The sequence below is a fragment of the Vulpes vulpes genome, chromosome 5, assembly GCF_048418805.1.
Source record: "Vulpes vulpes isolate BD-2025 chromosome 5, VulVul3, whole genome shotgun sequence".
NCBI lineage: Eukaryota > Metazoa > Chordata > Mammalia > Carnivora > Canidae > Vulpes > Vulpes vulpes.
This window is the reverse complement of record NC_132784.1, coordinates 78,874,121-79,136,157: the sequence shown is the minus strand read 5'-3', so window position 1 is coordinate 79,136,157 and position 262,037 is coordinate 78,874,121. Positions and strand designations below refer to the sequence as shown.

Genomic DNA, 262,037 nt, shown 5'->3' with positions numbered 1-262,037 from the left:
TTAAATATTTTATTTATTTATTTATTTATTTATTTATTTATTTATTTAGAGAAAAGAGAGAAGGTGCAGGGGAATGGGCAGAGGGAGAGGGAGAAACGGACACTCTGCTGAGAAGGCTTGATCCCGAAACTCCTAGGATCATTGAGACCAGAGCAGAAGGAGATGCTTAACTGACTGAGACATCCAGGCACTCTCAGAACAGCTATTTTAAATACTTTATTATCTGAAATCCAAAATTCTGTGACTTTGACCTGGTTATTGGAGAACTATTTTTATTTTGGTGATGACATGACTCCTTGCATCTCATGTTCATTGGAGATTTATGTTCCTGCTTTTGTATTTGAAATAGCAGACACCTCCTCAAATCTTTACTAGCTATCTTTGGATGGGAGATATATTTCATTGGTTTTACTATAGCTGGTATCTTATTCAGCTTTTTTTGGATATGCCTACTTCAGATTTCTTGCCACGGCTAAATTCTTAAGCTTGTTTGTGTGTACTAGTTCTTACAACTCACCAGACTGGCTCCTGGAAAGTTCTGTTTTGTTTCGTAGAAGAAGGTGGAGCTACAGCTTAAGTTGTGGTTCCTTCCTTCAACGGAAGTTTTTCTTAGCATATTCATTCTTAACTGGAGCTCACTTTTGCCTCTGACTTGAGAAAATGCACAGTGATCTATCACAGGGTGGGTAGATTTGGCACATAGGGTGTTGCGGGTAACTGCTGGTCAGATGGGGGGATCTATTACATCCTTTTAATGCCCTTTGATATTCTTATCTGCTTCTTTCATGATATCCACACCCCTCCTTCCTTGTAATGAATGTCCTACCTTAGTACTGCTGGACAGAAATGGGTTTCTGGGTTTCTCCATTATTTTCCACACAGCTGTAGTAGCCAGGCAATCACTCACCACTTTCTTTTTGCCACACGGACTAGTTTCCCACTGGTTAGTTCATTCCTGCACTGTGTTGCCTTGGGGAAAGGATGGTACTGGCAATGGCACTCAAACTTGTATTTATTTTTTGCTCCAGTGGAGATCTGAACTTTTTCCTCAGGAAAGCTGGACTTGAACAAAATCTTCCTTTTCCGTGGTTTTTCACACAAACTAGCACTCCAGGTTTTCCCTGACTGTGGCTGAGAGTGTCAGGCTGATTTGCTAGCTTCCACTAGATTCACAGCACATACTGAGATTTGTTACCTGTTATCTACTACAGGAGAGCAAAATTCCTCCTTGGCCCTGGCCATGTGGTGCTAGAGCTCACAGCTCCCACAGATGTACTTTTGTTCATGGCTAGGTGCTAATTTTTAGTTCTTAATGGAGAGAGAAAGAGGGATTTTAGTTCAAGATAGTAACATAGGAGGCTCTTGAACTTATTTTCTCTTATGAACGCACCAAATCTACAGCTCCATATGGAGCAATATGCTGTGAGAGAAATTCATAAACTAGCCAAATGACTCCTGTACCTTGTTCACACAAGAACAATTCTACATTGAAACAAATGGGAGATGTGGAGATACAGCCTTGCCAATAACCCCACCCCTGGCACAGTCACATAGATTGGGAGGGAACTCACAACTTCTAGCTTCCTCCCAAGTTGTGAAGGGTTTGGACCCAATGCCTAGCACCTTAATTTTTGAGACTTCCTCCTTGGATATTGGCTCCCAAAACACCTATGTCTGAAAGCCAACTGGGCTTATATCCGTGAGATTCACAAAATGATAGCAAACAAAGAAACTGTTCTGAACTGGCTATCACCCAGGACTTAATTCAGAGAGCAGTCAGAAACACTCAACTCCCAGTCTTTTATAGAAAGAGGCCCATATACATATTATAAAAGCTACAGTCTGAGGTAACCCTTCTAATTTAACACACACCTATGGGTGGACTGCTATCATCTCTGGAGACTGGGGAGGACTGCAGGCACTATCTCTGTACTTTCCCTCTGCGTTACCCCAGGTCACCAGTATCTCCTAGAAAGGATTGTGCTCATTCCTGATACCCTGGATTGTGGGTCCTACCTGGGGGACATCCCTTGATAGCCCAGCTCTTTTGGCCAGTGAGGCTTGTATTCATGGATCCCACAGGATTGTACCAGACAAAGAAACGTTCCTTAATAGGCTGTACCCCTCAGGGATTAGTGCAGAGGGCATAGATAGAAACACCTGTTTCCAGGATTTCCCTGAAAGAGTCTCACATGCATACTTTAAAAATGCTTCTTGAGTATCTGACTTCCAATTACGCTGCATGTAGATGTTGACTGGGATCCTCCCTTTTGAGACACTGACAGATTGTGGCACAACCTCAACTATGAGGAGCCACTAAGAACAAAGAAGGCTGTTTGAATAATCATGAGCTAGGGCCCATCTGAACAATAAGTTTCATTTCCTAAATGATATTACTCCTTTAAGTTGGGAGAGGTGTCTATTTATCTAATGCACAGAAACCAACATAGAAGGAAAATAAGGAAACAAAGAAATATGTTTCAAACAAAGAACAAGATAAAGCCCCAGAAACAGATCTTAATGAAACAGAGATGAGTGATTTATCTGATAAAGAATACAAATTATGGTCATAAACATGCTCACCTCATCAGGAGAGCAATGCATGAAAAAGTGAGAATTTCAACAGAGATAGAAAAAATAAGAGGTTACCAAACATAAATCTCAGATCTGAAGAATACAATACGTTTACTGAAAAATTCAATAAAAAGGGCCAGCCACATACTAGATCAATGGAGTTGAAGACAGGGCAGTGGAATTTATTCAGTCAGAGGGGCAATCAGATAAAGAATGAAGTAGAGTGAAGTTGGCTTAAGAGATTTATAGGCCACTGTCAAACAGACCAGTATTTGCATTATAGAGGTTCCAGAAGGTGGAGAGAGAGAGAGAGAAAGAGAGAGAGAGAGAGAGAGAGAGAGGCAAAAAGCTTATTTCAAGAAATAATGGCTCAAAATCTCCCTATCCTAGGAAAAGAAACAGACATCTATATGCAAGAAGCCCCCAAGAATTCTAAGTAACATGAATCCAAAGAGAACCACATGATATACATGTGGCCAACAGACACATGAAAAAATGCCCACATCACTTGCCATCAGGGAAATACAAATCAAAACCACAATGAGATACCACCTCACACCAGTCAGAATGGCTAAAATTGACAAGACAGGAAACAACAAATGTTGGCAAGGAGGCGGAGAGAGGTGAACTGTCTTACCCTGTTGATGGGAATGCAAGATGGTGCAGCCACTCTGGAAAACAGTATGGGACTTCCTCAAGAAGTTAAAATAGAGCTACCTTATGACCCAGCAATGCACTACTGGGTATTTTCCCCAAAGATAGGATGTAGTGATCCAAAGGGGCGCCTACACCCTTATGTTCATAGTAGCAATGTCCACAATAGCCAAACCGTGGAGAGAGCCGAGATGTCCATGGAAAAATGAATGAATAAAAAAGATGTGGTCTATATATACAATGGAATATTGCTTAGCCATCAGAAAGGATGACTATTTACCATTTACATCGATGTGAATGGAACTGTAGGGCATTATGCTAAGTGAAGTAAGTCAATCAGAGAAAGACAATTATCATACAGTTTCACTCATATGTGGAATATAAGAAACAGCACAAAGGATCATAGGGGAAGGGAGAGAAACCTGAATGGGAAGCCATCAGAGAAGGAGAAAAACCATGAGAAACTCTTATCTATAGGAAACAAACTGAGGTTTGCTGGAGGGCATGTTGGTGGGGGTGATGGAGTAACTAGGTGATGGGCATTAAGGAGGGCACGTGATATGATGAGCACTGGGTTTTATACGCAACTGATAAATTACTGAACACTACATCTAAAACTAATGATGTACTAATTGATTGGCTAATTGATTTTAAATAAAAAAAAAAAGTAGTCACCTCCTTCAGTCTTTACTGACTGGCTTTGAGAGAGAAATATCTTTTGTCAGCCCTGGTAGGGATTCTGAGATTTCTTTGATTTTTTTTTTTACATGCATAGTCTTGTTCCACACTTTTTGTTCCCTCTTAAGAGAGGAGTCATAAAATTGTATGCCTTCTCTTTATCCTTCAAAGCCACACTGGGTATGGAAAGCTACCCATTTCGCTTCCTGAGAGCATTGCTAACCACTAAGATTTGTGGGACTTCTCCTAGACCCACAGTCAGGCAGTTCTCTTTGTGTTCTCACTAGCCATCTGTGAGCCTGCTTGCTCTTTACTCATATGTACAGATGTTCATGTTTCTTAAAATTTGTGCAACTTATTTTTTATTCTGAGTCTTATATGAGTTCAACCATCTAAGGTTCTTTTTCTTTGGTATGCTTCTGCTAATTGTTTTTTTTTTTTTTTTGTTAACTCTCAGTGCCATCGTGCTTCTGTACTTAGTATTTTTGATTTTGAGCTGTTCATTCTTTTAGAATTCCATCTATGAAAATACTTTGAAGTCTGAGATGAAGGTGAGTTTCTCCAGAGAATACTTTCATCTACTTCTGTCAGGTACTGAGAACATTGCTATTAAAGTTGAGGTCCATGGACTGGTGCCAGTCAGCAAATGACAACAGGAGATTTCCCCAGAATGTAAATCACCTACAGCACTGTTTACTTCAGCTATCATGTATTTCATAGCAATACTTTGACTGAAGCTGTGAATTGAGTTATAATATGCCACAAACTCCTTATCTCATGCCTGACTTATAAAAATGATTTATAGACTGACTATATTGAATTTTACTAGCCTATTGAATTGACTATATCAAATATTGGTATCTCTTGAAATTCAATTCCCATTTGAGGTTTTTCAGGCATTTCAAGTTGTGTGAAATTGGACTGCACTAGGCATTCCAAAGTGTTAACTGTATTGTAGTTACAAATTTCCTTGGAGAGATTAAAACAACTTCATCCTTTCTACTCAATGTCAAGTTTTAGACATACAACTTTCTTTGCTTTGAGGGATGATGATTATTTGAGCTTCTACTTTTGAACCAATGGTATATTTCTTTCGGGACCCCAGACTTATATGGAAATCTCCTGTTAGAATCTCCAACTTGATTGGGTCCTTATTACAGATCCCAGAATCTCATGAAGCTAAAAAATATCTATGCACATGTGTCTCAGCCTGATAAATGTCTTCAATACCAAACCAGTTTCACTGTTCTGCTACCTCTCTGGGTTCTCTTTTACTTAGTATTTGTTTTGAATAGTACTTAACCTTTTTTTAAAAAAAACAACAACTAACTGATGCATTTGAACAAATTTCTAAAATATTTTCCAGCATTTTTAGTTCCTACTTTGGGCAATGAGACCTCCATGTATGATCTCAAGATAATATTTAGTTTGTCTTTTGAATTCTTGCCTGAGGTTCATTTGGTCCACTGCCACCTATTCATTGGCCATTAATGGGGTTTGTGTTTTTATATATACTGTTTTTTTTCTAGAGATTTATTTAAGATAGAGAGAGCAGGAGGAGGGACAGAGGGAGAGGGATTGAGTCTCAAGCCGACTCCCTACTGAGTGCTGAACCTAATGCAGGGCTTGATCTCACAACTCCAAGATCATGACCTGAGCAAAAATCAAGAGTTAGAGGCTTAACTGACTGAGCCACGCAGACGCCCCACTAGAATACATTGTTTTCTTAACATAGGTGAAGATCTACACTTGTATGAATTTTTCTTGCAGATGTAGGTTAATAAAAATATTCCTAAAAACAAATAAATAAAAATAAAATACCTGTGGGAAGTTTCTTTTTTTTTTCTTTGTTATATTGTTTACACGGCATTCATTTAAGCTAGAGGGCTGAATAGAGAAATAACATCATGCATGTAATTTTAATAGCCTGAGGATACTGGAATAATAACAGATTTCTTTTACTAGTCTCCTTCACATCTCAGAAGTACTATGGCAATGATGGAAGGAAGAAACAGCACTATAGTTACCAGGTTTATCTTATTGAGATTCTCTGAATTTCCAAGATGTGAAGTCATCGTCTTTTCAATATTCCTAGGCCTCTACCTCATGACAGTGTCCTGGAATGTGGATCTCATCACCCTGATCAAGATGGAATCTTACCTGCACACCCCTGTGGATTTCTTTATCAATAAGCTTGCCTTCTTAGGCATTTGTTACATTTCCTCCACAAGTTCCAAGATGCTCTCTGATTTCTTCAAGAAGCAGAAATCCATCTCCTTTCTGGGGTGGACCACGCAGCACTTCTTCTTCTCTAGCTTGGGTCTGACTGAGAGCTGTTTCCTGCTAGCTATGGGTCATGACCAATGTGCTACCATTTGTAATCCTCTGCTCTGTACTGCCATCATGTCACCCACCCTCTGTATGCAGATGGTGGCAGGATCTTGTATAACTGGATTCTTAGGCTCATTTATCCAACTGTGTGCCCTACTTCAGCTCCATTTCTGTGGGCCAAATGTCATCAATCATTTCTTCTGTGATCTTCCCCAACTGCAGATCCTATCCTGCTCTGACACATTTTTCTTTCAAATCATGATCTCTGTGCTCACAGTGATCTTTGGACTCACATCAGTCTTGGTAATCATGATATCCGATGGTTATATTGTTGCCACCATTTTGAAGATCACATCAGCTGAAGGCAGGTCTAAGGCCTGCAACACCATGCTTACCACCTGACAGCTGTGACTCTTTTTTTTGTGGTTCCAGCACCTTTGTCTATTTGTGCCCTAGTTCTGATGATTTTCTGAGCCAAAATAAGCTTTAATCTGTTGTATACGCTGTTGTGATTCCTATTTTAAATCTATTTATCTACAGCTTAAGGAGTAAGGAAAATAAAGATGCCTCAAGCAGTTGGAAGAAGAGGATATTTTCATAGAATTATTGATTATGGCGTACCTTTTAGGGCTTAGGACACAAAATATACAGAACAGTGTATGAAAAAATGGCTGTAACAGTACTTATAATCCTTGTAATAGATTGTATAGCCTTTAACAAATATTTTCTTCCCCTTTATTCCCTGAGAGAGGATTTTACTTCCTCCCTTTGGAGTCAGGCTTGGGCATGTGACTTGTTATGGCAAATGAAGTGTGAGTAGATGTGACATATCCCACATCTAGGTAGAGGCTATATATGAGTGTGATTTTTTACCTTTTTAATTTTCCAGTGCTTTCATTAGTGGTTGGCTTGCAAGGAATAAGATAATGATGCAGGAGAAGAACCCCCTAGCTGACACAAGATGAATATGTAATGTTAACAAGAAATAAACTTGTTTTGGATTATTTGCATATACTCAGTGCATTATACTGTCATAGAAATTTGTAGAGGCAGTAGTATGCTATTAAAAAAATTAAGTATTAACATTTGTAAGTTTCTTCAGGGCCAAGCAGTAATTATCAAGCAATATGTTATTGACAATTGGAAGGATAGCAATTTATGTTTGGCACAATAAAACATTTGATATGACTGTCACCTGTGATAACTTGGAAGGGAGGGGAAACCTGGGTGGCTCAATGGTTGAGTGTCTACCTTTGGCTCGGAGAGTGATCCTGGGATCTGGGATTGAGTCCCACATTGGGCTTCTTGCGAGGAGCCTGCTTTTCCCTCTGCTTATGTCTCTATCATGAATAAATAATAAATCTTAAAAAAACCTAGGAAGGGAGATTATGTGGATAAATGGAATTCTTGTAACATGAGTTGGTTGTTGTTCTACACAAATGAGATGAGCTCACAAAACAACTGGCCAGTTTGCATGGAAGAATGAAAGAGAATAGACAGAGTTAAGAAATTTAGAGACTTGAGAGGAGCTCAGATGGCAGGATAGTAGGAGGACCCTAGGCTTGTCTCATCCCTTTAACACAGCCAGATAAGTATCAAGCCATTCTGAATAACCAAGAAATTGACCTGAGGACTGACAGGACAAACTGCACAACTTGAAGGAGAGAAGAGGTCACATTGAGGAAGGTAGAAAGTGCAGATATGTGGTTTGAGGGAGAAATGGATTGTGGGAGCTGCAGAGGGGAGGGAGCCCTGGTCACAAAGGGAAGAGAGAGAGAGAGACAGAGACAGAGACAGAGACAGAGAGAGAAGCACATGGGAATGTACAAGGAGAACACTTCTAGAAAACCATGACTGGGAAAATGAGCGGGGGTGATTTTCATGAGGTTTGCAACTAGTGGGGCTCAGTCTCTGAGGATCATTTAAGGTGCATGGGAAAGCACTGTTTGCTCTTCCTGGCGTGCATCTGTGAGAGGTGGCATTTGCAGAGATGTCTCTTCAGGGACAAAAGAGCCAACATGTGCCATTTACCTCCCTCGCCTCTCAGTATGGGTGCAGAAACAGCTGCTGGGGCCACTAACCCGAACACTGGCTCTTTAGGCTGCTTTGCTCTAAATCCTATGCTGCTGCACTCTGGGTCAACTACCCTGCTGGGTCAAACTTACTGGTTCAACAACTTACTGGTCAAACTTACTGCTGGGTCAAACAAACTGGTTCCAGCATGTTGAGACCCTCCCCCAGAAGACCAGCACAGGTCCCTGCTATACCAGGTCCCTAAAATTTGGAGTTTTAAAAGTCAGCAGGCTAAGCTGGGATAGAGCCCAGGTATACAAGCAACCCGGAGATGGACAGTGTGAAAACAGCAATCTGAAGAATGCCTGAAATACATGAGAAGAAATTATTCACTCTTTTGGGACTATTTCCCTGAGAGCAACAAACATGGAGACCCCTTTTAGGAGACAAAAGAGCTGGCTAGCCCCATTTCCCTCCCCTGTCCCTCATCATAAAGCAGCTTCAATAAATAGCACAACACCAATGGTGGCTGTTTAACCTGTTTAACACCAAATCCACTATCCCTTCCCGTGCTCTGCTGGTACTATTCTCAGGCAAGGTGCCTAAGTCTCAGCACAGTGTGCCCTTTCCCAGGAGACCAACACACATGCAACATGTCTACTGACCAGAGAGTTCTGCAAGGCTTCAGTTCTAGTGGAAGCAGCATCAAGTCTTATTTAAAACAAGCAGGCCAGAGCACACCTAGTTAAAGTTCACCACATTCTAGTCAAGGTCCAAACGCTGCCTCACTGCCCGCTGCAGGCAAGGAGGGCTTCTGTGATAAATGGCACCAGAGCAGCCAAAACACAGCACAGAGTTCACTCAGCACACACCAGAAACTCTCCCTAAAGCACCAGGCATTGAACACTATATGACTTCTTCTTCACAAAGCCATTATAATCTCTTAGGAGCAGAAAACATAACAGACTTTTCTAAAACTTAGACAGAGTGCCAAGATGAAGGAATTCATCCCAAAAGAAAGGACAAGAGAAGGTAATAGCCAGAAATCTAACCAAAATAAATATAGGTAATATGCCTGATGGAAGATTTAAAGCAAAAATCATAAGGATACTTGCTGGGCTTGAGAAAAGCATGGAGACATCATGGAGACCCTTACTACAGAGATAAAAATAGTTAAAAACAGCCATAAATGAAAATTGCAATAACTGAGATTTGAAACAGACAGGGTGGGTGTAATGACCACAAGGATAGAAGAAGCAGAGGGATAAGTAAGTGATATAGAAGATAGAAATATAGAAAACAATGAAGCTGAACAAAAGAAGAAAGAAGAATTATGTCTCCTGAGAATAGACTCAGGGAACTCAGTGACTGTATCAAATGTAATCACATGCATATCACAGGGGTCCCAGAAGAAGAAGATAGAGAAAAGGTGGAGAATGTTTATTTGAGGAAATAATAACTGAAAGCTTCCCTAATCTTTGAGGGAAACTGACATCCAAATCCAGGAGGCACAGAGTACTCCCATCAAAATCAACAAAAACAGTCTAATACCAAGAAAAATTTTAACTACATTTGCAAAATATAGAAATAAATGAAAAACCCTAAAAGCAGATAAAAGAAGTCCCTAACTTACAAAAGTCCCTAACTTTTAAAAGAAGGGAGTCACATGATATATTCAACATACTGAATGGGAAAAATCTGCAGCCAAGAATACTCTACCCAAACAAGGCTATCATTCAGAAGAGAAAGACAGATAAAGAGTTTCCCAGAGAAACAAAAGCTAAAGAAGTTTCTGATCACTAAACCAGCCCTACAAGAAGTATATATATATATATATATTTTTTTTTTTTTTTTTATTCATGAGAGACAGAGACAGAGACAGAGACAGAGACAGAGACAGAGGCAGAGGCAGAGGCAGGGGGAGAAGCAGGCTCCATGCAGGAAGCCCGATGTGGGACTTGATCCCGGGACCCTGGGATCACGTCTTGAGCCAAAGACAGATGCTCAAGTGCTGACACACCCAGGTGACCCGCCTGAAAGAAATATTAAAGGGGACTCTTTGAGTGGGAAAGAAAGACCAAAAATGACAAAGACTAGCAAGGAACGGAGAAAATCTCCAGAAACAGCACAAAACAAGTAATAAAATTTCACTAAATATGTTATCTATCAATAATTACTCTAAATGTAAATGGACTAACTGCTTCAGTCATAAGACATAGGGTGTCAGCATGGATGGATTAAAAAACAAGACCCATATACATGCTGCCTACCGGAAACTCATTTTAGACCTAAAGACACTAGATTGAAAGTGAGGGGATGGAGAAACATTTATCATGCAAATGGAGGTCAGAAGAAAGCCAGAGTAGCAATATTTATTATATCAGACAAACTAGATTTTAAACCAAGGATTGTAACAAGGGATGAAGAAGGACACTATAATTAAGGGGGCCATCCAACAAGAAGATCTAAAAATTATAAATATCTATGCCCCTAACATGGAAGAACCCAAATATATAATATATTAATAGCAGACATAAAGGAGCTCAATGATAATAACACTATAGTCATAGGGACTCTAACTACCCCACATACATCAATGGACAGACAATCGAAGCAGAAAATCAACAAGGAAAGAATGGCTTTGAATGACACACTGGACCAGATGGACTTAATGGATATATTCAGCATATTTCATCCTAAAGCAGAAGAATACACATTCTTTTCAAGTGCACATGGGGCATTCTCCAGAATAGATTACATACTAGGTCACAAACTAGGTCAGGCCTCAACAAGCACAAAAAGATTGAGGTCATACCATGCATATTTTCTGACCACAATCTATGAAACTTGGAGTCAACCACAAGAAAAAATTTGGAAGGACCACAAATACATGGAGGATAAAAAATATGCTACTAAAGAATGAATAGGTCAACTAGGAAATCAAAGAAGAAAATTAAAAAAATACACAGAAACAAATGAAAATGAAAACACAATGGTCCAAAACCTTTGGGATGCAGTAAAAGTGGCCGAAAGAAGTAATATACAGCAATACAGGCCTGCCTCAAGAAGCAAGAAAAATCTCAAATAAACTACTCTTTTCATTTAAAGGATCTAGAAAAATTACAACAAAAGTACAACAAAAAAGGACAACAAACAATAAAGCCTAAAGCCAGCAGAAGTGAAATAATAAAAATTACAGCAGAGATAAATGAAATAGAAGCTAAAAAACAGTAAAACAGATCAATGAAACCAAGAGCATATTCTTTAAAAACATTAATAAAATTTATAAGCCCCTAGCCAGACTTATCAAAAAGAAAAGGGAAATTACCGAAGTAAAATCACATGTGAGAGAGGAGAAATGACAACCAACACCACAGAAATACAAACAATTGTAAGTGAATATTATGAAAAACTACATGCCAACAAATTTGACAACCTGGAAGAAATGGATAAGTTCTTAGAAACATATGAACTACCAAAAATGAACCAGGAAGAAATAGAAAACTTGAACAGACTGATAACCAGCAAAAGAATTGAATCTGTAATCAAACAACTCCCAGCAAACAAAAGTTCGGGGCCAGATGGCTTCACAGGCAAATTATACCGAACAATTAAAGGAGAGTTCATACACATTCTTCTCCTACTATTCAAAAAAAAAAAACAAAACAAAAAAAAAAAAAACAAAAAACAAAAAAAACAAACAAACAGAAATGGAAGGAAAACTTCCAAATTTATTCTGTGAGGCTAGCATTACCGTGTTTCCAAAACCAGACAAAGACTCCCTAAAAAAGAGATAAACATGGATACAAAAATTCTCAACAAAATACTAGCCAATGGAATCCAATAGTACGTTAAAACAATCATTCACCATTATCAAGTGGTATTTATTCCTGAGCTGCATGGATGGTTCAGTATTTGCAAAATCAATCAATATGTATACCACATTAATAAAAGAAAAGAGAAGAATCATATGATTTTTTTTATAGATGCAGAAAATTCATTTGACAAAGGAGAATATACTTTCATGATAAAAACCCTCAACAAATAAAGATTAGAGGGAACCTACCTCAACATAATAAAGGCCTGATAAGAAAACCCCACAGCTAGTATCATCCTCAGTGGTGAAAAACTGAAAGCTTTTCCTCTGTGGTCAGGAACAAGACTGGGATGTCCATTCTCATCATTATTATTTACCATAGTCCTGGAAGTCCTAGCTTCAGCTATCAGACAATGAAAAGAAATAAAAGTCATCCATGTCACCAAGGAAGGATTAACACTTTCACTATTTGCAAATGACATGATACTCTAAATAGAAAACCCAAAAGACTCCACCAAAAATTGCTAGAACTGATAACATGAATACAGTAAAGTCACAGGATACAAAATAAATGTACAGAAATCTTTTGCATCTCTATACATTAGTAATGATGCAGCAGAAAGAGAAGTCAAGGAATCAATCCCATTTACAGTTGCACCAAAACCCAAAAGAGACCTAAGAATAGACCTAGCCAAAGACCTAGTGAAAAACTTGTACTCTGAAAACTATAAAACACTGATGAAAGAAATTGAAGAGGACACAAGGAAATGGAAAAACATTCCTTGCTCACAGATTAGAAGAACAAATATTGTTAAAATGTCTATACTACTCAAAGCGATCTTCACATTTAATGCAATCCCTATCAAAATACCAACAGCTTTTTTCACAGAGCTGGAACAAACAATCCTAAAATTTGTATGGAACCACTAAAGGCCCCAAATAGCCAGAGCAATCTTGGAAAAGCAAAGCAAAGCTGGAGTCATCACAATTCCAGCCTTCAAGTTGGAATTGCAACTGTCCATTGCAAAACTGTCCTAATTAAGGCAGTGTGGTACTGGCACAAAAATAGGTAGATCAATAGAAGAAAATAGAAAACCCAGCAATGAACCCATACCTATATGGGTTCTATCTTTGTCAATCTTTATCTAATCTTTATCAAAGCAGGAAAGAATATCCAGTGGGAAAAATTCTCTTCAACAAATGGTGTTGGGAAAAATTCTCTTCAACAAATGGTGTTGGGAAAGCTGGACAGCAACATGCAAAAGAATGAAACTGAACCACTTTCTTACACTATACAGAAACATAAATTCAAAATGGATGGAAGATGTAAATGTGAAACAGGAAACCATCAAAAGCTTATAGGAGAACACAGGTAGTAACCTCACTGACATTGGCGATAGCAACTTCTAACTAGATATGTCACCTGATGCAAGGGAAATAAAAGCAAAAGTAGATTATTAGGACCTCATTAAAATAAAAAGCTTCTGGACAGCAAAGGAAATAATCAACATAACTAAAAGGCAACCTTCAGAATGAGAGAGTGTAGGTACAAATGACATATCTGATAGAGGGTTAGCATCCAAAGTATATAAAGAGCTTATAAAACTCAATATCCAAAAAACAAATAATCTAGTTTTAAAAAATTGGCAGGGTAGCCTGGGTTTCTCAGTGGTTTAGTGTCACCTTCAGCCCAGGGTGTGATCTTGGAGACCCGGGATCAAGTTCACATCAGGCTCCCTGCATGGAGACTGCTTCACCCTCTGCCTGTGTCTCTCTCTCTCCTCTCTGTGTTTCTCATGAAACAATAAATAAAATCTTTAATTTTTTTTAAATTGGCAGAAGATATGAATAGACATTTTTCCCAAAAAGACTACAGATGGTCAATAGACAAATTGAAACGATCTCAACATCACTCATCATCAGGGAAATACAAAGCAAAACTACAATGAGATATCACCTCACTCTAATCGGAATGGCTAAAATTAACACAGGAAACAAGTGTTGGTGAGGCTACAGAGAAACGGGAACTCTCTTACACAGTTGGTGGGAATACAAACTGGGGCAGCCACTCTGGAAAAACAGTATGGAAGTTCCTCAAAAGATTAAAAGTAAAGCTATCCTATGGTCCTGCAATTGTACTAGATTTTTACCTGAAGGATAAAAAATAGTGATTCAAAGGGATGGATACATGCACCCAAATGTTTATAGTAGCATTCTCAAGAACAGACAAATTATGGAAAGAACTTAAATGTCCATTGATTGATGAATAGATAAAGAAGTGGAATATTACTCAGCCATCAAAAAGAATGAAATCTTGCCATTTTCAGTACCACCTGAAATCGGGTATTGTGATGCCCCTAGCTTTGATTTTCTTTTTTAATATTCCCCTGGCTATTTGGGGTCTTTTCTGATTCCACACAAATCTTAAGATGATTTTTTCCAACTCTCTGAAAAAGTCCATGGTATATTGATAGGGATTGCATTAAACGTGTAAATTGCCCTGAGTAACATTGACATTTTCACAATATTAATTCTGCCAATCCATGAGCACGGAATATTTTTCCATCTCTTCATGTCTTCCTTAATTTCTTTCATAAGTTTTGTATAGTTTTTAGGGTATAGATCCTTTACCTCTTTGGTTAGGTTTATTCCTAGGTATCTTATGCTTTTGGGTGCAATTGTAAATGGGATTGACTCCTTAATTTCTCTTTCTTCACTCTCATTTTTAGTGCATAGAAATGCCACTGATTTCTGGGCATTGATTTTTGTATCCTGCCACACTGCCAAATTGCTGTATGAGTTCTAGCAATCTTGGGGTAGAGTCCTTTGGGTTTTCTCTTTACAGTATCATGTCATTGGCGAAGAGGGAGAGTTTGACTTCTTCTTTGCCAATTTGAATGCCTTTAATGTCTTTTTGTTGTCTGATTGCTGAGGCTTGGACTTCTAGTACTATGTTGAATAGCAGTGGTGAGAGTGGACATCCCTGTCTTGTTCCTGATCTTAGAGGAAAGGCTCCCAGTGCTTCCCCATTGAGAATGATATTTGCTGTGGGCTTTTCATAGATGGCTCTTAAGATGTTGAGGAATGTTCTGTCTATCCCTACAGTCTGAAGAGTTTTCATCAGGAATGGATGCTGTATTTTGTCAAATACATTTTGTCTCTGCATCTATTGAGAGGATCATATGTTCTCTTGTTGATATGATCTATCACATTGATTGCTTTATGAGTGTTGAACCAGCTTTGCATCCCAGGGATAAATCCCACTTTGTCATAATAAATAATCTTCTTAATGTACTGTTGGATCCTATAGGCTAGTATCTTGCTGAGAATTTTTGCATCCGTGTTCATCAGGGATATTGGTTTATAATTCTGCTTTTTGGTGGGGTCTTTTCGGTTTTGGTGATGCTGGCCTCATCGATCGAGTTTGGAAGTGTTCCATCTCTTTCTATCTTTCCAAACAGTTTTAGTAGAATAGGTATGGTTTCTTCTTTAAACATTTGATGGAATTCCCCTGGGAAGCCATCTGGCCCTGCACTTTTGTGTCTTGGGGGGTTTTTGATGACTGCTTCAATTTCCTCCCTGGTTATTGGCTTGTTCAAGTTTTCTATTTCTTCCTGTTCCAGTTTTGGTAGTTTGTGGTTTTCCAGAAATGAGTCCATTTCTTCTTGATTGCCTAATTTATTGGCGTATAGCTGTTCATAATATGTTTTTAAAATCTTTTTTATTTCCTTGGTGTTGGTAGTGATCTCTCCTTTCTCATTCATGATTTTATTAATTTGAGTCTTCTCTCTCTTCTTTTTAATAAGGCTGGCTAATGGTTTACCTAGCTTATTAATTCTTTCAATGAATCAGCTCCTGGTTTTGTTGATCTGTCCACAGTTCTTCTGGTCTCAATTTCGTTGAGTTCTCCTTGAATCTTTATTAACTCCCTTCTTCTGCTGGGTGTAGGATCTATTTGCTGTTTTTTCTCTAGCTCCATTAGGTGTAAGGTTAGCTTTTGTATTTGAGTTCTTTCCAGTTTTTGGATGGATGCTTTTATTGCGATGTATTTCCCCCTCGGGACTGCTTTTGCTATATCCCAAAGATTTTGAATGGTTGCATCTTCATTCTCATTAGTTTACATGAATATTTTTAATTCTTAATTTCCTTGTTGACCCTTTCATCTTTTAGCAGGGTGGTCCTAGGGATATTTTTAAGGAGTGATTTGGAAACTGATTTTTAATCTCCAACCAGTAAAGACAAAAATTTGAAAGCCTCAGGGGAAAAAAAAGGGTAATAAAGCTCAGCCTTGCATTAAGAACCATATCAAGGTTGATTATCACTTCCCATTGTCTTAAACTCTCAATGGTTGAAGGTTATCCTCAGTAATTCTTTTTAACTTGACAAAATGGTTCACATAAAAGAAATTTATGGACTAGAATATGATTCTCATGGAGAAGCCTGATAGAACAAAAATATTTCATATATATTTCAGACAGAGATATAGATATCTAGAAAAGAATTGTGAATGCTGCTACTGATCTGCGGAGCTGACCTAAATAAGTAGATATGAAGTCAACTATTAATCTGGGCTAGCAGAAATTTGACTATTTGAGATTTAAAAATAATTTTGAGGCCATCAGTTTTCAATGGCCAGGAAGCAGTGTAAGACAGCTGATCACACTTCAAAGAAAGAGACGTCTTCAATTTACTCTTCAAATGTGGCCAAAGAGGAGAGATATCAAAGTATTAACTTCACGACAGATGGAACTAAGTCTTGTGGAAAATAATGGATTGGGGCTATGGAAATAGTCCCCGTTCGTGGAATAGTGCACACTCCCAGTGTGAGTGTTCCTCATAAGATTTGCCTAATAGAATCTTGGGCTTGCTATAGACCAGTGTGTGCTATATGTCTCTTCCTCCTGAGCTTTCAAAAGAGGTGTGTTTACGGCCATTTCCTGATCCAAGTTCCACCACTGAATATTGGGTATGTGGAAAACAGATAACTTGTTTAGCCCATATGTTTCTAAATTGAGAAAAACCATACAGACATTAAGAGATTGCTTGGGATACCTCAAAGATCCAGTCCTGACTGGAGAAGACACTAAGACAAATATGATTGATTAGCATCTAGAATTTGTAATGGACTCCTATGAATAAAAAAGGCCAATCTCTGAGTTAGTAGGACTAAGTAAATCAATGGGAGTTTCATGATGATGTACAAATGACCTTGAAACATATTAAAGGATTTAAAACTCATAAATTATAAAGCAATACAAAATAGTATTTCACACTCACCATTTAAGTAAAAACTAACAAATGGGACAATATCAAGGGTTGACTAGAGCATGCAGGAACAGAGCCCTCATCATCTGATGAGAGTGTACACTACTACATCTACTTTGGAAAGCAGTCTGTCACCGTTCAATAAAGTGGCCCTACAGGACAGTGGTTAAATCTTCCTAGTGGTCAGAGTCCCAAGAAGCACACCTGGTTGTCTAATTTGCATTGAGGGAGAAAACTCCTGGGTGAAAGATACACATGGGCTCCTAAATAGTGTCAGATAGCTTGACTGATTGGTCAGGAGCCTGGAAGGAGCAAGATTGGAAGACTGGGGACGGGAACATCCAGGGAAGAAGTTTATGGGTGAAACTATGGGCATAAAGCACAGAGACCTTTTTGTCACATGTTAATACCAGAAAGTACCTTTTGCAGTAGAAGTTCTCACACTTAGATGGACAGGTTGACAAAGACTGGGAATGTCATCCAGTCTCTCTCTTTGTATATTCCAGTTCATGACCATCATGAGCAGAGAGTGAGCATGGTGGAATGGTTGAAGACAATGCTTTAGCTCCTTCTCACTAAGGCCAAATTACTGACACCACTGGATGCCCAATATGCTAGCAAATAAGCTAGCTAACCCTGAACCCTCAATTGTACCCAAGTATACCAGCCAAGCACTTGGTGGTAGTAGACTCTATCACCTTGGAAGGGAGATTTATGCTTACTTGAATTGACACATTCTTAGTTAAAAGTCTGCCTTCCATGTGAGCAGTATCTCTGCCAGTACCATCATCTGAGGGCTTACAGAACAACCAATCTGTTCCATGTAACATTTCCTCAGCAAAAAGGATACAGGTTATAGCAAAGGAGGCAAGCTAATGGAGTATGATCATGAGATCCACTAATCTTTTATGTCATTATGCAGAAGTGTCAGGTTTAATAGCTGAATTAAGGTGTCAGCTGGAAAAAAATTCCTTATGGTTAAGGCACTATCGGGGAATCTGTATGTGAACTAAATAAACAGATAATATATAGTGCTTTCTCCTAGTACCTTAACTAGATAGCTCCACAACTCAAAGAATGGAGGAGGATTTACATCCTTTCACCATCATTCCCAGTGACCCACTTTTATAATGTGTGTTTTCTTTCCCATAAACTTAAGTTCTACCAAGTTGGAGGCCCTAGATCCCAGTGGAAGCACTCTGTTGGGACACAAAAGGATTCCAATGAACTTAAACCTGAGACTTTCACCTGATGCTAGTAGACCATCAGGCAAAGAAAGGACTTAGTATATAGTGGGGATAATTGACCTGATTATCAAGAGGAATTAGGGTTGCTGCTACCCAGTCAGCTAGAAGGAGTGTGTTTAGAGCCCAGGAGATTCACCAGGGCATATCTGGATGCTTCTGTGCCCAGGAGAACAGTTAGTGGGCAATTGAAGCAAACAAGAACTATTAAGAGCAAGGCCACTAAGGGCTCAGATTCTTCAGGGACTAGGTGTGAGTTAACTCTCCAGACAAGCAACGTAGGCCAGCTAAAATAATGGCTGAGAGTGAGGGAAATCTTAAATCAGTAGTGGAGAGATAAGATTAATCTTCTGAGACCTCAGAACTAGCTCCTGTGTCCAGGACAGAAACTTGCTTCACTAACCATATTTACTGTACCACTACTCTTAGGAGAAACTGTGAGCATCTAGTTCCCACAAAAAATGGAGCTTTCATATTGTATTGGAGGTACAATGGGACGGCATGAACAAATCTGAGTGGTGCAAAGAGTTATCTAGATCAGATAGTTCTTATCCACCTCTTAGGATCCTCTTAACCTCACCTGTTCCTGGGCCTTTTGGTTACAGTCCCAGTTATTTCACCTGGATGCAACCTGACAGTATCTCACCTCACATTCACTCCTGACTCCACATAAAATACTAACTATATCTTTGATCTAGGAGAGAAAAAAACCTCTGCTTCTTTATTATCATGTTCTGAAATATTTGAACAAGTGTGTACACACTCTTTAACAAGAGGTATTTTGTCACATTGTATTGCATTTCTCACAGCCTCCCTTAGGTGCTCAGCAAGGGGAGCCAGGCAAAGCACTGCACTTACAACATAATCCGGGATGGAGATATGTGCTTTCTAAATGTGGATATTAAAAACAAGTGTGTACTGCTACCTGTGGGATAGTCTTCCTAAAACTATCAGAACTAAATCATATTAAGCCCCTGTATCCAACTACCAGTTTACATGAAATACAGACGACAGTAAAAACATGCTAACCTGTATTATGGAGACCGAATTAGCAAAATGCAGACTCTAAGAAATTCCAAAGGAAAACACATAAATTTAACGGAAAGACACTGAGAGAGACAGACACATATACAGGCAAAGAGAGATCCAGATACAGAGAGATAGAAAGAGACAGAGAGAATCAACACTTTAAAAAAAAAAAAGCCAAAACCCATCTTAGCAGTTAGGTATACGCACTCAAGTGATATAAGTATAAATAAAAGTAAGTGATTATCATCAAATCAGAAGAGTGTCTCCCTTTATGTGCGAAGGAGGGGCTCCATCGGGATGAAACATGTGGGAGACATCTGAGCAGGTAGTAAAATTTCTCTTTTTACATGGGTGGCAGCTACAAAGATTTTCTCCATATGAATCATTAAGCCATGTGTCTTTATGTGGTTTCCTGTATTTGATTACTTTTAACAATAGGTTAAATTTTTTAATTTATTTTTTATTTATTTATGATAGTCACACACACACAGAGAGAGAGGCAGAGACACAGGCAGAGGGAGAAGCAGGCTCCATGCACCGGGAGCCCAACATGGGATTCAATCCGGGGTCTCCAGGATCGCGCCCTCCGCCAAAGGCAAGCGCTAAATTGCTGCGCCACCCAGGGACCCCTAGGTTCAATTTTTTAAAAATAAAAAGCAAGTATAATATATTTGTAGAATTGTAGCAATTCTTTTCTCATCTCCAATTGATTTTTCAGGTTTTCAGAATGATTTCGTAACTATCTAGCTGATTTCCAGGGACCAGCCAAAATTAGGGTCCCCTACTCCTCTGCTATCTTAACTCTCTCTCCTATAATATATTTACAGTTGAAGTTGGTGAGATCAGGAATATCTGCGTTGTACTTCTATTGCTAAAAACAGAATGTATGGGGTAGGTCTGATATAGTAATAAAGCCATTAACTAAAAAAAGTTTGAAAAGTATATTATACAGCCTATTAAGACAGAATTTACAAAGTTTTAAAAATATACAAAAATGATATCATGTAACAAAAACTGAATACCAGGAAATTGTGTATATAACACAATTTTTTGGTAAAATTATAAACAAAAAATGGAGAAATTACAACAACGATAAAATATTAGCTATAATACAATTGCTAACATTTATTAAGAGCTCCCAAGCACAATATTGGCTTATTTCATTTAAGTTCACCACAACTACCACAGATGGTTCTATTATCACCTCCAGTTTGCTGATTAACACAGTCACATTAAGTAAAAGGGTCAAGGTCACAGAGTTCATAAGTAATGAAGTCAGAATTCAACCCAAGTGTGTCTGTCCAGAGTCTCAGCACATTACCACCAAAACCACAATGAATGACTGTTCTGATAAAGACTTCAGATACTGAGTGAGCATACAATCTGGTTTGTCTGGGACAACCCTGGATTATGCTTGTTGTTCTGACATGATTGGCAATAATTGTTTTTCTTTTTTTAGAGACTTAACACATATTTATTAACTTGAAATTTCTGTATGTTGGTTCTACTCAGGGTAATAAAGCTGAAATAAAGATGTTGGAAAGATTGAGTTATTATCCAGAGAGTCTGAGGGAAAATCCACTCCCAAGCTCATTCTTGTTGGAAGAATTCAGTTCCTAGTGTTCGCCATAGAGGATCCCATTGTCTTGCTGGCTGTCAATCAGGAGCCACACTCAGTTCCTACAGTGTTCTTGCTCCATGGCCTCTGCCTCTGTATTTTCTTTTATTATTATTATTTTTTTATTGGAGTTCAATTTGCCAATCTATAGCATATCACCCGGTGCTCATCCCATCAAGTGCCCCCCTCAGTGCCCGTCAATAATTCTTTTTATATGACCAAGTTGTTCAGTTTGTTTTTTTCAAGTTGTTCGGTGTGATTCATCATACCAGGAAGAGAAAAACCAAGAACCATATGATCCTCTCAATAGATGCAGAGAAAGCATTTGACAAAATACTGCATCCATTCCTGATCAAAACTCTTCAGACTATAGGGATAGATGGAACATTCCTCGACATCTTAAAAGCCATCTACGAAAAGCCCACAGCAAATATCATTCTCAATGGAGGAAGCACCGGGAGCCTTTCCCCTAAGATCAGGAACAAGACAGGGATGTCCACTCTCACCACTGCTATTCAACATAGTACTAGAAGTCCTAGCCTCAGCAATCAGACAACAAAAAGACATTAAAGGCATTCATATTAGCAAAGAAGAAGTCAAACTCTCCCTCTTCGCCAATGACATGATACTGTAAAGAGAAAACCCAAAGGACTCTACCCCAAGATTGCTAGAACTCATACAGCAATTTGGCAGTGTGGCAGGGTACAAAGTCAATGCCCAGAAGTCAGTGGCATTTCTCTACACTAACAATGAGACTGAAGAAAGAGAAATTAAGGAGTCAATCCCATTTACAATTGCACCCAAAAGCATAAAATACCTAGGAATAAACCTAACCAAAGAGGTAAAGGATCTATACCCTAAAAACTATAGAACACTTCTGAAAGAAATTGAGGAAGACACAAAGAGTTGGAAAAATATTCCATGTTCATGGATTGGCAGAATTAATATTGTGAAAATGTCAAAGTTACCCAGGGCAATTTACACGTTTAATGCAATCCCTATCAAAATATATCAAAATACCATGGACTTTCTTCAGAGAGTTAGAACAAATTATTTTAAGATTTCTGTGGAATCAGAAAAGACCCCAAATAGCCAGGGGAATTTTAAAAGGGAAAACCATAGCTGGGGGCATCACAATGCCAGATTTCAGGTTGTACTACAAAGCTGTGGTCATCAAGACAGTGTGGTACTGGCACAAAAGCAGACACACAGATCAGAACAGAACAGAATAGAGAATCCAGAAGTGGACCCTCAACATTATGGTCAACTAATATTCGACAAGGGAGGAAAGACTATCCACTGGAACAAAGACAGTCTCTTCAATAAATTGTGCTGGGAAAATTGGACATCCACATGCAGAAGAATAAAACTAGACCACTCTCTTTCAGTTTGGATAATAAATGATATAATCCCCCTGCACTGAGAACCCCTTGTAGATCTCTCAATTCTGATAGTCTGGGAAGGGAAATTGGAGTCTGATTCATTTAGGTCATGAGTGGCACATGATACCATGGAGAAATGGACTGAGCTGGGAATGTTGTTCCATGTATTTTCTCAATCCCTCACTCTGGAGAATAATTAGCTGACAACAGTACCTCTGTTCATTGCCTCGTCTCTTGCTACACTGGACCCTAAGGAGACCTTTAAGAGAATCTTGAGTTGGAAGCACCTCTTTTGAAGCAATGGCTAGTAGGAGCCATGGGTGAAAGCACAGAGCCTAGGGGAAGTAAACACCCCAACTTGAAATGCTCAGATTGTGGTATTTGTGTCCTCCAAATCCCTGGAGAACTTTGTAGAGTACAGTCAAGAAGATGGCACAGGTCCAGGACAAGGCAGCCGTGATAGCAGCACCTCTCAGATTTCACCAGGACACACCTGTCAGAACATCTACAAGAATACCTGGGTGGGTGAAATCAGAATGGAACAATCTGGCCTCCTTTCTTCTTGCAACCCTGCTCCCCTATGCACTCTATCCAGAAACCTCACAAATCCAGGTTCAGTGACTATTTTTACGTTTTTATTTTCTCACAATAACTATGCTCCCTCTTCCCTGTCCCCATGGGATTGTTTGAATTTTAACAGAATCCAAGGCATTTTAACTGAAAGAAAACATCTCCCATGGAATTTCAGGCATCGGCAAATGGGTGAATGAGGGATGGGGGACATGGAGGTTTATTGATAGCTCAAGCAGCCCCAGATTTTCATCACCATATAATCCCATTTTATAGGTCATTCCTCCTTTACAGATGAAGAAACGGAGGCACAGAGTGATTTGCTAAATTTCATAAAGTTGGTCAATGGTGGAGCCAAATATACTGTTTCTCAGTAATTAATTTAATTTTCCATTTATATTCATTAGGAATAGTTGAAATTTTTTGCTTAGTCTGAAATAGAGTAGCCAGAGGGAGTTGATATAATTTTACTCCAAAGCAATTTGATGGTTATTTTGCATAAATATTCAATTTTTATAGCTTTTTGAAATATTAAAATTGAAATATTAAAAATTGTCCTCAACTGCCATCTTTCTGAACCCATCCTCACACTGGATATTAATCATCATAATAGGTGATGTAAGAGGTCACTTAGTTTAGCTACAGTTCATTCTAGGCTGATGGGACCTTTTGACCCTACCTACTCTGTTTGCCTTCCGACCCTACCTACTCTTATTTGTTTATACTGTAAGAATCATCTTGAAGCTTTAAACAACTTATAAATCTATTCAAATAGTACAATGCTAATAACTAGGAAAATAAATATAAAAGATGCACAAACTTTTAATATAAATTTGCAGGACAGTGTAATTGTTAAATGTCTAACCCTAGAGCCAGTCCATGTGAGTGGGCTCCCAAGTCTGCCACTTGTTTGCATTGGGACCCTGGAAAAATTCCCTAACTTCATGTGCCTTGTATTAAAATAGGATTTTTGTGAGGCTTACATGGGTTAATATATGTATTAGAAGAATGACAAGTACAGTAAGTGGTCAACAGGTACTATTTAATTATTGTTGTTGATGAAGATATATAAACAAAAGGGCAGACATTTACAATTCTCTAAACTTAAAATTAACAGTTGGTTTGTCTGTTTGATGTTCAACGTTTGTTAATATCCAAATTCTTGTTATGGTCAAATTAGCATACCCCATTTCATAATGCCTAAGGGTTTCAGTAAGAATCAACATTTGTTTCACATTTTGTAGCTTCTCATTTCCCATTAAATTCACTTAAGGGCCTGATTAGGATGTAAAACATATGACATCCAAGTGAACAAGCCCAAGCCCACTCCATATCCCAAATCCTAAAATATGGAGAACTTCAGGAATCAATGAACTAAATGTTCCCTAACGTTGGTCTGCATGTCCTAACTTTTTAAGTCACTTTGTTCTTTGAATTTTCTACATATGAACTTCTTTCCTTCTTCTCTTTCTTCCTCTTTTTTCTTCCTTCCTTCCTTCCTTCCTTCCTTCCTTCCTTCCTTCCTTCCTTCCTTCCTTCCTTCCTTCCTTTCCTTTCTAATTGCAAGGACTATGTAAAGAGAAACAACTCTGCAAACTTAAGTATATGTTGGGCGATGGTCTCTAACCTGTTACTGTGAACATTGCAAATCACAGTGACAAGATTTGTTACATGAAAGGCCTATGCTAAATCAGTCTTAGTAACAGCGACACCCTCAGAGAAAGCTATTATCTCAGGACTTCTGGAGAAGTCGTAAAGATACACAGTGATGTCCACAGAGACACTTTGGATACTTTTCCCACTTCAGCTCCATCTATTATCTTAGAGAAACTCAAAGTCTGCTTCTCCTTCCATGATAGAAGACTGTTTTGTTTTTACATATAATAGGTATATAATTTCCCCCCAAAATGATAATATTTCAGTGAGTGAAAGAACCTCTGAAAATTCTCCTTTAGTCCCATTATTGTGATTCTTTTCCAACATTAAAGAACACCCATCATGGATCTACATAGTTGGAAGATTTATGCACTAATAGAAGAAATAAATAATAATCACTTGGAAGCGTTATTTTAACCTCAAGGTCTGACAAAGGCTGAAGCGAGACTTCAACAAACGTGTGCCCCTCTACGGTATTTGGGTCATTGGAGGTGTTTAAAAAACCAGTATGATTTTGCTTTCCTAAGATACAAATCCTCTTGGGGTGCCTGGGTGGCTCAGTGGTTGAGCATCTACCTTTGACTCAGGTCATGATCCCAAGGCCAGGATAGAGCCCTACATCAGGCTCCTTTCAGGGAGCCAGCTTCTCCCTTTGCCTATGTCTCTGCCTCTTCGTGTGTCTCTCATGAATAATAATGAAAAAAGATACAACTCCTTTCAACTATTCTGCAGGCTTTCAAACAGCTGCTTGTGCTCTAGCAACAACTCTCTTTTAACTCATCTATTCTTTAGAGAAGTGGCTTTTAAAGTGTGCTGTTGGGACCAGCTGTGTCAGCATCGCCTGAGAACTCGTACCAAAAGAAAACTCTCAGATCCCACTCCTGATGTACTATCTAGGAAATTCTCAGAGGTAGGGCCTGGGCATCTCTGCATTAGTTAAGCCCTTAGGGTGATTTTTATGCACCCTGCAGGGGGACTACACTTTGAAATCACTTGCAGGGTGTTAGAAAATACTGATGCCTGGTTTCCAGTACCAGCAATGCTGCTTTAAGGGTTGAAGTATGGCCTGATCCATAGAGGCTTAAAAAGCTCACCAGACGATGCTACTATACACCCAGGGTTGAGAAGCTCTGCCTTGGAGGGATAGTTTTCATCCTGAGATGGGTGAGCTGCAGAAAGATCAGAGAGAACGCTGTGCAGGTGGTTCCCTCCCCTGCCTTTGTATTACAAAGTCTAGAGAACCAACACGTGGAAGAACCTAGTTTGATGAATTTGAGTAATTTGTCCATGTGCAAGGGGCTCCCTGCAGTCAGCAAAAAGCATTTGCAACCAACAAAATACAGGGGACTCCTGTCGCTACTTTGTCCATGTTCCATTTTTCCCCATCTTCTCCAGATTATTCATTTGAGACCACTCATGAATATTTTAGTTCCACTCTGGGCATAGAGTTGTAGTAAGCTGTAAAGCCAAGATGTGGACTTTTAAAAATTACTATGTATTGTATTTTCGGCAGTCTTGTGTACTGACTGTATGCACAAGGGTAGGATTCTAAGTAAAGTGGTATTGATGATCAAATTATTTTCTCCATATATCATTCGTGTTGTTTTGTTTTTTGACTTAAGTGCATTTTCTGGTAGACATTTATGAGAAGAGCTAATGTATATATGATGACCTCTGAATTCTTTTATTTATTTATTTATTTATTTATTTATTTATTTATTTATTATTTATTGGTTTTATTTAAATTCAAATAAGTTAACATATAGTGTATTATTAATTTCGGGATAGAATTTAGTGATTTATCAGTTGCATTTAACACCCAGGCCTCATTACATTAGGTGCCTTCCTTCATGCCCTTTACCCAATTACCCCATCCCCCCACCCATCTTCCCTCCAGAAACCCTCAGTTTGTTCTATATAGTTAAGGGTCTCTTACGGTTTATCTCCTCTCTATTTTTATCCTATTTTATTTTTCATTCCCTTCCCTTATATTCATCAGTTTTGTTTCTTAAATTCCATGTATGGGTGAAATCATATGGTATTTGTCTTTCTCTGACAGACTCATTTTGCTTAGCATAATACCCTCTGGTTCCCTCCATGTCATTGCAAATGGCATGATTTCATTCTTTTTAATGGCTGAGCAATATTCCATTGTGTATATATACCATATCTTCTTTATCCATTCATCTAATCCATGGACATCTAGGCTTTTTCCATTGGTTGGCTATTGTGGACATTGCTGTTATAAACATTGGGGTGCATAACTTTTCAAATCACTGTTTGTAACCTTTGGGTAAACACCTACAAAATGCAATTGCTGGATCATAGGGTAACTCTACTTTTAAGTTATTGAGGAACCTCCATACTGTTTTCCAGAGTGGCTGCACCAGGTTGCATTCCCACCAGCAGTGCAAGAGGATTCCCCTCTCTCTGCATCCTTGCCAACATCTGTTGTTTCCTGAGTTGTTAACTTTAACCTTTCTGATCAGTGTGAGGTTGTATCTTATTGTAGTTTTGATTTGTATTTCCCTGATGATGAGTGATGTGGAGCCTTTTTTCATGTGTCTGTTCACTATTTCTATGCCTTCTTTGGAGAAATATCTGTTCATATATTCTGTCCATTTCTTGAGTATTGTATTTTTTAAAGATTTATTTATTTATTTTAGAGAGAGATAGATAATGAGCAGGTGGAGGGGAGTGGCAGAGGGAAAGAGAGAATCCTGTAGCAGACTCTGCTGAGTGCAGAGCCCAACCCCAGGACCCTGAGATCATGAGCTGATTTGAAATCAAGAGTTGGCAGCTTACCCAACTGAGCCACCCAGGCACCCTCAGGTTATTTATTTATTTTAGAGACAAGGGAAAGAGCAGAAGGGGAGGAAGAAAGAGGGGGAAAGAATCTCAAGCAGACTCCATGCTGTACATGGAGCCTGATGTGGGGCTTGATCGCACAACCCATGAGACCATGACCTGGGCCAAAACCAAGAGTAGGAGCTGAACTTACCTTTTTTTTTTTTTTTAGTAAGCCTATACTTTCTGCCTTTGTGTTACATTCAGCAGTATATTGTCTTTTTCTTTTTGCTGCCTCCAACCTTAGCTTAATCTCTATGATAGTGATTTCTTTCATTAAATTGATTTTGAACAATATTTTTATGTATTTATTTTGCTAAACTCTCATTAATTCCAGTGAGTTATCTGTACAGTCTTTTTTGTTTTCTACATAGACATTCAGATCATATGGGAATAATGATTAATTCTTGTAGTGCTATTTAGTTTGTTTTTGGATTTTCTACATAAATAACCAGATCCCATGGAGGAAAAAATATTATTTATTTCTTATCCTCAGAAGCTGAAATTCTCATAGATGGCAATTAGGTGAACTGTATGCTATATGAATGATATCTTATTAAAACTTTAAAATTTTACCCACTAGGAAACCAATTTGTCTTTTTCTTTTAAAGTTAAATGCACACTTACCATATAATCCAGAAACTCAGCTGCAAAGTACTTACCCCCAAAAAAGAACACGTATGTCTACATTTTGATTTGCACACAGAAATTCACAAAGATTTATTTAAGTAGCTAGTAATTAGAATCGGTTCAAATATCCATCAATAGATGAATACATTGTGGTGTATATGTACAATGAAATATTATTCAGCCATTAAAAGAAACAAACTATTTCCAGGATGGCTGTACCACTTCAAATTCCCACCAACAGTGCAACAGGTTTCCCCTTTCTCCACATCCTCTCCAACATTTCTTGTGTCCTGTCTTGTTCATTTTCGCCATTCTCAACGGTGTGAGGTGGTATCTCATTGTGGTTTTGATTTGTATTTCCCTGATGGCAAGTGATGCAGAGCATTTTCTCATTTGCTTGTTGGCCATGTCTCTGTCTTCTTCTGTGAAATTTCTCTTCATGTCTTTTGCCCATTTCATGATCAGATTGTTTGTTTCTTTGCTGTTGAGTTTAATAAGTTCTTTATAGATCTTGGATACTAGCCCTTTATCTGATGGGTCATTTGCAAATATCTTCTCCCATTCTGTAGGTTGTCTTTTAGTTTTGTTGACTGTTTCTTTTGCTGTGCAAACTTTTTTCTCGATGAAGTCCCAATCATTCATTTCTGCTTTTGTTTCCCTTGCCTTCATAGATGTATCTTGCAAGAAGTTGCTGTGGCCAGTTCAAAAAGGGTGTTGCCTGTGTTCTCCTCTAGTCTTTTGATGCAATCTTGTCTCACATTTAGATCTTTCATTCATTTTTAGTTTATCTTTGTGTCTGGTATAACGGAATGGTCTAGTTTCAATGTGGATGTCTAATTTTCCCAGCACCATATATTGAAGAGACTGTCCTTTTTCCAGTGGATAGTCTTTCCTGCTTTGTTGAATATTAGTTTACCATAGAGTTGAGGGCCCATTTCTCGATCCTCTATTCTGTTCCATTGATCTATGGGTCTGTTTCTGTGCCAGTACCACACTGTGTTGATGCTCACAGCTTTGTAGAACAACTTGAAATCCAGCATTGTGATGCCCCCAGCTCTGGTTTTCTTTTTCAATATTCCTCTGGTTATTTGGAGTCTTTTCTGATTCCACACAAATCTTTTTTTTTAAAAATTAATTTTTATTGGTGTTCAATTTACCAACATACAGAAAAACACCCAGTGCTCATCCCGTCAAGTGTCCACCTCAGTGCCCATCACCCATTCCCCTCCAACACCCGCCCTCCTCCCCTTCCACCACCCCTAGTTCGTTTCCCCGAGTTAGGAGTCTTTATGTTCTGTCTCCCTTCCTGATATTTCCCAACATTTCTTTTCCCTTCCTTTATATTCCCTTTCACTATTATTCATATTCCCCAAATGAATGAGAACATACACTGTTTTTCCTTCTCCGATTGACTTATTTCACTCAGCATAATACCCTCCAGTTCCATCCACGTTGAAGCAAATGGTGGGTATTTGTCGTTTCTAATTGCTGAGTAATATTCCATTGTATACATAAACCACATCTTCTTTATCCATTCATCTTTCGATGGACACCGAGGCTCCTTCCACAGTTTGGCTATTGTGGCCATTGCTGATAGAAACATCGGGGTGCAGGTGTCCCGACGTTTCATTGCATCTGAATCTTTGGGGTAAATCCCCAACAGTGCAATTGCTGGGTCGTAGGGCAGGTCTATTTTTAACTCTTTGAGGAACCTCCACACAGTTTTCCAGAGTGGCTGCACCAGTTCACATTCCCACCAACAGTCCACACAAATCTTAAGATGATTTGTCCCAACTCTCTGAAGAAAGTCCATGGTATTTTGATAGAGATTGCATTGAATGTGTAAATTGCCCTGGGCAACATTGACATTTTCACAATATTAATTCTGCCAATCCACGAGCACGGAATATTTTTCCATCTCTTTGTGTCTTCCTCAATTTCTTTCAGAAGTGTTCTGAGGTTTTTAGGGTATAGATCCTTGACCTCTTTGGTTAGGTTTATTCCTAGGTATCTTATGCTTTTGGGTGCAATTGTAAATGGGATTGACTCCTTAATTTCTCTTTCTTCAGTCTCACTGTTAGTGTAGAGAAATGCCACTGATTTCTGGGCATTGATTTTTGTATCCTGCCACACTGCTGAATTGCTGTATGAGTTCTAGCAATCTTGGGGTGGAGTCTTTTGGGTTTTCTAGGTACAGTGTCATGTCATCTGCAAAGAGGGAGGGTTTGACTTCTTCTTTGCCAATTTGAATGCATTTTATTTCTTTTGTTGCCTGATTTATGTGGCTAGGACTTCTTGTACTATGTTGAATAGCAGTGGTGATAGTGGACATCCGTGTCTTGTTCCTGATCTTAGGGTAAAGGCTCCCAGTGTTTCCCCACTGAAAATTATATTTGCTGAGAGCTTTTTGTAGATGGCTTTTAAGATGCTGAGGAATGTTCCCTCTCTCCCTACACTCTGAAGAGTTTTGATTAGCAATGGATGCTGTATTTTGTCAAATGCTCTCTCTGCATCTATCAAGAGGATCATATGGTTCTTGTTCTTTCTCTTGTTGATATGATCTATCATGTTGATTGTTTTACAAGTGTTAAACTAGCCTTGCATCCCGGGGATAAATCCCACTTGGTCATGGTGAATAATCTTCTTAATGTACTGTTGGATCCTACTGGCTAGTATCTTGTTGAGAATTTTTGCATCCATGTTCATCAGGGATATTGGTCTATAATTCTCCTTTTTGGTGGGGTCTTTGTCTGGTTTTGGAAGTAAGGTTATGCTGGCTTCATAGAATGTGTTTGGAAGTATTCTGTCCCTTTCTCTCTTTTGGAATAGCTTTAGTAGAATAGGTAGTGTTTCTTCTTTAAAAGTTTGATAGAATTCCCCTGGGAAGCCATCTGGCCCTGGACTTTTGTGTCTTGGGAGATTTTTGATGACTGCTTCAATTTCCTCCCTTATTATGGGGCTGTTCAGGTTTTCTATTTCTTCCTTTTTTTAATAATAAATTTATTTTTTATTGGTGTTCAATTTGCCAACATACAGAATACCACCAAGTTCTCATCCCGTTAAGTTCCCCCTTTCTATTTCTTTCAGTTTCAGTTTTGGTAGTTTGTGGTTTTCCACAAATGCATCCATTTCTTCTATATTTCCTAATTTATTTGCATATAGCTGCTCATAATATGTTTTTAAAATTGTTTGTATTTCTTTGGTTGGTTGTGATCTCTCCTATTTCATTTGTTATTTTATTAATTAGAGTCTTTTCTCTTTTGTGTTTAAAAAGGTTTGCTAATCGTTTATCTATCTTATTAATTCTTTCAAAGAACCAATTCCTGGTTTTGTTGATCTGTTCTACAGTTCTGCTGGTCAGTATTTCATTGAGTTCTGCTTGGATCTTTATTAACTCTGTTCTTCTGCTGTGTGTAGGTTTTATTTGCTGTTCTTTCTCCAGTTCCTTTAGGTGTGAGGTTAGCTTGTGTATTTGAGTTTTTCCAATTTTTTGAGGGATACTTGTATTGCGATGTATTTCCCTCTCAGGACTGCTTTTGCTGTATTCCAAAGATTTGAATGGTTGTTCTTCATTTTCATTAGTTTCCACAAATCTTTTTAATTGTTCTCTAATTTCCTGGTTGACCCATTCATCTTTTAGCAGGATGCTCTTGAACCTCCACGTGTGGGTTCCTCAAAGAGTTAAAATTAGAGCTACCCTATGACCCAGCAATTGCACTTGGGGATTTACCCCAAAGATACAGATGCAGTGAAAAACCAGGACATCTGCACCCCAATGTTTATAGCAGCAATGTCCACAATAGCCAAACTGTGGAAGGAGCCTCAGTGTCCATCAAAAGGAGAATGGATAAAGAAGATGTGGTCTATATATACAATGGAATATTACTCAGGAATTAGAAACGACAAATACCCAACATTTGCTTCAACATGGATAGAACTGGAGGGTATTATGCTGAGTGAAGTAAGTCAATAGAAGAAGAACAAACATTATATGGTTTCATTCATTTGAGGTATATAAAAAATAGTGAAAGGGATTAAAGGGGAAAGGAAAGAAAATGAGCGGGAAATATCAGAGAGAGTGACAGAACATGAGAGACTCCTAACTCTGGGAAAAGGAACAAGGAGTAGTTGAAGGGGAAGTGGGCGGAGGGATGGGGTGACTGGGTGATGGGCACTGAGGGGGGCACTTGATGGGATGAGCACTGGGTGTTATGCTATATGTTGGCAAATCGAATTCCAATAAAAAGTTTACAAAAAAAAAAACACAAACTATTGATGAAGAGCACAACTACATGGATGAATCTTAGCAACATTATGTTAAATGAAAGACACCAGATATAAAAGAGTACATATAATTTGATTCCATTTATTTTGGATATCTAGTGAAGGTCCCCTAATATAGGAGTGACAGAAAGCAGACTAGTGGTTGCCTAAGGCAAGGGGGTAGCAGAGAGGACTTATTTTAAAAAGACACAAGGGAATATTTTGGAGGGAAGAAAATGTCCTACATCTTGATTATGGGAGTATGCAAATAGGTGAGCAAATTTGTCAACTGCATAAAATTGATATATTTTATTGCATGTAAATTATGCCTCACTAAAGTTGACTTTTTGAAATTTGATTGTTTTTCTGCCCTTGTTACACTAGCTACAATCTTTAAGGCAAGGATTAATCAAATATGTGATAGTGAGCTTTGTTTCCTTGCTTAGACCCTTATGATAATTCTTTTATTATTTTACTATTAGAAATGTAGTTTACTGATAGTGGTCGTAAGATCTCTTTGGCAAGGTTAAAACAGTCCCTTTATTTGCTCATTTTTTAAAATCATAAATGAATTTTTTAGTTAAATCTATTTAGATGATTATATTCCTTTTTTCTTTAATCTCTTAATGTGGTGAATTACACTAAATGTTTTTCTAATATTAAAGCAAACACGTCTTTCTGAAATATATATTTCTGTATATATATATATACATATATATATATATATACACAAAAATAAATCATAGTTAGTTAACATATAAGGTAAAATTGGTTTCAGGTGTAGAATTTAGTGCTTCATCACTTACATTTAAGACTCAATGCTCATCACAACATGTGTCCTCCTTAATGCCCATCATCCATTTAGCCCATCCCCGCTCACCTCCCCTCCGTCAACCAGCAGTTTGTTCTCTTAGTTAAGAGTGTTATGATTTGCTTCCATCTTTTTTTCTTTCCCCTATGTTCATCTGTATTGTTTCTTAAATTACACATATGAGTGAAATCATATGTATATCCATTATATTTCAATTAAAAATACACAAGATTTGATAGATTGTATTTTTCATTATATTTATTTATTCATTTATTTATTAACCATATACATCTATACTATTCAGACTTCAGAATATATAATTAGTTTCCAATTATTATGGTTCTTTAATGACCAATTTGTTACTTATCTCTGTAGTCTGAGAATGTTATATGTATGATCAACCCTTTAAAGTTTAAAAGTTTTTCACAAACCAAAGAAGTGCTTCAAAACTGTATTACAAAACTGTATTACAAAGCTGATGACACAACTTCAACTTAACTTACTTACGATATGCGTGACTGGCACTATAGGTAACTGAACTAATTTAACTTTGACTGAACTGTATGAAGTAATTTCTATTATCTCTGTCTTGTCAATTAAGTTTAGGTAGAAAGATAAGAGGCAACATATTCAGAGTCATAAAGCTCACAGATAGGAGAGCCACATTCCAAAGATAGCTATGTGACATCTAAAGCCATACTTTTAGTCACTAAGCTATACATAGGAGTTATAATCCCTTTAATAATATCCTGAGGTTTCTAAAGCATCTTTTAAGAAGAGCTTTCCAAATGTTATTATATTTTCCTTTGTCCTTTTAAGAGCCTGGTGTGTTAACAGTGAAATGTATAATTATCCCTTTTATATGTGGGAATATTGATACACAGGACCATTGTAACTTTTTAGGGGCAAAGTTAATCAGGGTTATTTCTTCAAAATGGCTCAATATTTCTCTTGATTTTGTGTTTAGTGTGAGTAGAAGACATTAATAGAAATTGGGATAACAACTGACTTAAATATTAATTCTCTTTGTCTGCAGGTCCTAGGATTCCTAATGCAATGGCTGGGGGAAGGAACAGTACAGCAGTTATGAAGTTCATTCTCTTGGGATTCTCTGAATTTCCCAAGCTCACCATTGTCCTTTTTACAATATTCCTAGGGATCTACCTCATGACAGTGTCCTGGAACCTGGGTCTCGTCACTCTCATCAGGGTGGACTCCCATCTGCACATACCTATGTACTTTTTCCTCAGTAACTTGTCCTTCCTGGACATCTGCTATGTTTCCACTATAGCACCCAAGATGCTCTCTGATTTCTTCAATAAGGAGAAATCCATCTCCTTCCTAGGGTGTACCACACAGTACTTCTTCTTCTCTAGCCTGGGTCTGACTGAGTGCTGTCTCCTGGCAGCTATGGGTTATGACCGATATGCTGCCATTTGTAATCCTCTGCTCTATACTGCCATCATGTCACCCACCCTCTGTGTGCAGATGGTGGCAGGATCTTGTATAACTGGATTCTTGGGCTCATTTATCCAACTGTGTGCCTTACTTCAGCTCCATTTCTGTGGGCCAAATGTCATCAATCATTTCTTCTGTGATCTTCCCCAACTGCTGATCCTGTCCTGCTCTGACACATTTTTCTTTCAAATCATGACCTCTGTGCTCACGGTGATCTTTGGACTCACATCTGTCTTGGTTATCATGATATCCTATGGTTATATTGTTGCCACCATTCTGAAGATCACATCAGCTGAAGGCAGGTCCAAGGCCTTCAACACCTGTGCTTCTCACCTGACAGCAGTGACTCTCTTCTTTGGCTCAGGTATCTTTGTTTATATGTATCCAAACTCTGATGATTCCCTGAGCCAAAACAAGTTGGCATCAGTTTTATACACTATTATAATCCCCATGCTAAATCCATTGATCTATAGCTTGAGGAACAAGGAAATCAAAGATGCCCTAAACAGATGGAAGAAGAGAATCTTTTTCTGTTGTTACTAATTATGGAATTTATTTCAGATGTACAGCATAGGAAACGGGGAGTAAATCATTGCCCCACAACTCTCCTAATTGTAGGATGAATTACAGTTGCTGCACTCTCCTAGTATAAACCTATGACTGTCACAAGGACAGGAAAATGCATGGGTAGTAACTGGAAGCTCTGCATCTTCATTCTTCATCAGCTATGACCTAATACGTCAATAGGCCAAACAATCCACTATTTTATAGTTAGTTGTGGTGCTGTAACCCTTCACCTTCAGTATCCCATCCCATCTAGTGTGTACTACCTCAAGATCAGAGATGCCAGTACTGGTCAAGGCTGCCAGGAGACCAGCATGTGTCTTTATAGCATCTCATTTTAGGTATGGCAGGGATTACTATTAGTATTGAGAGATCTCTGTAAAAAGAATTTTCAAATCCATTAGGTTAGTTCTCAGATTTAACCTATTTTTTTCACCTCTGGAAATTATGGATGAATTTATTCATTTGTGTATTTGTCCAAAGCAGGAGTAACTACACTGGATCAAAGATTTGTTAACTTCAAACAAAAAAAATTGTTGTAATAACAATGCTGAACATGAATGTCCAGCATAGTTAAGGTCTGGTTGACGAGTTGGCTCATTAGCAATCCCTAGAAAATTCCTTGTCATTGCTGTAGTCATCCATCTTTACCATGTAGCCAAGAAAAGGGAACCAGAAATTGTCACTCTCCTGAGGAGGTGATCTAGCACCTGATTTTGGCATCAATAATGTCTTCATGTTACTTTAAAAACATTTTTTTTTTTTTTGCATTTTAAGTAGAACCCATCTCCATCAAGAAGTTGTTTTTCTAGTAATTAACAGATGGGAGGTGATTGGTGAAATGAAATATAAGAAGCTGAACCTCTGATGCATGAGAAAGTCTACATTTGGTTGTTTTCCTCATATCCTGGGTTGGAAGTGTTACAAGGTGTAGAGAAGTCCTGGAGAGTTGAGGCTGGTACAGAAAGTGCACTCCTGTTGTTTATCCTCAGATTCTGATTTCCATAATCTTAGGCCATCACCAGGAGAAATGCCTCAATATATAAAGTTCAAAATCTCAATTATGAAAAATATAATCCTCAAAAAGAACAATATGGGTCTTAACGCAAAAAGAGACCAGCCTCCTTTTCATTCTGACCTTAAATCACCTGTAACACATGGGTGTATAGGATACATATCCTTGTAGAAGAACAACAGAAGTCCAGAGATTAATTCGTTCTACAGAGGCTCAGTGGTTAGGCTTCTGGACAGTACTGTGTATTTGTTTTTCTGTAACTACATGTGATGAACATTTTTTAAATAAATTTATTTTTTATTGGTGTTCAATTTGTCAACATACAGAATAATACCCAGTGCTCATCCCGTCAAGTGCCCACATCAGTGCCCGTCACCCAGTCACCTGCACCCCCCGCCCACCTCCCCTTCCACCACCCCTAGTTCGTTTCCAAGAGTTAGGAGTCTTTCAGGTTCTGTCTCCCTTTCTGATATTTCCCACTTATTTTTTTCTCCTTTCCCCTTAATTCCCTTTCACTATTTTTTATATTCCCCAAATGCATGAGACCATATAATGTTTGTCCTTCTCCGATTGACTTATTTCACTCAGCATAATACCCTCCAGTTCCATCCACGTCGAAGCAAATGGTGGGTACTTGTTGTTTCTAATGGCTGAGTAATATTCCATTGTATACATAGACCACAGCTGCTTTATCCATTCATCTTTCAATGGACACTGAGGCTCCTTCCACAGTTTGGCTATTGTGGACATTGCTGCTATAAACATCGGGGTGCAGGTGTCCCGGCATTTCATTGCAGGTGATGAACATTTTTGTCTTGATATTTTTAAAGAAACAAGTGTATTTTATGTGATGTTGTGCTAGGGGAAGCATGGGCATCTTTTAATTCTACTATGCCACATATCCTGAGTTTTTGGGTTGCCGTAGGAATTAAGCACTATGCTGAGAATGGATATACTCTGAGATAAGGAGTAGTATATCCTGTGTCCTAAGAAGTTATATTTTCTGGGCATCTGGGTGGCTCAGTGATGGTTCAGGTTGTGATCCCGGGGTCCTGAGATCGAGTCCTACACTGGGCTCCCAGAGGGAGCCTGCTTCTCCCTCTGCCTGTATCTCTGCCTCTCTCTGTGTGTCTTTCATGAATAAATAAATAAAACATTTTTTTAAAAAACAAGAAGTTATATTTTCCATGTTGTGTTAGCAGAAGAGGATGAGGCTTGATAGCTTCTAGGACTCTTGAGTATAGGCTAAATGCTCCTTATTCAGCACAGATTGCTGATCGGTTGTTTTGTTCATCCCCACACATATCAATTATTTCATGATTTAAGATTAATGTTTATTTTACACACATTTTTGTGTTCTTTTTCATAAGTGCTTTACTAATTTATTTTTGGTGAATGCAAGTAGTTTTCTGAAAGTGAACATAAAGTAGGGTTTGGAGGGGCGCCTGGGTGGCTCAGTCAGTTGAGCACGTAACTCATGATTTCAGTTCAGGTCATGCTCTCAGGGTGTGAGATCGAGACCTGCATTGGGCTCTGTGCTCAGCAGGGAGTCTGCTTAAGATTTTGTCTCTTTTCCTTCTACCCCCTCCCTGCTTGCTTGCACATGCACACACGCACATGCTCTTTCTCTCAAGTAAATAAATAAAATCTTTAAAAAAAAAGTGGAGTTCGGAAAATGTTCCTAAGTTTGCCCAGTTGAGATACATCCAGAAATGTGGCTCAGTGGGTTGCTGCACCTAAGCAAGCACAGTTTCAGGAAAGCAAATATTCACCTGATATTCAGAAGTCATTAATCCTGTTTTAATTTGAGGGCAAAACCACAATGAGTTCTGTAATTCACAGAATTTAAAAGTGGCTAAGGCAGTGCAATTGTGCAGGGGTTGGGGTGACTGGGTGACGGGCACTAAGGGGGGCATTTGATGGGATGAGCACTCAGTGATATGCCATATGTTGGCAAATTGAACTCCAATAAAAAAAAGGAAAAAAAAAAGAAAAAATGGCTGAGGCAGTGGACAGCAAATTGGATGTCTTAAAAAAACTAAGCATCAGGGCAGCCTGGGTGGCTCAGTGGTTTAGCACTGCCTTTGGCCAAGGGTGTGATCCTGGAGACCCGGGATGGAGTCCCATGTTGGGCTCCTTGCATGGAGCCTGCTTCTCCCTCTGCCCATGTCTCTGCCTCTCTCTCTCTCTCTGTGTCTCTCATGAATAAATAAATAAAATCTTAAAAAAATAAAAACTAAGCATCAAATAGGAGAACTCCCCCGAGATCTTTCTGAAGAATTCAGAGAAAAAGTGCTAAGAGATAAATATGATGAACAAGATGATGAGCCACAAAGGGGTGAGTCAGGAGAGCCGGTGTAATATAACAGGAGATTAAAAATATAATCATGAAACAGATGGAGACAGCAGGATTGTTGAATTCTAAGAAAAGAGAATCCCCTTAGTCTGAAGAAAGAATATTGAAAACTTGCCTGCCTTAACCAAGGAATGTGTTTGTTAAAATTAATTCTGACCCAAATCCCAACAGAATTTGGTGGTGGGTAGGAAGTAGTGGAAAAAACTTTGTAAAATGATATAATGTTCAATTTGGAGAATAAAGGTTGGCAGGAACAAGAATATTTTGAAAAATACTTAAGTAGTGGCTTTCACTCTAGGTTTTCAATTCATACAGTAATTTAAACTAAGATTGAAAACTAGGACAATGAAACAAAATTTATTTTAGAAAAAGGTCTAGTTAATGAAAATTAAAATTTTTCATAAAGGCACCATCTATAAATTATTGACAGAAATATTCCATTTATAATCTGAGATTAAATATTTCAGAATATAAAATTAAGTTTGTATTTGTTTCACAATAGATAAAATAGAGCTTCGAAATGCTTTCTCTGCATCTATTGAGAGGATCATAGGGTTCTTGTTTTTTCTTTTGCTGATATGATCAGTTACATTGTCCTCAGCATCTTAAAAGCCACCTAAGAAAAGCCCTCAGCAAATATCATTCTCAATGGGGAAACACTGGGAGCCTTTCCCCTAAGATAAGAACAAGACAGGGATCTCTACTCTCACCACTGCTATTCAACATAGTACAAGAAGTCCTAGCCACATAAATCAGGCAACAAAAGAAATAAAATGCATTCAAATTGGCAAAGAAGAAGTCAAACCCTCCCTCTTTGCAGATGACATGACACTGTACCTAGAAAACCCAAAAGACTCCACCCCAAGATTGCTAGAACTCATACAGCAATTCGGCAGTGTGGCAGGATACAAAAATCAATGCCCAGAAATCAGTGGCATTTCTCTACACTAACAGTGAGACTGAAGAAAGAGAAATTAAGGAGTCAATCCCATTTACAATTGCACCCAAAAGCATAAGATACCTAGGAATAAACCTAACCAAAGAGGTCAAGGATCTATACCCTAAAAACCTCAGAACACTTCTGAAAGAAATTGAGGAAGACACAAAGAGATGGAAAAATATTCCGTGCTCATGGATTGGCAGAATTAATATTGTGAAAATGTCAATGTTGCCCAGGGCAATTTACACATTCAATGCAATCCCTATCAAAATACCATGGACTTTCTTCAGAGAGTTGGAACAAATCATCTTAAGATTTGTGTGGAATCAGAAAAAAACCCCGAATAGCCAGAGGAATATTGAAAAAGAAAACCATAGCTGAGGGCATCACAATGCCAGATTTCAAGTTGTACTACAAAGCTGTGGTCATCAAGACAGTGTGGTACTGGCACAAAAACAGACTAGATCAGTGGAACAAAATAGAGAAACCAGAAGTGGACCCCCAACTTCATGGTCAACTAATATTCGACAAAGCAGGAAAGACTATCCACTGGAAAAAAATACACCCTCTTCAATAAATGGTGCTGGGGAAATTGGACATCCACATGCAGAAGAATGAAACTGGACCATTCTTTACACCAGACACAAAGATAAACTTAAAATGGATTAAAGATCTTAATGTGAGACAAGATTGCATCAAAATCCTAGAGGAGAACACAAGCAACACGCTTTTTGAACCTGGCCACAGCAACTTCTTGCAAGATACATCTATAAAGGCAAGGGAAACAAAAGCAGAAATGAGCTATTGGGACTATCAAGATAAAAAGCTTCTGCACAGCAAAAGAAACAGTCAACAAAACTAAAAGACAACCTACAGAATGGGAGAAGATATTTGCAAATGACCTATCAGATAAAGGGCTAGTATCCAAGATCTATAAAGAACTTATTAAACTCAACAGCAAAGAAACAAACAATCTGATCATGAAATGGGCAAAAGACATGAACAGAAATTTCACAGAGGAAGACATAGATATGGGGATCCCTGGGTGGCGCAGCGGTTTGGCGCCTGCCTTCACCCCAGGGCGAGATCCTGGAGACCCGGGATCGAATCCCACGTCGGGCTCCCGGTGCATGGAGCCTGCTTCTCCCTCTGCCTGTGTCTCTGCCTCTCTCTCTGTCTCTGTGACTATCATAAATAAATAAATTTTAAAAAAAAGGAAGACATAGATATGGCCAACAAGCAGATGAGAAAATGCTCTGCATCACTTGCCATCAGGGAAATACAAATCAAAACCACAATGAGATACCACCTCACACCAGTGAGAATGGGGAAAATTAACAAGGCAAGAAATAAGAAATGTTGGAGAGGATGTGGAGAAAGGGGAACCCTCTTGCACTGTTGGTGGGAATGTGAGCTGGAGCAGTCACTCTGGAAAACTATTCAAAGAGTTAAAAATAGATCTGTCCTATGACCCAGCAATTTCACTGCTGGGGATTTACCCCAAAGATACAGATGCAGTGAAACTCCGGGACACCTGCACCCTGATGTTTATAGCAGCAATGTCCACAATAGCCAAACCGTGGAAGGAGCCTCAGTGTCCATCGAAAGATGAGTGGATAAAGAAGATGTGGTCTATGTATACAACGGAATATTCCTCAGCCATTAGAAACGACAAATACCCACCATTTGCTTCAATGTGGATGGAACTAGAGGGTATTATGCTGAGTGAAGTAAGTCAATCGGAGAAGGACAGTGTATGTTCTCTTTCATTTGGGGAATATAAATAACAGTGAAAGGGAATATAAGGGAAGGGAGAAGAAAAAGACTCCTAACTCGGGGAAACGAACTAGGGGTGGTGGAGGGGGAGGAGGGCGGGGGTGGGGGTGACTGGGTGATGGGCACTGAGGGGGGGACTTGAGGGGATGAGCACTGGGTGTTATTCTGTATGTTGGTAAATAGAACCCCAATAAAAAATTAATTTATTTTAAAAAAAGAATATTACTCAGCCATTAGAAACGACAAATTCCCACCATTTGCTTCGACGTGGATGGAACTGGAGGGTATTATGCTGAGTGAAATAAGTCAGTCGGAGAAGGACAAACATTATATGGTCTCATTCATTTGGAGAATATAAAAATTAGTGAAAGGGAATAAAGGGGAAAGGAGAGAAAATGAGTGAAAATATCAGTGAGGGAGACAGAACATGAGAGACTCCTAACTCTGGGAAAATGAACAAGAGGTAGTAGAAGGGGAAGTGGGCAGGGGGTTGGGGTGACTGGATGATGGGCACTGAGGGGGGCACTTGGCGGGATGAGCACTGGGTGTTATGTTCTATGTTGGTAAATTGAGCTCGAATAAAAAAAATAAAAAAAGAGCTACCAGGTGGATTGAAGAATATGAATGAAACATATTTAAGCCACAAGTAAATAATAGAAAAAATATGTGAATAGAATTGGTAAATATAACTAAGATAATACAAATAAATGTGATTTGTCAAGCCTAAAATTAATAGAAAAAATCACAAAGGAAAATAAAATACGTTGTTTCTTTTCAGTCAAGGACACAAATGAAATTCAGAGACAAGCAGCCATTTAAGGGAAAATAAAGCAGCAAATGATGATCTGCAAGGTATTAACATTTTGATGGCAACTACATCCATTTTATTGAAGAATAATGAAATTATTATAAACCCTATGTGAGGCTGAATTACAAAAGGAAAATGAGCCTACACAAATGCATGAAAAGTAGCTCCAACTCCAAGTAATTGGATAAATGCAGATTATGACAACTCAGTGTGCCAGATTTCACCTGTCAAATTCACAAAGGTCGTTTAAAATAATTTAAAATATATTCTGAAAGATCCATAGTCAAATGTTCCATTTTTTAGGATGGAAGATCTCATCATAAAGCTAATTATTTTTCCTTTCTTTGGGGACAAAGAGGTAAGATTGACAATTGTGATTATTAAATGAATTTTGTTGATACCACTGCACTCATTTTTCAGATAATCTGTTTCATCTTTTAATAAAATCATGGTGCAATGTTTAAGAAATCTCTGTCAAGAAAAAAAAAAAAAAAGCCAAGATAGTAGAAATAGAGACACCTCCTTCCACACCAGGGAGAGTATTTTCTTACCTTCCAGAATAATAAAGATAACGTCTCTCTCGGGAGGAAAGAATGGGTAGGCTGACAGCAGCCCTTTATGAGATTGGGGGTATGTAAACATTAATGTCTCTCACCTGTTAGACCCATGCCACTTGGGCGGATCTTCCCATGTCCGCCCTCCACGTTGCTCCCGTGGCACTTGAGACACTAGAGGAGCTGTTGTAATCCTAAGGCTCATGCTGCCTCCTCTCTGAATCCTTTTGGGCTCACTGTCTCCTCACCAGCCAAAGCTGTTGAAGTGTAAAAAGCCAACCTAGCAACTGTCACCACACTGCTACTTAAATCTGTTTGACAGTTTGACACAAGATAAACACCAACCCATCAGAATGAAAGGCATCACGAAACTACCAGCATGGCCATGCCATGTATACTAAAGAAGTTCCAGCCTCTGTATCATTATCACTATAAAGATGCAAGATGGTGTGTCTTCAGTCTGTACCAAGATAGGGACTGTTCTGTGTGCTTATATGTACTTAGTCTTTTAGTCCTTACGATCCCATGATAGATGCTTTATTTTTAAGTACTCATTTTTAACATGAAAAAAAAAAACAGAACAAAAAGGTTTAAGTAACTCTCTCAGTATTTAATAGTTCATGAGTGTTGATAAGTTTGTAACTTGGGGAATTAACCATTTACTACAGTGGGAGTGTCATGTTTGCACGTTTCTATATCTTGGCAGGATGATCTTTACCAGTGTCTTTTTACCCCTTTGTACTTCATTGAGTTACTTTGCTTAAATCTTGAAAGTCTTTCCCTAAGCTGGAAAGTCAGACATGAGACACTCATATTAAGGAGAAAGTTGCCACAATAGAACACGGAATAACTGTTGGAAATTCTTGTTTTTTAAAATTCAAAAGCTTCGGTTCAAGTGTTAGAACAAAAATGTTGAGAAGATGACAAACTTAATAAAACCAAGTAAAGATCTTCCTCACTGATAGAGGAAGCTGAGTTGGGTGTGAATCTGGAAAGTGTGGATTCTGTGCCCTGCTCTCTGACCATTTTGAGTTAAGTTCAGGATCCAGAAAGATAAAGAAACTTTTTGAAGAATCCAAATAGGAAGACGTTCATGGGTGCTCCTTGACTAGAACATAAGCATGTAACACAGGTCCTAGTATTTGCCTATTTACCACATAAATATAAGGTGGCAGCTTAGAGTATGAAGAGTAGGAAGAAAAAAAAAGCCCAAGCTCAGAAAGTCCTTGACAAAGTCATCCTGAATTTTCTATAGCTGCAGAGAAGCATGTAGGAGGGTCATGAAGTTTCATATGCACCCCAAGAGGGAGTGGAAAGGGTTAGTGGGCCCAAAGAGCCGGATGGTTAGAAGCAGGAAAATGCAGAATGTGGATTAATGACCAGAGACAATTAGGACCACATACAACTCAGTCAGTGGCTGGGGATGGGGCTATAACTGATTAAATGCCAACAGTGAAAGGAAGATACTGCCCAAGAACCATGTGAAAAAACTACATGTTGAGGGGATGGTGGACTATGCAGATCTGAAAGCTGAAAGTCCTCTCTCCAATATTCTGGAGCTTAGAAATAACCCCAGGATGCAAAAGAAAGAAAACATCTTAACTGATAGATTTGCAGATAGTCAGTAACTGGGGAGAAAATCCTGAGGTGAGTAACTGTTCTTGGAAGTATTTACAAATTAAAGTGAATGCATTAAATTTTTGTCACCAGATGGAATAGAACCTCAAAATAGAAATAATATTAATAGGAAGTAAAGAAGATGCGTTTTTGCACTTCAGTTTGTGGCATGAAAAAAATATCTCATTCTACATTAAGTTGACAGAAATGGGCCACCACCTGGTGCTCTGCTATTTCTCCAAGGACTAAATTCTGAATTCAGAGCATATCCATAGGATATGATTGGAAGAGATAAAAAGGAAAAAAGTAAGAGCTGGCTACTCTTCTTAAATCTATGAACACTACGTCCTAAATTACTTAGACTGGGTAGCTACCCTTGGAGTGGTTGCCACGTGGAAGAAAAATGAGAGCGAGAAGGAGAGAGGGGGAAGGTGAGAAAGAGATAATATGGCAGGTGGACTGGGGGGGAGGGAAAGAGAAGCTATTTTCCAATGGAGAGAAGGTCCCAGACATACTAACATCTTGGAAGCAAGGGAGCAAGGAGTAGAAAAGCCAAAGTTAGGTAGTAAACTTCTAGTGAAGGCTCTACCCACTAGGATATAGGACTTTTAGTGAAGTCCTATATCCTAGGACTTTATTGAAAGACCCTCCAAAATTAGTAGTCCACGTCTTAACTATTGCTACAGATACAACTCAGCCACTGTGGCCACCAGTACTTTGCACTGACTCATCTTTCCACAACTGAGAAGAGATTCAACCAGAGATGCCCTAGCCTCGAACATCCCAGGAAACATCCCTCTAACTCCCTCTCCATGATTGCCTCATTTAGACTTTTCAGTGACCACAGTGGTGGGAAGTGAACCGAGCTGTGCTGACTCTATTTTTCAGTCCAGATTAGAAATGTGGATTTAATACTCTCTTTGAGCTTGCCCATGTGTCTAACTCATTGCTATTTACTCAATCTCTACAAGTAGGAGTCAGCCTGGTAAGAAGCCCCTCTGGGCGAGATTTCATGATGTTCTCCTGCTCTTTTGACCAGATTCCTATCTTATCAGTGCAGAAATCTGGAAGTGTAAGGGAATAAGACACACAGCCATCCCAGATTCTGGGGAAGCTGACTAAAGAAGGGTTTAAAATTTATAAGATCTATAAATAAATAAATTAATTAATTAAATAAATAAATAAGATTTAGGCCTTTGAAAATAAAGGGTAAACTCACTAAAATGGAGTTGGGAGGCCAGAAGGGGGTTCAATATCACTCAAATATTAATTACAAGAAGAATGATAAATTACAAATTCCAGTGGAAGTGTCAGTGACAGACCCCAATGGAAGAAGTATCTACTGGAAAGAATCATCACTTACAGGCCCCAGTAGGGAAAGGAGGGTAGGTTGTATCTCCTACAAGAAACTGACTGCCACTGCAACTCAGCCGATGAGAAACTGTCATCACCCTGAACTCTTGCTTCTCTTCAATGGACTTTTGTTCAAAATTACTCATCCCCACTTCCTCCTTCTTCTCCAAAAAATAACATTCCTCTTCTTCGTTGGACTTTGCCTATAGTTTTGCCATAACATGCTTGTCCCAAATTGCAGTTGTTACTAGAATAAACCCATTTTTGCTGGCAAAGCAGGACTTGACAGCTAGCCTTGGAAAGTGAACAACAGAAAATGAACCACCAGTGGAGCCAACCTCCAGTTGGACTCCAAGTGAATAGTTTTACCCATGGAGGAGAGGACAGCAATTCTTTATTTGAAATCAAAATGAGTAAGTTAAGGATGAATACTGGTGCTTGATAGACTTAGGAGCTGAGCCACAATAAGCCTGAGAGTCTGTGTCATCATAGAAAAATAAGGGCAAAGACATCTACTCAAAAGGAATAATATGCTGCACTCTAAGACTACACAATTAAAGACTCCATGTGTAATTTCCAGTAGCACCTGGTTTTGCAGTTTTCCTTGATGCTATCTCTGTCACTACAGGTATTTGGAGGGGGGGACCACAAATCTGTACACTCCAAAAGCACATGCCACTCTCCTTATTTTCCATGGCTGTGACACATGCATCTTTCTTTTGGGGTTGAAGACTCATGCTATATTGGATGATATGTGAAAGACAAGTTCAGAGACAGCAGTACCCTGTTCAAAATTGTAGTTGGCATGCCAGTAAATTGCAGTGGGTGTGAGGGATCTTTCTTGAGGTGGTGAAAATATTCTAACATTGGATTGTGGTGATGATGGCACAACTCTATGAATCTACTAAAAATCATTGTACACTTGGAATAGGTTGAGTTTATGATATGTAAGTTATGTTTCTATAAAACTCTTAAAAACAAAAATAGCATGAGAAAATGAAAAAAGAAATGTCTTCAGGGAAGACCTGGCTAAAAGAACATGAAAATATCCTATTATACTCCTAACCACAGAAAAGAGCTTAGTGTAAGATCTTTCAATCATCAAAACTAATTGATATTCACTCATATTTCACTTCGTCAATATTTAGTGGGCACCAACTAATGGGCTAATGGGCTGAGAGAGATCAATACCATACAGATGGTTCCCTAGGAACCTCACAGTCTAGTAGGAGACATAATGTAAAAATAAATAATTTTAATGCAACACGATAAAATGCAAAATTGGAAGTATATGTAAACTAGGGAACAGGTTTTGAAACAAACCTATCATATTCAAGGTAGAGACAGACCATTATAACCAAATGGGTTCATAACCTTTAAATATATGATAAAGGATTTACCACACATTATTGAAAAAGCTAATTGTTTTTTCAATTTAATGGTGAGATACTTAAGAAAAAAATTAAGTCTTCAACTATAAATTAAATTCTGGATTGTTTAAGTACTTAAAAAATGCTAAGCCAAGAGAAAGTCAGTGAAAAATAGGCAAATACCTGGACTCTGAACAAGGAAGAAGTTTGCTTAAAATCAATGGATGAAATTAGAGCAGTAAGATTCCCTGTGAAAAAAATGAGCTTTTCTTAATGTTAGGGGACTTTAAATAAAATCAAATTCAAATGAAAACCTAAGAAAATGCATTTTCAGCAATGGAGTAATGCTCCTTTCTAGAAATTTATTTTACAGAGATGATCTGAAGTTCAGATATTATCTGAAACTTTGGACATTGATTCAGGATGATTTTTCATAGCAAAAACTTAGATTCCATTTAAAACCCAACAGAGGTGGAACACCTGGGTGGCTCAGCAGTTGAGCGTCTGCCTTTGGCTCAGGTCATGATCCCACCAGGGCCCTGGGATCCAGTTCTGCATCAGGCTCCCCGCAGGGAGTCTGCTTCTCCCTCTGCCTGTGTCTCTGCCTCTCTCTGTGTGTCTCTCATGAATAAATAAATAAAATCTTTAAAAAATCCAACAGAGGTGAATTATTTAAGGTGAGATACTATATAACTGACAATAAAGTTTATGATGATGTTTATGAGTCATTTAAATATGCATTGTAACATGTTGAGTGAAACACATGCACTATAACAAAAAAGACCGAAAAATATCAACCTGTAATGGAAGATCTTAGATTAAGATGATGTATCAAATGCAGTTCCATTCTAGTGATTCTTTGGTCTGAAGAAGTTTTCTAAACTTGAAGGATCTGTAAAGTGAGAATGTAATCAGCAGGGGATCTCTCATGTTTTTCTGCCAGAGAACAATTAACCCTGGACAGGTTAATTAGCTATCCTGCTCCACTTTGGATCCTAAGGAGGCATTTAAATGAACCCCAGGTGGAAGCCACCTCTCTTACCCCAGCTGCACAGTAGGGGAGAGTTCCATTAGGAGACGTTTGGAAGCTGGTGTTGGATGACTTTCCGGGGAATCTGAGGCAAGAGTCCAGATGTGCAGGGGCCACAGGTGCTGCTAGACTCCCCAGACCCTGAACAACCAGCAGCGGCCCAGCTTCTGCAGACATATCTAGGTGAGGTCTTGGTTGGAGGCAGCAAGGGCAGTGTAGGGGCGGCATGCTAGTGTTGGTGTTGGGGGACCCCAACCCAGATCTGGGAACTTCTTTCCTCTGCATAGTCACATTTCCCCACCATCTGCCCATGTGTAGGCAACCCCTTCTCTCCATGCCTCAGACTTGCTCAGAGCTCAGGTCCTTTCTACTGAGAAATAAAATGTTTCTCCTCAATGGAACATTTTTAACACAAGCACAAAGATGCCGTGAAATGAGTCATATTTTCCACCTAGGTACTTGCTACTGTACAGAGTTTGGTGTGATTTCTTTTATTGCCCCACACCCCCTAGTAGTGTCACACTTTGAAACAGTTGTGTTTAGCAAGACTGCATTTATTGAGTAGTACTTAGTTCGTTTAATATCATTGAAACAATGTTTTGGTTTCAATTCGCTTTAGCAGTCTGATCAGGAGCAAGAGATTTTTGGAGTTTAGCAGACCTGGTCCAAAATCTCAGTCCTGCCACTCACCAGCTGCTTGACCTTGGACGGTTTACTTAGTCTCCCTGTGCCTCAGTCTCCCCATATGTATATGAGGGAAAACAATGCCCATAGGATTGCGTGAGAATAAATGAGATGTATGTGAATTGTTGAGAACTGTGCCTGGCATGAACTAAGCAATCAATAGACAGCAATGATTTAATTTAAAACAGGCAAACTAACTAAATCACCCTGAATTAATATATCTCTAACCCAAAGAAAGAATACTAACATTTAATGATTCTACATTATTCTAATCCTATATACAGATCATCCTTACTTATTATTAGGAACATTGAGAATATCTGTGCATTCCTACTTTCCAGGATCTTGCGGTGTGTCTGGTAGTTTGGAAATAATTGATGTGAGAAGTGGTTTCCTACATTCTTCACCATCCTTTTAGTTCTTACCTCTTTACAACTCCTGCTTGGCATTTTAGTTGGAAAATTCTGTCGAATTTCTAGTTTGACAAGGTTAGCCACTCCTCTCCATGCACTTAGCAATCACTTCGGAAACCAATCACTTTGTGATCAATCACCATTCCTTTTTTTATTTGTTAGTTTATATATCAATTCAATTAATTAACATATAATGTTTTATTAGTTTCAGAGGTAGATGTCAGTGATTTATCAATTGCATATAACAGCAGTGCTCATCCCATTATGTGCCCTCCTTAATGCCCGTCAACCAGTTACCCCATCCCCCGACCCCTTGCCTCCAGTGACCCTCAGTTTGTTTCCCATGATTAAGAGTCTCTTATGGTTTGTCTCCCTCTCTGATTCCATCTTGTTTTATTTTTTCCTCCCTTCCCCTCTGATCCTCTGTTTTGTTTCTTAAATTCCACATATAAATGAGATATGATAATTGTATTTCTCTGATGGACTTATTTCACTTAGCATCATACTCTCTAGTTCTATCCATGCCATTGCAAATAGCAAGGTTTCATTCTTTTTGATGGCTGAATAATATTCCATTGTGTGTGTGTGTGGTATATATATATATATATATATATATATATATATATATATATATATCACATCTTCTTTATCCATTCATCTATCCATGGACATCTGGGCTCTTTGTATAGTTTGGCTTTGTGGACATCGCTGTTATCATATTTATATATGTGATTTATATAAATATACACACAAAAAGACTTTACATATCTGATTAGAATTTATGTATTGGGCCTATCTTCATAAAGGATGTTGTTCTGTAGTGAGATTACTCTCTCTCATTTTCTTTTTCTTTCTCTCTCTCTCTCCCTCCCCTCCTTTTGTACTGTCTTTGCATGCTTTTGGTATCAGATAATAGTAGTTACATAAAATGAATTGGGAAGTGTCCCATTCTCTTTCATTTTCTGGAAGAGATTGTATAGAATTGGTGTTGGTTCTTTTTTCAACAATTGGTAGAATTCCCTAATGAAACCATCTAGGGCTTAGAGAGTTTATTTTTGGGCATTTTAAAATCACAAATTCAGTTTTGTTCCAGATCCAATTTTCTTAATTATTATAGGGCTGGTCAGATTTTCTATTTCATGTTGGCTGAATTGTGGTAGCATGTGTTTTTTGAGGTGGTTCATTTATATATTTGTCAAACATATGTGTTGACTTTTTCACAGTATTTTTTCCCATAATATTCTTTAATGTCCTTTTGATGTCTGCTGCTCATTATTTATTTCCTTCTGCTTGCTTGAGTTGTATTTTGTTCTTTTTTCCCCTATGTATCTTGACTGGGAGCTGAATTTGTTGATTTGAGATTGTTTTCCTCTTTTCTAATGTAAGCATTTTGTGCCCTCCACAGTGTCCATGGACACCTTGGTGGTGTGACCTTTGTTACTGGCTTGGGTGCAGGTGGGGACACACAGTGCTCCCTAAGGCTAGACTTGATTATTCATTATATAAATAATAAATTTCTAATTGCTAGGCTGCACCTTTCCTGGCCTTTTGCCTAGAGAACTGTGGTAGGGCCGTTTTGTCTGTGCCTGTTCGTATTTCCAGGTTGCTGGCTTCCCCAAGTCAAGGCCTGGAATAGATGAGGCAAAAAGAAAATGAAGGAGCTCATTATTGGTTCATCCTTGGAGTATCAAGGTCCCTTGCTGGTCTGCCTTCTTCTCTCCATCTTACAGAGTCATTTTGTTTATAAGTATATACTGTCTAGGTTTCCAGTTATACACAGAGAGAGGAATAGGGATAAGTATGTTAAGTGTATCTTCTCAAAAGCCAGAGTCCATGTTGCAAAGTCTGGTAATCAATCTTTGTTTCATTTAGCACAACTGACCACTCTCTCCTCTTGGCTTCCAGTCTACACAGCCTGCACTGCTGACTTTTCCTGTCATCTCTTCTATCTTCAGAGCATGGAGCATCCTAGATCTAGCTCAGTCCTTAGTCCTTTACCTTCTCTTTCCACATTCATTCTCTCAATGATCTCATGCAGATTTTAGTGTCACCTCAATGCTGACAACATTCAGTGTAAATGTTTAGCAGAAACCTCTCTCTTAAACTCCATATCTCTGTATCAAACCACCTAGTCAGTATTTGTATTTAAATGTCTATAAGCTTTTCTTATACATGTCTACACTGAACTGTTGATTCTCTTCTACCACCATATGCATCCACTCCCCTTCTCCTTTTTCCCACTTTAGTTAATGACAACTCTATTCTTCCAATTCCTCAGGCCAAAATCCTTGAGATCATTCTCAGATTCCTTTGTTTTATAATGATCTGAATCTAATCTATTAAGAGATTATTTGAGGTCAATCATTAAAATATATTCAGGATCTCACCACCTCTCACCATTTCTGTTACTACTGTGGGATGAGTCACCCTGGGATGAGTCAAAATCAGTTCTCACCTGGACTTCAGCAAGTCTTTAAGCTAACCTCTGTCTCCTATTCACTTTGTAGCAGTCACACTTAACGATCTTTGAACAGCCCAGCTATTCTCAACCTTAGGACCTTTGCATAGGCTGTTCCCTCTGCTGAGAATGCTCTTCCCCCAATTATATAAACCTCCCTCAGCAACATCAAGCTTTTACTCCATTGTGAGTTCTCACTGACCTCTACCCTGATTCTCTATTGGAACTGCAACCTGTTCTCCCTCTCCCCAACACCCTGACTCCCCTCACCCTGCTGAACCCATTGCCACTGTACTCAAACATCTTCAAATTATAGAACTTATTTATATTTATTGTTTATTATCTGTTCCCCTATTTTCTGTGAGAATTAAGTTAATTAGTACATGAGATCCTTTAATAGTATTGAATGTAATTTAATTTTAATGACACCTAGTTTGTGTTAAATAAATGCTAGCTCTTGTCATTAATATCTGGTGTTATGCTTCAGGGTATTTTCAGAGATCTCACATTAAAGTTTCTTCTCTTTTCCATTAACTGGAAAAAAGAAAATCAGGGTTAGGTTAGTACATGGGATATAGCAAGTTCTACATGTGTTCTCTCTACTGACCACAATGATAGAAATTGTTATCTAAGCAGATAAGACAATCATGGGGTGAGAAAAGTCAGACATCAGGAAGCTTTCAGGAAGATGAAATATGATTACTGTGTAGAATGGAGCTAGTGAATGGATAATTAGCAAAATATTAGTAAAATGTAATGAATTACATTGCAATGCATATGTTTATGCTTAAAATTGTTTTTAAATAATATTTTCTTAAAATATTTTAGAGTATTTCCCAAAAAGATCTTTCATAAAAAAGGTATTGCATCAAAAGATATGAATGTTTTTATGACTTGGCTTGTTACCAAAGAGAAATATTTATAAGTCTTAGGAAAATAGCATGTTTTAAAATATTTTAGGGATCCCTGGGTGGCGCAGCGGTTTGGTGCCTGCCTTTGGCCCAGGGCACGATCCTGGAGACCTGGGTTCGAATCCCACGTCGGGCTCCAGGTGCATGGAAACTGCTTCTCCCTCTGCCTGTGTCTCTGCCTCTCTCTCTCTCTCTCTCTCTCTCTGTGTGTGTGTAACTATCATAAATAATTAATAAAATTTTGAAAAAAATAAAAAAATAAAATATTTTAAGTATTGGAAAAATACATTTATAGTTTTTGTTTAATGAGCATCTAGGATTAGGCATGACTTTGATGCTTATGATCTATTGTGAATTTTGGATAATTACTCATGAGGTTTATTAGGGTAGGAGCATTAATATGTCATAATTTACTTGCTAATTCTTCAGCTGTATGTTGTTTGTGCATTTGATTTTTAAACAAAACAAATGTATTCAGGTAAAATGGAGATCATAGTGTGTTTGCCTTTTTGCTAACTGGTTTAGATTGCAAATGATGGCTTGGATCTATCACACACAAAAGTATAAGAAACCTACTGACAGTATTATAAGCAGTAGCTAGTACATTATCAACTAACTCTACTGCTTCTTGAGAGACTCAATCTCCTTACAGACTTCTAGGTGGTAAAAGATGTTGGATTCTTCCATTTTAGGAGTCAAGAACAATCAATTAATTGGATTCTGCTCTAGAGACACTGCCTCATTTCCCTTCTGATTGAAGACACACTTTAGTTTGTTGCTTGAAGAATGTAATTTCCCTTTCTATAGAGCAAGTACTTTCTCTACACTGTTCCAGGAAAAGCAGTTGGAATTGTAATAAGTTACAATTCCATAAATATTTAATGCAAACCTATGTTGTTTGGTTTAGCCAATGAACTAAGCCTAGGTGTGGTACATTATTACATTAATGGACACCAATAAATCACATCTCCTCATGTCCATGTCTTTGTATTGTCCCCTTCCACGTTGATTCTTTGCTTGGCCATGTGACTTGGTTTTGCAATGAAACATCAGCACATATGATGCAAGCAGAGGCCTAATGAGCACCTGGCTCTCTTGGAACCATGCAATCACACTTAGAAGAATCTAGGACTCTCTCATGTGGAGAGAGAATCTCAGCCTCTCTCAGTCATTTAAACCATTATAAGCAAAACCCAAAACAAGTAAATGAGGGCATCTTAGACCATCCAGCCACATCCAAGCTGCCAGAAGAATGCAGCCACAACTGGGATCCAAGCTAAGTCAGTAGACAAACTATTTAGTCAACCAAGAAAAACAAGAGAAATGATAAATTATTTAAGCCAATGTTTGGTTTGTTACATAGCCATACATAACTGATATGTTAGGTGTTAAATATTAAAAATATATTTTTTTGGGCCAAAAACACAGGCTAAGGTCTTGTGGAAAAACACATGAAAGTAAAATAAGAACAGTGAAATTCTTACTCTACCAGAAAATATAGGTGCAGTGGGAGTTTAGAAGAAGGAATTCAAATTTAAAATACGGAAAGCTTTCGAGAGTAATGCTTTCCTTTATACATTGTATATTTCTCTGTTCATACTAAATCACCTATTTTCTTTGCCTGCCTTTCTGAAAATGTACAAAGAGCTATAATGAATTGTCCCAGGAGCCATTTGAAATACTTATTTAATCTTCCTTCACCTGCTTCCCAAATGGTAGTCTTACTTGGTGCCTTGCAGATGTTAGATATTCAGTGAACATCAAATTATTTTCTGAGCCACAGAGAAACATTCTCTGTAGCTCATAAATAGCAATTTAATTTGAGCTTTATTATTAAAGAGAAATAAACATAAAACATTTAGCTCATGGGATATAAAATTTTGCTTGGGAAATATAACATTTTATTAAGGGGGAAAGGTAGGAAGCAAGAACAGAAGAATGACTGTTTCTTGGTACCATGTACTGTTCCCATGTACATGTCCCAAGGAACGTGGTGTTTACATGTAGAGCAACATCTCACCTGCCTTTATTTTCAAGCTTCTAAGTCTATTTTTACATAAGTTTTATTTTTGCATGGAATTCTTAAAACATGTCTGCAGTTAATTTCCATAGTAAAATATTCCAGAAGAATGGTAAGTTTGTGCCTTCAAGGTTCAGTATGTTTACTGTTCTTGATGTCCTCCCTTTGACATTATAGGTGATAAGATTGCAAGGGCTGCTGGGTCAGCCCACCCATTTCATATTACTGAAGAAAAGTAAGACAGCAGCATGTATTCTGTTATTTTGTGCCCTTTTTTTTTCTAATCATGGCCAATGATCTTGATTGTTCTATGTTTGGTCTTGAATGAACAATGGGAAGTGAAAAACAACAACAAAAGGAAAAAAAAAGTAAAAATAACTTTAAGAATCAATGTAAGATATTATCTCTGTTTTCCAGTATTATAACCTTTTCCTACTACTGAGTGTTTTACTCATCATCTTTATCTAAATACTTTATTTCATTTTCCCTTATCAGTAATTAGAAAAAGTATATTGTAACATATATTTTACTGTTTCTGTCTAGTTATTAAAAAAACTTGTTAGTTGAAATATGTCAATGATATAAAAGGATAAAAACAAGTCAACTTCACTTTCATTATAGGAAAGTATTTCCTATAATTTCAGAAATAATCTTATGATTTCAGGATGGCCAAGTCACATGTACTCTCAAAACAGACATGACAAAATATCAGAGGAATACCACAGCAGCTAGTGTTTCCAAAGAAATCTTTCCTAAGTTTCTTGAAACATAAATTCATTATGAATTTAGCTGATGGAATCTTTCTATTTCTACTGAAGGTATTCTAAGCATATAAACCTATGATTCAGATCTTACTATAGAAACATAGTATGGAACTTATGACCTCATCAGGGACACTGATAGATAATATTGAGTCAGGACAATTTTCCCTTCCAGGTAGTTAAATAATCTTCTTCTCTGGGTATTTAAAATCAGGTTAATAATGTCACAGAATAATGGATACTTTTCTTTGTGTTTTTGTGCCACAATTACTGCTCTCCTCAAGCATAATAGAGTCCCTGTAATACAAAGAGAATTGCCACAATGATCTCATTTTACACATGGGGAAACTGAAGACACAGAGAAGTCATAGAAATGTAGGGACAGAGCTTGGAATCTCATGTATATACCACTAGAGCCAGGAATTTTGGTCATTGGGTAGTTTTAATATTATTTATAAGAACTTTTAGCATTATCTCTTCTATAACTTAATTCAACAGCTTGGTAAAAAGAAAACTTATATCTCCTCAAATTAATGTAATAATGAAATGCAATAAAATACCATTTTATTTGAATGATGAGTTTATCATAGAGATCTTCTAAGACATAATTTTGAGAACCATAAAAACAAACTCAGAGTGAAAAAATGAGGGAACTTTTTTCTTACCAGTTGTTCTGTGATTTATTAACAAAATATGATTATAAGTAATTAGAAAATGTATTGGAGTGGACAGATGGCACATGGACTGATAGATTAAAACTTGAGCAGAGTAGGGAATCTATAAAAAAATTTCATCATAAAGGTGACTTTAATTAATGCACAAATCATTCAATTAATTGTACTGAAACAAGTGGCAATCAGTTTGGGAAGACAAAACCACAGCATCTCAGATTTATGCCTCATATACAGTAAAATATTGTAGAAAATTTAAATGTAAATTTAAAAATACAAAAGAACAAAAAGAAAATACAGGAAAAAGTATTTTGGAGTTGTGCAAAGAAATCTCTTTTAATATAAAACTGAAGCCAAGAACCCTATCACAGAAGATTGACTAAGCGTAAAAGTAATCTACATAGCAAAATACAACATAAACAATGTTGTTAATAATAAACTTGGAAAAGAATTAGCAATATGTATGAGGGAGAAAGTTACTGTCCTTGTATAAGCTCCTACAAATCAATAATGAACAGCCAACTAGACAAATAGGCAAAATATATATATATGAGCAAATCAGTAAATGCAAAATTAAAAACAATGAAATAATTTTTTCATCTAAGATTACCAAGGACTAAAGTTAAATAATTATGGATAGTGTTTACAATAGAATGGCTAGGGATATTGTCATAAAATCATAAAATCATAAAATATTGTCATAAAATCATAAAATAGTTGTGTAAATTGGCACCAACTTTTAGAAACAATTTGGAAACATTGTGTGTATGTATGTATAGAAATATTTGTGAGAATGTATTCCAAACCACTAAGAGTAGTTGTAAAGTGGATTCTCCAATGGTTTTTTAAAATAATTTTTTATGTGACAAAAAGTTGTGTTGACTGTGGATAACTTTTGTTCAAATCATGAAACCATATTGTAAACAAGTTAGTTTTGTAATATTAAAATAGCCAATCATTAACCAGGAAACTTTCTGCAGATTGAAGATACTTCAAGACAATGGCTGGAGGAAGGAACAATACAATAGTCATCAGATTCATCCTTTTGGGATTCTCAGATTTTCCCAAGCTTAAGATTCTTCTCTTTGCAGGATTCTTGGGTTCTTATGTCTTGACAGTGGCCTGGAACCTGGGGCTCATCATCTTGATTAAGATAGACCCTTATCTACATACACCCATGTACTTCTTCCTCAGCAACTTATCCTTCTTAGATTTTTGCTATGTTACCTCCACAACCCCGAAAATGCTCTCAGACTTCTTCCAGAAGCCTAAATCCATCTCCTTTCTGGGATGCACTATGCAGTACTTCTTCTTCTCTAGCCTGGGTCTGACTGAGTGCTGTCTCCTGGCAGCCATGGCTTATGATCGATATGCTGCTATTTGTAATCCTCTGCTCTACACTGCCACCATGTCACCCCCATTCTGTGTACAGATGATGGTTGGAGCCTATATAACTGGTCTCTTTGGTTCATTGATCCAACTGTGTGCTTTACTTCAGCTCAATTTCTGTGGGCCAAATGTTATCAACCATTTCTTCTGTGACCTGCCTCAATTATTAGTCCTATCCTGCTCTGAAACCTTCTTCCTAAAAGTCATGAAGTTTGTGATAGCAGTGATTTTTGGTGTGATATCTGTCGTTGTCATCATGATATCTTATGGTTATATTGTTGCGACCATCCTGAGGATAAGCTCTGTTGAAGGCAGGTCCAAGGCTTTCAACACCTGTACTTCTCACTTGACAGCAGTGATCTGTTTTTTTGGATCAGGACTCTTTGTCTATATGCATCCCAGCACTGGCAATTCTGTGGGCCAGGACAAGATAGCGTCAGTCTTCTATACAGTTGTGATCCCCATGTTGAATCCTTTAATTTACAGTCTGAGGAACAAGGAAATCAAAGATGCCCTTAAGAGGTGTAAGAAGAGAGCCATTTTCCCATTGTTACAGCTAAAGGTCTAGTAGGCAAAAATAAATAAATAAATAAATAAATAAATAAATAAATAAATAAATATCTAGTAGGCTAGTGGCTCTGGTGATCGGAAGTTTCTAGACTGTGCAAGGGAAATGCATTTAACTTTATTCAACCCTACTGATGCTCTGGCAGGATTGCAAGTGAGTCAACCCATCTAAATCCAGTACTGGCTCAATGCAATGCAAATCCTATGGCTTCTTTGAACCTTGACAGTTAGCTTTTCTCTTTTGTTTTTAAGGATTTAATTTATTTATTCATGACAGAGAGAGAGAGAGACAGAGACAGAGACAGAGGGAGAAAGAGAGAAGCAGGCTCCATGCAGGGAGCCTGACGTGGGACTCTATCCCCGGTTTCCAGGATCACACCCTGGGCCAAAGGTGGCGCCAAACTGCTGGGCCACTAGGGCTGCCTGCTTTTCTCTTATATACAGTAATGACCTCATGAAGCAGTTAATATATTAATTGTTATATTAATATAAACCTTCAGTTCCTTGGTGCTTGACTCATATATTCTTACAGAACTTCTGCCTTCAGGGTGGAGAGATTAGGGGTATACACAATATTAGTGGTCTTTCTCATACACATCACAAGCAGCATCATGACTACTTCATCCTGGACTTCAAACTCTCTGGGTACCTGAGAAAATTCCAGTTAATTGAGATGAAGATATGGACAGAAGCATTACTTCAGACTATGACCTAACTTCCCTGAAGGGAGATCTGCTATAGGAAGTTTGGTCTATAGTTTGTTTTCTGGACTTTTATTTCTAGAACATCAACAGTCTGTAAGCGAATGAACAGAGGATTTCCGTGGTACTACCCTGATCCGGGAAAGTTAAAATACAAAGGAAAGACAGATAGTTTAGACTCTAAAATAGAGTCCAAATCACTATGTAATTATGGCAAGGACAGCATAAATATACCCATCACTGTAAAGCTGAAGATATTTACCAATTTTCTTAAGGAAGTATTTTAAAATACATTTCTGAGCAGGCAAGAGAGTAGGAAACCTTCAGAACTCAAATATAAAGTAAAATCAGGAATCCTGAGAGCAAAGGCAACTCTGAAGATAGCTTTCACACTGGGGACATCTGCTGAAATCTGATAGAATCTATATTTTGAGAGGCATATGAGTCTTGGGGAAGGAGAGACCAAGCCTGGGGCTGCCTAGGACTTTGATAGGAGACCCAGATATACATATGAGGCTCCAATTGACTGTACTTCTGTATGAGAGGAAATTAAGGGGAAAAAAAATCCTCTCTCTCGAAGAAAGGAAATCTTGACTCTCTCAGGCTTCATGCTGAGTATGGGGAAAAGTAAGCTAAGAAATTGTAACCACATGCCCTAGTGGAGGTTTGTGGTCTGAATTCACACTACCTGTGCAGTTCAAGGAATCTTTAGCTGAAAATTTATTTTAAAGTAGTTCCAGGTTGATAGTACCCTCAAGTACCAATCAGAAGCAAATGCATATCACCTTTTATGATTCTTAAGAGAGAATATTAAAGCCAGGCTCAAATAGTTTTCAAATCACTTTTTATTTATTTATTTTTTAATAATAAATTTATTTTTTATTGGTGTTCAATTTGCCAACATACAGAATAACACCGAGTGCTCATCCTGTCAAGTGCCCCCCTCAGTGCCCGTCACCCATTCACCCCCACCCCCCGCCCTCCTCCCCTTCCACCATCCCTAGTTCGTTTCCCAGAGTTAGGAGTCTTTATGTTCAAATCACTTTTTAAAGAAAACTGGATAACACAAATCTCAAAGTATACAAAGAGACAAAACCTTATGGGTGAAAGCCAAGAAGCGGGCCATGTCAGACCTATAAAGATGTCAGGAATGGCTACTGTCTCAATACAAGTGTAAAATAGGTGGACCTATGTGTTTAAAAAAAATAAGGGGAATCAGGGACGCTTGAGTGGCTCAGTGATTGAGCATCTCTCTTTGGCTCAAGTCGTGATCCCAGAGTCCTAGGATTGAGTTCCGCATTGGGCTCTCCATGAGGAGCCTGCTTCTCCCTCTGTCTGTGTCTCTGCCTCTCTTTGTGTCTCTCATGAATAAATAAATAAATTCTTTAAAAAAATAAGAGGAATTAAAAATATCTTTAAAGACCAGCAGAATTAAGTTTCCTACGGATTTCTGCATCAGGAAGTGTGGTGTATTATAGATACCTAAATGACCCTCCTAACTGAAACAGCTGAAATGTTGTATTTGAAATAAAATAATTTTTAAGTGAACTTCCACTTAGTGAAAAGGAGGAACAAGCTAAGCCCTCAAATGAAGTGAAACCAGGAGCTCAGGGAAGTAAACAAGTGCTAAAAATGGCTTTCTTCCTGGAGAGTCCTGTTGAACTCTGGAGACCCTTGCTTCTGCTGTGTCGACTCTGGGTGGTGAAGGCTAGGAAACAAAACTCAAGGCAAGCTCAGGTGACTGGACGGCAACCTGCACATAGAGCTCAGAAGACTATACCTTCAGTAGAAATAAGTGAGCATCCCACAGTTTATGCTCAAAAACAACAAAAACAGTATATACTAAATAAAATAAAAGCACAAACCTCTCTACAGATTCAAGCCCCCATAACTGAGAACCAGCAGGGGAAAACTTGTCTGTATAAACAGGCCTAAAAATCTGCAGATATTAGAATTATCAGTAAAGAAGATAAGGCACATTCAGTCTCCCCCAGAAGGAAGATACTTGCTCCTCAAAGGGAAAAGTACTGAGAACAGGTCTGAGACCTGGTCACTCACAGCGCTGAAAAATGAGGGACTCAAAAGGAGGAGGCCCTCCTTACCATTTGCAACAACGTGGATGGACCCTGAAGACACTATGACAAGTGGAATGAGTCAGAGAAAGACAAACACTATATGAACTCACAGATACAGAGAATAGATCTCTGGTTTCTAGAGGGAGTAGAGTGTGGGCAAAGTGGGTGAAGCTTATCAAAAGGTGTGACCTTCCATTTATCAAACAAATCAGGCAGATGTAATGCACAGCATGACCCTAGAGGTGACTCTAGTTATGATACTGTACTGTATATTTGGAAGTTGTTAACAGAGTAGATCTAACAGAGTAGATCGGGGAAACGAACTAGGGGTGGTGGAGGGGGAGGAGGGCTGGTGTTGGAGGGGAATGGGTGACGGGCACTGAGGTGGACACTTGACGGGATGAGCACTGGGTGTTTTTTTGTATGTTGGTAAATTGAACACCAATAAAAATTAATTAAAAAAAAAAAAAAGTTCTCATCACAAAAAATCAAAATGGGTGTTAACTAGATTTATTATGGTGATCATTCCACAATATTATGAATATCAAATCATTAAGTACATCTGCAGTTAATATAAATTAATATAATGCTATATGTCAATTATAATCTAAAAAAAAAAAAAAGCTAAGGGAAGAGGCGTGGTATATCCATGTGGTGGAATATTATTCAGCGGTACAAGGGAACGGAGTAGTGGTATACGCTACAACACAGATGAACCTTGAAAACATCATGCCAAGTGAAAAAACCAATCACAAAGGAACTGTATATGGCATGATTCCATTTTAATGAGATATTCAGAAGAGGTAGTTCCATAGAGATGGGGAGGAGAGTGATTGCTAATGGATATGGAGTTTCTTTTGATGAAAATATTCTAAAATTAGATTGTGGTAATGGTTGGAAGACTGTGAATATACTAAAAGCCACTGGATTGCATACTTTAAATGGATAAATTTTATGATGTGTGTAGTATATCTTAATAAAGATTTTAAAAAAAATGAGGATGGAAAGGGCATAGGACCAAAGGCAATGCTCTTGGGAAGGCACTGTTTCTGTGATGGGTATTCCATAGAGATTTGGTAATGAAAAAGGAAATGAGCCATGGCAATTAAGGGTCCTAAGAAGATTAAAAAATCAAGTAAAACAGAGCCTCATCTCTGTTCCTGTTACAATATACAAAAGAATCTGCTCTTCTTATACCAACATAAAAGGGCACATCATACACTTACAACCATACTCGATTCCTGCATAGCCCTGCATAGTCTCAGACTTTATGTTCTGGGAGAACCATGATTAATAAATACTCCCAACATCCTAGCAATGCCTCCTGCCTGTTGTACGGTGGCCTGTTGTACGGTGACACAGTACAGATATATCCTTCACCAACAGGATGTGTGGGACAGCTCCATGCTCCTGGAACAGAACTGAGCCAAGTGAGGAACTGAGAAGGAAGAGAGGGCAGCCCCTTTCGTCAGAAGTGGAAATGAAGGGACACCTGGGTGGCTCAGGGGTTGAGCATCTGCTTTTGGCTCAGGGCCTGATCCTGCAGTCCAGGGATCGGGTCCCCACATTGGGCTCCCGGCAAGGAGCCTGCTTCTCCCTCTGCCTGTGGCTCTGCCTCTTTCTGTGTCTCTCATGAATATATAAATAAAATATTTTTAAAAAGAAGTGGAAATGAAGAGATTCACCATTGGTCCCTTAAATAGCCTTTTCCCCCCTTTATGTAATTAATATGTGGCTTGTGCCAATTAGTTACATATGGATTGCCAGCAATATGTTACATGGCTATGAGGATGACCGAAGTAACCATGGAATATGAGGTGGCAAGCAAACTGGAAGAGATTTTACAATATGTGAAGTGTATTCCTTACACATGTATGAATCTCTGTTACGAGGAGACATCCAAATGTGAAATCCTGTTAGACTTTCATTAGCCAGTAGAGGGAGATCCATCGCAAGAGTATGTGGTGACTGAGACATTAACACAGGGCAGTCGGCAGATCTGATTAGTTGTAGTGATGGTACTACTGACTTTAGTGTGTGTCCTTTATAGTTTATATCCACAAACAGTTGGTCTTCATGGCAGCTTGACTAATAAATGGGGAGGCAGAATCTCAGCTCCACTTGCTGAGGTGACCTAGCAAATGAGCTACAGATGAAGGGCAAGGCGTGCGTATTTACTGGCGTCACCCAAGGGGAACAGAATGTTAATACCTCTCCCCTAGCAGTCCGCATAGTATATTCATTTTCCCCACTAGTTGCCACTTTAGCTGGGATTTACCCCTTCAAATATCTTGGTGTGCGTGCCTGAGAGAGGCTGACTACATCCACCCCTCTGTTGTGCGCAGGAGATAGGAATAATACTTCTCTTCAATACTTCTCTTCATCCCAAGCACTCGCAACCTCTCAATCTCTTTTATGTTTGGGTAAAGTAAGACAATCCCTCCTTGAACTAAGTAACAAGTTCTTTCCAAGCGACGTCAACCTACAACTTCTTATCTGCAAAAAGGACGTTAACTATCCTCCCATCCTTCTTCAAAAGATGCAGAAAAGCACTGGGTGTTATTCTATATGTTGGCAAATTGAACACCAATAAAAAATAAATTTATATTAAAAAAAGATGCAGAAAGAGGTAGGTAGAGCTAAACAATCCAATACCTTCTCTTACCCTGTTCAGGAAGAAGATAGTAGGCAGAGAACCCAGCTACACTCTGCTCAGACTTCTAAGAAGTGGAGATAATATATCTATTGTTCAAAGCTGCTAAATTTGCATTAATTCATTACATTGCAGCAGAAATCTAATATCCTCATGGCAAGTTTTAATTTGCTTCCTTGTGAAGCTTCCCCGCCCCCCCCCCCAAACTTTGCAGTTAATATCCCAATGAAGCTATTATCTTTTTTCAAAAGTTTTTTTTTTTTTTTTTTTTGTAGAAAGGTTGTCCTATTCAACTCGGGAAATGGTCACTGAGCATCTACTTAATGCCAGGCAGTGGAACACAAAGATGGGTAAAATTCTCAAATTCTAAAAATCCTCAAAGAGAAATAATACAAGTAGATGCATAACTATTATCTGAGTCAGAAAGTGATGGAGGCCACAAAGGAATAAAAAGTACAAACCGTGAGAATTTAGCTTAGGGAGAAATCCTATCCACTCGAGATCACTCCACTTGTGTGGAGAAAGGTTATCCTGGAATGGCTGTGTGGGTTGTGTGGAGAAATCACTCCACTTGTGTGGAGAAGGGTTATTCTGGAATGGCTGTGGGGAATATGGTAGGGCATCAACGACAGGCTCAGGAAGAATTTCATGCAGCAGTGGATGTCTTTGTGGTGTTAGAGACCACATCTAAACGGCTGATTTCATCAGAAACCTAAATCTGGGAGTAGTCCCAAAAAGAAAAGAAAGTGGTGAGAGGGTGGCAGTAGGAACCACTCAGGGCCAGAGTGACGGACCCATGAATTTGGGAGGGTCTAAGGAGCAAGAAGTCGCCAAGAAGTCACGGAGAGTTGCACAGTAGAAAAACAGGAAGCTTTGGTAAAGGGGAATATTAGAGTTTGAGATTTTGAAATTAAGCAGTTTCCCATTATGGTGAGCTCTAGGTTAGGGCTGCCAAATCATGTGACTGGGGTGGCATGGAGTCTCGAGCTGGTGGAGGTATAGAGGTCAAGACAGTGCAAAGCTAGGGAATTTGGAGAGGCATCCACGTTGAAACCATTTGGTTCATCTTTCTGGTTGATCTTAAACACAGAGGGCTAAATAAATGTGCACTTGAGAAACATGCAAAAGAATGAAATAATCATAGTCAAGTCAAGTCAGTCTAGAAATATTCCTTGCATTACTGAGCTTGAAACTTGGTCTTGGGGAGAGTCAATAAATGAATGAGCAATAGGTCATTACTAGCCATTCCTCGCCATGTGCAGCTGATTGCCCAAACCCATTCATTGATCAGCTTGAGAAGGGTGATGTCTTACGACATTAGTCAGAGATATAATATAGGCAGTGCACAGAGGGAATCCATTGGGTTCTCCCTCCCTGCCTTCCTATCTGCCACATCTGACGGAATTTCAAGACTAATTTTAGATTTTCCAGACTAATTAATAATTCAGTAAAATGAACAGATACTTGATCACCTATAACTGTCTTCCCCCTCTTCTCTTGCCTCCCCAAATCATCAACACCCACGTCGACTAAAGTGTTCCCTATTCGTCTGGCTTTTTATGGCCTCATAGCAAGACTTTTCCCACCATCTGGGATCCAGCTGGATAATCCTTTCCAGTAAACATTCATCAGCCTAATGGCCTGCCTCTAGCCACAGCTGCCTCTTCTCCCTGAAATTGAGCCCCACTGACAAAATGCTTAGAAGTACTAAGATCAAGCAAGTTCATGATGGTTGTGCATTTCTCAAGTCCCATAAGCTCTGGATCCCTTTCAGGTCTATTTTAAGGGACAACTCAGTGTTGCAATACACAGCAACGGCAGTTAATTGGATGCATGGTTCTCAAAGTTTCCATGCTTGCCTGTGTTTCTGGTTTCAGCAAGGCTTCTTTAGGAAAGGCCTGGGGTGGGCTTACTCAGCAGGGAATACAGAGCGATGTGGCTAGAAGAGGCTTTGCTCCTCCCATCACTCCAAACAGGACTGAAGGATCAGAGTCTCTTTAAAGAACAGACAATAGACACAGGGGAGGGCCACATCTGCCTGACACATGTGGTTGGGCATCTCTTTTCTAGGATTTACTACCTTCTTGGTTTATAGATCTAGGAATGAGAATAGATTCCAAGAGACTATCTCCTCCACTTCCCTGGACCCAGAAAAATAAACTTTTATGCTGTTTTCAGTGAGCTAAAACAACTATTTACAAAGGCAGACAAGACCAGCCTCCTACAACTTTGCCTTCTGTGCACCCCCTCCCATTGTGACCCCTCCCTTTCCATCTCTGTGTTCCTTGTCTTTCTCATTACTCCTTGCCTCTGTGTTCTCATGCAGTTTTCCTTTGTCTCTTGCAAAATATCCCTCTCCATGGCCTTTCGTCCAGTCTCCAAATCTGCTCTGGTTTCCACAATCTTGGGGATTCTTTCACTTGACGTTGTTGCCAGCCACTGCACCTACTTTCCATTTCATTCTCTTCTTTAACTACCAAACTACCATTCACTTTCTTTGGCACCTGGCTTTATTCAAACCCCCTGGTCCCCATTCCCAGTACCCTATTTGGGACAGATGGGCTTCTTTTGAAACTGTGATGGGAAGATCACAGCCTCTTTTCTGCTTGTCACATCCAGTGACCTTTTGTTCCTATTTTCTCCTCTTTGATTTTCATGCCATGTTCACCAAGTGTCACTGGATGGTGAGGGCTCTGAGGATCAGGATAAGGAATTTGGATGTCATCAGAATATTAATGAACAACAACAACAAACTAATGAAAATTCTTGAGCAAGGAACTACACAATTAGATCTGTGCTTTAAGGAAGTCCACCTGCAGTTTAAGGAAGAAAGACTGAATTAGAGTCTAAAAGCAGAAAGATCAGGGCGCCTCGGTGACTCGTTGGTTAAGTGTCTGCCTTCAGCTCAGGTCATGATACCAGGGTCCTGGAACTGAGCACCACATCAGGATCTCTACTCAACGGAGAGTCTACTTCTTCCTCTCCCTCTGCCCCTCCTCCCCATTTGTGCTCTCTCTCTCTCTCACTCACTCTCTCTCAAGTAAATAAATAAAATCTTTAAAAAAAAAAAAAAAGCACAAAGATCAGTTAAAGGGAAAGTGGCAATCATGAACAATCAGGTTAGAACCTCCTGACACAAAGGGACTGGGGTGGAGATGTCACAAAAGGAGGCCTGCATTGTATTGATGGTATTTTTATTCTGCAAACGTTGAAGAGAGTCCTTTCTGAAGCTCTGTTTTGGAGAGGAGGGACAGTGGGCGGGAAGGAGAGAGGCAGGATTTTTTTTTTAATTACCATCTTCCAGCACCTTATCCTTTTACCCTTCAATCTGCAATAAGAGTGTTTTGTTTTTATTTTTTATTATTTTTAATCTAGAAAAGATTAATTGCATACAAACTACTGCATTGGCCATGGCTATCCTTACCCCAGTATCAAGGCTTAGAAAGACCCCCAAGAAAGTAGGCATAAAGTCAGGATCTGAGAATTCAAAGAACAGGTCCAAATCTTTTAGCACAGTAGAGGACTAGGGCTTTTGTAGAAGAGGAGTGAGTGGGTTTTGGGGGTGGAGAAGGGAAACTACAGTAGATTTTTCTCATCTGGATGCAAGCTGCAGAGCTGCCAACATAAACAGGGTGTGGCCGCCATCTTTCACAAATCCTGAAGGAAGCCACATGTCCTGAGGTTTTGTACAATGCCCACTTCCTCTTGTTCCTTGCATGTCCCTCCTCAGGACACAGAAATAGAATTCAAGTCTTTTCAAGTTGGGTATTTGATAAAGCGTAAACAATACATACACTAGGGAAATCTGGCCCTGGTCAAACAGTTAAAGGTTATTTACTTTTCAACTCCCTGCACATAGATCTTTTGAAAAAATGAGGTCTATCAAATGATTTCCCCCCCCATTGCCATCCATTTTTCATGTCCTTCTGGGAGGAAATGGGATGCAGAGGACGGAGCATGGACTTTGATTTCTAGAAGACTTAAGCAGAAATTCCAGCATTGCCTCAATCTGTTTTGTGACCTTTGGCAAGCACATCTCCAAAATTCCATTTGCTCATCTGAAAATACATTTAAGAATGCTTTCCTTTCAGAGCTACTGTGAGGATATTATGAAATACAGTATCCAAAAAGCCCAATCCACACAACCAAAAATGATAATATCTGTCTTTTTCCCTCTTTCTCTTTATTTCACAGAATCATAGAATCTTAGAATTTTATGGAACCCATAAGGTCAACTAGTTCAGTCTCTCTCTCTCTCTCTCTCTCTCTCTCTCTCTCTCGCCTATTTTAAAACTTTTCCCTAGTGTTATTGAGATATAATTGATACATGACATTGTATGGGTTTAAGGGGTTTAATAATGATTGGATATTTGTATATATGGTGAAATAATTATCACAGTGGGTTTAGTTAACATTCATCACCTCACATAGTTGCAATTTTTTTCTTTGATGAGAACTTTTAAGATCTACTCACTTAGGAAATTTCAAACATATGATACAGTATTGTTAACCATAGTCACCATGCTGTGCATTACATTCCTAGGATATATTTAGCATATATTTATACCTTCTGAACACCTTTGCCCATTTCCCCTTACCTGCTACTCCCTGCCTCTGGAAACCCCCAATCCGTTCTCTGTTTCTATTAGTTTGTTTTTAATTCTACATATAACTGACATTACCACTGTCAAGTATACTATTTCCTCCTTACTTTCAGTGATGGAAAATTTATGCCTTTCTAGAACGTCCATCCCAACTTTGTACTGTCCTATTGTTTTGTTATAATCTCTATCTCTCTATCTCTCCCTCTCTCTTGATGTTGCTCATGTAGTTCCAGTTCCAAGCCTTGGAGTCATCCAAAAGATACTTTTATGTTGAAAAGGTTCTATGAAATATGTAGTTACAAAGGTAACCACTGTGGTTTAAAATAGTTACATCATTTTGAAGCCAAAAGGCACTCCTGGCTTTCACTGCCTCTGGAGATATCTTATTGGAACCAGACCAGTGAATAGGAATATAACGGAAGCAGGGCCAATGGAAAGCAATTGCGCCCAACCAAATCTGCCATCTTCTTTACCCCTGAGTCCAGACAGCCAGCCAGGCTGCCAATAGGTGCTCCCTGGGACATGTCATCCCACAACCTAGAAAGACCCAGTGGTATTTAGGAGAGAACTGGCCTTCCTTTAAAGCCCTGTCAAGTCCTTCCCTTGGTGGCCAATTTAAAGTAGCTACACCCAAATCTTATTTATCTCTTTGTCCAAGACCAGTGCTTCAGGTGCTAGCAGAGATGGTTTCACTGTAGTTTCAAGTGTCTGGTCTTAGCCATCTGACTGAAGCCCAGAGATTAAGGAGTTGTAGGTGAGTCTGTCCTTGGTCCTTCTTTAGAAATGGTAATGAATCCTAGAATCTCAGAATGGGAGAGTTAGAGAGACTTTTGAAGGAAGGGAAGATAGAGCATGCAGGATGCTGGCATCCTCTCTCCCTACTGCTCTGATTTAAGCTGGGGGTGGGGGGGGCTAGACTTCACCTATTTTATATTCTGGACTTCTGCAGATAATTTTGTTTTTAAAAAGGTTCTGCTCTTTTCAAGTGGAAATAAGGAAGGAAGTGGACTAGAAAACACTTTTGATTGTGTAGATAGGAGATAGGAAGATTAAGACTCAGAATGGCAAATTTTCCCATGTTCACACAGCAAAAAGGTAGGAGATACAGGATTTGACTTGGTATTGTTTTTTTTTAAAAAAAAATATTTTATTTATTTATTCATGGGAGACACAGACAGAGAGAGAGGCAGAGATAGGCAGAGGGAGAAGCAGGCTTCGTGCGGGGAGCCAGAAGTGGGACTCGATCCTGGGACCCCGGGATCACAACCTGAGCCAAAGGCAGGTGCTCAACCACCAAGCCACCTAGGTGCCCAAATTGGCATTGTTTTTAAAGTTTTCAGTCCAATACTTTTTATGATGTTCAAGACATAAAGATGTGGATCCTTGAATGTGTTTGTTTCAAAACATATCGTCTAGTTTCCTTAGATTCTCTCTAGTTACGATTGAGACTCCAGCTTTTAGAATAAGGTAAAGCAGAAAGCTGCTCCTGGTAAAGGAGATATGGGTCCTAATTTCACCTCTCCTACCAACCAGCTATATAGACATTCACTCTTTCCCTTTGGCTTTATTTTCACCATTTATAATGGAGAAAGGCTAGGCTAATGGTTTCTACTTTTATTATTTTAAGTATATCCCCAAATTTTTCTGCAGCATTTAAAATAAAATAAGTCCACTGATCTTGAGATTAGGGCAAATTTATAGTAATTATGTTATAACCCTTTATTGAGCCAGTCAAATGTTTACTGGGTACCTATAAAGTGCAAAGCACTATAGCAGATGAGAAGAAAAAAAATGGCAAAAGCAGAAAACACATCTCTTTTCCTACAAGCTAGTCTTTCTAGGTTTTCTTTATTATACCCTAAAAAGTCATCTGAACTGCACATACCCTCTGCACTTAAGTTATATAATTTGTTTGGGAGTTACATTAGAACTTCATTTCTCTTTATCTTTGTAGCTTCTACCTTGTCAAAAGTGAAGCAGACCTTCCCAGGAGAGGATAAGAAAACTTTTTACAGTGATTTTCAAAATTCAGGTTTCACATAACCAATCTTGTTCAGTCAGTTAGGATGGGGAAAGGATCATACGTCTATTGCAGCTACACCTATAGCTGCAATGGTCCTGTAGATTGCTCAAATCCTCTGCCAAAATCTTTTATAGCATTCAAAAAAAAAAAAAAAAAAAGAACAGGCTCCACAGTCAAGGAATCAGTGATTTATTATTTTTTTAGATTTTATTTATTTATTTGACAGAGAGAGCGTACATACAAGCAGGGGGAGCAAAGGGAGAGGAAGAAGTAGGCTTCCACCTAGCAGGGAGCCTGATGCGGGGCTTGATCCCAGGATCCCGGGATCATGACATGAGCTGAAGGCAGATGTTTAACTGACTGAGCTACCCAGGTGCCCCCAAATCAGTTATTTAAATCTTGGCTTTGTCACTTGAGGCCTTGACCTGTCATAACCTCAGTGAGCTTCTGGTCTGTCATAGGCATCTTTTTGAATTGTTGTAAATTAAACTCAGCAAGTATTATTTTATGTCTACGTGCAAGGAACTATAGAAGGCGCTGAGCTTATAATGTCTTCCCAGACTTTATAGTTAAGGATACAGACAGAGCAAGTCAGCAAACAAAAGGAGGAACAAAGTGTAATGAAGCCAACATATTGCTGTACATATTGGCAATAATATAAGCAAAGGGCTTATGGTCAGTGTAGCTATTCTTATGTACAAGTATGTGCACTTGGCTTTAAGCAGCAGGTGCAGTGGAGAGGAGACTCTGGGTTAGGAATGGAAAGACCTCGATTCAATCCTGACAGTACTGATCATTTGTTAAGCAATAAAAATTATTTCTTTTTCTCTCTGAAACCTGATGTAACTTATTTATTTTAATCCTCATACTCTATGAAGTGTTCAGAACTATTTTTGTCTTGGTTTTACAGTTGAGGGAAATGAAAGGAGGAAATTTAAGAGTGATGTGTCAGCTTACCTAAGGCTGCACTGCCTGCGAGTGGGGATACGGGGTTGGAGACTGGCTCTGTCTGACATAAGAGCCTTGCTTTAGATGCCCACAGATGAGAAAACAGGTTTAAGAATGCTGCGTCAGTCAAAAAAGCTGTCTAAGTAGTGGTGGTGGCCCTGAGACCATGCAAATTATGATATATATATATATATATATATAATATATTACAAATAAATATATATCATATATTACATATAAGTATATGTAATATATTCATATAATATGCATTATATATAGTTATCCTTATAAGGATATTTGTATCTCCAGATAATTCAAGTCAAAATAACCAGGTTATTGGTATAGTAATCATATAAGATGATTGGTAATTCACTTTTATCAAACTCTAAAAAGTATTAGACTAAAAGTATTATAGTATTAGACTATATATCATAGACTCTTGGCTTGAAACAGAAAAAAATCATGGTGAATCTTACTAAAAGATACCTTTGATGATGACTATGAACATGAGAAATAAGGGAGCAGGTACTAATTGGCCATTTATGGTTTCTCTCCCCTGCCTCACTCCAGAATGAATGGCGCTGTTGTATCTCAGGGGAGTGTGTATTTCTAAACCTACTCATCTCAACTCAGATCAGCAATAATATTCCTCCTGGCTTTTGTTTTTTTTTTAATTTTTATTTATTTATGATAGTCACAGAGAGAGAGAGAGAGAGAGAGAGAGAGAGAGGCAGAGTCACAGGCAGAGGGAGAAGCAGGCTCCATGCACCGGGAGCCTGACGTGGGATTTGATCCCGGGTCTCCAGGATCACGCCCTGGGCCAAAGGCAGGCGCCAAACCGCTGCGCCACCCAGGGATCCCCCTCCTGGGTTTTGAAGCAACTCTCTGGTCTCCTCAGTTTCTTTTCACTCCTATGCATCTTCCACACCTGCTTCCACAATGCAACATTGCTCTGTTATATTGTTAAACACATATTTGATGACTAGTTCCCTGTTTACAAAGGAATAATTAAAATTAAAAAAAAACACACAAAACAAAAACTTTCACATTTTCCCTTTTGCCCATAGGAGAAAGATCAAATTCCCTAGCATGGTACTTACCCAACAAATATTTATTGAGCACCCACTATGTGCCAGGTACTGGTGTAGGTGCATGGGATACTTCAATGAACAAAAGAGATAAAAATTCCTACTAATCCTGGTCTTCCTTAAGCTTACATTCTAGTAAAGGGAGATAATCAACTATCAACAACCAATCAATTGTATGCAATGGGAGAAGGTGAGAAGTCCTATAAAGAGAGCAGAGTAGGGTAAAGGGGGGCTGAAGTTCGGAAGTGGAAAGAAGGCTGAAATTAAATATGAATATGCACATACGTGTATGCAATTATATGCATAGAATATGCAATTATATACATTGTATATGCAATTGAACATACATATATATGAATCAGTCAAACAAATGTTTTTGTCATCTTTGCTTTTGCTGTTATAGATCTCTCACAATTTGCCCACCTCCCCCTGTCTCTCAGAACTAGACTTCTGTTAATCTTCTCTTGACCCTGTTCAACCTGTGCTCCTGGCCATGCTGACATTTTTAAGGTGTCCCAAGTACTGTGCTCTCCTCTGTTTTTTTTTTTAAGATTTTATTTATTTATTCCTGAGGGACAGAGAGAGAGAGAGTTGGAGACACAGGCAGAGGGAGAAGCAGGCTCTCCGCAGGGAGTCCGATGCAGGACTCAATCCCAGGACCCTGGGATCACAACCTGAGCCAAAGGCAGGTGCTCAACCACTGGGCCACCTAGTGCCCACTTTTACCATCTTTAATACAAAGTTATCTGAACCAACTGCCACCAACCCCCTCACATGCCAAGTTTTCACCCTGGTAATCCTTTACTCACTGTTTGAACCCTCCTCAAACACATGGAGAACTCCAGCTACTGTGCCCAGGATCCAGGACACAGTACAAATATTTCCCTCAGGGTCCTGTCACATTGTGTTGTGGTTTATCTGTTTCCTGTCTGTCTGAGGAAAATAATAATGTTTTATTACTTTTTGCATCATCTACATTTAGCTCTATCAAGCATACGGTGCAAAGTTTATGATCAGTTGATGATATTTGTGCAAAATGAGCACTGGCACACCCCAGTGTGCCACTTTTATTTTTATTTTTTTAAAGATTTATTTTAGAGAGAGATGAGTGCAAGCAAGGGGAAGGGCAGAGGGAGAGAGAGAGAGAAGCAGACTCCCCACTGGGTGTGGGACTCGATCTCATGACCCTGAGATCATGACCTGAGTGAAAATCAAGAGTCAGATGCTTAACCAACTGAGCCACTCAGGTGACTCTTTAAAGGGGATGCAAGTGTTTCACCTCTACATGCTTCATTCCACTGACTTAAAGGAAAAAGAACACCTTGACCCTATAAAAGCTGGTCAGAACGAGCTATGATGATAAGCACAGAATTATGTCTCTGGATATTTTGATTTCTGACATATTAATTTTCTTAAAGAAAAGAAAAAAAGTATCTAGCATAAATCTGAGTGGCTGAATGATCTGAACACAATGCTTAAAGCAAGTGAGAAAAAATGGGGTATTTAGTCCAAGTTCTATTAATAACTTCCTTCAGGAAAGTGGTAGCCTTGGAAGCGAAGGTGATGAACCACACAATGCAAAAATGCCAGTCAATTCTGAGCTGTCAGTTTTGCATGAACAGTGCTTCAGATCAGGGTGACAATGATCTCCATGAAAGACCCAATAAGTCCTGTAGAGAGGAGTTCCACGTTGGACAGAGGTAGGACATTTGCTTTCTAGTGTCTCTTGTGACTCAGGGAGTCTATGACTCCATGGCAGAACAAAGCAGTTTCTTCACCTGGATTTTCACTCCCCAGGAATCTCCCTCTGGGGCTCTGCAGGCAGCAGAGAGAAGACACATGGCCGTGCGAAGGAACATCAGCATGACATCCAATTTCATCCTTGTGGGATTTTCAGAGCATCCAGAGCTACAAGTTGTCCTCTTTGTGTTGTTTCTGGGGATCTACTCCATGACTCTGGCTTGGAACCTGGGCCTCATTGTCTTGATCAGGATGGAATCATGCCTCCATTCCCCCATGTATTTCTTCCTTGGAAATTTGTCTTTTGTTGATATCTCATATACATCCTCCATTGCCCCCAAGATGCTCTGTGACTTCTTCAAGCAGCAGAAGACCATCTCCTTTGTGGGCTGTGCTGCTCAATTTTTCTTCTTCATTGGGATGGGAGGCACTGAATGCTGTCTTCTGGCAGCCATGGCATATGACCGATATGCGGCTATCTCCAACCCTCTGCTCTACACAGCCCTCATGTCGCCCACCATCTGTGTGAGGATGGCCATTACAGCATACACTGGAGGGTTCCTCACTGGATTGGTCCAAACCAGCTCTGTATTCCAGCTGCATTTCTGTGGGCCACGAGTCATTAATCACTTTTTCTGTGACCTGCCACCTCTGCTGGTCTTATCTTGCTCTAGTACATTCCTCAGCCAGGTAGTGAACTTTCTTGTTGTGTGTGCAGTTGGTGGGACATCAGCTCTTGTTGTCCTGGTGTCCTATGGCTACATCATTGCTGCTGTCATGAAGATCCATTCAACCCAAGGGCGGATGAAGGCTTTCAACACCTGTGCCTCTCATCTGACCACGGTGATTCTCTTCTACGGCTCTGGTCTCTTCTCATACCTTCATTCTAGTGCTAGCTACTCGCAGGACCAAGACAAGGTGGTGTCCATGTTCTACGGAGCTGTGATTCCGATGCTGAATCCTATCATATATAGTTTGCGAAACAAGGACATCAAAGATGCATTGAAAAAACTCAAGGACAGGAAGAAGCAGATATCCTCTCTGTGTCTTATAGTTCCTTGAGTTAAAAAAATCCAAAGTTTTGCTATATGTAAATAGACATAATAATAAGTGGGTCACGGATTTTGAGTAATGAAGAAACTATTTCAAGCAAGATTCCCCAACCTACATGCCTATTGCACGATTAGGTACAACAAAGGTTTTTCTTCTCTTTACCTTTCTTGTCATGGACAGATACAGTTTTGATTTTGGTCACTTGCAATAGAAAATAAATATGCTTTTTTGATGATGCTCTTTAGCTTAATGGCATCAGGCACTGGGTCCAGGATGCCGTGCCTTAGAGCCAGTTGGGTCATGGATTCCAGGACCACAAGAATCCACTACAGACCTCTTTACAATGTAACACTCTTCATACCAATCCATTCGCCCCTTGGGACTAGTGGAATAGTTTTCTATTCCTCTTCCTTTGGATTCCTACCTAACCAAAGGTTGATACTGACCAGGAAGGCTGACTCTGGCTCAGGAGCCTGAGAGCTCTAACTGGTTGGGTCTAGAAATGGTTTCTCAGAGCCAGGAGACCAATAGGATGCCTTTAGACTATATTTGAGATGAACCAATGGTCACATATGTGAGGGCCTGAAGTCCACTGAACCAGAAATAGGAGCCCAAACCAGTAGATCCAAAGTTGTGATGTCACAGAGAGCAAAAAGCAGAAAGAAGGTTAAGTAAGAAACTCTAAAGGAGAGTAGAGTGCCATATGTTTCATTTTCATGACTGAAACCATCTAGTTACTGGGTTGGACCACCTGGTTTAAGGAACAGGATCGGGGAAGGAAAACTTCCTCTGGAAACTCTAATTCTATATCTGCTTCCTGGACAGTCCTTACTCTTCACTCTGTATGGATATTTCCTCTCTGTCCTCACCCTATCCCCAGCTCACTTGCACTTTGTGTTCTAGGGTTCTTATCTTGTCTCTTGTCTCTCTGGAATTTGACCTCAGCCTGTCCCATGAATCCGATATCTCTGCTTTCATTTTTATGCACTATCCCACTCCAGGACACGAGATGGGACAACCAAGTCAGTGAGCAGAATTGAGTGTAGATTTTAAATTGTCTTTGATCCTATTTTACAAGATAGTTCTTGAGCAAAGGACAAACATTTCTGAAGTCCTGCTTCTCTAATGGTTGTGTATATAAGTTGTGGTGAGTCATGACAGCCATCCTAAGTCATATCAACTTTGGCTATAAATAGTCTGCCTTCTTTTAATTCATGCTGTTATTTGATCTCGTCTCTGACCACTTGCATTATCTGTAGTGTTCCTTGATCCTTGATTTCTCCAAACCAAGTTAAGAGTTACAGGAACATGTTCCCGTCACATCCTCTATTTCTGCCAGCACCTGTGACACTTTCTTATTTTTTCTTGTTCAGTTATTAGTCTTCTCCTTGAGTTGTTAACATCTTATGTAAACTGCTCTCTGTTAAAACATTAGACATGACTGGGGCAAACTATACGTTTAATATATACATATTTGTTTAATAAATGAATAAAATCCAAATTCACTTGGCAGATGTTTTTGAGATTTTATGCCAAAGTAAGGGAATTAACACTTATTAGATGCTTACTATATGCTAGGCATTGTGCCCAGCAGTTTTAAAAAAATTCTGTTTCAATTCTTTTTTTTTTAAGACTTATTTTAGAGAGAGAGAGAGTAGGGGGAGGGGGAGAGAGAAATCCTCCCACTGAGCATGGAGCCTGACATGGGGCTTATCCCAGGTTCCTGAGACCATGATCTGAACTGAAATCAAGAATCCAGATGTTCAACTGACTGAGCCACCCAGGTGCCCCAAGATTCCATTTCAAGTCTATAGCATACACACAGATTCCTTTCTGGGTTAGAATACTATAGATAAGAAAATGTCCCCTTTGACCATAGTTCTCAGTATCAATTCCTTCATGCACTCCCCAGGAGGTAATGACTGTTATGTTAGTGTGCAAATTTACAGTTTTCCTGCATACTAACATTCATAAGCATACCAATATATAATATTGCCTTATGTAGCTCTGTGTATATTTACATAAATGGTATCACACTGAGTGGTTCTTCCATACTCTGGTTTGTTTGTTTTTTTCCATTCAACATTATTTCTTGGAGCTCTTTCCATGCTATCCATATAAATCTACCTCAGTCTTTTAAATTATTTCACCAAATTGTCACACCAAAATTTATGTACCTATTCTGCATTGATGGACATTTAGGTACTTTCCAGTTTTGTTAGTTTATTACAAACAGCGTTGCAATATACGTGCTTGGACATAACTTTTCCTGCTAATACCAAATTTTTCTGGTAGAAACAGAGAAATTGAGGATCCCTGGGTGGCTCAGCAGTTTATTGCCTGCCTTTTGCCCAGGGTCCTGGAATCGAGTCTCGCATCGGGCTCCCTGCATGGAGCCTGCTTCTCCCTCTGCCTGTGTCTCTGCCTCTCTCTCTCTCTCTCTCTCTTTCTCTCTCTGTCTCTCATGGATAAATAAATAATAAAAATATTTTTTTTAAAAAAAGAAACAGAAGTTGAATTGTTATTTATAGGGTTTGTCTATTTTCAAATTTTAATAGACGCTGCCAAATTCTCTCTAAAGTGGCTACCGATAGATATTGCTGCCAATAACATTCTAGGGCACCTATCTTCTCATATCCTTGATGAAGGATGATGTTAACAAAACTTAATTTTTCCTACCTGATAACCTCTTTATATGTATTCCTTTACTCCTTAAAATTATTCTGCTAGATAAGATTGTTTATTGTTTTCATTTACATACAATGTAATATCTATATACTCTATATACTTTCTTTTCCAGTTCTTACGACCACATATAAACACAAAATAGGGTTTTAACCATTTTTATCTAAGAAATGAAATATGTAAGTCTCAGAAGGTGGTCAAGTAAACACAAAGGCACACACTAACAAGTGAGGGAGATCCTAAGCACATATCTACACAACACTAAGACCATTAATTGAAAATGCACATTCTCCTGTGCATTGCAAACAATGTATGTTTGGCATTGTCCAGAAATGAAGAAAGAAAATATTAAAGCAAATTCTGTCAAAAACTTATACACAACTGATGAATTACTGAACACTACATCTGAAACTAATATTATTCTATATATTGGCTGATTGAATTTAAATAAAAAAGCAAATAAAATGATAAAATAAAACAGTATTATTCAAAAATGGATTTCTCAGTGAGACTGTTTTATAAATGGTTTTATTCCCAAGTGACCTTGAGACAAGGGAGATACAGAAATGTTAAAACAAAAGCAAAATGAAATTAATAATGAATTTGTAATGCTTTTAAAAGGTAACAGTAGTGATGATACTCCATCTCAACTTAGAGCATTTGCATTTGGGTTCAGATGAATAAGTGTCCAGTTGTGCTGTAGTCTCTGGTGAAGGAGAACAGTCTGGAGGAGCAATATCATTGGGTCAATGGGACCATTAGGGAGGAGGATTGACGTTTTAAAGTCTACCCCTGGATTAAGCCAGATAAGAGGCATTGTATCAGCATCCACAATGAACTGTTTATAGTAGAGGACTCTAGAAGAAATATACTAACACCTGCCTTATAGCAATAATTTTTCTGTATTCTCCCTATTAACACTTGTGAATTGTATCAGTGAACTTGGAAACATGAACTCTGTCTATACTGGCTTCTGAAAAGTTCTGATCGAAATCTGTGACCCATTTGTAGTAAGAATTTGGGTCACCTGGTGCGCACTCTTATTCATATTCCCAGTTCTCCTCTGCATCCCTGCTTTGTGTCTCTCACCATTCTTTGTTCTATGACCATATATATTTTATATATCTTTGCAAACTGCTTGCTCAAGTATTTGGGAGCAAAGTAGAATGTAAAAATGTCTAAGAGTTTGCTTTATGCACAAGGTTGGTGCATTTAAAATTTTTTTATTTAAATTCAATTTTGGTAACATATCCTATATTATTAGTTTCAGGGGTAGAATTTAGTGGGTTGTCAGTTGCATATAATGTCCAGGGCTCATTGCATCAAGTGCCCTCCTTAATGCCCATCACCCCATTATGCCACACCCCAGCAACCTCCCCTCCAGCAACGCTTTGTTTCCTATAGTTAAGAGTCTTTTATGGTTTTCCTCCCTCTATGTTTTTATCTTATTTTATTTTTCCTTTCCTTCCTCTATCGTCCTCTGTTTTGTTTCTTAAATTCCATGTATAAATGAAATCATAGCATATTTGTCTCTCTCTGACTTATTTCACTGAGCATAATACCCTCTAGTTCCATCCACATTGTTACAAGTGGATCATTCTTTTTGATGACTGAGTAATATTCTGTTGTATACATAAAGCATATCTTCTTTATCCATTCATCTGTCGATGAACATCTGGGCTCTTTCCATAGTTTGGCTGTTGTGGACATTGCTGCTATAAACATTGGGGTGCAGGTGTCCTGGCATTCCACATCAGTATATTTGTGGTAAACACTTAGTAGTGCAATTGCTGGGTCATAGGGTAGCCCTATTTTTAACTTCTTGAAGAACCTCCATACTGTTTTCCAGAGTGGCTGCACCAGCTTGCATTCCCACCAGCAGTGCAAGAGTGTTCCCCTCTGTATCCTTGCCAGCATCTCTTGTTTCCTGAGTTGTTAATTTTCCCCATTCTCACTGGTATGAGGTGGTATCTCATTGTGGTTTTGATTTGTATTTCCCTGATGCTGAGTGATGTGGGGCATTTTTACCTGTGCTGTTGGACCAACCGAGTCAAGAATTGGGTTGGTACATTTGAAAGTGAATTAGTCATGGAGATCGCTGATGTCTCTGACCTCTGCTCCAATCTCACCCATTTTCCTACTCTGTAGTCTTTCTAGACTTCTTCCCCATAATTCCCCCTGTTCTTTCTCAGTCTCTGTCTCTGCCTCTCTCTGAGCCTCTGTGTTTCTCTCTCTCTCTCTCTCTATGTTGGAGGACCATCCTGACCCCCCAGTCAAAGTTGAGGACCTCCCAAATGTTCTCTTAGCCCTCCATACTTCCCTTTCATACAGTTCCTCATTGTTTCCTGTCTGCCTTCACATTAAGCTGCAATCACCATGGCAGCGTGGTGCCAGACATGCACTGTGTGCACAAAGAGTTTCTGTGAGTACATTAATCATATGACTGTATCTCAGGACGTTTTTAGAGCTGTAGGTGACCTACCATTGACTAAACTGTTCCACTCCCCTCTTTGCACAAATAAAGACTTGAAGCTCACAGTGGGGGTGGGGGTGAACTGATTTGCTAATGGCTCGCAGCTGGTTCATGAACGCACCCCCTTTCCAGCCCAGCAGCCCTCCAAGCGCTCCAGGACAGCTGGTGCGGCCTGTGGAACAGCTTCTCCAGGAGGAGGTGAAACTGCTCCAGCGGGGAACATGGTGTGGGCCAAGGATCTTTGCTTCAAGTCTGGCAACTCTGACTTCCTGTTTTCAGGGAAATCATGTCACTCAGCTTTGTCGTGTGAATTTCATGGCGAGGGATACTTTGCTCCTTCTGATCATAATTATGATGCTTCCCTAGAAGAAATGGAAAAGTACATGTGGAGCAGCTGTTTTCATATCATGTTCTGGGTGTTGCAGGGATCCCTACAGGCCTCTCCCATGCCGGGAGGGTAAGGGGAAACCACTGGGCTTTGGGGCCCTGGCCTCTTGTTCAGCCAATCAAGGCAATTCCCCATCCCCCCCCCCCTTTTTACATGTTTTAAATATGAGTTTCTGTGTAAACTTGCCTTTGAAAATAAAGGTTCCACTGTTAAAATTATGTTATAATCTGTGAATTTAATCTGGTCCTCTAATTTTGTAAACAAGGAAAAGACAGGCCAAGGAAAAGAAGCAATTCGCGAGAAAACAACAAGACTAGGACTCAAGTGTATTTCTCCTGACTCCCGGTGCCTTGAGCATGCACTTTTCTCCACACACACACACACACACACAGTACTCTCATTCACAAACACATACACTCATACACAATCATACAACATAGAAACACACACACACAGAGTACTCTGACACACAAACACATACACTCATACACAATCACACATAGAAACACACACAGTCACACACACACACACACACACACACACACACACACACACACACACCATGGACCTGAAGGGGAAAGAGGGAAGAGGTGGGTCTTATCAACATCCCACTACCAATAAAGTTGGTCTCAGGCCTTCCTCAACCCAGGACTTCATCTTATTTCATCTTTCCCTCTCTCCACCCTACTGGTACAGTAACAGATGCTCTCCTTCCATTCCCCAGCTCAGGAAATGTTCTGTTCTTGTCACTTTGTGAGAATAGCTATTCTCCATCTTTTTCTGGGGGTGCAGCAAGAGGGAAAGACTGGTCACATTGGAAGCCCGAGCTCTCCCAGTGGAAACAGAGTTGTTGCCTGTGGAGAAACAACTTCAGACTTTAGGGAAGGAGTTCTCTTAGTGGGAGGAAGAATGTGATAGCAGGAAAGTGTGCCTCCTAAAGCCCTGATACCACAGTGCATGTGTGGCCAGCCAGTATATTTAGGAGGAGTTCACCATACAAAATAACTACAACAAGGCAGAATGTGGCTGGTTGAGCTGACTCCACCTGTGGAGGACTCACCTCTGCCTTAGACACACAGGCAGAGACACGTTTCTCCAAACACAAAGATTCAAGCTCAAAACCAAGGAGGGAAATATTTGGGTACCAGAGAGGAGAGAACTCAAAATCAGAGTGGAGCTGAAGCTCTGTGGCTAAGGGGATTTCTGAGTCACAGCGAGGTACTGGGCTGTGGGAGGTGATCCGGGCCACTGGGCCCATGTGCAAAATATAAGCGGGCTAGGAGTCACGAGAGGCTGCTGTCCAACCCACCACCTGCAGATGAGAAAAACCCCACCCATGTGTTTGTAGAAAATGGTTGAGATGCTTTCCATCTTCTAAGAAATATCAGAACGCCAGGCCTGTGTTCACGCAGATGTGAGGTCTTCACACTGATGGCAAACAAAGAAATTAACATAAACACTGGTCCAGTAGGAGTATCAGGCAAGTTCAAAGCCACCTTGGAGGGACAACTACACAAACCAGAGCAAACCGGCCTCCCACAGCAAACCCTGGTGGAAAAGGAGCTCAAGAGTCATAAGTTATAAACCACACAAGGAAACACGCCAGCAAGAGGAAGTAGCAGCAGGAACAACAAGTGGATAAAGGTACATACCATGACCCATATGGGACAAAATATCTTCAGCATTGATTAGGAAAAGACCCCGGCTGTAGCTTTCAGCTGAAGCAAGTTAATTGGATGGTGGACTCATGGATCACACATCATGCAGATGCTGCAAAGGAGCTCAATAAACTTTTATTTTATAGATGAAGAAACAGAGATTCAGAGAGAAGTGACTTACTAAGGCCACCAACAGGTTAGTGGCAGATGAGGAACAGAATCCATATCCCCAGACTTCTAGCCCTGTGCTACTTGTACTGCCCCACGATGCCCTAATTTCCCAGGTAGATGTGAAAAACCTAGCTTCAAAAGAGGACTAGGAGGAAAGAGGGAAAGAAAAACCTTCTCAAGACCTGGGAAACCCCAGAGCCAAGACCCTCACTCTCATTAGCCAGTTCTCAAGCTCAGATTTGGCTGTGAAACAACCAGAAATTTTAAATAAACCCTTCCTATTTTCTTCTGCATTATGCTGACCTGTTTCTCTTTCTAATTCTTCCTCTACTTTCCTTTGTCCTTCTCCTGACTGTCAGCATGATGGAACTGTCATCAGAATTGGGGCAGGAAACTATCAGTTCTGATAGTTTCCCCTTCCTACTCAACTTCTACCCCACCCTCCATGCAGGCCCTGCTTGCACACTGTGCATGAGAACCAGGGAGAGGAGAGAGGAAGGAAGGGTGCAGAGAGGCTAAGCCTGGTACCTTTAGGTCAGTCTCACTGGCTGCAGGTACTTGGCAGAGATAGAGGTGAAGGTGGACTGAACCCATATCCCACATAGGAGTAGACATGGGTTCAGTCCTGCAGGGCCAGAGATTTAAACATGTAAAGTTTAGTTCAGACATAAATAAGGCAAAAGCTCTTGGTACGTGGGAGCACTCCCTCTGGGCTTTTGTAATTCATTTGTTATGTAAGACACTAGGCTCACACAATCCCAGATTCACTGAGGATATAATTATAGATCAGAAAACCAAATTATTTTACAATAAAATACAAAGAGCACACAGTAGGCCCAGAGCATGTGCTCAGAAATATTTGTGTAAATTGAAATAAAAATCCTATAATAATGTTGTCTCGGCTTGAATATTCATTCCCAACTGCTCAGGACCTGATTTTCCAGGGGTGTGTTTTAGAATTATTGTCAGCTTTGTCTGCTTTACTCATTTATTTACACATTCAGTAATAACAAATATTGACTGGGCATCAGCTATGTACCAAATACTGCACTAGACCCTGTAATGCAACGACATGAAAGGATACAGTCTTTTCCCATAAGGAGCTCACAATTTACTAGAAGAGAAAGTCAAACAAAAACGGCCATTAAAATATGCAGTGAGAAATCCAAGGAATGCTATGGAGCCCATAAGAGGGACATTATAATATTAACTAATGCTGTACATTAATTAGTGTTTCATTGGGAGGTACAGTCCCAGGGCAGCAAAGGTAAAGGGGCAAAGGAGCTAAGGCAAGGAGGGACATAAAGCAAACTAAGAAGGTATGTTACTGAGCTGATCACAGCTTCAGGAAAGACACAGTTTTGTAGTATCTTCAGACAGATCACAGAAGCCTCCAGTCCTCCAAACAGGCCATTGGAAGGAAGAGCAAATTATTTGCCAGATCCTGCCTATCTCTTGTCTCTAATTCTCTAATATTCGCTGATCCATAGAATTAAGTCCTCTGTACTTCAGGGTTGCATTATCCAGTTCCTCTGACCAACGACTAGAAAAAACATGTCCCACATGGCCCAGTGCTACAGCTGAACTCAAAAGTGAGGCAAAAGCCAAAGTCTCTTTGGGTCCAGCAGTGTTTATGGTCTCCAGATACAACATAGGATGTCAAAAGATGACTCTTCAGTTTGGATTTGTCTCCATAACACTCACTAAAAAACACACATGGTCAAAATTTTCTTACATGTTCACACTCTTCATTTCTCCCTGCCCTAATCCTTGGTAAATGCTATTCTACTTTCTGTCTATGAATTTGCTTATTCTAGGAAACTCATATAAGCAGGATCCTACAGTATTTGTCTTCTTTGTCTGTCTAGTCCTAATTTTGACAAGCCTCAGAATACTGGCATAAAATAATTTCTGGGATGTAGATTCTTACCAGCTTCAAACATAAATTGGATGACCTTCTCAAATGGAATGTCTTGCCCTATTTGTTTCATCACCTCGGGGCCCATATGTCTATGTCATTGACTGTTCTAGAATCTCGTTAATAGAGTTCCAAGAACAAATAAAGTTCCTTTATTCAGCTATTTTTTCCAACAAATATTTATTGACCACCTACTGTGTCAGATGCTCTTCTGTGGAAGACTGGTATTCATGCAGATAGATTTTGAAAATATTGAAATATATTCTTGTAGGTTAACAGGCTTGCTTTTCCAAGCCTACAAAGTACCCTATCTGCTCTGATCCCTGCCTTGGAAACCCTGAAATTCTCCATGATCCACCAGTAGAGGAATAGTTGGGCCAACAAGAGGCCTCTAGGATCCTCACACTATGGTCCTCATCCATTCTGATTAGTCATTAAACAAGAAAGACTTAATCATACTCCCACAGAACCCCCAGGATGGTGGGCATGTAAGGCAAACACCTTCTCTTACTTGGATCTGGTATACAGTATCGTGTCAAGATGGCCATAGCCCAAAAAGTCTGATCTTAGCCACCAGAGGATCAAATGGACAATTTGGGTTCAGTTGAATAAAGTGAATCAGAATTTTCTGCAGACAGTAGGTAGAAAACCACTCTGTCCTAGAGACATCTAAGCAGAGGTTGGATTATACCAGATTGTAAGACTGTATTGGAGGAGGCTCAAGCTTCGGCTGGGAGAGCAGGTCCATTCCAATTATGGGATTCTATAATTCTGTGATTCTAAATTGGGCATCAGTAAACTAAAGACCACAGCCAAAATCCAGCCCTTCTCCCACCCTGTTTTTATAAATAAAGATTTATTGGAACGTAGCACGTGCGTGTGTTTACATATCATCTACCTTTGACCTACCAGGGCAGAATTGAGTAGGTACCACAGAGATCATTTAGTTGCAAAGCCTAAATTTTTTCCTCACTGGCTGTTTACAGAAAACACTTGTCAACCCCATTCTAAAAGACTCCTAGGATGAATTCTTTGATAAAGCAACCAATTACTTCTAATCTACCTTTGTCATTAATCCAGGTGGTATCGCTACTAGATTGTCTTTCTTAAAGAGATGCCTGTCTTTGTTTTGGATATTAGTAAAAAATATTCAGGTGATCCCTCAGAGTTAATACAGTTTCCCATGCTGTCAAATGGACAACCAGAGGAAAGTAAAGCTCCTGAAGTGCTTTAACACACCTTTTCTCCCATTTCCACTGTGAAAGGACTGAACTTAAACATGACAGCAAAGTCAGCAAAGCTGAAAGCAGAGCTCCTATCTCAGTCATATAGGGATTTCCACAGATGATTGCTTTACATGGATGATTTACAACTTTACCTGTTACACACATGTAGATGCTACTGCTTGTGTTTCATAGTTGAGGTGACAGAGGTTTAGGGAGTTTCCAGAATGTGCCCAAAGTCACATATGGAGCTAGGATGTTGCCTACATTTTAATTCTTAAAACTCTGTTTCACATCCATGTTTATCAGTCCAGACTTGAGATATTTTGAGTGACTCCACTAAGCAGAATAAAGCCCAGAGACTGGATAGACCCACAACACAGCCCATGCTTTTTTTCTTTAAGAGTTTATGTATTTATTCATGAGCGACATGAAGAGAGAGGCAGAGACACAGGTATGGGACTTGATCCCAGGACCCCAGGATCATGACGTGAGCCAAAGGCAGATTCTCAAACCACTGAGCCACCCAGGCATCCCTCCAGCCCATGTCACATTTAGATCACCAAAAGAGAGAGAGAGAGAGAGAGAGAGAGAGAGAGAGAGAATAAGAATATCTCTTTTTTAAAAAAATATTTATTTATTTTAGACGCAGGAAGTAAGTAGACAAGAGAATGCATGAACTGGGGGAGGGGCAGAAGGAGAGGGAGAGGGAGAGCCCCAAGCAGACTCCCCCCTGAGGAAAGAGCCTGATGTTGGTCTCTATCCCACGACCCTGAGATCATGACCCAAGCCAAAACCAAGAGTCAGACACTCAATGGACTGAGCCACTCAGGAGCCCCTAAGGCAACAAGAATATTTCAATGGAGGATCCGAAGCTCCCAATTCCACATAATTCTGGAAGAACCAGCTGACCTAATTTGCTTGTTTTACTTTAACCTATTCATGATTATTTCAGGTGGAAAGAAAAAAAGTTCCATCTGAAGATCCTGTGGTTAAAGAGGGAAAGATTGAACATTAGACTGGTCTTGTTACCCAATAACAAAACAAATGTAGAATATGAAATCTGTCAGCAGTGGACCCAGGGAGGTCAAATGTCACTCAGTTTACTTCTTTTGTTCAGCTGTTCCTCAAAGAGGAAGTTACACAATAGGAAAGACGTGGAGACTGAGAATCGAGGACATATGGGAATCCCACTGTCTTTCTGGTCCTGTTGTGTGCAAAGCCCTTATGTGAAGCTGCTTTCAGCTGAAGGAGAATACAAGAAGCACTCTTCATATTAGACTGATGTCATTAGGCATCCTGAAGGTAGATAGGAAGGGGGAATGGGTTGGTCCTAACTGCTCTGTCTCCGCAGAACTTAGATTGGAAAGGAGGTAGAAAGGGAAGGGAATTTTGAGGGCTCACTCGATCACCCAGACTTTTAAAAGAGCATTACATTTGGTGTTGGCTGCTCCAAATATGGCATCTACAATGGGCCAAATAAAAGATACTCAGTAAGTATTTATTTAGGGAGGTGGTGGGGGATGGGGTAACTGGGTGACAGGCATTAAGGAGGGCACGTGATGTAATAAACACTGGGTGTTACACACAACTGATGAATCACTGACCTCTGCCTCTGAAACTAATGATGGCTAATTGAATTTAAATTTAAAAAGCAAAAAAATATAAATAAATAAATAAATAAATAAATAAATAAATAAATAAATAAATATAAAAAGCACGTATTTATTTAATGGACGGATGAAACAAGCTTCCATTAGAATGTCCTGGAAGGGTACAGGGGCAGCCTCAGAGCTCAGCAGGAATGGACGGTGTGTCCGATGAGTGATGTCTGCCATGATGTGGAATAAGGAAGCGCAGCCTAAAGACAGGATCAGTATTTATTTCTTCTTTAGTGCAGTGGAAATATCACCTTACATCACAGACTTGTGTCCCTCAAACCTATATATATAGAAATGGCAAAGAGGAAAAATAGAGCAGAAAGGGACTAGTTGATAAAGAGAAAAAGCATTAGAAGAATTGGGAGGAAGAGAGGAGGGAAAAGTGTTAAATGGCTACCAATAGGCCACCAAATCCTGACCTTGCTTTCAGTGGGAATATGCAGAATTTCACATGGGCCTTCTGTTTTTACCAAGATTAAAAAGACACAAGGAACCACAGTGTTCTTATTTTTGGGGTCAGAATGCAAAGAATCCTGGTGGGAAGAACAGTCTCAGAGGGAAAGAGCTTGACAAAGCAGCTCTCAAAACATGAGCTTAGCAATCAACTTTCCAGAAAAGAAAATGTTGTCACTTTGGTAACTGATACCTCCTGGGTTTTCCAGAACCAAGTTTATTCCAGAGTCTCTAGAAGACACTGTTCCTCAATGTATTTTGCCACCATTTGACTGGTTTCCTGGATCCCTGCTAAAAGAAAGAGATTGGTCCCCACAAACACAGCCAGGGCTTCCTGGCCATGTCAGACCACAGGTGAGAGGCAGAAGTAGGAAACACCTGAACCCGCTCCAAACCCCCACAGAACTGAACCTCAGACGTGAATCATGGTTTGGCTCAGAAGGTTGCACGTGCTCAAACTGAGAAAGAAAGCAGACATGGGACTTCCCTCTTGCCTCTTTCTGGAGGAAGTGAAATCAGTCTTCTGCAGCACTGATGTCTATCTTTTGCAGAAAAGTTGCCTTTTTCTTTTAGAGGCCAAAGTTTGGTGTTTAGGCCCTAGAGAGTAGCCACTGGGGGGTTTCTGCAATCACATATGCATTTCAGCACAAGAAAAAGCAAAGGAAGTTGCTGGTGAGCAGAGTCAAGCAAGAAAGAAATGGGGCATAGTCAAGGTCTCAGGCCACTTCCTCACACCTGACAGCCATGAGCCACAATTCCTGCTTGTGGCACGCAAATTTAAGTCATGCTGGAATTCCCATCATTTTACACTTCTCTTTTCATTGTTTCTTCATGAATAGAAAAGAGAACTTCCTTGAACACATCATTCACAGACTCAGGCTTCGGATCATTTCAGGTACATGGAGGTTCCAAAAATAATTAGTTTCTTTTGGCTTTTTTTAAAAATGCATATTCATTGCTTATTTTCCTGAGTACAAGAGCGATGATTATTCCATACCCAGCACTGTGTTTGGTACTTAGCAGATTCTCACTAAAAATGTGTCGGATGAGTAGAGATAAGCTCTTGTTGAAAACTAAAAAAAAAAACAAAAAAAACAAAAAAACAGGAAAGTAAGAGGGAGAAATGTACATCATCTCTAAAACCTACCAGCTGGATATCATTGCTGTCGGTGGGTGGGTGTATATCCCTCTGGTGATACACATGTGTACATAGTGGAGGTCATGCTGAATGTCTATCATGCTTTTATCACTTAACATTATGGCATAAGACTTTCTTATGTTACTAACATCTTTTGAAAGTATAATTATGATGGCTGTACAACATTTTGTCATATGGATGCAATATAATTTCCCTTCCTATCGGCTCTTTTAGCTATTTGCCACTTTTTGCTATGGTACAAATGAAGAAGACTGTTCAAATAACATGACTGGGTTTTCAGAGAAACAGCAACACCTGCATAAAGAATGATCTATATTTGCCTTGCTCATATTCTCTTTGCAGAAGAGTGAGCATGCAACGGGATCTGTTAACAGGTAAACAAAAAGTAATAAATTATCAGCGTGTCTCCCAACCCAGGCAAATGTGAGGGTTTTCTCATGCTGACTAACTAGTCCTGTGAAGTCTGATGAGGAGTGTGTGGGGGGATTTGAATGACCATGTTGGAAGTACTCGAGGGCACTCGGCTCTAATTTTTCTAGTGGTAGAATCACTCGACTGAGCTACAAGTTTATAGCGAACCCATTTATAAATTAGCCAGACATCCCGTGCACAGGCTTGCTTCTCTGGCCAACTATAAACTGGACACTGGCTCATACATTAAACCCTCCTAGATATAAAGATTTTTTAAATTTATTTATTCTTGAGAGATAGAAGGAGAGACAGAGCCAGAGACACAGGCAGAGACACAGGCAGAGGGAGAAGCAGGCTCCATGCACCGGGAGCCCGACGTGGGATTCGATCCCGGGTCCCCAGGATCGCGCCCTGGGCCAAAGGCAGGTGCCAAACCGCTGCGCCACCCAGGGATCCCAAACCCTCCTAGATATAAGTGAATTCCTCCAAGCATGGTAACCTGGCCATGAATAAACCCAAGGTTTTAATAATTCAACCTGTGACAACTGGTCTCATTCTATCTAAAAACACCTGTCACTGCGTTAACGACAATATGCCACCATTCAATTCCCTGAAGCCTTTTCCCTAGGTTGCCTACAGGGGATAGTGGAGTGATACCCGGAAGCTGAAACATGCAGCTTCAGCACTGCCTCTGGTTCATGATAAGACTTGGGGGCCAGTAGGGTGCCCCTGGGGGCTGCATTAATTCCTTTGGCTTCTTTGGCTACCACTGAATGTACTGAGATGCACCCTAGTGATCTCAAGGAAGTGATGGAGCCAGGCTTCAATTAATCCTCATCCTAGGTCAGTGGGTCTGAAAACTCTGTTCCAAATTATGGGGTCTCATAGACAGAGCATTGGAACGCAAAAGGAAATGCATGGAATCACGTCCTCCTAACGACAGAACAAATGAACCGGTGCTTTAAAAAAATGAGTAATAAAGAGCCATATTCTTCTTTATGTTTCTATGCTGAGTACATGAACTTCACAGCAGAATGAAAAATTAAAGCTATAACAGCAGGTACCAACTTATTGCCAACTATACACACACACAGAGGAGGGGTAAGCGTGTATATATGTACGCAAGGGTTCTTTGGCCACCGCCTGCTTTTGATCAATCAAAACCTAGATTAGAGTGTGGGTTTTCTCTTTGCTTAAACATTTCTGCCTGAAAGGAAACAACACTGTGGGGGGAACCACTTGCCTTCAGCTGAGCGCTGAGGGCAGCACACTGGAGTTTCCAGCAAAACCAAGTCCCCTTTGGGTCCCTGCAGCTCCGCCTTAGGTAGTGGTACCTCTGAAGCCTGCATTATTACGCTTGCAGCAATGAAACCCCAGGCGACTCGTGGCCAAGATTTTCACTCCTTTCCTGTGTGTGAACTGCCTTCACCCTCAGGCGAATGGGAACCACAGGCCTTGGTCTGGGCCTGCAGCTCGCCCCGGTGAGGTGGAGGCAGGGTGTCTCAGCAGGGGCGATGATGCCCTTCACCTCTGCATTTATAATAAAAGGAAACTAGTTTTGGAGTCCCAGGAGAGAACCGTCAAGGAAAATCTGACATCAAGAGGGTGAGCAAAAAAAAAAAAAAAGAGGGTGAGCAAATAGGGAAACCAAAGCTTCCTCTCACAGCAGGAAATCTCCCGCGGAGGAAACCCTAAGACAGGTGGTAGTGCTTTTTCTGAGAGCCCTCTGCTGTTGCAGAGTCACCAGCCTGGGGCCGGGGAGGTGGGGGGGGTGGGGGGGCAGTTAGGGTAGTTAACTGGATAAGGGACATAGGAGTCTTGACTCCTAACTCTGGGAAACGAACTAGGGGTGGTGGATGGGGAGGAGGGCGCGGGGTGGGGGTGACTGGTTGGCAGGCACTGAGGGGGGCACTTGACGGGATAAGCACTGGGTGTTATTCTGTATGTTGGCAAATTGAACACCAATAAAAAATAAATTTATTATTAAAAAAAATAAGGGACATAGGGCTGCCTTTATATATCTAGTACAACATGAGGTTTTCTTTTCTTTTCTTTTTTTTTTTTTTTTTTATTCATGAGAGACACACAGAGAGAGGTAGAGACACAGGCAGAGGGAGAAGCAGGCTCCTTGCAGGGAGCCCGATGTGGGACTCGATTCCGGATCCTGGGATCACGCCCTGAGCCGAAGGTGGACCCTCAACCGCTGAGCCACCCAGGCGTCCCCAACATGAGGTTTTCAAAGTCCTGTTGGACCTTAGTTTTCCAATTGACTCTCATTTCTCTATTTTGCTATTAGCTCAGCCTAAAGAGGAACTGGTGGCTTTGGGAGAACTGTTGTGTTTGTTTCAGCAACTGCCTTCTTTCCCATCTGTTTAGTTTGCACCCAGCTCTCTGGCTGCTGCTTAGGGCTGGCGTGCGGCCAGAGCCGTCTGAGCCATGAGCAGCGTCCAGGGTGCTATCCTCTTCTGGGTAGTGGTAGCGTGGGCTAAAACGGACAAGCCTTCGGAACAGACAAACGAGACTGGATTTCAGAAATGCAAGAGCGCCTTAAAACTACCCGTTCTAGAAGTCTTACCCGGAGGGGGCTGGGATAACCTGCGGAATGTGGACATGGGACGGGTGATGGACTTGACCTACGGGAGCTGCAGGACCACGGAGGATGGACAGTACATCATCCCCGATGAAATCACCAGCATCGCCCAGAAACAGAGCAACCTGGAGATGAACTCCGAAATCCTGGAGTCCTGGGTGAATTACCAGAGCAGCACCTCCAGCTCCATCAACCTGGAGCTCTCCCTGTATTCCAAGGTCAATGGCAAATTCTCCTCTGATTTCCAGCAGATGAAGACCCTTCAAGTGAAGGACCAAGCCATAACTACCCGGGTTCAGATCCGAAACCTGATCTACACGGTCAAAATCAACTCAGCGTCCAAACTAAGCTGGGGGTTCAAGAAGGACCTCATGGACATCTCCGACCGCCTGGAGAACAACCAGACGCGGATGGCCACCTACCTGGCAGAGCTTCTGGTCCTCAACTACGGCACCCATGTCGTCACCAGTGTGGATGCCGGAGCTGCCCTCCTCCAGGAGGACCACATCAGAGCCTCGTTCTTACAGGACAGCCAGAGCAGCCACACTGCCGTGACGGCATCTGCTGGTGTCGCCTTCATGAATGTCGTGAACTACAAATTCGAGGAGAACTACACCTCCCAGAACGCGCTCACCAAGAGCTACCTCGCAAACCGAACCCACTCCAGGGTCCGTAGCATCGGGGGGGTTCCTTTCTATCCGGGCATCACCCTCCAGGCCTGGCAGCAGAGCATCGCCAACCACCTGGTGGCCATAGACCGTGCTGGCCTGCCTCTGCCCTTCTTCATCAGCCCCGACACGCTGCCCGAGCTGCCGGGGCCGCTGGTGAAGAAGCTGTCCAAGACGGTGGAGGCGGCCGTGAGACACTATTACGCATTCAACACCTACCCTGGGTGCACAGACGCCAATTCGCCCAACTTCAACTTTCAGGCCAACACCGATGATGGCTCCTGCGAGGGGAAAATGACCAACTTCTCCTTCGGGGGGGTTTTTCAGGAATGCACCCAGCTCTCAGGGAAGGAGGCCGCCCAGCTGTGCCAAACCTTGGAGCAGAGGAACCCCCTCACTGGTGCTTTCTCCTGCCCCTCTGGCTACTCCCCCATCCACCTGCTATCCCAGGTCCACGAGGAGGGCTACAACCACCTGGAGTGCCAGCGCAAGTGCACCCTCCTCGTCTTCTGCAAGACGGTGTGTGAAGACGTGTTCCGGGTGGCGAAGGCTGAATTTAGGGCTTTTTGGTGTGTGGCCAGTGGCCAAATACCGGAAAACTCAGGACTACTCTTCGGGGGCCTCTTCAGTGGTAAGAGCATAAACCCCTTGACGAATGCGCAGTCCTGCCCAGCTGGCTACTTTCCCCTGAGACTTTTTGAAAACCTCAAGGTATGTGCCTCTCTGGACTATGAGTTGGGATTTAGATTTTCGGTCCCCTTTGGTGGGTTCTTTAGCTGTGCAGTCGGGAACCCCTTGGTAAATTCTGCCTTTACAGAAGGGGCACCTTCTCTAAAAAAGTGTCCTGGGGGCTTCAGCCAACACCTAGCCCTCATCAGTGATGGATGCCAAGTGTCCTACTGTGTCAAGTCCGGGCTTTTCACAGGAGGGTCTCTGCCCCCTGCCAGGCTCCCACCTTACACCCGGCCACCCCTCATGAGTCAGGCTGCCACCAATACTGTCATCGTGACGAATAGCGAGACAGCAAGCTCCTGGATTAAGGATTCCCAGACCCGCCAGTGGAGGCTGGGGGAGCCGCTGGAGCTGCGCAGGGCCATGAAGGTCATCCGTGGGGATGGCAGGGGTCTGTCGGGAGGGGCAGCGGCTGGGGTCACCATGGGGGTCACCACCGTCCTGGCGGCTGTCATTGCCCTGGCCATCTACGGCACCCGGAAGTACAAGAAGAGGGGGTACCAGGCACTGGAGGATGAGAGGCAGAGTTTGGCTGCGGGCACTGCAGAGAGCGGAGACGCCCCTGGCCAAGAGCAGGAGCAGAGTCCAGCCTAAGCGTCTCCTGGGAAATGTCCCTCTCGTCTCTGGCCAGAGCTGCAAGCACGACTTTCGTCCTGTCTCGCTCTGTGTCTGCCTTCCTGAGGACTGGGGTGGCAGGTGCAACAAAAAGCAGGTATAACTTGATGACTTCCATAGGGCTCCAGGCGACGAAGTGAACAGAGTTGGGGTGGGTAGGAGAGCAAATGTGACTTTTCTATGCAAAAGCCAGCCTGGTGGCCAGAACACCAAGGGGGTGTCTTTTCTCTGTGTGCGTCACTGATTGTCTTCACCTGAATACATATGTGAAAAAAGAGAGGAAGGAGCATGTTGGCCTTTGGCTTTGGAGACCATGCATTTATTTAATCTGAGACCGGCCACTGTTTCCAATTCTCGAGCTAGAAGACTTTCTGCCTGTGAGTGTTATCCTCTCACTGTTTTTTTTTTTTTAAGTCTCTCTGGATTTCATGCTCCTGGAGGCTGAAAGCTCCTCTAGAAGACACAGGAAGTCCCACGCAGCCCTTGGTTTTCAGCATTGAGGGCTCTGTACTGACAAACTGGGTCCTCTCAACCTCATCTCTGAGTGGAAAGATGCTGTCCCTACAAGTCCACGTTTTCCAGCTTCCCAGCCACAGTTCAGACTCTTAGACTTCAGACTAGTGTCATAAAGTCCTCAAAAAAATATTTTAACTTATAATCTTCTATTAGGAGGTCAAGGGAGAAGGGACAGAGATGAGGTGTGAGGGAAGAGAGGGTGAAAACTGGACAAGATCCCGGTGCTAAGGGGAAACTGCCATTCTTCCCCTTAACCACCTACCTGGCTTGCGGAGCCGCAGGTAGACTTCTTCCCCTTAACCACCCCTACTTTGTCCGTGAGTGGCCTTTCCTCTTCCCACCCTCGCCTCACGGGTACACACCCCCCGATCATACACATGTGCACCCCCCAAACACACCAACACACATTCCCCCAAATACACCCCCGAACATACACAGGCACACAACCCAAACACATGTGTGCAGATGCACCCCCCCCCATACACATCACATTCCAACAAGAAGTCTGCATTTTTCTGGAGGTGGGAGACAAGGGAAAATGCAAGAAGTCAAAGTAAGCCCACACCCTATGTATTATTTCCTCCCTAAAACCAAAACAGAGTAGAAACTACCAATTATGTGCCCTTTTTTTTTTCTTGCCCAGCAGAAAAGGGCCTGACGTGATCAAACCCATGAAACAAAAAAGGCATCCAACACCATTTGTGACACATTTATTTCAGTTCCAGGCTGACTTCCCTCAGGGATCAAGCAGGATATATGACTGTTTACCCAGCATTTAGGGCTTTGCCCAATTTTATTTATTTATTTTTCTCTTTTTGTAGCAGGGAGTGGTGGGGGAGGCTTGCCCAATTTTAATACAAATCTCACTGAATTATAATGATTAGGGTGAGCCTATTAATACTCCCCTACTCAGAATTTTAAAAAAATTTTTTTAATTAACTACCGCCTGCCCCCCCCCACCCCGACCCTGCAAAGTGGGGCTGGAACTCACAACCCTGAGGTCAAGTGTCACATGCTCTGCTGACAAAGCCAGCCAGGCATCCCTTCTCTGTGACTTTTTTAATAGTTCTATAGCTTTTCACCAAATTAGATGCCATGAGTTAATTCTTATGAAGGATAATCTGTCCTCACCTCACTGACATTCGCAATCATGAGTTTAGGCTGACATAAGTCCTTCTGAGGCGCTTGCAGCATCGCAGCCTGTGGGAAGATGGGAAGGAGGCTACTACTCCTTCATCTCCTGCTGTGCGAGAGAAGAGAAGGGACTCACAGAAGCAGAGCACAGCTCTCCCGGCTGCCTGGCCACCGACACTGATTTCTGCAGCCTCTTCTCTGGAGCCTGCCACTTAAAGCATTAAAATATTCTCTAAAACCTCTGGGTGTTTTGTGGGTAACTTTCAGCTGAGCTCATCACTTTTCTGCAAATTCCCCATGAATTCCTTGAGGATTACTGAGTTAGAGAGACAAAGTACAGCTAAAGGCTCTCAGACTTTCAATGCACTAACTGCCCTTTGAAATAAAACTTCTTCACAAGCTTAGCTTTCTAATAAAATTATGCCTAAATGTGCATTAAAATGTGTACTTAAGGAACATGCTGTACCGACCGTTCATCCACAGGAAACGAGAACTTGGGGTGGGGTGGGACGGTTTGCAGTTTATGGTCATCGAATCATTTTGCAAAGTCAGAACCCAGAGCAAGGAGTTCACAGGCTCTGTAGTCCTGACCCAGGAGCTCAAGCTGGGCTCTGTGGAAAGTCCAAACCCCAGCTTGTGCAAAAACCGCACTCCCTAGATGCTCAGAAACAGAGACACATTGGGTGACAAGGGCAGCTTTGCATTTGCATTTGCGTTTCGTGTTTGTGTTAGCAGCAGGATTAATGCTAAACATGTGTTTGAGCAACAGCCTGCAAACTGTTGGAACGTCCTGTATTGTAGTCACGTGGAGGGAACCAAAAGAAGCAAATGTTCGTATTTTAAGGCGCTCTTTCCCGCATAGATTCACTTACATTTTCCCCTGCCGTGTGGTCTATTTCTTCAGAGGAACAAGAAGTCAAGCCAGATCCCTTGGTGAAATGTGTGGGTGCGACAAATGTAGGGGAAAGTAAGAGAAAAGGGACTCCCCCACCCCCATTCAGGGTTTGTGGTTGCTCACAGACTTGGGGAGGTGGCCCACAGGCCTCATATTCAGGTACCCTGATTTGCAAAAAAGCAGAAGGTTAACAGCAATTTGTGGTTGTTCACTTGCCATTTATTGTTCTGCACACACACCTCGTGAGCACCAGGTGGCGATGTCCTCTCACAGAGCAACACGAAGGACTTCAAAACACTGGTCACAATGATTTACGTCAGGACATTCACCTTCCCTCTCCCAGGAATCCCCCACTCAAATGCCAGTGAGCACAAACAAGAAAAGGGCACAGGGCCCTCTCCTGTGCTACACGGGGACTGCCCCCTACCCTCTCATGCACACAATCGTGCAATATCAGGACGAGTACTTTCGACCAAGTATAAAACCACAGAGAAATCCAAGTTTTACAAAAAAGGGTTGGGGAGCGGGTATGAAACACAAAGGCACGCACAACCACATATACACAATTAACCTCGAAGGGGCGGGCATCTGACAGTTTGTCCGCAATCCCATCTGTCATCCCTGGAGACTCAAGAGGGAGAAACTAGGCTGCTGGTGCATGAAGGCAAGGCATGGGATTCCCCGCGCGGGCCAGGGGACACAGCAAGAACAGTGGTGGGAAAACATCCTATGTCGGGGGCGGTGGGTGCTCAGGACCTCTGCCGGCAGGGCTCTGGCTGAGCCCGACACTGTGCCTTTCCAGGCTGGCAGGGAGAAGGGGCAAAGGGACGCCCTCCTCTTTCCCAGGCACAGTGTTAGGAAGGAGATTCAAGATCCCTTCTGCCCGGAAAGCCCCGCAAGATGGGCAGCATGAGGATGTGGTCGCCCTTTCGGAGCATCCTCGGCAGGGGTGGGGGGGGGACCTGGGGCACAAACACAGTCAGCATCCCAGGAGGGAAGGCTTGGAGGTATGAAGACTTACTCTCAACGTGGAACTGCCCCCGGCACGCTGCCCGCCTGGCCCCCTCTGAGTCCTCTCCCTTCTTCGCCTGCTGTCCCCTTCCCCTGCATCCCTTCTTCTGCCTCCTGTGGGGAAACCAGCCTCTCCCCGCTGCCCACTGCCAGGTGTCACAGCGTGTTTTCTTTCTCTCCCCACCCGCTCCACAGCTGTGGGTTTCTACCCACCGACCCTCAGTCTGTTTCCTCATCCCTGTGGGTGAGAAGCTCAGCAGACGCTTGGCCCAGGCCTCCCGCTGGAGGCCGAGATGGTCTACGAGGAGGCCCTTCAGTGATGTCTGGTACACGGTAGCCTGGCCAAGGGCACGGGTGTGATATGAAACACCACGGTGACATCCCTTCCACTGAGTTCAGGTGTTTCCTCCCGACTGTGGCAGGAAACTGTGCCCTGTGGTGCGGTGAACTCAGGCCCAATGTTCTGGTCCGCTGGTGCGATAAGATGGCGGCCAGCTGATGGGAGAAACTGGAACTAAGGTGTCAGGAACGGATCCTCCTACCAGGGCTCCCTCTGCTGGAGCCAGTAGCATCCGGACAGCAAATGGGCAGGATGAGGAAAGGCTCAGCACCAGCACATCCCAAGGAACTGAGAGACATCAGGTGAATCCACTGGCCACACCAATATCAAAATGGCTGCGGATGAACAGCAAGCAGCTACGGAGCCAGTCTGCAGGAAAGCCTGGCTTCAGGTTCTAATTTAAGTACCATTTCTGAAGGTTCTTTTGTTTCAATTTTTCTAGCATCGAAAACCTTCTGAATATTATGAAATATATATGGAATATATATACGTCAAACCCCCAAAACATGAGGTATATAAATTCAAATTAGTATCCAGAGGAACTTCCCCCAAACACATAGTTCAAAGAACCCACTTTCAAAGGGGGAGTTGGGTTTCCCTTCTCGATTCCCCCTTCTCTCCTCCCTGACCTCCAATTCATTCCTTAAGGGGAGCAAAAAGCAAGAGGAATGCTGGGGAGGGGACAGAGTCTTGGGACACAACCCAAATGCAGGGTGGACTGGACCATGATGTGATCCCAATCCTGTTAGGAATGAGCTAAAAAGCCTCCCTCCATGCTCTAGGCCAATCTGTAGTAGATGAGGGGCCCAGCACCACCTCTGGGCTCTTATTAGCAAACGTGCATGGAGACAAATCGGAGCCCTCATAGAAACAAGACTGGATAAAATGGTTAGATCCAATCTCCAAAGAGATATAAAAAGGGGTCAGTCCAGCCCTCATCTTACACATCTCCCCAAGCACAGTTCCCTGGGGCAACTGGCAAGATGCGTGATCACTACCATCCAGGTCCACGTTTACTATGGGACAGGTGGGCAAAGGGTGAGAAGAGTCAAGGAACCACAGCCTGGTTGTTTGATCCCTATCAGAACTGGAGTTTGACAGTTGCAAAACAGAATGGGAGAACAGGATGGGACCGTCCACCAGCCTGGCCCAGTGGTGCACACGCACACACACATATATCTGCACAGACACAGATGGCACAGAGCCCAGCGTGGGCTCTACTCACAGTGACTGGATGAAACTCATGGAATCTTTGAGCTGGTCTGGGATGAGTTGGGAAGAAGGCTATGGGCTCCTCTCCCTGAGGACAGTTCAGATGCAAAGTGGGATGCAGACTCTGGTCTGATCAGAGAGGGGCTGGAAACATCATGGGATGCCACCCCTGAGAGGAATCCCAGAGTCCATCCATCCGCACAAGAGAACCGGATGCCTCTTTGGACAGGTCAAAAATTTGAGAAGGGAGGGCCCAGGGAAGCCAAGGACTATTATGGGAGCTGAATGTGCTCCCAGAAGCCTTTGCCTCCCTGACCCTCTTGGCGAGAAGTGCTTCCTCGCTGTACACTGAGGCATCGATTTCTGATGTCACAGCAGTTTAGCGGTTCACCCCTTTGCCCCCCAATCTTGCACAGTGAGAGCTCCTCGCCTCCAGAGGAGGAGAGAAAAGCAGAAACTCCGCTCTCGAAGCAGAGTGGAAGCAGCAAGAAGCCAGCTGAGGTACTAAACCCCAGGCTTCACAAGGCCAGGGTATGGAGTGCTCACGCACTGTCCATACCCTAAGTGTGCTGACCATGCCCCCTATTTAGGGGAGTGGGGGGGTTCTTGCCTACCCAGCACCGAAAACTCCATGGGAATAGACCGAGGATGGCCCTCATCCCATGTCCCCTTTGTGGTGGATGAGGTTTATGAATGACGTCACCTTACTCAATCTCGCTCCCCACCCGTGGCCGAGAGGGATGGGGGATGGGGACAGGACAGAAGGGGAGATGAGGGAGTTGGGAGGGCATGGCACCAACCTCCATCTTGACTCTCCCACTTCCTGCCCTGTGGTCCCCACAGCCCTCCCTGGTCCAAAGACCACCCCACCCCCCACCCCCACCCAGCTCAGTCCTTCTCCTGGGCAGTGCTGTCCTCAGAAATGCCCTGGGCAGCCAGTTCAGCCAGCACGTTATCCAGGTAATTGGCATCTGGGTAGCCATGACCTGTGAGATTAGAGCCAAACTCCGTCTTGTGGTGGACCTCATTCCAGATGACCGTATCTGACTCGCCTGTGGTGCTGGAGGTACCGATGGCAAAGATGAGGCGGCGATCCCAGGCCACAAGCAGCAGCTTCAGCACCTAAGTGAGTCAAGGCAGGAGACCAAAGGTAGACATTGTTAGTAAAAGATGATGCCTTGGGTGGTAGAGTCTTGCCAAGGGTACACCTCTTCTTGCATCACGATGCCCCAAGTGGCACAGTGAAGAGAGAGTTTAGGTGTGGAGTCAGGGAGCCACAAGTTAAGTCTGGGCTCTGTCACCAACAAACTGGGTGAATTTGGACAAATTATGTCATCATTCTGAGCCTTGATTTCCTTACTTACAAAATGGCAATGCTATGACCTGCTAAACGTTACCAGTGCTTTCACAGTCCTGCCTGGCACATGCTACTCAACCAGTGTTAGCTACCAACATCAAGGGTACAAGACAGAACCTAAGAATTCAAGGCACGTATGATCCGAGAGCTTCTGAAGTTGTGCCCTCCCCTACCACCACCCCCACAATGTGGTAGTAGTGCACACACAGCTAAAGACGTGCCATAGTTCCCCAGAGATGGGGCTGAAATGCTGTGACCTCGACCAGGCTATTTCATATTTATTTGCTCACCTAGCCCCTATAACCACACTTTGAGGCAGATGTGGCAGGGGCTATTATCATCTGTGTTTCATAGGTGAGGCTCAGAGAGGTGTTAGGGCTTGCAGAATGTTCTAATTCACCTAAATTTGTAAAAAAAAAAAAAAAAAAAAAAAAAAAAAAAAACCATTATTGAGTAAGACAACTGCCTCACACCCTAACCAGCATGAAGAAAGCACCCGATGAAAATGCCCCGGATTCAAAAAAAGAACTACCATGGGACACCTGGGTGACTCAGCCGGTTGAACATCTGACTCCTGATTTTGGCTTGGGTCATGGGATTGAGCCCTGAGACAGGCTTCATGCTCAGCAGGGAGTCTGCTCCTCTCCCTCTCCTTGTTCTCTCCCTCTGTCTCTCTCTAAAAAAACACAAATATTAATAAATCTTTAAAAAACAAAAGAACTACCATCAGCGTGGTTGGAGGTGGGGAATTATAACAGTCACAGCAATAACAACAGCATAGGTTAGAAAGATGATCAACCTTCCCCTGAGTGTTCATTTACAAGCACTGGGTCATTTAGTAGTTCCAACAATCAGATACAATAGGTATTCTCATGAACCCTCCTTCTGCAGATGACGCTCAATAGGATAAGACCTGCCCTGGTCATACAGCCAGTAAGTGCAGAGGGAGGCCTTGACTTTGGACCTGCCTGACTTTCCCATCCATGGTCTGGATGACTACTCTGTTGACTCTTAGATGCGGATCCATATAGATTTCATGGAGAGAGATGCTTCTGAATTGAGTGTCGGAGGGAGAGGAAGGTGTGAATACGGTTGACGTCTGAGCAACATGGGATTGAACTGTGCAGGTCCACTTATATGCAGTCTTTTTTTTTTTTTTTTTACAGTACTATAAAAACTTTTACAATATTTACAATTTTCTTAATAACACTTTCTTTTGTCTAGCTTACTTTATGGTAAGAATACAGTATATCACATACATAACATACAAAAGATATGTTAATTGACTACCTATGTTATTGACAAGGCGTCTAGTCAACAGTAGGCCTTTAGTGGTCAAGTGTTGGACTTGATTTCAGCTCAGATCATGGTCTCAGGGTCCTGAGATGGAGCCTTGGGTAGGGCTCTGCGCTCAGAGGGGAGTCTGCTTGAAGATTCTTTCCCTCTGCCCCTACCCCCACTCCCTCCCTCTCTCTCTCTCAAATAAATAAATAGATCTTTAAAAAAAAGTTACAGGTAGATATCAACTTCAGGAGGATGGAGGTCAGCATCCCTAACCCCTGAGTTGTTTAAGGGTCAATTGTCTATCAGTAGAAAAGGACACCAAGACACAGTAAATAAATATGAGCCAAAGCATGTATAATTACAACAACATCTGTCACCATGCTGGTATTTTACAAATGCATCTTTCATTTAATTTTTATAACATCCTGTCCATACAGCTAGAAGCTATCACCACTGTTTCATGGATCTGGAAACCAAGACTTCAGAATGTTAATCTTTATGCCAGTCTCTGCATCTGATAAATTGCAAAACTAGGACTCGAACCAAGGCCAGTTTGGCTCCAAAACCCAGGCTCTTATTACCTTGCTGTGCAAGAGCCCAAGGTGAGGGCCCCCGAACAGCAGACAAATGAAAGATAAAGGTGAGGAATTAGTGCAAGGGAAGGCTTAGACCCACACTGTAGCAGGTTCTGTATGCCAAGCTGAGAAGACTGTACACTGTAAAGAAGGAAGGGAAAGATATCGGAAAAATTTTTTGGGTTTTTTTCTACTTTATTTCTTTTCAACAAAAAAGCTTGATACTAGAAACCGTGCTTTAGGATACCTAACTTGGAGGGGGGCGAGGGGCGGGAGCAGCACCTGGGTGACTCAGTCTGTTAAGCATCTGACTCTTGATCTCAGCTCAGGTCTTGATCTCAAGGTCCTGAGTTCTAGCCCTGCAATGGGTCCCATGCTGGGCATGGAGCTTACTTTAAAAAAAGGATACTTAATCTGGTGGCAGGTGAAAGATGAAAGTATTTACTAGGTTAGTGGCGGCAGGATTAAAAAAGGAGTCAAGTGGTTTAGCAGGCAGTTCACAGGGAAACTGCCCCGAGTAGGGTGGTAGCTCAGAGCAAGAGTCCACTAATGTGTCCAGTCTGGGTCCCAGGGATCCTGGGTATGTCATTAACACGAGGAAGGAGGCCTGGAAGAGGAGCAGCTCTTGGCAAGAGGATTCAAGTTTGTTTGATTAATTAATTAATTAATTAATTTTTAAAAAGATTTTCTTTATTTACTCATGAGAGACACACAGAGAGAGAGAGGCAGAGACACATGCAGAGGGAGAAGCAGGCTCCCTGCAGGGAGTCTGATGTGGGACTCAATCCCAGGACCCCAGGATCACGACCTGAGCCAAAGGCAGACGCTCAACCACTGAGCCACCCAGATGCCCCAGGATTCAAGTTTTAGCAGTTGGCCTTCACAGTGGACATGTTTAGCCAGCAGTCGGGACTGTCAATCTGGGGCTCAGGTACAGAAGTGTGGCTAATGAGAGCAAGGAGGTAGGACGACTAATCCTGACTCCTAATCTAAGGACCCTGCTCTGGACCCATCTTTATGATGTGGGTGATTTTCTCATTGTTCCAAATTATCTGCTTCCTCCTCTGTAAGAGGAGAACATTTCCATACCCTTTGCCATGTGACCCAAGGGGCCCCTTGTAGGCAGTTCACGCCCTCATTCCTTGCGTGATGCCCATGACTTGCTGGGCTCTGTGAAATATGAGTAGGAGCATCAAGCTTTCAACGGCAACTCTATTAGCATTGCACCATTCCACTTGGATTCTCTCTTGGTTTGCAGCCCTGTTCCATGGGAAAGGCATACATCACAGAAGGGCTGCTCCTTCAGCCTGGATTCCAGGACATGGAGTCACATGGAGCAGAATGAGCGGACTCATAGCAGCTCACGAGATATAAACATTTGTTGAAGTCGGCCTCGGAGACTGAGGCTGTTTGTAATACAGCATGACCTGGAGAAAGCTAGCTAAAATCCATCTCTTACCCAGCATTGCCCCTAGCACCCCACAAGAAGGGACCCAACACCCCCCTAGACTAGTAGTTCTTATCCTTTTTGAGATTAGGGAAGGTTTTTGAAAATCCAATGATTTTCTGCCCTTAGCCACAGAAAAATGAACATAAAAACTTTATTCTAATTTTACAATTTACAGAACTACTGAAGTGTGACCATGAATCACTGGGAATCCAGAAAGCCACTGATTTTTCCCTCTGCCTTTTAGGACAGTTATGGAATACAAAAATACACTAAAAAAATAATCTCCTGCAAATTAAGATCCCTGCCCTAGAGCCATGCCTCTGAAGCTTTAACCTGCTGTCAGATCACTGGGATCTTGCTAAAATGAAGTAGGTTCTAAGGTTCTGCATTTCTACCAAGCTTCTAGGTGTTGCTACTGGTGCTGGTCCCGGGACCAGCTGCTAAGCAGCAAAGCCCGATAGAAGGGATCCTAAAATAGATGAATTATTGCCAGTAATATCCAGGTGAGGGAAAAACCCTGCCCCCATCACCCTGCAAGAGAAAAGAATTCTAATCATAGCCCCCCTAACCTAGGGTTACTCAAATACGATCCTGTTACCATGTGCATCTAGAATAAAAAGAGACCCAGCACGGCAGGAAGCAAAACTTGGGGCCCTGTCAGAGCTGTAAATCCTCCCCCACCCCACCCAGACTCCAGCTCTTACTTTTCTCCCTTTCTCGCTGTCCGGGAGGTAACAGTGTCGTGGGAAGCCACGGGCGCTGAAACTCTTCCCAGGATTCGGGTGTTCTGGCCCCTGAAAGCAGAAAGACAGACAGCGAGAGGCATTTTTCAAAATATTTTTAACAAAGGGGTGCAGACCATGAGCAACTCAAATAATGATGACAATAATAATGCTCACAGTGTCCAGACACAGAACAGATCCCAAAACTGTGGGAGTGGCGGTTTCACACATGCACTGTGGAGTGCATGGCCTGGGCTTGGATTCCGAGCTGCCCCCTCCCAGACGTGTTGGCTGGAGCCCTCTCCTGGGGCGTGGGTCTCCATGCCTTAAACAGGGAGGGTATGAATGTTAAGTGTGCTTGGCCCCGGTGCACAGTATGAGCACATCATCACCCGTCAGCTATGCTGGCTCTTTTGTTTTACAACGACAGCGACAGGGGTTCCAGGGCTTCTCCAAAGGCTTGGCTGAAACTTAAGCCTAGATTTCCTGGGGCACATGGTGAACTGCTTACCTCTGAACTACTCAGAATAACAAAAGTGCTTCTGAGCCAGGAGCCCTGCAATCCCCTTTATCCGTCTGTCCATCCACTAATGGACATTTAGATTTCCTCCCAGCCTCGGCTCTTGGGAATAACGCTGCACTGGATGTGCCTCGGCTCTTGTGAATAATGCGAAATAATGCTGCACTGAACGTGGCTGTGCAGCAATCCCCCAAGCAGGCAAGCAGTCCCAGGCTGCTTGGGTGGGAAAGAAACTGAAGCAGAACTCGGCCGGGAGCCAGGCATCCTGATCAGGGTCCAGAAAGGGTCCACAGGCCCCCTGAGAAACTCGGGGAAAAGGGAGGGACTTTCTCCCAGTACCACGGCACTTCCATCCCCCCAACCCCTCCCCATCCCCACTCAAATGTTTGTGATTTCTGAGCATCTCTGATCAGGGATGGGTCTGTGGAACCCTTTGGAAAACCCCTTCTAGGTGAAACCAATATAATAATGATAAAATCACAAACTCCCCAATCTCAGTTTCTCCCCCAGGGAACCATTCTCAGAAGTGAAGGCAGAGATTCAAGTTCTCCACCTGTCGGGGAACCCCGAGCCCCTGCAGTCCCTAGGCTCTCTGAGGACAGGGAGTGATGTGGCACTGGGTGTCCACCTGCCAACCATCGGGGCCGAGTGCACAGAGTGGCTGTCCTGACCCACAGAGCTGCATTTCCCTTGACACAAGCTTGGATTTTCAAACCGGAGGTGCCATGGGCACCTCTACCCCCAGTACCCCCGTCTTTCCTCAAACCCGGAGGCAAAGAGCCTCCTGCCAAATAGCTGCCTCTCCCCCAGTCCCATCCTCTCGGACTTCAGTCTGTTGTACTTGCCACCCTGGCCACTGGCTTTCTCCCATCTCCCTTATGGTCAGTCGTGTCCCTACCATCCCAACTGGCTGCCTCCAATCATCCCAGGAGTCTCAGAGGCCCCCACATCCAACCAGATCTCTGCTCTCCCTTGTTGCCAGCGCCTCCCGTGTTCAGGCTCCATGACCGGAGTGGTCTCCTAACTGGCCTATCAGGTCACCCCTCGTTCTTCTCCCGGGTTGACCTTCCTGAAGCGCATTCCCAACCACACACCTTTCCATGATGCTAGTCATGCCCAGCAGCTTCCCAGAACTCCCCACAGCCTGAAAAAGTTAAAACCCTCCGAGGGTTGGCGTCCTTCCAGGGCCTGGCCATAGTCCTCCTTCACTGTCAAGTCTTCTACAACCTTCATGTGCCCTCTTTCCTCCCATCCTCCACTTTTGCAAGTCGCAAACCCCAAATTAAACCCTTCCTCGTGGGCCTCCAACACCCCCACTTCCTCTCTGCTATAGTTCCACTGTGTCCTCCCACTAAAAATGCTCTCCTCCATTTCTTCATGGCTCTCCAGGCTCTCCTACCATGTGCCCTGAAGCCAGAAAGGCTCCTCCAACCCTCCCAGACAGACAGACAGACAGACAGACATAAGCCCTCTTCCTTATCCTGACAGGTAGTAAACTCAAGGACTGCCAGTGACCAGCTACTGAGCACCTGAGCACGTTGCCCAGTACCACAGTCCCCACATACAAATGTGGTCTCTGATCCTTACAAAACTCCTGCACAGGAGGCTCCCAGCTGCACCGATAAAGAAACTGAGCTCAGCCAGGTCAAGTGGTTGTCCAAAGTCCCAGCCAATAAAGAGTCAGCCAGCAGTCAGAACCCAGGTCTATCACCCTTTGGAGACCTTGTGTGGCCTCCCACCATATTTATCAGTGGTGCACACCACACCTTGCTCTATAGTTTAGTTGATATGTATTTATTTATTTTCCCTGACTGGATGGTAAGACCCTCCAGGAAGAACCATGTTTTTTATTGAACTCTTTTACAGATTCTCACACCCTCTTGTTTTCTTTCTTCCACATGACTTACCACTAGGTGGAAGTACCTTGGTTGTGCATTTATGTATTGGCTTCCTTATCCCACTACAATAGGGACTTCAGGGGAGCATCATTGTTTCTCCAGCACCTAGAAAATGCCCGGCCCATAATCCATCTTCCAGTGTATAAGGGGTGCCGGGGTGGCTCAGTCAGTTAAGCATCTGACTTCAGCTCAGGTCATGATCTAGGGGTCCTGGGATCAGGCCCTGCATGGGGGGTTACCTACTTAGTGGTAGGTAAGGGCCCATGGCCCCCCTTTCTCCCTGTCCCTACTCTCAGTCTCTCTCCCAAATAAATAAAATCTTTTAAAAAAAAAGAATAAAAGACAAAATGGAAGAAGGCAAGGAGGAGGGAGGAAGGAAGGGTGAACTAATAAATATTTGCCAAATAAATGAAGCCAGTAAGTACCCTAGATCATTTAGGAAAAGCTGCAATGTGTGCAGGAAGGAACACATTTGTATTTACTGGTAGGAATGTTGCTCCATTGGTTCCTTAGGACTGTCTTTCAAAGAATCAAAAGAGGAGAGAAATGCCTCCAAAAATCAAAGCCAAGGAACATTTATCAAATTGTAAAATGCAAATATGACTTGACAAAGAAATTCTACTTCTGGAAAATTATTCTACAGATGTACTCACACGCATTCAAGGGTATTCATTACAGCATTATTTGTTGTCGCAAAGGATTGGAAACAATCCATGTATATGCCCATCAAATGGAGACTGCAGAATATAAATCATGGTACATTTATACGATGGGTTATCACCCAGAGCTGAGCAGGAATGAGGAAGATACACAGACATGGGAAGATCTACGAACTATATTGTTAATTGAAAAATGCAGGATGCAGAACAGTATATCTAACATGTCATCCTTTGTGCACAAAGGGGCGGAAACGATCTTTGCTGCACAGGCAGAGACAATCCTGGGGGACACAAATGACAGTGAGAACAATGGCAGAGGCTGGGCACAGGAGGTGAGACTGTGTAGATGCGAGAAAGGAAACTTTTCATAGCACAAAATTCTCTTAGCCCTTTCAGGCTGCTGTAACCAAATACCACAGACAGGGTGGCTCAAACAACAGAAATGTGTTTCTCACAAGTTCCAAAGGCTGGGCCATCCACGGTGCCAGCTGAGCCGGTGTCCAGTGGGCACCCACTTCCTGGTTCACAGACAGCTGTCTTTTCCCTGTGGCCTCAATGCAGGAAGTGGAGAGGGGCGGCCCTAGGAGGTGGGGGTGCTCTGGGACAAGGGCACCAATCCCGTTCCTGAGGGCTCCACCACACAACATGTGCAATTTCATTGGCTTCCCACCTGGAAAGGAACTACTTGTACTTGGGGTTTTGCTCACCTCTGATGTACACGGTACGTAGGCGAGACCTTGGATGTAGGCTTTATAGAGTTAGTAATGCTGGAATCGGGTGAGACTTTGGGCACTATCAGAACAGAATGTATATTACATGCAAGAAGGACAGGAAGGGATGGAATGCTAGAAACTGAAAGTCTGTGTCCCTCTGAAATGAATGGGTTGAAATCTAACCTCCGAGGTAATGGTATTTGGAGGTGAGGCCTTGGGTGGGTGACAAGGTGAGCCCTCACGAATGGGGTTAGTGCCCGCATGAAAGAGACCCCCTGAGAGCTCCCTCACCCTTTCTGCCATGAGGACACAGCCAAAAGACATTTATGAACTGGGAAGCAGACCCTTACCAGTGAATCTGTCACCACCCGGACCTTAGACTCCTCAGCCAGTAGAAAGTGAGAAATAAATTTCTGTTGTTTCAAAGCCACCCAGTCTGTGGTATTTGGTTATAGCAGCCCAAACGGATTAAGACACACATATCACCTGCAAACACTTAAACTATAAAAACAAAACAAAACAAAGTAGCCAGTGGCTGAGAGTGAGCTCACCTGAATGCCGGGAGGGATGCTGTAGATGATACGGATGGTTTTGCAGTCGGGGTGGCCAGGCAGGGAGTGAGGGATGAGGTGGTACTCCATCTTTCCTGGGGGCTGGGTGCCTGTCTTCACTCCATAAATGGTCTTACACGTGGGACACTGCAGACTCCCATCCTGATGGGACAACGAGGAACAGCCAGGTTGGGAAACAGTTTTAGAAAGTACCTCCCCACCCAATGCTGGAAGGAAACACAGGTAAAGGGACCAGAGGAATAAAACACACCCAAATAAGTAAATTCCACAACTCAGCTCCACGCTGGGGGATGTTAGACAGATCCTACCCTGGAAAGGGAGACCAGCTCATTCGGGCAGGTTCAATCATTATTTAACTGCTGAGTATCAATGAATGGGATAGACAACAAAGCACTAGGGAGCAGCTCCTGTCGAAATGTCAAGCATCACAACCCCTGAGGAGCTTGAAATAAAGATACCTGGACCCCAGGTCACCACATTGGGTTGGGGGGGGGGGTGTTGGGGGAGTGGCTACAGAACAAAGTGGTTAAGAATAAGAACTCTGAAGTCCAACTGCCTGGATTTGATTCTCAGCACTGCCATGGACTTGCTGTGTGACCCTGGGCAAATTAACCTCTCTGGGTCCTTTTTTGTCCTTTTTTTTATTTTTTGACATAACAAGAAAAATTATAGTATCTATCTCACTGGGTTATTGGAAGGATTAAATTACATAACCCACAGAAAGTGTCAAGCCCTACGTGGTTTATCTAAATGTCATTTGTACTTTAACAATTTCTCAAAAAAAAAAAAAATTCTGTGGTAAGTCTAGTGTCCATACAGGTTTGGAAACCACTGCTCAGAAAAGAGAAAGCAGGTGGCATGTGTTGGAGTAGATGAAGCTGACTTTTAAGAAAATGATCCTAAAGAAGAGCTGTGAATTGGCTTCCAAGAGGGAGGATAAGTTCTGCACACACAGTGAAGGAGGGAGTGAGCGCTCGTTATAGCATCTTAATAAACCTTACAGCAGCGTTTATGTCTTCTTTATTTAGGTCTTACCTGATAATGGCTTAAATGGAACATTAGCCTTATTATTATTATTTGTTAAAGATTTTATTTATTTATTCATAAGAGACACAGAGAGAGAGGCAGAGACATAAGCAGAGGGAGAAACAGTCTCCCTTGCAGGGAGCCCGATGCGGAACTCGATCCCAGGACCTCAGGGTCATGACCTGAGCCCAAGGCAGACACTCAACTGCTGAGCCACCCAGGTGCCCCAGCCTTATTATTAGCCTTAAAAACGATTCCCTTCTACGGTAAGGAGAACCGAGGCACAGCACAGTTAATGGACTGGCCGCTTGTTTAGGCGAGGGGCCCAGTACGCGTATAAACCCCGCAGCTCCGCACTGCACCAAGGTGGCTGTGTTGGGGGTGGGGGAGAGAAACATAAGAGGCGGTAGCTTCACAGTGGGGGCCCAGTGAGTCGCAGCCTGACTGGGTGGGAGGAGACCTTGTTCCCAAGCTTTCCAGAAGAAAGTGGGTGAGAAGGAAGGCGTGGGTAGGGAGTAACGTGTGCAGACACCTCTGTCGCACAGCCTGGACAGGAGCTCTCCAGGACATCTGCCCCATCTCAGGAGGACAGACATCCTCTGCGAAGCTGTCTAGGGACTTGTCAACGAGTCTCTATGAATTTAAAAGACTAACTTGTATCCAGGGCAATGGAGACAGTTACTTCATGTGGTCAATGAACGGGAACCCAAGGCTGGAGTCAAGAACTAGGGTCCTGCTCACTGCTCTAGCTTTAACTTGTTTCATGACCTTGGGTGTGAATCACTTCATTTCTCTCTGGGCACTTTTGTTCCCCACTCTGGGCAAAGAAAATTTAAAATGCATGCTTCAAAGTATTGGTGTAAAAAGAATAAAGGATAGCATCTTGAGAAATATCTCTGAAGCCCCATGGAAATAAATGCAAAGAGGTGCTAGATTATTCCCGAAAACAGTCATCAAAAAGGGAATGAATGGGCTCAAAACCCCTCTCAGTCCAAAATAACCTCTAAAATGCGAAGTCCCAGTGAAACCTTTTAACCTAGGGTTGGGAAAGTGAGCACCAGATGCAGACAGGCAGCATCCATCAACAACTAAGCATAAACTCTCTGAGTCAGAGAAAGATCCCAAGGTCTGCGCTATGGGAACTGAAATCATAGGGCAATATAAAGATGAAGGGGGGAAAATTACAGCTCTAATATCAAGGAGATAGTAATTTGAATAATAATGATCATACCCTGTAAAGTAGGTATTGTTTTATTTCCATTTCCAGATGGAAAATGAAATCTCAGACAGATTGAAAACCTTGCCCAAGGTCATTCCATGACCAAGCCAGGGTTCAAGCTTGGGTCTGCTGCCTCTCCTGCCTCTACTTTTTCCCACAGCAGGAGAAGTACGGAGCAGCCTTCAAAAGCCAGACTTTTATGGCAGAGGGATCAGTAAGAAGCTGGGGACAGCAGGGAAATCTCAGACTCTGATGCAATCCAAGCTGGGTCTGGAGAAGCAAGCAGGATTTGAATTCATGGAGATAGGTGAGTGATGGTTATTCCAGGCACAGCAAAGAACAGGAGAAAAGTGGCTTTTTAGTGAAAGCTTGGACAGTGTCAGGAGACAGTTATCATCTAAGGAGGCTCCCCGGGTTCCTGGGAACCAGCCCAATGGAGGAATACCAATCCACCCTCAATAATGGACAAGACAAGCATCACGTAACAGCCTTCTCTCCTCCAACAGTGGGCTTCAAACGGGCTACCAGGGGTATTTTGGCAACAGTCTCTAATACCTCTGAAGGGGCAGTTAAGGGCATTTTGAAATTGTTCAAAGAAAATGAATTATAACTAAAAATCTAAACTAAACTAAACCAAAAAACTAGCCCTGGATAAGGAAGGCTGATTTGGGAAATCTACCTACACAGGTAGTAATGAATGCCACCGTGGACCCATGTCATGGACCCAGGCATGGACCCAAGGACCCATTCCAGACCCTTCGGAGACTGGAAGGCTACACCTCTCAGACCATCACACCCAGTGTAGAGATTGGGAGCAGTTGGCTAAGACTGGTTTGGCCAACATTATAATTTTGTGGAGGCCTGATCTTGCTGAGAACAGTCAAGATCATCAGTCCTGGGGCGCCTGGGTGGTTCAGTGGTTGAGCATCTGCCTTTGACTCAGGGCGTGATACCGGAATACCAGGATCGAGTCCCGCATCGGGATCCCTGCAGGGAGCCTGCTTCTCCCTCTGCCCGTGTCTCTGCCTCTCTTTCTGTGTCCCTCGTGAATAAATAAATAAAATCTTAAAAAAAAAAATCATCAGTCCACCTACCCTGGGGTGCCTCTGAGGCTCCCCAAATCACCTGGGCTTAACCCCAAGAGGGCCTTTACACTCTTCCTCCTGCAGGACCCTGCATGGGTGGTGGCAGCAGCCCCAAAGGCTGGCACTAACCTTGTTGCCGTTGTTGTACATGGCAACCAGGCAGTATATGTGGTAGATGTGGCCGCATCTGGACAGCTTTCCCACCAGGTCAGGCTTGACCGTTGGCTGCAGGCCCTTGTAACCCGAGGGGGCCGTGAGACGCTCCATACAGATGGTGCAGTCCTGGGGGTGGGAGAGGACAGAGCAGAGAGGCCGGGTCAGCTCTCAACCCGGCCTGGGAGGCTGGAGCATCTTCGCGGTGATTCCTGTATGATTGGAGGTCAGGTGCGCAGTCACTGCTACTCTTCTAGAAAGCCCACAAACTGAGGGATATATGCATACATGCCTTTGGGAATCTAAATATAGCTTCATCTCACTTTACACAACAGAACAATTGTGAAAATAATTGCTGGGGCTGATGCGTGCTACGTGGGGCTCACCAATAAAGCTGTAGTGTCCTCTAGGGCTATGATGATGCATGATCCTTTGTGTTCTCCAGTGACTTGTGTAGGAAACGGACTCTGGCTGACAGACCCTTTAAGCTGAACGTTTGCAAAGGAATTTTATCTCAAGTGTACCAGAGGGGCTGCTATTTCTGTTATTTAAGTAAGTCTACAAGGGGATTTTTCAACCTTGGCATTGCTGGCATTTGGGGTTGGAGAATTCTTCGCTGAGAGGGCTTTCCTGGGCCCAGGTGGGCCAATGCTTGTGAGCATTCCCTCTCCCCTCCAGACATGCAAAAATCCCCTCTGGATGAGAACCACTGATCTACACTGAACCCATTTAAAAAGTCAGTTCCCATAGCTTATCATACTTTCTTCTGAAATTCAGACTGTTGACAGTAAGGTAGTTGAGAATCAATCAGCTCTTTCCTGAACAGTGGCTTGAGGGTGAGGGCTGCTGCCAAGGGGTGTCTGCAGCTCCAGACCACCAAACCTCGGACCAGGGCCCTGGGTCGGCTCTGACCGGCTCTGTACCAGTCAGGACACACACAGCTGCTCCCGCTGCATCCTCCGGAAAAGCCCAGCAGAGGAAATGCCTGCGGGTGAACCCCGCCCGGCTTCCCCTGCGACTCACCTCATCTGGTGGGTGCCGGACTTTCTGCAGATACTTCTTCAGCACTTCTTCTGGGGTTTTACCTGTGTGGGGGGGGGACAGGATGGTTGGTGGGCCACCCAGACAGAGATGAGGGATCAAACAGCCCTGTCAAGCCGGGCATGCCAGACAGGAGAGTTATCACCCAGGCTCCAAGCAGGAAAGAAGAGGAATCCATTCTGCAATCGGATTTAAGAATCTGAAAGGGACTCAGCAGATGGAGGAGAGAGAGAGAGAGAGAGAGACAGACAGACAGACAGAGGTGTCCAGGGAGGTGGGAGGTATCTGGGCCTGTCTTTACGTCCTGCAGTCTTACCGCCCCCCCCCAACCCGCACCCGACATCCCCCGGGGGGCCTATTTTCAACAAACCCACTTTCCGAGTGAGATAGGCTGAGTGAGTTTCTCTTCCACAGAATCAGAGCCTGGGCATGCTCAAACGAGGTGCTGGGGTGACAGCTGAAGGCACCATGTAAACTGTTACATGTTAAAAACAAAACAAAACAAAACAAAACCCATGAGGTAGGCTTATTATCACTTCCCTTTGCAAGGTGCTAAGTACCGTCTCGATCGATACTGTGGTGCCTGAGTGATATTATCTTCACGGGAAACTGGGAAGTGAGGCCCACACGTTCAGGATGGCGTTCCCTGGCCGGGGATGAGGCTGCCTCAGCCCGCAGACAGCCCGGCAGCGGGGAAGCATCCTGTCAGGCTGCAGCGATGCTGGAGTTTCTCTGGGGCCTGGTCCGGGGGAGGCAGCCAGTCTGAAGGCTGGAGGCAGGATGACACAGCCTTGAAAAGGGTCAGCGCCTCCCTGGGTACCTCTCTCAGTGGCTCTGAGCATCTGTTTTTCACTTATAAAATAGGGAAGAGCCCTAGCAGCTGCTCAGAGGGCTGCTCAGACAAGTCAACGAGCTAACGGACGCACAGTGCTTTAGCGCTTCTCCAAGTAAGGGCCCAGCGTGTGCTATTAATAATCACAGGAAGAGCGGGAAAGTGTGAAATGCTGTCATTTCCCATCAGATGATGAACAAGGCCTTCGAGTTCATTTAAGCAGATAACTTTTGATGGAGTGGGAAAGCGGGGCCAGGTTTTGAGGAAGCCAAAAGCTGGGACGCAGGCCCTTCCTTCCTACTGTCCTGCTTCTAAGAATTAAGCTTCTATTTTTTTTAAAGATTTATTTATTTATGATAGACATAGAGAGAGAGAGAGAGAGAGGCAGAGACACAGGCAGAGGGAGAGGCAGGCTCCATGCCGGGAACCCGACGTGGGACTCAATCCCGGGTCTCCAGGATCGTGCCCTGGGCCAAAGGCAGGCGCTAAACTGCTAAGCCACCCAGGGATCCCCGAATTAAGCTTCTATTAACTGAGAGCCTATTCCTTGCCGGGCCCTGGGCCAAGTTACAATATGCCTGCGACTCCGCTGACACTTTAAAACAAGTTTGCAAGGTGGGGTTTGGGGTGACTGGCAAAACATTTAACAACCCACATCCTCAGCTGGAAGGACCAGCCGCAGAGCTGAGGTGGGGTCCTTCGGTGCAGTGTAGACACAGGGACTGACGCCCAGGCGGCAGGGTTGTGCACTGGCTGGGAAGGAGCCCTGGAGGAAGGTTCGTGTGACCAGGGTCTAGGGGTCTAGAGGGACACAGGATGGCGTTATCCCCCTAACGGCTGTGGATGCATTCCAGCAGGATGTACACCTGCCCAGTACTGGTCGTGAGCAGTTTACCCCCTCAAAAAGCCATGAAAACAGGCTCTCTGTGGTCATGTGACTTGCCAGCAGCAAAGTCGGGATTTTTATTTTCTTTTTAAAGATTTTATTTACTTATTCACAAAAGACACACAGAGAGAGGCAGAGACATTGGCAGAAGGAGAAGAAGGCTCCCTGCGGGAAGCCTGTTGTGGGACTTGATCCCAGGATCCCGGGATCACGACCTGAGCCAAAGGCAGATGCTCATCCACTGAGCCACCCAGGTGCCCCAAAGATGGGATTTGAATCCAGTCTGCTTTGGCTCTAGTGCTGTAGTCATCTTCCTCCTCTGTATCATATTTTATTTGCATCACACCTCATGCGTTTGTGTTCCTCTATTTCTGTACTACGTTTTTATACTTCCTAAACTGTCTCCATCGGATTCAGACACCATCGATCCACTTGGGTACAATCATCAGAACAGGTAGTTGGGCCCCACTTAGCAGATGCAGAAATGAAGGCACAGAGGGTGAAGCCATGGGTATGCCCTTCAGTGATGGCAGCAGAGCCAAGGCCAGGCCCTTTGACACCCGTACCCCTTAAGATAGGGAGGCCTATACCTTTCTTGGCTTGTTTCTTGGTAGTTTTGCGGCTCGTATTGGAAACCCCTGGGATGGATTTGATTTCACTCTTGCTGACCGGGGGCGGGTGGAGGACCAGCTTCGGGGGCCTGGTAAGACACACGGGCAGGCCCGCTGCACTCATGAGAATCCCAGTGATTCCTGGAAGGGCAGGGCATGAGGAAGGACTGCAGAGTTAGCTCCCAGCATCCCACAACCTACCCTCCCGCTTCCCAGCAGAGCTCCCGTAACTCACTTACTTTCCACTGACCTGCAGCTTTGCCCAGAAATAGATGCATTCACACACTTCAACAGCATGCTCTGCTCTTAGCTATCGGTCCTCCCCACCTTCTTCCTGCACTTCCAACCCCACTCCTAAAGTCCTCATGTACTTTCATTCTTTCTTTCTCTTTTATAAATGCTCACTACTTACTTTACTGCTTCCATTTCTCTGCCCTGAGCCAGGGCACCCCAGGGTTTCTCTTACCTGCCAAGGCAGGATTAACAGGGCTGGACCCATTGAGGTTCTTCACTGGCACGGTGGGGACCCTGCAGAAGGCAAGAGCACATACATTATGGTTTTGACAAGTGGGAACAAATGGATCAGTGTTGGAACCTCAAAAAAAATGCACCTGCGGAGGGGTTCTCCTTTCATACAGAAACTACTTAGCCCTACTAAAGGCAGGGTCAGTTCTTAGCACCACAATCAAAAGGGTTACCTCTATTTATTTTTTTTAAAATATTTTATTTATTTATTCATGAGAGACACAAAGAGGCAGAGACACAGGCAGAGGGAGAAGCAGGCTCCCTGTGGGGAGCCCGATGGGGGACTCAAATCATGACCTGAGCCCAAGGCAGACGCTCAACCACTGAGCCACGCAGATGTCCCAAGATTTCATTTATTTATTTTAGAGAGAGAGCAGGGGTCAGGGGCAAAAAGAGGGAGAGAGAGAATCTCAAGCAGACTCTTCACTGAGTTGGGGAGCCCAAACTGAGGCTTAATCCCACAACCCTGAGATCATGACCTGAGCCAAAATCAAGAGTCAGATGCTCATCTGACTGAGCCACCCAGGGTGCCAGAAGTGTTACCTTTAAAATCTAAGACCAGGTCACCCCTCCACTCAAAACCCCAAACTCAGGATGGCTCCTCAGTTCACTCAAGGTCTCAGCGAGGCCTACACAGCCCTGCATAGCCTGCCCAAACCCTCCATGCTCAAGCCCTCACCTCCCTTTTCTCTCCACATGTCACATACTATTTTACTCTGCTCCAGCTGTTCTTCCCAAATGCCAGCCACGCTCCCTCCTCAGAACCTTTGCATATGCTGCTCCTTCTGCCTGAAATGCTCTACCAGCAGGTATCTGCTTAGCCTCCTCCTCCAGGTCCTTCAGTTGTGGCTTAACTTTTCATAAGGTTCCTAAGACCATCTGATTTAATACAACTCATCCCTCCCATCCCACCTCAATTCTTCTTACCTCACTCTATTGTTTTTTCATGGAACTTTACAATTTTAAAAAAAGTAATAAGTTGTTTCTTTATTATCTCCCCTTCCAGAATCAAAGCTCTATAAGGGCAAATATCTTTATTTCATTCAGAGCCTGACACTAGCAGGCATTCAGTGAGTATTAGCTCACCGGATGATAAATGAAGAAGCAAGTTTAAACTTGGGTGTACAGAAGAGTCCCCTGAGAAGCTTTTAAAAAGACAAGCACCCTGAATCAGAATTCCTACTGGTGGGGCACAAGAACTTGCATTTTCCCGAGCTTTCGTGGAGGATGCAGATCCAGCCAGCCCCAGCCCAACATTGGGAAACCATTGCTCCAACAGCTGTCACCCCTCCTTTTCCCAGAGAAATCTAAATATCAGGCAAGGCCTCCTCCTCTTTCTGTCCTTCTCCCCAGAAACCCGAGCCAGGCTGGAGAGGAGTCTGCACAGCTGCTTGGGAAAGGCGAGGCCTCCCACGATGCCGAAGAGAAAAACAAGGGACACGTGGGGCTGAGTCTTGTGCCATCGCCCCTGCCACCCAGGCTTCCACGGCTGGGCTTGGAAGGAAAAGTGGGTCTGGAGACACACGGACGGGGTCACAGGTGGCTCCAGGAGCCCGAGAGCCTGAGAAGCCAGCAAGTCTGCCAGGGGGGCAGGGTGGTGCTGGGGAGACAGGAGTGGGCAGGGCACATTCAGTTGTTCCTTTACATTGTGCATTATTTGATTTGCCCGTTCATACTGAGCCCTACTTTATGTGGGGTGTCCCGCCAGAGCCTGGGACGCAGCGGTGAACAGGGAAGCCCAGGGCCTTCCTCCACATGAGGTCATGGTGAAGACGCACAGAGCCCACCTGGTACCAGGCCCAGGTGTAACCTCTCCGGACGTGTAAGTCCATCTGAGACTTCCAACAACCCACGCAGGACGTGCTATCACTATTAACGTCATTTTAACAGGCAAGGAGGTGGAGGCACAGAGAGGTTGGGCAAACTTGAGGGAGGCCACGCAGCTAAGGAGTCAAACCTAGGAAATCTGGTTCCAGATCCCACCGTTGCAGCCACTGGCAAGCTGCGCTCTTGGGTCTGCGCAGATCTTCTATCACCCCCACTGTGGACAGAGAAGGTGGGAGCTCAGAGTAGATGGGATAAACCCACGACTTAGAAAGAGGAGTTGGAAGGGGCCTCAAGGCTGCAGGAGGGCCTGTCTGTCCCCCAGCAAGCCTGCAGGGGTGGGGGCTTCCCTGGCTACTCTTAGTCTTCCCAGGGCCTGTGTCCCTTCCCGGGACGAGGACATGTACTGGGAGGATGGGAAGCATGTGGAAGAACAGATGTGGGAGTAGCCCCCACAGGCTACTTTCCTCCCCAGGATAAATCCAACTCGGATGGGGGTCAAGGAAAAGCCAAAGTCAACACAAAAGAAAGTTGGCCAAGAAAAGAGGTCCAGCCTTGCTTCTGGACTCGTGGGGCCAGGAGTCAGGAAAACCAAGGTCGAGACCCAGCGCTGCCAGTTACTCCTCACAACCTCCCTCAACTTTTTCTGGGCCTCAGTCTCCTTACCTGTGAGCCTGTGAGGGTCCGGAGTTACAGATGCCAGGAGCAAGGCAGCCTAAGCAATGCCTAAGAGCAAGGCGGCCGCCTAAGCCCTGGGTCCCCCACAGCCCTGGGTCCCCCACCCCGGCTGGTCTGGAGCCTGGGAGGGAAGGGTCCTGGGCCTGTGCCTATTTCTGGGCCCCCCACCAGGGGGCAGCGCTCGCAGCCAGCCGCGCACCTGCCTTCCCCCAGCCAGCTCCAAGGGCCCCTCTCCAGCTGATAAGTAGCTGTGATCTGGGGGACAAAAGGCACCTTTGTTCCCACAAACTGGACTGGCAGGTTTCCACACCCAATCTGGTGAACCAGGAAAGAGTCCCATCCCCAGAGCACAGCCCAAGAACTGGGGGAGGGGGCTGGGTGGGGTCCACATGAGGACCCCAGACTTCGGTGAATACCGGGAGGGGGGCAGGGTCCCCACCTTTCCAGGAAACGGACCACGTGTCCAGTAGGGTCTGGAGGTGGCAGGGAACTTGAGGAGGAGGGGGATGTTTGCTTATGGGACACAGAAGTGTACGGGGGCAGGGGCCCTCAGGGGTCAGGACACCTGCCTTCCAGTCGAGCCTGGCACTGGATTCTGTGCCTTTGGGGGAGTCACACTGCCTCCATGAACTTCGATGACCACATCCTGAGCTACCACATCCGTAACAGGGCACCCTACATCTCTGCCCTTGGGTCCCTGTGAGGAGTTAGGAGCTGGGTCAAATACTCAGTAAACAGGCAAGCCCTATGTAAATGGGGTGGTTGTTTACATTTTTGTTTCCCAACTGTAAGAGGAAGTTGGGCTTGATAAAGCCTTTTCTCAGACTCTTGAAGACATGGAGGGTGAAGTGTAAAGCTGGGTGGTGGGGCAGTACTTATTAGGATTGTTGGTTGCAACACCTGATCCGCCCTCCCCCAAGGTGACGGGTTCTAATGGAAGCCATGCAGGTGGCCCAGGAGTCCCCACCGGTCGCACACAGCTGCAGTCCCAGCTGTGCGTGCCTGAGCCCTCCTTCCAGAAATCAGCACCCCAGTGACTGGTATGCGTCTCACGACTCCGCTCAGCCAAAGCTCAGCCAAAGCCGTCTTGGCCTAACCATCAGATGACACCCTCCCCCATTCTGCCGGGCTGTTCTCAGCTTCCATTTCTGCTTCCATTTCTGTGCCTCAAACACAAAACTAAGAAAAGAGAAGAGCTGGCAAAAGGAGAAGACGGGGGCCGACGGCAGGAGAAAAGCTCCGCAGATACCATGGTGAGAAGTGGTGTCTTTTTGCGAGTCTGTGAGCCGAGGCAGGAATCCTCGGGCCGGACAATGGTCTTGTCTCTCCAGCAACCGAAGTCTCGCCGGAGATCGAGAAGCCTCGATTCTGGAGGCGAGGGCCAGAGGGGCGACTCCTGCCCCCCACCACACAGCCCCCCTCTATTTTCTTTAGAAACCCCCTGCTTGTGTCTCTGAATAATTCACAGGGTCTTTTGTTCCCCCACAAACCCTGCTCTTCAGCCCACCTCTCCCGCCCTCCCTGGTCTTCCTTTCTTCCGTGGGAAAGTTGCTTGAAGAGCTCACGGACAGGCAGAGGAGGGGACGGGGCCATTCCACGACAGAAGGTCGATGGCAGTGCCAGACAAAGGCAGTGAGCACGCTAATTAAATGGCCAAGAAAGACTGGGGGAGAAGATGGTGGTGGGGGAGAGGGTGCTGGTAAGAGGTAGAAAAAGGAAAGGGCTGGAAGATAGAGGGGTAGGGCGGGGCCTCCCCTTTCAGGAAAACAGTGCAGAAATAAAGCTTGTTTCTATAGTCCTTTTGAAATGGCCATGCCCGGACCTCCGCCCCATTCTCTCGCTCGCTCGGGTCCCACCGGCAGGCAGGGGGAAGAAAGCAGAGACATAAAGAGGCTGCCGGCCCCCTCGGTGAGACTTAAAGTGATCTGGGGGTCCCTTCCCTCAGTTTTGGCATGGGGGTCACTCGGCCTTTGCCAAGGGTGCCAGAAATGAGGCGGGGGCGTTAGACTCTGCTCAGCTTTGACTTCAGTTCAACAAGGACCTCCAAGAGATGACATGTGAATGACAGATAATGCTGACCAGACTCCTCCTATGTGCCATGCCCTGGGCTAAGGCTATACACTGAGGATCTCACTGAATCCTCCTGACAACCCTGATAAGGAAGGTGCTACTGGGGATCCCTGGGTGGCTCAGCAGTTTAGCGCCTGCCTTCAGCCCAGGGCATGATCCTGAAGTCCCAGGATCGAGTCCCACATCGGGCTCCCTGCAAGGAGAAGGAGCTTGCTTCTCCCTCTGCCTGTGTCTCTGCCCCTCTCTCTCTCTCTGTGTGTCTCTCATGAATAAATAAATAAAATCTTAAAAAAAAAAAAAAAGAAGGTACTATCACCCTCCCATTTCACAGACGAGCAACCTGAATGCCGAAGATGCAAAATCTGCCCCCAAGTTACGCACCAAGAAACTTGATTTCCAGCCTGGGCAGTCAGGCTCTGGAGGCTGTGTTTCTTGTCCACTAGATGAACCTCCCTCTGCCACACAAATATTTACCCTGGAACTCTGGCAGGGGCCCCAGGATGCTACCGGGTGACCTTGGAAATGGAGTGAGCAGTGGTGCAACTCAGGTGCCCGTTCCCCTCTCCCAAACGTTCTGCAAAGCTCAGAAGTAGTCATAGGAAAATCCCATGCACTTGACCCGCACTTGGCCATTTATAAACCACCCTCACACACAATGAGGAGCTGAGCTTTAGCCCCAAGGGCAGAAGACTAGGGGACTAAACCCTGGGCTCCAGCCATGTGGCCCTTCTTGGAAAGTCAACTCTGAGGGGCAGGGAATAAGAGAACACTGGCAAGTGTGGCTGTTAAGTTCTCAAGGGATGAACCCCCTTAGTGGAGGATTCCACAAGGACTCCGTGGGGCAGGCCAGGCAAGCCTGAGGATTCCCCAATTCATGCACGATGAAGCTGGACCTTGCAGAGCCTCTGTGGCTTTGGTTAGTGGCAGAGGCTGGAGTGAAGGCTGGGCCTCCCCTTCTGCGGTACACCCCCGGCCTCTTTCCTCCTGGCACTGAACCTCTATGTGCTGACAGCCTCCTCTGGGCAGCGTGAATGTCACATTCAGGAGTCCAACCTCACTGCAGACCACCCTGACTGTCTGGGGCTTAGGGGTCACAGGCAGGGCCAGGCCTCTCCAGGGAAAGGGAAGAGTGGGCTAGTGTGAGAGGCCAATGTCACAGGAAATCAGGAGCTTGCAGGCAAAGGCTGTGGGTACCACATGGACTTGGGTCTCTCCCAATGGAAGATTAGGAAGACCAAGAAGATCATAAAAAGCTGTAACCACAGAACCTACAACACCACCAGGCTGTCACAGGAAGTACCGAGACAAGACACACAAAGCACCTGGCACACATAGCTAAGTACTTGCAAAATATGCTCTATTATTCCCAGTCTGGAGTTACCCCCTCCAGTTTCAGAGAGACCAGAGGAAAGGGGCTAACCTCATTTGGCACCTACTATATGCTAAGCACTGTGGTATGTGCTTCACAGAGAAGCAGCAGGACAGAGTTAAGACATGTGTCTGACTCTGCTGTCGGACTTCCTAAAGTTTGAATCTTGGTCTCAGCCAATGATTGCTCTATGTCTTTGAGCAAAAGAACCTCTTGGTGTCTTCCAGGGTAAAATGGGACCAAAATGTCTACTTCAAAGAGTTGCTGTAAAGATTAAACAAGGTGACAAAGCCCCCAAACTGGATTCTGGTTAATATTGTCTGTTATGGCCTGGGGTGCATAACCTTGAACCCTGACAGCTAGCCTCACACAGGTATCATAACCGGCATTTACAGGGAAGGAAGTCAGGACTCTGGGATGTTAGGGATCTGCCTTGAATCACATAAGCTATGACAAAGTCTCAATTAGAAGCCAGATATGATGGGGGCACCTGGGTGGCTCGGTGGTTGAGCTTCTGCCTTCAGCTCAGGTCATGATCCCGGGGTCCTGGGATCGAGTCCCACATCTGGCTCCCTGCAGAGAGCCTGCTTCTCCCTCTGCCTGTGTCTCTCATGAATAAATAAATAAAATCTTAAAAAAAAAAAAAAGAAGAAGCCAGATATGATGGACCCCAGAGGCCAGGTCCACCCTTACCCACCACACCATGCTGCCTTCCACCTGCAGCCAGAGGGACAAGCAGCCTAAATCTTGGCAGCCCTTCTTTCATCTCTGACCCCGATCGGCCCGGGTGAGCAAACGCTCAGAGGCACCCAGAGAAGTACCTACCCGGAGGCGATCAGCACCCGGGACTGAGCAATGGCCAGTCGCTGCAGGTTGGTCCGATTTAAAGTCGCCAGGGCCACCCTTCCGGTCTTGCCGTTGACTCCGGGAGGACTGGCAGGAGAGCCCACCGTCCCCCCTGCCGGCGTGCTGGAGGCCTGTCGCCGGATCGCCTGCGACGGGACGGTCCTCACCGGGGCCCGGATGGTGCTCAGGCCGTCCGGAGACTTGGCTCCAGGGCCTGGCGCGGGGGGCAGGTTCTTGCGGGCCGCGGGGGGCTGCAGCGGTGCGGAGCTCCCGTGGGCCACCGCTGCCTTGACGCTCATCACCAGGACGCACTGCGGGCAGGAGCAGGCCGGGGCGGCGGGCGTGGGGGCCGACGCGGGGCTGGCGGGCCAGGACTGGGCCTTGGCCAGGGTGCCGGTGACCATGGGGTAGACGAGGTCCAGGCGCCGGCGCACGCGGCGCTGGCGCTGGGTCTGCCGGTTGATCTGGCCCATGGTGCTGAAGTCGATGACGTAGCTGAAGCCGATGGGAGTGAGGTCGATCCAGGGGTGCTGCTTCTCATAGGCGTGCTGGATGGTGATGCCCACCTCCATGTCGTAGGGCGTCCAGGAACCGTTGTCATTCTCCCACTCCCACACCACACCCTTCCCGGGGGCTGAGGACGGGTCGTAGTAGTTGCGGCGAACTGGGCGGAGGGTCCCTGTGGAGTGGGACAGAGGACAGGGTCAGGGTCAACAAAGAATGAACCTGGATTGTGTTGGTTCATTGGCAAACTGGAGCCAGTCCCACTGCAGGGTGGCCCGCTGCTGCCTACTGAGGTATGCACCCCAAATGGGGCCCCTTCCTGCCTTGGGGAACATGCACTCGCTGGGAGCAGTGAAGGCTGTGGGGCAGTGCCATCGACCAGAAAGAGCACCTGTCATGAAAGTGCCATCGACCAGAAAGAGCACCTGTCCACCTGCAGTCGGGAGACCTTGGCTGCAGCCAAATCAGTCACTCCCGAGTTTATATAAAACTCCCCAACTTCCTTTCCTTCCCTGACATATAGTGAGTCCTTTGTAGAATGTTTGTGGAAATTAATTGAGACCCACTTATTTATGCAACAAATACGTATCTGTATGTGCCAGGTTCTGGATCTCTCGTACCCATAATTTGCATAAGGCCCTTAAAGCTCTTGACACCTAGTAGGTGCTCATAAATATCATATCACTTCTCCCCTAAGTGGCCCTGCCTGGAGGGATATGAAGGAAAAGAACAAAGCCTAGAGGGCAGAGGAAGAAGAACACCGCCTCCAGGAAGGCACCCCAGCCTTGGTGGAGCTAGAGCTCACCCTCTGTCCTTTTAACGGTGCAGTAAAAACAAAAATAGAAAATCAGGGTGAGAGAACTCTTAGCTTTCAGGCATGAAATCTGGTATCAAAACAATGATAATGACCATAATAATCTTCTATTTCTCTAACAATTTTCTTTCAAAAAGCTCAAACCCTCCTAAAGATAGGATTGTCTCCCTGGGGGAGGGGGGAGCACAGGGAAGGGGCCAGGGTTAGTACAGGGGGGAAGCAGCATAGGGGAAAGAACTTGCAGGTCTGGAGGGAAAGGAAAGCCTATAACTGTTGCCTCTTTCTCATCCCCCTGCACCCCCTCCTCCCCGCAACCCCAAACTCGCATTCAGACTCACGCCCAATCAGGGCTCATTTCATGGCTATCAACATCAAGGCTGAAGATGCCTGGGTCAGGGCAGGGTGAGGGGGCCTGAGAGGGCTCCAAGGGTGTTCGAATCTCGCATCTGTCAGCTTAAGCCCTATCCTTCAAAGTGGTGGGAAAAGGCTCCCCTTTGCAGGCCTCTGACCCACCCCCTCCTCCAACCCAGAGGGAGACACCAAGACCCAGGACAGAATTCCATTCAAGGGGGGAAGAAAAGGAACAATGGCTATTCAGGCCTTTGCCAGGGTCATCACCCGCCCCCCACCCAACTCTGAGCCCCTTAATGACCCAAAACATCAACATTCAGAGGCAGGAGGGAGAAGCAAAACAATCCCCTATTCAGCACCAGGAGCTCTGGTGGGGGACCAGCGTGGGGGGGGGATGGGAGGAAGAGAGGAGGAAGAAGGGGGGGTGGGCACTAGTTCCTGGTTTGCCTCCATTTCCTTCCTAAGTAGCTAGGGGAAACAAAGAGCACAGGCTTCGGGGCCAACAGCGGACGCTCTGTCCCTTCCAGCTGTGTGATTAAGCCTCAGTTTCCTCCTCTGCTTGGGTCCCCCCCAGTCGCTACTTCAAAGGGTGGATTTGAGGATTAAAGGAAGGAAGGATTATAAAGCATGAAAATAACACCTGCCACGGGACAAGAGCTCAATAAAAGTTGGTTGATCATCACTGTCATTTATTTTCTATTAGATGTCTAAGCAGGATGGAGAAGTCAGAGGAAAAGTTTAGTTCAGAGGATGTGTGGGGTGTGTGCGTGCGTGAAAGAGAGAGAAAGAGATTATATATAACTCCTTCTACTATCTTTATCATTTAGGAGGCGCCTAGCTCAGCCCATATGATCTTCATGGCAACCCTAGGATACACCTTTTAGAAACGAGAGGATTGACTTTACAGAGCTTAAAGGACCCTATTCTCTATTCTCTCCAGGGAAGCAGAGGCAATGCACTTGTCCAATGCTCACAAATGTGCTTAAGAGGCATCCTTGACAACAGTGCTATCGATCCCAGAGATGCTGGAGAGCTGCCCCAGAACTTTGGGAAGCTAGCTGAGGTTTTTCCACACCCTTCCAGGTTTAGCTCCCCCAAGCCGGTCTTCTTCTTTAGGGTGAACAAATGCTCTTCTATCCTCCTGCGTCCCTCACCTACTACTCGCCAGCTCTCGCCCCCTGAAATGCCCTCCTTTGCTATTTGTACCTATTGAAACCGTTCTCATTGGGGTCCTGTGACCAGTTTCCTGATGTGTTCTCCCAATCCAAGCCCTCCCTCAGCAGGTGTGCACGTCTGTCTCTGCCTGCCTGCTGTGTACCCGAGGCACCTGGAGTGGAGGTGGAGACACCACCATCCAGCTCTGTGCTCTAGCGCCAAGCGCGGGGCAGGGCAGTAACCAGAACTCCATGAACCTGCTGTGATTGATTGAAGACTTCTGGCTACTTCGGCATTTAATCACTTATCCCATATCACTGAGTCCCCACTGGCTGCTATGAGGAATTCAGGCACTACTCAAATAGCTTCCAGTTGAAAACTAGACAAGTGTGCAAATGACTATTTATGAAGCAGAATATGCCAGAAGAAGGGTGCCAACAAAACGCACGTGGGCCGAGAAAATCCATCCATGTCCCCTCCATGCTTAAACCTCTTCCTTGACCTCCCGTTGGGTCAGGACCTGACCCCCGTCCCAGCCCCCAATCTCTGCATCCATCTCACACCCCAATACGTTCTACCTGCATTTGTGCCACTCTGGCTTCTTCGAGTCTCAGCTCTCTGACATGCTTCTCCTCTCTGGGCCTTGTCACAATGCTGGGCCCTCCCCCACTCTGGCATCCTCACTGCTGCTCATCCATCAGGGTTCATTCAGCTCATTTCCTCAAGGAAACATCTCCCGTCTGCCCTGACCAGATCAGATTCCCATTCCTACTTTTTTTTTTTTTTTAATGGCATTTATCTTGATGTGCAGTTACACGCTTATTGGTGTGATTCAATTTGGGGAACGTCTGTCTCTCTTCACTGGACTCCTGGTCCCATGAGAGGAGGCATCCAGGGGTTTGCTCATGCTTGTGGCCCCATGCCTGACATGTCCTAGGAGCTCCATAAATACTGATTGACTGGGATGCCTGCATGGCTCAGTGGTTGATCATCTGCCTTCGGCTCAGGGCCTGATCCCGGGATCCGGGATCAAGTCCCACATCGGGCTCCCTGTGAGGAGCCTGCTTCTCTGCCTCTCTTTCTTTCTGTCTCTCATGAATAAATACATAAATCTTTAAAAAAATATATTGATTGACTAAATGATGTAATGATGGTTGGGAGAACATTTCAAGAAATGGATGACAAGTACCATAAGGCTTGAATGAGTAGGAGAATTTCAAGAGGCGAAAAGGGCATTTCAGGAGAAGGGGCTCTGTGAATAACTGGGAGAGGGGGTGTCAGAGAATTTTAAGGGAATGTACGAGGATAAAAGGGACATCTGTTTGTCAGGAGTAGGGGAAAATAGAAGGCAGAGAGGAAGATAAACCTGGAAAGTCATGCTAGAGCCAAGGCATAGATAGTCTGGAATGCCAGGTTGTGACGCGTTTTATTTGTAGGCAATGAGGAGCCAGTGAAGTCTATGACACACAGAAGTGATGTGACCAGAGCTGCTCGGTTAATTAGTTCCAGGTGAGAAGTAATGAGGGTGTTGGCATTGAAAATGAGAGGGAGGTGACAGACTGGAGGGACCCCACCGAGAAGAAGTGGGTAGGACTTGACCTTGAGTGGCTGAATGCTTTCCAAGGGAGGTTCCAGGATCATCTGCTTCCGAATCTCCGGGGGTACAGGTTAGCCACCACCTTCTAGAGCACCCCCTGGCCACTATGAGGAGTCATCAGCATCTCTGGGGCCTGGGCCTGGGAATCTGCCTGTGAACACACCCCCCCCCCCCCCCCCCCCGTGGACTTTCACCACGCACGCTAATTTCAACAGCTGGGTCACATGGTCTATGCACTGGGCACCCCAACAAGCCTCTGAACCACAGAGTCAAAGAATCCTAAGTTCTTGCCTGAGGGAAGGTGGTAAAAAGTTGGCACTGTTTGTAGGTAGAGGGGTGTCATGAAGAAGAGTTGGTTTTTGGAGGGAAAGTTGCTGAGTTCGGTTCAGCCCCAGCAGGCCAAGAGAGATGGAAGGCAGACTTTAGAATCAAACTTGTGGGATGAAAAGAAATTCGTTGTGGGATTTCATTTCTCTGATTGTTTTCAGAGACCACTGTAGCTGGAATGTGCCAGCTAGTCTGGCTTCCTCTATAATCAGGACCATGAACTAGATGATCTGAGGAATCCATTTAGTCCTTTGGGTGCAGTGACCCAAAGAGAAGGCCTCTAATGGGATAGGAATGAAGACTGTTCATAAACTAAGCAGGGAGAAAGAGAAAGAAAATCAGTTTTTCCTGGCAACTCTTACACCTGTACTCCAAAGCACCTGAGATGTTTTGGCTCCTGGGAAATATGAGAGAAACACCTTCCACGCACGACCCAGTCTCGAGGGCACTTTACCTACATCTGTGCATTGCTGTGTCCCACTCCAGGCCTCTCCAAAGCCCCCCTCAGCCCCACTGGAATGTCTTACGAGGGCAAAGCCCTGGATCTTTCCTTATTGGGATATTCCACATGCCTGGAACAGCGCCTGCACGAAGTGGGTGCTCCAGGAGTGTTCACCAATGACAGAGCCGAGCATGGGACACTTGATTTGGCATCTCAGCTCTGCCATCGACTAGCTGTAAAACTCTGAGCAATTCATCTCTTCCAAGTTGTTTCCCTTCCTATAAAATGGGGACAGTAGGTCCTTCCTAAGATCGAGGATTGAGCAAGACAATGCGTGCAATGGTCTTGGAGTGTCCCCCACACTGTATGGACCATGTGGTCCTCGTGACACTTGCGTGCTCCACCCCTGTGCTCACACAGGGCAGAGAGTATCGTGAGGACCTAAAAATCAGCTTTTGTCAAAACTGTTCATCTCTCTCCACCTGACCTTTCTCACCACATTAAAGACATAAAAGAGGCAAAGGTTGCCGAGAAAACTCTGAGCTGGAAAGGACTCTACGTTGCACCACCGCCACTGCTAAGCAGTATCCTTGCCCTCACAGGAGCCAAACCCATCCACCTGCCCATCTGCATGATGACAAGATAGGAGCCAGAGCAATCTTAAGGCTGCTCTTCATCCTCCAGAGAAAAATGAGGCTTGAGCAGCTAAGGGATTTGCTCAAGGTCACCCAGAAAGCCAGTGAGTATGGGGTGAGAGCCTGGGTCATGTCTCCCCACTCCCAGCCTGGGGCTCCCTCCCCATGTCCTGCTGCTGGAGCCTGGAGGTGCTGGTGATCAGTTGTGCTGGAAGATACAAGAGACAGGGATGCTGAAGGACAGCCCTCCAATCACTGCCGTACGACAGAAAAGGTGAGCCCGGTCAAGGCAAATGACCCGTAGATGGACCCAAACAAGGCTCTGGAAGCAGCCAAGACCATCCCCTCGAGTGCGCCGTCTCCTCCCTCCTTCCAGATTCCTAAAACACTGGCGGAGACCAGCATAGAGTGCAAATAACCTCAAACCCAGAGGCCTCGTGGGGAGGAAGGGCCCAGGGCAAACAAAGGCGGCAGAGGGTATCTGTACCCTCCCAGCCATCTCCCTGGAGACAGGGTGGGCGAGACTGGAGCCCCGGGGAGCCCAGAGTCTGAGGCCTCACTCCCAGCAGGGCAGGCAACTTCTGGAGAGACAAAGCTCCCGTGTCAGGAAATGTCCCCACACAGAGGAGGCAACAAAAAAAGAGAGGACTCGCCTCTAGGCAGGGGACTTCCAGCTCTCCTTTGTTTATGGGGATGTTTCTGGTTCCCAGCTTCAAACTGCGGCTTGGGGATGGCGGGTAATTTAATTAAACATTGCCAGGGCTTGGCCGAGGTTGCCTGGGCGCCGGCAGTATAAAGTTCCTACCCTGTCGTGGTCTCATCAATGAGCTATATTGAGAGGAACTGTGTGTCTGCTGGCAGAGAAGGGAGAGGAGGGGGCTCCGAGCCAGAAACCCAGAGATTCTATTCTGCTTTGACAAGCTCCTTGACAGCCCGGCATTCCTGGGAATGCAGCCCAGTGCCTTCGGCACCCAGCGCAGGGCCTGGCACTGGGAGAAAGGCGCTCAGCACCCGCTCACCCACTGACCACTAGCATGAGAGCACGAAACCTAAGCTGTCAGAGTCGTGACGGAAAGGAATGCATGACAGACCCTGAGGCCCTCTGTAAAATGAGGCAGGGTCTAGCAAGCTCCCTGGCTCTGGTCTAAAATCTGAGAAGCCATCAGGCCCTGGCCAGACCTGGGGACCATAGCTTCTGTCCCTCAACCCCATTTTCTCTGTCACTTCACATCTGTCGAGAGGATGCCCTTCATTCCCGTCTTAGATACCCCTAAACACTGATTAAACTTCACCCCCTCCCCAAATGTCGAACAAGGGCTGGGACATTTGTGTCACCAGGGTGTTTCTCTTCATGCTGCAGAGATTTAGTCTGAAACAGAAAAGCTAAAATCTGCCTGTCTATTCTGAGCAGGGTTGGAATGTCCCATCAGGTGTCTCCCTGGTCCCACCTCCAAGGGCTCAGCAGCCACCCTCCTCCTCTCCCAAGCTGCCGCCTCCCCCCTTTCACCTCCACAACCTTTACCCCAATTGCCCAATTACATTCTCTCCCTCCTCCTTGGCCACACTTAATCCTCTTTCTCAATCTCCCCACATTCCTCCTCATTCACTCCTCTGCCCAGTCTCTCTCAGCTCCACCTCCCTCCCTTTCTCACCAGGGTTTAAGCCCCTCCAGATGCTAACACTTCTGGAATCCTTTCCCCCAGAAAGCTTTACTCAGTTGGCCAGGAGCTGCAAAGTCCCTGGCAAAGAGGCTGCTGGGAGTTACGCCTAAAGATGGGGACTAGAGAGTGGAGAGACACCCTTTTCCCATGACAATCCTAATTAGCACACAGGATGTGGGGGCTTTCCAAGGAGGCCGGGATGCCCTGTTCAAGCAGCTGTTCACTGATCCTCTGGGACTCCCCGGGTCATCCTCTCTAGCCCCACCCCACCACACCTGCTCCTCCAGGCTCTTGGGCCACACTCTTGGGAAAGCCCACCCAGATTCCAGAAGTAACCTCCCCGCCCCCAACCCGCAGTGAAGAGACTACTGGAGAGGCAGGCCCATCCCAGGTCCTTAATTAAGCCTGGACACTCTGAGCTGAGCCAAGACAAGTCCGGCTGCCCTGCGGGTGACCCACCATCCTGACCTTCTCCCTGCAGGCTTTCTGCCTTGCTCTGACCTGGAAAGGCTGGTCAGCAGGGAAGTGGGATCGTGGTGGCCCCCCGGGTGGCAACTTGATTCTCATGAGAAGACAAGGGCTTGTGCTCTGGGAGACCAGAGTGTCCCTGCTAGGGGATGGTTTCAGGAGGAAGCTTGGGGACCCTTTCTCCTTAGGAATCCACCTCCTCCCCCTCCTCCCCCTCCTCCCCAGACAAAGGGAGCGGCTGCCCTGCCGGGCATTCCGAGCCGGCCCTCCGCCTCCCCCTCCATCTGCTCTGGCCTGTTGCTTCAGCACTTGGAGCGCACAGGCGGCGGCCCCAATGCCACAGCAGCACCCAGGGCCTTTCGTGCCCCGGGACCCCCCAGCTGCAGGCACCTTCCCGGGGGCCTGCCGTTCCCAGACTAGAGCACAGCGCGCACCTTCAGGGCACCCCTCCTGCCCTCCCCGGGTTCCCACCCAGGGCCCCGCCGTGGGAAGGCATCCCACGCAGAAGGGGTCGGAGGCCGTGAGGTGGGTGGCGCGGGGCGGGGGGTGCGAGGCAAAGCGGGGTCAGCCGAGGCGTGAGGAGGGCAGCGGGGCGGTCTCCCGGCGGCCGGAGCGGCGGGCTGCGCTCGATCGACCGAGCGGGATCGATCTCCACGCGGGAGTCCTTGGGGCCGCCGCGCGCTTGGGCTTCCCCGGGGCTGGCTGGAAGCTCGATCTGCACCGCCAGAACGCCCCACCCCGCGCACCGACGTTTACCGGCCGAGGAGCGGGGTCCTCACCAAGAGGACGGCGGGAGCAGAGCGCCCCCTTCCACCGCCACCTCCCGGGGACCGCAGCTCCGAGCTGCGCGCGGGTGCGTCCCGGGGGCGCGGGGCGCGAGGTCCCAGGGCGGGGGGCGCCGGCTCACCCGTGTCCTGGCGGAACTGGTTCATGGACTGCAGGTCGATGATGTAGGGCGCGAGCCGGCTGTCCACCTGGCCCAGCACCACGCTGCCCCCGGCGCGGGGCCCGGCGCGCACCACCGCCTCGATGTGGTGGCTCACGGCCGGGCTGTAGGGGCGCCAGCGGCCGTGCTCGTTCAGCCATTCCCAGACCACCACGGCCGAGGCCAGGAGCATGGCGAGCCCGGGGCTGCGGCGGCGGCGGCGGCGGCGGCGGGGGCGGGGGCGGGGGCGGCGGGGGCGCGCTGCCCGCCTCCGGGGCCCCGCGCGCCGGTCCTCCTCCGCTTCCTCCCGCGCCGCCGCCCGCGGGCCTCGGCCGCGCCCCCCGCCCCGCGCCCCGCCGCCCCGGGCAGCCTCAGCTCCGGCCCATGGGCCGCCCCCCGGCCGCGCATCCACCGGGGCGCCGACACCCGGGCGGCCGGCCCCGACCGCGCGCCGCCGCCGGGGTCCGCCGCTGCCGCCGCCGCCGCCGCCGCCGCTGCTCCGCGGGGTCGGGCGGCTTCATGCAAGTGCACACGGGCCCCCGCCTCGCAGCGCCGCGGCGGGCCGGGCCGGGCGGGCGGCGAGCCCCGAGCACCAGTTGCGCCCGACTCCGCAGACGCCCGGGGGGGGGGCGCGCGCTCGCGCTCGCTGCGAGAGGCACGCCGGGCCCGCTGCCCGCGCCCCTCCCCGCCGCCGCCTCGCCGACAGCGCCCCCTCCCTGCCGCCCGCTCAGGGCCACCGGAGGGCGGCGCCCCTCCCGGGCCGGCCGAGCGCCTGCGGGGCGTCCCCCGTGCCCCGGCCCCCGAGGGCGAGCGCGCAGGACGCGCCCGGGGCCGCGGCCTCCCTCCCAGAGACCGGACGCTCTTTCTTTCGGTCTGGAATCCGGCGTGACGGTGTCCGCGGCGCCAGCTCCGACACACGCGGCGTCTCCGGCTCGCGCACGCACCCGCACTTGCACCCCGCAGCCGCACGCCCCCCGCGCTCGGGCCCCCATGACCTCATCGGCCCCGCGTCCCCAGCTGTCCGTCAAGGATGCGGAGCCACGCCCCCTGCCGGCCCGCGGCCCCGCCGCTCCGGCGCCCCCTGCCGGCCGCGGCGCGCACTACGGCCAGGCTCGGAGCGCCTCGGTGGCCGCGGCTTCGCATCCCTGCGGAGGGCGACGGGGTTCTCTCTGCTTCTCCACGTGGATGGACCTGGACGGTGTTACGCTGAGTGAAGTAAGTCAATCGCAGAAGGACAAACATTATGTGGTCTCATTCATTTGGAGAATATAAAAAATAGTGAAAGGGAATAAAGGGGAAAGGAGAAAAATGAGTGGGAAATATCAGAAAGAGAGACAGAACATGAGAGACTCCTAACTCTGGGAAACGAACTAGGGGTGGTGGAAGGGGAGGAGGGCGGGGGTGGGGGTGACTGGGTGACGGGCACTAAGGGGGCACTTGACGGGATGAGCACTGGGTGTTATTCTGTATGTTGGTAAATTGAACACCAATAAAAAATAAATTTATTATTAAAAAAAAAAGCCACCGTGGTCCAGCCGAATCGATTTATCCTGCAGGGTTTCTAGAAACGAAGTCAGGGGACCCCAGCGAGGCTTGGTTGTTTGCACCGTCACTAGTTAGTATGGAAAATGCTCTAGAAGGGCAGATCGACGGCAGGATTCCGTGAGAATTTTGCCAGAGAACACGGACTTCGTTGTGCTGAGGTCGCAACCAACATCGAATTCAGATGATGAAGAAGAGCCAGGGTAGGGTGTGGAACCATAAAAGCACTGTATGTGTTAGGGGCTGGCACTATGAATCTCTTTGAAATAATTCTTTTCTTTCATAATACCGACTTTTTTGGTGCAGAACATTTGCTTTCTCACAGCCCTCCTTTCTTCTAGGATCGTATTACCCGTATCATCTTCATCCCTCTGCCCTCACCTCCTCCCCCACGAGGTTCTCTCTCTTTTTTTTTTTAATAAATTAATTTTTATTGGTGTTCAATTTACCAACATACAGAATAACACCCAGTGCTCATCCCGTCAAGTGCCCCCCTCAGTGCCCGTCACCCAGTCACCCCCACCCCCTGCCCTCCTCCCCTTCCACCACCCCTAGTTCATTTCCCAGAGTTAGGAGTCTTTATGTTCTGTCTCCCTTCCTGATATTTCCCACACATTTCTCAATACAAAGAAAAGGAAAAATATCAGATAGGCCCTTCTTCCAGCCTCCTAAAAGCACTAGAGTGGAGGCTGCCTCCCAGCGTTGTTCCTAGGGTTCCTTGGGTGCCCTCACCCAAAAGTGGCACCATGTTGGGCAGGGGCACTTGCACTAGACTTGACTTGTGGTGTGACTTCTAGAGATTCCAGTTAGTCTCTCCCTAAGGCCAGCCTCTCCATCGGACCCAGTCAACATCTTCATCAAAACATCAAATTTCAGAGTTTGAAGGACAGGAGGAGAAAAAGTAAAGGAGATCTTAATTTATCCTACTAAAAGCCAGTATTATTCTTATTTTACAAACAATGAGGCTCAAGGAATTTAAGCAGTTTGCTTTAGACATATTTAGCCAGCCAGAGGGGAAACTGGCACTCAAAACTAGTCTGACTCTCCTCCAAAAAATGCCTACTCCATCATACGTGTTCTATGACAAGAAGGTGTTGCAGTTAGAAGCAAAATATGTGGCCATGTAAAAGTCTCTGTGTGAAGAACGGAAGGGGGAACATGAGAATAGGGTGTTCTGGAAGAACAAAAGTAAAAGAAAGGGTAATCTAAAGCTTTATTGAGCTGTTTTTCTTTCCAGTCACATGACCAAAAGTATGAAGACTGGAAACTTTTCTTGTGGCCTGTGTCAGTATAGATCCAGAACTGTCAGTAATGATTTAAGAGGATGCTGGAAGTAGTTGGGAGAAAACAGCACCTGACCGGCTCCACCAGAAATTCTCAAGTGGAAAACACCTAAACCGGATCAGAGGGCTATGAACAAATGTTAGGCCGGCCACTCAAAAGATGAATGGTTGTTTGAAAGGTGGATAGGAAGTAGAAAGAAACTGGCTCTTACCTATGTCCACCTTGATCCTGTGCCTGGTGTTCTTGTCTCTGCCACGTTAAAGATGGCAGTGTGTCACAACAGAACAAAAGTGCCAGATGACACAGGAGAGGGTTTGTATATAACCTGATTCATTTGTAAAAGGAAGTCATTAGTCATCAGTTACCGTTGTAAGATGTGTGTTTTTTTTGTAAGCTAGGATGCCAAGATCTATAAAGAACTTATTAAACTCAACAGCAAAGAAACAAACAATCCAATCATGAAATGGGCAAAAGACATGAAGAGAAATCTCACAGAGGAAGACATAGACATGGCCAACAAGCCCATGAGAAAATGCTCTGCATCACTTGCCATCAGGAAAATACAAATCAAATCCACAATGAGATATTACCTCACACCAGTGAGAATGGGGAAAATTAACAAGATGTGGAGAGGATGTGGAGAAAGGGGAACCCTCTTGCACTGTTGGTGGTGGGAGTGGGAACAGGGACAACTACTCTGGAAACCTGTGTGGAGGTTCCTCAAAGAGTTAAAAATAGACCTGCCCTACGACCCAGCAATTGCACTGCTGGGGATTTACCCCAAAGATACAGATGCAATGAAACGCCGGGACACCTGCACCTCGATGTTTCCAGCAGCAATGGCCACAATAGCCAAACTGTGGAAGGAGCCTCGGTGTCCATCGAAAGATGAATGGATAAAGAAGATGTGGTCTATGTATACAATGGAATATTCCTCAGCCATTAGAAACGACAAATACCCACCATTTGCTTCGACGTGGATGGAACTGGAGGGTATTATGCTGAGTGAAATAAGTCAATCGGAGAAGGACAAACATTATATGGACTCATTCATTTGGAGAATATAAAAAATAGTGAAAGGGAATAAAGGGGAAAGGAGAAAAAATGAGTGGAAATATCAGAAAGGGAGACAGAACATGAGAGACTCCTAACTCTGGGAAATGAACAAGGGGTGGTGGAAGGGGAAGTGGGCAGGGGGTGGGGGTGGCTGGGTGGCGGGCACTGAGGGGGGCACTTGATTGGATGAGCACTGGGTGTTATGCTATACGTTGGCAAATTGAACTCCAATAAAAAAATAAAATAAGCTAGGATAATTTGTAATTTATAACAACCCATCTGGCCATCATAATTTATAATTGTATCAACAATGATAGTAATGTATTTGTTTACATTTCTCAGATCTCCCAAGACAATCTAATTTCAGCTAATTTGTACCATAAACCCCTGAAAACCTCAGACATTTTATTTTAGTATCCAAACTATGTCTCCCCAGTTGCCTCCTGTTCCAAGTGGTGTACTCATCTTTAAATCAAGTGAGGTGCCCAATCTGTAAGTTGAAATACAGCAGCTATAATAAAACCTCACTAACTGGGGGCACCTGGGTGGCTCAGTGGTTGAGTGTCTGCGTTTGGCTCAGGTCATGATCCTGGGGTCCTGAGATTGAGTCCCGCATCGGGCTCCCTACGTGGAACCTGCTTCTCCCTCTGCCTGTGTCTCTGATTCTCTTTCTGTGTCTCACATAAACAAATAAAAGTCTTAAAAAAAAAAAAAAACCTCACTAACTGATACTGATTGGAATGAAGCCAATCTAAATTGTTCAAAGGTATAATCTGATAATAGTTCAAAAAGTGTTGTCATCACTTAACACTAAGTTTCAATGAAGAAAGCATTCTCTTTCCTGTGGAATGTTCATAGGCAAAAGCCATTCTTTTTTCCAGTTACCCATTGCTCTGTATCAAACACCCTAAAATTAATGGCTGAAAACAGCAGCAAGCATTTGCTCTGCTCCACACGGAGGGGTGGCGGGGGGCTGGGATCATGGGCAGGCTTGATCATTCACTTCTAGTGCTTGATGCTGGCTGTCATCCGGGAATTCAGGTGCCCAACCACCTACACATGGCCTACATTGCTGATTGGCTTCTTTGTAGCACAGAGGTTGAGTTCCAAATGAGTATGACCCAACAGAAAGAGCCAGACAGAAGCTGCATTGCCTTCTCTTTAAATTAAGTTTTTAATTTTAATTTTATTTTTTAAAAGATTTTATTTATTTATTCATGAGAGAGACAGAGAATGAGGCAGAGACACAGGCAGAGGGAGAAGCAGACTCCATGCAGGGAGCCTGATGTGGGACTCGATCCGGGGACCCTGGGGTCACACCCTGAGCCAAAGGCAGGCGCTAAATCGCTGAACCGCTGAGCCACCCAGGCATCCCAAGTTTTTTTATTTTTAAATACTTGTAGATTCACAGGTGCTTGTATGAATTCAGAGAGATCACATGTACTTCCCCCACACCCCATGTTACACAATGGTAACATCTTATAAAACTATATTTAGAAAAGTATTATACCTGGGGTCCTGACTGTCTCAGTCGATAGGTTTGACTTGATCTTGGGTTTTTTGTTTGCTTTTTTAAGGATTTTATTTATTTATTCATGAGGGACACACAGAGTGAGGCAGAGACATAGGCAGAGGGAGAAGCAGGCTCCCTGTAGGGAGCCCGATGGGGGACTCGATCCCTGGAACCCTGGGATCACGCCCTGAGCCAAAGGCAGATGCTCAACCACTGAGCCAACCAAGGGTCCCTTATCTTGTGGTTTTAAATTCGAGCCCCACGTTGGATATAGACGTCACTCAAAAATAATAAAATATTTTTTTAAAAAGTGTTATATCGTATCCTACTGATATTGACACAGTCAAGATACAGAACACTCAGAATCCTGTCCCTTTATTGATACAATTATCACTGTACCATATATTATACAAGGTATACAAAATATATACTTTGCAACCAAGTGTATACAATACACACTTCTATTACCACAAAGATTCCCTATGTGGCCCTTTGTAGCTACAAGCAATCCTCCCCTGCCACGCTGTCCTTCACCCCTGGCAATCCCTCATATATTCCTGTATCTATAATTCTGTCATTTCAGGAATGTTATGTAAATGGAACCATAGACTACATGACCTCTTGGGACTAGCTTTTCCTACTCAGCATAATTCTCTAAAGATCCATCCATATTGTTGTGTGTATAAATAGTATGTTTCTTTCTTTCTTTCTTTTTTTTTTATTTTATTTTATTTATTTATTCATGAGAGACACACAGAGAGAGGCAGAGACATAGGAAGGGGGAGACGCAGGATCCTTGCCCGGAGCCCGATGTGGGACTCGATCCCTGGACTGGGATCACGCCCTGAGCAGAAGGCAGACACTCAGCCACTGAGCCACCCAGGCATCCTGAGTTTGTTCCTTTTTATTGCTAAATAGCATCCCATAGTACCAATGTGCCATATTGTTCACCCACTGCAGGACATGGAGTTGTTTCTAGTTTGGGCTATTATGAATAAACTTCTATGAACATTCACGTACCAGTATTTACAAGAACATATAGTTTCCATTTCTTTGCAATAAATGCTCAGGAGTACAATTACAAGGTGATTTGTTTAGTTTTTTTGGCCACTATATATCCTTTGTAAGGACACAGTTGCTCATACCTTTTACATTAATTTTCTCTTCTTTTTCTTTTTCTCTTTTTTAATGTCAAAGTTTGAGAGTTCTTTATACATCTAGCTAATAACCCTAATAACCCGCTGGTGGATATGTGGTTTGTAAATATTTCCATCAATCTATAGCTTGTGTTTTCATCCTTTTTGTGAGGTCTTTCACAAAGCAAACATTTTTAATTTTGATGAAGTCCAACTTATTGAACTTTCCTTCTGTGGTTTCTCTTTTCCATATCAATTCTAGGAATTCTTTTATTAGCCCTACTATTTGAATATTTTCTCCTGGAGGTTTTTATACTTTTACAATTTATGTTTAAAATCTATTATCCAGGAACGCCTGGGTGGCTCAGTGGTTGAGCGTCTACCTTCAGCTCAGAGTGTGATCCTGGGGTCCCGGGATCAAGTCCTGCATCGGGCTCCCCACAGGGAGCCTGCTTCTCCATTTGCCTACATCTCTGCCTCTCTGTGTGTGTCTCATAAATAAATAAAATCTCTTAAAAAATAAAATCTCTGATCCATTTTTAGTTAATTTTTGTATGAGAATGAGATTTAGGTAGAATTTCTTCTCTCTTTTTTTTTCCCTCTCCTTCCTTCCTTCCTCCCTCACTTTCTTCTTTCTTCCTTTTATTTATTTTTTGCCTATGGATGTTCGATTGTTTCAGCACCATTTGGTGAAAAGGCTACCTTCCCTTCTTTGAATTGCTTTTACATCTTTGTCAAAACCCAGTTGGGCATATGTATGTGGCTCTGTTTCTGGTTTCTCTGTTCTGTTCCACAGATCTGAGTTTTCATCAGTGCCACATAATGTTGGTGAATAAACTGTATGATGTCTTGTTATCAGTTGAGTAGACTGGTTCCTCCCACTTCATTCTTCTCTTTCAAAATTGTTGTAGCTATTCCAGTTCTTTTGATTCCCATAAAAATATTGGGATAATCTTGTCTGAATGTGCAAAAAAATACATGCTGGGATTCCTTAAGGAATTGCCCCGAAGCTGTATGTCAGTCGGGGGAGAACTGACATACAGCTATTGCTATTGCTGAGTCTTCAAATCTGGGGATGCAATATGCTTCTCCAGTTAGGTCTTTGATTTGTTTTATTAGTGCTTTGTAGCTTTCAGGGTCTGTGTTTTGTTAAACTTATGCCCAAGTATTTTGGTTTTGGGGGAAGTGCATGTAAGTGGCGTTGTATTTGTCATTTTATTGACCGCATGTTTGTTGCTATGAAGAAACGCAATGGATTTTTGTATACTTACCTGGTATCTTGTGACCTTACATGAGTCCGTGTAAGTCTAGGAATTCTTTTGCTGATTCCTTGGAATTTTCCACATTGTCTGAAAATGGGACTATTTTATTTCCTCCTACCTGATCATTATGTTTTTTGTTTCCCTTTCTGACCATATTATAATTCTTAGAATTTCCAGGGCTATTTTGAATATAGTGGTGGGAATGGGCATTCTTGTACCTTAATCCTGATCGTAGAGAGATAACATTTAGTGTTTCACTGTCAAAAATGGTATCACCTGTAGTTGTTTCCTTCCTTTTTTTTTTTTTTTTTTTTTTTAGGAGAGGGAGGAGGGAGTGGCACCTGGGTGGCTCAGTGGCTGAGCATCTGCCTTTGGCTTAGGTCATGATCCTGGGGTCCCTGGATCGAGTCCTGCATCAGGCTCCTGGCAGGGAACCTGCATCTCCCTCTGCCTATGTCTCTGCTTTCTCTCAGTGTCTCTCATGAATGAATAAATAAAATCTTAAAAGAGAGAGAGAGAGAGGGAGGGAGGGAGGGAGGGAGGAGGGGCAGAGGGAGAGAAAGAATCTTAAGCAGACTCCACATCCAGTGTGGAGCCTAACACCAGGCTTGATCTCACGACCATAAGATCACAAACTACACCAAAATTAAGAGTCCAATGCTTAACCAACTGAGCCACCGAGGCACCCCAGTACTTGTTTATTTCAGATATTCCTTATCAAGTTGAAGATGTTCTCTTCTATTCCTATTTTTCTGAGAGATTTTTGTCATGATTATTTATTGATTTTTATCAAATCTTTTTTCTGCATTGATTGATAACGATCATGTGATTTTTCTTCCTTAGACTGTTAATATGGTAGATTGCATTGACTGGCTTTCAAATTTATACCCTTGAAATAAACTCTACTTAGTTGTGGGTGACAAATGGTTTTAGTATATTGCTGGATTCTAACTGTTAATATTTTGAGGGTTTTGGTGTATAAAATTGTGAAAGATAGTTGGTTTGTGGTTCTCGCTCTTTCTCTCTCATTCTTTGTAAACTATCGTTGTATGGTTTTGGTATCAGGAAAATAGCAGCTTCATAAAATGAAGCATTCTATCCTCTTCTACTTTCCAGAAAAGATTGTACGATATTGGTGTTATTTCTTCTTTAAAAATTTGGTAGCATTCTCTAGTTTATTAGTAAACTGTATTATGTTTTAAATTTCTGATTTCAATTGTTCATTGCTGATGTGTGAGACAGTCACTGACTTCCGTATGGTAACTGTGTGTCCTGGAACCTTCTTATCATTGCTTATTAGCTCCAGGAGGCTTTGTTGTCATTGATTCTTTGGGATTTTATACATAGTACAATCAGGTCATCTGTGAATAAAGATAATTTTATTTCTTTCTTCCCAATTAGTATCACTTTTACAGCTTTTTCTTGTCAAATTGCATTAGGTAAGACTTCCGGTATGATACTGAAGAGGTGAAAGCAGACATCTTTCCTTGTTTCTGATCTTAGCAGGAAAGCATCAAATTTCTCGCCATGAAACACATTAGCTGTAGGCTTTGTAGATGTTCTTTATCAACCTGAGGAAGTTCCCACTATTCCTAGTTTGCTGAGAGTTTTCACAAATGGGCATTGGAATTTGTCAAATGCTCTTTAGACATCTATTGATATGATAATATAATCTTTTTCTTTTTGCCATACTGGTGTTATTACATCAATAAATTATATCAATTAATTCTTAAGGTTGAGCCTTGCATGTCTTGTATAAGTCTCACTCCTCTGCTGATTATCAATCTGTATATTTTCACTGTAATAAACCATAACCATGAACATAACAGTTTTCTGACGTCTTTGGATCTTTTATAAAATTACTGAACCAGGAGGTCTTTGGGACCTCCAGAACTTGTGCCTTGTAACAGCACTGCCTTTGTTTGTTTTTGTTTTACCATAGCCAGAGTCTGTAGACCTTTTTCCTAATCTTGGCTTCATTTAAAGCCAGCAGCCTATTCTGTTGCCCTGTAAGTGGGCTAAAATAGTAGATCCAGAAACTAAAGAGACAGCACACCTCCTTCTTCATAGTGAGGCACAGAAGATTCAATAATTTATCTCTTGCTTTGGATCAGATATCCTGGTTTAGTGGGCTGCTGACTCTTCATTGAGTTGACCTATCATGTGAAATGTGTGTCTACCATGACTTCTAATGTCATGGTTACTTCTTGCTCACCTGGCCTGATTAGCCAGGGCAGGTGAGCCCTGACAAGGGCTCTGCCCTTCTGACAAGGGCAACGTCAGAAAACTGTTATGTTCATGGTTATGGTTTATTACAGTGAAAATATACAGATTGATAATCAGCAGAGGAGTGAGACTTATACAAGACATGCAAGGCTCAACCTTAAGAATTAATTGATATAATTTATTGATGTAATAACACCAGTATGGCAAAAAATCCACTGACAGCGTGGATTAATGTGATGGTCTGTAGGAAGTACAAATAGACCAGACTTTTTCTATCTGTATTTTATCAAAAGAAGAGAGTGTTAATACAGTCTTGGGCAAAACTAAAAATACATATATATACCATCATCTATTCCATGTGAGTTGAACTGCTTATGATCCCCTTTTCTGATCATGATCAGATATGATCCCCTTTGCTGTCACAGTGGCAGCAAAGGACACATCAATCCAGTCATTGCCCACATACCATGTACCTGGGGCAGTGCTAATTTGCTCTAGCAGAGATATCTCACTGTGATATCGGAAGTGGCACACAGGCTGCAGTTGGGTCTACCACTTGGTTTGACTTTGCGGAAGTCAACAGCTGTTCTTCAGGCTTATTAGCTTTCTGCAGGGGTCAACTGATAAATTAAATGCATATATGACAGAGACCATTTTTCCTGTATTCTTTAGATCCTTAATGATTGTACTAAATTATATTTGTGCTCCCTCACTTAAGTCAATGAAAAGTGGGAGCAGAGTTCTCTGAAGACTTACAGCACTGAGGAGATAAAAACTTGACCTTAGGATTTGAAAGGGGACATGGCATCAGTCAACATCCCTAGCTTTCAGTTGGGACTAAATTCTGAAAGTGGAGCAGACCAGAGGTAGACAGAGCCTCCTGTGGCTCAATCTCAAGTGAGTTTTGTCCCTGACTGACTTAAGATGATCTGATTGCACTCTATCAAAAAAAAAGGGAACTCCTCTCCCTGGAGGGAAACAACAAAATCCAGATGTTGATGTAGGGGATAAAGCAATCACCACTTTTTCATGTAAAATGCAAGAATGATGCCTAAGCCAGGCCGCCCCTCTGAGCGCCTGAACATACAAACCATTTGTATTTGACTGCCAAGGCCTTTGGATTCTCCCTCTGTTAGTAAATGAGTCCCAGTCGAACTGCCCTACAAGGAAGACACCAGGTGGAAGGGACCTCCTGAGGCCTGAGGTCAGCTCCAGCCCAGCCAGGCTTAGCAACAGGTCAACCGTGGCTTTTGCTTGGAAGGGCTGCGTTAGTGGCTGCATCCGGCAGGCGGCGACGTTGTACCAGGAAATGGCCCCTCTGGGTGCTGCAGCTGCCTTTCTGCCTTTAACCAAAACTGGGATTTTCCTTTACTCTTTGGAAATTCTATATTGTTTTTGCTGGAATCGTCAGAGGGGGCAGGGAAATGGTTTGGAGACAAGCTACATGTCCCACATGAAGCAGTTCATTCACAGGAGAATCCTCTGTGGCACTCAGGAGATGGGAAGAGCAGGGATACATCCCATCAACTCCCCAACACCAATACCTTAAATCCATCCAAAGCGGCCATCCACAGGATTACTTAAGTTTTCCTCCCCAACCTCAATCTTTTTTTTTTTTTTAAGATTTATTTATTCATGAGAAACACACAGAGAGAGGCAGAGACATAGGCAGAGGGAGAAGCAGGCTCCCTGTTGGGAGCCCCATGTAGGACTGGATCCCAGGGCTCTGGGATCATGCCCTGAGCCAAAGGCAGGCGCTGAACCCCTGAGCCACCCAGGTGCCCGCCTCTAACCTCAATCTTGCCTAACCCTCATTACTTGAATTAAACTGCCTTTCTTCCCATTCAAGGGCAATGCAAATCAAGGGCTCCATCCAGGAGCCCAAGAGATTTAGGGTGGTGGGGTAAGGTTACAGAGAGTGGGAAGGGAGGGCAGAGGAGGAGAGAACACAGAGTTGTCACTGTTTCCCTCCTTTGTCCTCTCACTCCAGGGTCAGCACCTAAGCCCCAGAGTTGTCCTGTATATCTCTCAGTGTCTGGGAAGCATCAGGGCCCAGGGACCCTCTCCTGCCCTTACACAAGCTGCCTCAGCTCCACCCCTCAGTCCTTGGAAGCTTCCCATGCTCCTGGGCCCAGAACCTTTTTCCTCTTCTGGGACAAGGTAGTTTGGTGATTTGGGTTGCCTGACTTCAGCAGGGCCGTAAGTCTGAGTCCTCCCTCTTGTATTCACATAAGTGTATATGGCCTTTGGTCCCTCCGGGGGACAAGGTGATCTCAGCTTCATCTCTAATTATCTTTCTAGTGGTTCTCAGCAGCTGAGGTTTTGGTAGAGAGGACTCAGGGCATCAGGGGTGAGGACGGAGAGGAAGGTCACAACACACTTTTATTTTGGTTTTGAGTAGCTGGTGGTAGTTTGTGGTCGACCATGTGACTTTTTGTGTTTTAGTTGTCCCAAAGCTAGTTGCAGTGAGCACCCTGGACAGAGTCCCGAGGTTTAGTGGAATCACGGGACTGGACAGACCTGGGGGCTTTTCAGATCTGCACATCTTCCTTTTCTTCTTCTTCTCCCCCACCCCCAAGGCCTTCTTTCTAGTATGTGTTAAACCTCTCTCTCCTTTCCCTGGTAAGGAAAGGTATGGCCTCAGTCTTTGGATTTAGGGACCACCCTAAACCCAGGATGGTCTCACCTAGAGATCTTCAGCTTAACTACATCTTGCAGATTCTATTTCCAAAACAGTCACATCCATGTTCACAGGTACTGGTGGTTACCATTTGGACATACCTTTTTGGGAAACCAGTTCAAGCTACTACAATCTTTAACTTTTTCTGTTATGTTACCCAAATATCAATCTATTTCCTCCCATAAGGGAGTCCTGCCTAATATTTCCCTGTGTTTCTAGTCTCCTCTCTTAATTTCAGAAGTTCCAAGGCCACAAGAACTATAAAGATAATTCAGTAGCTTTATTCTTTTGACAGAATCCAGACTGATACTGTAAGTACAGACACATCCAAGGCAGCTCAAATTTCATGAATAAATCCCATTAATCCCCTAAAGAATACCAGGCGTTCCAACACTATTAGTAGGCCTACAATCCAAAAAACTGACAACACAAAACACTAGGGAGGATGTGAAGAGCCAGGAACCCTCATTCACTGCTGCTGGGCAGGCACAATGACATGGCCACTCTGGAAGACAGTTTGGCAGATTCTTACAGAGTTAAAAACAATCTCACCATACAGTCTAGTAATAATACTGTGAGGTATTTACCCAATTGAGTCAAGAACTAGGTTCACACAAATATTTGTATGCAGATGCTTATAGCAGCTTTATTCACAATCACTTAACACTGAATGAAGCAAGTAAGATATCTTCCAAAAGGTGAATGAATGCACAAACTGCAGTGTGTCCATACAGCAGAATGTTACTCAGTGGCAAAAAAAAATGTGAGCTCTCAAGCCATCAAAAGAAGCAGAGCAACCTTAGTTAAATATTGCTAAGTGAAAGAAGTCAAACTGAAAAGGCTCCATACTGTATGATTCCGCTCCATTGACATTCTGGGAAAAGGCAAAACTATAAAGATAGTAAAAGGATCCGTGGTCCCCAGGGACTCAGGGCGGGGAGGGAGGGATAAGCAGATGAAACCCAGGGGACTCTGAGGCTGGAGAAACAATTCTATACAATATTGTAATGGTGGAGACATGATATGCACTTGTTAATGCCTGCTGAACTCCCAGCATGGGCAGAGAACCTTGATACATGCAAATTTAAAAAGAAGTATTCATTTATTTACTTTTAGAGAGAAATTGTGAGCAGGGGGAGGGGCAGAGGAAGAAGGAGAGGATCCTCAAGCAGACTGTGCACTGAGTGTGGAGGCCGAAGCAGGGCTCGATCCCAGGACCCCCGACACTATGACCTGAGCCAAAATCAAGAGTCGGTCACTTAGCCAACTGAGCGACCTAGGTGCCCCAATGTATGCAAAATTTTAAGTATCACTTAGGTTTGACAAGTGAAAGGAAAGAGGACAGACTATGACAAGAGAACCCTACTGCATTGTAAATGTACAAAACTCCTCACATTATGGTGAGGAAGGATAGGTGCTGACCCCAGTGACTCTGGGAGAGAGTCTGCAAGACTAAAGGCAAAAGAGACGACACCCATACATTGTATTGTAGTTGATAACGTTATTTCTCACCCCAGTGCAGGTGAATAACTCTGATGCCGCTTTGTATGAATATTGAATTAAGCAATTAAGTGGATGGGAGATGGTAGGAGCCACGTTTCTCACTGTTGGCCTAGGAGTTCACGGATAAGTTCAACGGCAGAGGCAAAAATGATCCATGTGGTACTGGACTGGAGTGGGAGACATCGGTAAGAATGTTCAATTTATTATCATATAGATAGCTACAAACAGGAATGTTTGTAGACATACATACCTATATAGGTATCTATCTAGATATATCTGTAGTCCTCCCCTTTATCTGTTTCAAGACCGCTAGGGGATGCCTGAAACTATAGATGGTACCAAACCCTATATATGCTCTGTTTTTCCTATATGCACATACTTGTGATAAAGTTTAATTTGTAAATTAGGCACAGTGAGAGATTAACAATAAGAACAACTATAACAATGTACTGGAATAAAAATTATGTAAATGCCCCCCTCCCTCTCTCAAAATACCTTACTGTACCATATAGTCTTCTTCTTGTTATGATGATGTGAGATGATAACATGCCTCCCTGATAGGATGAAGTGAGGCAGATGACATAGGCACTGTGACTCAGTGTTAGGCACTGTGACTCTGTGTTAGGCTGCCATTGACCTTCTTGCAACAAGTCAGAAGGAAGATCATCTGCTTCCGGACTGCATTTGACCACAGACAGGCAACTGAAGCCCCAGAAAGCAAAGCCAAGACTGTACTGGGAGGATGACTGTACATGAGTTAATACACACACACACACACACACACACACACACACACACATTTCTTTTCTCTGTCTGCTGAGTGAGCATAAAAGAAATAACACTCAAATGCAACAAGCATACCTAGTACCCAGACTTGGTTTCTTATCTTTTTTTTTTTTTTAAGATTTTATTTATTTGAGAGAGAGCACAAAAGAGAGCACAAGTGGGGAGAAGAGCAGAGGGAGAGGCAGAAGCAGACTCCTCCCCGAGGAAGGAGCCTGAGGAGGTGCTCAGTCCTGGGACCCTGGGATCATGACTTGAGCTGAAGGCAGACGCCGAACCGAATGAGACACTCAGGTGCCCCCAGATCTTGGTTTCTAACACTGTTCTCCATTAAAGTAACCAGGGTTCCTTGGAGAAATGGCTGATTCTAGGGCTGGGGCAGGAAATATATAGGAGGAGCCTGGAGCATCCTGTAGGACTGCAACTAAAAAGTGCTAAAAAAAAAAAACTAGGAGACAACACTCCAATAGGAATATGTCAAAGGGGGCACAAGAACCCACCAAAGGGCTCCCAATGACCAGAGCTGGAACAATTTGGCCAACACAATAAAGTAGTATTGGATTACAACTCGGGTAGATCTATGAGTCCATATGGTACAAATAAGTGGGTGAGAAGAGGCAAATCTCCCATGCAGAAGTACTCCATATAGAATGTGTAGATACCACAGGAGTTTCCGACATAAGGAAGGGGAACACAACTCCCCACTCCTTAGGTGTGGGTTGTGCATAAAACTTCCTTCCAATGAGTACACAATAGAAAGGATGGAGAAAGAGCAACTTTACTGCAGAGATCAACACCACTTTGGCCAGCATTTCAAAGCCAACACCAGGTCATGAATCGTGTGGATAATATGTGCCGTTGAAATGATATGGTGAGAAGGCACTTTGCCCCCTGGCTTTACTCTCCAAACCCCACAACCCCAGTCTAGTTATCAGACAAATTCCTACAGAAGGAACTGACCAGGACTCTTCCTAACTGTCAAAGTCATCTAGTCAAAGTCTGAGAAACTTCAACAGGCAAGAGGAGCCTCAGGAGGCATAACAAGTAAATGTAATGTGCTGTGCTGCATGCAATCCTAGGACAAAAAAGGTAAAAAATAAGGACATAAGATCATAATCCTATGATCTTTAAGATATTCTCTTTGCCCTAATAGCCTATAAATACAGGAAGAGCAATGTTACCCTCTGAATTTTAGAACACATATGTCCTGAGTTTTAGTAATATGAGCATTTTGGAAATGCTAAAGATTTTGCGTAAGATTATTTATTTTTTTTAAATTTTATCTATTTATTCATGAGAGACACACATAGAGAGGCAAAGACACAGGCAGAAGGAGAAGCAGGCTCCCTCCTTGCAGGGACTCCATCCTGGGATCACACCCTGGGCCAAAGGCAGATGCTCAACTGCTGAGCCACCCAGGCATCCCTGTAAGATTATTTCTAACCAAGCATTTAGTTCCTCAGTTAAGACTAACAGCAGCCCTGAGTGGTGCTACTGAATGACCCACACGTTTCCTAAGCACTTACTTTCCACCTTCCAGACACTGGGGATCATGAGATGAACACATGTTACATCTTGCCTTCAAGCAACTGAACTTAGGGGAAGACACAGAAGATAGGGGGGGAAAAAACCCACACACAACGGTGACACTAGTGCTAGTGTCATAATCCCATCGCTCCTCCCATTGCTCAACTTTAAAATAGGGGTAACAGTCCACTTGTTAGGATTATAGTTTTCATGTGTTTTGAGCAATGGTGCATAGTAAGTGCTCCATAACAGTAATTTTTTAAATGAAATTAACCATTTTACAATTTAGGAAATGATCCCCACTGCCTATGGAATAACAACGCTGTGGGTAATCCCCTAAGTGTGTAAACACACTGAATTCTCACTATCCTCAATCCTCAACACTCATCATTTCCACATCTTCCTGACTTATACATTCTTCTATAAACCACTGTCTGTGGTTTTTCTTCATATCAAGAAGGATGGAGTCCATAGTACAGCCAAACTCAACAATGTGAGATAACCCAGTCTGGCAATTAGAAGCAAAGCCAGCGGTGTGCATGGCCACCAGTGAACCTTTTGCATCGAACACCGGGGAACCAGAAGCCCCAAAGTAAAAAGAGGTGTCATAGGTAATCACATCCGGATTTTGAGCTATGTCCTGGAAGCTTCTTTGGGTGTACATATGGATATATTGCATACCATAATCACGGCCTTCTCCCTCTCCAACCTGAAGATGGTCCTGAAATTTCCCTACTCGCTGATCCAGAGGGATCACAGTACAAGCGTCACTAGACTTTACCTCTCCATACGGATGGCCGATGATATATATCAGGCCACTAAGCGGTGCAGTTGCAGCCCTATGATAGAGTCCCAAAGGCACTTGTTGTTCATTTGCCTTCAGTTTCAGAATGGCATAATCAAGAGTTGCATCAGATACCTCAAACAAGGGCTCAATGAGGAAGCAGTTCTCTTCTTTCTCGGGGGGCTCTTCATAACTAAATGTCACCCTTGCGCACTGACTAATTATGTCTGCCCACCTACTGGGGTCAATTCCTTCGCCCACGATGTCATTTATCACGTGCCGACAAGTTAAAATGAATAACTTACTAAAAACAAAGCAGGTAGCAGAACCCCTATTCCCATTGTTGTTCCATGTCAGGTACCCCACGGAATCACTCAGATGGGAAAGAAGCTTGTGCATTTTAACCGGGGTAGAGTTTTTTGTCAGTTTCCCAAACTTTACCTTATGCAGTTTAAATAAGGACGCTTTGCTCTTTTTATGTTCCAACTCTTTCTTGAAGTTTTCTCTGACTTTTTCACTTTCTTTCTTCAGACTGGGGTATTGAGCCACAATTTCTTCTCTCACCACGCAAATGTTTCTTTTCTCGGACTCCAAATTCTGAGCGGCTCCTGCTTCGGAGCCTGTTCTTTTCTCAACTTCCACCTCAAAGAGCTCGCCCTCTAGGTTGTCAACGGTCTGTGTGCTTTCTAGAATGGAGTCCAGGTTCTTGATGAGTTTCCAGTTTTCTTTCTCCAGAAAGGAGAGAAACCTGCCATCCTTGCACACGGCGTCCCTGATGGTTTCTCCTTTGAAAGCGTAGACGCAGAGTTTGCACCCTTCTTTGTGAAGTTTCCTGCGCTTAATGAGCCTCTTCTTGCTCTTCCCAATCGCGTGAATATAAAATTTGACACAATCAGGGGATACCTTGCCATGCCGGCCAGATACCAGACTCCCTTCTCTCTGCCTACTTTTACTCTGGGCAAATGTGATTAGCACACGACAGCTTTCAGGAAAGCAACTGAGGGGCATTCCAAGATTTATGTATCCTTCAATACCTTCCGTGCCAAGCACTAGCATTTCTTTGCCTTGCTGAGTTTTTATCTCCTTTTTGACAGCCTCTAGGGTGTTGAGTGCTCCATATAAGCTATCCCCTCCAGTATGCGTGAGCACGTGTTTCCTGTGGCTTACATCTAAGGTGATGTAAATTGTCTTATTTGGGGGCACAGTCTGGTCTTTGAGTCCTTGAGCCTGGGTGTTAGTTATATCTTTTGGATCTCTTTTAGAGCCCATCTTCATTTCAGGAGTATTGGAATTATTCTCTTGGTTTTTATCGACCTAAAAATAAGTGTGAAATGTTTTAAAATTATGAATACAACCTTACACAAGGAGGATTCATCAAATAGCAGAAATCCCCCCCCCCCCCCCCCCAATTAAGAGCATTTGATTTCTACACCTAAGTGAAGCATCTTCCCCAAGTCATGGTCATCATGGCACAGGTGTCAACAGATATGAGTTCATATGGTGGCAATGTCACTTGCTGGTAAGGGAAATAAGGCAGGATTGTTGCAAAGATTGGGTGTAATGTCATGTGTGACAATACCTAGCACGATGACCAGTACATTAACAGATTAATTTTTATTTTCCTTCTTTATGATGGTGCTAACATTCTGGATAAAAAAAAAAAAAAGGAACCGAAGATAATATAAGTTTACTCTGGGCATAACATAACAAACTCTCAAAGAGCATCTCTTCAGCCCAATGTTGTCAAAAACATCCCTGTCACAGGTCCTGTTGGAACACTGTAATAGATTTCCAATATTCAAAAGATTCTTGGGCAGATACATTTTCAAAAAGGGAATTGGTTAGTACAAGTTTATTATCTGGCTTGTTACGATGTAGGACAAAGAAAAGTATAACAAGGCTTGTCTTGGCTTTCCTAGATACCTGGATATCCGAGTTACAACCAGATGAAAGAAATCAAATAAAAGCTTTTATGGTGCATCCTCAAATTCTCAAAATTCTCACACTTCTTCTTGATAAATCCAACGAGCATTTCAGATACAGGAAAGACTATGACAGTTTGCTATGATAACAGAGGCCCATTATTACAAAGAGCCCTGACTTAGTGTCAGTAAATATAAGTGCAAGGCTTCCCACCACTTCCGTCTCGAGCAAGAAGTCATTTCTCTCTCCTCATAAATGAATTGAGGAAAATAAAACCCTCCCTCCTTGCCTACCAAGTTTATGGTAAAGATTATTATTTTATTTTTTAAAGATTTTATTTATTTATTCATGAGAGACACAGGGAGAGAGAGAGAGAGGCAGAGACGCGGGTAGAGGGAGAAGCAGGCTTCATGCAGGGAGCCTGATGTGGAACTAGATCCCAGATCTCAGGATCACATCCTGGGCTGAAGGTGGCGCTAAACTGCTGAGCCACCTGGGCTGCCCAAGATTATTATTTTAAAATGTGTTTCAGAAACTAGAAAGCACAATAGAAATGTAGGTTACTATTGTGATCAAATAGATTATCCATATTTGGAGCAGTATATATTTTCATGCTATGAAATAGTATGAATTTTTTCATTCTGTAGTTGACTGTAATAATTATAGTAAATTTTGGTTGTTGTTGTTCAAGAAGTGTTATGATCCATTTCTACCTGAAGGCTGTTTTGATACGGCCAAGATTTGTATTAAAGCTAAAAGAATAAAGCAGATGAGAAAGATTTTAACGTAATATCCTCAATCTACAAGGAAGTAGTTTCTCAGCAGGAAGCACTAGGACACCCAGTGTCAAGGAAAGCTATGTGTCATATCGGGACATTCCGTCAACAGTATTTACAAACATACCTGAGGAAAATAGTGCTCAATCTTCATATTACTCTTCTCATCAAATGCGATCCTCTGTGATCTGCGCTTCTTAGGGCTCATGATGACTTGAAGATGAGTAGACAGTTCAGCTGAAACACTAATTTCAGAAAGGTTCAAGTTAGAGTAGTATTTTCATAGCTATGTTTATTGTACAGAGGATAACATTGACAGGGACCCCACATCCCACCCATCCCCTTCGGCTCCAGTGTCTCTTCAGAGATGTTAACTCGGCAAGTAGGCAGTTCATCCAACAACAACAATCACCTTGACGATAAAAGCTCCCTTTCCTAGAACACTGTCTCAGGTACTATACTAAATACTTTACAGAAATCATTTCCAGATGCCGATTCTCCCAGATACCATGCAAAGCTGATATATTTGCTTTTTGCATGTGAAGAAAATACTAACTCAGAGAAGGCAGGTGACCCTCAAGGCCAGAGCCATGTGGCAGAGATGGAATTCAAATGCAGGTATAGAGACACCTGGGGGCTCAGTGGTTGAGTGTCTGCCTTTGGCTCAGGTCGTGATCCCATGATCCCAGGGTCCTGGAATCAAGTCCCACACTGGGCTCCCCGCAGGGGCCTGCTTTTTCCTCTGCCGGTGTCTCTGCCTCTCTCTCTCTCTCTGTGTCTCTCATAAATACATAAATAAAAATCTTCAAAAAAAAAAAAGTAGGTATAAATGTCCCACAGGTGGGTTTCTAGTTTGAGAATTCAAGTGTGTTCTACTTATACTAGATGTTAAAATCTGGCCCTCATTTCAGGTGGCAACACCACAGGGGTGGTAAGGTTACAAGGGAAAGGATGGGGAAAGAACCATAAAGACAAAATAATCTTGGAAGGAGGGTGTGCCTGGGAAGATACTCAGGAAGTTTACTTGCTGCTTGGTTTTTGTTGTTGTTGTTGTTTAAAGGGGTATTTTTCTTTTGCCTTTCCTCTGATGTCTCCTCAGAAAAGAATGAACTATGTAAAGTAAAACAGCAAAATCTTCATTCATCATAAGTAGAACAAAAGCCATAGAGGATAGCAGGTTTCTATTTTCAGTATCCCAACATGTACCACGACGCCTGGCAAGTGGCGAGCTCTCAATAAAGACACATTTGTAAAGATCCCATGAACAAATGGAGTATGCACATGATTTACATGTGCATTATCCTAAGTGCATTTTTATATAAATTATGTCATTGAATTCCTCCAACTCTGTGTGGAACTCATAATATGCCTATTTTACTAATTAAAAACTTGAGCATCCAGAGAGATTAAACTATTTACTCAAGATCACAAAGCTCCACAGAGTACACTTTTGATTATGAACATTTTCAAATAGGAACAAAATTTTTAAAAAGAGAATAGTATAATAAATCTCCATATGCCTATCACATAGAATTGATGATTATTCGGGATCCCTTTGGCCCAGGGCGCAATCCTGGAGACCCGTGATCAAGTCCCACGTCAGGCTCCCGGTGCATGGAGCCTGCTTCTCCCTCTGCCTGTGTCTCTGCCTCTCTCTCTCTCTCTGTGTGATTATCATAAATAAATAAAAAATAAAAATTAAAAAAAAGAAAAAAGAATTGATGATTATTCATTTTCTGATAAATTTGCACCATCTCTTGATTTTCCTAGATTATGTTACACTTAGAGGCATCATGACATTTTATCCCTAATTATCTCTTTCCAGCTTTACACATTAAGAACTTTCTCTTGTGTAATCACAATACTAATGTATTCAGACGAAGATCCAACTGAGGTGCACAAGTTGTCTTTAATTATTATGTCTCTTAACTTTCTTTTATTCTAGAAAAAGCCCTGATTCACTGAAGAGAACAGAGCTGCCTGCAGAATGTTCACCTCCTGGGCTGCTGCTTTGTGTTGCTGTTTAACTTGCGCTCTGGCCCATCTGTTTCTTGCCAGTACAAGTTCTCTAAACACTTGACTATTCTCCTAACCATTTCATTGTGGAGCAGGAGCTGTGGCTTCATTCTTTTAAAGCTTTACTTAATTATTCATGAGAGACACAGGGAGAGAGGCAGAGATATAGGCAGAGGGAGAAGCAGGCTCCCTGAGGGGAGCCTCACGCAGGACTCGATCCCAGGACCACGACCAGAGCCAAGGGCAGATGTTCAACCACTGAGCCACCCAGGTGCCCCTGTGGCTTCATTCTTTACTGGTAATAAGCTACCCAGGAAATCTAGGGCCTTTAAGCCTAAATCTCCTGTTTGTAAAATGAGGTAAAGAATCTGAAGGTGCTGCCTCCATGTGAGTTTTTATAAGACCACTTGGGTTCAAACCATTGACGAGTTGCTTGAACTTGGGCATGTTAATTGGCTGCTGTCTATCTCATTGTCCACACCTCTAAGATGGGAGGAGATGGAACCTGCCACCCTTCTTGTGAAGATTAAAAAATACAATGCATGAAAAGCCTTTAGAGAAAATGCTCTGCATCACTTGCCATCAGGGAAATACAAATCAAAACCACAATGAGATACCACCTCACACCAGTGAGAATGGGGAAAATTAACAAGGCAAGAAATAAGAAATGTTGGAGAGGATGCGGAGAAAAGGGAACCCTCTTACACTGTAGGTGGGAATGTGAACTGGTGCAGCCACTCTGGAAAACTGTGTGGAGGTTCCTCAAAGAATTAAAAATAGATCTGCCCTATCACCCAGCAATTGCACTGCTGGGGATTTACCCCAAAGATACAGATGCAATGAAATGCCAGGACAACTGCACCCCGATGTTTCTAGCAGCAATGTCCACAATAGCCAAACTGTGGAAGGAGCCTCGGTGTCCATCAAAAGATGAATGGATAAAGAAGATGTGGTTTATGTATACAATGGAATATTACTCAGCCATTAGAAACGACAAATACCCACCATTTGCTTCGACGTGGATGGAACTGGAGGGTATTATGCTGAGTGAAATAAGTCAATCGGAGAAGGACAAACATTATATGGTCTCATTCATTTGGGGAATATAAATAATAGTGAAAGGGAACAGAAGGGAAGGGAGAAGAAATGGGTAGGAAATATCAGGAAGGGAGACATAACATAAAGACTCCTAACTCTGGGAAATGAACAAGGGGTGGTGGAAGGGGAGGAGGGCAGGGGGTGGGGGTGAATGGGACATGGGCACTGAGGGGGGCACTTGACGGGATGAGCACTGGGTGTTATTCTCTATGTTGGCAAATTGAACACCAATGAAAAATAAATTTATTATTTAAAAAAATGAAATGGAAAAAAAAAGAAAAGCCTTTAGAACACTGCTTGGCACATCACAGGTTGATTCACATACCAGTAAATATTACTACTATTACTAGTATCAATATCAATATACTTACCACAGGGATACTTTTCAAACAGTGGAGGACCTAGGGAAATAAAAATGGATACATATCATTGGGCTGTGTTGTAAGATCCTTCAGGGCAAGAACTAACCCAGTTGCCCAACAACTAAGAGATTCTGGGGTTTTAGTGTTTCCCTGGATGACGACCCAATCTTAGGGACTTTGAGAGAGGACCCAAGTGACTCAGGGTCAGAAAAGGGAAACGAAGGGGATGGAAAGAAATGTGGATCTTGCACTACACTGGGATAAACTTGAGTATTCACAGTGGCAAGGGGCAAGAGATTAAGAAAACATCTCACCATTACACACACACACACACACACACACACGCACACGCACATCATTTCTAGTATCCAGTGTGAGTCACGTTAAGGCAGATATGAAGTGTCCTCAGCTAGCCATCTGGTTCCAGCCTCCTCTAAGGGTTGGAGAAGGTTCTGCTAAACCACTTGCCCCCCCCCACCCCCTCCCCACCCATCTTCAGTGAGGAGGTAAGGACATACCTGTCCTTTTCCTGCCATCCATTTCCTGCCTACCTAGGGCTCTCCATAGAATTCCTCCCACACTCACCTCTCTCTCCACCCTTCCTCATCCTCTCTGCTCTCCCCTCCTCACCCTCCCCTTCTCTCTCCTGCTTCTGGCTCTCCTCCTCCCCCCTTCTCCCCACCCTCCCCTTCTCTCTCCTCCTTCAGGCTCTTCCCCTCCCCCACTCTCCCCACCCTCCCCTTCTCTCTCCTCCTTCTGGCCTTTCCCCTTCCCCCATCCCCTTCTCTCTCCTCCTTCTGGCTCTCCCTCTCTCCCCCTCCCCTCCTGCTGGCTCTTCCCCACCCCCCATCTCCCCACCCTCCCTTTCTCTCTCCTCCTTCCAGCTCCCCTTCTGTCCCTTCCTCTCCCCCTTCTCCCTCTTCTCTCCGTCCACTGGGGAGCACGTGGGAGGGACAGAGCCAGATCCCCGGCTGATCCCAGGCCTCCTGCAAGGGCCCCACGCGCCCCCGCCCAGCCCCGCAGGCCCCGCGCTCACCCGCTGCTCCAGGGCCCGCAGCACCTCCGCAGCCCAGCACCCGGGACTTGAATCCAGCGCCCAGCGCGGGTCCGCGCCTTTGGGAAGCCGCCGAGGCCGCCGCGCTCTCCCGGGAGGCTGGTCCGGACGGGAGGCCCCGCTGAGGTTCGGGAAGGTCTCCGCGCTGGCCATCGGGCGGCTTCCACTTTCATAACCCTTGCAGCTTCCAGCAGCCCCGCCCCTGCTTTTTGGGCGCCCGCGGAGCAGGCCTGGGGGGCCTCGGTCCTCCCCCAAGACTCGGTGTCCCCCCCCCCCCCCCGCCCCCCTCCCCTGGCCCTCTGAGAGGCAGACGCCTGCCTCCCGGTGATCTTTTCTCCTACCAAGTACAGCCACAGCTGACAAGGGGAGAGACCAACTGTTCCATTGCTAACGAGGCAGGATTTACCAAGCTTAGATGTTTTCAAGTTTTGGTCAGGTAATCAGAAGGATGCCTTAAACGGTTTCTTTACTCCCAAGGACAAAATAAACTCAGCACTCCGGGAAACTCAACAACAACAGAAAACCCTGGAGCTGAACTTCATGCCAGATTCACTTTTCCCACCTTTGAGTTCAGTGAGCACAGAGAGAAAGTTCAAGGGACTCAGAGGAACACTGATTTGGAGTTGTGGCAGCAAAACTGACTACGGGGACCAGTTGCTGGGCCTCCAAGGATGTTGCTGGGGCCTCCAAGGATGTCAAATGCTGGCTCCCAGAAATCCCAACAGAACCATCTGTTGAGGGGCACCTGGGTGGCTCAGTGGTTGAGCGTCTGCCTTCAGCTCAGGGCCTGATCCTGGGGTCCCAGCATAGAGTCCCTCAGCGGGGTCTCCAGGGGGACCCTGCTTCTCCCTCAGCCTATGTCTCTGCCTCTGTGTGTGTGTGTGTGTCCTGAATAAATAAATAAATAACATCTTTTAAAAAAGAACCATCTGGGATCCCTGGGTGGCGCAGCGGTTTGGCGCCTGCCTTTGGCCCAGGGCGTGATCCTGGAGACCCGGGATCGAATCCCACATCAGGCTCCCGGTGCATGGAGCCTGCTTCTCCCTCTGCCTGTGTCTCTGCCTCTCTCTCTCTCTCTCTGTGACTATCATAAATAAATAAAAATTAAAAAAAAAAAAGAACCATCTGTTGATAAGACAAAGCTAAGCTTACTGCTTCTTGAGGTTCTAGGGGAACAGAATTTTGGTAGTGTCTCAAAAGGGGAGAGCAAGGTTGGGCTATTTATTGAGATTCTGAATTCTGGTTTAAGTCAGGTCTTTAATGTGGGGGATTGTTTAGGATAGGGTAAACACTGGGTGACAGTTTAGGATTGGTGGACGACAGGCAAGGATTTTTCAAGAAGGTTTGGGATGTAAGCTGTGTTCTGATGTTTTCAATGGAAGAGCGTTTGCGTCTTTGAGGAAGTTATTGGAATAAGCAATAAAGATATTTGCAATCTTCATGTCCCTGGGCAAAAGTTTGCTGGGATAGTGAATTTATGTGGATGAAAACAGTATGAGAAGTCCTATTAATGTAGTTAGCAAGCTATGTGAATGTAGATGGCTTCGGCTCTCTTAATGATGAACATGCTTGAGAACATAATCATCATTTTTTCATTTGTCTCTTAGAATATTGAGTATTTTATCCTGGAAAGAGGCTCACTCACGAAAACACACTTGCCATGATTTGTCACACACAGCATTCAGACACATTTTCGTAAGAAAATGTTCTTATGAAACATTTTCACGAAGTTACTTAACATTGGGTCTTATAAAGCACATCAGTTTTAAAAATTAGACCCCGCTCCCCCCTTGGGCACTGCAAAAGAAGTGCACATTGCATCATCTTATTCTGTTCTTTTTTTTTTTTAATCTTATTCTAAGTTGCCAGGGCCAGACCTCCATCCTTTAAGGAAACAGCCGTATGGGTTTGTTTGTTTTTTTTCCTGCCCCCCCCCCCCCCCAGCCTGAGATTTTCCGGCATCATGTCCCTGCCAATGAATTTTCTCTAAACTCTAAATCAGCTGCAGATCCAAAGGGGTAACTCACCGAAGAAGAGCTCGTCCCAAACCTAGCAGGACTCGCAGGACTCGAGACTTTGCTGGGGGTGAGGGTGGGGGGGTCTTTGCCAGCCGCCACAGGAATTCCGCCTTCCGCGCAAGTGTCAGTGCCTCTGGCCAATGGGCGTGGAGATCCCGAGTCGCTTTGCTCTCATTGGTCGGCTGCTCTGCTACTGCGGAAGCCGATTGGCCGCGCTCCCGCCGCCGAGCGGAGCGCGGGAAAGGGTGAATGTGGACCTTGGCGCGCGGGGTGTGCACGATCCCCGGCCGCGGTCGGGCCGCGGGAGCCCGCGCTTCCTCCCTGCCTAGTGGTTCAGAGTCGCGGCGACCGGGAGCAGGACCGGACTCACCAGGCCGCTCGCGGCCATCACTGCCTGAATCCGCGAGGCCGAGCCAGCGGGGGGCGGAGCGGGAGGCGGGCCTCGGACGCGAGCCAAGGAGGCTGCCCCCGTCCTTGCGCAGGAACCCGCGGTGGGCGAAGACGCGCCTCCCGGATGCCCTGGGTCCCCTCCTGGAGGGCGTGTGTAAGGAGGAGGCGGAGGCTCCAGCTGGGCGTCTGCAGCGTGTCACCTGCTCCGTCGCTCGGGAGACGCCGCGGGCGGGTGCGGAGAAGGGGACTTGCGCGACTCTGGCGTTCCCAGCAGCTGGGGCGGGTCCTACGACTATGACAATCAGGAAGAAGCCGAGAATGGGAGTGGAGTGAATGCCCTTGTCAAGAATCGATCCTCCAACCGTCTATCCATAGAGGCAGACGTTCACGATCCTGATGAAGAAAACCCTACGGACCCCAGGAAGATGAATCTCAGAGCTGACAACTCCAGTAGGATGGGGCTTGCAGACCACCTGCTGGTTAAGGATCTGCGTCAAGGGCAGATGTGCACGTATTCGATACTGCACTGGAAAAGGAGCCACGGTTACAACCGTGACAAATTTGCCATAATTGACAGAGGAATATTATCTAATGTGTGTAGAGTGATAGGGTTCCCAAGTGTGTTAGTAACTACAATACATGTGATAATTGGGGGGAACTGGGCATAATGTGCACACAATACACCCAAAGTAGCTACTTCTGCTTTCTTTCTGTGGGTTCTCTGGGGTTTGGAGAGAATAAACTTTAAAAAGTCAAAAAACAGAAAACCCAAATTGTATGAAAATTTCATCACTCACTGTGGTTCTCTGAGTCATTAGAAGTTTCTATGCTCCTGAAGTGACAAGCAAGCGGTGGTAAAAATACTAAGGTTGAAAATGCCTAACAGTCTGAGCTATCTGGTTTTGGAGAGCTATCCTGGTGACCTCCCAACATTGACTAGCAACCTCCTGGTGCATTATTCCAGCAGACTTGTTAGCATTTGATAGACTTCTGAGATACTGTCTGGAAATTAAGAAGCAATCTCAACTATGAAGAGGAGTGAAGTTGTCCTTACTTGGTTTTGTTGAAGCCCACTGCCTGCGCAGAAACTGTGGAGTAAGGGGCAGTCTGGGTGGTTCAGTGGTTAGCGCTGCCTTCAGCCGGGGCGACTGGAGACCAGGGATCGAGTCCCACGTCGGGCTCCATGCATGGAGCCTGCTTCTCCCTCCTCCTGTGTCCCTGCCTCTCTCTCTCTCTGTGTGTGTCTCTCATGAATAAATAAAATTAAAAATCTAAAAAAAATTTTTGAAAAAAAATTGTGGAGTAAGACCTATAATGACAGAATGAATCTAAGGGTCTAGTACAGAGAATGTATTTATGCAGATATGGAGCATTTTCTGTGTCTTTCTCTTTCCTTCCCGTGTTTTCCTCCTTCCTTTCTTCCTTTTTTTGTTTTTTGTTTTTTTTTGGAGGGTGGGGTGAGGAGCTTTTGTACATTTCAATGTATAAACAAAATAGTAGCTTAGTAGACAATAGGCTTAACAACACTTCCCAAACATGGATGTTAAGAATTTAACATTTTTTAAATATTTTATTTATTTATTCATGAGAGATACACAGAGACAGAGAGAGAGAGAGAGAGAGAGAGAGAGAGAGGCAGAGACACAGGCAGAAGGAGAAGCAGGCTCCATGCAGGGAGCCTGATGCAGAACTCAATCCTGGGACTCCAGGATCACGCACTGGGCAGAAGGCAGATGTTAAACCGCTGAGCCACCCAGGGGTCCCCAACATTTTCTTTCTATAAAATATTGGTGTACCAGAAGATAGTGAAAAGTTAAAATACAGTATGTTCTTATCTATGGGACATTTGTGCAACTATACCTACAATGTAGCGCTATATCACTTTTTTTCTCAAATCTTTCCATAATTTTGTATACTTTTAATAATCCTTATTTTAAAAACATTTCTGGCTTGGTAAATTGGCTTCTTGAAGAAAGAGCATAAAATAACAAATATTTCCTAAACCTTGAGTATATGTACAATAAAATAGATTTTGCTTGAAGGTAGTAGGAAAATACTTTTTTGGATGAAAGATTACTGTCACATTTTAACCTTCATAATCCCTACATCTTTTGTTATTGTTTTTTTCTCCAAATTTCAGACAAAATGAAGTTGTAATTTACCTTATAGAACTAGTGAGAGCTAAATCAAATAAAATTCACATTGTCAAGACTAGAAATCAAAAAAGTTTTTAAAAGCTATTTGACCTTTAAACTTATATATGAAGGTTTCCTCTTTTTTTCTTTTGTCCACTAAAGACCAGAGTTCTTATAATTACCAGGAAACTCCTAAAAATGTAGATGCATTCCTTGTAAATGCTTAATCAGATTATTTCTTCATTACTAGATTAGGTAACAGTATGAGTTTTCTTCCATACATATATATATACCATTTTATTTCTTGCCTCTTGCATTTATGTTGTTAAACAGTGAAGAGAATATGCACTTAACACAGTATCATTTTTATAAATAATTCCTATATTTGCTATTCTGCTATAAAAATCTGCCCTGTTATTATGTTTAAAGCTTACACTACTCTGACTTTTTGGAAAAATATATATAAAATATATATATAAATAACTCTATCATGGCTTTTCTTTTTTTTTTTAGCATGGCTTTTCATAGGTTTATATGACACTGTGGTCTATAAACATTAATTTTAATAAATTATATATATGATTCATTTCAATTATATATAATTCATATATTGTGTGATTAATTTTCTTGTGGGAAACAAATATCAACAATAGTATGCATAGATATAATTATGCTGTGGTAACTGGTCTGTTTGGAGAATGTTTACTGTGACTCTTGAATGTGAAATTCTTGCTAGAAAATTTTAATTAGATAATGTGCTTATAAGACATTACATAAAACATGTAAAAGTATAATCTCATCTGCAGGGATCTTTTGGTTTTGTTTGTTTGTTTTAGAGAGAAACCATGAGATCTTTCAGAGGAGGGGGAGAGGGAGAGGGAGAGAGGATCTTATGCAGGTTTCATGCTTAGCACTCAGCCAGATGAGGGGCTCAACTTCAGGACCCTGAGAGAATGACCTGAGCAGAAACCAAGAGTCAGATGCTTAATGGACTGAGCCCCCCCAAGGGTCCCCACAGTTTTCGCTATTAATTTTTTTGCAAGGCCTTTTTGTAGGAAAAGATTATACCATACAATGAAGAGGTTTGTTTTCCATTTTTACTTCAGAATTTATTTTATTTTATTATTCTTTATTTTTTAAAAAGATTTTATTTATTCATTCATGAGAGACACAGAGAGAGAGGCAGAGACAAAGGCTGAGGGAGAAGCAGGCTCCCTGCAGGGAGCCCAGTGCAGGACTGGAGACTGGTCCCAGGACCTGCAGATCATGACCTGACCCAAAGCAGATTTTCAACCACTGAGCCACCCAGGCATTCCCAGAATTTATTTTAAAAGCCATGACTGCTCTGTAAAAAACACACAAAAACCAAAAAGTCAACACAAATTCCAGGTTCATCATACTTAATACAAATTTCTTTTTTGGTTGCCCTAACTCATTCTTAATTATTGAAATCACTGTAAATAAATACCTGTTTCATAAACTAAGATATGTGAGCAAGTTAAGAATAAATTAGTGGTGATGCATAAAATTTTACTGTAATTACTTTTATAGAAATTTATAGATGGAGAGAGAGGTGTGGGATTCCTTGGCAAAGGCCAGCCAGGCTGTTTGCTTTCACTGATGGTCTACTTATATCTGTGGGTAGGAGTCAAGAGGGTGTATGGGCAAATAAGATCTGCTGGGGGACTCCCTGTTTCACCGAATACTCTCAATAACCCTGTGGGGAAGGTGTGGTCATCTTCCTCAATTCACAAATCAAAGATTTAGCAAATATTTGCCCAGAAACATTCTTGGGAGGATTTGAACTCCCATCTGAAACTATGGCTACACTCTTTCTATTGAGGTTCTATGGTTGCCTTTAATGCTTAACAGCAAAAGGCACAGCAGTTCACCTCTTCCCACATACTTTTTTTTTTTTCACTTATGCAATCCTTTCTTCAACACATAAATGTGCGATTTCAATTTACAAGAGCCAGTGCTGGATCCTCTAAAGGGTAAAATGAGAATAGTCCTTCCCTCAAATAGGGAAGGAAGAAAAGGCACACACATAACAGAATTTCTAACATGGTCTCATTCATTTAAAACACATGTTGGGGGGGGGGGAGGAGGAGGAGCGAACCGGGCTTGGGGGGCGGCTGCACAGTCTGCGGGATCCCCAGGCCTGGAGGGGGGTCTGCGCGCGGCCGGCTGGCTCTACCCCCGCGGCCGGTCCCGAGCGGGCCTCCCTCGGGCCAGCCCGATGTGACCGGGCCCAGAGCAGCCTGAGCAAGGAGCGGGTCCGTCGCGGAGCCGGAGGGCGGGAGGAACATGACATCGCGGAGATGGTTTCACCCAAACATCACTGGCGTGGAGGCAGAAAACCTGCTGTTGACAAGAGGAGTTGATGGCAGTTTTTTGGCGAGGCCCAGTAAAAGTAATCCTGGAGGCTTCACCCTTTCCGTCAGAAGAAATGGCGCTGTCACCCACATCAAGATTCAGAACACTGGTGATTACTATGACTTGTATGGAGGGGAAAAGTTTGCCACGTTGGCTGAGTTGTTCCAGTTGATGTTATATGGAACATCACGGACAATTAAAAGAGAAGAATGGAGATGTTATTGAGCTTAAATATCCTCTGAACTGTGCAGATCCTACCTCTGAAAGGTGGTTTCATGGACACCTGTCTGGGAAAGAAGCAGAGAAATTACTGACTGAGAAAGGAAAACATGGTAGCTTCCTGGTACGAGAGAGCCAGAGCCACCCTGGAGATTTTGTTCTCTCTGTCCGCACTGGTGATGACAAAGGGGAGAGCAATGATGGCAAGTCTAAAGTGACCCATGTCATGATCCGTTGTCAGGAACTGAAATATGATGTTGGTGGAGGAGAACGGTTTGACTCTTTGACAGATCTTGTGGAGCATTATAAGAAGAATCCCATGGTGGAAACTTTGGGCACAGTACTACAACTTAAGCAGCCCCTCAACACAACACGTATCAATGCAGCTGAAATAGAAAGCCGGGTTCGAGAACTAAGCAAATTAGCTGAGACCACAGATAAAGTCAAACAAGGCTTTTGGGAAGAATTTGAGACACTACAACAACAGGAGTGCAAACTTCTTTATAGCCGAAAAGAGGGTCAGAGGCAAGAAAATAAGAACAAAAATAGATATAAAAACATCCTGCCTTTTGATCATACCAGGGTTGTCCTGCATGATGGTGATCCTAATGAGCCTGTTTCAGATTACATCAATGCAAATATTATCATGCCTGAGTTTGAAACCAAATGCAACAATTCAAAGCCCAAAAAGAGTTACATTGCCACACAAGGCTGCCTGCAAAACACGGTGAATGACTTTTGGCGGATGGTATTTCAAGAGAACTCCCGAGTGATTGTCATGACAACGAAAGAAGTGGAGAGAGGAAAGAGTAAATGTGTCAAATACTGGCCTGACGAGTATGCTCTGAAAGAATATGGGGTCATGCGTGTTAGGAACGTCAAAGAAAGTGCCGCTCATGACTATACATTAAGAGAGCTTAAACTTTCAAAGGTTGGACAAGGGAATACAGAGAGAACCGTGTGGCAATACCACTTTCGGACCTGGCCGGACCACGGAGTGCCCAGTGACCCTGGGGGCGTGCTGGACTTCCTGGAGGAGGTCCATCATAAGCAGGAGAGCATTACGGATGCAGGGCCTGTGGTGGTTCACTGCAGTGCTGGGATTGGCCGGACAGGGACGTTCATTGTGATTGATATCCTTATTGACATCATCAGAGAGAAAGGTGTTGACCGCGACATTGATGTTCCCAAAACCATTCAGATGGTGCGGTCTCAGAGGTCAGGGATGGTCCAGACAGAAGCACAGTACCGATTCATTTATATGGCTGTCCAGCATTACATTGAAACGCTACAGCGCAGGATTGAGGAAGAGCAGAAAAGCAAGAGGAAAGGGCATGAATATACAAATATTAAGTATTCTCTAACGGACCAGACAAGTGGAGATCAGAGTCCCCTCCCGCCTTGTACCCCAACACCATCTTGTGCAGAAATGAGAGAAGATAATGCTAGAGTCTATGAAAATGTGGGTCTGATGCAGCAGCAGAAAAGTTTCAGATGAGAACACCCACCAAGACTTCAGCACAGACATATGGACCTTTACCCTCTCCCTAAAAATGTTCAAGAACAGATGCAAGAAAGAATATGCGAGAATGAATTTGAGTTTGGAAAGCTTGTGTTGTGGACCTTTGGAGAAGCAAAATTTGAAACCATTTAAAGACCACTTTATTCTAACTCAACAATACCTGATTACCAATTACTCATTTCCTCAGATAAGAAGAAATCATCTCTACAATGTAGACAGTGTTATATTTTATAGAGTTTTATTTTAAATTGAGGAAGCAGTTAATTGTGCTCTATATTTTACAGATGATGGTGATTCAAATTCTACTTATATTGGCATTTTCTTTTCTTTTTATAACCTTAAAAATTCAATTATTTTTCTCTTTGTGAGGGATAACGGCACTTTTAAGAGGAAAATGTTCTGGAAAAGGTGACAACATCCTGTGGGAGTGAGAACAGTTTCATTTATCATTGTTTATCCAGTAGTGGATAATTCATTTGATGGCTTCATTTTTTGGCTAAGTGATAATTAAGCCAGTGCTCCAGACCGTGAGAAGTCGACTGTCTACCTTTGCATTGCCATTAAAAAATCATGGGGAAAAAAAAAAAAAAGAGTCATGGAAACTTGGGAGAATAGGCGTGTTTTCTTCTTAGCAGATGACCAGTTACCTTCAGCCTGTTGGCTGAGGAGGATGTGGTGGGAAAATGTTTGTCATATTTTCTTTTCATTTGAGTAATTGTCTTGTATTTAGAAAAAAGAAATGCATCTGTGGAGAACCAACTAGAGTCGTGATTACCGATTGTTGGTGACAAACCACCCCAAAACGCAGTGGCTTGTCCTTTTTTTTCCCCTCCTCACTATTCTTCAGTCTGGGCTGGGCTCAGGTGAACTGTTTCTGTCCTCTCGCTGGTGTCACCCATTTGGTCAGCAGGTTGGCCAAAGACACTGGGATGGTTGGGCTTTTCTCTGCAGTTCCATGGGCCTCTCCTTTTCCATGTGGCTCCAGTGGCCACGAGAGCACAGTAGCTGGACTGCTTACATGGCAGCTCAGAGCCCGCAGGGTATAAAGCAGGCATGGCCAGGACTTCTTGAGACTTAAACCCAGAACTTCTACTATCCTCTGTTGATTAAAGCATCACAGGCCCAGCCCAGATTCAGGAAGAGGAGATGGCACAAGGGTGCCAAGTGGAGGTATGATTCACCGCAGGGGATGGGGGTGGGGGGCAGAGTAGTAGACTGTCAGAATCAGTGCCACAGGAAAACAGCAATAGTTAGCAGAAGTAGAAGCTGCTAGTGATGTTGGGAAATTGAAGCTGCTTTCAAGAGCTGGTGTAAGCTGGAAGTCAAACAGAGAGGGCCTTCTAGAAGCTCCCTGAACCACTTCTGCTGGCTCTGAGCATATTTTCTGAACCATCCCTTAGGGAAAGTAGTCTCGTAAGGATGGATGTGTTTCAGGGGCAGAGCATCTGAAAGCAGAACCACCTGTTGCTGTTGACCCACAGGAGGAGGTGAATGTGGTGCTTTCTCCTTGCCAGTCATTTCAGGCTGAGGAGAAGAAGGGGCAGTCCAAACAAGGCCGCTAATCAGATTGAATTAGCAGTAGTCCATTTTTGTTTTAATCAAGCCGTAAGATTTGCTACCGTTCTACCTGAAGTGCCTTCTCCAAAGACATCCTCTTTGCCCCATGTGTTGGATCATCCTTCACTGAGTGTGTTTCAGTTAAAGTATCATTGGTTGACATTGTAAAGATCATAAAATGCATGGCAGCTTTGCTGTTAGCTTATGGTCTCCTGATGGCAGATCCTTCTTGATTTGGCTCCTGATCCAGTCCTGGTAGTACTGAGGTCTTTACCTCCCATGAAACCTTGAGGTAGTTTGAAGACTGCCTTCGCTACCATTTTCACAGACAAAATGCACATTGGTCCCCCTGCCCCCCCTCCACTGAACCTAGAATTGCTTTAGAACACAGGTATGGCCCAGAGGTAATTACCTTCTGAGAGGAAGGTCAATGACTACTGTCTTCTTGTCAAGCCTGGAAAGAAAGAGATTCCAGTTCAGTATTTGCAGCAAGGATCTTGAATCCTATTCTTTTTCATTCATTGTCACATTGAATTGTTCTTGTTTGCCTTGATTTTTTGTGGTATAGTTTAGACTCTGGACTTGGGGGGCAAAGTCTTTCACCAGCACACAAGGGTTTGATTGTACAAATATATCTGCTACATTAACGTCTCTGCCGGTAGCTTAAGATCAAGTTGTTTGGCGCTTGAAACAGAAATACCTGATCTTGGCTAGCTTTGTTTGTTACAGGACATTGATTTCATTTAGATTTCCCTCCATGAAGTCAGCAAACTATCATGTTATGTGAATTCATGCCAAGATAACATTGTGGGTGGGAGTCCCTGGGTTGCTAAGGTTTGTCATGTTTTTGGTGAAAGGTGATTGCAGGTTCTCAGATGAGGTTACTCTTCATGAGATGAAATCAGGAAGAGAGGCCGTGAAGATGTGGGGAGCTGGAGGTGCAGGTGTTAAAAAAATTGTGGAAATGAAAGTTCCAAAGAGGTGGTTTGCGAGGAGGTCAGAGTGCGTGGGGCCAGAGCAGTCAGTACTTGAATAGGTTGAATCGGGTAACCTGGCAAGTAGGTATGATAGATACAGGGATACAGTCTGCTTCTGGGCTGCTGGTAGACATTAAATTTGCACAATATCCCATAGCTGGTCGAGTATTTTAAAAATTATAAGCATAGGGTTTTATATTTGGGGTGAAGAAATTATCTGGCACATGGTATTGGGGTTTTTTGTTTTATTGTTTTTTTCTTTTTTTAAAAGCCAAATTTCAGAGTCTTAATAGTTCCCCCCCCCCTTTGGTTAAAAAAAATAAAAAGACACCTCACCTCCAGTATGTGACCCTCCTGAAAATTATGGTCCTCTCTCCCATTGAATCAGTGACTTTTCAGATGTGGCTAAATGGGGATGAGCAAATTGATGTATGATTTACTTGGTGTTTGTACATTCTTTACATTGCCTTGTTGTTTTGGAACAGCAAAGATTATCAAGATTATTTTTAGTTTTTGTTTTGTTTTGTTTTGTTTTTACTGGGGATCTTAAGAACTAATATAACATCCTGGGTTATTTCTAGTTCAGGGAAATGTGGAAAGGTATGCAATTGTGAAGTATTTTGTTGTAGCTTATTAGTCCATAAGGGGAATTTAGGCCGTAGACATAAGGACACACCCAGTGCAGTTTCTGTTTTCTGTTGTTGGGGGGAAAAAGTTTTCTATAGCAAGCACATGGCCTCCCTGATTTCGAGATGCCTTTATTAGGATCTGTATTAGCCCTTAATGTTGTGGAAACCTTTCTCCCTCTTCCTCTTGAAAGATAAGTTCCAAAATACAGTTTATTGTATCTTCCATCATTAAAAAGTTTGTTCTTTTTTTCACTATGGGCAGTTCACACAAGGCAAAAATATTAAACAGTTGATTTTAGTGTGTTATATAACTTTACTGTATATCAAACTAATTTCTACAAGTTTTCATCCTAAACCTCAAATCATGTGATTAATAATTTGCCTGTTTATTTATGACATAATTGTGATTCTTTTATTAATAAAAGCTAATGGAAAAGGATCCTTTATTAAGCTGATGACTAGACCTACATTTAATTTTCCTGCAGTATATGAAGTATTGTACCAGAGTATTAAAAGATATGTAATATTTTATTGATAAATCTATCCTTTAAAAGGAATACATTTTAGGATGTCATCATTTTGATGTGAATCATGTAAATGTTGATAATATGCACTGTTTATTATACATTTAGTGTTTCAAAAGATTCACTTAATTGCCTTTTTGCCCACGTATTATGTAGTCTGTTTGCAATTGTTTTTTAAAAAAATGACATGAAAAGAATAGTTTATGTAGAGAAGCATTAGTGGATGTTGTCTCCCCACCTGTATTTATGGGTGTTCAACTGCGTTGCTAGTTGCAAAGCCGTATTATCAGAGTAGACGTGTATTTGTAAACTGTATGGGAACTAAAAATTAGGAATAAAACCATTTTCTTATAAAAAAAAAACACATGTTGATTCCTGCTTGCAGATATTGTACTGGAAATTAAGCATACAGAGTTGAATGGATATGTTGCTCACATTCATGGCCCCAGACCAGTTTAATACAACCTAATTCTAAGCACAGCACTTTCACAGGACATATTATACATGTTTACTGTTTAGAGTTTCATAAAGCTTTACTAATTTTGCCTCAGAAAACATTTATTTTGATTTTCCGGGGAATTAGGGGAACTCTAATTCTGTTTCTCCAACCTGGAAGAGTCTGGAGAACCGAAAGAACCAGCTGATGAGTGTGAGAAATTGTTCTCAGATCTTCCCTGTGTAGACACACATTTTGCCCTGTGACTTTGCAGTTCCTCCCACCATCAGATGTCAGGCGTAGCCATCTGATTTGTTTTAGACAGGGGAATGTACGGCAGAACCAAAACTTACTGAGCTTGGCCTTGGGTGCCACTGGTTCTTTCTGATTGCCTTTCTTTGGCTTCTGCCATTGCAGTGTAAAGAACACCCTCCTGCTAGTACTGCCTTATAATGTGGGGATGCTTCAGTGCATGGAATGAGTGTCCAAATATACCAGGCACACATACTCCATAAATGAGAGTTGCTGTCATTGTTACTCTTTTTTCTTTTCTTTTCTTTTTTCTTTTTTACTATCGTGTTACTCTGATGCATATCTACCTGTCTATGAGGCTGTGCACTGGGTCAAAAGTTGCACATGATTTCTAAGTTTGGGGGAATATTGTCAGATTACGATATAGAAAGCCTGCGCTAAATTACTCTTCCACCAGCAGGACGAGGTGGTGCTCATTTCACCTTGATGTCAAAAGTGCTGGGCGGGGGGGGGGGGGGGGGCGCCCGGTGGCTCAGTGGTTGAGGCTGCCTTGGGCTCAGGGCGTGATCCCCAGCTCCCCGTGGAGAGCCTGCTTCTCCTTCTGCCTGTGTCTCTGCCTCCCTCTCTGTGTCTCTCATGAATTAATAAATAAAATTAAAAAAAAAAAAAAAGTGCTGAGCGATCAGGATTCCTAAGTTCTGAGTCAGATCATAAGACTCCAGATCCGGCTCCTCCTCTCTCCAGGAAGAGCGGTCCCCGCGCAGAGGCCAGAGCGCCTGGGCCTTGGGGACGCGCAGGGGGCGCGCGCTGGAGCGGCGTCTGTCCTTCCAACTACAGGGGGAACCCCGCGGCGGGTCCTTCCCACGGTCCCGGCAGCTCCGGACCTGCTGGGCGGTACTGAGCCCCAAGGATGGACGCTCCCTTACCAATCCCGGGGACCCCCTCCTGGGCCTCCCACTTCCTTCCACAGCGCGCTGTTCTACTTACGGGCTTTCTGGCAGGGACCGTCCTTCTCATCATTGGTGGGGTTGTGCTTGACACACCTAGGTTTTATTTAGATTGATTGATTGATTTATGAGAGAGAGAGAGAGAAGAAGAAGGAGGAGGAGGGAGAAGCAGGCTCCATGCACCGGGAGCCCGACGCGGGACTCGATCCCGGGACTCCAGGATCGCGCCCTGGGCCAAAGGCAGGCGCCAAGCCGCTGCGCCACCCAGGGATCCCCCACCTAGGTTTTATTTAATCCTCACCTTCACCCCTACCGCAGTGGGTGTGACTTTGTCCCCATTTCACAGATGAGGAAACCGGTCGATTTGCTGGGGACCACGTAACCAGTCGGAGGGAAAGAGGGATGAACCGTCGGATTTTTGGTCTTAGAGCCTTACGGCCGGTTAGGACTCTGCAGAGAGCCTTTGGGCACCGCTCAGCTACTTCATCTGCAAATCAAAGAGGTTGGCCCAGATGGGTGATTCCTCAACTTTAGTGCCTGTAAGAAATATTTATTTATAGGACACTCTTTTAAAAACGCAGATTCTTGAAGCCGATCCACATGTTGTGGTTCCAGCAGATCCGGGGTGAGGCTCGGTGAACTGCGTCTTTAAAAAATCACCCGGTGAGAGACTCGGGCTTAGGTGATCCCTAAAGTCAATTAACACCGCCTGGCGGTGTCGTACGCACTTCACTTATTTTAAATCACCACCACACCTCTGCGAAATAGGCGCAATTTTTATTCCTTCCCCTCCCCCCCTCGCCTCCCCGTTTTGTAGAGGAGAAAGCTGCCGGCCCCGCGGCTTCAGGCTCTAGGATTTGCTTCCTTTCCTCCGCGGCGTGGGTTTCTGTGACCCCGCCCCAGCTGAGCACCTCCCCGCCCTGCGCTCCCCTCGTCCCGCCGCCCCGACCTGTCCCTCCGGGACCCTCTCGCAGCGCCCGCGGGGCTCGGGGCCGTGAGACCCCCTCCCGGGAGGGTCCCCGCCGCGGGAGCCACGTCCCTAAAAACCCGGCCCAGCAGGGGCGTTTCTTACCCCCCCCAGCCGGGAGCCGAATCCGGGCGCCGCCTGCAGGTGGCGCCAGAGGACGAGCCTGCGGGAAAGGAGAAGGGGCGGAGCCGGGGCAAAGATTGACATCCTTCATGCCCAATAGCAGCACAACAGGGAGGCGCTTTGTCCAACCCTCAGCTCCCGGGGGCGGGAGAACACTGGACCCCCAGGACACCTGTTGGGAGGGCAGAGAAGCTGCGGGGCTGGATCAGCTCGTGCTCTCGCTCTCGCTCACTCTTCTCTGTCTCTCGTGCTCCTCCTGGATCCAGCTGCGGGCCTGAAGGTGCCAGGACTGAGGTTGGCTTGACCTGCTGGCGCTGCCTGGCCGCCTCTTCCGTTTAGCATTGGTCGCCTGGGCCTTGCAGGGAGTGTGGTGTAGCAGGAGGAGTACTGGGCTCCCAGGACGTGGACGGGGGCCGACAGCTTTGTGAGCACGTCTAAAGGTATCCTTTTGGTTACAGTTACACCTGGTATAATTTCGCGTTGCATGATTCCTTCTTTCAATTTCGGTAAACGCTAAACAGGGAATGTCAGTCCCTGTGGTGGTCCAGCAGAGAAAGGATGCGTCAAATGCTGAGAGTAGAACTTAACTCCCCATTATTCAGATAGTAATTAAGAAAGAAGGCCTGTCTCCCAAAGAAGCATGTTGGGCCCTTCAATTAGCATAACAGTAAATAATCATAATACAGGACACGTTTCTCATGTTCATATTGGATAGAAGAATATGGTCACATTCTTTTCATCAAATCTACATCTCAGCCATATTTCTTAATCTACTTCACCAACACAAGTCCCTTCCCTTCTTCTTCTTTTTCTTTTCTTAAGATTTTATTTATTTTTTCAGAGAGAGAGAGGCAGAGATGTAGGCAGAGGGAGAAGCAGGATCCATGCAGGGAGCCCGCCAGTGCCCGCCGGTGCAGAACTCGATTCCAGGACCGTGGGATCACACCCTGAGCCAAAGGTAGACGCTCAACCACTGAGGCACCCAGGCGTCCCCCCCCTTCCTTTCTTTTTAAAAGTCTAAGATTTCATTTTTATGTAGCCGACTTTGTCTTGTAGAAAAAGTATGAGACTTGGGATGATACAATCTTCCTTCAAAGAGACTTTACGATTCATTCTGGGAGGTGGCTGGGCTACTGTCATTAGTAATGCCCAGTCACCTTAACCTAATTTGGATTGAGGTGATTTCAAACTGACTTGTGTCCCTGTGAAGGCTGAGATATGTCTGGGACATTCTCATTTATGGGTGCAATACTTCATTTGCATTCAAGATCCTGTGTTTACCACAATCTCTATAACTTGATAGGCCTTAAGCTCTAACTCTTGTGCCTCCTCAGCTTCATGATTCTCTTCAAATGTCTGGTCAACTACTCAGCCTCTCCACAATTTGTAGGTGTCTCTCATGTGTAATCAGTGCTAACTATAGAGCTGACCCCTTTGGGCTTCCCTCCTCACTGGAATACTGGCCCTGTACTTTCTAGCTGCTTTGGTAGAGCTTTGATGCCTTCACACAGGTATTTCCTATTTTAAGTCTAGATTTTCTGGTTGTTCAGTGTGACCCTGTGTGTGTGTGTGTACAGTGGGAGAGTTGGTCTAAAATATCTATCTCATCATTACCAGAACTCTGAGATTGATTTTTAAAAGATTTTTTATTTATTCATTCGTGAGAGACCCACAGAGGGAGAGAGAGAAAGGCAGAGACACAGGCAGAGGGAGAAGCAGGCTCCATGCAGGGAGCCCGATGTGGGACTCGATCCCAGGTCTCCAGGATCATACCCTGGGCTGAAGGCGGCGCTAAACCACTGAGTCACCCGGGCTGCCCTGAAATTGATTTTTTTATGTTACTAAACTCCAATGGCAATTGCATTTACAAATTTCCCTGTCTTGTCTGTGAAATTTAAGACATTTATTTACAAAGGGTAAGTTTCTTAAAATTGGAGTTATGATATTTGGGAAGCTTCTAAGACATGGAAAATATCAGCCCCTAAACTTAAATGACATGTTCTCTTTGCTGCTTCTCTTTTGTCTTCTGGTAGGAGAAAGATGACATTACCCTCATGCTCCATGCCTCACTATAGAGATCCTACTACCATATGTGTTATGCTTTTTCAGAGAAACAGAATATATATATATATATATATATATATATATATACACACACACATATATACATATGTATATACATATATGTATATAATAGAATATATATATGTGTGTGTGTGTGTATATATATATATATATATACATACATGTATTCCCATTCTGTGGGAATGGCCCTGAGTACCACACAGCCGTGCTGCTCACTGCTGGCTGCACAATGAAGTATAAGCAAAGTGTTTGGAAGATCAGTGTTTCCTTTTCAAAAACATCAAAATGCCAAAGATTAATCTGGGAGTGTGTGAACTGCCTTCTTTAAAAGGTCATGAGAAGCATGAGTTTTTTAGAGGTAGCTATGGTGGGCGCCTAGGGAAATGGTTCTTACCAAAAGATATGCAATGAAAGTAGGTTACAATTAGTAGTGCAGAGAAGAACTTTACAGAAGTACTGTTAATTAGAAAGCTTCTACAAGTAAGGTTTGTCAAAGCACGAAAACTGCAATACTTTGACACAGAGATTCCATGGTGGCTATTTTTTACTTCCAGAAATCTTATTTCTACACTCTATTTAATGTAATGTTTCTCCTATCACTTTGAAGTTTTGTTTGGAGTAGATGGGGTGCGTCTGAGAACACATTCTGGTTTCCTGGGGATTTGGGGTGTTCTCTTTCTGTGTGTTTGATGTGAAGTGGTTTTTAGATGCAAGGACCTCGTGTATGGTCCCAGTGTCTGTACCCCTTGAATTGTTCAGGTGCAGAACGTTCAAAACCAGGGGTTGGAGCCTCCTTAAAATAGATACACACAGTATCTTTAATGTATTTTTTCCCATTAACGAGCCTTTTTATTGTTGTGTGTGTTGTTGTTTCTTTTTAATTGAAGGTCCTTACTGGTCCTATTTCCAAGAGTGCCAAGACCAGGGGAAAAGGGGAGGGGAACCAGGCGGCGCAAGGAAGGGTCATCTCCACAGCATTCCGTTTATACACAGAACTAAACAGACAAGCACAGAGTTACTATTGCGGTTAGAAGTTGGCAGCATGGGAAAAGGGAGGAACAGGTGGGAACTGGGGTGTCGTTAAAAAATACAGCCCCCCCAAACTGGGGTGCCTGGGGGGAACTTGGTCTACTTCAACCCAAGAGGAATCAGAAGATCAAAAGTGGTTTGGGAAAGCCAGAACCAGCAGAGATAGAGGGAGGAGGAAGGTTCAGGGGGCGAGGGGGCTATATATATATATCTATATATATATATAATTTATATATAAATATATAATATATAAAAACATATATATAGATATGTATAATAATTTAACTTATTATAGGTAATTAATTCATGTGATTATGAGTGCTGAAAAATTCCAAGATCTACAGGGTGAGTCGGCCAACTGGAGCCCCAGAAGAGCTGGTGATGAAGTTCTAGTTTGAGTCTGAAGGTCTGAGAGCCAGAAAGGCTTAAGACCCCAAAAGAGCCAATGTTTCAGTTCAGGTACAAAGGTAGGAAAAAGTCAATGTCCCAGTTCAAAGACTGTCATACGGGAAGCATACTCTGTTACTTGGGGTCTCCCAAGTAAATCTGTTCTATTCCGGCTTTCAACTGACTCATTAGGGAGTCAGTAAGGAGAGCAAACTGCTTTATTCAGTCTATCAACTTAAATGTTCATTTCATCCAAAACATCTTCACAGAAACACCTAGAATAATGTTTAACCCAGTATCTGGTCACCCTGTGGCTGAGTCAAGTTGATACATAGCATTAACCTTCACACCAGATTTAAGCTTATTATGATCTAAGGGCAACTTATAGAGTATGTAGGAAAGAAGTTTTTTGCAAAGAGAATTTTCAGAAGTTGCAAAACCTTGCCATCAAAAACCAGGGAATTTTGTGGGAGTGGATTTTAAAGGTTAATAAAAGAGGTTGGAAAATGATTTTGCTTAGTTCTTTGAAGAGGTGAACTCCCCAGAGTTTCTGATTCAACACTCAGTTTTAGGAAAACAGAGGATTGGTCCTAAATTTCATGATGCTAATCAAAATGAGGATCAGCTAGCTATTGGCCCACAGCTATTCCAATACAACCAAAAGGCCAGACATCCCTTGATACCACCTAGGAAGTATTCTTGGGAAAAAGTACAAACTGAATAGAATCAAGCCTCTAGATCTAACCACCAGTTTACGGGAAATACACCAACTCCAACTGCAAATTAAATGACACCACAAAGATGTAATTGCAAAGTTCAGAATATAGAACATTCTAACTACAGGACAAATGTGATCCACTTTATTCAATAAATACATGTCAGGAAAAAGATAAAGGGGCAATTTACACATTAAAAGGAATTGAAGAGACTCCTACAACCAAATACAATGTATAGACTGTTGGATTCTGATTTGATTGTTCCAGAAGTAAAATAAATGAAAATTAAAGGCAAATTTATCACCTCACTGTGAAAGATGCTTTAGATTGCTCCTAGAAGTTAGGGAAAGCTATACTCTGACTGAAATTATCCTTACATTTTTGTAAGCATGTTGACTGCCCTATATATTTTATTTTAAAAATGCTGCTTAACTTTTTGAGGGTGACAGTGGTTAACCCAGCATACTGTATACTAAAAAGGATAAATCCTTTTTACTATACATAAATCCTAAATTCCTACAGCTAGACTGTAAAAAAGAGAAAGAAATGGCCACAGAAAACAACAGACAGGAAAAAATACCCTGAAGGACAAAATCTGAGGTTTTGAAGGACGAAGGTCAAGGCAATTCCAACTGCCATGGAGCAGTGACTGACAGCTGCAGTGAGCTTATGTAAAAATGTGCTCCTTGCTGGGGCTGGCCATCCTGACAGTTCCTGCACAACAGATTTTGATCACTGCTATGGGAAAGTGACAGTTGTATTTTCCATTCTTTTTGCTGACTAGAAATTTTACTTAAAGTGGTTGGATTTAAGTGGTTGGCCATACTCCACTATAGTCAATCGGGTGTGTGAGTATGGTGAAAGGGAACGGCAGATTCATCTCGGGGCCATGAGGAGCTCCAGTTGTGATGGAAAGACATGCACATCACCCAGAATTCTGGACTGTCTTCAAGAGTGGATAAGTATGCTTCATATGTGGAAAGAAGCATGTGTAGAGACACCAGGGAGGCTAGATAGTGAGACTGGGATTGATACGACTAGTTCATCCAAAATCCATTTTCCCTTTATTCCAAAGTAATAGAATCTAGGCTGGGCATCTGGTCATCCAGAATAAAAACTACATTTCATAGCCCAGTTTTCAGTTAAGTGAGCTACGTAACCAAGTGGTAGACAATGAGTACCAGCAGCTGTGATATAGCAGTTTCTATATGGTGCTCTTAAGAGGAAGAGGTATACTCCCCTTTTGCACATATTCCTTTTACTCCTGGCTATGGTTTGGCTGGAGGTGTGTTGGCTGGAGGTGTAGTAGCCATCTTGGACCGGACTGAGAAAACCTAATACCATGACACCCTGGAACTCCCACAACCACAGAGAGCTATATCTTTAAGCTACTTTCTTTCTTTTTTTAAAATAAGATTTTATTTATTTATTCATGACAGAGAAAGAGAGAGGCAGAGACACAGGCAGAGGGAGAAGCAGGCTCCACACAGGGAGCCTAACATGGGACTCGACCCCAGGTCTTCAGGATCACACCTCAGGCTGAAGGCGACGCTAAACCCCTGGGCCACCGGGGCTGCCCTCTTTAAGCTACTTTCTAATAGACATACAGATCTAGAGTTTCTGAACTGAGAATTTCTTTGAGTGAAATTTATGGCTTTTGTACAACCCAGAGACTATCACATATCTGGACAGTCCAATCAATGGCTAGTTGGTAAGGAGACTGTATCAAAGATCTATGCAGGTGAGGGAGATTCAACTGAAGCGATTAACTGCTAGAACATTTTTTTTTAAGATTTATTTATTTGTGAGGTAGGAAGGGACAGAAGGAGAGAATTTTTCAAGCTGACTCCATGCTGAGTTGCAGAGCCGGATGCAGGGCTCGGTCCCAGGACCCATGAGATCATGACCCAAACTGAAACCAAGAGTTTGATGCTTAGCCCAAAAATGAGCCACACAGGCATCCCTAGAACATCTTTAGAATGACAAAAAAGCAGTGGGAGGGATTCAAGGGGCCAACACTGGAATGGCCTTTAAGAACATACCCTTTCAGCTGCAAACCAGGAATCAGGAAGCTGGATGGGGAAGCTGTTACAGTGCCTCGCCACACTATTAAAGTGAATGAACAGACACTGCAATACAGAGTTTGGCTGCTGCTAGTGCTTGCAATCACTCCTTGATACACAGGAAGCTAAGGATTGACATTTACCATGGTGAACACTACTATCTCTAGACACTCATTTTTCTTTAACATTGTTTGCTAGAAGATGGAGAAAACAGATCATCTCCATCTTAGTTCTGTCTTCCAATAAGAGGCAAGTGCATCTATTTCGAGGAATCTGATTTACAATCTTAGGTACAAATTAGATAGAAATTTCTTTACGTTCTTCAAATTTTTATTTAAATTCTAGTTAACATATGGTATAATATTGTTTTCAGGAATAAAGTTTAGTGACTCATCACTTACCTACAACACTCAGTGCTCAACAAGACAAGTGCTCTCCTCCATACTCATCACCCATTTAGTCCATGCTCTACCCACGTCCCTCCACCAACCCTCAGTTTATTCTCTATCCTAAAGAGTCTCTTCTGATTTGTTTCCCTTTCTCTTCTTTTCCCCCCACCTTCCCAAATGGCCATCTGCTTTGTTTCTTAAATTCCACATGACTGAAAGCATATGGTATCTTTCTCTGACTGATTTATTTCACTTAGTATAATACCCTCTAGCTCCATCCATGTTGCTGAAAATGGCAATATTTCATTCCTTTTTATGGCTGAATAATATTTATATATATGTATATGTATGTGTATATATATGTATGTGTATATATATATATGTATATGTACCACATCTTTATCCATTCATCAGTTGATGAACATTTAGGCTCTTTCCATAGTTTGGCTACTGTTGACAATGCTTCTATAAACATTGAAGTATATGTGACATTTTGAATCTGTATTTTTGTATCCTTTAGGTAAATATCTAGTAGTGCAATTGCTGGATCATAGAATACTTCTGTTTTTTTTTTTTTTTAAGATTTTATTTATTCATGAGACAGAGAGAGAGAGAGAGAGAGAGAGAAAGAGAGAGGCGGAGACACAGGCAGAGGGAGAAGCAGGCTCCATGCAGGGAGCCCGATGTGGGACTCGATCCCGGGTCTCCAGGAACACGCACTGGGCTGAAGGCAGCGCTAAACCTCCCAACCACCCAGGCTGCCCAGAATGCTTCTGTTTTTAACTTGTTGAGGAACCTTCACACTGTTATCCAGAGTGGCTACATTAGTTTTCATTCTCATCAACAGTGTAAGAGGGTTCCCCTTTCTCTGCATCCTCTCTGATGTTTGTTGTTTCTTCTGTTGTTAATTTTAGCCATTCTGACAGGTGTAAGGTGGTATCTTATTGCAGTTTTGATTTCGATTTCCCTGGTGATGAGTGATGTTGAGCATCTTTCCATGTATCTATTGGTCATTTGGGATGTCTTCTCTGGAGAAATGTCTATTCATGTCTTCTGATCATTTCTTAATTTAATTATTTGTTTTTTGGGTGTTGAGTTTGATAAGTACTTTGTTGATTTTGGATACTAACCCTTCTTCTGATATGTCATTGGCAAATATCTTTTCTAATCCCATAGGCTGCCTTTTAGTCTTGTTGTTTCCTTTACTGTGCTGAAGTTTTTTTTTATCTTGATGAGGTTCCAATATTTCAGTTTTGCTTTTGTTTCTCTTGCCTCTGGTGACACATCTAATAAGAAGTTACTATGGCTAAGGTCAAAGAGGTTGCTGCCTGTGTTCTCCCCTAGGATATTTATGGTTTCCTGTCTCATATTTAGGTCTTTCATCAATTTTGAATTTATTTTTGTGTATGGTGTAAGAAAGTGGTACAGTTTCATTCTTTTGCATCTCATCGTTCAGGTTTCCCAACACCATATGTTGAATAGACTGCCTTCTTTCAATTGGATATTCTTTCCTATTTTGTCAAAAATTAGTTGACCTTTTAGTTATAGGTCAATCTCTGGATTCTCTCTTCTGTTCCATTGATCTGTGTGTCTGTTTTGTGCCAGTACATACTGTCTTCATGATAACAGCTTTGTAATATAGCTTGATGGCTGATATGCTTAGTTTTTAGTGGTATAGACTCTGAATATGAGAGGTCAGGAATGAAGACTGAGCAAAGCACACTTCTACATTCCAGAGAATGACAAAACTAGAGGAAAGAACAGAAAATCTGAGATTTTCATGTGTCATTTGCAATAGAGGCTGATTTACAGGTGGCACAAAAGGGAAAAACTTAAGATTATCAAAGAATTATTTACTTCACTCTAAAGGTGTATGTCGCCATTATTTTTTAATTCAGGGAACATAGGGCACTTCACTAGTTAGGAAGATGGTATGGATATATCATTCAAAGCATTATAATGGCAAATACCAAATACTGTGTATGTATATAACAGAGCTTAATAGTTTAAGTTGAGGCTTGAGATTGTTTCAATTAAAAAAAAACAATAGGAAAATATATCAGAATCTACTTGAACTCTTATATATGTTTTGCACACCCAAGTGATTCTCTAAAGATTTCTAATTAAAGAGGAATATTCACTCTACTTTAAGGAAACAGCTCCAAATACTCTAAATTATTGGCATATTTTCTGGAACAAAAAATCTTTTCTCTAATGTTCCATGGGTTCAATCTGATGTTCTTGAAGTGACAACTCTTGTATGATATAGTCTTTGGTGCAGTTCTCAGTTTTATCTTCCATTAAGAATTGATAGAAGCTCTCATTTTTCTGTTTAATATCACAAAGAATTGAATTCATCAAATAGCCAAATTCAATAAGGGCATGGACTTTGTCTCCACGTTTGTAAAAATGCCCAATGGTATGCATAGCAACCAATTTGCCTGATGCACTAAATACTGGGGAGCCAGAGGATCCACTAGAAAAACAGGTATCATAACTAAGTGTGTCAGTGCTCCAAACTTCTGGTAGGAAACTTCTCTGTGTAAACATGGGGAAAGCATTGTAAGTAGCAGCATCGAATCCTACCATCTCATCTTGGAGTTGTTCTGCATACCTCTCCATCCGCTGATTTATTGGAATCACAGCACAACCATCTATTTTCTTGACCTGGCCTTCTGGGTGACCAATTATATAAATCAAATCACTGGACGGTTGAGAGGAAATTTGTCTAAACAGGCCTGGAGGAAATCCGTTTTGATGCTGGCTTAGCTTTAAAATGGCATAATCTAGATTTCCATCAGACACTTCAAACCATGGATCAATGGCATACCAATCTTGATTATCAGGGAGGAACCTTTTATGACTGAAAGTTACCTTTGCACATTGGCTTATTATCTCTGGCCACAAATTTAGATCTGTGCCTTCTCCCACTATGTGATTGATTACATGTCGACAGGTGAAAATATAATCATGATTGAAGACAAAGCAAGTAGCAGTCCCCATGTTTCCATTTTTATACCACATCATGAACCCAACTGACTTACTAAGATGAATAAGGTCTTCGCAGGTTGCAACTGAAGTAGAATTTTCAGTCACTTTTGCAAAGTACTTTTTATATATGTTGAATTGTTGAGATGCTGGCACTTTGGTTTTCTTCTGCTCATCCCGAAAATAGTTTCTCATCCAACATGCCTCTTCATTAAAATTTGGATACTGATCCATTATAACTTTGCTCAACACTTGGCAATTCTTTAGCCAGACGTTAGTTGCCGTCCTCTGGATAGTTTGATTAATAACATGCTGCATACCCACATGGGGCCTTTGCCTATGTCTTGAGCTGCTCCTCCCGTATTTTCTCTTCACACTATTAGTGTAATAATCCCTAATTCTGAAAATTGTGCGTCGTTTTTTATGTTCAATATCATGCCCCAGACTCTGAAGTGAGACAGTTTCTTCTTTCTTGGATTCTACATCTTCGGTTTCCCCATCTGTCTCTGGTTTGTGTTCTATGATCTCAGACTGTAGCTGTTCACAGGGACTGATCTCATCAGTGGCACTTTCACTCTCCTGTTTAATTTTTTTATGGGCACCTGCCCTGACATTTCGTTTCTTAAAAATGTCCATTTCTAAGGTTTTTCCAGATACTTCATCCACCAGGGACTGTTTCCCATGAATTTTCTGATGATCTTCCATTACTTTCCATTCAAATTCGTCAAGGTCAGACCGAAATCGGCCATCCTTGCTTAGAGCTTCTTTGATAGTCTCACCCTTTAAAGCATAGACACAAACTGTACTTCCTCTTTCATGCAGTTCCTTGATCTTCAGAATCTTTTTTATACTCTTTCCAACAGCAACCACGTGAAAAAGAATGCATTCCACGTTTGGATTTTCACATTTGCGGAACATCTGGTCATCTTCCTGGTTACACTTTCTTTGACCAAACGTTATTTTAAAATGGGAATCTCTAGGTAGGCACTTGAGAGGCATTCCTAAATTTACATATCCATTTATTGTCTTTTCTTCATAAACAAGGATGTTTTTATTGAGATGATTCTGCATTCTTTCTTTGAAATTGTCATTAGCTTTCAGGGCAGAGTAGATACTCTCAGTGTGTTTACCATGTGCTGTAAACACACTACGGTCTGACTTCCTGACATTTTCATTCAAGGTAAAAGTAAAAGAACATTTTTTACTGATCCCCAAGTCTGGCTTCTGAATTTCCATAGATGGTTCATGCTTGACTTCACTTTTAAGCTTAATGGTCTTGCTCCACTCTTTAATGTCAGATAGAGAATGAGCAGCAGGTGTGCTGGGACGTGTCTGCTCCATGACAATATCCTTAAAAAGGGAAAGATTATGAACTTAGTAAGAATCACCTTTACTAATAATGTTTCATGTTTCTCTCATTATAGAACGAATAGATACCATGTAGAAGAATTAGATAATATCACAGATAATGAATAATGGAGAAAAAATACCAGTCATTATTCCATCACCAGAGATAGCCATTCTGCATGTTGTTTTATTTGAGTCTATAATTTTCATGCAGATACAAATCTTATGTTCCTTAAATTGTGCTAAGCTGCAAGAATTTACTCTTCATTAAGCAATCTGCCATCGACTGACATGTCATGAAACATGCATATTTAATGACATTACATGCCATCAAACAACATCTGAAAACACCATTTGAGGGGCCACAGAATATTTCACTGTACAATAATTTCTAATTCATTCTTCTGTTGATGGATATTTAGATTGTTTCCAGTTTTTAACTGCTCTCAATATGACAAACATTTCCATACACAAAACATTCTGTCTGAACATCTGAACATTTCCCTAAGGGAGATTTTGAGCTGTAGAAATTCTGAGACTAAGGTTATAATATACTTCACAACATCTATGCTGCCAAACTGCTTTTCAGAAAAATTACACTGATCCATCCTTCTCCTCTCCCCTTGCTTCCCAGAGTCCAAACTTATGGTTGACTCCTCCATAGGAGGATTTTAGGACTCCTCCATAGGAGGATTTTAGGACTGTTATTTCAAGTGTCTTCCAATTGATAAGTAAATGCCATTTAATTTGACTCTTTTTTAAGATTTTACTTATTTATCCATGAGAGACAGACAGAGAGAGGCAGAGACATAGGCAAGGGAGAAGCAGGCTCCCTGTGGGGAGCCCAATGAGGGACTCGATCCCAGGACCCCTGGATCATGGCTCAGGGCAAATGCTTAACCACTGCGCCACCCAGGTGCCCCTCATTTGACTGTTTTTAAAATATGCATTACTTACTAGTAAGGCTGGACTTATTTAATGTACTTCTCAGACATTTGAAACTCACCTTTCAAAAATTCCCCCTAATGATCTGTTTAGTTTCTAATCTGTACACGTTTCAATAGTACTAAGGAAATACACGATACACTAAAATGATTGATAAATGCTGGTTTGAGATAGATATACAAGTACATATACATGGTCATATACAAATAAATAGACCTTTTCAAAAACATATACACATACAACCAATTGTCAACAGTCTGGGAAAAATGATTGATAATCTGATGGGAACAGGAATTGAAAACAAGGACATAAGTGAATTACATGACACCATAGGACTTAGTAGAATTTGGATGGGAATTTTTGTGGATTCTCAAGCCTCAGACCTACTCTATATGAATGGAGGAATAAAGCTGGAGAGAGTAAGCTCAGGAGGGACAGAGGGGCTTGGTTTGCTTAGGAGGCCAATGAAATTGAATGAGCTTTGGTTTTAGGCACAGTGAGTTTCCTCCTCTCATGATGTTTTCCTTTTCCTTCACATTTTAAGCTACTACTTCTTGTCAAAATTTGTATCTGCAGCAATGTCCTCTCATTTGAGGTCCAGATATTAATACTGTGTTGGATCATCAGCATCTATTCCTGGATACATCAGGGACATTTCACCCTGAACACTTTCCAAAATGTTGTAGTAAAACTTACTCTCAATCTTTCCCTTATTCCTGGGTTTCTTGAGTCTTGAGCTGGGTTAATGGTGTCACCACCCACCCGAACTTCCAGGCTAGCACTCTGCGAACCACCCTTAGCTTCTTCCTTTATTTTACCTCTTACATGCCATTTAAAAAAATATATACTTGAAATATATGATTCATGCAAAAGCAGCGTATGACATCTCGTAATAAACATCTCTATATCAACCTCCCAGATAAGAAACAGCATATTACAATTTATAAGTGACTCTTCTTTTATCTTATATATATCTCTCTCTTTCTGATAGGCAAACACTCATCCTGAATTTGTTTTAAACTAATTCTTGCTTTACATTTCTTTAGGGACGTATGCATATGTTGTTAAAATAGAAGTATTGCACTGTATGGTTGTGGTTTGTTTTGATTTTATGGAAAGGCATCCTATTAAGTCCGTTTTGTGATTTGTTTCACTACTTTTCTGAGATTGATTCTAACTGATGGAGTCCTACATTCACGTCTACAGTTAGAGAGAATCCACTGAAGCCATTAAATGTTGATGCATATTTGTTTCCTGGTTTCTTCCTATTAAAAACATGGTACCTTCCTGCTGTGAATATCCTTGAATATGTTTCCTGCTGCACTTGTGCACGAGTGTCTCTCTCAGGGGTAGGAATGGGACTGCTCACTTTCAGGATCTCTGAATACTTGACTTTATTAAAATTGCCATATTATTTACAGAATGGTTGTACCACCTTGCACGTCCACCAGTGGGCAATAAAGTTCTCATTACATCTACATCCTCATCAAAAGTTAATATTGCCCAGCTGTCTACGTTTGCCAATCTTGTGGGTATGGAATGGCATCTTTTTAAATTAGTTTAATTACTAATGGGAGTTTCATGCTTCTGTCTGTTCATGTCTCTTGCCCATTTTTCTATAGGACTATTTTCCTTTTCATTATTGAAGCTCCTTTTATATTCCAGATGCAAGTTATTTATTATTATGTGTTAAATATACTCTCTGAGTATCTGGCTTGCTTTTTCATTTTTATTAGGTGTCATTCAAGATTGGAAATCCTTAGTTTTATATCGTCGCATTTATTCATCATTCTATTCTATGTCATAAGGTTACCTTGGTAGAATTAATCTATTTCTTCTTCTTTTTTAAAGATTTTATTTATTTATTTACTTGAGAGAGAGAGAGATATCAGGAGAGCAGTGGCAGGGGAGAGGGAGAAGCAGGCTCCCCACTGAGCAGGGAGCATGACACAGGTCTCCATCTGACGCCATGATCATGACCCGAGCTAAAGGCAGGCCCTTAACCAGCTGAACTACACAGGTGCCCCAATTAATCTATTTCTTTTCCTAAAAATTGTAAAGGCTTGCTTCTCCCATTCAATTCTTTAATCTGAAATTATTTTTGTATATAGCCTGAGGGGGGCTTCAGTTTTTAAAAAAGTTTTCCTACAGAGATAAATAGTTATTCCAACACTAATACAGAATTGTTCATCCTTTCTCCACTGACCTTAATCGCCAGTTTTGCCATATGAGAGTACGGGTTAAACTGTACAGCCCCCATCCCAAAGTTATATGTGGAAGACCTAACCCCCAGCACCTCAGAATGTGACTTTTTTGTAAAGAGGGTTGTTGTAGCTCTAATTAGTTCAGATGAAGTCATACTGAGTGGGGTGGGGGGGGACTCTAATCCAATATGACTCAGGTCCTTATAAAGAGGGGAACCTGGGAGAGAGACACAGACATACATTCAGGGAAGACCATATGAAGAGACACATGAGAAAGATGGCCACCCCCAAGCCAAGGAGAGAGGTCTCTGATCCTTCCCTCACAGCCTTCACAGACCCTACTGACACCTTGACCTTGGGCTCTGAAACTCAAAAACCATGAGACAGTACATGTATGATGTTAAAGCCACCCAATTTGTGGTATTTTGTTACAGCAACCCTGACAAACCAATACAAGGATATTTTCGTATATTTTATGGTTTGTCTCTCTGCTCTCTTCCTGTGGTACAGTTTTCTCTATCTGGTGAAATACTGTCTTAATTACTACACCCCTCTAATAAGCATTCATATCTGATAGGAAAAATTCCTCACTTTACTCTCTATCCTCATAAATGTCTTGGCTGTTGGTCCTTTGTTCTTCCATTAACTTTTAGTCTTCTTGTTAAGTGCCACAAAAAATACCATACTTCTGAGATTGTATTAAACCAGTACATAAATTTAAGAAGGACAGACATCTGAAGAATGCTGAGCTTTCCTATTTGTGAATATCTTACAGGTCGACATTAATATAGGTCTCCTTTCATTGTCTTACAATAAAAGTTTGTAATTTTTATCCAGAAGGATTTACAAATTGTTTATTATATTTACTCATAGGTAACTGATGAAGATATGCCCTTACTGTGAGTGAGGGTCTGAATTATTCACACTTTCATTATTTAACTTTATTTAAGTTGAACTGAAATTGAAATAGCCACATGTAGCTGGTGGCTACCGTAGTGAACAGTGTAGCCCTATGCATTTTAAGATGAATAACTTAGCTTAATGTTTAAATTAAATCTCATCCTTAAAAACACAAGGCTAGGAATGCCTGGGTGGCTCAGTGGTTGAGCATCTGCTTTTGGCTCAGGGAGTGATCCAGGGATCCTGGGTCAAGTCCCATGTTGGACTCCCCACAGGGAGTCTGCTTCTCTCTCTGCCTATGTCTCTGCCTTCCTCTCTGTCTCTCATGAATAAATAAATAAAATCTTTTTATAAAAAAAAAAAAACCACAAGGCTAAAACCTATACACACTTCTTCTCATACAGCATAAAACCCAAGTTTTTAAGCAAGGAGTTCAAGGATATAAAGAATAGTGCAGCTGTCTTCCAAAACAGCATGTACAAAAATGAATTCATGCCCGTTCAGGAACAGGCCTTGCTTCCTCTCAGTCACATGGTTTTGTGCAGGAATAGTGGAACTACTTAGCTTGGGAAAGTGATATGCCAAAGGAAGTTTTCTCAGGGGACCAGGATGGACTCCATGGGAATGGCAGCAGATGCAGGCATGCACTCTGATATTACTGAACTTCTGTTGTCCACTATGCAGAAAGCCAGTCAGGACAACATGAGAGGCAGAGTATAGAGAAGGGAAACAAATCCTTGAAACAACTGCCTGCTGCTGCATTAAAGCTCAGCTGAGCTCTGCATGTTTCTGACATATGAACCATGAATCCATTTTATTTCTCAAGGGTTAAAAATTTCCAATTTGGAATCACTATTATATAAGCTAAAGAAATATTCACCATATAAAATGTCCAAGGAGAAGGGTACTTCAGATCAGTGTTTCTCTAGCTTTAATGTGCCTATGAATCATCTGGGGTTGGGGTCTTGTTAGAATGCAGATCACAGGGATCCCTGGGTGGCGCAGCGGTTTAGCGCCTGCCTTTGGCCCAGGGCGCGATCCTGGAGACCCAGGATCGAATCCCACATCGGGCTCCCGGTGCATGGAGCCTGCTTCTCCCTCCGCCTGTGTCTCTGCCTTTCTCTCTCTCTCTCTGATGACTATCATAAATAATAATAAAAAAAAATTAAAAAAAAAAAAAGAATGCAGATCACAGAGAGAGCTCACAAGCCCTCAGGCAAGACTAATGCTGCTGGTGTGTGTGGACCACACTTGGAGTAGCAAGGCCAGAGAGGTCCTGAGTCTAGAGCAGCATTGTCCAATGGACCTCTCTGCAATGATGGAAATGTTCTCTACCTGTTTGTCCACTATGGTGGACATTACCCACACGAGGCTAGGAAACACTTGAAATGTGGCTAGTGATTAGAAGAAATTAATTTTATATTTTATTTAATTTTAATTCAAGGAATCCAATTCATTATTTCACCATTGGATGATGTTTTCCTGATAGGAGCTCTCATTGAAATAAAGCCTACTGTAATCTCCCAAACTATCTTTCCAGCTTTATTAGCCTACCATGTTCTTAAATTCTTACACACCGTCAAGCCTAGCTATACTGCTCCCACATATATTTTATGTGTGTATGACTTGACTCACACTATTCCTTCATCCTGGATACATTTCCTTGGTGCAATTTTATTCATCCTGTAAGATCTTTGTCAGATGATACTGCCTTAATTTCTTGAGTGTAAATGAAGCATTCTTCTGGCTGTACTCCAAAACACTTGTTTGTATCCTGATTTGGTAGTATCACTTTGCATATTCTGTATTGGCCAAAACCAACTCTGAAGTCCAACTGCCTGGATTCAAATCCTCAACTGAAGTTCATAATTTTTTGCAACTTTAAGAAAGGTGGGTTTCAGTTTCTTCATTTTTAAAATAGGGATGACAACAATATCTATTGTTTTATTAAATGTCAGAGGAGCTAATCCACAGGAAGTTGCAAGAATAATTTCAGGTACACACTAATTTCCTGGTAAGCAGTAACTGTATTATTTTTGCCTGTCCTATATATAGAGCACCTACACTATTTGTTAGCCACATTGTTGTCTAACAAGGCCCACTTTGCACTGCTGATCTGTACACTATCATTTGGTTTTGCACAAGCACTTCTAGATGTGATCTCCCCAAACGTATTTTCTACAACACAGAGGAAGGTTCTATAAGTGCCATTCAATACAAGTTTATCTCCTTCCACGATTCTAATACTGTGTCATGGTTAGAGTATGCTGTTCTAACAATGAGTTGTTAAAATGTAGACCTACCTCTGGATCTTCAGGGCTGGTACTCTGGCCATATTCTGCAGTAGTGAATGCCTTGTTGTCTTCAGGTTTCTTGGAATTCATGATGACTTCTAAAAAACTATGACTCACTTCCACGACTGGCCAACTTAGAGAAGCAAGGATTGGATTTACTCTCGCTCTTGCAATGGCTGAAACAAACGGAAGATGGATCTTTGAAACAACTTTGAAACATTGGGCCTTAGGCAGTGCAGAACAGTGATCTCCCACCACCCTCCCCAAGAGAGAGAAATCAAATGAAGTAATCCTTCTGAACCTCTAGCTTTCCTCCTGGGGAGTGTTTACAGACTAAATCTTAGGGAAGGGAGGCAGCAGAGCCTGGAAGTTTCCTTGAGTTGAGAAGATAAGCTCAGGGCCATGGGAAGCCTAAGTGGCCAGAGTTTGTGGGGAGACTATTGGAGAGGAGAGAGCTACAGCTACACACAGAATCAGAAATCTGCAGTGGGAAGCTCTTGAAATTTCAGCCCAATATAGATCAGTCCATGCATGTGAGGAAGCTACTGGAAGCCAGGGGTAGAACCACCTAAAGGAAAAAGTGGGACAATTCTGAGGGTCATACAGGCCTGAGAACAGTTTCTACTCCCAAAAGCCAAACTAGAAAACTTCATCAACCATGAGGTAGCAGGGGAGTATTCAGCAAGGTCCCATCTCCATTGTGGGACAAAAGTAGCCCTAGACTGACAGCTGCTGAGCTCCCACCTGAGGACGTTTAATGACTACACTTGCAAGGATGAAACTGCTTCCAAGAAATGTAACTGAGCACTGGAGCAAAGCTTCAGAACACCGATGAGAGTATAAACATTTCTGGCACCCCAAAATGTGGAATTCACAAAGCCTGATGTCCAAGACAACATTACCAGGCATGAAAAACAGAGGAGAACAGGACCCGTAACGAAGAAAGAAACTGAGGAACAGAAACAGATCCAGAAGGGACACAGGTGACCGAACTAGTAGGAAAGGACATTAAAACAGTTATCATCTTGAATCTCTAGCGAAATGTAACAGGGACCAGATTTACCCTCCACACTGAAAATGAAACAAGACAAAATGGACAAAATACATGTAAGGATGATTTGCAAGAACTGGCCATCATGCAATTAAGGACAGCGACAAATAAGACAGCCCCTGTGAATACTGCAGGTGACTGCTTGAGGGGCCCAGCCAGGCCAGGCTGCAAGAGGGCAGGAAAGCTGAGCCAGCTGGAGTGCCTGAGCTGAAGACAGAGAGGGAGGGGACAGTGGTCACAGGGCACAGAAGGGAATGGACCTGTCTCCCTCCCCACCCCACCCCCAACACACAGAGAAGTCCAGCTGCATGAAGAGGGTTCCTCTCAGATATTCTAAAGGCAAGGGAGCAGAGCAGCAATGGAAGAAAGTCCCTAAGGCCAGGAGAGAACCGCCCCCAAATGTCAAACCTTCTCCTGACAGCCCTGCTGGGGATCTGGGGTTCCTCATTTGTAAATGAAGGAGTTTGGTGTGGATCAAACTTTCACTGTTCCTGAGAATTACCCCTCTGCGCTTGTTAAAAAGGAAGATACGGGATCCCACCCTGAAAGATCACGATTCAGAGACTCAGGGCTGCAGGCATGAAATTTCCCCCGCCCGCTCGCCCGCCCGCTCAAAGGCGCCCCATCCCCCCCTCCGCCCGTGTTCTCCCGATGCCCCCCCGCCCAGGGGACCTGAAACAGCTTCCTCGCTGATCTCTTTCTAGGAGGAAACCTCTCGATCTTGGCGGCTGCGGGGCGGGTGAGGGGGTTCCCACCTCGGGAGGCTGGGCATCCCCTCCTCCCAGAACCTCCTGGCTCCGGACCCAGGTCCTCCTGCCTAGTGCTGTCAACAGGCACCCCCGAGAGCTGCCCCGAGGTCCGGCGAGGACCCGAGCACCACTCACAGATGCGGAGGTGCGCCCTCGGTGCCGGTGACCGCTGCCAGGACTCGGAAGGGCTGCGAAGGCGCGGGGCCGCGGGCTCTCTGCCCGCCCCTTCTCCCGAGAAAGTGGAAGCGTAGGGCCCCAGTTCCCGCCGGCCCAGGGCAGCGAGGGGCGGTGTCTGCCCTCATAGGCCAGGAGCGCAACCACTCCGGGTGCCACTGGCGGCCTCCGGGCAACGAGGGGTGGACCCTTCCCCGGGCCGCCCCCCGCCCCCTCCCCGGGCGTTCCGGGAAATGGAAGCGGCTTGCAAGGCCTCTGATGCTGCTCCGTCCCGCCCGCGCCCCGCCTCCTGCACCCCAGGGTCCGCGTCCCGCCCCGGAACCGACGGCGCAGCCTCAGCCCTCCTGCCCCCGCGCCCCTGCAGCTCCGCCGTCGGGCGGGAGTGAGGGCGGGCTGGCAGGTGGGCGCCGGGGCCTCCGGACCTAGGGGCGCCCCGGCCACCTGCGGGTGGTTCCCGCAGAACCTTCCAGTGTTAGGACTTCGAGGGGGCTCGGCGCCCCCAGCAGAGGAACCGGCCTCGCGGCGAGGCTGATGCACACCCTCAGGCCCTATCTGAACCCCGGAGGGCTGAGCTCTCCCTCAATCCCTGCCCTGGGACTCGGGGTTCTGAGCAGCCTCCTGTCAGCGACAACCTCTTGGAAGGAGGTCTCCCGGCGGCCTCAGGGACCCGGGGCTGCTCAGTCTCTCTAGCTCATCCCCTAGGCCCAGCGGGGGGCTGTTTGGTAGTTGCCTTATTTGGGTCTCCTTTGTTCTTCGTGGCCGCTCCTAGAGTTAGAATTGAGTTTTGCCCCCATTTCACAGATTAGGAATCAGGATGATTTGCCTACACCCATGGGGCGAGTAGGGGCAGCGGTGTCCTCGACTTGAATCTCAAAGTCTCATAAACTTCTCTGTCTGGGCCTCTAGGCTCCCTACTGTCACTTAGAGCCCTCTGCCCCTCTGTGATTCCCCTTCCATTCCTGTCCTAACGTGTCACTTGAGCAGCTTTGCAAACCGCGGAAGCTCAGACCAGTGCTTCGCAAAGTTTACAATGCATCAAAGAATCCCCAGTTCAGCTTGTCCAACACATTTCTGAGCTGCATCTGCAGGGAGCGCAACTCCATCAGGCTGGAGTGTGCCTGGGAGCTTACCTTCCTCAGGAGGTGATGCCAGTGCTGCTGGTGGCCGGCTTTATTTCTGTTCATGTCTTTTGCCCATTTCGTGATCAGGTTGTTTGTTTCTTTGCTGTTGAGTTTAATAAGTTCTCTATAGATCTTGGATACTAGCCCTTTATCTGATACGTCATTCGCAAATATCTTCTCCGATTCTGTAGATTGTCTTTTAGTTTTGTTGACTGTATCCTTTGCTGTGCAAAAGCTCTTTATCTTGATGAAGTCCCAATCGTTCATTTCTGCTTTTGTTTCCCTTGCCTTCATAGATGTATCCTGCAAAAAGTTGCTGTGGCCAAGTTCAAAAAGGGTGTTGCCTGTGTTCTCTTCTAGGATTTTGATGGATTCTTGTCTCACATTTAGATCTTTCATCCATTTTGAGTTTATCTTTGTGTGTGGTGCAAGAGAGTGGTCTAGTTTAATTCTTCTGCATGTGGATGTCCAATTTTCCCAGCACCATTTATTGAAGAGATTGTCCTTTTTCCAGTGGATTGTCTTTCCTGCTTTGTCAAATATTAGTTGAACATAGAGTTGAGGGCCCATTTCTGGATTCTCTATTCTGTTCCATTGATCTATGTGTCTGTTTTTGTGCCAGTACCACACTGTCTTGATGACCACAGCTTTGTAGTACAACCTGAAATCTGGCATTGTGATGCCTCCGGCTCTGGTTTTCTTTTTCAATATTTCCCTGGCTATTCGGGGCCTTTTCTGATTCCACACAAATCTTAAGATTATTCGTTCCAACTCTCTGAAGAAAGTGCATAGTATGTTGATAGTGATTGCATTGAACGTGTAAATTGCCCTGGGTAGCATTGGCATTTTCACAATATTAATTCTTCCAATCCATGAGCATGGAATATTTGTCCATCTCTTGTGTCTTCTTCAATTTCTTTCAGAAGTGTTCTGTAGTTTTTAGGATATAGATCAAAAATTCACCAAAAATATTTCACCAAAGAAGACATACACATGGCCAACGCATCATTGCCTTCAGGGAAATACAGATCAAAACCACAATGAAAAAAAAAAAAACACAATGAGATACCACCTCACACCAGTGAGAATGGGGAAAATTAACAAGACAGAAAACAACAAGTGTTAGAGAGGATGTGGAGAAAAGGGAACCCTCTTGCACTCACTGTTGCTGGGAATGTGAACTGGTACAGCCACTCTGGAAAACTGTGTGGAGCTTCCTCAAGGAGTTAAAAATAGAGCTACCCTAGGACCCAGCAATTGCACTACTGGGGATTTACGCCAAAGATACAGATGCAGTGAAAAACTGAGACACCTGCACCCCAATGTTTATAGCAGCAATGTCCATTATAGCCAAACTGTGGAAGGAGCCTCGGTGTCCATCGAAAGATGAATGGATAAAGAAGATGTGGTCTGTGTATACAATGGAATATTACTCAGCCATTAGAAATTATGAATACCCACTATTTGCTTCAACGTGGATGGAACTGGAGGGTGTTATGCTGAGTGAAGTGAGTCAATCAAAGAAGGACAATCGTTATATGGTTTCACTCATACGGGGAATATAAAAAATAGTAAAAGGGAATATAGGGGAAAGGAGAGAAAATGAGTGGGAAAAATCAGAGAGGGTGACAAAACATGAGAGACTCCTAACTCTGGGAAACCAACAAGGGGGAGTGGAAGGAGAGGTGGGAGGTGGATAGGGTGACTGGGTGATGGGCACTGAGGGGGGCACTTGACGGGATGAGCACTGGGCATTATACTATATGTTGGCAAATCGAACTCTAATAAAAAAATATATATAAAAAAAGCCAATGTTAGTTTCACTGACCAAAATGTGCTCTATGTAGTTGCAAATACTAACTAGTTTTATCCTCTAACAACCACAGGAGGCAGCTACCATTATCCCCATTTAAAGGAAAGTGTGGGGGACACCTGGGTGGCTCAGTGATTGAGTGGCTGCTTCTGGCTCAGGGCAGATCCAGGAGTCCCTGGATAGAGTCCTGCACTGGGCTCCCCCTAGGGAGCCTGCCTGTTCTTCTGCGTACATCTCTGTCTCTCTGTCTCTCTCTCTCTCTCTCTCTCTCTCTGTATCTCAGGAGTAAATAAATAAAATCCTAAAAAAAAAAAAAAAAAAAAAAAAAAAAAAGAAAGAAAGAAAAAAGTATGGCCATAGGGAGACACAACAATTGGCCCAAAGACAGCCCCGGTGGCTCAGCGGTTTAGCACCGCCTTCAGCCCAGGACAGGATCCTGGGTCTCCAGGATCGAGTCCAATGTCAGGGTCCCTGCATGGAGCCTGCTTCTTGCTCTGCATGTCTCTGCCTCTCTCTAAGTCTCTCATGAATAAATCAATAAAATCTTAAAAAAAGAAAAAAGACAAACAGCCATTTGCAATTCAGGATTAGGATCCCAGCTGGCTGGCCTGGTGACTTTAGCCCCCTTCCATTGTTTCTCGGTTTCCTTTGCACCACCAACCTGGGGACCTGAACCCAAACCAGCACTTTCCAGCCCCTGATCCCTTCCAGTACAGCTTCCCATAGCCCCCGCTTGTCCCTGTGTGACCCTCCCTGTGTAGCCAGAGGCTCTCGTAGAGGCAGCTCCTGGGGATGGGGTCAGCACAGGAAGTCCCCTTGCAAGGACCCTGCAGGTGAACAGCCCAGTTCCCGGTACCAGTGGATGGATTCTCCGTGAGTAGTCTCTCCGCTGTGGCCGGAGTTCCGAGCCTGGCCTGCGGAGGGCGACAGAGGACGAGCCTGATGGAAAGGGGAGGGAGAGAGAGGGAGGGGGGCCATGGTTGAGGGTTGACTCTCATTTTAGGTAAATGCAGCGTGGTGTTGGTTCGCCAGCTCTGTCTCCCAATATCTTCCCAACCTTTGGGGGAGGGGGCTGCATTTGTGGCATGGAGTGGAAAGGTGGGAGAGTCCTAAGCCATGGCATGTACTACCAGAAAGCACTAGGGTCCCTGGTGGCTCTAGCTCAGCCTGGCTCATCCCTCTTTTTCCAACTTGCTTTGCTGTCAGTTAACTAAGGCCCACTTCCCCTGTCTCTGGGTCCCTAACTCTGGATCCTGGTATGTCCATCACTCTGGATCCAAATCCTCCTTGGAAGTTTTGTTTAAGGCTTCCAGGGGTCAAAGCCGGCGTGACTGCTTTAGCAGGTAAGCACCCAGGTCTGGGTGCCTGACCATGGGGAGCAGATGCTAGGGTGGGGGTGGTGGTAGTGGTGGTGGTGGTAGTGATCAGAAGAACAGAGTGGAAGGTGTCCACTAAGCATCAGGCACGGTGCTTTGAGATTGTCTGGAGGATTATTTCTCTACTTAATTCATTACTATATATATATATATATATATATATATATATATATATATATATATATTATTGGAGTTCGATTTGCCAACATATAGTATAGCACCCAGTGCTCATCCTGTCAAGTATCCCCCTCAGATGTGGAGAAAGGGGAACCCTCTTGCACTGTTGGTGGGAATGTGAACTGGTGCAGCCACTCTGGAAAACTGTGTGGAGGTTCCTCAAAGAGTTAAAAATAGAACTGCCTTATGACCCAGCAATTGCACTGCTGGGGATTTACCCCAAAGATACAGATGCAGTGAAATGGCAGGACACCTGCACCCCGATGTTCACAGCAGCAATGTCCACAATAGCTAAACTGTGGAAGGAACCTCGGTGTCCATCGAAAGATGAATGGATAAAGAAGATGTGGTCTATGTATACAGTGGACTATTAGCCATTAGAAACGACAAATACCCACCATTTGCTTCAATGTGGATGGAACTGGAGGGTATTATACGGAGTGAAATAAGTCAGTTGGAGATGGACGAACATTATATGGTCTCACTCATTTGGGGAATATAAGAAATAGTGAAAGGGATTATAGGGGAAAGGAGGGGAGCTGAGTGGAAAAAAATTAGAGGGACATAAACTGTGGGAGACTCCTAACTCTGGGAAATGAACAAGGGGAAGTGGAGGGGGAGGTGGGTGGGGGGTTGGGGTGACTGGATGACGGGCACTGAGGGGGGCACTTGGCTGGATGAGCACTGGGTGTTATGCTATATGTTGGCATATTGAACTCCAATAAAAAATATATACAAAAAAAGTATCCCCCTCAGTGCTAGTCACCCAGTCACCCCATCCTCCTGCCCACCCCCCCTTCTACTACCCCTTGTTCGTTTTCCAGAATTAGGTGTCTCTCATATTCTGTCACCCTCTCTGATTTTTCCCACTCAATTTCTCTCCTTTCCCCTATGGTCCCTTTCACTATTTTTTATATTTCCCGTATGAGTGAAATCATATAATGTTTGTCCTTTTCCGATTGACTTATTTCACTCAGCAGAACACCCTCCAGTTCCATCCACGTTGAAGCAAATGGTGGGTATTCGTCATTTCTAATGGCTGAGTACTTTCCATTGTATATATAGACCACATCTTCCTTATCCATTTATCTTCATTTCCTATTTCACAGATGAAGAAATAGAGTTAGTCAAGCGCTTGAGGGGGGTCCTGTCAGATGATTCACTCCTGTCAGATGCCAAAGCCAAGGGCCTTTATTGTGCCAAGGCTGCCTTTGTGGTATCAGTGCTTGGAGTCTGGTGAATCACCTAGCCACACTGATTCATCCTTCTTTCTGTTCATCTCTTCCTTTATTAGGGACCCATCTATGAGGCATGGGTCTAGTTGTCATTGAAAACACAGAAAACAAGGAATCTGCTGTGAAGTAGAGGAGAAAGAAATGGACAAAGGAGATTTTTAAAAAAGATAGGCACAGCATATTGAAACCTGTTTTGTTCCAGATAATATGATGGAGAAAATCTACCCTGGTCTTTCAAGAGATTATTGCCTTGGGCTGTGGTAATCTTCAAACTTTTAATTTCCTATTGGTATAACTGATAGCAGGTTGAACAGTCACCCCATATATATTTATTTACGTTATATATTTAAATACTTAATATATTAAATTTTAGGCATGAATAACTTCTCATGTTTAGATAAAAATATAAATGAAGTTTCAGATCCTTTCTTCACTCGCCCTGGTGGCCCATCTTGGGCACTTCCTGCAGTGCTTACTCAGTCTGGAAACTTCCACCCTGATCTGTGCCTGACTCCCTTCCTTCTTCAGAACAACACCAGGTTTTCAGGGTGCCCTTCCTTGACCACTTCTGTAGAATATGCTCCTCCCCTGCTCTGTTGTCCTCTGTCCCCTTATCCTGTTTTGTTGTTCATATTCTATTTCACTCTATTAATATGATCATTTTCCAGTGGCTTAGTTTTGTCTCCTTGCATCAGTATCTAGCTTCTAGAAGAGCAAGGGGGAGTCCCAGCACTGGTGACTACAGGAGGAAAGCAACAGAGTCAAAGGGTGGGAGATGGAGGTGGAATGTCCCCTGCTCGGGTGGGAGAACAGGGAAGATTGGTGACTGCTTGTTTGTGACTCCCCCCCCCTTCATTCTTGCAAATCCCAAGGGCCAGGGGCACCAAACCCTTTCCTTTGGTTCAGTTAGCTGCAGTCTCTTCCTCTTCTCCCACTTTTCAGCCTCTACCCCATAGGAGGGGAAGGTAAATGTCCCATACACACAACCCTCAAGGATCTCAGTTCTAGTTCAGAGAAAGATTCTGCTTGTCTCTCTTGGCATCTTCTCTCTTAAGGTGCTTGTGGGGTTGTATCAGGTGTTCTGGGCTGGGAACCAGGAGATCTAATCTCCGTGCCTGTATTTGCCCCTGAAGAAAGGTTGAACAGGATGGTTGCACAGCCTGTCCTCACACTAACTGACTCACTTCCTATACAGGAGCCAAGGGCAGCTGAGAGTTGAACTTGGATTTCTTCTTACACAAACGGCACTCCTCCGAACTAATGATAAGCGAATCTCGCAAGTTTACCAGGTTGGGCATAAATTAAGGAGTACCTTCTGAGAAACCTACACAGGGTGTAGAGGTGATTATATGACTCATAATCAGTGGGCATGAAGCACACACCCAGGAAGAAGTAGCCTAACTAGCCTAACTAGCCCCAAAGTCGATTGCAGATACATACCAGTTCCTCTGTGACATCAGCTCCCCCCACTGTCACTGGGCCTGGATTCTGCACCAAGACCACTGCAGCACTCCCCAGGAAGACGGATAAGCTCCTCCAGCTCTGTCCAGTCCTATATCATCTGATAAACATGACATGGGACTCAGCCCTCTTCTATCTTTTGCTTTTGATCGTTAAACACAGCCTGAAAGCCCTCACTGCTAACTATCCACTTCTTGCTAGCTCCATAACATTCTTTCTTTGGGCCTTGGATTCATCATGTGTAAGACAGAAGAAATAAAATGTTGTCAGCCAGGGGTCACAGGGTGGCAGTCCCCTGAGGATCAGAGAAAGATATCTGTGGCCTTGTGAGTCTTCGGAAATCATATCACTAACATACTGATCTTTAGAAAATACTGGAGGAAGAATTCTAACCACACAGTAAGTAAATAGGAACATAAATCTCAGACAGGGGCAGACAAAAAAGAAAGGAAACAGTGGTGAGGAAGAAGTTCTGGCCTTCCTACAGTGCTCAGTATTAAGCCACGTAAACAGCTAGAAATCTGGTCAAAAGAGGAATAAAATATATTTATTGAATGTTTTTACTTATGAATACAGATGCAAGCATTCTGAATAAAATATCCAGTAGTATATCAAATGAATGGTAGATGTGAACAAATAGAGTTTATTTTAGAGAGGCAAGAATGGCTTAGACTCAGATCTTTCAATATGGTCTGTTAAAGTATGAAAAACTATGCAAGTGTATCAACTGCCAAAAAGAAAAGAAAAACATACAAAAGAAACCTGTAAAATTTCAGTCACCATTCCAAATATAAATTGTAAGAAAATAGGAATAGTAGGAAAATATTCTAAACATGTAAAGACAGATCAAATATAATTCCAAATGTGAATTGTTAAAGCCATCTCGTTAAAGTCAAGGATGAGACAAGGATGGAGATATTGGTGTTTTCTTAGTTGGTATTATCTTCCTAGGTTCTGCATATGCAATAAGATAAGAAACTAGAAAACCAATACTGTATGGGAAAAGAAGAAGCAAATGGTCTGTATGTGCATATTACAGTATTATGTGTTGGCAAAATTGAAGAGACTCTGAGAAAAAAAAAAACACATAAACAGGACCTTAAAGAATCTTGTGTGGTATGTTTACAAATCAAGAACAGAAATGAAAATAATAGCAAAGTAGTAATACCCAGAAATGGAAAAGGAAAACTAATTCCCCTTAAAGTTTTGACAAGCATAAAATACCCAAGAATAAATTGAATGACTTTTATTTCATTTGGCTTACCCTTGGAAAACAGTAAAATTTTACCAAATAGTAATAAAATAGAAACTGAGAAAATTGGGATATATATCGTGTTTCTACATAAAAAGATTTAGTACCATGTAAATGTCACTCTCCCAAAATTACTTTAACAAGTGAATGCAGGTCAGATCACAATTGCAGTAGGTAACTGGGATATTTGTTGGGGAATTGGAAAAGTCAGTTTAAGTGCACAGAATATAAATCCATAAGAAAGAAAAAGAAAATTAAGGAAAAGAATAGGAAGAGAGATTTCCTTTATTAGATATTAAAACATACCATAAAGCCACTGAAACAGCATTATGACTAGAATCCAATACAGGAATAGAAACAAAATACACAAATGTATTATATGACAAATGATATATTTAAGTTTCGGTGGGATGACTTATTTAATAAATAGTACTGGCATCATTGGCTAGCCATATGGAAGAAAGATATAGAAGAAAATTAATACTATTCAAAAATATATTCCAGATGAAATGAACATTGAAATGTAAAAAGTAAAAATAAGCCTATGTTGAAATGTAAAAAATAAAAATGTTTAAATATTTATATAACTTTGGAGTAGGAAAAAGCTTTTTTGCACTTGATGGGATGAGCACCGAGTATTATGCTATATGTTGGCAAATTGAACTCCAATAAAAAAAAAAATTTTAAAAACCCTCAGAACTCATAGTGAAAACTATATTTGATAACATTAGAATTAAAAATTTCTGAATGCAAAACCTCTATTGATAAAATAAACATAATTATACTTTGAGAAATGAATTTGTAGCATATACCTTAAGTGTTATTATCCCTAACTTTTTAAATCCTTACAGAATTTTAAGAAAGACATGAAAACCCGGTGTAAACACGGTCAAAGGATATAAACAGACAACTCAGAATGACTGACATGAGAATATGTCCAATCTCACTAGTCAGGGAAATGCAAATTCAATCTATAATAAAATGCTCTATTTCATTCATGAATTTGGTATATATTTAAAAAAAAGAGGATAACATCCAGTGCCAGGGAAACAGTTCTTCTAGTCACTGTTAGCAGAAATAAAATAGCAGCAAACTTTTGGGAAAGTAATCAAGCAGTATCTATTAGATTTTGAAATACACATGCTCTTTGACTTGATAATACCACTTACAGAAATCAGTTCTACTGAGGAAATGGTTCAGGATGTAAAGATACATGTATAAGGATGTTTGTTGAAGCACTGTTTGTAATGGCAAAGAATCATGAGCCATTTGAACCAATAGGGTGGCCGACTAAATGTCAGTGCATTCAATGTATGGACTCTTACACTGTTGTTGAAAGAAATGAGTTAGTGCTGCATTGACTGATCTGGAGGGCTGCCCATGCTGGGCTAAAGGCAAATCGGAACGTGACAGCAGAAGATATAACAATACCCCTCCAATGTTTTGCAATGAGCTAGGCTACTGATTACCTCAAGGGTGGGAAAGAAGGCAAAGGGAAGATGTCAGGGAATAATTTCGTAAAGCAACATGGAAATGTTCCACTTGTATAGTCAGCATATGTTACCTTTGTGATTAAAGATCAACAAAGGAAAAATCGGAACCTTGCCTACATAAATTCTCCCACATCTCACATTTCTAAAGGTTCTTAAGTTTAGAGAAGACTTTAAAACCTGTAGTTTAAATTAGCATCTCAGAGGATTCAGATGCAGAATGAACCCCCTGTTTCTCAAATGAGAGAACTGAAAGAAGGTCAGTAAGGAGATTGTGTAGTAGAAAGATTCCCAAGGTCAACTAGTAAGTGAGCGACAATGTGAGAGGAAGGACCAGCCCAGGGGTAGTTCTGCTCTTCCAGCAACTGCTCCAGAGTTGTGAGGAAGTTAATAGATTTTTTTTTTTTTTGGTTCTTTTATTTAAAAAAAAAAAAGTGTTTTTAAACATTTTGTAATAGAAAATGTAAAAGTAACACAAAAGTAGAAAAGTGTAATAAACCCTTTTTGGGTCATGGACCCATGACCCAACTTCAATAAGTTAGTCAGGTGAATAAAGAAACATGGCCCAACCTCAAAACACAATTTGGGAGCACACCTTGGAGTTGGGGAGCCTAGGTGGCCTAGCTCGTTGCGTGTCCAACTGTTAGTTTTGACTCAGGTCACAATCGCTGGGTTGTAGCTTCATGGACTTAGTGCAGAGTCTGCTTGAGATTCTCTTTCCCTCTCCTTCTGCCCCTCCCCCTGTGCTTTCTCTTTCTAAAGTAATAAAATCTAACAAAAATTTTTAAAAATTTAAAAAATCAGTTATAATATTGGATTGACTTTCAAAGTTATTTATTTATTTATAAAAGATTTTACTTATTTATTCATGAGAGACACACAGTAGAGAGAGAAAGAGAGAGAAAGAGGCAGAGGGAGAAGCAGGCTCCATGCACGGAGCCTGACATGGGACTCAATCCCAGGTCTCCAAGATCACACCCTGGGCTGAAGGCGGCGCTAAACCACTGAGCCACCCAGGCTGCCCTTAAGTTTTTATTTAAATTCAATTAACATATAATGTATTCTTGGTTTCAGAGGTAGAGGTCAGTGACTCATCAGTCTTATATAATACCCAGTGCTCATTATGTCAGTGCCCTCCTTAATGTCCATCTCTCAGTTACTCCATCCCCCCAAACCTCTCCCCTCCAGCAACCCTCAATTTGTTTCCTATGATTAAGAATTTCTTTTTTTTCCCCAAAGGTTTTCTTTGTATGTGAGAGATAGCGAGAGAGCATGAGTAGGCGGGGGAGAGGGAGAAGTGGGCTCCCTATTGAGCAGAGAGCCTGATGTAGGGCTCAATCCCAGGACCCCGGGACCATGGCCTGGACAGATGCTCAACTGACTGAGCCATGCAGGCACCCCTGCTTGAGAGTCTTTTATGGATGATTTTTTAATACTGAAAAGAACATGGTATGTCATGGGATTCAGCTAGGTGAATGTATTTCAAAATAAATTGTATTATCTCACAACTTTACCAATTTTTGTCACTGTGCCATGGCACTGTTATGTATTAAGTATTTTTATTTATTGACTGACTTGTTGAAACTGATCTTGTTGAAAGTAATAGAGATGTGAAATTATGGGTTTCATGCCATAGTTCCATTGCTCCAATACACATCATAAATATAAATTTTTTAAAAAAATTTTTATTGGAGTTCAATTTGCCAACATTTATTTTTTTTAAAAAATTTTTAAAGATTTTATTTATTTATTCAGAGAGAGAGAGAGAGAGGCAGAGACACAGGCAGAAGGGAGGAGGGAGAAGCAGGCATCATACAGAGAGCCTGACATGGGACTTGATCCAGGGTCTCCAGAATCACGCCCTGGGCTGCAGGCGGCACTAAACCTCTGTGCCACCGGGGCTGCCCCAATTTGCCAACATTTAGCATAACACCCAATGCTCATCCCACCAAAAGTGCCCATCACCCAGTCACCCCAACCCCCTGCCCACCTCCCTTTCCACTACCCCTTGTTCATTTCTGAGAGTTAGGTACTCTCATATTTTGTCACCCTCACTGATATTTTCACTCATTTTCTCTCCTTTCCCTTTATTCCCTTTCACTAATTTTTATATTCCCCAAATGAATGAGACCATATAATGTTTGTCCTTCTCTGATTGACTTACTTCACTCAACATAATACCCTCCAGTTCCATCCACGTTGAAGCAAGTGGTGGTATTCGTCGTTTCTAATGGCTGAGTAATATTCCATTATATACATAAACCACATCTTCTTTATCCATTCATCTTTCTATGGACACCGAGGCTCCTTCCATAGTTTGGCTATTGTGGACATTGCTGCTAGAAACATCGTGGTGCGAGGTGTCCCGGCATTTCACTGCATCTGTATGTTTGGGGTAAATCCCCAACAGTGCAATTGCTGGGTCTAGGGCAGATCTATTTTTAACTCTTTGAGGAACCTCCACACAGTTTTCCAGAGTGGCTGCACCAGTTCACATTCCCACCAACAGTGCAAGAGGGTTCCCCTTTCTCCGCATCCTCTCCAACATTGTTGTTTCCTGCCTTGTTAATTTTCCCCATTCTCACTGGTGTGAGATGATATCTCATTGTGGTTTTGATTTGTATTTCCTTGATGGCCAGTGATGTGGAGCATTTTCTCATGTGCTTGTTGTCCATGTCTATGTCTTCCTCTGTGAAATTTCTGTTCATGTCTTTTGCCCATTTCATGATTGGATTGTTTCTTTGCTGTTGATAAATTTAAAATTATTGAAATGAAAACAAATATGTAGCCATGGGCTACCTATGTTTGTTTATTTAGCACATCACACTCTGAAGAAATTGGGCCATGGAATTTACTACTTAGTGTTAGTCCTCAGAGCCGGACTGTCAAGAAGCCAGGAACCAAAGGCACATCCCTAGGGAAAGAGCCAAGAAGGAAGATGTGGGAAGTGCTGGGTTCCAGCCTGCCTCCCTGGTTTCCTCAAATTGAAGTCACTTCATTAACTTCTGCATTCCAGACCCAACCTGGCTTGCAATATAAGCTTGACTTGGATTAGATTATTATTCTGGATCCATGGTGCTTTATCAGCCTGCAAAAAGGACTTGCGGTTCTCTTTGCCCAAGAACACAGTGGCCTGTGCTGACACTGGAGGACCCAGAGCTTTCTTCCCCACATCAATCTGTCAGCAGCCACATCCTCCTCCAGAATGCCTCACATCCCCTTTCTTTCTTTCTGCCATCCTCTGCCCCAGCTCGAGTTTAAGGCCTCCTCTTCACATCAAATGCCCTCACTATCTCCTCACACTGGCTCTGCCTCCAACATTTACCCAAATGCAAGTTGTCTCGAGCTTCACCATCAAATTTTTCTTTCTGAACATGTCTCCGGAAGCAGGGAAAACAAAAGTAAAAATGAACTATTGGGACTTCCTCAAGATAAAAAGCTTTCGTAGAGTGAAGGAAACAATCACCACAACTAAAAAACATCCTACAGAATAGGAGAAGATATTTACAAATGACATATCTGATAAAGCGTTAGTATCCAAAATCTATAAAGAATTTATCTAACTCAACATCCCAAAAATATATAACTCAGTTAAGAAATGGTCAGAAGACATGAATAGACATTCTTTCAAAGAAGATATCCAAATGCTAACAGACACATGAAAAGATACTTATCATCAGGGAAATACACATCAAAACCATGATGAGATACCATCTCACACCTGTCAGAATGGCTAAGATTAACGACACAGAAAACAACAGATTTTGGAGAGGATGCAGAGAAAGAGAAACCCTCTTACACCATTAATGCGAATGCAAGCTGGTCCAGCCACTCTGGAAAACAGTATGGAGGTTCCTCAAAAAGTTAAAAATAGAACCGTCCTATGACCCAGCAATTTCACTATTAGGTATTTACCCAAAGAACACAAAAATACTGATTTGAAGGGGCGCATGCAACCCTGTGTTTATAGCAGCATTATCAACAATAGCCAAACTATGTGAAGAGCCCAAATGTCCATAGACTGGTGAATGGATAAAAATGTGTATATATGGCTGATGATAAGTGATGTTGAGCATCTTTTCATGTGTCATCCAAAGGAATGAAATCTTGCCATTTGCAATGACACAGATGGAGCTAGAGTGTATTATGTGAAATAAGTCACAGAAAGACAAATACCATGTGATGTCATTCATCTGTGGAATTTAAGAAAAAAGAAAAACAGATGAACATAGGGGGAGGGGAATAAAAAAGAGAGGGAAGCAGACCATAAAAGCCTCCTAAAAGACTGATGAAAAAAACTGATGGAGTGTGGTGGCGGAATGGGCTAAATGAATGCTGGCCATCAAGGAGGGCACTTGTTATGAGCACTGGGTATTATATGTAAGTGATGAATCACTAAACTCCACATCTGAAACTGATTTTAGCATAAATGTTAACTAACTAGAATTTAAATAAAACATTGAAATGAAATTAAAAAGTTTTTCTTTCTAAATAAGAAAGCTGCTAAAAAACCCGAGTTGACCCTTCTTTAAACTCTCTATTATCATTGTGGTAAAATATACCCAAGATAAAATTAACCTTTTTCACAATTTTAGGGGTATAATTCAGTCACATAAGTACTTTTACAATGCTGTGTAACTATCATGACTATCCACTTCCAGAACTTGTTCATCATCCCAAACAGAAAGTTTATGCCCCTTAAGCAGTAATTACCATTCGCCCATTACTCAGCCTCTGATATCTCTAGTCTATCTTCTGTCCCTATGTACTTGCTACTCTAGATACTTCATATAACTAGAAGAATACCATATTTGTCCTTCTGTGTCTGGCTTACCTTACTTAGCCTAATTCCCTCAAAATTCACCCATGTTGTAGCACATATAGAAATCTCATTTCTTTTTAAGGTACAAAAAGTATACATATATATATATATACATATATATATATTTGTTGTTGTTGTTGTTTTGCTTTTACTCTTCATCTCTTGATGGACATTGAGTTACTTTCACCTCTTGGCTATTATAATTAGTGCTTCTAGGAATGTTAGTGTACAAGTATGTATTTGAGCCTCTACTTTCTATTCTTTTGGGTATATACCTAGGAGTAGAAGTGCTGGATTATATGGTCATTCTATGTTAAAGTTTTTCAGGAGCCACCATACTGTTTTGCACAGTGGGTATGCCATTTGAAGATTCCTACCAGCAATGACCATTCTTGGCCTACCAGACTTGCCCATTCTTACCAATATGTATTTGCATATTTTGATTTCAGTCATCCCAATGGATGGGAAGTGGGATCTCATTGTGGTTTTGATTTGCAGTTCTGTAACAAAAATGATGTTGAGCAGCTTCTCATGTGCTTAGTGGCCTTTTGTATATCTTTTTAGGAAATGTCTATTCCAATCTTTTCCCCATTTTTAAATTGTTGCTGCTGTTGTTGAAATAGGAAAAATTCTTTATATATTCTGGATACTAATCCTTCAGCTGATACATGATATACAATCCCATTTTGGGGTTGTCTTTTTCATTCTCTTAATAGTGCCCTTTAATGCACAAATGCTTTAAATTGTGATGAAGTCCAATTTTTCTGGTTTTTATTTTGTTGTCCATACTTTTGCTGTCATATCTAAAAAAAGCATCACCAAACAATGTCACACAGATTTCCTCCTATGTTTTCTTCTAAGAGTTTTATCATTTTAAGTCTTTTTTTTTCTTTTTTTTTTCATTTTAGGTCTTACATTTAAACCTTTGATCCTTTTTTTTTTTTAGTTAAATTTTTTGTATGAGTGGTCTTGGCACTGTTGTTGAAAATCATTTGACCATGAAGCACCTGTAGTCGGTTAAGCATCTGACTTTCGGTTTTGGCTCAGATCATGATCTCAGGGTTGTGAGAAAATGGGCAGCAGGGGATTTTATAGGACCTTTTGTCATTATGTATATTTGGGCTGTCTGAGAAGAGGATTTGGCAAGTTCAATAATAAGCAATCCGAGTTAAGTTTTTTTTTTTCTTACAATGTTTTGGTAATGGCATAACCTACTAACCTTCATGGCATTGGATTTGTAGCCTTTTGTTCTAAAAATGTGAAAATGTGAAAGCATTTTCCTGGGGCCTGAATAGTGATAGTCAATAGAACAAATGTTAAGTTTATAGGTTGTACTATGTCAGCACTGAGAGGGAGCCCAAATGGTAAAGGAGCCCATGTAGTCTTGAGTAAATTAATGTTTGTGAATGGCTGTGATATGCTGATCCCTCTAAAGTATAGTGCTTAGGGCAGGGGCCACTTTTGCCCAGACACAATTAACTTCAAGGACTCCTTGGGGTTATGATGCATCATCAATTGCCCTCTCCTGGTCTGCTCACAGGGTTGTTGTTGTTGTTGTTGTTGTTTTTTGAGATTTTATTTATTTATTCATGAGACAGAGAGAGAGAGAGAGAGAGAGAGAGAGAGAGGGGCAGAGACACAGGCTGAAGGAGAAGCAGGCTCCATGCAGGGAGCCTGATGTGGGACTCGATCCCAGGACTCCAGGATCATGCCCTGGGCTGAAGGCAGGCACTAAACTGCTGAGTCACCCAGGGATCCGCTGCTCACAGCGTTGAACAGGGAATCCCATAACATGACCCTTCCCAAGTATCAAGTGGGGAAGTTGAGTCAAGAATTCCTCATCCCCTATGCCTTCTTCAAAGCAAAAACCCTGAAGTGAAAAATCACAGGTCTGATAGCTAGTCTCCTCTACCACCTCATTCTTTTTCTCTCACGCGCCTATAGCACCCAAAGGTGTCTTCATCGTCATATCCTTTTTTCTCCTCCAGAGCAGCAAATCAGGCCTTGATGCCATAAACGGAAGGGGAAGATATCTAGGAGAAGAGGCTTCCAGGTTTGGTTTCTTTTTTTCCCCCTTATTTATTTATTTATTTATTTATTTATTGAAGTTTGATTTGCCAACATATAACACCCAGGGTTTATTCCGTCAAGTGGCCTGCTCAGTGCCCATCACTTAGTCACCCCATCCTCCCGCCTGCCTCCTCTTCTACTACCCCTTGTTCATTTCCCAGAGTTAGGAGTCTCTCATTTTTTGTCACCCTCTCTAATTTTTCCCACTCATTTTCCCTCCCTTCCCCTATAATCCCTTCACTATTTCTTATATTCCCCGTATGAGTGAAACCATATGATTGTCCTTCTGTAATTGACTTACTTCACTAAGCATAACACCCTCCAGTTCCATCCATGTTGAAGCAAATGGTGGGTATTCATTGTTTCTAATGGCTGAGTCACATTCCATTCCATCCCATTCCATTCCATTGTATATATAGACCATATCTTCTTTATCCATTCATCTGTCGATGGACATTAAGCCTCCTTCCACAGTTTGGCTATTGTGGACATTGCTTCTATAACCATTGGGGTGCAGGTAAAAATAGAGCTACCCTATGACTCAGCAATTGCACTACTGGGTATTTACCCCAAAAATACAGATGCAGTGGAAAGCCAGAACACCTGCACCCCAGGTTTGGTTTCTAATGAGATAAAGAAGGGAAAAGAAAAATACTTTGTTTCATAGTTCTATTTTTGAGAAACCAAAACTAAACATTAATTATTCTTCTTTGCATTATTTTTCAAACAAAAGTCATATCTCTCCCAAATATGGAAGCTCAAGTTAATATTATTTGCCATGGTAGTTAAAAATTAAATATATTCATATAGCCAGAAATCCTGCAAACAACCTTTTACAGAGAAAGAGGCTGAGATTTAGGTTCCTATGCCTGAGTCAGGCATAGCTCAGTAAATGGCAGAGCTAAAACAAGGTTCGAATAAATGACTACATGAGTGGAATTCTTGAACATGTGCACAAATCAAGTAAATGTCATATGGATGAATATCAAATGTACTGCTTTCATGTAAAGGGACTTCATCAGTGAAGCTTATTGGTTGTTAGCAACTCTCTGGGTGTTTTAAGTAACAAGGAGTTCAATGTGGTAGAAGAGACCTTAGAACCAGTCTTGGGGACGGACAGTATCTCAGGAAGGTTCTGGAGATCCAGGAAGTAAGAAGTGCAGCAGCATTCTCTCACAAGCTACCCTTTGGTTAGCATGCTTCTGCCTTGCATCAAACCACTCAGGATTCAACATGTGCAGTGAAAGTACCTTGTTGGTTGCTCTTGCATCCATCCTAGGGCTCAGAGAAACAATCTGTTTTCTTGAATAAGAATGTGACATGAGGGGAATCCCTGGGTGGCTCAGCGGTTTGGCGCCTGCCTTTGGCCCAGGGTGAGATCCTGGGGTCCCAGGATTGAGTCCCGCGTCAGGCTCCCGGCATGGAACCTGCTTCTCCCTCTGCCTGTGTCTCTGCCTCTCTCTCTCTCTCTGTCTATCATAAATAAATAAATAAATCTTTAAAAAAAAGAATCTGACATGATTAGGAAAAGGGGGAGGAGATAACAATGCTTTGGGTTCCAGAAAATGTGGTTTGTGCACCCCATGCATTATTTTATCATCCTCCACAGCTCTGTGAGGCAGACAGTATTACTGTTTCTATGTCACAGCTTTGTAAATTGAGCCTGTGGATGTGTAAATAGCTTGCTCAATGTCTCATAGATACTACGTTGCAAGATCTGGTCTCGAACCCAGGCACAATTACCAAAAATTCATTTGGTTTATTTTGTATTGAGACTCTACAAATGCTGGATCAGGGAGACTCACCAGAAAAGGGGAATGAAGCAGGTTCTGGCCCAAGTTCCTTTTGGCATACTTGTTATTCTCCCAGAAATACTGAACCCTGAACATTGTGGACCTTAATGCATTTATTCTAAACTAGTTTGATCTGAAAATATTCTTTTTTTAAAAAAATATTTATTTATTTGAGAGAGAGAAAGAGAGAGAGAGAGATCAGAGACAGAGCACCCACAAGCCATGGGAGGGGCAGAGGAATCTTAAGCAGAATCTCAAGTGGACTGAGCTCAGAGCCCAAACCTGGACTCAAACTCGCAACCAACTCTGGGATCGTGACCTGAGCTGAAACCATGAGTTGAACAATTAATCAATTGAGTCATCCAGGCGCCCCTGAAAATATTCTTGAATCACATGTGCTGTCGTTCACTTTTGGCAATTCACTTTCAATAGTTGAATAAACAATATATACGAATAGTTATTTACCTATTTTTACCTTTTGTGATCTTTCTGGGAATTCCAGCTTCCACATCAATGAGGAAACTGGTGGACAATGTGGTCTCAAATAGCTGGTGGCAATCAGGAGCACAAAAATAATGTTTACCTCCATTTTATTGGAGGCCTTTGGCAGATTTTGGGGCCTTCGTCTGGAGCCAGACTATCTAGATCTGAGTTCTGGCTCAGCTATTTCCATCATGTGTAATCTTGAGTAAGCTTCTTAATATCTCTGTATCTTCATGTACTCTGTAAAATATAGAGAATAGTAATGCTTTACTTCATAAAAGAGGATCAATAAAACAGTATGTTCATTAGTTAGAATGTGCTTAGTAGGGGCACCTAGGTGGCTCAGTTAGTTAAGTGTCTGACTCTTGATTTTGGTTCAGGTCATATCTCAGGGTTGTGGGATCAAGCCCCGAGGTGGGCTCCGCACTGAGCATGGAGTGTACTTGAGATTCTCTCTCAGCCCCTCCCTACCCTTGCACACTAAATAAATAAAAAATAAAAAATAAAAAATAAATAAATAAATAAATAAATAATAAAATCTTTAAACAAAAAAATAACGTGCTTAGTATATTGTTAATTAATCAATGTTAGTCATTATTGTTTTTAATGTTAGCCATTATTATTCAAGACTTAGAGTCCTAGCAGCTCCAGACCACCTTTGAATTTGTGTTGTCTACATTCTCACTGTTTCCTATGGAATGTCCATAAGCAGATTTAAAAGGTTTCCCTGGTAATTAGCACATCTTTCCTCATGCAGCATGAGGAACTCCTACAGCAGAATTTTTATGGAGAAACATATGGTCTCGTGGAAAGAATTGGATTGAGGGAACTGACTTCAGAAGGTTTGAGACCATGAAAGCCTTATCAAAAAAAAGGACATTTATAAATATATAGAGATTTGGTTTTACAGTTGCTCTAAAACCACAATAGAGACCTCAGATGAGGTAACACTGTTACCTACTCATATTTTTTCTTTAAAATAATTAAGATTATTGATGTTCTGATTAAATCAGTTCATAGACCTAGATGTCATCCTTTATTTTCCTCTCCTTCTCAATCAATCACCAAATTCTGTCAAACCTACAGTTGAACTATCTCAAATCAACCCACATCTTTCCAACACAACAACTATGGTACCAGCTTAGGTGGCCATTACCTCTGTCCATGTCCCTCCAATAGACACTCACCTCCCCTCTATGCTTCTCCAGTCTTGACTTTCCAATAGCCATGCATCATCTTGGGACTGTTCTTAACATGGCTGATAAGTGCCTTCCCACCTGGAGCCCTCTTTCACCTTCCCATCAATGCTCCAGTCATACCTGAGTTGCTCAGGTAGGTCTTCCAAAAGTATTCTACTATCTCTTGCTCTGAGAAGTCACAGAAGTTGTCTCTCTGCCTGGAGCATGGTTCTCACCAACTCCAACATCTCTGCTCTCCTTTGCTTGGCTGGTTCTCTTGAACCTCAGTCTAGGACAGTGCCCAACAGAGTAGGTAGTCAACTAGTCTTTGATATAAATAAAGGAATGGCAAGTGAATGTGCTGTTGTAACTATCCATGATCAATAAAGGATTGCATCAATTATTTCTATTTGCCTTTTTCTGAACAAAATCAGTACTTCTCTCCTTTAAATTTCCCTAAGATAAGTTAATTGACATCTGTTGCAGGGAATTCCAATTTCTTTGTGTTTGGTTCTCTATCCATGTACCAACACCTTTCTGATTTTAGGATTTGGAAGATTTTGATTGCCTCCTCCATTGGGCTTCTTTATTCATTTTCTGGCTTCCTCTCTTTTGACAATAGGTTATTTTCCCTCATTGTGGCAAGTTCTGCATGTGCTCATCAATATCGTATTCTCTCTCTCTCTCTCTTTTTTTTTCCTTTGAAACCACAGCTAGATACTATTACCCAGTCTTAGTTACAGTTAAAATATACCCCTGGGACTGAATTATGGCTAGTGGAATTTTATTGAACTTATGGCACCATTTCCAGAGCTGGCCCTTCCTCTTTTCCAATATTTATGAGCTGATTGGAGAAAACTCTGATGTCTTACAGGAAGAGAGAATAACAATATGGAAAAAGCCTGCATCCCAAAGAGAGAGAGGCAAACCAAGAGATAGACTCTTCACTATAGAGAACAAAGTGATGGTTATCAGAGGGGAGGTGAAAGGGGGGATGAGTTACATAGGTGAGGGAGATGAAGGAGTGCACTCAATGGGATGAGCAAATGTGATATATGGAAGTGTTGAAGCACTACGTTGCACACCTAAAACTAATATTACACTGAATGTTAACTAACTGGAATTTAATAAACAAAAACCTGAAGGAAACAGCCTCCATCCTGCTAAGGCTGTGTGGGACAGAGTTTCTCTATTATCTTATATGGCAATGTGATGTGAGCAAGAAGTATAAGTTTTACTTTACCTGTATGTAGAGTCACTAAAATTTTCATGTGGCCTGCCCTGACTAATACACTTGTCTTTGTGATGTCTCCAAGAGAAGATCTCTCCGAATATTACTCTACCATCTGGTTTTCCCTCTTTTCTCTTTTCTACGCATTTACAAAAGACTGACAATTTGCATGTAAAAGATCCCAATGTGTCCAAGTTGCATAAAGGTGTGAGTAATGAGTGATTCTATTTGGGGTAGGGATATTTGGTAGAATAAGTCATTGGAAACAAAGAGTGAATGTCCATACATATCTGTGGATGTAAGGAGAAGGCATCCAGGAACTTTATGCTAGTAAGTATATCTCCTATATAGAGAACTTTCTAGGAGAGTCCAAATATCATGAAATAAAAATCTCTCTTAAGTGGGCAATTCAATTGTGCAACAATTATTGACTATCTTTAGAAAAAATCTCAGTGGTTTGAGAAATTACTTATGTGATACTCATTGTAGGACACAAAATTGTGTGTCTTAACTATCCACAGTATGATCTCAACTCTGAAAGAAAATATGCTGTCACTGGCAGAAAATAGACCAACATATGTAAAAAGAAGGATGAATTAACATATTGTAACTAATGTAAATTTCTAAAAAAAAATTAATCATAGAAAACTACAAGTGTGTCAAAATTCTTTAATAGGTTGTGTGAACCATCTTTGGTTCACAAAGAAGGAGTTAATAAAACTGTAAGGCCTTACATAACGAGCACATACATAGTGCTAAATCCTCATCTATGGTGTTTACAATGGTATCTAAATGATAGAAGTAGGTTTGTAAGAAGATATAAACTTGCCAAGGGTAGGGAATGACTCCCTGAAGAATCATGGTGTCATTAAAAGAACCTGATCTTTGGCTTCAGTTGAGGCATTGCTGTGGGCTAGTTGTGTGACTTTGTGGAAGAAGACATTCAAGCCCTCAACATCATCTTCCTGATTTGTGTGAAAATAATTCTTGGCCTTCTCACTTCATGAATGATTACATTTTTTAACTTGTTCCACATCATTTCAGAAAGTGGAAAAATGTTGAAATCTTATTTACCCTCTCCTTTCTTTTGATGTCTCCAAATGTTAATGTAAATCACACTTTTTTAGGTAGCTTTGCATGAAATACAGATTCTCAAGCATTCTGGTATCCTCGATTCCATTAACTTGGAGAAGTTCCTGTGATTAGAACAGGCAAACCCGGATGATCTTGATGTGGACGTGTGAGGAGAAGACTTGGAGAGACATTTTACCTCCCTTCCTCTCCAAAATGAATTCAGCTCCTCTCATGCTTTTGTCCAATAGGTGTTTACTCTTCTTGTGTTTACTATGTTCCCTCCCTCATTTGTCCTCTTCTCTGTAAACAATACAAAGGAAAAAGTGTATGAACTCAGTTCTTACTCTAACAGCAACCACCCAGGGATATTATAGCTTTTCATAAATGGTGGAAGGCATTAAATCAAGCATTCTGCAGTGAAGCCACATTTTCTAAATCTTTTGTTCGCCCTAATGATACCATTTAAATAATGCTGCTGAGCCATTTTTGCTAACTCTATAGTTGTCCTATTATTATAGCTTTGAAATAGCCAATCAGCTATGTGACTGCATATAAATCAAAAACTTCAGTGGGAAACTCAGAATCATAGAAGTTCCCCCTACAGAACCCATTCCTGGTCTTCCTCTGGTCCACAGCGCCTCTGACTCCATGTGAAAGGACTGAACTTCCAGTTTGCTATATAGGAAACCACAACTTCTTGGAGCTTTATGCTAAACAGTGACGACCTGAGTCAGTTCAAGTTTGGTGTGGATGGGACTGTAGGTGCCAGCTCCAGAAGCCTCTCCACTGCCACACTGAGCAATGACAGAAGGTAGTGTTTATCCAGGTCTGCAAAGGAATTTCAGGTAAGCAGAATTGTTTTGGACAGCCAAAGTCTGTTTCTCAGCTTCTCAGTGAATCTGAATCCTGGTTCTAAATAATTTGTATTTGTTAATCCACTTTCCCACCCCTGCAATCCTTGGGAGAAGCACTCACAAATTCCAATCTTGAGAACCAAGTCCTGAAAAGAGCCAGAAAATACCGTAAGAATCTACCATGCGAGTGTGTGTCATTTTGAACTGGGAAGAAGTCCAAATCCTTTCCTTGAACTGTAAATAACAGATACACATGCACCTGTCCCTGCACCCTCTGGACACTCCTGGAAACACTGTGACAAAGATAAGAATCAGCATTCTCTTGGCCTCTCACCCATCTTCTAAAGTGTTACTTGTCCATTTGCACAGAAAACCTTCCTTTGAGTGCTGTGCTTGATGGCTAAGATGAAGTCTTGTTGCTAAATTTCTCTGCGTTCACAGATGCATTGGCACCTGACCCAAAGGCTTCTCTTTCTGTCAAACCTCTGCCAAACTGTGGTGTTTATCACACCCAAAACTCCCAGTCTCTTACTGGCTCCTACTCTATTGATTTGAAGTTGAAGCCAACAGCCATATGTCCAGAACTGACCTACCTCTGAAATCCTAATCTCTAATAGCCCAATTAGTGACCTCATTCTCCTATGGTTTGAATGCATTTTCCCTATCATCATTGCTATTCTTTGATCTTATCAAGTGCTTTCATCCCTTGCTCTCTCCATCTTGTGCCACTTGACTGATCTCTGGTCTTTAGCCTCTTTTATCTCCTTCCTTCTCTCTTCTAGATTCCACAAGTTTAATTCAGTTTAAAGTCTCTCACTTTCTTGTTCTCAATTAGCTTGGCCCTTATGTTCTTTTGCTGGATTAGCCTAGTTCATTTCAATTTGTTTTCTCTGCTTCCAATCTCTGGGTGCTGAGTTCATATATGTGGGTGAATATCACTCCTAAATGTTGGTTTTCCTTCTGCACCTGGTCCTAAGAAATGCCTGGAGATCCCTATATGTATACCTGGTCTGTGCTTTCTCCCACTAACATGAGATGCCATTCAAAACCTAACCATTTCCCATGAGAATGTATTCTTTTTTCTCTACACCCTCCTGGCTTACTCTCTCACCTTACTTATTTCCAAAGGAAGACTTGTCCTTCTATTTCTTCCAGAAAATAGACATTCAAAGATAACTTGTTAACTTTCTGCTCTTTTGTCTAACCACAGGTACTCACACATATAGCCACATGCATACACCTGAACTAAAATCCTTCTCTCACACCTTAGTAGAAGAGGTCTTCTTCCCATCCAAAACTATCCCAACACCTAAATTAGAGATGAGGTTAAAGATTAGATGAATTAATAAACATAAAGGATTTGGAATAGTGTATTAGCAATTTATCTTTCCCCTTTCCACTTCCTGTTATATCCATGGACTTGTTGATTACTCTCCATCCTAGCTGGGTTTCTGTAGTTAGCATCAATATCCTACTTCTCTCATCTGATAAGAAATGCCTTTGTTTGAGCTCCTACACTCTTCCTTCCTCCCTCCCTACTCTTGAATTTTTCTCCTTTCTTTCCTGGCCAACGTGTATACAGACTTCATTTCCTCACCATCCATTTAGTCTCTAATTCCCTTTACCTAGTTTCTTCTCCATCAATCCCTGGCATGTCTCTCACCATATCAGTAATCTAATCCCCACTCCAAATTGCACTGGCATTTTTAGAACTCCTCTCCCTTAGCATCTCAGCATCATTTGACTCTTTGGTCATCACTCTTTCCTTTAAATAAATTTCTTCTTTGACTTCAGAGACACATCTCTTCTTATTTTTCACACTGTTCTTGGGCAGCTACTCCCTAGTCTCCTCTGTTGGCCTGTCTTCTTCTCTAAACTTGTTAAAGGTCTATAGTCATCTACATATTTTTATGGATGATCATAACAGAGTGTCTATTGGATTAGTTTAAGTCAGAAGGATCTATCACATGGGGGCCTCAGAGTGCATTGGAGGTAGATGTATCTAACTGGTGGGAGGTGAGCAAGGGTTCTGCTCCAGAGGGCAGTGAGCTGTAACATGGCACAGAAATGGGAGAGCATGTGCTGTGAATGATGGCAGGTGGTAGCAGGGAACAAAAGTTATGCACAACCTTTCTTCCTCTCTTTTAATGCATCCCCCTACATCTTATATATCTGACGTAGGGTGCTAAGAGTAAGTCATCATTAAACATCTTCTTTATTTGAAAACTTTCATTAGCAGCCACATTTTCTTAGAGTATTTACTAAACTTAGAATCAAAGTGAAGAAAATTGTTGCTTAGTCTTGAAAGTATCCCAAGGGCCCCATCTCTAGGCCTCACTGATTCCATTCATTCCTTGAACAAAAAGTTCATTGATGGCTACAGTCTGCTAAGTGCTGTGGTTGATGCTTGAACTTAAGGAAGAATAAGAACTGGTCCTACTTTCTAAGGAGATTACACTCTTCTGGGGAAATATGCTGCAAAAGGCCTGAAGAATGAACGGAACAATCTGCCATTTGGTTAGTATATCCATCTTTCTAGATAGTGCCAGAAACATACTGGCTTGTTCTACAGCTGTGGTTTGCCTCAAGATGACTATATTATGTTAACAGATTTATTGGGCAAGTTATATATACTGCCATATTTGAAGCCATAGTTTTCTTTGGTTATGTTCCTGTCCTCTAGTAAGGTCCTCTTGATTGGACTTCCAGGTCTTCACAATTTCCCTCGGAATCACATATGTACAGCATCTAACAGAACATAAATACTACGTATACATATATAGTTCATGATGTCACCCTGAGGACAGTGAAGAAAGTATTATACCCATTTTATGGATGAAGAAAATAAATCTGAGAGCGTTCAAGTAAAGCAATGTACTTAAAGTGACCCAGCTAGCAAGTAGAGGAGCCAAGGTTTGATTCCTGATTTGTTTTACTCCAAAGACCATGTTCTTAATCATTGTACCTCCTTTTGGCTTGATTCTGGCTACATATACCACACACAAAAAATAGATGCTAGATTTTCCAGGATTGCCATGATTAAAAATAAATTGATGGTGGAGCATCTGGGTGTCTCAGTCAGTTAAGTGTCTGAATCTCGATTTTAGTTCAGGTCATGATCTTAGGGCTGTGAGATCCAGCCCCACACATTCTTTGTGCTCAGCACTGAGTCGGCTTGCTCCTCTTTCTACCCTGTCTGCAAGCGCTCTCTCTCTTTCAAATAAATAAATTAAATCCTAAAAATAAATAAATAAATTGATGGCTCCATTCTAAGCCTTCAAAATTGTTTTGAATTTCTTGTATTTGTTGGTTTTTAGAAAATATGACTAGTCTTATCAATGTCTTTAAGTAACATATATATACCTTGATCAGGTATATGAAATATAAATATATATTTTATATATATATTCAGATATTCTTGTGTGTAAGACTGGGCAAAATTCATATGTGTGTCTTTTTTGTGTACTACTTTGTTTCAGAGAGACTTTGAGATGGATATACACACACATACATATACATGGATAACTCCTTACTTGTCTGTTTTTATATTATTCATTTGGGATTATGTTAGATATTTTCCTGAGTATATAACACAGACATTTTCCTCTGTCATTAAATACACTTTGAAGACATCATTTTCATGCCCAGTAATCCATAATTTGAATATGCCACCATTACCTTAAGCATTCCTCTATAATAGGTTTTGGATCATTTCTATTTTTTTAAGTTTTATTATTTAAGTGATCTCTACACTTGGTGTGGAGCTCGAACCCTGGACCTTGAGATCAAGGGTCATGTGCTTTTCTGACTGAGCCAGCTAGGTGTCGCAGTTTTGGATCATTTCTAAATTTATGCTATCATAATACTATAATGAATTTCCTTGTATTTACATCTCTCTAGATATCTATTATTGTGTCTTTGGGATAAGTTTCTAAAAGTGGAATTATTGAATGAAAGGATTTGCTCTATTTTTAAGGCTGCTAGGATATAATTCCAGTTTGCTTGGATAATTTCATCCTTGATCAACATTTTCTCTTTCCTATGATTTTGTTCCTTAGGAAAAAGCAACTACATATAACATGGTCTTTAGAATCTTTTCCAAAAGATTGGTTTCTTTCACAATGCCTGAAAATACTAATCTTTGGCAAGATTAGAGCAAGTGTTTCAATGCCTGGAGACCTCAGTCTCCTGTGGGACAGTTTCTCTGAAAGACTCATTGTTCTTCATTTGCATCTGGACAAATGAAGACATTTGTTTCTCAGTGTCTTGGCCTGACGTGAATCAAATGGGCATGGGAAGATCCATTTCACCAGATGTGTTGCCTCCAGAATTTTCCAGTATTTGGTGTGGTGGGTCTAGAGGGGCACCCTATCTCTTTGCTGTGATGGAACAGTCCCGTGAGCTAAGAATGGGTTACACTGTCTCCAAATACTGAGACCAAGGCTGCATGAAGAAAATTGGTTTTCACTTGATAAAATATTTTATTTAGAAAAAAATGCCATTTTATTTGCATGTGTCAAAAGATAAAGAAGAAAGCCTTCAGGCACTGAAAAGTATGGGGTTTAAGGCTGCTTCTTGTGGCTGGCATCAGTAGAAATGCACTCCTAGGAAATATTGTTAATTAGTTACACCTCAAGTCTTTCTTATTAGTGAAAAAATACCAGTTCAAACACAAATGTGATCATTTATATTAGCACAGAAACATCCAATTATTTGGGGTCCATGTAATACTTAACCCACCCTTGTAAAATATTTCTGTCCTCCTTCATATTACAGAAAAATGGAGGCTTGAACTTTTGGTATTATGTTTTCCTTTTATGGTGACAGACCTCTCAGAATTAAAATCATCCAATGTCAATCATTCATGCTGGGATAACTCTTTCAAAGTAACATTTTCCTCTTTGAAGTCTTCTTTCATGAAAAAATCCTGCTTTTTCATGCTTCTATGCTTGAAAATAAAAAGACTGATTTGAAAAGTGTCTCCTCTGGTAACTTCCTCTTACTCTGACAAAATTTTCCAAAGGACCTTTCAAAAGCCCCCAACAGTTTTGAGATGTTGACTCTCAAGAGATTTGAGATATTGAAAAAAAAAGTACATGGCCATTAGTGAATGTTTGATTTTCTGATTAACTTTTTTTTTTTTTTTTTCTGATTAACTTTTTTAAAAAGATTTATTTATTTATTAGAGAGAGTGTGCTGGAGGGGAGGGGCAAGGGTAGAGGGAGACAGAGAGGGAGAGAGAAACCCAAGTGACTCTGCACTGAGCATGGAGCCCAATGGGAGGATTGATCTCAGGACCCTGAGATCAGGACCTCAGCTAAAGCCAAGATTTGGATGCTTAATATACTGCGCCACCCAGGCACCCCCAAATAAGCAATTTTCTTTACTTACAGTTAAGAACCCTGATTCTCTAAGTCAAATCTGAACAATAGCTGTCTCTTCTTGTTGGTGCTGTGACAGAGGAAGGAAGAAAAAGAGGGATTTTTTACAGAGGTCTACCTACCTCCCTGCGCTTAGCTAGCTGGTTTCACAGCTCAGACAGAGGTGCAGAATAATCACAGGACCTTTAAGACGAGAACACAGTTGAAATTTCTGGGAAAAGAGCCTCAGAGGGCGTGCTGCCAACCTATCAACATTTTGAAACCGCCTCTCTGAACATGGGATCCTGGGGGAGGGACTGAATTTCATACTCTGCTGCCAGGTTGTGCAAATGGTGCATTTCATCTTCTAGAACAGCTTGCAGCCTCCTGTCTTAACTTGGGGAATCTCTGCAGAGACTAAGATTGACAGCTTTGCAGGTGAGAACAAAGGAGAATCATTGTTATGGGACCCCCCCCCCCATCTCCTTTTGCTTCCCCACTGAAGCAGAATGAATCAAAATGTTACTGTTGGATGCGGATATGAATTTCTGAACTCATTTGGGTTGAGAATTAGGCCTGGCAAAAAGGAAGCTCTTCCATTTCAGAGGTCTGTATCATTGCACTACTGTGTATAGGGCAATACCCTAGTTCTGCAAGAAATTCTTGAGAGGATAAAGTCAGGCTCTTGTTCTGAATTGATAAAGAAATGTGAGGAGATTTGGGAGCTAGCTGTTGGTGGAGGGATGACAGTCTAACACTGTCTCGAAGAAATATGCTGGTTTGGGTGACATAAAACATAACTTATAGACATACTATGTAGAAACTATCTTATTTCATCCTGTAGTAACATTCTAATGTTGGACCCTGGCTCACGGGTGCCAACGTGTCCCGGTGGACGCCCCAGAGACTCAGACCCCAGACAGGCAGATGCAACTAGCAAGAGGGTTTATTGAACGTTTGCGCAAACGGGCTCTCCACCTCAGAGGTGGCAGAGCCCCCCGATTAGCAATTACAGGCATCTTTTAAAGGCAAAAAACCACGGGAGTAGCATAGCATTCGGGTTATGACATGATTGACTTCTTTGAAGGTCAACACTAACATGTTCAGGGACTTTCCAGTCAGGGCGAGGGGTGGGGGGGATAGTTTTCTTATCTTGGAAAAACAGAATGTTTTTGTTGCTTAAATTCATGGGAGGCACCTGGATGGGCTGCCTCTGGGTTAGGCCTGGTCCCACTCACGGGGGAGTCTCCTCTGGTAACTTCCTCTTACTCTGACAAAATTTTCCAAAGGACCTTTCAAAAGCCCCCAACAGTTTTGAGATGTTGACTCTCAAGAGATTTGAGATATTGAAAAAAAAAGTACATGGCCATTAGTGAATGTTTGATGTGGGGTGTGGGGTTTCTTCACTAAGATAGTCAGATTTTTTCCCTTGAATAAATGATGATCAGGGGAATTAAGTGCCCTGCTTAAAGTTGCAAAGGGATGGGGTAGATCTAGTAAGAGGACTATAATACAGACAAGATTAATTATAAATTTAAAACCATAAAAAATGAACTTAAAAAGGTCTTAGTTGTAACACTCCTATGATATTATTTGGTGTTTCCTTCTATATTTTCATATTTTTAAAAATTTATTCAAATTCAATTAATTAACATATAGTGTATTATTAGTGTCAGAGGTAGAGTTTAGTGATTCATCAGTTGTATATAGCACTCAGTACTCATTACATCACATGCCCTCCTTCATGCCCATCACTCAGTTACCCATCCCCCCCAACCATCTCTCCTCCAGCAACCCTCAGTCTGTTTCCCATAGTTAAGAGTCTCTCATGGTTTGTCTCCCTCTCTGATTTTCTTATTTTATTTTTCCCTCCCTTCCCCTCTGATCCTCTGTTTTGTTTCTTAAATTGTAAATATGGGTGAAATCATATAGTTTTCTTTCTCTCATTGACTTAGTTCACTTAACATAATACCATCTAGTCATCTAGTTCCATTCATGTTATTGGAAATGGTAAGATTTCATTTTTTGCTGGCTGAGTAATATATATATATATATATATATATATACACACATATCTTCTTTATCCATTAATCTGTTGATGAACATCTGTCTCTTTCCATAGTTTGGAACATAGTTTCCATAGTTTGGCTTTGTGGACATTGCTGCTATCATAATTATATATGTGATTTATATAAATATGCACACAAAAAGACTTTACATATCTGATTAGAATTTATGTATTGTCATTTTTCTCCCCTTTTTTGTGTTCATCCTAAGACTCTCTATATGGCAGCATGTACACCATAGCTTTTATGTTAATGGGCCTTAGAGTCATAAAATAATAGATCATTATTTATATAAATTGTCTGAGATTGTGTCTAGTATTTCTCCACAAGTTAGTATTGCTTTTAAAATTTTTCATAGAGCAATTTTCATTTGAATTTTTTTTTAGGTAAATTCCAAATATTGGATTGGTTTCATCAAAGGTTTCAAAATGTCCTTTGTAGGCCTTCGTCCATTATCAGTGCAGGCAACCACCAAAAGGTGTCAGCTCCCTTGAATCTTCTATTTCAGTCAAATGAATTTATTGAACATCATATTTTTGTTTTTAGTGTGTGTGTATGTGTGTATGCATGTGCTGAAGGTTGTTCCAAATGTACTGGGATGTACGTTAATATTACATCCCCAGTAATCTGGCATCAAATTCAACCTGGCTTCTTACTGTCATGAGGCCTTTATGTGAGATGCTCCTAGCTAATGTCAGATTAATCTGCAGAAATGTTATGATTTTACTCTCTTGATACTATCCAAGATGTGGCATGGCTGCATCTATTCTGCTTTGAGGATTTTCTCAAGTTCCCATGCCCAGAACATAGTAGGCCTTCTAGAGATACCTGTTGAATGAACGAATGAGTCTTTGCTCTTGGTAAGTGGAGTGACTAAATAGATGGTTATGTTAATATAAATACTTCATACATTCATTTATTCACAGACATTTATTGAGTCCTTATTGTGTGTCAGATAGTATAAAAACACTATGGAAAACAGTATGCGGGGTCCTCAAAAAAATAAAAATAGAATTACCATATGACCCAGAAAACTTACTTCTGGATTGTACCTACGTGTTTACTGCAGCAGTATAGACAATAACTAAGACATGGAGACAGCTGAAGTGTCCACAAATGGCTGAATGGATACAGAAGTTGTGGTGTAAATACACTATGGAATATTATCCAATCATAAGAAAGAAATCTCACCATTTGTGACAACATGGGTGGATCTTGAGGGCCAGACAGTGAAATAGGTCAGACAAGAAAACACAAATACTCTATGATCTCATTTATGTGCAGATCTAAAAAAGCCAAAATGAAATTGACAGAGTAAACATAATGGTGGTTACTAGGCACTGGGAATTGGAGGTAATGGGGAAATGTTGGTCAAATGGTACAAAACTTCCAGTTATAAGGTAAATAAGTCCTGGAGATCTAATGTACAGCATGGTGATAATAATTAATAATATTGTATTATATAGTTGCAAGTTGCTAAGAGAGTAGATCTTAAATGTTCTCACAACAAAAAAAAGAGGTAGTATGTGATGTGTTGGAGGCATTAACTAACATTATTGTGGTAAACATTTCATAACGTATCTGTGTATCAAATAATCCCATTGCACACTTTTAACTTACACAATGTTAGTTTCAGTTATATCTCAGTAACTCTTGGAAGAAAAGAAAAAAAAAAATACAATCATTGCCTTAGTGGTTCTGATCAACATTCTCCCCTCAAATCATTAAGGGAATTCAAGGCTAAGTGAAGGAATTGCTTCACTGGCAAGAATCCAAATAATTGACAAGAACCTGGGGAAAAGGGAACACATGTGAAAAAATCAAACATTAGTTTATTCAAGAATTTCCCACCATGTTAAAGCAGAAGCTCACAGGGACGGAGATCTTGTCAGTTCTTGCTGAGTCTGATCTTGGTAGATTGGATGTCCTACAGAGGACAGTTTCCTTCATTAGGGGGCTAAACACCTTGGCTCAGGTAACAGAGAAGCTGAAGGCAAACCAAGGTGACGTGAAGCATTTGCCAGCCCAGAAATGGCCTCATGCCATGAGCTTAGCAACTAAATGCCCACTGCATCAACTCTGCCCTCCAAATCTCCTCTAGGAACCTCTCGTGTGGCCCACTCTAGCCGGAACCATGCATGGAAGGGAATTCCAGGAAAAGTAGTTCAGCCTAGCTAGGGTAATTCCTTACAAAGCTAATGCAGTGAGCTCTCAATGAAGATTTATCGAGTGATTGAATAAGTGAATGGATGAATAGATCCATTTCAACAGGAAGAACTGTAAGGCCGTATGATCTACAACTTAAAGGTCAGGCAGAGAAGTAATTATGTGAGGTGATAGAGGCATTAATTAATATTATTGTGGTAAACATTTCTTTTTAAAAAAAAAATATTATTTATTTATTTATTCATGAGAGACACAGAGCATGAGAGAGAGAGGCAGAGACACAGGCAGAGGGAGAAGCAGGCTCCCCATAGGGAGCCTGATGTGGGACTTGATCCTGGGTCTCCAGGATCACAACGCAGGCTGAAGGCAGCACTAAACTGCTGAGCCACCCGGGCTGCCCTGTGGTAAACATTTCATAACATTTCTGTGTATCGAATAATCCCATTGTACACTTTAAACTTACACAATGTTAGTTTCAGTTATAGCTCAGTAACTCTCAAGAGGAGTAAACAAGTTCATGGAGTGTTTTTCTGCATGCCAATGATGGCTCAGGCTGAGAGTGGGTCAAAGTCCAGAATCCTGTGTAGAAGGGAAAAACTTTTAAAGTTTAGACAAGGGCAGCTGTGGTGGCTCAGCGGTTTAGCGCCGCCTTCAGCCCAGGGCGTGATCCTGGAGACCAGGGATCAAGTCCCATGTCGGGCTCCCTGCATGGAGCCTGCTTCCCTCTGCCTGTGTCACTGCTTCTCTCTCTCTCACTCACTTACTCTCTCTCTCTCTCTCAATCTGTATCTCATGAAAAAATAAATAAAATCTTAAAAAAAAATTTTTAGACAACTGATCTAATGGATCACTGAGGGTAAACGGTCAAGCTAACCATTTATGAAGAGTAAACCTACTCTCGGTAGGGGCTATTAAGAAGGAGTTATATGTTGATTCAGTCTAGGGGAAGAAGAGAAATTTAACCAACATTTGATTAACAATTAGTTTGTTTTGCTGTATCAGTGGGTGATTCACAGTTCAGCTAACTAATTATAAGGCAGAGACTGAGAATTTGGAGGGTCGGTGTCCTGCCTTCTCACAGGTAAACAAGTGGGGCATCGGTGAGTCTTACTAACACAGAGGGAGGAAGATTCCTTGCAGTAAGCCCTTATAGGAACACAAAGATGGAGGGATTTCTTTAACCATTGTTTTTCAGGATAACAGGAGCTTGGGTAAAACTCCACATTGTGAGTCCCTCAGAGAATTGTATTTATTGAAATACATTTTGACCTCTGTCTTTTGGCCTGCCTTGGGAATTAGCTCTACAAATCTTGCTTTACTGATTTGAAAGTATTGTGGTTTTTAAAAATGTTTTTGTTTAAATTCCAGTTCATTAAGATACAGTGTAATATTAGTTTCAGGTGTACAATGTAGTGATTAACACTTCCATACAACACCCAGTGTTCATTACAATAAGTGCACCCCTTAATCCCTATCACCTATTTCACCCATCCCCCCCATCTCCACTCTGGTAACCATCAGTGTATTATCTATAGTTAAGAGTCTGGGGGATCCCTGGGTGGCGCAGCGGTTTGGCGCCTGCCTTTGGCCCAGGGCGCGATCCTGGAGACCCGGGATCGAATCCCACGTCGGGCTCCCGGTGCATGGAGCCTGCTTCTCCCTCTGCCTGTGTCTCTGCCTCTCTCTCTCTCTCCCCGCCCCCGCCCCCCGTGTGTGACTATCATAAATAAATAAAAATTAAAAAAAAAAAGAGTCTGTTTCTTGGTTACTCTGTCTCTCTCTCTCTCGGCTCATTTGTTTTGTTTCTTAAATTCCATATGCGAGTGAAATTATATGGTATTTGCCTTTCTCTGATTGGCTTATTTCTCTTAGTATAATACCCTCTAGCTTCATCCATGTCATTGCAAATGTCAATAATTCATTCTTTTTGATGGCTTAGTAATATTCTATTGTATATATGTACTATATCTTCCTTATCCATTCACCAATTGGTGGACATTTGGGCTCTTTCCAAAATTTGGCTATTGTAGATAATGCTGCTATAAACATCAGGCTACATGTATCCCTTTGAATTAGTATTTTGGTATTCTTTGGGTAAATACCTTGTGGTGCAATTGCTGAATCATAGGATAGTTCTATTTTTAACTTTTTGAAGAACCTCCATAATGTTTTCCAGAGTGGCTGCACCAGTTTGCATTCCCATCAGTGCAAAAGTTCCATTTCTTCACAACGTCACCAGCACCAGTTGTTTCTTGTGTTGTTGAGTTTAGCCATTCTGACAGGTGTGAGGTGATATCTCATAGTAATTTTGATTTGCATTTCCCTGATAATCAATAATGTTGAGCATCTTTCCATATCTATTGGCCATCAGTATGTCTTCTATAGAAAAATGTCTATTCAAGTCTTTTGCCATTTTTAATAGAATCATTCATTTTTTGGATGTTGAGTTTTATAAATTCTTTATATATTTTGAATACTAACCCTTTATCAGGCATGACATTTGCAAATATCTTTTCCCATTCCGTAGGTTGTGTCTTAGTTTTGTTGACTGTTTCCTTTGCAGTGTGGAAGATTTTTATCTTGCTGAAGTCCCAATAGTTCATTTTTTGCTTTTGTTTCCCCCTGCCTCCAGAGATGTATCTAGAAAGAAGTTGGTATGGCTGATGTCAAGCTATTGTCTCTTGGATTTTTCTGGTTTGAAGTCTCACATTTAGGTCTTTAATCCATTTTGAATTTATTTTTGTATATGTTGTAAGAAAGTGGCTCAGTCTCATTCTTTTGCATGTTGCTATCCAGTTTTCCTAACACCATTAGTTGAAGAGACTCTTTTTCCCACTGAATATTCTTTCCTGCTTTGATAAAGATTAATTGACCATATCATTATGGGTTCATTTCTGGGTTTTCTATTCTCTTCTATTGATCTATGTACCTATTTTTTGCCAGTACCACACTGTCTTAATTACTACAGCTTTGTAATATAACTTGAAGTTGGTAATTGTGATATATCCAGTTTTGCTTTTTCTTTTTCAAGGTTTCTTTGGCTAGTCATGGTCTTTTGTGGTTCCATACAAATTTTAGAATTGTTTGTTCTAGCTCTGTGAAAAATGTTGGTATTTTTATAGTGATTGCATTAAATGTATAGATTGCTTTGGGTGGCATAAACATTTTAACAATATTTTTCTTCTAAGCCATGGCCATTCAAAGCCATTGTTTCCTTGTTTATTTTCTCTTTAGATTATCTTTCCATTGATGTAAGTGGGGTGTTAAGGTCCCCTACCTTTATTGTGCTATTATCAATTGTTCTTTTTTGTCTGTTATTAATTGTTTTATGTATTTGGGTGATTGCATATTGAGTGCATAAATATTTATAATTGTTGTATATTCTTGTTGGACTGTCCTCTTTATGATTATATAATGCCCTCCTTCGTCTCTTTTAACAATGTTTGTCTTAAAGTCTAGTTTGTTTGATATAAGTATTGCTACTCTAGTTTTCCTTTGACATCCATTTGCATGAAAGATGTTTCTCCATCCTCTCACTTTCAATCTGCTGGTGCCTTTAGGTCTAAAATAAGTCTCTTGTAGGCAGCATATAAATGGGTCTTTGTTTTTTTATCCATTCTGACACTCTATGTCTTTATATTAGAGCATTTAATCCATTTATATTCAAAGTAATTATTGATAGATATATATTTATTTCCCCTTTAATACTTCTTTTGTAGTTATTTCTGGAGATTTTCTCTGATCCTTTCTTGTCTTTGTTACTTTTGGTCTCTCTTTTGCACTTAAAGAGTCTCTTTTAATATTTCTTGCAGGCCTGGTTTACTGGACACAAACTCCTTTCATTTTTTGTTTTCTGGGGTAATTTTTTTCTATCTTTCCATTCTGAAAGATGGGCCTTATTGGAATATTCCTAGCTGCAGATCTTCCCCATTCAGCACATTGAATTTATCAGCCACTATTTTCTGGCTTGCTAAGTTTCTGTTGAGAAATCTCCAACTAGTCTTATGAGTTTTATCTTGTAAGTTAAGCACTCTTTGTCTTGCTGCTTTTAAGATTTTTTTCTTTATCACTATATTTGGCAACTGTAATTACAATGTCTTGGTGCTGGCCTACTTTTGTTGATTTTTTTTTTTTTACTTTTGTTGATTTTCATGGGAGTACTCAGTGCCTCCTGGACCTGGATACCTGTTTCCTTCCCCTTATTAGGAAGTTTGCTGCTATTACTTCTTGAAATAAATTTTCTGCCCCCTTTTTTCTCTCTCTTCATCTTCTGGGACTCCTATAATACAAATGTTACTATATTTGATGGAGTCATTGATTTCCCTAAGTCTACTGTTATGTTCCATAATTCTTCTTTCTCTCTGTTGTCCAGCTTCATTATTTTCCATTATTTTGTCTTCTAGGTCACTAAGTCATTCCTCTACTTTTTCCAGCCTGCTGGTCACTGTATCAAGTCTGTTTCCAATCTTGTTTAGTGTATTCTTCATCTCTGATTGAGTATTTTTTTTAACTCTTTTATCTCTTTGGTAAGGGTCTCCCATCAGGATGTCTTTTAGTCTTTTCTCAAGCCCAGTGAGTATCCTTATGATTATTGCCATAAATTCTCCATCAGGCATGTTACTTATATCTGCTTTGCTTAGATCTCTGGCTGTGGCCTTATCTTGCCTTTTCACTTGGGATACATTCCTCCATCTCAGCATTTTGCCTAAGTCTTTGCCTTTCTCTCTGTTTTAGAAAAGACAGTTATGTCTCCTGTTCCTGAAAGTAATGGTGTTATAAAGAAGAGATCATGTAGTGCCCAGGCCCTAGCACTTCAGAGGGTATCTCTGGTGTACTGCATGTGTTCTGTTGTTGTGGTGGTGGCTGCTTTATCCTTCAGGTCAGTCATTTACAGGGGCTCCTTGCCTTCAGTGGGCAGTGTTTGGTCCCCAGCCTGAATGTGGTGAGTTTTAACTAGGCGTGCTCTGGTCTGCTTGTGAAATGAGACCTGATACCAACTCTACCAGAACTGAGGCCCTGCAGAACTCTCTGGTCAGGATATGTGGTATGGGCAGGGATTTTTGCTGGTCTTCTAGAGGAAGGGACTGTCACTCTGGGACCAAGGCAAGCTTGACTCAGGACAGTCCTGCTGGAGTGCAAGGTGGTGGGCCTTGGTGTAGGCAGATTAGTCAACCAGTGTCTGTGCTGAGTGGCTTCCTGCAGGTGGCTCTGTGTTTAGGCTGAGGCGTGGGGGAAGAAAGTGCCAGATAAGCCTATAATCTTTAAAACTCCAGGCTTTAAGTCCTGCTGGTTGAAAGAGCTCATAAAAATCAGCCCCTCTCATTTTCCAAGCCAATGGATTTGGAAAAACATTCTCCTTGTAACATTCCCATGTGTTCTTCTCTTTCTCACCTTTCTCTGTGACCATGGCTCCCTCCCTCCCATAGCATCTTTGATCCATTTCTCCCACAAACCACATCTCCACCCTTCTACCTTCCTTGGCATGGCCTCTTCTCTTTCTTTAGTTGTGGAGTTTGTTCTGCCAGTTTTCAAGTCAATTTCTGGGCTATTTAGGATGATTTGATAGTTACCTGGTTGTGTTTGTGGGATGAGATGAGCCTAGCTATTTTCCTCCCTCTGATCCCTGAAGGATGTTGTTGAGGACTTATCTGTTACCTGTTGTATCTATGGTTCCCGAATATGGCTGCATAAGAAAATCATCTGGAGAAGTGCTGGAGAGAACGACAAACAAATGAAACTCCAAACACTGCTAAGGGAATGTAAAACAGTTCAGCCACTTTGGAAAAACAGTTTGGCAGTTTGTTTTTTTTTTTAATAAAGTTAGACAAATGCTTACTACATGACCATGCAAATGCACTTCTACATGTTTAGTCAAGAAGCATAAAAGTGTTTTCTCAAAGGCAATCATCAAAGCACCTCACATGTATTGATTTATTCAGCTGTCACAACCACTCTAGGGGACAGGAACTATATATGAGGAAACTATGGCAATTTTATATGTGAGGAAAGCAAGGCACAGAGGAGTGAAGTAACTTGCCCAACATCATATAGTTTCTAAGGTGGCAGCCTCAGGCTTGTTGTGGATAGAACTTAACCTCAAAGATGTTCATGCAGTTTAGATAATATATGTAGTAATTTTAGTGCATCCTTAATTACTGGTATGCTGGGTGAAAGCAAAATTAAAATTTCATAAAGATTGTTTAAAGTCTAGAAAATATTTAAAAAATAATTTTGGAAACAGGCACCTGTGCTTTCTGCCAGTCTTATTCTTCTTAGGAGTTAGTAAGGAGTTCAGTGAATGGGGCAACAATTAAATCACAGGAATGAAGACCTGAACTAAACTGCCTGTTGTGTCTGTTTTGTGTCTTTGTGTGTTTTCCATTGCTTCTCATTCCTTGATATTTCTTGATCCTGTCTTTAGGTTGAGGCCAAGATGTTCCACTTACAAGGCTCACAAGTGCTGCAGATGCTAGAGAAATCCTTGAGGAAGAGCCTGCCAGAGTCCTTAAAGGTGACATTCTTGGGCGGGGGGCAGGGGGGCTGGGAGGACTAGCAACTGCTTATGAAAGAAATAAGAATGAGAATAAACATTCTCCAGGCACCTACTCTGTGCCAGGCACTCACTCCTCTTGCATTTCATTTAGCTTACATCACCTCACTGCAAGGCAAGTCTGCTATATCCATGTAACCAAAGAGGAAATGCAAGCTCAGTTTTAGAACTTGACCAAGACCATACCACTAGTGAGTAGGAATCATATAATTTAAATCCACTATGATCTTTGCTGTGTGATGACCAAAAAATATTTCTTTGTGCCATTCTAAGTGTTATATTATCTGACACTGGAAGATTTCCCAGAATTGCACAGGTGACTGAACGAACACACTAATGTTTAGCTTACTCTTTCTAAACAATCAAGTGCCTGACAAAAGTTAACCATTATGATTCTTCTTTAAAATTAATAATATGCGGTCGGGCGGTTTGAATGAGACGAAGACAGAATCGAAGCCGGGCACAGGCAGTGGACGCGGTCCCGCCGAGAGCCGAAGATGGCAGTGAATGTATACTCAATGTCCGTCACCAGTGATAACCTAAGTCGACATGATATGCTGGCCTGGATCAATGAGTCTCTGCAGCTGAATGTGACAAAGATTGAACAGTTGTGCTCAGGGGCTGCCTATTGTCAGTTTATGGACATGCTATTCCCTGGTTCCATTGCCTTGAAGAAAGTGAAATTCCAGGCTAAACTAGAGCATGAATACATCCAGAACTTCAAAATACTACAAGCAGGTTTTAAGAGAATGGGTGTTGACAAAATAATTCCTGTGGACAAATTAGTAAAAGGAAAGTTTCAGGACAATTTTGAATTTGTTCAGTGGTTCAAGAAGTTTTTTGATGCAAACTATGATGGAAAAGACTATGACCTTGTAGCTGCCAGACAAGGTCAAGAAACTGCAGTGGCTCCCTCCTTTGTTGCTCCAGCTCTGAACAAACCGAAGAAACCTCTCAGCTCTAGCAGTGCAGCTCCACAGAGGCCCATTGCAACACACAGAACTACTGCAACCCCTAAGGCTGGCCCGGGTGTGGTGCGAAAGAATCCTGGTGTGGGCAACAGGGATGATGAAGCAGCTGAATTGATGCAGCAGGTCAATGTATTGAAACTTACCGTCGAAGACTTGGAGAAAGAGAGAGATTTCTACTTTGGAAAGCTAAGAAACATTGAATTGATTTGCCAGGAGAACAAAGGGGAAAACAACCCTGTATTGCAGAGGATCGTGGACATTCTCTATGCCACAGATGAAGGCTTTGTGATACCTGATGAAGGGGACCCAGAGGAGGAACAAGAAGAGTATTAACAGCCTGGACCAGCAAAGCAACATCCGAATTCTTCACTCCAAATCATGTGCTTAACTGTAAAATATCCCCTTTTATTATTCTTAGAGGACTCACTGGTTTCTTTTCATGAGCAAACAGTACCTCTTCTTAAAGTGCACTTTGCAGAAGTTTCACCCCTTTTCCAATGAGTTTGAGTTAGGAGCTTTTACCCTATAGCAGAGCAGTATTAACATCTGGTTGGGTCACCTGGGGAACAGAGAGGCTGACCATGGGGCTCACTGTGTGGATGCTGGTAACACTCACTGCTGGAGAAGGTGCTTTTATGTCATACACTGAGGTGGAGTCCTCAGTAGAGAAATGTAAAGACTGATTTCAATTTTAAGCTAATGTGAAATCTTGGCAGAGAACGTTTTAATAAATAAATGCCTTAAGAGTATTTAAAATATGCTTCCATATTTCAAAATATAAAATGTACCATGACAGGAGATGTTACATGTTTGACAAGGTGTCTGGGAAGGAAGGGCCAGACCTCTGGACCTTTGGAATCTGCTGTTCACAGGCCTTGCAGGGCTGCTTGAATCCTCAAAGACCTAGACCTTGGCTCAAAAGGGAAGTTTAAAAAGTTGCTCTGTAAAGCCATTTGGTGTCCTTGACCAATCATATCCCTCCTCTAAGAAGCAAGAGGCATTGTTGCCTGGATGAATAGAGGGCACGTTTCAGCCCTGAGATGTTGAAGAGCTTGAATTTCATTGAACATTTCTCTGACGATTTTTCCAGTTATCCCTGAAATTTCTATGTATTGTGTTTTTGGGAAATGAGGTGTGTCCAGTTTCTAAATCTAACAACTACTTTTGGGGACTTGCCCACATCTCTGGGATTTGAATGGGGGTCATGTCCCATTTTACTGTCTTTTAAGTTTACATTGAACATGTTTCTCTTCTCTGCTCCCTGTGCCCACTGGGGACTCCTCTTTGGCTCCTTAAAGTTTGCTGCTTAGAGTGTAAGTTCAGCAGGCAGGTGGTCACGCTGCAAGTCTTTCTGGACCTCTGGCAAAGGGAGTGACCAGTGAAGGCCATCGCTACCTTAGGATCTGCAAGGCTGGGTGTTCTCGGTACCTGCTGTCCACCACCCTCCACTGTTATCGGAATACTTTGCCAGTGCACTAATCTCTTTGGAGATAAAATTCATTAGCGTGTTACTAAATGTTAATTTTCTTTTGCAGAAGATACAGTACCATATCTGAATTAATTATTAATATTTAAAATATTTCATTCCTTAACTCTTCCTCATTGCTTTGCCCCTAGCCTATTTAGTTCCTTTGTTTGGCAGAATTCTGCAAAATGTGTGTCACCCACTACTGAGATTGTTCAGCCCCTGATGTATTTGTATTGATTTGTTCCTGGTGGTAGCTTGTCCTAAAATGTGTGTAGAAAGCAGATATTTTATGATAAAATTGTTGTATAGTGCATGCTCTGTGTGGAATTCAGAGGAAAACCCAGATTCAGTGATTAACAATGCCAAATAATGCAAGTAACTAGCCATTGTTCAAAAACAGTGGTGCTATTTCTCTTTTGTGGCCTTTTAGATTTTGTTGCCCTAAAATGCCACTTTATTGGGAACCCATTTTCCACCTGGTCTTTCTTGACAGGGTTTTTTTCTAGTTTAAACAGTTTCTAAATAAAATTCTGTATTTAAAAAAAAATAAAATTAAATTAACAATATGCAATTTCTATTTTGTCAAACCCCAAAAGATTATGTTTAATATAGGAAGAGATAGAAATTTGGTTTTAGAAATAGACCAACTATCTTGTATATAAAGAGGTGGGGCTTTTTTTTAGGGGGGAAATAATATATGTTGCAAAGGGACTAGAATATTACCAGGGATAAAGAGTCCCATTGCATTATAGTAAAGGTATCAATTCACCAAGAAGACATTAAAAATGCCGAAATCTCTACCTCACAAAAAAGGTTCAGAGGACATGGACCAAAAACTTATAGAACTGAAAGAACAAATAGATAAACCCACACATGTAATTAAAGATTTTAACACTTCTCTCTGAGTAATTAATAGAATAGAAAGAAAACATATAATCTATACAGAAGACCTGAAAAATACTATGAACCAACTTCATTCATTGACATTTATAGAGTATGTCCTTCAACAATAGCAGAATGCACATTCTTTCCAAGTGCACATGGAATGTGTTCAAAAGTAGACCATGTTTTAAAGACTTTTTAGGGATCCCTGGGTGGCGCAGCGGTTTGGCGCCTGCCTTTGGCCCAGGGCGCGATCCTGGAGACCCGGGATCGAATCCCACGTCGGGCTCCCGGTGCATGGAGCCTGCTTCTCCCTCTGCCTGTGTCTCTGCCTCTCTCTCTCACTGTGTTCCTATCATAAATAAATAAAAATTTAAAAAAAAAAAAAGACTTTTTAAATCATTGAAATCATAACAGGCATGTCCTTCATATGTATAATATTTTTTTGAAAATCTTTTTTTTGTTGTTTTTTTTTAATAAATTTATTTTTTATTGGTGTTCAATTTGTCAACATACAAAATAACACCCAGTGCTCATCCCGTCAAGTGCCCACCTCAGTGCCCACCACCCAGTCACCCCCATCCCCCGCCCACCTCCCCTTCCACCACCCCTAGTTCGCTTCCCAGAGTTAGGAGTCTTTCATGTTCTATCTCCCTTTCTGATATTTTCCACTTATTTTTTCTCCTTTCCCCTTTATTCCCTTTCACTATTTTTTATATTCCCTAAATGAATGAGACCATATAATGTTTGTCCTTCTCTGATTGATGCCAGGACACCTGCACCCTGATGTTTATAGCAGCAATGTCCACAATAGCCAAACTGTGGAAGGAGCCTCGGTGTCCATTGAAAGATGAATGGATAAAGAAGATGTGGTTTATGTATACAATGGAATATTACTCAGCCATTAGAAACAACAAATACTCAAATGTACTATATTAAGCTTTAAGAAACCCTGAAAAGTATCTAGAAAAACCTTGCAAATTTTAGAAATTATACAACACATTTCCAAATAAACCATACTTCAAAGTCACAAGGAGAATTAGAAAGCATTTGAGTCAAATAAAAATGAAAGCGCAAGATATCAAAAGTGTTGGGATGCAGCCAAAGCAGTGATAAGTGGAAAATATATAGCATTAAATGCTATTCCAAAAAAAATAATAATAATGGTCTCAAATCCATGATTTAAGTTTCCACCTGAAAAAGAAGAATAAATTAACTCCAAAGCAAACAGAATTAAGGAAATTATAAAAGATAAAAGCAGAAACCAATGAATTTGAGAGGAGAAAACCAATTAAGAAAATCAAAATGGGGATCCCTGGGTGGCGCAGCGGTTTGGCGCCTGCCTTTGGCCCAGGGCGCGATCCTGGAGACCCGGGATCGAATCCCACATCGGGCTCCCGGTGCATGGAGCCTGCTTCTCCCTCTGCCTGTGTCTCTGCCTCTCTCTCTCTCTCTCTCTGTGTGACTATCATAAATAAATAAAATAAAATAAAAATTAAAAAAAAAAGAAAATCAAAATGGATGAAAGATTTTAATGTGAGACAAGATTCCATCAAAATCCTAGAGGAGAACACAGGCAACACCTTTTTTGAACTTGGCCACAGTAACTTCTTGCAAGATAAGTCCATGCAAGTCCTTGAAGGCAAGAGAAACAAAGCAAAAATGAACTATTGTGACTTCATCAAGACAAGAATCTTCTGCACAGCAAAAGAAACAGTCAACAAAACTAAAAGACAACCTACAGAATGGGAGAAGATATTTGCAAATGACCTATCAGATAAAGGGCTAGTATCCAAGATCTGTAAAGAACTTATTAAACTCAACAGCAAAGAAACAAACAATCCAATCATGAAATGGGCAAAAGACATTAACAGAGATCTCACAAGGGAAGACATAGACATGGCCAACAAGCACATGAGAAAATGCTCTGCATCGCTTGCCATCAGGGAAATACAAATCAAAACCACAATGAGATGCCACCTCACACCAGTGAGAATGGGGAAAATTAACAAGGCAGGAAACAACAAATGTTGGAGAGGATGCGGAGAAAGGGGAAACCTCTTGCACTGTTGGTGGGAATGTGAACCGGTGCAGCCACTCTGGAAAACTGTGTGGAGGTTCCTCAAAGAGTTAAAAATAGACCTGCCCTACGACCCAGCAATTGCACTGCTGGGGATTTACCCCAAAGATACAGATGCAGTGAAACACCGGGACACCTGCACCGCGATGTTTCTAGCAGCAATGTCCACAATAGCCAAACTGTGGAAGGAGCGTCGGTGTCCATTGAAAGATGAATGGATAAAGAAGATGTGGTCTAGGTATACAATGGAATATTCCTCAGCCATTAGAAACGACAAATACCCACCATTTGCTTCGACGTGGATGGAACTGGAGGGTATTATCCTGAGTGAAATAAGTCAATCGGAGAAGGACAAACATTATATGGTCTCATTCATTTGGGGAATATAAAAAATAGTGAAAGGGAATAAAGGGGAAAGGAGAAAATGTGAGTGGGAAATATCAGAAAGGGAGACAGAACATGAGAGACTCCTAACTCTGGGAAACGAACAAGGGGTGGTAGAAAGGGAGGTCGGCGGGGGGTGGAGGTGACTGAGTGATGGGCACTGAGGGGGGCACTTGATGGGATGAGCACTGGGTGTTATTCTATATGTTGGCAAATTGAACACCAATAAAAATAAATTTAAAAAATAAAAAATAAAATAAAAAAAAAAGAAAATCAAATTTCTGGCTCATTGAAAAGATCAGTATTATTGATAAACTTCTGAATCAGAAATTCAGAGAGAAGACACAAATCAAATCAGGAATGAAATAGGGGACATTAATACCAACCCCATGAACATTATAGGGATGATAAGGACATACCATTATCAACACTATGCCCATAGATTTTACAATTTATGTTCTGTGAAATGTACAGATTACCAGTGGTCATTAAAGAAGAAAAATATAACCTAAATAAAAATATATATAACCTAAATCATACTGTATCTATTGCAGAAATTGAGTTCATAATTTAAAACTTTCCAACAAAAAAAAAAAATACCATTTCTCAGAAGACTTTCATGGGAATTTCTACCACACATGTAAGGAAGAAATAGTATCAATTCTATGTAAACCTTTGCAGAATAGATCAGAGGAGGAAACACTTCCCAACTCATTTTATGAGTCCAGAATTACCCTGATATCAAAACCAGAGTGGATTTTACTTAAAAAAAGAGAACTAGAGAACAATATCCCTCATGAATATAATGAAAAAATCCTCAACAAAATACTATCAAGTCAAATCCATTAATATATCAAAAGAATAATACATTATAAACAAGGGGAATTTATCTTGAGGATGCAAGGCAGGCTCAACATTCAAAGATCAATCAGTGTATTTCATTGTATCAATAGATTAAAGAATGGGCAGCCCGGGGGCGCAGCGGTTTAGCGCCGCCTGCAGCCCGGGGAGTGATCCTGGAGACCTGGGATGGAGTCCCTCGTCAGGCTCTCTGCATGGAGCCTGCTTCTCCCTCTCTCTCTCCCTCTCTCTCTCTTTCAATGTATAAATAAATCTTTAAAAAATAGCTTAAAGAAAAAAGTCAGATGATTTTCTCTTAAAAGATGCAGAAAAATTTGAACTGGAGTTCTTTCATATGATGGACATTATGTAGTTATTAAAAATGCTTAAATAGATTTGTGTTTATTGACATGGAAATATGCCCCGAACATAGTGTGTATGTGTATGGGGGGCGTGTTAAACTAATATATGTTAGATAATTTCATTGCTTAAAATTGTATGTGTATTTGTCAATAAGTAAAATGGAAATATATAACACTAGGTTCTACAATGTGATAGTGGATGATTTTTAATTAATTTATTTATCTAGATATTTAACTGTATTCATATAATGTTCTTTTTTAATTTTTTTAATTTTTATTTATTTATGATAGTCACAGAGAGAGAGAGAGAGAGAGAGGCAGAGACATAGGCAGAGGGAGAAGCAGGTTCCATGCACTGGGAGCCCGATATGGGATTCGATCCCAGGTCTCCAGGATCGCACCCTGGGCCAAAGGCAGGCGCCAAACCGCTGCGCCACCCAGGGATCTCCATATAATGTTCTTGTGGTTTGACCCCCAAACCTATTTCTATTTGGAGTGATAAAATTAATCTGAAGGTGATTTGAACTAAATGCCCTATCAGTTATCACCTTGATTTCATAGAGATAATCCTTGTCCTGATCAAACAAGGCACTTTACCATCCTTTCTTAATAAGCTGACCCTCTGTCTTTCTCTGGATGTTACAGGTTTATGGGACCATCTTCCACATGAACCAGGGAAACCCGTTCAAGCTAAAGGCCCTGGTAGACAAGTGGCCTGATTTTACAACAGTGGTTACCCGCCCTCAGGAAGAGGTAAGGTGCCAGATGTGGAGTGAGTATGCTTCTGTGTTCTTATTTGTTTTAAGAACCTGGAAATGTGGTAGACCTAGGGGATTTTAAAGACATCACATGTCCAATAAGGGGTTCATATCCAAAATATATAAAGAACTTATACAACTCAACACCAAAAAACCAAATAACTCAAACAAAAAATAGGCAGAGGACTGAATAGACATTTATCCAAAGAAGACATCGAGATGGGCAACAGACAGATGAAAAGATACTCAATATCACTACTCATCAGGAAAACGCAAATTTATACCCCAATGAGATATCAGGTTCCTCAAAAAATTAAAAATTAAATTACCATATGATCCAATAATTCCACGATTGGGTATTTACCCAAAGAGAGTGAAAATACTAATTTGAAAAGATATGTGCCCCCCTGTGTTTATTGTGGGATTATTACAATGACCAAGATATGGAAGCAATCCACGTATCCATCGATACATGAATGGATAAAGAACATGTTTTATATATCTATAAATATAGCTTTATATAGAAAAAAATGTATTATACATGTAATGGAATATTAGTCATAAAAAGAATGAAATCTTGTTATTTGCAACAACATGGATGGACTTAGAGGGTATAATGTTAAATGAAATAAATCAGTCAGAGAAAGACAAATACCATACAATTTCATTCATGTGGGATTTAAGAAACAAAACAAAGAAAGAAAAAAGAGACAAAAAAAACAGATTCTTAAATACAGAAAAAAGAAAATCCTGGTGGTTGCCAGAGGGGAAGGGGATGGGAAGATGGGTGCAATAGGTGAAGAGGGTTTAAGAGTACATTTAATGCGATGAGCACTGATTAATGTATACAATTGTTGAATCATTATATTGTACACCTGAAACTAATATAACACTGTATATTAATTATACTTAAATTAAAAATTTTTTAATGAAAAAAAGAAAAATAAAGACATTGTGTGTCTGTCATTGTTTTGTGTAGCTATATCACATATAAGTAAAAATTGACACAAGGTTACCTGTGTCAATTTCAACATTGTTATGTTTATAATCCATTTGTCCTGAGACTCTTTTTTTGAGACTCTTTTAAATAGAGCAAGATTTACCCTTTCAGTGGAAGCTTGCCTTTGATAGTAATACTTTCTTTCTCCTGAGAATTATAGAGTTACAGAAGGATGCTTTCTAAACCAGTGCATATTTGGTTGATTTGAAATTGTAACACAGCATAGTTAGTTCAGCAAATTTTCCTTAACCATAAATTGAGTAATCAACTAAATCCCTGACTTGCTTTCATGATGTAATGATTCAGGAATAATGATAGTACATCAAGAAAAATAGCAGTATTTACAAGTTTATAAGATAGCACAGTATAATGAAATACTAAAGCCAAGTATTCTAATCACTGGGTATAATCAATTTTATTTACTCCACATTACCTAACCAAATAGGAAATGGCAGATGATTTTGATCACTATACCAATACCTACCAAATCTATTCTAAGAATCCCCAAAACTGTCAAGAATTCCTTGGTGTATCAAGTGTCATCAACTGGAAACAACATTTGCAGATCCAAAGTAAGTAAGGGATGTGGGATGTGTGCTGGCTTCTGTGACTGTTCACAGTTACCCTGCAGGGTCACTTTTCATCCTGAGAACATTCCCCCACAGACTTCCTTCCTCTACCAAACCCCACTTAGCTAGGTGTTCATTCTTTACACCAGCTGCTGCCACCTCTTCAGTGGACTAGAATTCAAACATTCCAAACTATGGGCTTGATACAAGGAACTGTGAGTAATGGAATTTCTTGTTAGCTGAGGATTCATGATAGACTCTACAGACATATACAGGGTCCCTGAGGGTGATCAGGTGTGAGAGCAGAGCTCCCCCGCTGGCCTTGAATTTCTGGAATAAGAATGACAGTTCCCTGTGCCAGAGAGCACCTCCAGGTCACAAGAACTACTACAGTGGTTGCGAGCATGCCCTCCACAGTCAGATTCTCTAGGGTGTCATCCTTGCTCTGCCTGTTACTTGCTTTGTGATTTGAGCAAGTGATGTAACTTATTATTTAGTTTCTTCGTATGTAAAAAATGAGGGTAGTAAAAGTACCTAGAACATAGAGTCAGTGGAAGAATTAAATGTGGTATTAGACCAATACCTGGGTGTGAAGTATGTGCACACTCAAGGTTAACTTCTATTTTGAAAATAACATGTCTCCATTGATCTCATAGTGATATAGTTAGGATCTTTAGTATTATCTGCTTGCATAAGGGAGTGACTTGGACATGGTCACATGGTTAATGGCAACACCAGAAGCAACACTGCCTGACTTTAAATTCTGCATACTTCGACCAAGAAGCTTCTGTAGCATCTACATGGGCAATTGCTTCTCACCTTACCTTACTCTGCTCTAGGTACCCAGTCCAGCCTGAACGAAGTGATACAGAACCTTGCAGCTGCTAACCTGGTCAAGGTCAACCAACAACAAGGCATTATGTATACAATGCCCGAGAGAGCAAGTAAACTGCTCCCTTCTTTGCTGGAGGCAAAGAACTTACCTCTTGAATCTGGCAGAGCCAAGACCATGTGAGTTTGAAAAAAGATGCTCTGCATTACTCTCACCTTTCTGTATGGAAGTGGCCTCCCACCTTCTCTCCCTGTGTTCACTTATGCCCCCCAACAATCCAATTCCAGGGTGATCCTTTTGGTTTGTCACATGGATTATGTCAATTCATCCACCTAAAAGCCATCAGTGTTTCTCAGCTCACATGACCATTACAGACATTCAGGGCCCCCTGGGATCCACAATCCACCATGTCTTGGACTCCATATTGTCCCTCTTGCTTACTCCCACCACCCACTCTGTCCTTTTTTCTATGCCTTTATCTCATACACTCACTCACACATGCCTTTGGACCACTGCATTTGTTTTTTGTGTTTTTTTTTTCCCTAAAATGTCCTTTCCCCTGATCTTTACATATCTGCTTCTTTTTTTTGCCATTCATTCTCTCAAATGTCATTTCCTTAGAGAGTTCTCCTCAGAGAGCCTAAAACATCCCTTCCCATAATTCTTCATCGCAAAACCAAATTTTTATTTTCCTCAGTGAACTTATCACTATCTAAAATTATCTGTGTATTTATAGGCCCGTTTGTTGTTGGATCCTCCCCTGCGACATTTAAAACTCCACAAGAGCAGGGGACACTATGTTGTTCATCAATAAGTCTTCAGTAGCCAGAACAGATGCTTCAAAAATACATGACGAGTTTATGTCTCAGAGCAAAAGTTCTCCAATAAAGAGAACTTCAACATGTTATATATGTCCCTCCACCAATGCCTGAATAGAATTAAAACTGATACGGGGATTTGATCTGGAGATGTCTGATCCTATGGCTCTCTCTGTGTTAATATGCCTGGACAGGCTTTATTCACACTGTATTGCACCTTGTGCCTGATGGACCCTCCAAATCTATGATCTCATTTGATTCTCTTGTTCATCCCATGAGATAGACAAGGGGCTCTCACTTTCCTGACAGAAAATAGGTTCAGTGGATGAAACAGCTTGTTCAGGTCACATGGATGGCTAAGGGCGTCACCGGGGCTCACTGCTCCACCTAATGCTTCCACATTGTGGGCTCTTTCCAGGACACCTCAGTGGCCTTCAGACTTCAGCATTCTGTAACCCGGGGCCTGCCTACACTCCACATCACTACCTCTCCCTGGATTTTGGCTTTCCCACAATGGTCAAGGACCCTCTGACACCAATATACAAAGATTCCGGGATTCCAAGCTCTGGTGTGACACCTTGCTTTGAGGCACTTGTTTATTTTCTGCTTTCCTATTCTTATGTGTAAAACACGGATGTTATCAATTCTCCCATCTAAAGTGGAGAGTCGCAGCAATGTTGAGAAGAATAATGCTTAATTTTTGTGTAGTTCTTATTTTTTAAATATTTTATTTCTTTATTCATGAGAGACACAGAGAAAACAGCAGAGACATAGGCAGAGGGAGAAGCAGGCTCCCTTCGGAGAGCTGGATGTGGGACTGGATCCCAGGCCCCCAGGATCACGACCTGAGCCAAAGGCAGATGCTTAACCATTGAGCTACCCAGGTGCCTCTGTAATTCTTATTTTTTTGTGTGGCACAAATCATAGATATTTATCATGTGATAGCTCATATTATTTAATAGAGGTGCTACTAATATCACCACTGTGGTAATGTCTGTCTCCATTTTATAAAAAGATTATGAATTCAGGCAGTCTGGCAACAGAATCTATGCCTTTACATGTGCTCCAATTTGCATTGTCTGAAGACAATTTGGGGAAAAACAAATATAATACTCCACAGTATGGATGATATAATGGGGTGTTCTTTTCCCTTGTTTTCCACAGCAACCAAGAGATGTTTAAACTCTCCTCCCTGGATGTTACCCACGCTGCCTTGGTGAATAAATTCTGGTATTTCGGGGGCAATGAGAGGAGCCAGAGATTCATCGAACGCTGCATCCAAACCTTCCCCACCTTCTGCCTGCTGGGGCCCGAGGGGACCCTTGTGTCCTGGAGCCTGATGGACCAGACAGGCGAGATTCGGATGGGGGGTACTGTGCCTGAGCACCGGGCCAGGGGTCTCATCTCCTATCTCATGGATATTCACATCCGTGCTCTGGACAAACTTGACTATCCTACCTATTACCATACATTTACAAGCAACAAATCCATACAGAAAATGAGTCACAGCCTGGGTCATATCCGCATGCCCTGTGACTGGAACCAGTGGCACTGCGTACCTCTGTGAGGCAGCCCTGAACACAAGACAGTGTTGGGTGGCCTGATGTGGAAGACTGGACGGGTGGGCAGAGAGGAAGAATAAATTGTAATCAGCAGTCAAGCCGTGTGTGCTGTGCTGTCTAGGCTCCGGGAGGAAGTGAGAATGGTCAACAGAACCACCACAGTCCCAGCTCTCAAACCACTCAGGGACTCCCCTTCAGGTCCAGCAGACCTGGCATGGCCAGGCCTTCCTGCAATGGACCCTGGTCTTGCTCAGTTTCCTACACTGCTGGATCTCAGTGACATGCTTTATTCAGCTGCATGCTGCCCCAGTGCTTCTCCTGGACTCCCATCCTGCAAGTGGAGTATTGCTAATGAGCATACTTGGCCACTTTGCCAAGACATGGCATTATCTTCAGCGTAGTATAATTTTCCTCTCTCTTTCCTTTACCTTCCCTCTTCCCTGCCCCCACCCCCAACCAGCTTCACTGAGGTATAAATGACAAATAAGATTGTAATATATCTAAAGTATAGAACGTAGTTATATATATATATATATATATATATATATATAACTACGTTCTATACTTTCTATATATATACTATACTTTATATATATATATATATATCTATACTTTATATATATATATATATATCTCATACACACACATATGTACTGTGAGGCCCTCCCACAACCAAGGTGATTAATACTTTCATTAATTATTTCATATACTTACTTTTGTGTGTATGTGTGTAAGGGGGCGGGATGAGAACACTTAAGATCTAATCTCTCAGCAAATATCAGTGACGCATTACAGAATTTACAGAATTACCAGTGACAATCACCATGCTATACATCAGGTCCTTAGGACTTACCTCATCTTAAGACTGAAAGTTTGGGGATCCCTGGGTGGCTGAGCAGTTTAGCGCCTGCCTTCAGCCCAGGGCGTGATCCTGGAGTCCCAGGATCGAGTCCCATGTCAGGCTCCCTGCATGGAGCCTGCTTCTCCCTCTGCCTGTGTCTCTGCCTCTCTCTCTCTCCCTCTCTCTGTGTCTCTCATAAATAAATAAGATCTTTAAATAAAATAAGAGGTTTTTTTAAAAGACTGAAAGTTTGAACCCTTTTACCAGCCTTTCCCTATGCCCTCTATGTCCCAGCCCCTGGCAACCACCATTTGACTGTTTCTATGGGTTAGCCTTTTTTTTTTTTTTTTTTTTTTACGATTCCACATATAGGTGATACCATGTAGTATGTGTCTTTGTCTGGCTCATTTCACTAGCATAACACCCTCCAGATTCATCTACACTATCACAAATGACAAGATTTCCTTGTTATTTTGTGGTTGAATAATATTCCATTGTGTGTGTATGTCTGTGTGTGTGTGTGTCTGTGTGTGTGTATCACATCATCTTGATCCATTCATCTATCAATAGACACTTACCTTGTTTCCATGACTTGGCCGTTGTGAAAAATGCAGTGAACATAGGAATGCAGAAATCTCTCCTAGATAGTGATTTCATTTTCTTTGGATATATATATACCCAGAAGTCGGACTCCTGAATAGTACAGAAGTCCATTTTAATTTCTCGAAGAACTTCACACTGTTTTCCATAGTGGCTGTAATGATTTACATTCCCACCAACAGTGCACAGGGGTTCCCTTTTCTCCACATCTTTGCTAACCTGGTTAGCTCTTGTCGTTTTGGTAACACAGATGCTGACAGATGTAAGGTAATACTCACTGGGGTTTTGATGTGCATATCCTGATGATTAGTGATGAGCATCTTTTCACATGCCTGTTGGCCATTTGTGTGTTTTCTTCAGAAAAATGTCTTTTCAGGTCCTCTGCTCCTGTTTTGGTTGGATTACATGGGGTTTTATTTTGTTTTGCCCTTGAGCCATGAGTTCCTTATATATTTTGGATATTAATCTCTTATTAGATATATTATTTGCAAATATTTTCTCACATTTCACATCATGCATTTTTTATTTTATTGATGGTCTACTTCCTTTGCTGTGCAGAAACTTTTTGGTTTGATATAGTCCCACTTGTTCGTTTTTGTTTTTATTGTGTTCACTTTTGGTGTCAAATCCAAAAAAAAATGTTACGAACATCAATGTCAAGAAATGTTTCTCCTAAGTCTTCTAGGGGTTTTATGGCTTCAGGTCTTATGTGCTTGTCTTTAATTTATTTTGAGTTGATTTTTGTGTATAGTATAAGATAGTGGTCCAATTTCGTTCTTTTGCATGTGGATGGACAGTTTTCTCAACACTGTATATTGAAAAAACTGTATTTTCACTATTATATATTCGTGGCACTTTTGTTGGAAATTACGTGACCATATATACATGGGTTTATTTCCGGGTTCTCTACTCTGTTCCAGTAATCTACATGTCTGATTTTATGCCAATATTATACTGTCTTGATTATTATAGTTTTCTAACATAATTAGAAGTCAGGAGGGACAATACCTCCTGCTTTGTTTTTCTTTCTCACCATCCTTTTGGCTATTGGGGTTCTTCTGTGGTTCCATACAAATTTTAGGATTGCTTTTTCTATTTCTATTGGAATTTCTTTTTTTTTTTTTTTCTATTGGAATTTCGATAAGGATTGCCTTGATAGGGATTGCTTTTGGTAGGATGGGCATCTGCACAACATTAATTTTTCCAGTCCATAGATAAATTTTTGTGCATCCACTTAAATTTCTTGCATTAATATTTTATAGTTTTTAGTGTGCAGATCTTTGACCTCCTTGTTTAAAACTATTCCGAAGCATTTTATTCTTTTTGTTGCTATTATAAAGAGGACTTTCTTAATTTCTTTTTCTGATAATTAATTGTTAGAGTATAGAAATGCAATTCATTTTTGTATACTGCTGTGTATGCAACTGTTTATTAGTTTTAGTAGGTTTATTTTATGGTGAAATCTTTAGGATTTTTTTGATTGGAGTTCAATTTGCCAACATACAGCATAACACCAAGTGCTCATCCCGTCAAGTCCCCCTATCAGTGCCCGTCATCCAGTCACCGTGTCCCCCCACCCACCTCCCCTTCCACTACCACCTGTTCATTTCCCAGAGTTAGGTGTCTCTCATGCTCTGTCACCCTCACTGATATTTCCCACTCATTTTCTCTCCTTTCCCCTATATTCCCTTTCACTGTTTTTTATATTCTCCGTATGAGTGTAACCATATGATGATTGTCCTTCTGCGATTGACTTACTTCACTCAGCATAATACCCTCTAGTTCCATCCATGTTGAAGCAAATGGTGGGTATTTGCATTTCTAATGGCTGAGTAATATTCCACTGTATACATATGCCACATCTTCTCTTTTGCCCATTTCATGATTGGATTGTTTGTTTCTTTGGTGTTGAGTTTAATAAGTTCTTTATAGATCTTGGATACTAGCCCTTTATCTGATAGGTCATTTGCAAACATCTTCTCCCATTCTGTAGGTTGTCTTTTAGTTTTCTTGACTGTTTCTTTTGCTGTGCAGAAGCTTTTTATCTTGATGAAGTCCTAATCGTTCATTTCTGCTTTTGTTTCCCTCGCCTTTATAGATGTATCTTGCAAGAAGTTACTGTGGCCAAGTTCAAAAAGGGTATTGTTTGTGTTCTCCTTTAGGATTTTGATGGATTCTTGTCTCACATTTAGATCTTTCATCCATTTTGAATTTATCTTTGTGTCTGGTATAAGAGAATGGCCTAGTTTCATTTCCTCTGCACGTGGCTATCGAATTTTTCCCAGCACCGCTTACTGAAGAGACTGTCTTTTTCCAGTGGATAGTCTTTCCTGCTTTGTCGAATATTAGTTGACCATAGAGTTGAGGGTCCACTTCTGGGTTCTCTATTCTGTTCCATTGATCTATGTGTCTGTTTTTGTGCCAGTACCACACTGTCTTGATGACCACAGCTTTGTAGTACAACCTGAAATCTGACATTGTGATGTCCCTGGCTCTGGTTTTCTTTTTCAATATTCCCCTGGCTATTCGGGGTCTTTTCTGATTCCACACAAATCTTAAGATGATTTGTTCTAACTCTGTGAAGAAAGTGCATGGTATTTTGATAGGGATTGCATTGAATGTGTAAATTGCCCTGGGTAACATTGACATTTTCACAATATTAATTCTGCCAATCCATGAGCATGGAATATTTTTCCATCTCTTTGTGTCTTCCTCAATTTCTTTCAGAAGTGTTCTATAGTTTTTAGGGTATAGATCCTTTCGCTCCTTGGTTAGGTTTATTCCTAGGTATCTTATGCTTTTGGGTGCAATTATAAATGGGATGGACTCCTTAATTTCTCTTTTTTCAGTCTCATTATTAGTGCAGAGAAATGCCACTCATTTCTGGACATTGATTTTGTTTCCTGCCACACTGCCAAATTGCTGTATGAGTTCTAGCAATCTTGGGGTGGAGTCTTTTGTGTTTTCTATGTACAGTATCATGTCATCTGCAAAGAGGGAGAGTTTGACTTCTTCTTTGCCAATCTGAGTGCCTTTTATGTCTTTTTGTTGCCTGATTGTTGAGGCTAGGAGTTCTAGTACTATGTTGAATAGCAGTGGTGACAGTGGACATCCCTGTCGTGTTCCTGATCTTAGGGGAAAGGCTCCCAGTGTTTCCCTATTGAGAATGATATTTACTGTGGGCTTTTCGTAGATGGCTTTTAAGATGCTGAGGAATGTTACCTCTATCCCTACACTCTGAAGAGTTTTGATCAGGAATGGAGGCTGTATTTTGTCAAATGCTCTCTCTGCATCTATTGAGAGGATCATATGGTTCTTGTTTTCTCTCTTGTTGATATGGTCTATCCCATTGATTGTTTTATGAGAGTTGAATCAGCCTTGCATCCCGGGGATAAATCCCACTTGGTCATGGTGAATAATCTTCTTAATGTACAGTTAGATCCTATGGGCTAGTATCTTGTTGAGAATTTTTGCATCTGTGTTCATCAGGGATCTTGGTTTATAAATTTCCTTTTGGGTGGGGCTTTGGTTTTGGAATTAAGTTGATGCTGGCCTCATAGAATGAGATTGGAAGTATTCTGTCTCTTTCTATCTTTTGGAACAGCTTTAGTAGAATAGGTATTATTTCTTCTTTAAACGTTTGATGGAATTCCCCTGGGAAGCCATCTGGCCCTGGACTTTTGTGTCTTGGGAGGTTTTTGATGACTGCTTCAATTTCTTCCCTGGTAATTGGCCTGTTCAGGTTTTCTGTTTCTTCCTGTTCCAGTTTTGGTAGTTTGTGGTTTTCCATAAATGCATCCATTTCTTCTAGATTGCCTAATTTATTGGCATATAGCTCCTCATAATATGTTTTTAAAATAGTTTGTATTTCCTTGGTATTGGTTGTGATCTCTCTTTTTAGTTAGAGTCTTTTCTCTTTTGTTTTTAATAAGGCTGGCTAATGGTTTATCTATCTTATTAATTCTTTCAAAAAACCAACTCCTGGTTTTATTGATCTATTCTACAGTTCTTCTGGTCTCTATTTCATTGAGTTCTGCTTGAATCTTTATTAGCTCTCTTGTTCTGCTTGGTGAAGGTTTTATTTGCTGTTCTTTCTCCAGTTCCTTTAGGTGCAATATTAGCATGTGTATTTGATTTTTCCCAATTTTTTGAGGGATGCTTGTATTGCAATGTATTTTCCTCTCAGGACTGCTTCTGCTGTATCCCAAAGATTTTGAAAGGTTGTATCTTCATTCTCATTAGTTTCCATGAATCTTTTTAATTCTTCTCTAATTTCCTGGTTGACCCTTTCATCTTTTAGCAGAATGGCCTTTAACCTCCACATGTTTGAATTTCTTCCAAATTTCTTCTTGTGATTGAGTTCAAGTTTCAGAGCATTTTGGTCTGAAAATATGCAGGGGACAATCCCAATGTTTTGGTATTGGTTAAGACCTGATTTGTGACCCAGTCAGTGGTCTATTCTGGAGAAAGTTCCATGTGTACATGGGAAGAATGTATAATCAGTTGTATTTGGATGTAAAGTTCTGTAAATATCTATGAAATCCATCTGGTCCAGTGTATATCATTTAAAGCTCTTGTTTCTTTGGAGATGCTGCGCTTAAAAGATCTGTCTGTTGCAGAAAGCGCCATGTTAAAGTCTCTCAGTATTAGTGTATTATTACCTAAGTATGTCTTTACTTTGGTTATTAATTAATTGATATACTTGGCAGCTCCCACATTAGGGGCATAAATATTCATGATTGTTAGGTCCTTTTGTTGGATAGATCCTTTAAGTATGATATAGTGTCCCTCTTCATCTCTTACTACAGTCTTTGGGATAAACTTAAATTTATCTGATAGGAGGATTGCTACCCCTGCTTTCTTTTGAGAAAAGCAACCTTTTATTTTCCAACCTTTTATTTTCAGGCTGTAGGTGTCCTTACATCTAAAATGAGTCTCTTGTACACAGCAAATAGATGGGTCTTGCTTTTCTATCCAGTCTGAAACCCTGTGCCTTTTGATGGGGTCATTAAGCCCATTCACGTTCAGAGTTACTATTGAAAGATATGAATTTAGTGTCATCATAATACCTACTCATCCCTGGTTTTTTTTTTTTTTTTTCGAGTTTTTCTTTGGGCTTCCTCTTTCTTTTACAGAGTCCCCCTTAATATTACTTGGAGAACCAGTTTTGTGGTCACATATTCTTTCAGTTTCTGCCTATCTTGGAAGCTCTTTATCTCTCCTTCTATTCTGATGAGAGCCTCCTGGATAAAGTATTCTTGGCTGCATGTTCTTCTCATTTAGGACCCTGAATATATCCTGCCAGCCCTTTCTGGCCTGCCAGGTCTCTGTGGAGAGGTCTGCAGTTAATATATTATTTCCTCACATATAAGTTAGGGATCTCTTGTCTCTTGCTGCTTTAAGGATTTTATCTTTATCTTTGGAATTCTATCTCTGGAATTTCACTATTAAATGTTGAGGTATTGGATGGTTTTTATTGATTTTAGGGGGGGGATCTCTCTATCTCCTGGATCTGAATGCCTATTTCCTTCCCCCAAGTTAGGGAAGTTCTCAGCTACGATTTGTGCAAATATGTTTTCTGGTTCTTTGTCCCTTTTGGTGCACTCTGGAACCCCAATTAAACATAGATTTTTCATTCTGAGACTGTCATTTATTTCCCTTAACTTTTCCTTATGGTCTTTTAATTGTTTTTCTCTTTTTTCCCCTCAGCTTCCTTTCTTGCCATCAACTTGTCTTCTATGTCACTTACTCTTTTTTCTACCTCATTAACCCTCGTTGTTAGGACCTCCAGTTTGGTTGCATATCATTTAATTGATTTTTTATTTCAGCCTGATTAGATCTAAATTCTGCAGTCATGAAGTCTCTTGAATCCTTTATGCTTTTTTCTAGAGCCACCAAGTAACTTTATAATTGTGCTTCTGAATTGGCTTTCTGACATAGAATTGTAATCCAAATTCTTGGATTTGGCAAGAGACGACTGTTTCTGATTCTTTCTTTTGTGGTGAGTTCTTCTTTCTAGTCATTTTTCTCAGTGCAGAGTGGCTAAAAACGAGTTATATTGGAAAAAGGAAGAAAAGGAAAAGGAAAGAAAAAACAAAAACAAGGAGGGGTATCCTCTGGTTCTATATCCTATAAATCCTTCGACTTCCCCTGGAGCTTTCCAGCGCTATTTGGTCAAGAACTTGCTCTTCCCCTGTCCTCCCAGCCGGTCTTCTGGGGGAGGGCTGTTGTGGTGACTCTCAGGTGTGTGCACCTGGGGGAGCTGCCCAACCCCCTGCCAGGTGCATGGCTCAGTGGGAGCTGTTTACCCCATGAGGCCCCTGCTCCCTGGTGGCCCCACTCAGTCCCAGGCACAGGGTGACACCAGGAGGAACAACCACCCCAGCGGCAGCCAGCTCTCCAGCCCTGGAGTCAGCTCCCACAATAACTACTGCAGCTCCTCGTCCACAGGGGCCTGGATGCTCCAGGGGCGAGGGGTGCCGATCTGCACAGCTCAGGGGTGCCTGGCAGCAGGAGCGTCCTTGCTGCCCTGTGTCCTCCCGGCCTCCGCCTTTCCCGGGGGGAGCACGGGATCCTGGGCTGTGTCCCGCAACGCCCTGGGATCCCGGGCCGCACAGCCCCCTCCGCGTGGAGCCTCAGCCTGAGCCGCCCGAGCTTCCCCCGAGGTCCCCCAGGGCGCCCTCCAGCCCTTTAGGGAGCTCGGCCCGCGGTGTGCGGCAGCTCTTCCCCAGGGCGCACCTTCTCTGTTAGTGACCCCGAGGACCTGGGGGCTCCACTGCCCCTCTTGGGATCCTGCCTGAGCTCCCTGCTGAGTGCCTTTCCCTCCAGGAAGAATCCGGTGTGGATTTTTTAAAGTTCCCACTTCTCCAGGGAGGGGCTTTCCTGTCCCCAAGGCTCTGCCCCGCTTAGCCCGGCTCCTCACGGGGACCCTCCCCCACTGGATTCTCCCCCACCCCATCTTCCCACTTGGCAAACTCTTCTCACTGTAGCATTCCAGCTGTTCTCTCCTTAAATCTCAGGTCGAATTTGTAGGTGTTCAGGATGACTTGAAGGTTATCTAGGTAGTTGGGGGGGGCAGGTGACTTGGGGACCCTACTCCTCCACCACCTTGCCCCGCCCCCCTCTTTAGGGTTTTCTATACATTAAACAATTTTACTCCTTCTTTTCTTACCTGGATGCCTTTACCTCTTTTCCCTGCCTCACTGCCCTGCTGAAGTGCCGTGGCAAGCACCTCCAGTGTTGTGCTGATGGTAAGTGGCAGGAGTAGACATCTCTTGTCTTTTTCCTAATCTTAGAGGAACAGTTTTCTTTTTTTTTCTTTTTTTAATAATAAATTTATTTTTTATTGGTGCTCAATTTGCCAACATACAGAGTAACACCCAGTGCTCATCCCGTCAAGTGCCCCCCTCAGTGCCCGTCACCCATTCACCCTCACCCCACCCCACCCTCCTCCCCTTCCACCACTCCTAGTTCATTTCCCAGAGTTAGGAGTCTTCATGTTCTGTCTCCCTTTCTGATATTTCCTACCCATTTCTTGTCCCTTCCCTTCTATTCCCTTTCACTTTATTTATATTCCCAAAATGAATGAGACCATATAATTTTTTTCCTTCTCCGACTGGCTTATTTCACTCAGCATAATACCCTCCAGTTCCATCCACATTGAAGCAAATGGTGGGTATTTGTCATTTCTAATGGCTGAGTAATATAGAGGAACCGTTTTCAGCTACTTACTATGATGTTAGCTGTGTGCTAACAGCCAGGGATAGAATCCACATGCTCATGGTGTATGATCCTTTTAACCTGTTGTTGAATGTGGCTTGCTAGTATTTTGTTAAGGATTTTTGCAACTACGTTCATCAGAAATACTGGTCTTTAGTGTTCTTGTTGTGTCCTTGTCTAACTTCAGTATCAGGGTAATGCTGGTCATATAAAGTAAGTTTGGAAGTGTTCCCTCCTCTTTACATTTTTGGAAGGGGTTGAGAAAGGTTTGCATTAATTTTTCTTTAAATGTCTGATAGAACTCACCAACGAAGCCCTTTGGTCCTTAGATTTTCTTTGTTGAGAGTTTTTCATTATTCAGCTTTCTTACTAGTAATTGGTTTGATCAGATTTTATACCTCTTTATAACTTAGTTCTGATAGGTTGCACATTTCTAAGAATTTATCAATCTCTTCTAGGTTATCCAATTTGTTGGTGGATAATTGTTCATAGTAGTCTTGTGATTCTTTCCATTTTTGTGTCAGAGTTTGTAATCTCTCTTTTTTCACATCTGGTCTTATTTATTTGAGTCTTTTTCTCTTTTTTTTCTTAGTTGGTCTAGCTAAAGGTTAATCGATTTTGTTTATCTTTTACAAAACCTTAGTTTCATTTGTCTTTTCTATTATTTTTCTAGTCTCTGTATTTTACTTATTTATGCTCTAACAGTTCTCTTCTTTCTACTAATTTTGTGCTTATTTCTTCTTTTTTTTTAGTTTTTTGAGGTGTGATATTAGAGTGAGGTTTTCTTTTTTCTTAAGCATTTGTCATCATAAACTTTTCTCTTTGAATTGATTTTGCTGCATTGTATACATTTTGGTATATAGTGTTTCCTTTTTCATGTGTCTGAAAATTTTAAGAAATTAAAAAAATTTTTTGACTTACTGTTGTTCAGGAACATATTATTTAATCTCCACATATTTGTGTATTTTCCAGTTTTTGTCTTTGTTATTGATTTCTAGTGGTACGCCATTGTGGTCAGAAACAATGCTTGATATGATTCCAATCTTTAAAATTTGTTAAGACTTGTTTTGTGGCCTAACATATAACCTATCCTGGAGAATTTCCCATGTGCACTTAAGAAAAATATATATTCAGCTGCTGTATGATGGAATGTGTGTATGTACTCTTTAGATCCATTTGGTCTAATATGTAGCTCCAGCCCAGTGTTTCCTTATTGATTGTCCCTAGGTGATCTATTCATTGTTGAATTTGAATGTGGAATACTAAAGTCCCTTTCTATTATTTTTATTATTTTCTATCTTTCCCTTCAGATCTGTTCAATATCTGCTTTATATAGTTATGCATTGTTTAGTACATATACATTTTAAGTGTTATATTCTTTGAAAAAAATGACCCCTTTATCATCATAAATGATGATATAATGATCTTCTTTCTTTCTTACTACAGTTTTTACTTTAAGTCTATTTTACCTGATATAAGTATAGCTACTCCTACTCTCTTTTGGTTTCTATTTGTACTAAATATCTTTCAACTTGAAGAAATTCCTTTTAACATTTCTTGTAAGGCTTCTCTAGTGGTAATGATCTCCTTCACCTTTTGTTTGGGAAAATCTCTCTCTCCTCTAGTTATGAAGGAAATTTTCATGGGTAAAGTATTTCTTGGCTGTCAGTTATTTTTCTTTTAGCACTTGAATATATCATTTTACTCCCTTCAGGCATGTAAGGTTTCTGCTGAAAAAAAAAATCTGCTTATAGTCTTATTAGTGTTTTCTTGTATGTAAAAAGTTCCTCTTGTTTTGCTGCTTTTAAGATTGTCTTTACTCTTTAACAATTAAGTTTTAATGTGTCTTGGTGTGGGTCACTTTGGATTAAATTTTTTATTTTGGTTCTCTCTGAGTTTTCTGGATTTCAGTGCCTGTTTCTTTCCACAGATTTGGGGAGTTTTTAGCCATTCTTTTCTCTTTTTTTGGAACACATTACTGCATCATTCTCTCCCTTTTCTCCTTCTGGGACATCTATAATGGGTATATTGGTCCACTTGATTGTGTTCCATGAAATGTTTATGCTATTTTCATTCTTTTTAGTTATATTTTTAAATTTTTGCTCCTCTGATTAGATTATTTCCATTACCTATCTTTGAGTTTGCTGATCCTTTTCTCCTTCTGATCTTCTCTGCTGTTGAACCCCTCTACTGAATTTTTCAGTTTAGTTATTGTGATTTGTTTCGTACTTTTAAAACATATTGTCTCTTTGTTGAAATGCTCACTTTGTTCACAAATTGCTCTCCTGGGAGGATCATATGGTTCTTGTCTTTTCTCTTATTAATGTGATCTATCATATTGATTGATTCACAAATATTGAACCACCCTTGTATCCCAGGAACAAATCCCACTTGGTCATGGTGGATAATCCTTTTTATGTACTGTTGAACCCTACTGGTTAGTATTTTGGTGAGTATTTTGACATCCATGTTCATCAGGATATTGTCTGTAATTCTCCTTTTTAGTGGGGTCTTTGTATTTAGTGGGGTCTTTAGTGGGGATCAAGGTAATGCTGGCCTCAGAACAAGCTTTGAAGTTTTCCATCTATTTCTACTTTTTGAAACAGCGTCAGTAGAATAGGTACTATTACTTCCATAAACGTTTGGTAGAATTCCCTTGGGAAGCAATTTGGCCCTGGAATCTTGTTTTTTGGGAGGTTTTTGATTACTGCTTCAATTTCCTTGCTGGTTATGTGTCTATTCAGATTTTCTATTTCTTTCTATTTCAGTTTTGGTAGTTTCTAAGTTTCCAGGAATGTGCTCATTTCTTCCAGATTGCCTAATTTGTTGGCATATAGTTGCTCATAATACTTCTTAAAATTGTTCTTAAAATTGTTTTTATTTCCTTGGTGTTGGTCATGATATCTCCTCTTTCATTCATAATTTTATTAATTTGGGTCCTTTCTCTTTTCTTTTTGATAAGTCTGGCTAGGGGTTTATCGATCTTATTAATTCTTTCAAAGAACCAGCTTCTAGTTTCATTGTTCTACTCTTCTTCTGGTTTCTATTTCATTTATTTCTCCTCTAATCTTCATATTTCTCTTATTCTTCTTGGTTTAGGCTTTATTTGCTGTTCTTTCTCCAACTCTCTTAGGTGTAAGTTTAACTTGTGTATTTGAGATTTTTCTAATTTTTTGAGAAAAGCTTATATTGCTATGTGACCACCTTTGCTGTATCCCAAAGGTTTTGAACAGCTGTGTCTTCATTTTCATTTTTCTTCATAAATTTTTAAAATTCTTCTTTAATTTGCTGGTTGACCCATTCATTTAGTAGGATGCTTCTTAACCTTCCAAATTTGAGTTCCTTCCAAATTTCCTCTTGTGTTTGAGTTCAAAGCATTGTGGTTTGAAAATATGCAGGGAATAATCCCAATCTTTTGGTATCGGTTGAGACCTAATTTGTGCCCCAGTATGTGATCTATTCTTGAGACTGTTTCATGTGCACTCAAGAAAAATGTGTATTCTGTTGCTTTACAATGGAATGCTCTGTATATATCTGTGAAGTCCATCTGATCCAGTGTGTCATTCAAAACCTTTGTTTCCTTGTTGATCTTCTGCTTAGATAATCTGTCCATTGCTGTGAATGGGGTGTTGAAGTCTCCTACTATTATTGTATTATTATTATTAATGTGTTTCTTTAATATGCTTATTAATTGGTCTATGTAATTAGCTGTTCCCAAGTTAGGAGCATAAATATTTATAATTGTTAGATCTTATTATTGGATAGACTCTTTAAGTATGATATAGTGTCCCTCTTCATCCCTTACTACAGTCTTTGGTTTAAAAATCTAATTTTTCTGATATAAGGATTGCTACTCTAGGTTTCTTTGGGGGTCCATCACCTAGTTCGTTCTTTCTTTCTTTCTTTCTTTCTTTCTTTCTTTCTTTCTTTCTTTCTTTCTTTCATGTATATTTTTTATTGGAGTTCAATTTGCCAACATATAATACCCAGTGCTCATCCCTTCAAGTGCCCACCTCAGTGCCCATCAGCCAGTCACCCCATCCCCCTTCCCACCTCCCCTTCCACCACCCCTTGTTCATTCCCCAGAGTTAAGAGTCTCTCATGTTTTGTCACCCTCTCTGATTTTTCCCACTCATTTTCTCTCCTTTCCCCTATAATCCCTTTTTCTTTCTTTCTTTCTTTCTTTCTTTCTTTCTTTCTTTCTTTCTTCTTTCTTTCTTTCCTTTCTTTCTTCTCTTTATTCCTTTATTCTTTTTAAACAAATGTTTTCTTGAGGAAAATTCCATGGATTGAAAGTAGATATGTCAGAATAAGCAAAGATTCTCCTGCCTTTTCATATGAATTTCTCATGCCTTTCTACATGCTGGTAGCACAAAATATATGTGTCAAATTCTCCAAAATTTTCTCATTTCAATAACAGTAATAGATATTAACTGATCATCTACTATAAGCCAGGGACTATTCTAGGAATCTGGCACATGCTGAATGAAACATAGGCCCTTTGAGGAGCTTACATTCTAGTGATCACCTATTAATATAAAACAAAACACATCAATAATATTATATAAACACTGAGGGTAGGGCAATGTAGTTTAGTGATTAGAAGTACATACTGTGGAACTGGACTCTCTGAGTGAAAATCCCAGAACTACCTTTCGTCATCTCTGTAAAGGGGGGGAAATTACTTAACAACTCTGTGTCACAGAATTCTCATCTCTAAGCTGAAGGAAAAGGACAGTTCCCAAATTACAGGTTTATTGCACAAATCAAATGAACAAGAAAATGTGAACGAACAACTTGGGGAAATGTCTGGCACATATTAAGCACTCCAAAAACATAAATTGTTACTTCTGGTATTAAGCACCAGGATAGGTGCAATATGGACTGAAGATTATTATTACAAGGTAGGAGGAGGGGTGGGCAGGGAATGGTTAGTAAATTGGGTAGGACCAAGCTATAATATGTCCAGAGTATAATTTACCAATTGGATTAAAAATAATTTGATATCTATCTAACATCTACCATGTATATATTTTGAGTAGTTCTTGTGTCAGAAATATGAGTGGCAGGAAAAGGAAATATACATTTTTATTGGCTAGAGTTCCAATATGGACACCAGTTGAACTACCTAATAGGGAGACACAAATTACTCCTTTCCAGAATCCCTGTTAAATAGGCTGACTATTGAAAGCAGAAGTGATTTATAGCAAAGGAAAGACTATTTTCAGCTAGTGTATATAATAACACAGAAAGACATAAACTTTTAAAATCTAAGAAATGCCTGGCAAGGACATTCACCAGATTCTTTGAAATTCTACTTGAAGTATCATTTTCTCCAAAGTGCCACATACCTTTCTGTCCTCTGTTGCCCCATATTCAGAAGCACATCCTCCATCTCCCCTACTCAGCAATAACATAGTTGCTGCTTTTCTCTTGAGCCATTTTCAAGGCATCCCAAGGCCCCTGAAATTAACATTGACATTCACCAATCCTGCAATCTTGGTCCTATTATCAAATGTTAGGGCTGGCTAGATGGTCCACAGTAAGAGGATACGTGTCCTAACCCATCCTTAAATATTAAAAACTTCTGAGAACCAGGCTGGGGGCTCAAGTTTTCTTTGTTCCTTCTTTCTTTCATTTATGATATATGTAACAATAATAGAAGAGATTGTGTTTTGTATCCTTTTTCTGGATCTACTATCTAGCTGAATCCAGATACCCAAAGATACTGTTGTGGGAAGGTGCGAGAAAAAACAGACTCAGAATTTAAGACTTCTTAGTCTTAAATTGAATTGCTAGAGGAAGAGGAGAAGAGCTCTCCATACCAAGGTTGTAGACCATTACAGTATATTTCCTTAACACATTAAGGTAACAGGTCATCTACAGGCACACAAGCTAGGGCCCCTCTCCAAGACATCCCCATGGTCAGCAAGGAAGGAGGGGTACTGTGTCACTGAAGTTGTTATAGGAGACCTCATGACACTCAGAGGAAAAGACTCTTCATCATACCAGTTGGAAAGACAGGATCACATGTCATGCATGAAATTGAGACACTGCTTTCTGATGTGCTGCAGGACAGAGAATATGAATGCTATACGTAACTTTACAAAGGCTATTTAAAAGTGATGTTCCTCAATTTTACTGAATCTTTTTTCTTTAACCATGACATTCGGTACTGTTTTATTATAGAGGTTGGTTTCCTTATAATATTCCCTCTGTAGATATATAATCTACACATTTATCCTTCTATATTATTCATTAGGCTATACTGTCTTTGTGGAGATGGTCTTGCTCATCATCACTGGGGAAACATTTAAGGGAGGTGGACATGGTCCGGAGAGGAAAGAGAAGGTTTTCTTACTATATATAACAAACAGCGTGGTGGGTTTTCCAATCTAAACCACGAACCCCAGGGTTTTCTGTCTTCACCTTAATGCAGTTCTTCTGGCATTTATTGGCATTCTTTACTTAGTCTCCTTGTGAATTTTATTATTTCATTTAAAAATTATTTATACATCTATTTGGGTTTTAGACTCTTTGGCTCTATAAGTATCTTTCTCTCCTTAACTATGTAGATCTTAAATTTTATGGGTCCTAAACACTCAATTTAAAGGACTTTTGTAATCAATTATATCTTGCACTGATTCATATTCTTGGGACTGTACAACTCCTGGGTGTATTTAAAATAATAAGTAATTGAATTTCGGATATTTCATAGGGCTTTTCAGGTTGTCCCAAACTAAAAACCCAAAGAAAATAAACTTGCAGCTCCACTAAAGTTGATTACTCTCTTGAGGAATGTCTGGCTTCTTTGCACTTGTGGGACTGGCTTTCTTGTGCCAATCAAGGATAAAAACTCTTAGTCCTCTGGGGATCTTAGGCCATTCTAAGTATTTGTCCAATATTCTTAGTGGACTATTTCTCCTTACAAAGAATTTCTTTTCTAAAGATTTTATTTATTTATTCATGAGAGACACAGAGAGAGAGGCAGAGACACAGAGGGAGAAGCAGGCTCGATGTGGGACTCAATGTCGGGACCCTGGGATCATGACCTGAGCCAAAGGCAGATGTCCAACCACTGAGCCACCCAGGCCCCCCTCCTTACCAAGAATTTGGATTAAAAAATCCTTCCTGAAGACATAGACATGGCCAACAAGCACATGAGAAAATGCTCCACATCACTTGCCATCAGGGAAATACAAATCAAAACCACAATGAGATGCCACCTCACACCAGTGAGAATGGGGAAAATTAACAAGACAGGAAACCACAAATGTTGGAGAGGATGTGGAGAAAGGGGAACCCTCTTGCACTGTTGGTGGGAATGTGAACTGGGGCAGCCACTCTGGAAAACTGTGTAGAGGTTCCTCAAAGAGTTAAAAATAGATCTGCCCTAGACCCAGAAATTGCACTGCTGGGGATTTACCCCAAACATACAGATGCAGTGAAATGCTGGGACACCTGCACCCCGATGTTTATAGCAGCAATGTCCACAATAGCCAAAGTGTGGAAGGAGCCTCGGTGTCCATTGAAAGATGAATGGATAAAGAAGATGTGGTCTATGTAGACAATGGAATATTCCTCAGCCATTAGAAACGACAAATACCCACCATTTGCTTTGACGTGGATGGAACTGGTGGGTATTATGCTGAGTGAAATAAGTCAGTCGGAGAAGGATAAACATTATATGGTCTCATTTATTTGGGGAATATAAAAAATAGTGAAAGGGAATAAAGGGGAAAGGAGAAAAATGAGTGGGAAATATCAGAAATGGAGACAGAACATGACAGACTCCTAACTCTGGGAAACGAACTAGGGGTGATGGAAGGGGAGGTGGGGGGGGTGACTGGGTGATGGGCACTGAGGGGGGCACTTGATGGGATGAGCACTGGGTGTTATTCTATATGTTGGCAAATTGAACACCAATAAAAAATAAATTTTTAAAAAAAAGTTACATTACAAAAAAAGAAAATCCTTCCTGAGGTACACGTTATAACTGGTGGAATGTATTCTTGATAATGGATGACCTTACCCATAGGATATGGACATGTTGGATGGTTATATGACATTTATCCTTCAATTAGCTGGCAAAATAAATAACTCAGACCATAACACACACCCCTCACCAAAAGAATCCATTAAAATTTTATAGTCCAACTAGTTACGAGTAATTGAATAATTTTGGATTTTTTACTTTTTGCCATTTCCAATTAGTCCTGTAGTTTCTAGAATGATACCAAAAGTAAGGTAGAGCAATGCATATTTAAATTAAGGAAAGATAACCTTAATTCTGCTTTTGCCTGGGATCTTTCTCTAATAATGAGAAAAAGCTGTATAAAAACCACAAACATAATTTTCGGGGACTTGCTAGAGAGCTGAGGGCACAGGACAACTGAGTAGGCTAAATACCAAGAAAGGACAGGCCCTTCTGAGACAAGAAATGACACAAAGACTGTCTTACCTGTGGCAGAGCACAAGAAGAACAAGGTGACTTCCATACCAACAGGTAAGAAGAAATTAGAATTTTATTAAATTGCTAAGGATTGAATGTGAGCTAGTTTGACAGTAGGAAACCCCTAGAGCCCCAGACACAAGAGTGCTATGTACTCACGGGTTCTTCTCTATGGGCCTTCCCCAGGTGCTATCATTAAAGACTGGGGACAGGCTGAAGACCAGAAGGTGCCTCCCTTGGTTTTGTAGGGAATGTCACCTTGGGAAAGGCATACAATGCAACCCCAACTGGGCTCTCTTCTCCTATGTAGCAAAACTCTTAAACTTCTGGGAGAAGAGTAACAACTCCTGCCATTCTCCAGACATAAACCCACTGTTGCTGGAGAAGAGGAAAATAAGGAAAAGCTCACTACTCCTGGATAGGGGCAGGAAATTGTCCTGAGCCCAGGATTTTATTTCAACATTAGTAAATGTATGCCACCACGGAGGGAGTGGTAGGAAATACTCTTCCATGCAATTCCTGCCATAGAGACAAGGCTGAGATTGGCTGCCATGAGGAGGAGGGACAGGCATGCTGAGGAAGCTCCCCCTCTCAGGCATGTAGGCATAGAGGTCCTGCTTAAGACTGGAGGACAAAGCTAGATGAGAGCATTTGCCCTGCTCCTGCACCATCAGCCTGAAAAATACTGAGTAAAAAGCTTTTCCTTTCAGATACTAAGTATGGCCACTTCCTTCAACAAATGTTCAAGAAATATGGGCTTTGGAAAATCATTCTTCTTACTCTCAGGGCTTAGAGCGAATTATTTCCACTATAGGAAGGAAAACAGCTCGCAACATTTTGAAGAAGTCAGTTTGATCTTATCTCTTTTATCTTCCAAGGTCTCTGGCCTGTTTAACAGAAACATCTGTTTTCCACTCTAAAATCAGCTCTTGTGAAGATGGAAGTGATTTGCTCCAATCCCTTTTATCTGTTATCAAGGCTGGCATTTGGCTACCTGACCGTATTTTGATAACATTTTATCATGTTTTGGGGGGAGCAGGAGTTCCAGATTGAGGCAAGCTCCATCCAACACGGTGATGTGAGTATACATACATAGGTGTATAGGATAACTCATGAGAAAAGTCCAAAATGAGTTTTGGTAATTTAATGAATTCAGTGATTTAAATAAGAGATTTTTTTGTGTGTGTGGAAAGGTACACACATTTCTTCAGTAAAAAACATGGAAACTTTTAAAGAAATTTTTCTGTCATCTCATGAATATGAGCCTTATGGAAACTAGAACACCAGGAAAAGAATTATTTCCACTAAATATCTGTACATCCACAATGCACTGTATTCAGTTATTCTTTCTTTATTTAATAAAACATTTATATGTGCCTACCATGTACCAGGAACTTCTCTAAATGATTATTGTCTAAGGCATTATAGTTATGTATATCTAAATGAAGAAAAAATATAATCTCATTTCTGCTTCTCTGTAGGATTTAGAAAGCTGGAAAAAGCATTGTTCCCACACTAATGATAAGAAAAGGCTGGATAAACTATAAATCATACATTTCCTGGAATTCATAAAGATCTGGAGGCAAGGGCCACCTGGGTGGCTCAGTGGTTGAGCATCTGCCTTCAGCTCAGTGCGTGATCCTGGGGTCCTGGGATTGAGTCCTGCATCGGGCTCCCCACAGGGAGTCTGCTTCTCCCTCTGCCTGTGTCTCTGCCTCTC

The 262,037-nt window shown here is 42.3% G+C and overlaps 9 protein-coding genes, 1 long non-coding RNA gene and 2 pseudogenes across 19 annotated transcripts; 9 read left to right on the top strand and 3 right to left on the bottom strand.

The window, feature by feature from the left end:
• The first annotated feature begins 5,901 nt into the window (after positions 1–5,901).
• On the top strand, positions 5,902–6,838 carry LOC112930518 (olfactory receptor 5AN6-like; annotated as a pseudogene).
• A 27,600-nt stretch (positions 6,839–34,438) lies between these two features.
• On the top strand, positions 34,439–35,383 carry LOC112930421 (olfactory receptor 5AN6-like). Its single transcript, XM_026012738.2, has one exon. The coding sequence runs from the start codon at positions 34,439–34,441 to the stop codon at positions 35,381–35,383; it is 945 nt and encodes a 314-aa protein (XP_025868523.2).
• Positions 35,384–57,141: 21,758 nt separating this feature from the next.
• Positions 57,142–58,098, top strand: LOC112930519 (olfactory receptor 5AN6-like). Its single transcript, XM_026012870.1, has one exon. It carries the CDS (start codon positions 57,142–57,144, stop codon positions 58,096–58,098), a length of 957 nt encoding a protein of 318 aa, XP_025868655.1.
• Positions 58,099–74,019: 15,921 nt separating this feature from the next.
• On the top strand, positions 74,020–74,991 carry LOC112930520 (olfactory receptor 5A1-like). The gene has a single exon (XM_026012871.2). The coding sequence runs from the start codon at positions 74,029–74,031 to the stop codon at positions 74,989–74,991; it is 963 nt and encodes a 320-aa protein (XP_025868656.1). The 5' UTR covers positions 74,020–74,028.
• Positions 74,992–91,278: 16,287 nt separating this feature from the next.
• MPEG1 (macrophage expressed 1) lies at positions 91,279–95,878 on the top strand. Its single transcript, XM_026012911.2, has one exon. It carries the CDS (start codon positions 91,619–91,621, stop codon positions 93,764–93,766), a length of 2,148 nt encoding a protein of 715 aa, XP_025868696.2. The 5' UTR covers positions 91,279–91,618; the 3' UTR covers positions 93,767–95,878.
• Positions 95,879–96,529: 651 nt separating this feature from the next.
• DTX4 (deltex E3 ubiquitin ligase 4) lies at positions 96,530–131,890 on the bottom strand. 2 transcript variants are annotated; one of them, XM_026012807.2, is made up of 9 exons: positions 131,672–131,890; positions 122,790–123,489; positions 115,965–116,026; positions 115,478–115,639; positions 113,152–113,213; positions 112,105–112,257; positions 108,625–108,786; positions 104,266–104,355; positions 96,530–100,017 (listed from the first exon to the last, which is right to left on the bottom strand). In XM_026012807.2, exons 1-9 carry the CDS (start codon positions 131,880–131,882, stop codon positions 99,784–99,786), a joined length of 1,836 nt encoding a protein of 611 aa, XP_025868592.2. In that variant the 5' UTR covers positions 131,883–131,890; the 3' UTR covers positions 96,530–99,783. The 2 variants fall into 2 exon arrangements, with proteins under 2 accessions (XP_025868592.2, XP_025868591.2); XM_026012806.2 differs by lacking the exon at positions 131,672–131,890 and adding an exon at positions 127,234–127,327.
• A 926-nt stretch (positions 131,891–132,816) lies between these two features.
• LOC140599052 (uncharacterized) lies at positions 132,817–146,076 on the top strand. The gene is made up of 2 exons (XR_012001723.1): positions 132,817–132,904; positions 145,906–146,076. It is a non-coding gene; the product is annotated as an uncharacterized lncRNA (long non-coding RNA).
• Positions 145,009–158,371, bottom strand: FAM111A (FAM111 trypsin like peptidase A). Of its 2 annotated transcripts, none has more exons than XM_026012954.2 (4): positions 158,242–158,371; positions 155,170–155,199; positions 151,812–151,929; positions 145,009–150,299 (listed from the first exon to the last, which is right to left on the bottom strand). In XM_026012954.2, exons 3-4 carry the CDS (start codon positions 151,890–151,892, stop codon positions 148,572–148,574), a joined length of 1,809 nt encoding a protein of 602 aa, XP_025868739.1. In that variant the 5' UTR covers positions 151,893–151,929; positions 155,170–155,199; positions 158,242–158,371; the 3' UTR covers positions 145,009–148,571. The 2 variants fall into 2 exon arrangements, with proteins under 2 accessions (XP_025868739.1, XP_072615126.1); XM_072759025.1 differs by lacking the exon at positions 158,242–158,371 and adding an exon at positions 156,197–156,403.
• Positions 158,372–162,862: 4,491 nt separating this feature from the next.
• Positions 162,863–165,176, top strand: LOC112930468 (tyrosine-protein phosphatase non-receptor type 11-like). The gene is given in 2 exon segments (XM_072759019.1): positions 162,863–163,307; positions 163,309–165,176. Coding segments are annotated over 2 exon segments (1,785 nt in total). The 5' UTR covers positions 162,863–163,064; the 3' UTR covers positions 164,851–165,176.
• A 6,275-nt stretch (positions 165,177–171,451) lies between these two features.
• Positions 171,452–242,803, top strand: LOC112930486 (glycine N-phenylacetyltransferase-like). 7 transcript variants are annotated; one of them, XM_072759021.1, is made up of 8 exons: positions 171,452–171,726; positions 172,128–172,244; positions 207,343–207,407; positions 230,051–230,140; positions 237,812–237,919; positions 239,370–239,496; positions 240,333–240,504; positions 242,308–242,803. In XM_072759021.1, exons 4-8 carry the CDS (start codon positions 230,063–230,065, stop codon positions 242,708–242,710), a joined length of 888 nt encoding a protein of 295 aa, XP_072615122.1. In that variant the 5' UTR covers positions 171,452–171,726; positions 172,128–172,244; positions 207,343–207,407; positions 230,051–230,062; the 3' UTR covers positions 242,711–242,803. The 7 variants fall into 7 exon arrangements, with proteins under 7 accessions (XP_072615122.1, XP_072615121.1, XP_025868626.1 ...); XM_072759022.1 differs by lacking the exon at positions 207,343–207,407 and adding an exon at positions 213,819–214,028 and having other exon boundaries at positions 171,461–171,726; XM_072759020.1 differs by lacking the exon at positions 207,343–207,407.
• On the bottom strand, positions 178,520–190,906 carry FAM111B (FAM111 trypsin like peptidase B). 2 transcript variants are annotated; one of them, XM_026012837.2, is made up of 3 exons: positions 190,569–190,906; positions 188,643–188,809; positions 178,520–182,293 (listed from the first exon to the last, which is right to left on the bottom strand). In XM_026012837.2, the coding sequence occupies exons 2-3, from the start codon at positions 188,721–188,723 to the stop codon at positions 180,167–180,169; spliced, it is 2,208 nt and encodes a 735-aa protein (XP_025868622.1). In that variant the 5' UTR covers positions 188,724–188,809; positions 190,569–190,906; the 3' UTR covers positions 178,520–180,166. The 2 variants fall into 2 exon arrangements, with proteins under 2 accessions (XP_025868622.1, XP_025868623.1); XM_026012838.2 differs by having other exon boundaries at positions 190,357–190,898.
• On the top strand, positions 230,603–234,649 carry LOC112930489 (microtubule-associated protein RP/EB family member 1 pseudogene; annotated as a pseudogene).
• Positions 242,804–262,037: the final 19,234 nt, after the last annotated feature.

Bases quoted from the DNA above. Each gene is read 5' to 3' on its own strand.
- LOC112930421 (XM_026012738.2), top strand. From the start codon at position 34,439: ATGGCTGGGGGAAGGAACAGTACAGCAGTTATGAAGTTCATTCTCTTG.
- LOC112930519 (XM_026012870.1), top strand. From the start codon at position 57,142: ATGGCTGGAGGAAGGAACAATACAATAGTCATCAGATTCATCCTTTTG.
- LOC112930520 (XM_026012871.2), top strand. From the start codon at position 74,029: ATGGCCGTGCGAAGGAACATCAGCATGACATCCAATTTCATCCTTGTG.
- MPEG1 (XM_026012911.2), top strand. From the start codon at position 91,619: ATGAGCAGCGTCCAGGGTGCTATCCTCTTCTGGGTAGTGGTAGCGTGG.
- DTX4 (XM_026012807.2), bottom strand. From the start codon at position 131,882: ATGCTCCTGGCCTCGGCCGTGGTGGTCTGGGAATGGCTGAACGAGCAC. The intron at 115,640-115,964 runs GTAAGAGAAACC...CTGCCCTTCCAG, and splicing joins TGTTAATCCTGCCTTGGCAG to GAATCACTGGGATTCTCATG. The intron at 108,787-112,104 runs GTTAGTGCCAGC...TTGTCCCATCAG, and splicing joins TGTACAACAACGGCAACAAG to GATGGGAGTCTGCAGTGTCC.
- FAM111A (XM_026012954.2), bottom strand. From the start codon at position 151,892: ATGAGCCCTAAGAAGCGCAGATCACAGAGGATCGCATTTGATGAGAAG. The intron at 150,300-151,811 runs GTATGTTTGTAA...ACTTATTTTTAG, and splicing joins TTGAGCACTATTTTCCTCAG to GTCGATAAAAACCAAGAGAA.
- FAM111B (XM_026012837.2), bottom strand. From the start codon at position 188,723: ATGAATTCCAAGAAACCTGAAGACAACAAGGCATTCACTACTGCAGAA. The intron at 182,294-188,642 runs GTAGGTCTACAT...TCCCTTTTTAAG, and splicing joins CCAGCCCTGAAGATCCAGAG to GATATTGTCATGGAGCAGAC.
- LOC112930486 (XM_072759020.1), top strand. From the start codon at position 230,063: ATGTTCCACTTACAAGGCTCACAAGTGCTGCAGATGCTAGAGAAATCC. The intron at 230,141-237,811 runs GTGACATTCTTG...TGGATGTTACAG, and splicing joins GCCTGCCAGAGTCCTTAAAG to GTTTATGGGACCATCTTCCA. The intron at 239,497-240,332 runs GTAAGTAAGGGA...ACTCTGCTCTAG, and splicing joins ACAACATTTGCAGATCCAAA to GTACCCAGTCCAGCCTGAAC.